Raw genomic sequence first — 288358 nt, 5'->3', positions numbered from 1 at the left:
AAAGTCCTTTTCCTTTGTCTTGTCACTTCCTTAGACATTTATTTTTCTTTCGTTAAGATGCCATACAAGCCCAAGTTCTGACCACCCCGTGAATCACTCATCTCTGAGTGCCGCCTTGTGCATGTGCGATGCACATGTTAATAAACTTGTTTGTTTTTCTCTTGTTAATCTGTCTTTTGTTAGTCTAATTCACAGGGCCCCAGCCAATGAACCTAGGAGGGGAGAGGGAAACAAAGTTAAGTTTTTCCTCTTCTATACACTTCTGGCCATTTTCTCCCCCTTCCATGCCCCACGTTTTGTTTTGTTTTGTTTTTTTCATTCCCCCTGCTCTGTTTCTCCTCCCCCTCACACACTTCATTTCTGTTCCTGTTTTTGCTCCGAATTCTTTTTTGTACTCACATGTGCTGCGTCCCCACATGTGTCCATTCCCCCAGGTGACTGGTGGAGGACACCCGGGTGCTGTGCCCTGCGGGGCAAACACTCTGCCGCGTCCCCTCCAGACGGAGGTCTGTGCTGACGACAGAACAACGAAAGAGGACCTTAGGACTGGTCTTGCCGTGTCCAGACAGTGACACGTCATTCATTGAGATGTTCTGTTTCAGCACCGGAGGACGGCTCATTGCCCGTAACCCTTCCAACAAGAGGGACACCTTTTGGGCAGTGAACTTGAGGGAGAGAAGTCAGGCTCTGTACACACTCTGAGGATTTGAGCCAAGGCACAGATACAAATCTATGATTTTTGCAGTGTCCTCGAAATTTGGGGGTGAGACATTTCTCCCCTTTAGAGAACCAACTCAGCCAGTGTGTCCTGGTTTGCCTGGGACTTTCCTGGTTTCAGCTCTGAAAGTCCCATGTCCTGGGAAGGCCCTGGCAAACTGGGACAGTTGGTCACCGGAGAGCCGATAGTGACCAACGCTCCACTGGACTATTTGTCCAAGATTAGGCACAGGTAGGCCTAAATCCAGAGAATGAAACCAATGAGAAGATATTAGAGGGGCAGCAGTCATTTAACCCAGAGAAGAGAAGGCTAGGGGCGGGGGTGGGCAGGGGCTGTTTTGGTGACGACCGTCACATGTGTGGCGGGCTGGACTGTGGGCACAGCTGCCGTCCATCTCCACCCGAGCTCGGAGCCGGAGGAAGTGGGTGTGAGCAGAGCCCAAACTTACTCACAACACCGAACTTCCTGACAGTACGTATTCTTAGACACTAGAATGAGTTTCGAAGACACATGAGGTATTGTCCTTGGAGGTCTTCAGCACAGTAAATTCCTAAGGGCTTTAAGAGTTTAGGTGCGGCCCCATATGGTCACCTTATCTTTGAAAAAGGAGGCAAGAATATACAGTGGAGAAAAGACAGTCTCTTCAATAAGTGGTGCTGGGAAAACTGGACAGATACATGTAAAAGAATGAAATTAGAACACTCCCTAACACCATACACAAAAATAAACTCAAAATGGATTAAAGACCTAAATATAAAGCCAGACACTATCAAACTCTTAGAGGAAAACATAGGCAGAACACTCTATGACCTAAATCACAGCAAGATCCTTTTTGACCCATCTCCTAGAGAAATGGAAATAAAAACAAAAATAAACAAATGGGACCTAACAAAACTTAAAAGCTTTTGCACAGCAAAGGAAACCATAAACGAGACGAAAAGATAACCCTCAGAATGGGAGAAAATATTTGCAAATGAAGCAACTGACAAAGGATTAATCTCCAAGATTTACAAGCAGCTCATGCAGCTCAATATCACAAAAACAAAAAACCCAATCCAAAAATGGACAGAAGACCTAAATAGACATTTCTCCAAAGAAGATAGACAAATTGCCAACAAACACGTGAAAGAATGCTCAACATCATTAATCATTAGAGAAATGCAAACCAAAACTACAATGAGATCATCTCACACCGGTCAGAATGGCCATCATCAAAAAATCTACAAACAGTAAATGCTGGAGAGGGTGTGGAGAAAAGGGAACCCTTTTGCACTGTTGGTGGGAATGTAAATTGATACAGCCACTATGGAGAACAGTATGGAGGTTTCTTAAAAAACTAAAAGTAGAACTACCATACGACCCAGCAATCCCACTACTGGGCATATATCCTGAGAAAACCATAATTCAAAAAGAGTCCTGTACCACAATGTTCATTGCAGCTCTATTTACAATAGCCAGGACATGGAAGCAACCTAAGTGTCCATCGACAGACGAATGGATAAAGAAGATGTGGCACATATATACAATGGAATATTACTCAGCCATAAAAAGAAACGGAATTGAGTTATTTGTAGTGAGGTGGATGGACCTAGAGTCTGTCCTACAGAGTGAAGTAAGTCAGAAAGAGAAAAACAAATACAGTATGCTAACACATATATACGGAATCTAAGGGAAAAAAAAAAGGGCCATGAAGAACCTAGTGGCAAGACGGGAATAAAGACACAGACCTACTAAAGAATGGGCTTGAGGATATGGGAAGGGGGAGGGGTGAGATGTGACAGGGTGAGAGAGTGGCATGGACATATATACACTACCAAATGTAAATAGATAGATAGTGGGAAGCAGCTGGCATAGCACAGGGAGATCAGCTTGGTGCTTTGTGACCAGCTAGAGGGGTGGGATAGGGAGAGTGGGAGGGAGGGAGACACAAGAGGGAAGAGATATGGGGATATATGTATATGTATAACGGATTCACTTTGTTATAAAGCAGAAACTAACACACCATTGTAAAGCAGGTATACTCCAATGAAGATGTTAAAAAAAAAAAAAAAGAGTTTAGGTGCAGCCCAAGAGCCGTGGGGATGGACCAAACACTTTTCCAAGTTTCCTTCTGACCCTAGGATTCTGTTTCCGTCCACACGTCTATTATGACTCTGATTAGTGTTCGTGTCCTCTTTTGCCTGTAGTTAAACCTAACGATGACCAGGAAAAAGTGATGTGATTGTGGTCTCGTGGGGAAGTCAGTTGAGCTTCTCCAAAGCATAATGGAGAGGAAAGTTTAGCATGTTAGTTTGTTTTTCCTAAGGAATGCTTAAATCTAGACAAGGTTATTTATTGGTCAAACAATTTCATGATGGCAATATTAGGAATTTACAACAGGGAAAAATTCCCTGTGATCCTCTTTCTCCAACAGGCTGAGTGACCCACCTTCCCTTTCCACTCACTGGCCTGACATTTCCCTCTGACTTCTTCATGTTTAACCTGGCATCCAACCTGACCCACATAGGACTCGTACATTATGGCAACTGGATCATATTGAGTGATGAGAGTAAAAAGCAAAACAAAACAAATGAAAAAAAAATCCTATGTTATTTCCAGTTTTTAAAATCAGCTCATTTTCCTTCATAGAATTGTTTCACATTCTGGGAAATCAAGCCGAGCCATCTGGTGAATTGTTGTGGTTAAAATGGATAGAGTTTTGGGGGTGGTGGTTGCCTGTTGTTTTAGGGATGTTTCCCCCTCTTATGTAAACAGTTCTGTTTGTTGGAAATTGAGCACTACCTACACAAAATCTGAGCATCTTTCCACTATGCTGTTCTGAAATTGTTCCTTATCACTGATCCCAAACCACCAATCCTGAGGTCAGAAGCTGACGGCATACACTCTTTGTCTTCTGATCAACTCCTTACAGGAGTTCCTTGGTATATTAGAGTTCTCCAGGGAAACAGAACCAATAGGATATGTACATATGGAGAGAGAGAGAGAGAGAGAGAGAGAGAGAAATTAAAGAATTGTCTGGCAAGTCCAAAATCTGTAGGATGAGCTGTCAGGCTCATATCCAAAGGCCATCAGACTGGAGAGAGGTCAGTCTCCATGTTCTTCAGGCCTTTGACTGATTGGATGAGACCCGCCCACAGTGTAGAGGGCAGTCCAATTAAAGGCCAACGATTTAAATGTTAATCTCCTCTAAAATCACTCACAAAACATCGAGAATAATGTTTTACCAAATATCTGGACACCATGGCCCAGCCACGTTGACACATAATATTAATTATGTGTCATTACATTGGATTTTGTCTGTTCCTCATGCTTAGCACTCTCCCCCATCCTAACCCCGACACTGCCCCCACCCAGCCCACTACACGGACACCTATGATCTCATCATGGGCTGCTCTCTGGGGAAGAAGGCAAAGGAGGGTCTATTTCACAAATTCAAATGGCTGTGAAAATCTCAACCAGATATAACCAAAGTAATAAGACCAGAGCCAGGACAAATTCTTAACTAACCCAAGAAACAACACCTTATTTTTTACATGAGTGGCTGTTCTCAGGTAAGAATATAAAATAATTTTGGTTTCACCTTTGGATGTAAATTCAATGAAATTATACTCAAGAGAGGTATAGCGTAGGAGGCCCTGCATAGATATTGAATTCATATTTAAAGAAATAGTTGTTACAAAGCACAGCCGTAGAACAGAGTGCACTGTGGAGGCCAGTCTGTGGTAAGAGGGAAGGGGACCACTAGCCCTTTAATATATGATCTCAGCAACAAGCCTGGGAGTTCCCTACACAGATTCTTCCTTTAACAAGAGGAAAGATGCCTTTTGTCCTGTTTCATTTTCCACTGGGCATCCATTTAGAGTTATAGGCTAACAGTGATGCTAGTGGTACCAGCAGAATGTTGCCAGAGTTGGGGAGATCACTGCATTTGTTTCTACTTACGTAAAAGAAGCTCTTTTTTGGTTTAGAAATATATTTTTACTTGGTCTTCCAAATCACAACTTTGTCAGTAAAGCTCATGTTGTCGTAAGCAGTAGGTACACGTATAAAACTAAATTTCTGATTTTATTTTATTATAGTCCCTTAATTGCTCATATTATTCTCCTCTTATAAACATCCATTCTGGGTTTTATCACGTGTTCTTCTAACTCACCTTCCATACCTTCATATATATAAAGTAGACTTTCATTCACATAACCAGTTTTGTGCTGTACGTCTCATTGTACTTATTTTTTCACTCGTCATGAGGTTTCTGAGATGTAACCATGTGGGTATAAGTCAAATTTATTTACTGCCTCTGACTGTTGTCTAGTTTTTCCGTCCTGTGCATGTACCACAGATAACACGTCCACTCTTTCACTGAAGGACAGTTAGACTGTTTACAGCCATTTACATTGACAATGCTAGTGCAGACACACCGACATGAGTCTCTTTCAGCACCTCTCAGTTCCTCTGGGCTGTCACCCAGGAACAGTATTTCTGGGTCACATGGAGAATATACATATACATGTTTTCACTAATATTGCCCAACTGACCTCCAAAAATGGCAGCAACAAGTGACTCCTGCCCATCTGTAGTGCAATAAGGACTTCCATTTCCCCACGTCCTTGTCAGCACTTGCTGTTACACAACATTATATTTTTTACCAGTCTAATGGTTATAAGGTAGTATCTCATTTTTTTATTGAAGTTTAGTTGATGTACAATATTATGTAAGTTACAAGTGTACGATATAATGATTCACAATTTTTAAAGGTTATACTCCATTTATGGTTATTATAAAATATTGGCTATTTTCCCTGTGTTGTATGTTATATCCTTGTAGCTTATTTTATACATAACAGTTTGTACTGCTTAATCCCTTACCCCTGTAATGACCCTCCCCTTTCCCTTTCCCCACTGGTAACCACTAGTTTGTTCTCTGTATCTGTGAGTCTGCTTCTTTTTTGTTATAATCACTAGTTTGTTGTATTTTTTAGATTCCACATACAAGTGATATCATACAGTATTTGTCTTTCTCTGTCTGACTTATTTCAGTTAGCATAATATCTTCCAAGTCCATCCATGTAGCTGCAAATGGCATTATTTCACTCTCTTTATGGTTGAGTAATATTCCATTTTATATATGTACCACATCTTCTTTATCCATTCATCTCTTGATGGACATTTAGGTGGTTTCCTTGTCTTGGCTGTTGTGAATAGTGCTGCTATGAACATTGGGGTGCATGTATCTTTTTGAATTAGCGTTTTTGTTTTTCTGGATAGATACCCAGGAGTGGAATTGTTGGATCATATGGTAGTTCCGTTTTTAGTTTTTTGAGACACCTCCATGTAGTATCTCATTTTTAACACAATCTGCATTTCTCTGATTACTAGTGAGTTTGAGAGTCTCCTCATCTATTTATTGGCCATTCTGCATTTACTTCTGTGAATTCCTTTTTCATATTTTTGCCCATTTTTCTGTTTTTTTCTTGCTAAATTGCAGGAGTTCCTTAGATGTTCTGGATTTTAATCCTTTGTCCTAGTTTTGCAAAATATCTTCTTCCAGCACATCTCCTCTCTGTTACCTTTGTCTAGGGTTGTCTTATTTTGAAGAAAGTTTTACTTTTGATGTCATTAAATTCATCCTTTTTTTTTTTTTTTCCTTTGCAGTTTCTACTTTTCGTGCCCCTGCTTGAATCAGCTACCTTTTGCTGTAATAACAGACCCAATCCAAAGCATAGTGGCTTAAGCCATCAGTGATGAATTGCGATGGGCTGGCAGGGTGGTCCTTCTGGACGGGGCCTGCTTCCTGGGGATGGATGGTCGAGGTGTGGTCTCACATCATGGGGACCTCAGCTGGGATGGGTGGACCTCTCATCCTCCAGGAGGCTAGCCCAGGCCTCTTCACGTGATGATCTTGGGGTCTCCAGCAGCTGGGGACAGGGCAAGCCCCCATGTACACATGCTTTTCAAGCCTCTGCTTCTTCAAATTGCTAGTACCCAGTGGGCCAAAGCAAGTCATATGACTAAGCCCAAATTCAAGAAGCGGTAAAAAAGACTCCACCTACCTCCTGATGGGAGGAGCTGTAGAATGTCTGTCTGTTTTAGTAAGCTTCATTTTTTAGAGCGGTAATCATTTCACAGTATATACATATGTGTATCAAGTCATCACATTGCACACCTTAAGCTTAAATACTATTATGTGTCAATTGTATCTCAGTAAAGCTGGAAAAAATCATCTTGAGATTTTGATTTAAATTGCATTAATTTAGAGATTAAGGAAAATTATCGTCTCTTCTGTGCTAAGTTGGCCCACTCATAAATATGGTACATATGTCAGCTTATTTAGGTGGTCTTTTATATCCTTCATTAGAGTTTTAAGTTTTTTCCATAACTTCATGTGATTTTGGGGGGTTAGGTTTATAGATATTTAACAGTTTTTGATACTTTTTCAACAATATCAAACAACGGGGTTTTTTGTTTTCTTGTATTTGACTAGATTTCAAATGTTATAGAAGGGGCTTTATGGAATTGTTGACATGTTATAAAAAAGCTCTGAATCAAGGAAAAAGCATGTTATCTAGGGTTATAACAATATTAATATTTGAAGTGGCATCATTCATCATGCCTTCTAAACTATAACAAATGATTAGTTTCAAAATGAAATCAGGCTGTTGAAGTATTCACCCAAGAGATTTTAATAGATTTTTCTCTCCCAGTAATGCAGGAAGTCAGTTTTCAGTACAGCTCACAAAGGCATAAGGTCATGAACTGCTCTCTCTGAAATCTTTATTTCAGCAGCTCCCAAGTGTTAGAGAGAATTAATTGCTCAACTGTAAAAACCGGGTCCCAGAGAAGTTTGCAAAACCAGCCAGACGGGAGAGAGTTTTATGGTGCACGTGGTCTTATACCCTAGCAACAAAAAAAACAGGAAAAAAAAAAAAAGAGATTACGTTTCCATTGTTAGTGCAATGCCTTATAATTTCCCTTTGTTCTGGGATAAAAACTGAGAGATGGAAAGTGAAACTTATCTACCTGAGTTTTCATGATGCTGGGTGCTAGGGATGGTCATCATTTGCTCAGAAAAAGATTATAACTGCTTGTCATTTTTGCAGAGAAAAAGGGGATATAATGTGCCTTTTGAGGTCTACATGTATAGATAGCTTGAGAGTGCTTTATCTTATGGATGCATAAGTGTGTTAAGCAGAATGATTACCTGGTCTGGGCAGCAAATGCCATATGCATTATTTTTTTTGTTTAAGACTTCCCCCCTTATGTTTGCGTTTTTTGTTTTGATCGCTTTTTATTATATTTCAATCATATTTTGCATTCATTTTTTAATATTTGGATCCACTGTATTTCTGTCAATGAGGAGTCATGCTATTTAGAACACGGGCAGCTCAGTTCCAAGTGCCAGCATTCCACTTAGTGGGACCTTAGGCAAGGATCATTCTCTGAGCCTCAGCTTACCCATCTGACACAGGAGGGGTTAGGTGACCTCACATGTCCTCTCAAACTCCAAGATTCTGCATGTCTTCTTGGACTCTTGGCCTTTGGAGATAATTCGTAAAGTTTCCATAAAGAAAGTGGAAACCAGCTACTTCTTTAAAACCAGTGAGAAGCTTAGGGAACACAGTAATCATGTTTCTGTAGTGCTCTTGGAACTGAATCAGAAACTGCCAGGACGATGGGGACTTCACATGACAGCAAGGAGCAAAGTGTATCTTTCCAAAGTCCACATTTATTCTTCTGGCAATTTCTTGGATTGCCATGAAAATTGGAATGGATGAGAATTGGAGTTTGTCAACAAGATAAAAGGCTCACGGATAAAGTGAGTTATCTGCCTTTTGTTCCCACCGAAAGGTGACTTTACTCGAAATTCTGCTGAACATCTAAGGAATTAATCTGGATGAGTGAGCTCAGCCTGACATTAAGATGCTCCGATGCCCTTCTTAGCAATGATGCTGAAATAGCAGCAGCTTCAGTTTGCTGAAGCAATAACAGCTGCCAGGGGAAAAAAAAGAGAGAAAGAGAGAAACTAGAAAAATCAAAGCCATTTCAAAAGTATAAAGTACCAATTAAGAGACTGTCCTCTTGAAAGTATTATTTAAGCAATTGATCAACCAATATCCATTGATTGCCTGCTGGTCAAGACCTCACCTCTGCACTCTGTGCCTTCCAGGAGCTTACAGTTTAGTTAACAGCGATCAACTCTTCTGCAGACCAGTGACCCCAGTGCCTGCTGAGCTTTCGCAGACGGCACCACACCCCTTAGAACCAGCAGCAGCCCATAGCGCATATGTCTTTGTATCACTAGATCTTTGATTTTTCAATCCCTTTCAATTCTCAGGTCCCTACTTTGGGAATCCACCCACTGTTGGCTTTTAGCTGCCATATTTCTGGCTAACCACTCTTCATTCTTGGAATCCACCTCAGTTGCTGTTGTGTTTGCCCTCCCATCTTCATCCTTTCTTTAGAGCCCGGTTCTACTGAATCCTGCAGCTGAAGGCCTTCTCTGCATCCTTCCAGGCTGATGTGGCAGGCTGAGGGTGCTTTCTTCTGCTTCCGCGTCCCAGCTGGCCCAGCAGAGCCTCCTCTGCTGCCTGGAGCCACCAGGCAGCCTGTCCTCTCCTGGAACTTGACTTCTCCTTGGACCCACAGACGTGCCTATTCACAGCTGATGTGCTTTAGGTCCCTTTATCACTCTCTCAGGTCATACACCCCTGGACGTGCCCGCGGTAGTGGCTTGCTAGACTCTGAGCAGAGCAGACCAGAGCAAGAGCAATACATCCCGTGTTCTAGGAACGCTGCTTCTTCAGGGCTCCCACTGAGGATGCAAATTGAGACTTTTCTTGAGTTTGAGCTACAGAGATGAATTCATTAGAGACGAAAGGTTCCAGATGGGAGAGGAATTGGCCTCCTCCAGAAGTAAACAGTTTTCTCTGGAAGGCGAACCATAGTGACGAGAGAAAACGTTCATTCTTTGCTGCCTGACCAGCTAGAGGACACAGTCCCCCGAAGTCAGCATCTATGTAGGCTTTGGGGTTACAAAGTTCAGGGAAGACACAGTAGTTCGAAATTAACTTCATCTTTCTTACCCCATCATCCTCTTCCTCCTCGTGCGGGTGACATCATCATACAGCCAGTCCCCTGATCCGAAAGCAGCCTCCTCATGCTAATAGAATACTTACGAGTGTATCGGTAAAAGTGTCACCTCTTTGATCCCTCCTTTCTGTCACCTAGTTCAGGCCCTCATTTTCTCTCACCCAAGCCAACGTAATAACCCCTTCACCCTGAAATTTCCAATCCACTCTTGCCATTGCCTTTCTCCGCTTGGACATAATGGTTTCCCTTTGCCTCAAGAAAGGAAGTTCACATTTCTTAGTATAGCAGTCGAAGTTCTTCACAAGTTGGCCATCTCCCATCATTCATCACCATGTACCCTATGAAATCAGGTGAAAAAAGGCAAGATGTTATCCCTGGTCTGGTCTGGTCTGGTGTAGTAACTCTCATATTAATTTCTGCCCTGGCACGACAAATGACTTATTGCTTAAACATGCCCTGTATTTCCACCTCTGGCCTGAGCTCCTGCTATGCCTTTGCCTGGAATGCCCTCAGGCACCTCCCGTCTCCTCTCAAGCTGATCTCAAATATCCCTGCCATCCTGCAGATCAGAACAACTCTCCTCTTCTTTGTGCTGCTACTGCATTTAGCATCTTTGATCTTGTGCTACGAATGGTTGCTTACGTATCTATCTTTCCTACCAGCTTATAAGCTTTTTGCCTCTAGAGAAATGTAATACTCCTCTTCACAGTTGCCATCATCATTGGTACTCAAGGAATGTTTGTTGAAATGAATCTGCCCAAATATGTACACCTGGCTCTAGTGCTCGATACAGGCATACATGTACATTCAGACACACATGTACACCTGTGCATGCACACATATGCACATGCACGCAGTGCACACCTACACCTGCTTACATATTCATTCATTTATTCACTATGTAACACCCGGGGCTGTCTCACCCTCTGCTCAGAGAAGATGGAGTGATTTGGCTGATAGGAAATTTAGAGAGAACAAACCAATGTGACTGGCTCAGCCCCTCTCTGTTTTCCTTTTTGGGAGCTACCCTGCCCTCAGGGAGACGTGAACTGAGCGGTGGGCTGGGGAGGGGCAGGGCCGGGTGGGAGGTTGCCATGGTCCAGGCTGCTGTGACTGCGGTTCAGTACTGGAAAGTTTATTTGCTCGCAGATACAAGCTATGTCCTCAGTATCAGCTTAATAAAGGTGTCATTGTAGCCTTCACCTGCCATCTTTCTTGATCTGTTTCTCAATTGGCTCATAAAGCAGGCAAGAAAGAAGAGTGTTATCTCTTGGGGCCCCTCAAAGACCCTAACAGAAGTAGAAAACCAAGGCAGAACTTGAATAATTCTCCATCTGTCTGCTCTGACTGCATGTCTTAAATTTTACATAAGGAAAGGGGGCTGAAGAAATTGCTTCTTGTCATCAATTGGTGCATTTACTTCCTGCTTGTGATGTATACGACAGCAGTGCAGGTATTTGTCGTCTGTGTCTTGATGTATGATACTTCTATGATATATGACACATATATGATGCTTCTCAGCTTTCCCAGGGTTTAGAATCTCATTGAACAAAAGGACTCATTCATATTTACCTTGACTTGTTTACAACTGGTTTTGCTGGCAAGGGCCCTCCTGCCCTGTTGGCTTCATCTCCCTGGGGAGTTATGCTCAAACCCTGGGACGTTTGTGTTCCTCCCCTGGGTATGGCATCATTGTGTTGGCTGCGCCTTGTCAGGCATCTCATCCAGCAGGAGCTGTGTTTTCTTCATTGTAATGATATCCTCTGAAGACACAATTGAGTAGCCCTGTTTTTCACAGCATGCATAATTCTGGGCTGAGACAGTCCCTGTCTTTGTCCCAGTGTCACACCCAGCGCTGGTTTCACTTCTGTCCTCTTTAGGGTGAGACAGATTCAGGGAAGATTCCAGGATGAGGGATGGTTTAGAGTTCAGTTTTCACACAGCACCAGCTAAGGAAAGGTTACGGAGAGGAGGATTATGGGAGGGACAGGGTTGAGGAGCAGGTTATAGCTGTGGTGGCCAAAGCCCTGGGGGTTATTTTACAGACTTAGTGACCAGCTAGTGTCCATTTCTGCTGAGAAAAGGAGAGGAAATAGCCCGAGGCTACAGCAGAGGGATTGAGTCTTGGCATGGGTGACACAGGGGCTCGGTGGGGGGGTCTTCTCTTGATGGGCTTGACAGTTCACATAGATTTTAGTCTGCCTGGGATGGTTGGCATTACTCTTCAAATAAGTCTCAAAGAAATAATAAACCTGTCACACTGCAAACATTTCACCACGTCCATTTTCACCAGAACAGGGTTTTTTAATTTGTTTGCTTGCTTTTTGATGTGGGGAATCCAGCAGTTACTGCAGACTGCCCTCTCCCCAGGATCCAATCAAATATGAGCAATCCTGTGGAACCCATTGGTATAAATGTTACAGTTATTTATGTCTCTAATTAAGAGTGTTACCCATCTTCGAGGGAGGCCTGTAATTTCTAGCTTCGGAGGAGGGCTGTAGAGCATATATTTAATTTTTGAGTTATACCTAAATGAAACAAATGTTTCCAGAATTGTATGCTAGTTTTTAGATTTTGAAACTGGAATGAGAATCTCAAAATGTAAAGGACTGTACAGGTCGTGTGGTGTAATGCTGTTAGACGCATAAGTCCTTTTGATAACATCCCAGACAGCTCACTGCAGATCCTCTGGCCTCCACAGTGAGGTGAAGCCCCTGCTTCTCAACCCAGCTCAGAGTTTCAAGAATGTGATGTGTACCACTGCTGGTGTTCAAGGCAATTTCAGTGACACAGAGATGACCCTCTTTTTTACTTTAATACTTATGTATCTATTTTCTTATACGTTACACAAAAAATAATCAAAGGGCGGACATTTCAAAGAAAAGTGAGGAGAGGCTGAGAATAACATAGCAAAGGAACACAATCCGGCATGCATTTGGTATTTGCAAACAAGAGGGAGAAGAGTATTGAAAAAGTATGATGGGAAGACCAAGTTAAGATATAGGGGAAATAAGATTAGATAGAAAATGTGGAGTCCATCAGAGAGAACCTTAAAATCAGTTAATAGGTGAAATAAATGGCATGTTAGAAATAGCAAGAACATGGGCTTTGGAGAAAATAGGATGCAGTTCTGAGATGGAGTTCGTTAACTCTCTGACCATGGCTGCAGTGATGACTTTTTTCCTTTTTTGCTGGGATGCTTGTTGATCTGTGGGTTGTGGTGGCGATAAAGTTAAGGATGTTGAGATGGGCGGATTATTCTGGATTATCCAGGTGAACCCAGCGTAATCACAGGGATCCTTATAAGGAGGACACAGGAGGGTCAAAGTCAGAGAGAAATGTATGGATGGAAGCAGAGGTCAGAGAGGAGAATAGATGCTATGTTACTGGCTTTGAAGTTGGAGAAAGGGACCATGAGCTAAAGATAAAGACTATATGTGGCCTCTAGATGCTGTAAAAGGCAAGAAAATGGCTTCTCCTCTAAAGGCTCCAAAAGTCATGCAACCCCGTGGACACACTTTAGACTTATGACCTCCAGAACTACAGGATAACAATTTTGTGTTATCTTAAGCCACTAAATTTGTGGTCATTTGTTACAGTAGCAATGGGAAACTAATACTTGCTCCAAATTGGAAACAGCCCAAAATGTCCATCATAGGCAAAACGGATAAATAAATGGTGGTATAGTCCTGTGATGGAATTAAATTTCTATGATGGGATTTCTATACAGAAATTAAAATGATAGATTACAGCTTCATACACCAACATAATGAATTCTCACAGGAGCTTAAGCAAACAGGAGCTTGAGCAAAGAAGCCAGACACAAAGCGTACACACTGAATGATTCCATTTGTATGATGTTTAAAGCTTGTGCCCCCATGGCCTTCTTGGGTGTCCTGCAGATAGATGTTCAGCTGTTAAAGTAGGTTAAATCATATGGAAGCCTCACTATGTCCTTCAGGAATTTGGCAGTGCTAGCCATGGGAATAAGATAATTTGAACAAGTATTACTAGGAAACTCTTGTTTACATTAGGTTCTTGGCTGCTTTGACAACATCTATATTCAGAGGCAGTCCTCCATAAAATTGAACAATGGGATAATAGGAGGAAAGGCATTCCCTTTGATTACCTTTCAGAGGTGAATAATGGACTAGGAAAGCTAACTGTTCTGCTTTCTTTCTAAATTGCCAAGCAGGAAGCAGGCTGGAGGGTGGGGCTGGCATGTCCCCACATAATAGGGGCCCTCTCAAGAAAGAATTTAAGGGAGTTTTGGCTGTTTTACAACACTTGAGTCCTAAGAATAATTCCTTAGGCTGCGGTAACAGAGGGCTTTGCAAATTAAGGGTCTTGAAGCAGATTGTCCCAGGAGGACAGCTGGGCACTGCTCTTGACTAGGGGTAGGCAGAAGCATGGCTTACCTGGCTGGGCACATTCCACCTGAGTCACCACATCTGAGGGGGACAAGGTGATTAAGGATCTGCATGTTCGGTCCCAAACTATTTTATAGAAAAGCAAGTTTGGAAAAAGAAAGTCACTGGGCAATCAGTCTCTACTTTCTTGTCTCTTTCGTGCACAAGACTCTAGTAAAACCCGCACACTCAAGCGATCCAGGGTTGGGTTCCCGCCAAAGTCTCACCCATTTAATACCACCTTCTGACAGCTGGGATGGCACTTACGTACTCATCCCAAGAGGGCCCTCTCTCCTGCTGCCCATCTCTCTCTCCCAGGCCTGACTTATTCTGGATGGTTAAAGCTTCATCTTATGAATGGATAAAGAAGATGTGGCACATATATACAATGGAATATTACTCAGCCATAAAAAGAAACGAAGTTGAGTTATTTGTAGTGAGGTGGATGGACCTAGAGACTGTCATACAGAGTGAAGTAAGTCAGAAAGAGAAAAACAAATACCATATGCTAACACATATATATGGAATCTTAAAAAAAAAAAAAAGGGTTCTGAAGAACCTAGGGGCAGGACAGGAATAAAGATGCAGATGTAGAGAATGGACTTGAGGACACAGGGAGGGGGATGGGTAAGCTGGGACGAAGTGAGAGAGTGGCATGGACATATATACACTACCAAACGTAAAATAGCTAGCTAGTGGGAAGAGGCCGCATAGAACAGGGATATCAGCTCGGTGCTTTGTGACCACCTAGAGGGGTGGGATAGGGAGGGTGGGAGGGAGATGCAAGAGGGAGGAGATATGGGGATATATGTATATGTATAGCTGATTCACTTTGTTATACAGCAGAAACTAACACACCATTGTAAAGCAATGATACTCCAATAAAGATGTTAAAAAAAAAAAACTTCATCTTAGTGCAGTGTTCTCTAAAGAAGAGTCCAGATGTTTTTCCTGGAGGTTCGTTCACTTTCTTCCCTATGTATGTAGTCATCTCGTAGAATGTCACGTTGTTCCACCTGGTTAGAGAAAGACTTCAGATTTACCTCTTTTTTAAGATTTGGTGGTGGTGGTTTCTACAATGCCGATCCTAGGCCAAACTGTGGTGTGATGTGAGCCACAGTTTTCTCTGGAGCTCCCCAGCCTGTCACTGGAGTCTCTCTCCCATATTTTGGGTCTTAAGCTCTTTCCCAAACAAAATCCCTCTCAAGACAAACCCTGAAACTGCATCATACCAAATGTAAATGCCTGTCAACAACCCGCAGCTCAACTAGTTACCTCTAACATTTTGAAAGAGGTCAGTTTCTGAAAGCAAAGGAATCATGTGCCTCAGTATTTTAGGGACTAGCAAACAAGTGAGAGTTTATTGCTCAAAGAAGCTCTTCTGGTGCACCAAAAATCACATTAAATAAGCAAATTACAGTTTGTAATGTTTCCTGCTTCCCTGTTTTAATATCTCAGAATAGGCAAATTGGGATTTAAAACAGTAACGACCACTGATTCATTCACTGCCTCAATTCCAGCTTCTAGGCGTGATGAGGCTGCCCTCAGCCCTCAGTATAGCAACAAGCAATTTATACACCACATCACCTAAACATCAGATCCTTCCTTATGAAGAAAAGTTATATTTATAGCTGGAAATGATAATTTTATTCTTATTTAGTCCTCCAAAGGGCTAACCACAGAAAACTGAGCATTGCAAGCATTCGAAGGCTGTTTATTGGATGAATATCAGAATATTACCCACTAGTGGGCTGTCAGTTATTGCCTTGATGTCTGTCTCAACACTGTGTTAACATACGTCAGCTGAAATTTCATACATATTTATCTGAAGGGAGAAAGGATTTTGGAGGGAAAAAGATATCCACTATTTTTTACTAAAATTTTGAATTTTCTGAGGAAGCCCAAAAAAGTCTATTTACTTGGACTGACCTAAATTGCAACACTTTTAATACCAACTTGATATATTTATGGCCAGGCTTCCAAAATCATGTTCAACTTTATTCTTAAATTGACCTCTACATCAGCAATTTTTTCCAAGTTCTTATTTTTAGCCATATTATCTTTCTTTTTCTTGCTGTTTTGGAAATGTTAATGATAATTAATACCAATCAATATCTATTCGTTAAGCCCTAGTGCTTTATTTCTAGTTTTTAAAAGTCTTCATGTATATTATTGATTTCACCTTCATACATATCTGTGAAGTAGCAAGAGGAATGAAGAGCTGAATGTTTATCACGAAGAGGATGGCATAGTTCATAAGCTGCTGCTCTTCCGAGAGACCTAGCTCGGAGGGCGGGTGGAAATGCGGTGAGAAACGTACAGATAGGGAGGAGTAATGTGGGGGAGAGAGCACGATGTTGTTCTTTTCTCCACTGGAGGCATTTTTAAAATTTGGGTTGTTCCTTGTCAGTTAAATACCCATATGCTTTTTGAGCCAAATCTGATTTTAAAGGAAAATATTTAAGATATGGAACCATTACAGCACAAGGATTAGTGCTTTCTTGCATACCAAGCCTCTCTGAATTCTTGCCAATCTTGGAAAATCTGGTGGCTCTGAGTTTCTGTGGACTCTCAACACCCCTCTCTGGTATTTTGGACCTGGGTGAGTTACAATGGAAATATATCCATACATATGCAGAAATGTCAATATTCAAGGAAAAAATAACTATACAGTATTTTGGAAGTTGCCTGGGAACAGATGCCATAGGTTTGCACAAATTGAGCCTGATTTGGGCAGATCATGAGCGGATATGAGGAGCGGGTACACCTCAGTTCATATGTGGAGTGTGGCGCTCAGAAAGTCCTATAAGAGAACACTGGCTTGATGGACCATTTCCTGTATTGTTATGGGGCGTCCTGACAATGTATTTTACACATTTACAGCTTAAACTGGTAACATCCCTGAGGACAGCAATTTAGCTGTGAAATCAAGAACCACAGAAATGTTCATTCCCTTTCACAGCATAGTCCCATTCACTCCTGAAAATTGATCTCAAGAAATATTTTGTTAATTTTGAAATATTTTTCCTTAAAGATTTTTTTTTTTGCAGTGGATCTATAAGGAAGGATGGGTGTGAAAATAAGGGACATATCATAAATTATTCAAAACTAGTTGAATAGCTTTATCAATTATAGCATATTATCCAGTAGAATTTTATGCTGCACAGTTGTAATTATGTAACACCATAGGAGAATGTTGATAATATAATATTCATTGGGAACAACAGAATACAAAATTGTCTGTACCCTAAGATTATGTGTGTATGTGTGTGTGTGTGTGTGTGTGTGTGTATATATATATATATATATATATATATATATATATATATATATATATATATATATATATAAATAAAACACCAGTATCTCAAGAACAGAGCCTGGAAGGGAATGTAGAAAATCAGAACAGATGTTAGAATTGAGGTGGGGGGCTTTTTTCTTTCAAAATCCCTTTTCATGTTTTTTTTTTTTTTTTTTTTTGGCTGCACCATGAGACTTGTGGGATCTTAGTTCCCCGACCAGGACTTGAACCTGGGGCCACGGCACTGAAAGCACTGAGTGCTAACCACTGGATTACCAGGGAACCCCCCCCCCTTTCGTGTTATTTTTTTTTTTTTTTTTTTTTATTAATTAATTTATTTTTGTCTGTATTGGGTCTTCGGTTCGTGCGAGGGCTTTCTCCAGTTGCGGCAAGCGGGGGCCACTCTTCATCGCGGTGCGGGGACCGCTCTTCATCGCGGTGCGCGGGCCTTTCTCCATCGCGGCCCCTCCCGTTGCGGGGCACAGGCTCCAGACGCGCAGGCTCAGCAATTGTGGCTCACGGGCCCAGCTGCTCCGTGGCATGTGGGATCTTCCCAGACCAGGGCTCGAACCCGTGTCCCCTGCATTAGCAGGCAGATTCTCAACCACTGCGCCACCAGGGAAGCCCTCGTGTTATTTTTAATAGAGGTTTTATAATAAGTAAAAATATAAAAAGATAAAATGCAACATTCGAACTACTATGAGGAGAGTCAAAATAAGAAGGCAACAGATTGTCAGGCTCAGAAGTTTTCGGCTCAAGTCACTTTTGTGACATGATTGACTATAATGCTGTTTAAGTGCCATTTGTCATACTGGGTTCTCCAAAGCAAGCGCGGAGAGGACGTGTTTAATTGTTTGGTGGATGTGCTGGAGGGGGAGGACTTAGCAGCGTCCCATGTGCTTTAATAAAGGTAATAAAGATGTGCCTGTCAGCCTTTTTCTCACCAGACACACCGCATGCTAGCGACCTTTCCCCCGCCTTGGAGTGCATCATAGTACCATTGTCCCCTTTGTAATCCTTTAGCTGTGAAGGAGTTCAGATCATGTCACCCCCAAAATACACCGTTTTGGCATGTTGCTTATTTTGAGTTAAAGGCATTTGAGAAACAGGTGGAAAGAAGAGCACTCTGACCCTTCTTTTCAGCCTGAAAGCAGGAGATAAAACTCCTGAGTGAAAGGTGCCCTCTCTGTACCAGAGGAAGACATTCTTCTCACCAGCGATGCGGAATTGGGGCTGAGAATCTGTACAAACACACCTCACTAAACGAACCCTCATCTTCCTAGTTACTGCTCCACAAGTCACTACCCCAGCTCAAGCTCCTTTGTCCTGTCATTTCTCCACAAATTGACTGTTCTTTGCTGAAGATGATATATATATATATAAGCTGGAATTCTAAGCTGCCGGTTTCTGTTTTGTTTTAATTTTATTTATTTGTATTTATTTATTTTTGGCTGCGTTGGTTCCTCGTTGCTGCGCGTGGGCTTTCTCTAGTGTGGCGAGCGGGGACTTCTCTTCGTTGCGGTGCACAGGCTTCTCATTGCGGTGGCTTCTCTTGCTGCAGAGCACGGGCTCTAGGTGTACGGGCTCAGTAGTTGTAGCTCGCGGACTCAGTAGTTGTGGTTCGCAGGCTCTAGAGTGCAGGCTCAGTACTTGCGGTGCACGGGCTTAGTTGCTCTGTGGCATGTGGGATCTTCCTGGACCAGGGCTCGAACCCATGTCCCCTGCGTTGGCAGGCGGATTCTCAACCACTGCGCCACCGGGGAAGTCCCTAAGTTGCTGTTTTGAGTTACCTTTCCTTTAGGTCTCTCCTGTGTGATGTGTGCTGCACGTGTTAGTAAATTGCTCCATCTCATGTTAATCTTTTTGTTAGAGTTCCAGCAGAAAATCTAAGGTGGGTGGAGGTAAAGTTTTGCCTCCCCTACAACTGCAAAAATGAATCCTAGAGGAAATATTTCTTGGGGAACTAGGGGATGATAAATACCACGGGGAGCCAGGAAGCAGGCCCAACACATGACACAACATCAGTGTGAATGGCTAGGCTGCACTTTAGGTTACAGGGGGCAACGCTGTGCTGTAGAGGAGAGGGAAAGAAGAGAGTACGAAGGAGGTGGTTTGGGGAACCTAAACCTTGAAGTAGGGACAGGACTTCAGCAAAGGGAGATGCAGAGAACTTCCCAGGAGGAGAGAGCTCAGGCAAGATCCAAACCCCAGTGGAGTTCCGGGCGCGTCCGAGTCATGATTGGTTCTTAGGGATGAGACAGCACATAACTGCTTTGGAAAGAAGGGAGGGGCATCATCTTGTTCCCCTGTTCATTGTGTTCAGCACAATCTGACATGAAGTGTGTACTCAATGACTGATATTGAGAGAACGAATGAATGAAAACATGGACGCAGGATGGATTGGAAAGAGTGGGAGCAGGGAACCCTGGGAAGAGGGGCAAAGACTTGAACCAGGGCAGGGTGGCCGTGAAAGAGACGAATGTCAAGGATGTGCAGTAGGAGAATTGATAGGAGAGTGGGAAAATAGCTTCAAGGTTGAAAACCTGGGAAACTGGGAAAGTAGAAGAGAAGGGACAGCTGGAGCTGTGGCTAAAATCACAGAAGCAGCCATGGTTATTTCCATTACAGAAACATAGGAATCCTCTCAATTCATAGCTCATAAAATAAAATTAAAGTGTGAGCACAAAAAAAATTATTACAAGGTACTATTTTTTTAACATCTTTATTGGAGTATAATTGCTTTACAATGGTGTGTTAGTTTCTGCTGTATAACAAAGTGAATCAGCTATACATATACATATATCCCCATATCTCCTCCCTCTTGCGTCTCCCTCCCACCCTCCCTGTCCCACCCCTCTAGGTGGTCACAAAGCACTGAGCTAATCTCCCTGTGCTATGCAGCTGCTTCCCACTAGCTATCTGTTTTACATTTGGTAGTGTATATATGTGCATGCCACTCTCTCACTTCGTCCCAGCTTACGCATCCACCACCATGTCCTCAAGTCCATTCTCTGCATCTGTGTCTTTATTCCTGTCCTGCCCCTAGATTCTTCAGAACTGTTTTTTTTTTTAGATTCCATATATATGTGTTAGCATATGGTATTTGTTTTTCTCTTTCTGACTGACTTCACTCTGTATGACAGACTCTAGGTCCATCCACCTCACTACAAATAACTCAATTTCGTTTCTTTTTATGGCTGAGTAATATTCTATTGTATATATGAGCCACATCTTCTTTATCCATTCATCTGTCGATGGACACTTAGGTTGCTTCCATGTCCTGGCTACTGTAAATAGAGCTGCAATGAACATTGTGGTACACGACTCTTTTTGAATTATGATTTTCTCAGGGTATATGCCCAGTAGTGGGATTGCTGGGTCGTATGGTAGTTCTATTTTTAGTTTTTTAAGGAACCTCCATACTGTTCTCCATAGGGGCTGTGTCAATTTACATTCCCACCAACAGTGCAAGAGGGTTCCCTTTTCTCCACACCCTCTCCAGCATTTATTGTTTGTAGATTTTTTGATGATGGCCATTCTGACTGGTGTGAGGTGATACCTCATTGTAGTTTACAAGGTACTATTATTGCCACGTGGGACCAAGAGAAAATGAGAAGATGGGGGGGAAAAAACCCTCCAAGGTAAATTGCTAAAGTTGCTTAGGAATAGGGGGGAGGAATCATTTTATGGAAGTGAAGGGGTCTCAGGAGTCCCTGCACATTCATAAGTTATATTGAGACACAATTCATGCTGCCACTTGGTAGAGCTGTGCCTTTGTCCTCTTTGTCTGTTGTCAGGGGCTACCAATCCTGGAGAGAAAACTAGCTCTGAAACAACTGATTAAATAAATTTAATTAACTTGGAAAACATAAATGGGGCCTCGTGGGACTTGTTTCTGTTGGGCCAGCCTGATACAGGCTGAAACTTGAGAACCACTGGGTTACAGTCTGGATAACTGTATTAGGGTTTTCCAGAGAAACAGAGCCAGTAGGCTAGATATATACATAAGAGGAGATGTATTACAGGAATTGGCTCAGCGGTTATGGAGGCTGCCGTCCCACGACCTGCCATCTGCAAGCAGGAGAACCATGAAAGTCGGCAGTGTAACTCAGTCAGAGTCCAAAGACCTGATAATCAGGGGCTGATGTGAAGTCCTGATCTGAGTCCAAAAGCCCTAGAATCAGGATCGCCGATGTCTGAGGGCAGGAGAGGATGGATGTCTCAGCTCAGGCAGAGAGAGAACAGATCTGCTCTTCCTCCACCTGTTTGTTCTCTTTGGGCCCTCAGTGGATTAAATGATGCCCATGCACACTGGGGAGGGCAATCCACTTCACTCAGTTCACCAATTCAAATGCTGATCTCTTCCAAAAAACACCCTAAACAGAAGCATCCAGAAATAATGTTTTATTAGCTCTCTGAGCATCCCTTAGCCCAGTCAAGCTGACACATAAAGTTAACTGTCACAATAACTAAAACTGGTTTTTAGATTTCCCTAAAAAATCCCTTCTTTTGTTCATTCAATCACTGTTTCATTTCATCAGTATTTTTGGGGGTACTTGCCAGATATCACTATATCCGCTGGGATGATAAAGTAGTCAGGGTTTCTGCTCTTGGACAGAGTTGCAGATAAAATACAGGATACCCAGTTAAATTTGAATCTCAACAATGCAAACAATTTTTTTTAGTATAATGTTGTTCCAAGTATTGCGTGAAACATCCTAAAAGTGATTCTTTGTTTTCTGAAATTTGAGTGTAACTGGGTACACCGTATTTTTATTTGCTAAACCTGGCACTGTTACTCCGTGGCACTTATATTCTTGTGGGGAATACAGACCAAAAAAAGTACACTTACTTAAAAAAGCAATGCTTTTCAGTGGTGATGTATGCAATTGAGAAATAAAAAGGTATAATACGGTGAAGAGTGGCATTGGATAGGCAGGTTAGAGCAACCCTCTCTGAGGACCTGGGAGCCAGTTATGTGTAGCTCTGAGGGGAGAAAATTCCAGACAAAGGGCACAATGTAGTGCAAAGTCCCTAAGGCGAGAAAGTTCTTAATATGTTCTAGGAATTGGCCAGAAGTCGGCATGGATGAGCATAGTGAGGAAGAGAGGCAGGAGGTGGGCACGAAGAGGCAAACAGGAGCCCAGGCACTTAGGCCTCAGCAGGCCAGAGCAGAGAGTGACATTTACTCTCTCCTTGGAGCATTTTTAGCATAGAGGAGCCGCAAGACTGGCTCTGTGATTTTAGACGCTCTCCTAGCTTCTGCAAGGAGAATGGTTTGTAGAAGGAGCAAGAGTGGGAAGCAGGAGGAAGGTCAGGAAGGGCTTGTTGAGGTCCAGGGAGGAGATGGTACCAGCTGGGACACAGGGTGGTAGTAATGAATATGGGAAGAAGTGGATAAATTCGGGTTAAGTTTTGGAGAGGAGTTGACAGGACTGGCTAATGGATGGCATGTGGTGGGTGGAGGGAAAGAGAAGCAACATGGGTGATGGTGCTTTTTACTGAGATGGAAAAAGACTGGGGTGGATAGGTTTTGGCCAGAGGAAATTGACTTTCTTTTTGGACAGGTTGCATTTAAGAAATCTATTAGATACTCAAGTTAGGAAATCAAGTACATGATTTCAGGGCTAGAGATATAAATCTGGGAACTATCAGCACACACATAGTTTGTAAACCATGGAATGAATTAATATTACCTAGGGGAGCATCTGTAGATAAACGTGAAGGACCAAACAGGGCACTCTGACACTTAGAGGTCAAACCAAGGAGAAGGAGCCATCAAAGGGGCTGAAATAGGGCAAAACCAGACAAGTAGGTACCTTAAAAGCCAAGGAGGAAAGTCCAAGAGCAGGTGGGAGTGGTCAGTTGTGCTAAAAAGTCAAATAGAATAAAGTCAGAAATGTGGTCATTGGATTTACAACATAGAGGTCATTGCAACATTTAGAAGAACAGTTTTGATGGAACAGTGAGGTCAGAATCCTGTTTGCAGTAGGTCACAGAAGTGAATGAAGGTGAGTAAGTAGAGGCACCCATTATGAAGAACTGTTTGGAGAAGTTTTACCGTGAAAGGGAGAGAAGTAGGAATGATAGTTGGAGAAGGATTGAGGATCAAAGGGGAAAGATTAGCGATAGAAAGTATTAAAACATATTTTATGTTGATGGGACTGATCTGATAGAGGGAGTGAAATTGATGCTACAAGAGAGAGAAGAGAAATTTGCAGGAGTGAAGTTCTTGAGGAAGAAGAGGGGATGAAATTAATAGCAGCAGGGAAGAAGATGCCCTTTGATGTGACCAGGGACAGTTTATCTATGTAGTAAGAGAGAAGGCACAGAGTATAGATACAGATGCAGGTAGATTTGGAGATTTGGTTAGGGGACAACGAGGAAGTCCCAGGAGGAAGTTTATTTTTAAAATTAATTTATTTAATTTATTTATTTTTGGCTGCGTTGGGTCTTTTTTGCTGCGAGCGGGCTTTCTCTAGTTGTGGCGAGTAGGGGCTACTCTTTGTTGCGGTGTGCGTGCTTCTCATTGCAGTGGCTTCTCTTGTTGCGGAGCACGGGCTCTAGGCGTGTGGGCTTAAGTAGTTGTGGCACGCGGGCTCAGTAGTTGTGGCTCACGGGCTCTAGAGCACAGGGTCAGTGGTTGTGGCGCACAAGCTTAGTTGCTTCACAGCATGTGGGATCTTCCCAGACCAGGGCTCAAACCCATGTCCCCTGCATTGGCAGGCAGATTCTTAACCACTGCGCCACCAAGGAAGTCCCAGGAGGAAGTATTTTTTATTTAACATCAGCTTCATCACAAAAATTGTGTGTGTGTATAATATTGTAGTTCTGTGTATATATATATTTGCAAATTATGTCAACTACCACTTCAGTTGAATCGAAGACTATCACAGCTTGGTTGGATGCAATTACAAATTATGTGTATGCCATGAATGATTTCAAATATATTTTTGCTCCATTCAGCTTCTTGTTTTAGAAACTGGGGTTTAAAAAAAAACATAACATGAAAACTGCCCTCTGAACAAAATTTTAAATGTACAGTATTAACTATGTGAACATTGTTGTAGAGCAACAGAACTTCATATTGGATGCCTGAAATTTTTTTTTTAAAGGAATTCCTTTATTTTTATTTTTATTTATTTATTTATTTATTTATGGCTGTGTTGGGTCTTCGTTTCTGTGCGAGGGCTTTCTCTAGTTGCAGCGAGCGGGGGCCACTCTTCATCGCGGTGCACGGGCCTCTCACTATCGCGGCCTCTCTTGTTGGTGGAGCACAGGCTCCAGACGCGCAGGCTCAGTAGTTGTGGCTCACGGGCCTAGTTGCTCCGCGGCATGTGGGATCTTCCCAGACCAGGGGTCGAACCCGTGTCCCCTGCATTGGCAGGCAGACTCCCAACCACTGCGCCACCAGGGAAGCCCTGGATGCCTGAAATTTTTTACCGGTTAAATAACAACTCATTTCCCCCACCCACAGTCCCTAGTAACCACTATTGTGTTCTCTGCTTCTATGAGTTTGACTACTTTAGACACCTCATATAAGTGGAATCACGCAGTATTTGTACTTCTGTGACTGGCTTATTTCACTTAGCATAATGTCTTCATGTTATACGTATTGCAGGATCTCCATCCTTTTTTAAGGCTGAATAATATTCCATTGTATGTATAGACCATATTTTGTTTATCCTTTCATCTGTCAATGGACATTTGAGTCGTTTCTACCTCTTAGCTATTGTGAATAATGCTGCAGTGAATATGGGAATGCAAATATCTCTTTGAGATCCTGTTTTCAATTCTTTTGGATAAATACTCAGAAGTGGGATTGCTGGATCATATAGTTGTTCTATTTTTAATCTTTTGAGGAACCTCCATACTGTTTCCACAGTGGCTGCACCAATTTGCATTTTCACCAACAGTGTACAAGTCTTCCAGTTTCTCCACATCCTTGTCAACACTGGTATTTTCTGTTTATTTTATAACGGCCATTCTAACAGGTATGAGTTGATATCTCATTGTGATTTTGATTGGCATTTTCCTAATGATTAGTGATGTTGAGCATCTTTTCATACACTTGTTGGCCATTTGCATGTTTTCTTTAGAGAAATGTCTATTCAGAGGCTTCGCCCATTTTTTAATCGTGTTGTTTGGTTTTTTTGCTGTTGAGTTGTAGGAGTTCCTTATATATTTTGGATACTAACATCTTATCAGATATATGATTCACAAATATTTTCTCCCGTTCTGTGGGTTGCCTTTTCATTCTGTGGATTGTTTCCTTTGCTGCACAGAAACTTTTTAGTTTACCATAGTCCCACTTGCCTATTTTTGCTTTGTTGCCTGTGCTTTCGGTGTCATACCAAGAAATCATTGCCCAGCCCATTTGGCTTCTTAACAGTATTAAGGGTGAGTGTATTATTTTGCCCATGGTGCAGTGCTCCTCCAAAAATTATATTCACATTTTCCTGCAAAAACAATTCATTTTATTTTTAATGGTGACCTCTGAAACTGAATTTGCAATAGAATTAGCAGTAACGTCAGACGTTTCATGTTTAATAGAATGAACTACAAAAACTTTACACTGATTCCATGAATTGTGTGAAACAACAACAGCAACAAAAAAAATCCATTATTGGTCTAAACTTTTCTTTTTGAGACATGTGATGCCATATCAAACCATTATCATTAACCATCTGCAAAGTTTTGTTGCTGCTAATAGAGCCAACGCTAACAGTGATTGCCTCATTTCTCATTTCTGCAAGAAAATTGAAATAAAAGGAAGCAAAATTAACTTAGGAGAATAGTTATTTGATATAAACAAAAAATCATGCTTCACAGAGTGATGTAGATGACAGCTACACATGTCACATTGTTATTTGGGGGAATAACTATTTAAAATCACTTCTTAAATACTACTTTGACAGAGATGCTGGTATTTCTTCAGCAGGTTTGTGTCTTCTGGTTTTTGTGTGGTCAGTGATAGGTCAGCAGCGCCCATGGTGGATGACAAATGTCAACAAACACTCTGACCAAGACATTTAAAGGGCTGACTCCCCAGGTTACTATTGAGACCAGTGTTTCTTATTCTGGTTCCTGCATGTTACCTGCTTGTTCTCTCTGAAAGCTTTTCAGATTTAAAAAAACTCTGGTGTCTTAAATTTTACAGTGTTATGGTTCACTGTAAGTTTTTTCCATTCTAGGTGCTCAGTGGAACCTTTAAATTTGGGAAGACATGTTTATTTCTGTAGTCGAGATTGCTAATTGCCTACCTAATAAGTCTTTCCTTCTTTCTTACTAACAGAATATCTATGCATAGGATGGCAACATGCCTAATTAGAGTTTCCCAGCCACCCTTGTTGGTAGATGCAGTCTTGTGACACAGTTCTGTCCAGTGAGATGTAGGTTGGAATCATAGTTGGCATGAATGATTTTGCCCCTCTTCTTCCTGATAGAAACACAGTTGCAAGGCCCGAGAAGGGAAGAGTATGGCAGAAGCTAACCAGCTTCTCCAGGGCCACCTCATTATACAGCTCCAGGGAGCACTGCTCACACTGTTATCTGTGGAATGATGGTTCCCTGGAGTCTGCAATGCAGTGACCCTGCAGGGAAGGCCGTGCACCAGTGTACTGTCTCAGGGGGTGGGGAGCACTGGCCTGTCTTACATGACTTCCAGGAGTCTTGCTCTTTTCAGTAAGGCTTTGTATTCTTCCCTCTACTAAGCTTCATGTCCCCCGGATCAGAATATCTCTGGTTCAGCCTCCTCAGAGAGCAAATCTGTCATCTGTTGGATGGCGGAGGAGCAATAGCCCTGGCTGTGGTGGCAAGGGGGAAGATCTGGGGGTCTAGCTCTTTCTTACGAGTGAACCCTCTTGTTTTCAGCCGTATCCCAAACCCTGGATTCAGAGATGTCTGATGCTTTCATATCCTCAGCCTTTTGAGGATTCATCCTGGATTCCATTTATAGTTGGTTGGCTTCTCCAGGCATAGACACTTAGCAGGATGGAGAAAGCTGAAGGCAAATTAGATGCCTTATTATCTTCCAAAATTTTGTTGACTTCTTTTTTTTTTTGCATTTCCTCTCCCATTCGCTTCCTCTTCTTTTATTCCTTCGTGGCTATCTTAGTGGGTTTGGAGAGGGAGTAGAGATAAAGGTGTGCAGGGTTAACCTGAGGTTGACAGCTGCAGGTGAGAAGGCAAGCCTAGGTGAGTTCTTATCAGCGCTTGTGCTGAGAAGCCTCAGGCTTTTAGTCCACACCCTAGCCATGTGGACTGAAAAAACGAATAGCAAGTTATAAAGAAAAACATTAATCTAATTCACAGTTTTATCTGGAGGTGCCCAAGCCTAAAGAAACAAAAATCTAAAATAGTTACCAAGTTTCCTCTTGAATGACCAATAAAGCAGCTGCATAAAGTTACAATAATAAGAACAATTCACTCTCCTCAGCGCTGTGGGACTCCCAGCCCGTGGTCTTTCCAGGTCATTGTCTTTCCATTAGGACCCAACTTGCCTCACACAGATGCTGCTGCTGGTGGTAAAGATGAAGCTGATGAGGATGAAAGCTGACACTTACACAGCGCCTAGTGTGTGCCCAGCGTGCTGAATATTTTAATCCTCACCACCATCCTCTCCTACAGTTACTATTATTATTCCCAACAGGGTAGGAAGGCACAGAGCAGTTAAGTAACTTGCACAAGTTCACGTAGCTAGAATAGTTCAAATAGAATAAAGGGTTAATATTTCAAATAGAATAGAATGATGCAAAGCCAGGATCTGAACTGAGGAGATCCTCCTCTAGAGGCTTTGCTTGTACAAATGCACTATAGATAAAAAAAATACTTGAATTTAAGTATCACTTGACAACTTCAAAAGCAATTTCATTTGATTTCATTCGATCCCCGCGGTCGCATTGTACAGTCGAGAAAAGTGAAGCCCATCTGACTCCAGATAGTACTAGTAAGGTAACTTAACTCTTTTACCTAGTGACACACTGATGTATGTTGTTTTTAAGATTTCCAGAGCACTGTAGCCCTAAGCTCAGCTCTTGCACTAGTTCATTTTGATGATCGTGAACATTCATTTACACAAAATTCCAAGAAGAGGCACTGTAAAGGCAGTATAACTACCCGAGTGCAAGTTATAGGTTGTTGGTTGAAGCCTCAGAAAGTATTTTCCCATAGAAATAACGTGAGTCACGGTAACTAGGTGCATAGGCTAACCCACAAAGGCCAGAATGTTACTTCTGTGACCACCGTTACCGCAGCTCTCTAGGGCCTGGGCGGGAGGAGGAGGGCCCTGGTGGTGGCGGCAGCGCCCCGCACGGGAGGGATGAGGCGGGGACGGGCCAGTTATAATCTGAGTGCAAAGTGGGGCCACTGGGCATACTTTACACCTAATGGCCTCAATCAAACCCATGCCACTGATGCACAAGGGAATAAAATTTGCTTTTTTGTGTGTAGCCAAAAAATTTTTTTTATTGACATATAGTTAATTTACAACATTGTGTTAGTTTCTGGTGTACAGTAAAGTGATTCAGTTATACATATATATGTATATATAGATTTTTTTTCATTATAATTTATTATAAGATATTGAATACGGCTCCCCGTGCTATGCAGTAGGACCTTATTGTCTATCTATTTTATATATATAAAATTTGCTATTTAATCAAAGAGATTTCCAGGAACAACCCACACTCCCCATCTAGGGATACGGGAATCTACATTTCTGTGCTGAAAGAACCAAGGGTGGAGAGAGGTCAAATGACAGGCCAGCTGAGAGCCATTTGTAGAAGGAACACTAGGTCCAAATAAGGCTGATTTCCCGAAAGCATTCTGCTTCTTTCCCTCTAGTTGTTGGGCCCCTAGTTTTACTATTAACCTACAGACCTCGTATAATTAGAGGCTCTGTTGTTCCAGGGTGACATTAGGAGAATCTTATATTCTGAGCTAATGTAATCAGTCATGTTAAAGGAAGACTTCTGTGTTTTACAGACTTTCAAATTAGGGGTCCTTGGGGGATAACGCACTTGCCATCTTGACCCAGGATGAGAGCTGGGCATGATCATGCTTTAATTGATTTTTTAAAATAAATTTATTTATTTATTTTTGCCTGCATTGGGTCTTTGTTGCTGCCCGTGGGCTTTCTCTAGTTGCGGTGAGCGGGGGCTACTCTTCATTGCGGTGCGTGGGCTTCTCATTGCAGTGGCTTCTCTTGTTGCGGAGCACGGGCTCTAGGCGCACAGACTCAGTAGTTGTGGCTCGTGGGCTCTAGAGGGCAGGCTCAGTAGTTGTGGCGCATGGGCTTTTTGCTCTGCGGCATGTGGGATCTTCCCGGACCAGGGCTCGAACCCATGTCCCCTGCATTGGCAGGCGGGTTCTTAACCACTGCGCCACCAGGGAAGCCCTGCTTTAATTGATTAATTCTAATATTTATAAAGATAATAGTCACTCATTCATTCAGTTATTCATCTCCTTCTCTCATTCTAAAAATTATGTGAGGTGAACAAACATTATGATGATGGTGATGATCTGAGTCCGTGGATTCCTTGAGTCTTCTGCAATTGTGGAAGAGTAAACATTTCTGTGCAGGGACCTGGTTTTTCCTATTGTCCGTGCTGGGAGATTGTTTTATTTTACTTTGTATTTTTTTCCTGAGAGAGATTAAATAGGTTTTACAACCCAAGCTAACTCCTGGCCACAGAGCATCCCCACTGTTTATTATCAGAGGGGATCTGATAAGAGATCAGCCATCTTAAATTCTAGAAGCTTTGTAATGACTAGCAGCAGCAGTCAACACAGCCTTCAGGGCCCTGCAGCTGTAACGTTGAGAGACTGTAGCACCTTCTAAAGTCTTAGAATAAGCAAAATCCACTTGAGAGATTTTTCTTATTTTGAGCTCAAGGAACACCACAGAAAAACAGATGCACTTTGAATCATCTGCTCCTTGCTCAGGAGTCAGACTGAGGGCTCCACGGCCCCTCCCTCCAAGATGAGGATGCTCGGTGATGAGTCACCGTTGTGGTCCAGGCCATCCATCCATCCTCACGACACCACCACTGGTGACAGCTGATTGGCAGCCCAAAGGGAGACAACTTCTCTTTTTATTTTCACCGAGAAAATTGAGGCCAAATTTTGCCACAAATTGTTTCTCTCTACTTCTTATCCTTCCAGAGTATATAATGTTTACATCTAAAATCTATCCTGTCTTCTTTTTTGGTTCAAGGACAACTTTTCCATCTATGTTCTGACACTCTTTTCTTTCCCTCGACTTCCATGACATTTCCTGGTTTATGATTCCTGACATTTATCATGCTTTTTTCTCTTTCCACTTTATAATCTTGAAGTCTTCCACTCCTTCCTTAAACTCCAGTGTCCTCCAAGGCTAAACCCTCCACCCTCAGCCCTTGTTACACTCTCTCTAGGTGACCTCATTGTTTCAACCTCTATGCACTGATAACTCCCAAATCTGTTTCTCTAGCATTTTTGTTTCCCCTCCCCAAGAAGAGGACTCAGATACCCTATTGCCTGTGAGATGGATAGATAGGTAAACATCTCACATGCGCCAAAAGAGAACCGAAACTATTCCTCCCACATTCTTGATCACAGATGGTATCGCACTTGTCACTAGGTTAGAAACCTGAGTGTCATTTTAAGTCTTTCCTGCATTTCATCACCAACACCCATATAATCATTCAGTTCTGCCCAGCCTCCTGGGTATTTGTCAGGTTTGCCCAGTTTCCTCCGCCCTCCTTGTCCCGATCCAGGCCTTCATCATTCTCTCTTGGACCACTGTGCCAGCATCCTCGCCAGTCTCTCTTGCTCAGTCTGTTATTACCTAATTCCTTCCCTCAGCTGCCAAAGAGGTAATCTTTAAATGCAAGTGTAATCACATCCTTCCTGCTTTCGGTTCTTCGGTGGCTGCCTGTCTCCTTCAGCTTCTGCATTGATCAGGTCCCTAAACACCTCATCTGTTGGCACCTCCTGCCTTTACGTTACAGCAACCCTAGACTGCAGCCATCCCACTGCCTTTGCCACGCCTTTCCTCGCCTCCGTGCCTTCCCTTCCTCTCCAACTCCATAGCTCCTACTTACATCATCCTTGATGCCTTTTTGGCCCCATCCTCAAGGTCCCTGCCCTAAGCTCCTGGAACCCCATGCTTGTGGTGACACCCTTGCCCTGTTCTGTACTGGTCTGTCTCCATGTCTTTCTCTTTGACTGGTTTGGAAGCTCCTTGTATACTCATCACTTGGCTCCATTCCTGCCATGTTGTTGATCCTCAAAGTTAATGGCATGAATGCATGAATAAATGACATACAGATTTCCCCCCCTTTCTGTGGGAAGGGATTGGGAAAAGAGAAATTAAAAGCGATAATTAGAAACAATTATGAGAAATGTCTCAAATAGAAAACATTACACTGCTAGTTAATCTGATGTTTTTTTTATCATGGTATTAAAAGTATTTTTAAGGGTAGCATTTGCCCTTTATGAAATTCTAAATTGGGAGGGATTATCAGAGGTCATCTGTCCCAACCTCCAGTTCTTAAAGTACAATAATTTCTTTAGATGGTCATTTTTTTAAATGCCTTTAAAAATAGTTTCATGTATGTTAAACCATCATTGGACAGTGAGCTTTCCAATATCTGGACCTGCTGAACTAAAACTGTTGAACTCCAGTACTAAAATAAGCTCAAAAGGAAGCACTGGACAAGGTTTGGCGTGGAGATGTGGTGTTGCCTAGTAATTTAGAGGCAGCATTTGCTGTAGGCTTGCCCCTGCTGCCTGACATTCTAGGAACCTTACTTTTAGAGGTACTGATATCTCTGTCACCAGGAGGGCATCAATTTTACTTGCCGTTCTCACTCCTGCTGTTTAATAGATCAGTTAATAATGATTTTAAAATGTTGAAGATTGGTAAATGTCTAACACGTTGGAAGGGCTTTTATTTCAATACATTATATGGAGATGCAGAGGGTAGAGAGGAATAGGGAGGTTAGAGACAGACAAACCAAATCATTTTACTCCCTAGTCTGGTGAAAGGAGAAGGAAGAGTGATGTCTAATCCTCCACGGATGGCTAAGAAAAAAGAGCAAGGAGACAGCAACAGGTAGAAAGACACATGACTTGATGCTGCTGGGAATGAAATACTAAGACATACAAATAGCATCACCTGTAAGTCACCAAACTTGAAACAAGAATCGGGCCACTGAACAGAGCAGCCATCATCATCATCATTAGCATCATCAGAATGAATTATACACCAAGTCTGCCACACTGGCCAGAAAGTCATCTCCACATCTAGGTAGAGTTAGCAGAGGAAAGGAAGCCGTCAGAGTTGGAATTGTGGGGATGGGACTAAAATAGTCCAAAGGATGGATGTAAATAAAAAATTGAAAAGGGTTGAAAGGTCAATATAAGGCAGTGATTCTTAACTGGGAGTGATTTTGCCACCAGAGGGACATTCGGCCATGTCTGGAGAGATTTTTGGTTGTCACAGCTGGGTGGGGACAGGGGTGCTACTGACATCTGGTAGGGAGAGGCCACGAATGCTGCTAAACATCATAGAACACACTGGGCAGAGAATCGTCCAGTCTGAAATGTCAGCTGTGCTAAGGTTGAGAAACCCTGAATTTTTCAACCTTATGAACAAACCCAGGGAGATTGACTGGATTTACCGGGGGCCACAGCACAAGGCCCCTTCTTACCTGACCAAGCAGTGAAGCCCACTTGTGCCAGCTTATAAGATCCCAATTCTGTGTCCTGCCACCTCACACTGGTAGCTTGAAATAGGTTAGTTCCACCATGGAAGTCGGCAAATGCCACAAAGCAGGGCTTTGTGCCTCCACGCTCCACACCCTGGAAGGCTGGTTTTAAACATTTACCAGCATATCACTGCTTCTCAGTTACTGGAGGAATGAGACTAATCCTCTGGTTCTTTCTATCCCTCCTCCTTCCTTTCTCCTCCCTCCCTCTTCCTCTCTCTGTTTTTAAAGAGCACTACCCTTGGGACTTCCTGGTGGCGCAGAGGTTAAGAATCCACCTGCCAGTGCAGGGGACACGGGTTCGAGCCCTGGTCCGGGAAGATCCCACATGCCACGGAGCAACTAAGCCCCGTGCGCCACAACCACTGAGCCTGCGCTCTAGAGCCCGTGAGCCACAACTACTGAGCCCGCGTGCCTAGAGCCTGTGCTCTGCAACAAGAGAAGCCACCGCAATGAGAAGCCCGCGCACCACAACGAAGAGTAGCCCCCGCTCGCCGCAACTAGAGAAAGCCCGTGAGCAGCAACGAAGACCCAACGCAGCCAAAAATAAATAAATAAATAAATAAATAAATAAATAAATAAAGGGTGCTACCCTTAAAGACACAAGTGCAAGTCCCTAAATCCTTAATCCTTGTGCTTCCAGCCTGAGGCTCTCAGAGGCCAGCACGTATCAGTATCACCTGGAGGGCTTCTTAGACCATAGATCGCTGGGTCCCACCTCCAGAGTTTCAGAGTCAGTGGGTCTCTGAGGCCCAGGACTTTGAGTTTCTCACAAGTGCCCCAGGTGAAGTTGGTGCTGCTGCTCTGGGGACCAACCACATTCCATGCCGTCTGAGAATGGCCTCACTGACTCACATCACTCTGCCCTTGGGAAGCAATTCAGTGGGATTTAAGGTGAAGTTTCCACGTCTCTCAAATACATAAATGTAGCATTGCAAGATGTGAACCATCACCTTGTTTGGGCTGCCTGTATTTTTCGTAGTTTTATTTTTCTGGCCTTGGATCCTTGAAGATGAATCTTGGGATTATCACGTGTGACAGTTAGTGAAATGATCTCAGATACGGAATGCTAGGTAATAGGGCAAGTTTGCAAGCTCCAGCCAGAGCCTCCCTACGCATTGTGACCTAGGAACATAGAAACATTTTGACAAGAAAATTTCCTTAAAAATATGAAAAAATGTTCAAAAGTGGAATAACTAAAAAATAAATAAATAAAAGTTAAAGAGAATTTTAAGAAAGAGAAGACCATAAAAAGATGAGTTTTCAAAGTGCTGATGGGAAGCAGCGAGGCTGCCGGTGTCACAGGCACTGAGGTGCCACACGCCCCAGGTGGGGCTGTCTTTATAGGCACCCTTGTTCCCGCCCCAAACCAGTTTCAAAGCAGGGCTCTGCTCTTCCCTCTGTTCCCCATGGAGAAGATGCCAGCCCGAGGCAGGAGTGAGCCATGTAAAGTGTGCAGACCGTGAGAAGGATCCATGTCACATACCACGCAGCATTTCACTCCCCACGCCCCCCTTATCGTATGTTTCCCAGTTTCTCTGCTTGCCTTCCAGCCTCAGAGCCTTCCTCTCTCTTCAGCCCCTCTCCCCACCTGCAGCTAAGTGCAAATCACGGCTGCCCGTTTCTTTGTGATGCTGAGCAGTTTAGCTGCTCTCAGCTCCCTCGAGCCCTGCCACCAGCTGGCCCAGGCCCGCAGAAGACTGGGGGGAGGGGGGGGACATCACCAGAGCAGTCCACTTACAGAGGGATTTTATCATAAGCAGGATTTTATCATAAGTCCTGGCAGGAACAGATGGACCACTCCACTGGCGTAATTTGAGGAGAATTTAATTGAGGGACCATTTACAAAAGCGTAGGCAGGGTTTCTGGTTAACAATTCCAAGGTAGGAAGACTGGGCTGGCTTTCTACCCTGTGGCAGGCAGAATTCTACGATGACCTCCAATGAGTCACAACCTGGTCGACTCTCCTGCCCTTGAATGTGGATGGACCCTGCGACTTGCTTCTAGCCAACAGAATACAGCGGAAGTGAAGAACGTCGCTCCTGTGGTTGAGTTACAGGGTGTGAGGCGCTGTCTGGCTGATGGAAGAAGAGGTTCTCCTGCTGGCCTGGAGGAAGTGGGCTTCCCTGTTGGGAAAGGGCCACGTAGCAGGGAAGTACCGGTGGCCTCTAAGTGCTGGGAGTGGCCCTTGGCTGGCAGGCAGCAAGAAAGCAGGGGCCTCCAGTCCCACAACTGCAAGAAACTAATTCTGCCAGTAACCACATGAACTTAGAAGTACCCCCCAAGCTCCAGAGGTTAACTGGCCCACGCCTAAGTTGTTGCCGTGGGAGGCCCCGAGCAGAGGAGCCAGCCGAGCCAGACTCCTGACTCATAGGAACTGTGGTAGAGACTGAATGTTTGTGCCCCCTCGTCCCCCAAATTCGTATGTTTAAGGCCTAACCCCCAACGTGATGGTATTAGAAGGTGGGGCCTTTTTGAGGTGAGTGGCTCATGAGGGTGGAGCTCTCATGAATGGATTAGTGCTCTTATAAAGGAGGCCCCACAGAGCTCCCTCACCCCTTCCACCCTGTGAGGACACCGTGAGAAGGTGGCCATCTGCAGCTGGAAGAGGGCCCTCGGCAGAACCCAACCACGCTGGCACCGTGACCTCAGACTTCTCAGCCTCCAGAACTGGGAGCAATAAATGTCTGTTGTTTGGACTTCCTTGGTGGTCCAGCGATTAAGACTCTGCGCTTTCAATGCAGGGAGCGAGGGTTCGATCCCTGGTCGGGGAACTAAGATCCCACATGCCCCGTGGTGCGGCCAAAAAAAACCCATTTCTGTTGTTTTTAAGCCACCCAGTCTGTGGTACTTTGTTATAGCAGCCCAAATGGACTAAGACAATGTGAACTAATAAATGCGTGTTGTTTTAAGCCACTACTTTTGTGGTAATTTGTTACGCAGCACTAGATCACTATTGCATACCCCTAAGGCCCCAGAGGCAAGGGGAAGGAGCAGTCACCCAAACCCAAAGAGAGGGCAGCCTGACCAGAGCTGTGGCCTTTGTAGGCACAGCCAACCAGAGGTGGCCTGAGAAGGAGGGAGCTGGGAGATAGGGCCCTAACCTCACATTTGCCCCCTGTGAGTGCTCCGATTAGCAAACCCAGCCAGAAGGCAGCAGGGTAGGGCCGACAATACAGTCTGATGGATCAGCTTCTTGGGACATAAAGCCCGGTGGAGAAGGGTGGACCAAAGAGTTAGAGGGGCAAATGGAATATATATCTAGCACCAGGGGATTCTCAGACCAGCTGTAAGAAAAGAGTTTTCCGTCATCTTGTTACTTATATAAATGGACAGCAAAAAGCAAAACAAAACAGAAACAGCAAAAAAGCAGTGAGAGTTAAGGTTTTTGGTTCCATGGTAGAATTAGTAAATAAAAGTGTGCTAAAAACTAAAATCACTTAAATCTTGATTTTAGGTGGGCTAATCAAAGCATTATCTTTACACAACTTGCTTACTATAATTACACTTTAGACCCTAGCATTGTTCAAGGTCTACAAAGAGACAATTCATGTAATAAGGCTAGTTATAAATCAGACAGCTCTGTAATTACTGGGTAAATGAGATGGTCTCTAGAGAACAGTTTCACTTATTTTTTTCCTAGTTATTCCTTAGAGGATACAATTTATTCACTGCTCTGATAAGAATGGATTTGTTTAAACACACTGTATCTTACTTTACAGCTGTAGAGTTGAGGACTTATATTAGTTTCCTAGGGCTGCCATGACAAAGTACCAACAACTGAATGTCTTAAACAACAAAAATGTATTGTCTCACACTTCTGGACACCACAAGTCCAAGATCAAGGCATCGGCAGGGTTGGTTCCTTTAGAGGGCTGTGATGGGGGTGTCTGTTCCGTGCCTCTCTCCTAGTTTCTGGGAGCCTCAGGCATCCCTTGGCTTGTAGGTGATGTTCTCTCTGTTTTCACATTGCTTTCTTCTATGTGTGTCTGTCTCTGTGTCTAAATTTCTGTTTTGTATAAGGACAGTTATATAGGATTAGTGCCCACTCTGATGACCTCATCTTAACCTAATCATCCACAAAGACCCTATTTCCAAATAAGATCACCTTCACAGGTACTGGAGATTAGGATTTGAGTATCTTTGGAGGGGGGGTACATAATTCAACCCAGAAGAGGATCTAATACCAACCTACAGCTTAAAGGTAAAGTCATGTTCAAGATCATAGATTGGTGTCTTTCTGGTCTGTCCTACTCACTTTATCTGGGGAAATTGGGAAATATCCTTTCATGCAAACTGTTCTGGGAAAAGCTACTACATAAATGTTAAATAAGATAGTAAATGTGATCGCAAGGTGGGTGAGGAGGCCCTATTTATATATTTGCATTCTTTTTTTTTTTAGTACTTGCGGGGCCATAGTTAAAAGGGGAAATAACATATGACACTGTGTGCTTTTCCTTTTAACAATGTTGGCTGCTGTGGAGGACACTTACGTTTCTATTCGTTGATCTCTGTTCCTTCTTTGTTGTTCTAACGATAAGAACAGGGTATATAGGTTTTTTTTCTAAGTGCAGTAAAATGGCACTTAGAAGAGATATCTATAATGAAGCAATTGGTTTAAAAAAAAGGGGGGGAGACTAAACTGACCATTCTTAGAATGCTTTGAAGACCCCAAACACATCAGTCATTAATCCTTTCCCATCCTTTCTATTAGGCTGTGTGGTCCTGGTTGCTATAGGCTCTGAACAGAATGAGTTCTTTTTAGTCAGGCTCCTCTGCTGAAATAATATTCTGTAATTGCTCAGTCCTCTGTGGCCTGAGAAGACTCACCAGCGTCACATTTGGGAAGCTGTCTCACCTCATCCAGATCTTCATCGTATCAGGCCAGTCAGCCGAGCAGGCAATCAATAGGCGTTCAGGTCTTTGCACGGAGCTGCTGTAGTGTGCTCATAGAGATTTTCCGGGGTGGCTTGGGAGTAGGGTAGGGGAAGGGGATTATTATTTTCTGAAAAATGTGTTTCTTTAGATCCAGTGCTTTTAAAAATGATATTTTTATTCAAATTAGCTGTAGCCAAAGGAAAGTACAGGGAAGCATTCATTAACGACAAGGCCTCCTGCTGGCCTCAAGCAAGTCTGTTTCTAAAGCAGGAGGCATAAAAATTGATCCAGCCTCGATGTGCCCAGTTACATTTACTAGGACATTATTAATTTGCTTAATGATGTACTGTCTACAATTCTTACACGCAGTCGCCAAAAAACGAAGATGCTGCAACTTGTAGTCTGCAACTGTGATTTCTGCTTCAGTTCAGGGAACATGGAAGAATAGCAGATCATAGGTGAGGACGTCTAATCAAGGTGCAGCCTCGCAATTCCTATTTAAGCAGCTTTCAACCTCTTTAAATTTATGCTACAATTAAATGTTCTCTAAATAAATTGATGTATCTGAATACATATATGTATGTGTGTGAACTTAGTCATCTACTTTTCTATAAAACAAAACATATTGGTAGCTCACATTACCTACTGAAATAGCCTGGTGACATCGGTTTCAAGTAAATTCCTCCCCAAGTTTTTTTCCTAATACTTTCTGCTCTAAGTATATTTGGTTACTGGTGTCTAGTCCTCATCCAACAACAGATAACTATTAGCAGCACCAACATAGAATGGGGGGAGGGGGTGCCAGCCCAGTCAGAGGTGTAATTAGATGCACATCTAGCCTTTCCTGCGCTGTTTCCAAACCCAAAGTCACGTGGTAAATAAACATGGGAGGTGAGATTCCAGCTGGCCGTCTTGCACTTGATCCATGCCCTTGACCCCTGCACTCTAGTGGTCGGCATGACTCCTTCTCGCCAGCCTTACTCACTCTGGATATTATTATTTTGCCCAATTTTTGCCAAGCTGTGGTGTGAGATGGCAAGAGAGTGGTGCAAAATGAGCTGTAAAAGCATTTTCTCTGTACCCTATCTCCAGGGGAAACACACTGCCTGGTAACTGATGACTAGGAAAGCTCCCAAATGTGACAGGGATGATAAGGGCTCGTGTCGCTTTCCACTGGAAATAGAGTTATAAGTAACCAACAAGCAAAATACTGAGGGATAGAAGTCCTCATCAGAAGGTGAAACTGGGAAGTAATTTCCCAGTTCCAATGCCCTCATGGGAAATGGATCACTTAAAAAAAATTTTTTTTTTGCTATATTTCGTGAACATATTTTGTGCTTTGTATATTCCAGATAAAACCTCAAGATCATTACACATTGCAGTTTGGAGAAAGTCAATTTATACTCTTATCTTTGAATTTAAGAAGACAAAGAGAAATACAATTATATGAATAATGTGTAGTAAAATACAAAATGAGTGTTTACTCAGGATTAATGGAGCTAATATTTATTCCACAGATCAGCTATACACAAATTAACAAAAGGTATTTAGGTGAAAGGACTTGTGAATTTGTATGGTTGATACAATGTTGTTGGTTGTGGAAAAGTTAATCTAATAAAAGAGTGCTTTCAGTGAGAGAGAGAGAGAGAGAGAGAGAGAGAGAGGCATGGCCACTATAATCAATATAAAAAGAACTGAGTTTGGTGTCTGCAAAGCTAGGCGATAATAACAAATTCCCAGAGAATAAACCTCCATACATATTCCAGTCATTTTCTGGAATACAGACTCTATTATACTTGAAAGGACAGCTATTGCAATATATTACCTCGTAGATTTTAAAAGAGAAAAGTTGGCAATGTAATGAGCATCAGCATGGTGTGGTGAAAAGGTGATGGTTTTTAGAGGCAGACAGCCTAAAATCCCAAATCTGCTACTACTTAGCTAGGTGAACTTGGACTCAGTGGAATCTTTCTGAGCCTCAGTTTCCTCTTCTGTAAAATGGGAACATTCATTCCTCACTCAGTCATTTAACCAACAGTTATTATGTGCCGCCAACATGCCAGCCGCTGTTCTCATCACAGCAATGAACAACAGAAGTCCAGTCTTAAGGACTATAGATCCCAGTGGGAGAAGAGAAAGACAACAAATCCACCAGTAAATATATAGTATGTCAGGTGGTGACATATTAGTTTCTTTGAGCTATCAAGTTTGGGTAACAAAGTATCACAAACTGAGCAGCTTAAAACAACAGAAACTTAATCTCTCACAGTTCTGGAAGCTGCAAGTCTGAAATCAATGTGTTGGCAGGACCAGGAGGTTCTAAGGAAGAATCCTTTCTTGCCTCTTCCCAGTTCTGGTGGTTGCCTGCAATCCTCGGTATTCCTTGATGCACAGCTACATCATTCCCGTTTCCCATCACTCACAGTCACATGGCCTTCCTGTGTGTATGTCTGTGTGTCCTCTTTTCTCATAAGGACCCCAGTCATACTGGATTCAGGGTTCCTTCTAATCCAGTATAACCTCATTTTAGCTATTGACATCTGCGAAGACCCTATTGCCAAATAAGGTCACGTTCTGGATGGCCATGAATCTGGGGGACACTCTTCAACTCAGTACAAATGCTATGAAGGGAAATAAAGCAGGGTGAGGGATCAAGCATGAGGGAGGTGCTATTTATTAGGGAGGGTCCTGCAGCAAGTGAGGGAGGGAACCTTGTCTCTCCTCTGGGGGAAGAGCACCCAGATTGGGGGGCGGGGTGGACAGCACAGCAGCGCAGAGTCCAGAGGCGGAGCCTGTTTGGTGGCTTCAGGCCACAGTCAAGTGTTGCGTGGCTGGGCAGAATGGGGCAGCAGGAGGTGAGAAAGTTAGAGGGAAGCCAGAGAGGCCACCAGAGCAGCGGCACGTGTAGCCTGGGAGACTGACAGGATTTTGGAGTGAGCCTTCCTCCCAGGAATTTTGCCAGGGTGAAGTGAGAAACTATTTGTTAAGCACTTAAGAGTACTCGGCTAAAAGCGGCTGGGGAAGTGTCACTTCTTTCCCACCCGGCTTTAAGAAATTTCTCTTTCTGGGTTTGGTTTGACTGACTCCTTCAACTGAGAAGTTCTTTCCTACTTATCTAGTCACCTGATAAGGTATCTGACATTTTTTCCATTGCTGAGGGGACTGCATTTCAGGGCTTGTATCAGTTAAACTCCATCAAGTAACCTTTCATAAGGAGAATACCTGCTAAACCCAGGATACCTGCAGAGCAAGTTTATACCTGCAAAACCTGCAGAGCAAGGATAGCTACTTGGGTTGGAAATAAACCTCTTGTCCTATGTTCTGTCCTAACCCCTAGTCATCTCTGAAGACTCTCTACACACACTGGAGAGGAGCATGGCTAGATTCTAGAAAACTTCCTTATGTCTTTTACTTCCAAAGTGGCCTTATGATTGATCTAAGTCAATGGACCTTGAATGTTTACATATCATTTAAAACTGATCTCATCATTGTACTTTTTGTTTGAAAAACATTTTAATGAGTGAAAGGAATGTACTATGATGTTAGGTATGAATATATTGCCCATAAATGAATCCTCATTCTATCCCTAGGATTGTTTATCAAGCATCATAAACATTTTCAAATTTCTAATTAATCTGTGTAAATTTCATCACTCCCTCATTTGTGTTCAAAGTATGTATTTTGGAGTGATGTTTTGCTGCTTTATGGGAGTTTCAATGATTTGTTTTGGAAAACAGGCATGTACCGTGGTATTAGGAGGCATTCTAATGCTCACTCCAGAAACTCTGACCCTGGGGACTCAGGAAGAACTGCTCTCCTCACCCCTACCCGCCAAGACTATTCATTTGGTTGACACCGCAGGGAGGAAACTGCTACATATACTGGCACAAAAACGTTTGCTAACCAGGCTGTTTGGGGTGTAGTTAATGGACTTGGGTAAGCTTTTTTGAGTTCTAAATTGAAACCATTCTCCTAACTATTTGTCCCTCTGATATGTCTGAGATGGAAATGTCTGGAAGGCAGCAATAACTGACACAAGCAGTTGGGAAAACTCAGCAGTAAAGTGTCATGGTAGGCTTCTGTGAAACACAGAACTAGACCTTCTGTTGTGTTGCATCTGTTCGGAGGGTGTGGAAGTGTGTACAGCAATCTCTACTAGAAAGAGGAAATCATCTGTGGAGCGATAGGGAACATTTGCTACCAGTTATGCTTTTCGCCCCCAAGCCAAGCCCTGACTTCGACTCAGCAAAATGAAATAGTGAACTCTTTCACCACGTTTGCTTTCGTCCTAAGATGAGATTTAACATAACATTTGGTTATTTTGAAGGTAGCCTTTGACGCACCAACAAGGAAAAGCACTTTCATTTGATTAGTTTTCTTGTGCTTCCATCTTGTTTGGGATGTCATAACACCATAGCCTAGGACAGGCAGCCGATCACCGGGGAAGTGCAGCCAGAAGGAAGAGCCCAGCCAAGCCATGAACTTCAGTTCAAATGCTCGTCTCTGACACAGACAATGCCATCCCTTGTGTGGGAAACAAAACAGGGACAGGGCTTTGTATGGGATTGCTAATGACAATATGCCCTAAGATTCACTTTCTTATTAATGCAGGGTTTATGTGACTGCCCCATGAAAGACAACTGTGTACTTACTGAAAACAGGGTCACAGTCATTGTTTGGTGTCCTGGAAAAACACAAGATCCTTCCAAAACCCAAAACCCTTTTTTAATTTAAGGCTCATTAAAGGGTGTGAACGTAATCCTTAGATTAGAGTACCCTCTTTAGAACTTTTTCATTGTTAATTCTAATGGTCTGGGCCTCTTTGACCCCCTGAGCACTTGACCTTGATTAAACTGCCCCCCCTTATTGAAACTCCTGTTTCCCTTGGTTTTCTTGGCTGCTCTTTCAATGGAGTCCCTTCCTCCACTGACACTCTAAATGGCATTTATAAAATGTTTGTTTTCAAGGCCTCTTCTCTTTTTTTCTCAGGACCTATTTCCTATAGAGCTAATTTTCTTCCAGTCTAAATAATTATAAAATCTCTGTTCCAAACCTTGTCTTGCCTCCTGAGCTCTGATTGCCTGAATATCTTGCTTCTCCTGCAACTGCAACTTGATTTTAAATCCAACTTATTTCCCCTCTTCCCTCCTTCCAGCAAAAAATATGGCCCTTCTGATTTTTAAAACTTAATTTTTGTTTTCATCAATGTTATACCTAATGAATCAAAGAGTTTTACCTTCATAACCTGGCAGTTCCCTGCTCCCCATTTCCTTCGCCCTAAAAGCAAATGCTTTCAATCCTTTTAGCTTTTTTTTTTCTTTTTTTGGCGGGAGGGTATTTCCTCCTTGTCACAAACAACCTGTCTGTGTTGCTCCTTCTTGCATTTTTCCGTTTTAGGCATCATCTATCTCACCATCACCACACACACTTGCACTCTCTGGCATGCGTCCTCCCCAAATACTTAAATCACAATTTTGGTTAGACCACCTTTCAACAGTTCTTTTGACTATGTACGTGCATACTGCTGAGTAAGGTAGTATTTTTAAGACTATTTTTCCTGTCTTGTAAAATGTCACTTTAATCCCACCTTCAACTGGGCTTAGTGTCCCCTGTCCCAGAACTCTCTATTTTACCTGCTTTTTCCAGAGAATAAACTCTGAAGTGCAATCAGTTTCACAGAGGGAAGGCGAGGGTTACAGGAGATCTACCGATATCACTGCTTCCTAAATGGATTGGCAACCTCCTCTTTTAAGGTCCCACCTCTACTCCCTTCAAGAAGAGCCTGGGATCATGTTCCTAGGTCTTCAGGAAGTTCTGCACTGCAAAGGAGGCTTCCTCTCAGCTTTCCCCTCTGCTGCCTCAGAATTCTGCTTCTTCGTTCTGCTAATCAGTTACCACTCATGCTTCAGGTCTTCAGCTTCCAAAATTTTATTGCCATGCTTCTTCATTCTTTCTGTCTATCTGTCTATCTCTCATTTTTTAAAGTCCGCTACCAGTTTTTGTGAGACTTCTTGAGAGATCAGAGTTAAATGAGTATTTCGGTCTGCTTTCTTTAGCCAGAATTTGGTCTCGTTATTAATAGAAGTTGTATAGAAGATGACTTTATGAATGCTTTTTCTCAAGAGTTTCTTCCTTATATTTGTCCTTTAACATATCTCTTTGGTGTTTTCCTGGTCTTTGCCCAGGTTCAGCACGGTGATAGCCAGTTTCTGCGGTGAAGGTACACATGGACAGTTGGACTGTTAGACAGTTGTCCTGCTAAATCGTGCCGCACACATTCAGTGTAAATGACATGTTTTTCTTGCACATCTGGACTACCTGGCCAGTTTACTGACTTTTGTGCTGTCCTTGAATGACTGGGACCTCATCATTCTTTGAGATGGGCCTTGAACAAACATTGCACTTCTATGTGTTAGCAAATTGGAAAGAGAAGACGTAAAGACATATCTTCCTAGTAATGGGTAAATGTGCATTGAAGTGCCTTTTATGGTTTTTACTGGATGAGAAGCCACAAGGGGACTGAACTTTATTGTTGGCCACAAGCAGGATGATTTCTGATTTTTTATTGGTGCACTGGGTCACCCAGCATGAAAAACTGAGCCAAGGGGACTTCTCTGGTAGTGCACTGGATAGGAATCCGCTTGCCAATGCAGGGGACATGGGTTCAATCCCTAGTCCAGGAAGATCTCACATGCTGCGGAGCAACTAAGCCCGTGCGCCACAACTACTGAAGCCCGCATGCCCTAGAGCCCGTGCTTCGCAACAAAGACTAGCCCCTGCTCGCCACAACTAGAGAAAGCCCGAGCGCAGCAACGAAGACCCAATGCAGCCAAAAAAAAAAAAAAAAAAAAAAACTGAGTCAAGGGATCATAGACTTTTCTAGATGAGAAAGTGAAATCCAGAGAAAGAAACCACACAGCAAGTTAGCCGTATGCTCTCCTGGGACCCCTTTCCCTTGACATGACTAATTTCCCTTGTCCCCAAGGACCCAGATCAGCATCACCTCTTCTAGGAAGCCTTCCTCCACTGCCAGCCCTCCCTTCTAGGTTGATGTAAGGATCTTTACCGATGCTCCCAGAACAACGTGTGCTTACCTCCATTGTTGAGGAGAACATCTTTTTCCTGGACAATATGGGTCAATTCTTATTCTTTGGCTCCCTTCAGATTATAACAGTCCTTTTCCTAAAACATCCGTCTTTCAGGCAGTTGTATTACTACACAGTTGGCAAGGTTGCAGTACACTGTAATCACTTTGATTGAACTTGGAGAGTTTTCAGGTCTCCGGAGCAATATATTTACATCTTAGTATGGGCTATTTCTACAAATGTCTACTTTCAATAATTCTTTCATTTCAGAGACTTTGTCCTCAAATTCTGTGAGTGGGAGCACCTAATCAGAACTGCCTGTATCCTGATGGTGTTTGTCATTTATCTACCTCCCAGACTTGCTGGGAGAATTGCGTGGTGATGTACATGAAAATGCTTTGTCAACAGGAATGTGCTATAAAGATACAAGGGATTGTTTTTGCGGCATATCTATTCTTTGTTTATAGTCCAACCTGAAAAAAAGTTTGGATTAGAAAATGACCTTTAATCTGGGAAAAAATAATTTAATAGACCTTTAGATATATATTTAATACAAGCTGTCTTATTATGTGTATAAAAATACAATGGTGGGACTTCCCTGGTGGTCCAGTGGTAAAGAATCCGCCTTCCAATGCAGGGGACGCGGGTTCGATCCCTGGTCAGGGAACTAAGATCCCTCACGCTTCAGGGCAACTGAGCCCGTGCGCCTCAACTACTAAGCTCCCGCGCCTCAACTAGAGAGCCTGTGTGCCGCAAACTACAGAGCCCACACGCCCTGGAGCCTGCACGCCACAACTAGAGAGAAAACCCGCACGCCACAACTAGAGAGAAGCCTGCACACTGCAATGAAAGATCCTGCATGCCTCAACGAAGATCCCACGTGCTGCAACTAAGACCCGAGGCAGCCAAAAATTAAAAAAAATAAAGTACAATGGCTAGAGTTTTATCAGTTTTTCTTTCCTTCCATTTGTGTGTGTGTGTGTGTGTGTGTGTGTGTGTGTGTGTGATGGGCTTGAGATTTTTTCATTTGAAAGTGCCTCTCCCACCCCCCCGCAATATTAACAAATAAATCAAGCTTGTTTGTGTTCAGTTCTATACAAAAATTATGATCATTTTGCAAGTGTAATTAATTTAAAATAGAACTGAAATAGACTGCAGACACCATAAAATACTATAAATTAATTTTTATTCTAGAAATTCTATGTAGTTTCCTGAGTCTTTCAGTCATGGATTATGAGTCTCCAACCTTAAAAAAAAATTTTAAATACATTAACCAAAGCTTGTTTTTTTTCCTCCCTGTTTTTTTTTTGGTATCACTAGTCATAAATCTTATCAATCAACTTTGGCTATAATAGTATTTATGTACTTATATTTGAGTAGGGAAAATACAGATATGAACTTTCCCACTCTATTATCCTTCAGCGCCCTTTGCCTGATTTAAATCAACATGCATCAATTTCACAGTTAGGTTTCTATATTGAATACTTTTAAGTGCCAGAAGCAAAGTAGGTGATAATTCTAGAAAACCTGTGTTAATATTAGTATCAACCTTCAGAATACAAAAAAGGTATGAGAAAATGTTCATTCTTCGAAATATTCTGGGGGCAAAAAAACCTCTATTGTCAGATTTTGTTTTTCCTATTTTTAATTGAAAAACTGTATATATTATTATACATTCCAGTTCAGTGGAATATTCTGCTCCTTTCTCCCTTCTTTCTTCCTTCCCTCCTGCCTTCGCTGCCTCCATCCTTCTTTGCATTTCCAGATTACGTGATTCTAAAGGAGAGAACAAATTCCAGTTTGAGAAGTTGATTCCTGATGAAGAGTTGAGTGCATCTACTTTTTTTTTTTTTAATAAATTTATTTATTTTATTTTATTATTTATTTTTGGCCTCATTGGGTCTTCGTTGCTGCGTGCAGGCTTTCTCTAGTTGTAGCGAGCAGGGGCCACTCTTCGTTGCGGTGCACAGGCTTCTCATTGCAGTGGCTTCTCTTGTTGCAGAGCACGGGCTCTAGGCACATGGGCTTCAGTAGCTGTGGCACATGGGCTCAGTAGTTGTGGCTCGCAGGCTCTAGAGCACAGGCTCAGTAGTTGTGGCACACGGGCTTAGTTGCTCCATGGTATGTGGGATCTTCCTGGACCAGGACTCGAACCCGTGTCCCCTGCATTGGCAGGCAGATTCCTAACCACTGCACCACCAGGGAAGCCCTGAGTGCATCTACTTTTTAAAAAATTTTTTTGGCTGTGCAGCATGTGGGATCTTAGCTCCCCCACCAGGGATCAAACCCTCACCCCCTGCACTGGAAGCACAGAATCTTACCCACTGGACCGCCAGGGATGTCCCGAGTGCATCTACTGTTATGGGAGCAATGCTGGTTGGCAGGTGGGCATTTCTTCTTCCAAAGCCATTAGGTCCAAGAGGGGAAGGTCTATGTATGATGTGGCCATCACTGTATTCCTCGTACTTAGCAAAGTGCCTGGCACATACTAGATGCTCAGTCAGACTTTCTTGAATGAGTTAATCTGCATAACTAGATCCATCACAGTTTGGATCATAATACTGTATTGCCCAGAGTTAATAAGTACAACTCAGATTAAGTCCAGATCTGTACATTCACATGGAGCTCAAATGAGGAGACACAGGTTCTGGTCCGTGTGCTTTTGCACAGAACATTTATCTTACAAGGAAAATGTAGAAATTAAGACTCGTGGGCAGAGTTCCAAGTAAATGCCATTCTGCTCCTCTTCCAGATTTTGCTGCCAGTTTTCACGTTGTCTCCATGTATTCACCCAGCTTTCTCCTTCCCGGGGCCCGCCTATCCTGCTAGCACTCCCTTGTCTCCTATCGTGCATGACCAGAGCCCAGAGTTTTATGTAATGAATATGTTAAATAAATCCAGTGTTCCTGTGTCTTAAACAAAGACAAAACCTTTTATTACAAGATTATGCATAAAGTACTATGAACTTAAACACCTTCAAGCCACAATCAAGACTGAGAAATAGAATATTTATCAGTAGCCCAGAAGTCCCCTCCAGTCAGTGTGCCAGGCCAAGGTGAACTTCTGTTGTGACTTGTCAGATTAGTTTTGTTTATTCTTTTCTAAAAAATTGTGTTAAAATGTACATAACATAGGGACTTCCCTGGTGGCACAGTGGTTAAGAATCCACCTGCCAATGCAGGGGACATGGGTTCCATCCCTGGTCAGGGAAGATCCCACATGCCATAGAGCAACTAAGCCCGTGCACCACAACTACTGAACCTGTGCTCTAGAGCCCGCGAGCCACAACTATGAGCCAGTGTGCTGCAACTACTGAAGCCTGCGTGCCTAGAGCCCGTGCACCACAACGAAGAGTAGCCGCCACTCGCCGCAACTAGAGAAAGCCCACGTGCAGCAACGAAGACCCAACGCAGCCAAAAAAAAGATAAATAAATAAAATTTTAAAAATTACATAACATAGAATTTACTATCTTACCATTTCTAAGTGTTAAGTACATTCACATTACCATGCAACCAATCTCTAAAACTCTCTTCATCTTGCAAAACTCAAAATTCTGTACCCATTAAATAACAACTCCCCATTCCCCCCTGCCTGCCCCCAGCACTTGGCAACCACCACTCTACTTTGTCTGTATACATTTGACTATTCCCGGTACCTCGTATGAGCAGATTCATACCGTTTCTGTCTTCTGTGACTGGCTTATTTCACACTTTTTGCCTATTCTTAAACTTGATTCGTATACAGGAGTCATATAATATGTGTTCTTTTGTGTCTTTTTCTGTTCAACGTAAAGTCTTTAAGGTTGATCCCTGTTGTTGCCTGTTTCAGTAATCTGCTCTTTGTTACTTCCATGGTATAGTCATATGCCACAATTTATTACCCATTCTCCTGTTGACGGACATTTGAGTTGTTTTTCAGTTTTTGGCTATTTATGAATGAAGATGCTATAAAAAAGATGCTATATTTTTGTACTTATCTTTTGGTGGACATATTTACTCATTTCTCTTGGGGATCATACCTGGGAGAGGAATTTGGCATATGTTTGGCCTTAATAGATACTGTCAAACAGTTTTCCAGAGTGGAATGTGGGAGAGTTCAAATTAATTTTGTGGTGTGGTACCTCATACCTCACCTGGTCCTGTCACAAGAGCAACCTCCATGGGGATCTCAGGGACACAGCGGAGGGCTGGGACTTGGTCATTTTCCCCTGTTTTGGCCCCACTCTGTCTCCTGTACCCACCTCCTCCAACACTGCCCCCACTGGCACGTCCTCATTATGGGCCTGGGGAGTTCCACCTCCTGTGCAAGAGAAGTGGTGTATCTGCGGGTTTCGCCAAATGGCTTGTCTGGAAAGAATCTGCGTGGGTCGGGAAGGGGAGCAGTAAGGCTAAAAGGGGTCAATGAGGAGAAGCAAGAGAAACAATTCTGGTTGTTCTGGGACCCTGGTTGGTACCCCGCTGCGGGGCTGGGGTTGGCCCTGGACGGGAGAGGATGAAGATAACTTACACTGTGGTCCTGTTTCCTCCCAGGCTCCAGAGGAACCAGTTCTGGAAGGTTTGCCCTTTGATTACAGTATTTATTTCATATTTAAACAAACATATGACAAAAAAGCCCATCAAGAAACAAATACGCAGGACCTCCCTGATGGTCCAGTGGTTAGGACTCCGCCCTTCCACTGCAGGGGGCACGGGTTTGATCCCTGATGGGCGAACTAAGATCCTGCATGCCACAAGGTGCGACCAAAAACAAAAACAAAAACAAAAAACACCCAAATACCCAACACTCCTGGGGTTTCTAAGAGCGACTGAAACGAAACAGTCTCACTTGGCTTATTTGTCCTCAGAAAGTACAATGCTGGGGAAGGGCTGGAGGAGGGGGTGTGTCAGTGGGAAGCCTCTTTTTCCTGGGCTGCGTTTTTGAATCATGTTCAGTAACTTGTCACTGTCACCTGGGTCCAGTTCTCATTTTTTAAAAAATTAGTACTCGTTTTTAACATAACAATACAAAGGAGTGATGAGCAATTTTAAAAAAGAAACAGTGGCAACAAATGAAAACCGAAAACACCCTCTCTCACCCATATTACCCTAGGTCTAGAGGATAGTCCACCAAATTTGTAACCCTAATCTTGGTGTCATAAAGCTGGGGTTTCTATCCTTACTTTGCCCCTTTCTAGCCCTGTGACCTTAGAAAAGATACTGAACCTTTTTGAGCGCTTCTTTACAATGAGAACCATATAGAACTCTAAAAGGGGTCGAAGAGATTAAATTAGAAAATATACATGCAAGGCCTGGCAGTGCCCTAACCTTAAACCTAAAAAAACAGAACACCAGGTTAAATTCAAATCTCAGATAAATAACTATTTTTTTCATAGAAGTATGTCCAAATATTGCAATTACTGGGTGTCCTGTATTTTATTTGCTAAATCTGGCCACCCCATCATGGCATGTTATAGGCACTTGGTAAATGTTTCCTCATTTCCACTTCCTCACAAGCTCATCTAAAAAGGACTTCAGACGCTGCCCGATTTAAGTGTTGCTAAACTGTGGTTGAAGGATGGGGAGATAAGGAAAGATGACTGTGGCAAAATCGGCTATAACCATATTTTTATTTCCACAAGTAGAATAGTACAAAAAGCATAAATACTGAGGGCCAGCATGGCGTCCTACCTGATCATTAATTCACTCTTTATAGAGGGCTTAAATAATGGTTCTCCAAAACGATGCATTTTTATCTAGATATTTAAATTATGTTTATGGCGATTTTTTTCATGTTTACAGCATAGTTTTGAGTGAGAAAAGCAGGATAGAAAATTGTAATGACATTGTGATCTCTACTTCATTAAAATACACAGAAAAAAGCTACGAGGAAATATGTGGAAATAACTCTGAGTCATTGGATTTTTTCGCTCATCCTTGCATCTTTATGGTTTTCAATATTGACCAAACTTTCTATAATGAACTCATTACTCTTAGAACAAGTAAAATTTAAAGTTCTCTCTTAAATTACATTAGATTTTTAATTTATTAGTTGTTTTAAATTATAAATAAAATTTTAATGAATTAAGTGGTGGGAAACTTAACATAACTTTAAACTTTTAATTATCGACAAAACGTAGAAATTCAGATTGTTAACAAAACCATACAGTTGATCTTAAAAAAACAAAACCAAAACTTTGTTCTGAAGTATAACAAAAACAGGAAAGTATATAAAACACAAATATAAGACAACCCATTTTTTAAAAACAGAGACCCAGGTACCCACCTAGGTCAATACACAGGACACTGTCAGCATCCCAGACGCCCCCTTCCCCTGCCATGTGCCCTATTCCTAGTCACAGCCCACTCGCTTCCACCTAGTTGGTTTGTGTTAGTTATTTACTTTTCCTTTCATTTCAATTTTACCACCTAAATTGTATCCCTAAAACGTGTAGATTAGTTTGGCTTGTTTTTGAACTTGATATGAGTGGGATCATATGGTTAGTATTTTGCTTGTCTGGCTTCTTTCACTCAACATGCTTTTACGATTCATTCAGATCAGGAAACTTGCACAAGTCTCTTAGATAGCCTCATCCACCAAAGGGCAGACAGCAGAAGCAAGAAGAACTACAATCCTGCAGCCTGTGGAACAAAAACCACATTCACAGAAAGATAGACAAGATGAAAAGGCAGAGTGCTATGTACCAGATAAAGTAACATGATAAAACCCCAGAAAAACAACTAAGTGAAGTGGAAATAGGCAACCTTCCAGAAAAAGAATTCAGAATAATGATAGTGAAGATGATCCAGGACCTCGGAAAAAGAATGGAGGCAAAGATTGAGAAGATGCAAGAAATGTTTAACGAAGACCTAGAAGAATTAAAGAACAAACAAACAGAGATGAACAATGCAATAACTGAAATGAAAAATACACTAGAAGGAATCAATAGCAGAATAACTGAGGCAGAAGAACGGATAAGTGACCTGGAAGACAGAATGGTGGAATTCACTGCTGCGGAACAGAATAAAGAAAAAAGAATGAAAAGAAATGAAGACAGCTTAAGAGACCTCTGGGACAAGATTAAACTCAACAACATTCGCATTATAAGGAGAAGAGAGAGAGAAAGGACCTGAGAAAATATTTGAAGAGATTATAGTCGAAAACTTCCCTAACATGGGAAAGAAAATAGCCACCCAAGTCCAAGAAGTGCAGAGAGTCCCATACAGGAGAAACCCAAGGAGAAACACGCCGAGACACATAATAATCAAATTGGCAAAAATTAAAGACAAAGAAAAATTATTGAAAGCAGCAGGGGAAAACGACAAATAACATACAAGGGAACTCCCATAAGGTTAACAGCTGATTTCTCAGCAGAAACTCTACAAGCCAGAAGGGAGTGGCATGATATACTTAAAGTGATGAAAGGGAAGAACCTACAACCAAGATTACTCTACCCGGCAAGGATCTCATTCAGATTCGATGGAGAAATCAAAAGCTTTACAGACAAGCAAAAGCTAAGAGAATTCAGCACCACCAAACCAGCTCTACAACAAATGCTAAAGGAACTTCTCTAAGTAGGAAACACAAGAGAAGAAAAGGACCTACAAAAACAAACCCAAAACAATTAAGAAAATGGTAATAGGAACATACATATCAATAATTACCTTAAATGTGAATGGATTAAATGCCCCAACCAAAAGACACAGGCTTGCTGAATGGATACAACAACAAGACCCATATATATGCTGTCTACAAGAGACCCACTTCAGACCTAGGGACACATACAGACTGAAAGTGAAGGGATGGAAAAAGATATTCCATGCAAATGGAAATCAAAAGAAAGCTGGAGGAGCAATACTCATATCAGATAAAATAGACTTTAAAATAAAGAATGTTACAAGAGACAAGGAAGGACACTACATAATGATCAAGGGATCAATCCAAGAAGAAGATACAACAATTATAAATATATATGCCTCCAACATAGGAGCACCTCAATACATAAGGCAAATGCTAACAGCTATAAAAGAGGAAATCGACAGTAACACAGTAATAGTGGGGGACTTTAACACCTCACTTACACCAATGGACAGATCATCCAAAATGAAAATAAATAAGGAAACAGAAGCTTTAAATGACATAATAGACCAGATAGATTTAATTGATATTTATAGGACATTCCATCCAAAAACAGCAGATTACACTTTCTTCTCAAGTGCGCACGAATCATTCTCCAGGATAGATCACATCTTGGGTCACAAATCAAACCTCAGTAAATTTAAGAAAATTGAAATCATATCAAGCATCTTTTCTGACCACAACGCTATGAGATTAGAAATTAATTACAGGGAAAAAAATGTAAAAAACACAAACACATGGAGGCTAAACAATACGTTACTAAATAACCAAGAGATCACTGAAGAAATCAAAGAGGAAATCAAAAAATACCTAGAGACAAGTGATAATGAAAACACGACGATCCAAAACCTATGGGTTGCAGCAAAAGCACTTCTAAGAGGGAAGTTTATAGCTATACAAGCCTACCTCAAGAAACAAGAAAAATCTCAAATAAACAATCTAACCTTACACCTAAAGGAACTAGAGAAAGAAGAACAAACAAAACCCGAAGTTAGCAGAAGGAAAGAAAGATCAGAGCAGAAATAAATGAAATAGAAACAAAGAAAACAATAGCAAAGATCAATAAAACTAAAAGCTGGTTCTTTGAGAAGATAAACAAAATTGATAAACCATTAGCCAGACTCATCAAGAAAAAGAGGGAGAGGACTCAAATCATTAAAAAAAATGAAAAAGGAGAAGTTACAACAGACACCACAGAAATACAAAGCATCCTAAGAGACTACTACAAGCAACTTTATGCCAATAAAATGGACAACCTGGAAGAAATGGACAAATTCTTAGAAAGGTATAACCTTCCAAGACTGAACCAGGAAGAAGTAGAAAATATGAACAGACCAATCACAGGTAATGAAATTGAAACTGTGATTAAAAATCTTCCAACAAACAAAAGTCCATGACCAGATGGCTTCACAGGTGAATTCTATCAAACATTTAGAGAAGAGCTAACACCCATCCTTCTCAAACTCTTCCAAAAAATTGAAGAGGAAGGAACACTCCCTAACTCATTCTCTGAGGCCACCATCACCCTGATACCAAAACCAGACAAAGATACTACAAAAAAAGAAAATTACAGACCAGTATCACTGATGAATATAGATGCAAAAATCCTCAACAAAATACTAGCAAACAATCCAACAACACATTAAAAGGATCATACACCATGATCAAGTGGGATTTATCCCAGGGATGCAAGGGTTCTTCAATATATGCAAATCAATCAATGTGATACACCATATTAACAAATTGAAGAAGAAAAACCATATGATCATCTCAATAGATGCAGAAAAAGCTTTTGGCAAAATTCAGCACCCATTTATGATAAAAAAAGGTCTCCAGAAAGTGGGCATAGAGGGAAACTACCTCAACATAATAAAGGACATGTACGACAGACCCACAGCAAACATCATTCTCAATGGTGAAAAACTGAAAGCGTTTCCTCTAAGATCAGGAACAAGACAAGGATGTCAACTCTCACCACTGTTACTCAACATAGTTTTGGAAGTCCTAGCCATGGCAATCAGAGAAGAAAAAGAAATGAATACAAATTGGAAAAGAAGAAGTAAAATTGTCACTGTTTGCAGATGACATGATACTATACATAGAGAATACTAAAGATGCCACCAGAAAACTACTAGAGCTAATCAATGAATATGGTAAAGTTGCAGGAGACAAAATTAATGCACAGAAATCTCTTGCATTCCTATATACTAATGATGAAAAATCTGAAAGAGAAATTAAGGAAACACTCCCATTTACCATTGCAACAAAAAGAATAAAATACCTAGGAATAAACTTACCTAGGGAGACAAAAGACCTGTATGCAGAAAACTATAAGACACTGATGAAAGAAATTAAAGATGATACCAACAGATGGAGAGATATACCATGTTCTTGGACTGGAAGAATCAATACTGTGAAAATGACTATACTGCCCAAAGCAATCTACAGATTCAGTGCAATCCCTATCAAATTACCAATGGCATTTTTTGCAGAACTAGAACAAAAAATCTTAAAATTTGTATGGAGACACAGAAGACCCCGAATAGCCAAGCAGTCTTGAGGGAAAAGAGCGGAGCTGGAGGAATCAGACTCCCTGACTTCAGACTATACTACAAAGCTACAGTAATCAAGACAATATGGTACTGGCACAAAAATAGAAATATAGATCAATGGAACAGGATAGAAAGCCCAGAGATAAACCCACACACATATGGTCACCTTAGCTTTGATAAAGGAGGCAAGGATATACAATGGAGAAATGACAGTCTCTTCAATAAGTGGTGCTGGGAAAACTGGACAGCTACATGTAAAAGAATGAAATTAGAACACTCCTTGACACCATACACAAAAATAAACTCAAAACGGATTAGAGACCTAAATGTAAGACTGGACACTATAAAACTCTTAGAGGAAAACATAGGAAGAACACTCTTTGACATAAATCACAGCAAGATCTTTTTTGATCCACCTCCTAGAGTAATGGAAATAAAAACAAAAATAAACAAATGGGACCTAATGAAACTTCAAAGCTTTTACGCAGCAAATGAAACCATAAACAAGATGAAAAGACAACCCTCAGAATGGGAGAAAATATTTGCAAATGAATCAACAGACAAAGGATTAATCTCCAAAATATATAAACAGCTCATGCAGCTCAATATTAAAAAAACAAACAACCTAATCCAAAAATGGGCAGAAGACCTAAATAGACATTTCTCCAAAGAAGGCATACAGATGGCCAAGAAGCACATGAAAAGCTGCTCAACATCACTAATCATTAGCGAAATGCAAGTCAAAACTACAATGAGGTATCACCTCACACCAGTTAGGATGGGCATCATCAGAAAATCTACAAACAACAAATGCTAGAGAGGGTGTGGAGAAAGGAGAACCCTCTTGCACTGTTGGTGGGAATGTAAATTGATTCAGCCACTGTGGAGAACAGTATGGAGGTTCCTTAAAAAACTAAAAATAGAATTACTATATGATCCAGCAATCCCACTACTGGGCATATACCCAGAGAAAACCATAATTCAAAAAGACACATGCAAAAAAAAAGAAAGAAAAAAGAAAAAAGACACGTGCACCCCAGTGTTCATTGCAGCACTATTTACAATAGCCAGGTCATGGAAGCAACCTAAATGCCCATTGACAGACGAATGGATAAAGAAGTTGTGGTGCATATATACAATGGAATATTACTCAGCCATAAAAAGGAACAAAATTGGGTCATTTGTTGAGACGTGGATGGATCTAGAGACTGTCATACAGAGTAAGTCAGAAAGAGAAAAACAAATATCGTATATTAATGCATATATGTGGAACCTGGAAAAATGGTACAGATGAACCGGTTTGCAGGGCAGAAATTGAGACACAGATGTAGAGAACAAACGTATGGACACCAAGGGGGGAAAGCCACGGTGGGGTGGGGGTGGGGGTGTGATGAATTGGGCGATTGGGATTGACATGTATACACTGATGTGTATAAAATTGATGACTAATAAGAACCTGCTGTATAAAAAAATAAAATAAAATTCAAAAATTCAAAAAAAAAAGATTCATTCATATCGCCTAGCATTGTAATAATTTTATTCATTGCTGTTGTAGTGTTGGTATTTCAATGTATGGCTGTGCTACCACTTATTTACCTGTTTTGCTGTTGATGGACATTAGGGCTGATCCCAGGCTTTGACACTGTGAACTGTCGCTGCTGTCAGCATCCTTGTCTGTGTCTCCTGGTGCACTGGGCAGTTGTTCTAGCTTCTGTGAGCTGAACTTACTTTGTGCTAATGAGATTTCTACCCACCTGTGACCATAAAAGGGAAAACTGATAAAGACCCTGGAGTTTGGAAATCTGAAGCTGTGGATCTCGTTGTCGTGGATTGACTCCTATTCATGACAAATTTATATTTCAAAGGACTGAAAACCCAGCAGTTTTCTTAAATGTCAGAATAACCCTGCTGTTATTTTAAATGCATTAAAAATTCCTTTAAATGGCAAGAATCAGCCTTAAGAGCCTTTTTATTTCAAATTAATATCATCTAAATGTGAAGGCCTCTGCTTTGTGACTAACAAAAACATTTGCCAATATTCCAATTTAGACAATTTTGCTTTCAGCCAAAAATCAGAAGTTTTTTGAGCTGGGAGAGATTTTTTAGAGACACTAGTTCAACTCCTTCATTTCATAAATCAGTAACTGAAGCCTCCTTGAAGGTCAAATGCCTTCCCAAGGTCATAGTTAACTAGTTAGTATAGCACCAGGACCATAATGAGGACTTTCTGACTTCCAACCTTATATATTATTAAATTCCCCCAAATATTACATGAAGCCACCTTTCAAACTATGGAATGTGTAGAAGACTGAGAATGTTATTCTGCCATTGTCACCATCATTATATTTGACTATTAATATACCTACCTAAGCATGATCCCCTCTGCCTGATTTTCCTGGCATCCCATTTTTACTAGAGGTATGGTAAGATTATACATATGCTATGGCACTGGTGCAGTGGTCATTTTTTTGGTAATATTTTGATCCATCTGGCAGCAGATGGTTGTAAATTATAAAATTCCTGAAAGTCACAGCTCTGTGTTTACCATAACCATCCATTACTGGATACAGAACAGAGGAGCACTAGAGATGGTACCTCTTTGCAAACTCTACCACTGTGATTCCCAAATGCCAAGTCTGAGATGAGGTACTGGCTTGAGATGGCATTTTTCTTGATCTGTGGTAAGGCGAGAAAAAAAAAAAAACAGTAAAAAGCTTTTCATAAAATTAACTTTGTTCAATTTAAAGGGAACCTTTTATGCTGAGATTTGTCTTTTTCCTACTTTTTCTGCATTAAATGTATTTTTATGGTATTATAGTTTAAAATGTTTTTGAGGGCAGTGCTTACAACTGTTTTATTCACTATCATACACTCAATTCCTAGCATAGTGCTTGACATAAAACAGAGACTCAAAAAATATTTAAATGAGTGAGTAAAAAGTAAATAACCCTAGTTTGGACATCAATTCTTTCGGGGAGGCAGGACCGGGGGGAGGATTTTACTAGTCCCTGAAATCTAGAAGTCTGATAAATTTCAGATTGTCACTCTTGAGTAGTGATACAAGACATCTAGTGTACTGGATGGAGTGTCCCCCCAAAATTGGCATCTACCTGGAACGTCAGATTATGACCTTATTTGGAAATAGGGTCTTTGCAGATGCAATCAAGTTAAGGTGAGATCATAATGGATTAGAGTGGGCCCTGACCTAAAGACTGGTATCCTTATAAGAAGAAGGATATTTGGACACAGGGACACAGGGAGAAGGCCTTGTGATCTCAGACACCAGAGGGAAGAGATTGCAGTAATGCAGCTCCAAGGTAAGGAATGCTGGCAACTACCAGAAACTGGACCAGGCAAGAGAGGATCTCTCCACCCAACCCTCAGCCTTCAGAGGGAGCATGGTCCTGCCAGCACCTTGATTTTGGACTTCAGCCTCCAGACTTTGAGAAAATAAATTTCTGTTGTTTGAGCCATCCAGTTTATGGTACTTTGTTATGGAAGCCCTAAGAAACATATATCTAGGAGTCCAGCCCAGTGGATTTGGTGGGAAATAGAGGGGAAAAGACCAGGATTTCTAGGCGTTAAGTGTGTCTCCTACAATCTATTTTGGGGCAAAAAAGAGAATTCCCACGCTGATTCTTCAGGGTATAATTAATGACTATAAGTATAGGGGAGTCATCTGGAGGATACTTTTCTATTTTTAGTCATGGAAGATTCAGGGGGAAATGCTTTGGGATGATGTAGGAAGGATATTTGTTAGACATGAATCTTGATGGAAAGAGGTATTAGGCACTTGTTAGAACCCAAAATGGATTTCTAAAAGCTGGGCATAAATCAGTTTTTACAATTAATATATTTTAAATGTATTAATATTATGGGAGCCCAGTATTTAAAACAATTTTATGATGAATTCATATAAGAGAAAGAATAAAGAAATATTTATAGCCTAATATATAATTTATATACCTAGATTTTGTTTTGTTTTAAAATTAATTAATTAATTTTTATTTTTGGCTGCGTTGGGTCTTCTTTGCTGAGTGCGGGCTTTCTCTAGTTGCGGAGAGCAGGGGCTACTCTTTGTTGCAGTGGTGGGCTTCTCATTGTGGTGGCTTCTCTTGTTGTGGAGCATGGGCTCTAGGTGCGCGGGCTTCAGTAGTTGTCGCTCGTGGGTTCTAGAGCACAGGCTCAGTAGTTGTGGCACACGGGCTTAGTTGCATGTGGGATCTTCCTGGACCAGGGATCGAACCTGTGTTCCCTGCATTGGCAGGTGGATTCTTAACCACTGCACCACCAGGGAAGTCCCTAGCTAGATTTTCATATATCCTGTTTGCCTGAAACAAGAACCATCTATACAAAAGAAGAAAGTAGGCCAATTTTAACTAAAGCTTAAAAAAAAAAAAGACAATGCCTATATGTAAGCTTTCTTAGGGCAAGTATTTTTGTCTATACTATTTACTGAGCGTAAATGGTGCCTGCATATAAAAGCTTAATAAATACTTGTTGAATGAATGTTCCAGGTAATTTATATTGTTACTGGAAGTGGTGGGATTACATGGCCTCTATTTTTTGGTCTAATACTTCATTGTTGTGATGACAAACACATCTCGTTTATTTCTGTGAGGCAGGATGTGAGGAATGAGAAAGAGACAAAGAATTACAGGATAAAAAAGTGTGCACTAAAATCTGAAAAGTTATTAAGCCATATCTATAAAATAGACTACCTAAAATGATAGTGGTAATCTAAGCTCTTGATAAGAGTTCAGATGATAAGTTTGTGAGGGAGGGGTGAAGCCTTAGAGAGCTGAGAAGGTCTCCTCCTGTCAGTGAGCAGGGAACATATGAATTCTATTTGGCCACCTGGGGCCCATTTAGTGCACTAGAGCACTAATTTGCTAAATGGGTCCCTCATAGTAAAAATTAATGAGTAAATAGTGAGCAATTTAGGGATGGTAAACCACTAGTAGCTCAAGGGATATAGAAATGTGAAACTATAATTATATTCCTTGTTCATAATGTACTAACTAAATGTATTACATTGTATATTGCATCTTTCTGAGTTTATTTCTGGACACAGCTGAGCCCTTAACAATTCAGACTGAAACCAATCCTGCTATCAATTCATGCCTCCATTAAAATTCCAACTGCTTATATTAGAAAAAAAATTCCAAAGATTGTTTCTTTTATCTTGGATCTGAGGATGCAAACAGGATTAACCTAGATGCAAAACACAGCAAGTCAGTTATAAATCACATGGCATAAAATAAACTGTGGCAGTAAATTGAAAATTATGTTCTCTTTTTCTATACTTAGCTGTGAAAATATTTTAACAAGTTGGCATCAGGGTTTGCAACTTTTACATCTGTTGTTTCTTTTCGGGATTATCTTTTAGCATTTGAAGATGTGGTTCTTTTAAAAGTGTGGCTAGTGAGAAATGTGGTATCAGATTGTACATTTGGAACATTTTAAAGGATGGGGGGCATTTGTGAATTATGTGGTTTCAAGATAGTGGCCTATTCCCCACTCTACTTTTAAGTAGGAGAAGCTGCGATTTCATGGGTGTCTAGAAAACATTTGTCCTTAACTGAAATCCTTTTCTTGTTCAGAGAAATTGTACTGCGTGGGTTGGCTGGGATGGTCTGGATGATGTTCCATGATACCAGCAAACTCCAAGTATAAGTTTCATTGCCCTTATTATTGTCTATTATTAAAACTCTGAGGTTCCAGTTGATCTGGTGTTCAGGGGACTATTTTTATGAACTCTCATTTCTTTCTCTCTCTCCTCTCACCCCCAAGTTTAGTAACTTTACTGAAGGTGTTTGGAGGTGGAACCAGGGGTGGATCACACTGTGGATCCTTGGTTTTCTGCTCTCCCCTAAACTCTGATTTCTATTATTTTGGATACAATGGAATATGATGTCTTTTAGATTATAGACACTATGCCTGAAATAGTTTCTCTGTGTAGAAATTATAATCTGCATTCTCCCCCCGCCCACAAAAGAAGGACCCACTGTTTTTTGAGGCTGGAATGTACTTCCTTTTTCTTCATGTTGAGATACTTGAACATAATTCATTATTCCCTTTCTCCTCCCAATTTAGTAATCCCTCATACCAAGTCTGGCAGGTGTGTATGAAGACTCTTCAACCCCTCCCCGCTCCAATACTTTGGATACTGATTTCTCTGACCAATGCTTTTTCTTTAATTTTTCCCCCTTGGAGGAGGTTTTTTGGTTACAAATAACTTCAAGGGGTAAATACAGTTCCTAGAGGATGAAAAGGCAAGAGTTGTGGTGATTGTGTAAAACTAAACAAGACTCAGAGCTTATTGAGAACAGTGCTATGATTTCTTAGAGAGGATGCAAATGGACATGGGGCCAATGGTGACAGAATTTCTGATTAGAACAAACTTCCCTTGAGTTTGTTACATTAGCTAAATAAAAATAACTCTAGAAAGCAGATATATGAGAATTAATTTATATTTCTTAATATAGAAAAAATTAAAGAGGTTTACAGGAAATCAGCTAAGGAACTAAAAAATATAAAGAAATGTAAATAGTCCGTGTTTTAGTGCTGAAATTTAACATAGTCTTTGTTTTTTAACCTTATTAAAGTAAGGCTAAATTAAAATACTGTTCTTTTCATTTCTAGAATAGTTTGTGTTAGGTGCTACTCAAGGTACATGAGGATTAGGCAGCTGAAATTCATCTTCAAGATCATTACCTCTTTCTCTGCCTCTTTACTTTCTTTCAGAGACTTATCCTTCAGCAAGTACTCAGCTTCATTTGTTCCAGAAAATTTCATCCAAAGTGAGGTCTCTATTGTTGGACTCTCTAGACTAGGTCAGTTCTCTTGTTTTATTTTTGTTTCTTCCCATGGCACCTAGTATTTTCCCCTCCTCCACATCCCTCTCACTTGTTGAACCTCTTTCTTGCTAATCTATAAGCTCTATGAAGGCAAGGACAGTGTCTGATTTATTCGATTGCTGTAACAGAGTACCTGGCATATAATATGTTTATAATTATTTGTTAAATTAATTGACTTGACTATCTTATGTCTCTTGGGAGAACTTGCATTCTTCCTAATTTTAAAAATGTAACTCTGTGCTGTTGATTGAATTGAAATGGAATAAACATTTGTTTCATGAGACCAAGAGGTAATACTTCAAAAGAAAAATATAAAAAATCGTTTTCAGGAATTTCAAGAATCAAGATAAATATATATTTTTTGGTCCTGTAACTTCCTCCATTCCTCTTCAATGAAACTGTGTAGATAACCCAAGTACAACTTTCCCTGCCCTTACTAGTTTCTGTTACATCAGCTACAAGTTCCAGTTTCTCTGTTTCTCTCTCCTTCCTCTTTCCTCAAACCCCCCACCCCCGATTCACCCCCAAGTTTAGTAACTTTATTGAAGTTAAGGCAGGCCCTGGATAGTATGAAGTTGAAAAAGTCTCAAATGTGAAAATCCAGATTTATAAAACAATGTGGGGGGAATAGTAATTCAATTAAAAATTTACTAAATTATTTTCAATAGTACGCTATTCTAATCTAGCCTACAGTATTGTTTCAACTGACAAGAAAGTGCAACTTTTCAGACCACGAATAACATTGTAGCCGTAGAATATAACTTTTTCTGAATGTTGAAAGAAAAAACAAGGGAAGGCGTTAAGAGAGAACATACAGGACCAGCCCATCTCATATCCCACTGTGTCTCCATTCCAGCGTTTCCTCTACTTTACATCGCTTTCTGTGTCATTAAGTTACTTCAAACCTTAAGATCAACAGGGAAAAATGAGATCTCAGCCCTTTGCCATTTTCTTTCTCAGATGTAGGAATTGGAGGATCGGGTCGGGGCTGCACGATTTCCACTAAGCTCGTTCAATGGGTGGTGGAGGTGAACACCAAAGGCTGGGGACCTTTGTGCCGTTTAGAGTCCCTCAAGGCCCTCTCTTTCAATTAGCCGGGAAAACGAAAGTCTTCTGGGGAGCGGGAGCGGGCGGGCTAAGTACAAGTTTATGAACAAGAACATTCCCGGGCACGGAGTTCAACAGCAGAGGGCAGAATACCCACTGTCCAGGGCACACGGCTGGCTGCAAGGAGGGGCATAGTTTAAGGATCTCTGGGGCTTGTAGTTCACCACGTTTCCTTCGGACATGCCCGTCCGCGCACTGGAACTACAACTCCCAAGGTGCACCGCGCGCATCTGTCGTCTCTGCCTTTCCATCTCTGAGGCTCGCGCCGGAACCTCCCGGGAAACTGCCCCCCCAGCCCGGCCCCCGTACGCCGTCCCATTTGTTTACCCTGAAGCCCCGCCTCACCGCCGTCCTCCTGCTCTCCCCTCTTCTGCCTGGAATGCCGTCATACAGGTGATGCATATTCATGAGGCTCGCCGAGGAGCTCCCGCCTTGCCCGCCTCCCGCCTTCCCGCTGCCGGCGCCTGATTAATATTCAATGAGCCCAGCTTCGCGGCGGGTTCGCCGGGGTGAGGCGGAGGAGTGGGCGGGGCCTGCGCTCGGCGCCCGCGACCCGGGTGGGGAGGGCGTGTGTGTGTGCGGGGGGGCGGTGGCGGCCAAGCGGGCGGGCGCGCGGGATGGAACACCGAGACACCGACGGAATGCTCCGAATTGCCACATAATCCCCTGGAACGGCCGTGCCGAACGCCATTGGCTTCTCCCTTCTCCCCGCGCCGCCGCCGTCTCCCACTTTCGCCTCCCCGCCTCTCTCTCTGCCCGCTGTCTCCGGAGCTGGGGGGGAAGCGCGAAGCCCCACTGCAATGGAGCCCGCCGCCGCGGCTACGGCGCAGCGACTCCCAGAGACCAGCAGGGAGGACCGAGCTCCGGCTCCGGCGGCAGCTGCAGCGGCGGCCGCGGCCGCGGCGGCTCTGGCGGCGGCAGTCGGGGGCGGCCGGAGCCCGGAGCCCGCGCTGACCCCGGCGGCCCCGAGCGGCGGGGCGCGGGAAGAGGCCCCCGGCGAGGCGCAGCTGGGGCCGCTGCCGGGCCGGCCGGGAGGCACGGGTCGCAGGAGGAGGCGCGGCGCCCCCCAGCCCACCGCTGGCGGGGCTGCCCCGGTGCCCGGGGCCGGCGGTGGCGCCAACTCCCTGCTGCTGAGGAGAGGGCGGCTGAAGAGGAATCTGTCCGCGGCCGCCGCCGCCGCCGCCTCGTCGTCCTCGTCCTCTTCGTCGTCCGCGGCTGCCGCCTCGCACTCCCTCGGCGCCACCGGCCTCTCCGCCTCCTGCTCGGCCTCGGCGTCGCTGTGCACCCGGAGCCTGGACAGGAAGACGCTGCTCCTGAAGCACCGGCAGATGCTGCAGCTGCAGCCGTCGGACCGGGACTGGGTGCGGCACCAGCTCGAGCGGGGCTGCGTGCACGTCTTCGACCGCCACATGGCCTCGACCTATCTGCGCCCGGTGCTCTGCACGCTGGACACCACGGCCGGCGAGGTGGCCGCCCGCCTGCTGCAGGTGGGCTACAAGGGCGGCGGCGTGGTAAAGGTGCTGGGCAAGGGGCACCCCGACGCCGGTCCCCGGCTCCCGCCCGCCGAGCCGCGGGACTCGGGGCCGCCACCCGGGAGGAGCGGACTGGCCGCCGTCGGAGGGCCGCAGCGCGCTCCTCCCGCCGACCTGCCGCTGCCCGGCGCTCCGGACGGGTGGGCGCTCTGCGCCTCCCGCGCCAGCCCCGCGCCCTCAGACTCCAGCCTGGGCGAGCCGGGCGCCCCGCGGCTCCTGGACGGCGCGGCCGCGGGCCCGGCCTCCGACACCGAGAGCTTCAGCCTGAGCCCCAGCGCCGAGAGCGTGTCGGACCGGCTGGACCCCTACAGCAGCGGCGGCGGCTGCTCGTCGTCGTCCGAGGAGCTGGAGGCTGACCCGGCCCCGGCCCGGACCCCGACGGGGGCTCCGGGACAGCCCCGCCTGTCCCGGCTTGGAGCGGGCGCCCGGCCGTCATCCCCGACGGCCTCCCCGCCTCCGCCGCAGCCGAAAGCCCAGAGGGGCGTCGAGGGCCCAGGCGGCGCCGCCCGCGATCGGTCTCGGGAGGAGAAGGCGGCGGCAGCAGCGGCCCTCTGCCGCCCCCCGTCGACCCAGGACGGGAACGGGGCGACCGCGGAGCAGGCGCCTCCACCGCCCACCCTGTACGTGCAGCTCCACGGAGAGACCACCCGGCGCCTGGAGGCGGACGAGAAGCCATTGCAGATCCAAAATGACTACCTCTTCCACCTGGGCTTTGGGGAGTTGTGGAGGGTGCAGGAGGAAGGCATGGACTCGGAGATCGGCTGCCTCATCCGCTTCTATGCAGGTAAGGAGATCATCTGCACTTTGACGCGTGGGGAAAAAGCACTTCCAGGTCCCGAGAAATGTTTGGCCACCTCGAGAGTCAGCGCGGGTCCTCGGGAGTCTCTGATACTTCTCAACAGCTTTCAAGTACGATCTGTGTGATACTAAATTGAGCAGTTTTAAAATCCGCGAGCTTTTGTCGTTCTTGGGGGCTCCGAGGTTGGGAAGCAAGCTGGGAGAGGTGGCAGGGCCACCAGGAAGCACAGGGAGCAGGCACTCCTGAAAGAAGCAGTGGTGTCTTTGACAGTGAAGGTGCTGCGTTCGGATGTCTGTTCACCGGTTTGTTGGGTTTGAGGCAGTTTGGGATTTCAGGTAAACATCACGTGCACGTGATACCTACAGAGGAAAATGACCTTGGGAAACACGCTGGAACACCCTCCCTCCGTCTGACTGTCCGCGGCTTGCCGTTCCAGCCCGGGAGCTCGCTCCGCATCAGCTGGTGCTGCTCGTTTGCCCACTTAGTCCTCGATGGAACCCAGCAGCTGCGGTCCTCTTTAGCGGTACTTTCCCTCAGCGCTTTTTGGCTTTATTTCAGTTTCCTCTGTAAGTTTGATTCCTGCGTCAAAAGTGGTTTTGCCTATTTCTTTCTCTCAGTTTCTTACTTCTAGCCTTTATAGCCAGAACTGACCATTGCGATGTGACTTGCAATAGGGATATATAGGAATCACAATACGACTTGAGGGTGATCTAAAATCTTCCTTTTTTTTTTTTTTTCATTTCTAGATTAAAGGTCTTAAAAGGAGAGTTAAATCTTCCCAAGATTTACTAAAGTACTAAATTATTTCCCCACCTAGGTTGTATGTGGTGGTGGAAAAATAATCACACTTGTAATTTCATTAATCTGTAGCCATTCTTTCTAACTTAATATGTTTTTGGTCCAACTTGTGTCCCAGTAGCAGTTTAGTCGGTTTGAATGAAGAAATTACACATTGAGATATGCAAGACTGGTAGCATTCCTGGTGAGATGTTCCTTTACGTTTAATTGAAGTTTTTCTGTAATTCAAAGTGGATCACATGTAATTCAAGTGGATTTCTGATGGATTTTTGCCTCGTAAAGAAAACCATATCATAATACAATAGCATTTGTAGTATCTGAAGATAATATCCCAACCGGATGACAAGCCTTTAAAAGCTTATGGCCTAGAAAATGGGTGATTTTTTTTTTTTCCATGTAGGAGCAACAACTATATCATTTTCTCCTGTGGCTCATGTAATTTGTAAAATACTGTTACTTTACAAAAGCAGTAAATGGTAATCACACTTGGAATGAGAATATTTTCTTAACAAGAGAATGATAAATGCCCTTATAACCAATCAATTACATTGAAGGAAATATATATAAAACAAGGGATATGTTAAATAAGCAGTATTGAACATATTTCGTATGGAAAGAGCTCTGCATCCCTTTTTTTCCTTATGACTGAATTGTTGATCATGATAAATGTCCATGGGAAGGGTTTTAGGTGTCCTATTCATGACATTTAAATCTTTGATTCCCCTTGATTGTCTCCTCAAGTGTGTCTAAAATGTTCTAAGTGGATGATATATAGGTTTTTTTAAAAAAACTTACCTCAGTATAAAGGTGACAAATTATCTTTCTGGTAAATCGCAAATTTCTGGTGTGCTCATTTTAATCTTTTTGTTTCGTTCTTTATGAAAAGCAGGAATTGTTGCTTCATTCTGAACTTATTTGCTTTATTTCTATATGCACAATATAAATACATATATACCTCTGTGAATATGCTTGTAAAAGTAACTAATTAAATGAGCAAGCCACACAGAGCATCCAACCTGTTCTTGAATGTGAAGCTGGTATGCAGGTGTCCTAGAAGGAAGATGCCTGATTGTTGTAAAGATATAACAGTCTTTATAAAGATGTTATAAAGATGTCTAACTGCTTATTTTATAGCAAGTTGAGCTTATTTTAAGCCTAAGAACATAGCAAACGTCTGTGTTGATATTCATTTGCCATAGAACAAAATTTACCATATAGTGAGTCCACTTGAACTTTTGCAAGGAAGTTTAGTTACTGATGAACAAAAGGGCCTTGGTATAAGGTGGTCTCACTCATCACGGGAACATTATCAGGACTTCACATGTAGCGCAGGTTTGCACCAAGCTGGAGGAGATTCCTAGAAGTTACCCCTGTGCTGAGGTGGAATGTAGGACACCCAACAGGAAAGTGGCATGTTTTGGTAGTAATTCTTTTCCATAAGAAGAAGAGAATTAACGTTTGTTTTATATGAGATCCTTTGAGGGGGTGTTTTCCACCACATTCGTTTTTATAGTGTTACATATAACTTACTCTTAAATTTATTGCTGCATATCTTTTTGTTTATCTGTGTATGTGGAGTTAAGGATAGACTAGGAAATTGCTTTTGAAAGCTTTTGAATATTTTCCTATATTTAAATTGAGCTCGTTATCTGTTGTTTATCTAGTTTATCTGTTTATCAGTTGCTTTTTTTTTGGAGAAGTTCTTGTCCAGTGGAGAACTTTCATTCTCTTGAGGTCACCTTTCAGTTAAATTTTAGTATGTATAACCTGGCCTAAGTTATTCTTAAAAGGCTTTGAAAGCCATTTGTGGTTGCTTTGAATATTTAAATATTTATTCAGGTAAAGTAAAATGGAAGTCTTTAATGAGCTAAAAGGCTTTGGACAAAAGGTACTATCTAATTACAGAGTTGTTGAGAAAAACTTAGTTTGAAAATTGTTGCTCCTCTGAAGCAACCATTCTCTTAGCTAACTTTAAATAAGAAAAAATTTAATTATGGCTCTATCTGAAGTAACTTGTGTGACGTATTAAGTATATTAGGTACATTAACATTTAATTTTCCTTTAAGATCAGCCATCTTAAATTTTACCTGAGAGTAATTTTAGGTGAAAAAATATTCAAGAATTTAGGTTACTCGACATAGGTTACGGACTTAAAAACGTTAATGAGATTATGTTTTGTACTCCCTGGGGGCGTCTGAGTCATTAATCAAGGGCAGTACTAAACTATATTTTTAATATTTTTGACTCTCTTCTACTGCCTTTTAGCTTTAGTCATCTGGCTGTTTCAGTTTAAATTGTAATAGTGGGAAATGATGTTGACAGAATGGAGAATACACCCACTGTGGCTCGTGAGTCTTGGACAAGATATTTTTATGTTTGACTTTTTGGGATTGCTCAGGAGCACGGACTCCTTACCCGCTCATATTTCTTCTCTTTTTCTCTTCTGGGATGATCAAACCTTACATGGTTTCCTACATGGAAACCAAGAAGGGGTGGTTCGGCATTAAGCTGTAATATTGACGAGAAGTCTCATTACTATAATTACAGCAGTATTGAGTAACGTGGTATGAACATGTGACACCAGTGTGTGCTTAAGCAGTCCTTTTAAGAACAAAGGGTTTAATTTTATTTTTGTTGCTTTTTGTATTTAAATTTTATACTTGTTTTTGATGTAAAATGAGTGCTGTCTTGTTCTTCATAACTGTGGTTTGATAACGTCTATTAATATGTTGGGTTTATTATCTTCAAAAATCTTAAAGAGCTTTCACATAAATTATCTCATTTGTCCTTTCGGAAACATTATTAGGGAGGAGTCGGTGTCAATCCTCTTTTCAGATAAACTGATGCATAGTTTTGATTCTTGCTTGTGGTTTTTCAGTTCTTGGCAGAGCTGAGAAGAGAGAGCATGCATATTCTGTTTTACAATTCATATTACTTTCCATGAATCTAAGTTGAATTTCATTTACACTTGAATTTTTCACTTGGTTAAAAGCATTCTGAAAATATGCTATTTTTGTTGGTAATGAGGTGATATTATCCTCTCGTCCAAAGTGGTATTCCTTGTGAAATGTGGTTGGTTCTATTTTTATCATGCTGCCTTTAACATAAAGAAGCAAGACTGGCAAATAAGTGGACAATACAGAAAGAGTACGAAAGTGTTCTAAATATTCTGGTTGCAAATAGTCGTACATGCATTTAAGTTGGCCTGAAATAAAGCTCACCTAATGATTCTTTATTCTCTTACGCACGCCTCATTTGTTAAACTGTAAATCTTCATTGGGTATAGAGCATTAACACTTTATTTGAAAAGTGGATAACTTTTGAGGGTAGCGGTGTGACATTTCAGTTCCTTTAAAACATAGCTTTACTTGTAAAGTATCGAAAATAGCTATCATGAAAGGTTTGCATAAACCTTTCATCTTAAAGTAAACTTATTTGTACTTTAGTGATCAGTAGTGCTCTATTGATGTCACCATGCTGTTCATTTTTTATAATTCATATGTTATATAGAGTTAGTAAGCTACTCTGACTGATTTTCATAGTTATTCCTTAAATGGTGTGTTTTTTTATGCTCATTGAAATAATTATAGGGAGAGGAGATGAGTGTAAATGAGTTTATGAAGTTTCTGGTTGAAAGTTTTATCTTTTTGTGGCTCTAAGATTGTTAAGACAGCCACCTTAAATGACTGGTTATCCCAAGATTCTTATTATTTTTTAAAGAGTAAGGTGTTTTTGTTGTTTTTGATTCTCTTTCTTTATAGAATGCTGGATTTGATTTCTTGGTAACATAACATTCATTGATGTTGTATATGATCCAAGTCTAGTATAATACTTGGCATTTTAGTTTAAACATTTGTTGAATTGAATTTGCGGAATTTTGTTAAGCAGCTGGTGGTGTGTGTCCTGAATCTTCAGCCTTCCTTCCTGTTAGGGTCCCCAGGGGTTGTGTTAAACACACATACACACAGAGGCATTTCTCCCATGGCAGGAGGTTTTACATGTGCCACACACTGTTAATATCTTCTATTTCACGTGAGTGGAGCTCTATGCGGATTTTGAGAGAGTTCTCTCTCAAAGGTTTCTTAGAGTTAACAGGTGTTTTTTTCCCCCCCTTTTCAAAGGCATCTCTTACCTAAACTTTAAGATGAATTTAATGAGACATCTGTCAAATGAGGCGTTTTAGATTTAATGATTTTGTTATGTGCCAGGGTTGAACACGGTTCAATCTATCTGGACAGGAGAAGGGTTTAATTGTGTACTGTGAAAGTCGAGAAAAGCCACTCAATAGAAAAGCTTTTCCTTTAAAGACGCCTGGCATTTTGAAAAAGAGAAAAAGATGTTATCAAAATGTCCAAAATAGTCTGGGAAAGTGAAGGCTTTTTTTAAAAGTCCCACTTTCTAAAACCCACTCCACCCCTTGATCGCAGGCATCTGGTACAACACTGGTAATGAGGGGTTTTGAATCTACCTTCATGTCCCTCTGCTTCTTGGGCAAACTCTTTAATACTTACCTTTGGTTTTCTAAAGATAGTATAATTAAAACAAAACAAAATCGACCATTTGGATTCTTTAGACATATTAGGTATTTATAACCTAAGTCTCTGTGATGGGTTGTGTTTGGATTTGTTATGAAACTTTAACTCTAGGCTTTGGAAAATTTTGATAAACTGAAACTCAAGGGTCTGGAAAAAATAGACTTTAATGGTACTTTGATTAAAGAACATTAGGATATTTGGTTAACTATGAAATAGCAGCTCTTTCAAGTTGTGTGATAATTGTACTTTAGAATCAAGAATAATAACAGTTACCGGGTTGCTGAAGTGTAATTACATGTTGATTTCGAGATGGAATGGTTTTGTTATATATATATATATATATAATATATATGCCCAGTATTCCTTTTAGTATGTTAAGTGAAACAAAGCATAACCATCGCATAATGCCACATTCATGCTGAAATAATTGTTTCCCTGTTTATTTTTACATTTGAGATTGCTTTAATAGGTTGTAAAATGTATTTAATGATACAGTGTCTTATTAAGGTACCAGTCCAATGACCTTTGAGTTTGGAACCTAGAAGTTCTCTTGGAAATGGAGTGAAATACTCTATTTGTAGGTTGTACATATTTTGTGAGTTTGTAAATGTCAATACTTTAGCAAAAAACAAAAAAAAATCCAGAATTTTTGACATGTATTTTCTCAAATGAAGCTTGCTAGAAGTAACTTAGTCTCATTTCCAGTTATGTGAAAGCATTCAGTTGAAGACTTGAATAAAATTTGAAATAATTTGGTTTTGGACCATTTCAATTAATGAACGAAAAAATCTAATTCGAAATTTGAGATACTTTGAATTGGTTGATTTTGTTTTAGTTTTTTCCCCTGCATTCTTTTCAGGCAGGAAGAGTTTTGAATTTGTGGCTGTCTAGTTCTACTGACTCGTACATCTGATGATGAAGAGCAGGTGGAGAGTGAATCTTTTCAGAAGTCTGCCTTCATTAATAATGTGTTAGAATGTTTGGCGCCTTTTCAAATACGAGGCGTGTTTTTAAATATAGCAAGAGAAAGTATGAACTGTATTTGTTTTCACTGTCTATTTAATAATTATCTGGATTTCACAATCAGTTCACTCCTGACACATGGTCCAAAGAGCAAAATTTTATGTATAGAACCAGTTTTTGACCTTTTCGTCATGTATGAGAAATATATTCCTAAGGAATTCTTTCTTTGTTCCTATCCATGTATTTTGAGAGGTTTTGGCTATACTTTAGCACTTGAAGGGGTGCTCCATCTTATGGTTTTTGAGTTTGGCTGATGTATCCTGGGGTTAGGTGAAAGTAACTTTGTTATGGTTTGTAATTTAAAGAAATGAGTCTGAGAGTTGGGGAAGTTGGTATGACTTTGGGCATTCATTTTAACTTATCCTGGGCTTTGATTTCCTCATCAGTAAAACGATGAGCTTGGAGTAGAGTAAGTCTAAAATCTCTTCCAACTCTTAACATTCTGGGGCTTCATTAGAGAGCCTGTTCTTCAAATTAGAAGGACTAAATGTTGTAGTTGTTTTAAGTTCTGTACAAACCTATCCATGGGTTTAAAAACAGCCAAATCCCCAGCTTTTTGTCATGGAGAAAGGAACAGGCTTGGACCTAATACACACAAGTCAGCCTAAGGTTGTCAGCCAAAGAAGAATACCTTTTTGGAGTAGATTAGGACTAATGATGGAATAGATAGTGTTTGATTACCCTCTCCCTGCCAGTTCTACTCTTCAAAGTAGAATTCAGCACACTAGAGATGAATTTAAAGAAATACATCCTTTTAAAAGCTGAGGTAAGATTCTGTTCTTAAGTTGACTTGTAAAGTAAGATACTTTTATAATCCAGTTTATAAACTTTACTGTAGTGATAACTCTGTATTTGAGGGATCCAAATATGGGAAAGTTAATGGTTCATTAACTTTAATTCATGGTGAGCTGTGTGTGCCTGTCTACTTGTGCCTAGAGTCAGTAGGAGAAAAAGCACATAAAAATTTTTTTTGTGTTATTTTTGATTAGATCATAGAGTTTAGGATTCTGTAGAGATCCTAATATCTGTATTTTTATAGATGAGGAAAGCAAGCCCTGTAGAAGCTGAGTGTCTGGTCCAAGATCGGTGGTAAACTCAGTCTCGGAATTAGGAATAGCACCCAGGATTTTGATTATCTGTCTAGTGTTCTTTTTTTCCCCACACTGAATTTATATACTTACTATCTTTGGATTCTCCTTTATTTAGTATTCAAAATGAAAGTTTAAAAAATTGAGCGTGCTTCACACATTTGGTGCTTTCTCAGTTACTTCAAGGTGTTTCTAGTTTCTTTTCATTCTAATCAGTGCTTATGAGAGGTTACATATCACTTTGACAGATTATGGGCGGGCTTCTAATGGAACAGTTGGATGTTTTAATTGCAGAGAGGGAAATTAGATTTCATCAGTGATGTTACCCTTTGGGGGTTTTATGATAGAACTTTAAAGTTGACAGATGGTTGACTGAAAAGAGTTACAGTGCTAGAAAATCAAAAAATCAATGGTTATTTGTCCAGTCCTTTAAAGTTGAAATTGTTAGAAGAATGGAAATGTGGCAAACCACTGAATTTTAAAAAAATATTTGGAAGAAAAATTTAAGAATAGATCTTGAAAAAAAAATCCCATTCAGACATGTGTTCATTAAAAAGATTCAGTATTCATAATATTTTTTATTTCATTTTTTTTCAAGAAAAACGTATCTTCTCACAATTAAATGCACTTAGCTTATTTAGGTACACATACACAGCCCTACTTTTATGTGATATAAATTGAAACAACTTAGTTCAGTAATCTTTGGGCTTTTGCTGTTTGCTGGTTTTGGAAGTCTTTTTTTTTTTTAATTTTATTTATTTTTGGCTGTGTTGGGTCTTCGTTGCTGCGCGTGGGCTTTTTCTAGTTGCAGTGAGCGGGGCTACTCTTCCTTGCGGTGCGTGGGCTTCTCATCGCAGTGGCTTCTCTTGTTGTGGAGCACAGGCTCTAGGCACGTGGGCTTCAGTAGTTGTGGCACACGGGCTCAGTAGTTGTGGCTCAAGGGCTCTAGAGCACAGCCTTAGTAGTTGTGGAGCACAGGCTTAGTTGCTCCACGGCATGTGGGATCTTCCCAGACCAGGGCTCGAACCCGTGTCCCCTGCTTTGGCAGGCAGATTCTTAACCACTGCGCCACCAGGGAAGTCCGGTTTTGGAAGTCTTAATCGTGAAATCTGGTACTGCTTTGGATATCTTTGAGAGAGGGAGAGAAATGTCCTGCTCCTGTTAGCAAAAAGACAGTTTGTGAATATTTGTAGGGGTGAGAGAGAGATTCCCTTTTATATTAGGTTCCATTTTAATTTAATCATTTACCTTAAGTAAAAGTTTTATATGGAAATTAATCTCTGGAGTCAATTAATTCCTCAAAGATGACTGTTCAGTTTTTACTATGAGGAAGGGAACTTGTAAAGTGCAGAAGTACAAATGGGTAAAAATACATTGCATCTGGCATATGGAATATGTACTCTAGCTGCTGAAGCAGAAAAGAAATTTCTCTTGATGGTCTCTGAGAGAGGTAGTATGGCTGGGGGTAGCTGATGTGCAGGTTTATGTAATAAATTGAATCTCTCCTTCTGGAAAGAAGTAAACATCACTGTAGTTGGAGGAGATACACTCTCTTCCTTACACACATCCCACACATGTGTACATGATACACTCACACATGCACGCACACATGTTCTCCACTGAGTGCTGAGGTAGGATGTAATGGGAGGTGGTAGCAGGTGGGTGGGGTAAGCAGTCTTGGGGGGGAAAGTCTCAATTTCAAAAAAATTATAGTTCTTAATTACGTAGATCATTTTTTTTCACATTTTAATCGGTAACTTATTTCTCCCATGAATGGCCTGTTCATATCCCTTGCCCATTTTTTTGTTTGATATTTGCCTTTTTCCTACTGGCTTATAGATTTGTTTTGGGCGGGTATATCTAGGGAAACTAGCTTTGTTTTGTAAGTCACTATTTTCTTCATCCATTTGCACTTTTATGTCAGTCTTTTCCTCTAGGTATTCAGGGTTCTGTGTCATGCTTAGGAAGGCCTCCCCCTCAAGATTTAAAAGAAATTTCCCGTATTTTCCTGTGGTATATTATAGTTTTATTTATATGTTAAAAAATTTAATCTATCTGTTGTTTAAGAAAGATAGGAACGGGGCTTCCCTGGTGGCGCAGTGGTTAAGAATCCGCCTGCCAATGCAGGGGACACGGGTTCCAGCCCTGGCCCAGGAAGATCCCACATGCCGCAGAGCAGCTAAGCCCTTGCCACAACTACTGAGCCTGAGCTCTAGAGTCCGTGAGCCACACTACTGAGCCTGAGCTCTAGAGCCCGCGAGCCACAACTACTGAGCCCACATGCCACAACTACTGAAGTCTGCGCGCCTAAAGCCCGTTCTCCACAACAAGAGAAGCCACCACAATGAGAAGCCCGAGCACCACAAGGAAGAGTAGACCCTGCTCACTGCAACTGGAGAAAGCCCGCGTGCAGCAACGAAGACCCAATGCAGAAATAAATAAATAAATAAATTTATTTATTTTAAAAAAAAGAAAGACAGGAAGTAGGAAAGAACAAATTGTCCCCACACTTTTTATTCGATAATTGAGTGTTTCTTTAGTGACTTAAACTGTCACTTTTCCTCAGTTTATGCCTTTTTAAAAAAACTGATAGGCATTTATATCATCCTTACTATGTGCGAGGCACTGTTTTAAGTGCTTTATAAATATTAACTCATTTAATCCTCATAACAACCCTATGAGGCAGGTAATGTTACCACCCCAGGGTTACAGATAGGGAAACTGAGTTACAGAGCAGTTTAGTACCTTGTGTGGATTTGTCAAGCGAGCAAGGCACAGGCAGAGTGCAAGCCCCAGCATTTGCTGTCAGAGTTAACTAGTGTGTAATAGCTTGCTTTGCCGAATGTGGAAGACTTGTCCTTGATAACCTTCTGGGGCCAGTTTGGGCAGATCAGCATTTGGGAAGCATGGACTTCGAAGTACTTGAGGCTGGGACTTGCATTCTGGCTGTGCCCCTGAGCCCAGAGCTCTACCTCCCTGTTTCCTTCTCTGTGGAAATAGGGAGTACCTGTGAGCCACACAGGGTTGTTGAGAAGATCAAATGAGACGAGGGAAAGTGCCTAGGACAGCAGGACTCGGTGTAAACCAGGCCCTGGTCTTAGGATGCAGAGAGCACTGATGGAGGAACTAGGACCTAGATTTGACTGTGGGCTTCTTCTTTACTTGATGGGAAACCTATAATGAACCCTGTAATCTCTTTAAGCCTCATTTATTAGAGAGATTTAAAAAAATCCATCTCAGAGAACTTTGTGAGGTTCAGATTTGATGATATATGTGGAAGTGCTTTGTAAACTGTGAGATATTATACAAATGTAGTGTGGTGGTGGTATCTTCAGCAATAGTAAATTGCCACAAATATGAATTAGAGGTAATTAGGGCTCATTAAGGAAGATGGGATATGCTGCTGCTCAGTGACACTGGCAAACTATACACTTTCACTCATTCATTCAATCCAGGAATTACTATGAGTACCTACTATGTCAAAAGTACTTTGGATTCAAAGATGACTAATTTTAATTTTCTAGGATCCCCTGAAATACTTACAGCTCTGAGGGCATGTTTGTGGAAACAAGCGAGCCAACATTTAGAATACAGAAGTGGAAAATTTTCTAATAGAGGCAGTGGGGTCCACAGATGACTGTAGTAGCAGCAAAGGAGTGGCTCCTGACTCCACTGTGTGAATCCCTGGAAGGCCCTCGAGCCATCTTGAAGGACCAGAGGGAGCAGACTCTTGCCATAATTCTGGAATACTGAATTGTTTGAGGAGCAACCATAAATTACCAGTAGTTCAAAGTCCAGTCGGACTGAGTTTAGGATTAGTAATTCCACCTTAATCCTTTAAGATTTACCAACCCTTTCTATCTAGGCCTTTTTATCCATTTGAATCATTGGGGCTTCATTTGGTATCGTACTTTGTGAGGATCTAAGTTCTGGGTTAAGCAACTATTAGTTTTGCTTTCTTGAAGAGAAAATGCAAATGTGCACATGCTCAAGGTTGCCCTGAAGCCTGGCAGGGGGGCTACAGTACACTTGAAAGACGTTCTCTTATTTCTTTTTGTGAAGCCTGTGAGGGTTTTGCTTTCCTCGGATTTATAAAGTTTATGGGAAATGCCGTGTTCATCTTCTGGAGGCAGATACTTTCTTTTAGTTTAATGTCGTGTAGACCAACCACATTAATGTAAAATTTGGAAGATGAGGAATTGGTCATAACCTGAGGGTATTCTTAATTTTTTAAAAATAAATTCCATTTTTTGGTATAAATTTATTTATTTTATTTATTTTTGGCTGCACTGGGTCTTCGTTGTTGCACGTGGGCTTTCTCTAGTTGCAAGGAGCAGGGGCTACTCTTCATTGCGGTGCGCGGGCTTCTCATTGTGGTGGCTTCTCTTGTTGCGGAGCACGGGCTCTAGGCTCGCGGGCTTCAGTGGTTGTGGCTTGCAGGCTCAGTGGTTGTGGCTCGCAGGCTCAGTAGTTGTGGCTCGTGGGCTCTAGAGCTCAGGCTCAGTAGTTGTGGTGCACGGGCTTAGTTGCTCCACGGCATGTGGGATCTTCCTGGACCAGGGCTCAAACACGTGTCCCCTGCATTGGCAGGCGAATTCTTAACCACTACGCCACCAGGGAAGCCCCGAGGGTATTCTTTTTAACTTTGCCCATCTACTGTCTGGATCTTCATTGGTGAAGGAATTTTTTTTAAAAACCTCTTGTGTGGACTAGGAGGAAACACAACTCTTAAGTGCTCATATAAGCAAAAATAACTATTTTATCCATGGCTGTAAAATCTGTACTACACTGCTATGGTAAGTTAAGTCTTTACTAATGGCCTGTTACAAATTTCTTTTGTTTTAAGTGGAAGGTAAATGTCTCTGTGAAATATTGTCTCATGTAGTAATGTGAATGACAACACTGGAAAAGATCTTTATTTTGCTTTTTATGTTAGTTTTAAAAGTGTGATAAACACCCTGTTTTTAAAAGAAGTTATGCAGATCCTGTCTGACTAAAATAAGTCATGCTTCTAATTCCAATGAAAATACTTCTAATTCAGACTAATCAACATTCAGGTTAATTACCCGCCATTGTGTATTTTCCACTGTCATTTGCACCTTTCTGCCCTCTGTGACAAATTTTTACAGAGACCTCAGTTAACTTATTAGAGCGCTGTCAACACCCGACAAGCTGATTTTCATGGGGGATATTAACAGAAATGTTAGCATCAATGTAACCATAAGGAGAATAGTTATTAGCCCTTGTGATTATGAAGTAGATGCTAAAAATCCCTTGTAACTAAGTCGTAATAGAGACTTGGTGTTTTTAACCAAAATCTGAGTAGTATTGTCTCATTGATAAATACACAATGACAAAAGTTCTATAAACAAGTATCTTGGAACTGCTAAAGATAATGTCATTGTGAAGATACCACACAGAAGTCCATTTCCGAGAATAGGGATCATCTTGTAGTCAGTACATTTGGAGTGCTTGTTTTATATCTTGAATTGGCTTGCAGCTGCTGATAGAGAATTGGGAGCCATCATTGCTTCCTGCTTCTATAGATGTTCATAAGATCTCCGACCCCACCCCCAGCCAAACAAAACGGTTGATAGCCTCTTGGTTCTAAGAAACTGATAGATTAACGCAAGTGGTATTAACCTCTAGATAATACTGATGGATAAAGGGAAGTGGTGGTGTTCACTTATCTTGAAGTTACTATCATAAGCACAACTATATATACCCCCTTGCCCGGTATCTTCTTTATCTTTTAGAAACATTTGTAATACTGGTATAGACTAAACCAGAGTTGTCGGTAGATAGTTACTACTTCAGCACCTGGTGAATGTGATAATTGAAGTATTACCTGCTAGGGAATAGCTTTGCCAAGCTTCACAGGTGAAAAATGGGTGACAATGTCATGGATATCTCAGGGAGAGCATAGAATCAAAGCACTGGAAAGGACCAGGGGCATCTAATCCAGTTTCTTACCTAGTGTAGAAATCTGTGCTTATCCAGTCCTGATTGATGGTCATCTGGCTTCTGCTTGTTGACTGCTTGCTAGATACATTATTCCAGGACAACACTGAGTGGAGATCTTGCTCCTTGAAATGTGATCTGTGGACCAGCATCGTCAGCGTCTCTTGGGAGTGTGTGAGAAATGCAGACTCTCAGGCCTCACTTCAGACTTACTGAATAATTGGCATTTTAACAAGATCCCTAGGTGATCGTTTGCACAGTACAGTTTAAGGAGTGCCAGTGTTGGATGAATCGGGAGTGGGAGAGATTAGGATTGGAGGAGGGGAAACATTAGGAGCTTGCCTGGTTCAGTGAGATACTGAGGGCTAGAACTAGAGGAGTGGAGAGAGAAAAGGAGACAGATGTAGATGTTATCCTGGGCCTCAGTAGCTAATATAGAAGCTCAAAGATGACAAGTTTGCACTTTGAGTGATGGGAGAATCGTGGGTCAGTTCATGAAAGTAGGAAGCAAGAGGTTGTGTGTGGGTATCGCTAATTAATTCAGTCAAGCTGGAGGACCAGGCACTCTAGTTAGGAGTTGGTGATGTGAGAATGAATGATGTGTCCCCTGCTCTTGATTTTTACAAATATTTTGCAGTTGAGCATGGATTTTGCTGAGGATGAGTTTGAAATGGTAATACACTTTAAGCTGACAGTAATCATTTGTTTAGCTGGTAAATGGACCTGACTCACCACCCAGCTTCCAGATCTCAGTGGACCCTTTTGCCTTCTACTGTTTATCAAATAAACAATTACAATAAAACTTGAAATGCCTTAGTGAAGGCATTTACAGAGTGCCAAGGGAACCCAGAAGTCTGACAAACCAGTTCTCCCTGGAATGCTCAGGAAAGGCTTCCTGAGAAGGACTCCCTGTGTGAATGGGGGACTAGCACTGCATGGAAAGGGCATGTCAGGAGCTAAAGCATGAATGAAAGGGCAGGATGTGCATAGGAAATGGGGAGGAACTGGAGTGGTGAGGTGTTAGGTGATGAGATTAAAAGTGGTAGGAGATGAGGCTAAAAAGGAGGTTGGGGCCAGATGATGAAAGGCCTCACATGCTAAGGACTTGATGTGATAAGCAGTGGGAGCTACTGAGCATTTGAAAGTGGGGAGTGACATGATTAGATTTGTATTATGGGGCATTCACTGGCAGCCAGCTGGAGGATGGACTGGAGAGAGACTAGAAACTTGGAGACCGCCTTAGTGGGGCATTTAGTAAACATTTAAAGCGCTCTGTTAGGAGCTGCAGATCCAAAGAAAGAATGGCCTTGCCTCAAGGAGTTCAGCCTAGTAGGAGAGAAAGAAATCATTGCAATATAGAGTCCCCTCCTTTGAGGTTTGTACAGTGTGGTTGTTTACCACGTAGGAGTTAATCAACTCTGCTGCAGGTGGGGTAGGTGGGAGATGGTTTAGAATATTAGAAAGAGCAGACCCAGCAGTAGGAGTGGATAGGATGGGCATTTCTGGCAGGGGGACCAAGGGGCTACCTGGGGGCTAGATGGGGGTGATCTAGACTAGGTCAGCACAGATGAAGAGCTGCAGATGTGGGAATTGTTCAGAATGTAGATTCTTGGATCTTATCGAATGATTACATGCTGGGGGAGAAAGAGTACTTCAGGATTTATTATTCATTCCTGAAGTAATCTGAGTATGTCTTCCACATCAGGAAGTGTGTCACTATAATCCTTGCCAGGGATATAGTGTGAACAAGAGCGACAGGGTTTTGTGTGTTAGGATGACTTGGAGGTTTCTAGTTTGGTTGACTCTAATCCCATCAACCAACATGCAGAATGTAGGAGCAGGAATTGGCTTTAGGGTGAGGGGGAGAGATGGTGAATTAGATTTTGGATGTGTTAAATTTAAGGTGCCTGAAGACATCCAGGTATGTCTGAAGAACTCAGAGATTATCTATGTTTAGATAGTTGTTAAAGTCTTCGGATCAAATGAAATTGCTAGATTAAATGGGTTGAGTGAGGAGAGGGCTGAGGAAGCAACTCTGAGGACTGCCTGTATTTAAAAAGTGGTGGTAGTAGATTATGTTGAGTGAAAGAATTCAAGTATAAAAGAGAGACACTATATGACATTTATATGAAGGTCAGTTAACAGGCAAAACTAATTTTTGGTGACAGATCATAATAGTTGTTACCTTTCAGGGGGGTTATCGATGGGAAAGGCTTGAGCCATCTGCTGTTGATAATGTTCTTTGCATTTTTCTGGGTTTTATTTTCCTGGGTATATGCATGCACAAAAATTTATTGACTGTACCCTTATGGTTTATGTGCTTTACTAGATGTAAATTATACCTCAGTAGAAAGAAGGGATGTGGTCCTGAAGGAAGAAACTTGAACATTGTTTTTTGTATCCTGAAGGGAATAGAGGGAGGGGAGAGGCTAAGGGTGATGGATGAATGGATGGGGGAATGTAAACAAGGGAAAGTCCTGGAAGAAATAAGATGGGAGGAATCAGGAACACCCAGTGGAGTTAACCGTGGGCAGGAAGAGGGCCACCTGTTTCTTTGAGACTGTTAGGAAGGACAAGTAAAGGTAAAGGTTCATTTAACCGACATTCAGGAAGTTGGGCCTCGGTTTTGTTAGTGAGAAGGTAAGGAGAAGCCAGGTCTCAATATTTACTGTAATATGCTTTTTCTTGAGTGAATCAATCAGCTAATCATAGTTTATACCCTCTTTGGGGAATTTATGGCTGTGATTTCAGTCTGCACTGAATTTTCTGTAGGGTGATCCTCTCTTAACTATGGTAACGCATCTGCATCTTACTGCATGGGAAGGGGAGGGGGGATAGTAAACACGAGCTGGAGGAAATGATTGCCAAACTCAGGTTTACAGGTTTGGCTGTGCTTGGCAATGGGCAGGTTTGTTTTGATGGCACAGTTTGGGTTCCCTCCTCCCAATCTCTAAGTGTGTCTTTGGGGCAGGGGTTGGGGAGTGGGGTTGGGATGTGTAGGTGTGGAGACATGATGGTCAAAAACCTTCAGAAAAGTTGCAACTTTGACAAAGCTGGGATCGTACTTTCTATTATGTCCTGTTTCCTTTCTGTTTAAAAATCACTTATGGAGTAATAAAACTCCTGAGATAGTTTTATTTTTTTTCTCATGGCCTACTACTGATATTTGCAGACATAAAACCTGGTTCTAAAGAACGTGCTTTCCATTCCTAGACTGTCAAATTGACTTGTGGCTTGAATCTGTTTATAAAGTGAGCATGAAGACATAAATTATAAGTTTAGGTAGATATAAATCAGATTGTGTAGGGGACAATTATTCTTAAATAAGAATTACTGTTAAGAAACCATGTTAAACCTATCATTTTTCCTCTTGTTAGTTGTAATAAGTGTTGAATTTCTGTTTTGTGCTCAGTACGGGGGGCTAGATGCTGAGATTTCAAATTGTGGTTATTGAAACAAATGAAAAACACAGGTTGTTCTGAAGAATATAATTGCCCCAATATTTACTGAAGTATCTAGATCATCTGGTTATGTTATATTCCAGTTGCAAAGTTGGTTTCTGTAAATTTTTTTTTTAATAATTTTTTTAAAAATTATTTATTTATTTATTTATGGCTGTGTTGGGTCTTCGTTTCCGTGCGAGGGCTTTCTCCAGTCGCGGCAAGCGGGGGCCACTCCTCATCGCGGTGCGCGGGCCTCTCACTATCGCGGCCTCTCTTGTTGCGGAGCACAGGCTCCAGACGCGCAGGCTCAGTAGTTGTGGCTCACGGGCCCAGTTGCTCCACGGCATGTGGGATCTTCCCAGACCAGGGCTCGAACCCGTGTCCCCTGCATTAGCAGGCAGACTCTCAACCACTGCGCCACCAGGGAAGCCCGGTTTCTGTAAATTTTTAATAAAGATGTTTTGGGGAATAAGATAGAAAGTCTTGAGAAAGAAACATAATTTTTAACTCTTCATGTCAAACATGGTGAATTGCCAAACATGGTGAATTGCCAAACAGCAAACTCCCTGAGGTAGGGAGCCCAGCATGTTTAAAGACCTAGAGGAGGGGCTCCTGGGAGTATAGTGTAGGGAGTGAGAGTATCACGAGGGAGGGCTGGAGAAATAGTCGGGGTCAGAGATCGTGGGTGTGTGTGCTCTGGAGCCATGTTCTGCCAACTTCAGAGTGCTTTGGTCATCATAGTTCCTCCCCAACCCCCCTCCCCCTTGAATACAAGACAGGTAGATATGCACTCTTGGTTGTGTCTGGCTGTAAGGGCCTTATAGGCTACAGTTAGTGTTTTGGAATGGATTTTAAGAATAATAGGAAACCATTCCATTGAGTTATCAAGCATCATTTAGATTTCTCTCTTTCAAGGACAGGTGCCATGACTATCATTTTATATCTTCCTTTCATCTCATCAGTAAGAAGGATAAAGGCAGGGTAAAAGTAACCCTGTCTTTTCTATATTTGCTAAGCCTTCTATTCTGGACACCTAAACAGCCACTTCTCTGTTCTTCCTGTGTACACTCCCCACATGTGCTTTCTTCATCTTTCTAACTTTCCCTGGCCACCCAGGGCCACACAGTCTCTGCACTGGGAACCCAAGATGCTCCCAAATTACATGGGGCCTACTGATAACGAAGGCATAGCCTTTTTTTTTTTTTAACTCGTCTCGCATTAATTTTTACAGAAAGCTTTATTTTACCCTCTTTTTGTTCCACCCGTCCCACTCGTTTTCCCTTTCTTAGAAAAGAAAAATTAGTATCTCTCAGTGAGTGAGTATATAAACATTCCCTGTTGTACACTCTAACTTCCCCCAACTCACCCCAGCAGTTAAGCTGTGCTAAACATCAGGCGTGTTTGATTGGGGAAATTAAAAAACACCAATTCAGTGTGTTCTCTTGGCACTTTAGCAACCGACTTTCATTTTAATGAAAATGGGATACAGTGTTACAATTTTTATATGCTGTTAGGGATACATTCGGTGAGATTATACCTGCTTAGGATTCCTTTTTCGTACACTTTTTATCCATAAACGAGAGAGGTCCCGGGGTCATTTGTGCACAAAGTCAATTATTTTTCAATTAAGGGCAGGTTAATTAGTTTCTCTATAGTTACTGAAGCTATTATTCTGTGTTCTCCCTTTTCCCTCTCTTGGTCATCATCTTTTGAATCATTTTCCTACTTTTTTATGAGATCAAATGATAGTACATACACAGGAAAGAGGTAAAAACAGTTCTTTATTTTAGGATTTTGTTGTCATTATAGAAAGTGTAAAAAAAATTTGAAAAGTAGGCAAAATAAGTGTCATGACCTCCTGCCTACTCATTGCTCAGCATCAACAATCAGTCACCTACTCATGGCCATTCTTGTTTTACCTCGAGCCCCTTCTTCTGCCTAGATTACTTTGAAGCAAATACTGGACATCATACCTTTTCATTTGTTCATTTCACTGAACTTAAGTATCTCTAAAACATAAGCACTCTTTAAAAACAACCATGATACCGTGATTTTGTTTAAAAAAAATTAACACTAATTCCCATTTTTCAACGGTGTTCAAATTTCCAGTTGTCTTAAATTTTTGTTTAAATTATGATCCAAATGTGGTCGATACCTTTGTGATTTTTTTTTTTTTTTTTGTCTTTTCAATGTCTTTTCATTTTAGGTTTCCCTTCTCTCCCACCCTCCTCACCCCCCTTTTCCTTGCAATTTACTTGTTGAAAAAACCAGGTTATTTGTTCTGTAGTGTTTCACGTTGTCTGGATTTTTGTGAGTACATTCCTGTGGTGTTAACAGGAGTATGTTGAGGATTTGGATATATACTTTTGGGGTTTTTTTTCCTTTTGAGTTTTGCTTAACATTTATGATCTTGATCAGGTGAGTTAAATTGGATCATCTTTTGGAGGACTTAGAACAGAGGTCCACAACTAATGCCATGTGTCACGTGTGGCTCACATGTGACCTGTTATGTTTGGTGACATGGTTTGAAATTTTTTCAAATTAATTGCCATCGGTTCAATATTTTAAAGTTTCCCATAAAAATCTAGATTTTTGTTTTTCTTCTTTTTTTAAATCAGAAGATCTAGATCTTTTAAATCAGAAGATACAGATCTTTTAAATCAGAAGTCCTGGGCTTCTGCAGCGATGCCCACAGGTGTAGTGATGAGTGGTGGCAGCTCCCTCCCCGTCCTCTCCAAGGTACCCTGAGCGCTTCACTCATGTAGGTTTCCTGAAAGGGCTGGTAGGGTTTGTGAACCCTGACTTAGAGCAGCAGGAATTACTTTTATCTGCATGGTCTCGCTTAAATTTTATTCATGATACTGATAGTTTACTTTTAATCTCTTGCTACATGTTTTACTCTAAGCTGGTGTTTGGGCTATTTTACTAACAATCCATGTTTATTCAGATGAAGGTCAGAGCACCAGCTGATGTTCCCATTGTACTTTGTATATCCATCAGAAGACTCGTTCAGTGCATTGTATTCTCATGCCCTGTGGAAATTGGTGTTTATAGTTTTAGAACCTAACAGAATGCTTGGCACATAGTAGGTACTCAATAAATTCTTGTCGAATGAGTGAAGGAAGAAAGAACCAGTAAACAAACTGCCAGATAAAACAGGAAAAAAAAAAAAAAAAGGAAATCATGTAATACATATCTGAATTTGAGTTTCAGTGGTATTTGTACCTCTTCTTCTTTCATTAGCATGTATTATCAGAAAGTGGCTGAAATTATGATGTGTTATACTATGTAATACAATTTAGAAATAACTTCTATATAGATAATAAGAGGTAAGTTGGGGATAGATTTCCTAACAAGAGATTTCAATTTATTTGTGCTTTGGAGAACAGACTAGCTGGGCTTTCCTATTTTGCCGAAAGAATTTGGAATTTAATTTCTCCTTCGGTTTGTATCCTGTGTTAACAAGGACTTGTAGCAAGTGTGCAAAAGGAAAGGAGTTCAGCATGGACAGCGCACACAGACTTGAGGATCCTTTAGGCGTGTATCTGGCATAATTTGGCAAAGTTTTTAAACCTGGCATTTGAATAATAATTTAAAAAATACTGTTGTGTTTTATGGTTTAATAATCTTATTTAAGTTATACATCCTTTAAAAATTATATTTGAGGTTTTTGTCTTTTTCTTGGTCTGTGGTAAGCCTGCCTGAACTTTTCCTTGCTTACTGACAGACACCTTTTATAAAAAGTGTGGGTGAGGTCAAGGTCTGTACACTTCGACTCCAGGAGGATACTTAATTTATCAAGAGTAAAAGAACAGGAAAAATTAATACATGTTACCCAGTAGCATGCTCTAGCACAGTCTAAATTCTTAGTACCTGGTGGTAATGTGTGAAAATGTAGTTTGGATGACCCCGAGCCATCAATAAACTGACCTTTCATTAAGAAATCTAGCTCATTTTGCTCATCTTTAATTGTGAACTGAAAGGAACAACTAACACCATTAAAAGTAAGGAGTTTCAGTTTTAAAGAGTCCTTCAGTGGTATTTGTGGGTGGTGAAAAGTGATAAACTCTTATTGAAAGTGTGTGGTATCTTCACATAGTGAGGTTGAGTATTACAGGGAAGTGCTGTAATACTGAAAGAAATTAGGTTTTTTCCTGTTAGATGATTTTAGTAAGAACAAACAACAACAATAATATCGCCATCCTGTACGTACAGAGGCTTTACGTTTTTCAAAACACTTTCAATATTGAAATGGTAATCACTGGATCAAATCTCTGAGACTTTCCTGATTAAAAGAAAAATTCTTAATGTTACTGTTGTCCCTTTAACTCCTGTTGTTTTTTTTTTTTTTAATTAGTTACCGTTAGTAAATGTTAACCAATGTTTCTTTTTTACATAAAGAAGAATCTTTACAATTTGGAGGAAAACTATGGTTGAAACTGAGGATTTGAAACTGAAATCATATACTAATTTCAAATGAATTGAGTCAGAGACAGACTGTGTCAGAGGTGTTAAATCTAGACAGCTGACCACCGGATTTATTCCAAGGCCCCAGGGGAGACTATGTGCATGCCTAATGGACTGCTTTATGTATCGATAATTGGAGGAACGTAGTTGGAAGAGAAACTAAATTTTTTGTAGTGAGGCCTCAGATGTTAGCACTTTCCTGCTGTTGTTAAATAGTTATTTTTTTTTTAAAATGCAACTTGATTTTCTTCTTCCTTTTCTACATACTGCCTATAACGGCCTTTGAAAATTGTAAGGTAAACATTATTTGAATGATGTGCTTAAATAACAATTTAGTTTAATTTTGCCCAAATAATTTTAGCTTTGCAGTACTTTTTCTTTAAAAAAAAAAATTTCTTGTAGCTACTTCAAGCCTGAAGTTGAGAGTAGTATAAAGAACACCTGTGTAACTGTCTCCAGCCTTGTTGAATCTGTTTTGCTTTATTTGCTTCACATGTGATGTTTTAAAGGTGTAAACCTGTGTACACCTCATGATGTCCGCAACCTGGCACATGCTTTGTGAGATTCATTCCTATATGTCGTACCTTTTAAAAAATTACTTATTATTTAAAAAATTGTTATTTATTATAAGTGGTGGGTTCAGATTTTAAAATATTGTTTGGTGGTACATAGCGATGCAGTTTATTTTTGCACTTTGATCTTAATCTAGCAACCTTGCTGAGATTTTGTTAGTTTTAGTATTTGTATGAATTATTTTGTGTAGTCACCCATATGTCTTGCAAATAGTGGTGGTATTATTTTGGGTCTTGTATGTGTAATTTCTTTTTCTTGTCACACTGGCTAGAACTTCTAATACAGTGCTGAAAGAAAGTGGTGATAGAAAACTTTGAATTTTATTCTTTAAAGGGAATATGTTTTGCCATTTAATTTGATTTGTTTCTAGTTGATAAACTTTATAAGGGTTAAGAATGGTATGAGAAGTTTGTTTTTAAAATCATGAAAGGAGTATTGATTTTACTGATTACTTTTCTGTAACCTAGGGATCTTATGGTGTTTTTTTTTCCCTCCCCTTTAATCTGTGGAATGTGATAAATTATATATTTAGATTTTTCTTATGTTAAGTGATCCATGCATTCTTGAGATTTAAAAAATTACCTTGCTGAATTCAATTAGCTAATATTTTATTTAGTAGTGTTTTATTTATGTTATACAAGTAGAACTGGCTTAAACTTTCTTTCTTGAACTGTTCTTCCCTGTTTTGGTTTTACTCAGAAGGTGAATGTTCCCACTTTTTATTTTTTTCTGGGACAGTTTGTATAAGACCCGAGTTATCTGCTAGTTCCTTGAAGGTTTGGTAGAATTTGCTCAAACTTTCTGGACCTGGTAGCTTTTATAGTGGTGTTTCACTTTATCTAATGGTTATAGCTATATTGAGGTTTTCTAATTCTTCTGAAGTCAGTTTTGGGAAGATGCATTTTTCTAAAAAAAATTTGACATCTGTTTTTCAACATTATTGAAATCTCTATCACATTTTGCAATGTGCCTTCTCTTTATTGTTGGTCTAACCATGGGTTTGTAAATACAATATTATTAGTGTTTTGAAAGAACCAGCACTTGGTTTTATTGAAACTTCTGTTGTTCCCCTCCCCCATACTTAATTAATGTATGCTCCTATTTTTAATTCCATTGATCACTTTTTTAGAAGTTCTCTTTCATTTTATTCCTAACTAAAGTCAGATGCTTATTAGCTTATTAATTTTCAGCCCTTCTTTTCTAAGACCATATTTTAGTCAGTTCGGGCTGCTATAACAAAGTACCATGTACTGTGTGGGTTACAAATAACAAAAATTTATTTCTCATGGTTCTGGAGACTAGAAGTCTCTGACCAGGGAGCCAGCATGGTGGGGTTCTGGTGAGAACCGTGTTCCAAGATATGGACTAGTGACTTCTTGTATCCTCGTACATCTGAAGGGGAGAGGGAACTGTCTGGGTCACTTTCTATAAGGGCTAATCCCATCCAGGAGAGCTCTACCCTCATGACCTAATCATCTCTCAAAGGCCCCACCTCCTAATACCATCACATTGGGGATTAGGTTTCAACATAGGAATTTTGGGAGGACCCATAACTGTCTATAGCAGATCATAAATATCTTTTAATACCGTTTCAGTGGCATCCCACAAATTTTGGTATGAAGTGCATTCGTTTTCATTTGATATGTAGTTAAGTTCTAAATATTTTGTAATTTTATTGTGCTTTTTTCTTTATTTTATGCATTATTTTGAAGGGCATTTCAGTGTTTTCAAATACATTAGAATTTTAAAAATCTAAATTGTATCATTTATTTCTAATTTTTTGGCATAATTGTCAGAGAAAGTGCCTGTATGATACTGATTCTTTGGTATGTGTTGAGGTTGAATTTGTGCCCTGGTATGTTTTTATAATTGTTCCATGTCTGCTTGAAAAGATATATTCTACTTGTTGGGTGTTGGGCTATAATATATGTTGTTAGATCACGCTTGTTAGTTATATCATTCAAATTTTCTGTAGCCTTACTAGTTTTTGACTGCTCAGTCTATCGAGAGTATGTAAAAATCTTTCTCAATGATTGTAAATTCATTAAATTCCCCCTTTAATTCTGTTGATATTTGCTTTATGTATTTTGAGGCAATGTTGATAAATTACGGGTAAATTCAGAATTTTAATCTCATTGACTGCATCTTTTTCTCATTGTTGTATAATGACTATTTTTGTTTCTGAAAGTGGCTTTTGTCCTAATGGATATTTTGTTTGATATTAATGTGATTATATTAGCTTTCTTTGGTTAATATTTACTTGGTAGTTTTTTCTCTTTCCTTTATGTTCCTTCTCTGTTGCTATTGTTGCCCTGCTAAACAGCATATAGCGGGCTTAAAATTTAATCTGAGAGTCTGAAAATTCAGTCTGTTTACATTTCGATCTATTTATTTAGTTTTAATTTTGTGCTCCCCCCATCTTTTTAGGTTTTGATTTTCTCTTGACAGGGTTTTCTTTAGTTCTCATTTTACTTTTTGTTCATCTGGAAGTTTTATAATTTGCTTTATTATTTTAGTGATTATCTTCAAATATTTAACTTGAATATGTGACCTAAAAAGTTTGTAGTCACCATTTCTTCAGCATCCTCTCCTTAAAAACAAACAACAACAACAAAAGGCTTTAGACTAACTTTTATAATTAACGCTTCTCCTGTCATAGGTGTTATTTTTCCTAGTGTTTTTGTTCTTTCTTAACTTTTTATCCCTGAAATTAGATGCCACTACTTCTATTTAGTCAGCACATGTTTAGATTTACCCATAGTCTTATTGGTATTCTAAATATATACATACATAAGGGGAATTTGTTTTAAGAATTCAAGTTTTACAGCCTCATATTATCAAACTCCAGACTTCTTGGGGTTACTTCTTATCAAAAAACATTGGTTACAATATGAAAAAGTGTATAGGAGAACGTATAAGTTCTGGAAACTTAGAGATAACATTTTGGTTAACTATTTAACTTCTTCCTTTCCACTTCTTTCTTCCCTTCCCAGTTTCTCTCTTCCCTTCCCAGTTTCTCTCTTCCCTTCCCAGTTTCTCTCTTTCCCATTGTATTAGTTTCCTAGTGCTGCCATAATGATACCACAGACTGGGTGGCTTAAACTACAAAATGTTTTTTCTCACAGTTGTACAGGTTAGAGGTCCAAGATCAAGCGCAAGTTTGTTTTCTTTTGAGGTCTCTCCTTGGCTTACAGATGGCTGTCTTCTCACTGTATCCTCACATAAGTCTTTCCTCTGTGCACTTGCAACCCTGGTATCCCTTTGTATATCCAAATTTCCTCTTATAAGGACACTAGTCAGATTGGATTAGGGCCCATCCTAATGGCCTCATTTTAGTTTAATCACCTCTCTAAAGGCCCTGTCTCCAAATAATAGTCACATTCAGAGGTACAGCAGTTAAGCCTTCAACATATGAATTATGGGGGAACACAGCTCATAATACCTGTAATACTCATCTTCCAACTTCTTTCTTTTGGCAATTGGTTTTTTGATTGCCTCTGTGTGCAGATGTGTGTTCATTGGGGATGTAGATGTGAATGAGGCAGAAGCAGTTCACATCCTCACAAGACTTCATCTTAGAGAAGTCTAGTGATAATTTTTCTCCTTCACTCCCTCTGCCCTCCCCCTCCCTACACACACACACACACACACACACACACACACACTATACTTGTTTTGTGTTCACTAATATAACCACTCTGTTTTATATACATTGAGGCATTGAGGAAAAATCCTTTGCAGTCTTGAAAACCTGGTCCTTAACATTTTTATAGCTTTTCTTAGAGCTCTGCTTAGATTCAACTTGTCTCTAGATTTCTGACTACTGAATTTTTGTCTTTTGAATTTATTGCTCTTTTCTTTTTCCCGTACTTTCAGCTACTTGTGTGACTTACTGCTGTCATGTAAAGAATATTCTACAGTTCTAATTGTAAGAGGGTGAATTTCATAGGGTTTTACAAACTACTGGGGTCTCTACTTTCTTCTGCAGTTCATTAATACATTTTTTTCTGCATCTCAAAAAAAGCTGTTTCTTCCTCCCTTTTTAAAGTTTTAGATCTCAAGTCACCCCATTTTGGTGGAGGGCCTTGGCAGAAGAATGAAAAGAAAGAGAAAATGAAAGGGTTCAAGAGTTTATTGTTCAGTTTAAATACTGTTTCTCAGGTATCCCTGGTTCCGCAGGTACCCAAAGTGAGCTCTACATTTTTTTGTTTTTGGGTTTTTTCGGTTTGTTTGTTTTGTTTTAATGCAGTGTTAACTTCCATTTGATTTTTGAGTACTGCAACTCAGGTGAAGGTGATCCAGAGTGAATCTTGGATTGATTCTTAGAACAACTGCACACCTGACTGAGGTGTGTGGTAAGTTTTCCCCACTCCTTATCATAAGTCTAATAGGCAGAGTTGGTATTATTATTATGGTTTTAGAAGTAAGTGTGAAGCATAAATGTGTTTGTGGGAGGAAGGAGGTAGTCTTTCTCTGTTTGAACACTGTCTCTAAAATAATTTATTTGTATAGGAATCTGTGAAGGAGTAAAGCTTGAAGGTACCTCAGAACTTGACCTCTTGGTAAGGGAGAATTTGTACTTCTTAAGAGTGGATTAAATTATTATATCTAGCCAACCTCCTCATGAAATGTTTGTCTAAGAGTAAGAACAACATCATCTCTAGGGACGAACTGGGGAGCATGTAAGGGAGAGTCAGCTAGCCTTGTTACTGCAGTCCTTGGGAAAGGCTTTCATTTGTATGCTGCCTAATTATACCGTAAAATAAAAGACTGAATCCATTAAATAGCCAGGCCCTTTGTGTAGCTCCTGAATCCCTTTAATTTAGTGGCTGCATAGAAGCTTTATTCAGCGTATTCATAGTCCTGTACTATCTTTCCTGTCTAGATGCCAGGTCCTATTCATGGTGTTCTCACTGCAGGAAGTTCTCACATTCATCTGGGGGTGGCTGAAGGGGGGGAGGGAAAAGATGGGGAGGAGGCAAAGGACTGTGGATCTTTTTCCCTCCATTTCCTGCTTTGCTCCTTAAAAGCAAAACAAAACAAAACCCCAAACAAAAAGCAAACTCAAGAAGATAACTATAAAGGAAATTCTCAAGTGACTCAATGGATTGATAACTCCTGGTATATCACAGAAAAGTTGTGTCTGCCTCTGGTATCTATTTACAAATAGTACCAGAACACCCAGAAAAAGCATTTCAGGTCAGATGAGGGTAGGAGGCATTGGAAGAATAGATGGCCGTGTGTTCCAAAGGATTTATTTCCTTCAACTGAATGTATTTTAAACGACTTTTTTTTTTTTTTTTTTTCCCGGTAAAGAATAGCTCTAAGGTTTGTATTAGCAGTCAAGTTGGACGCTGACACAGAGAAACAAGAGAGGAGTTCAAGTGAACGTCTGAAAATCTAAATGGGGGAATATAAAGAGGCCAAGGAATGCTTTTTATTTCCTCCTTCCACAGATTTTTTAAAAATAAGTATTATTTTAGATTTGGTTTTGAATATGTGACCTTTGATTAATAGATGCTGAATTGCTGCTTATGTTTCCAATTTTTAAAATAGGTATGTATTTAAGGAAGAGAACTGGACCGATCTGGATCTTGTTTTGTCTTGAGAGGCTGGTGGTGGTGGAAAATAAAGGAATAATGAGTGTAGATGGACTCTTGAGAGTAAATAAACAGTGCACCAGTTTTGAATTGCCGGGATGTTATCTTGGTTAATGGGTAGTTCTGTAAACCAAGGGAAGTTCGATTTTGTTGAGTTTTTTTGCCTAGAAATCTTGATAAACGGAGACGTTATCAGAGGGTGATCCGTGTTAGAGTCTATTCTTGTTACATGTTTACTGTCTTCTTCAGGACTTTTAGGTATGTGGTGTCATTTCCAGTTTCTGATCTCCTGTTGTCTCAGTAGATCCTTATTGTAACTGACTATGCAATTAAAAAACAAACCAAAATCAAACCACCGCTCATCTCTGTTAAACCTTCAGAGAAAAACAAGGGGTGAACAATTAGATGAAAACTAAAGGAAAGTGAAGAATGTAGTTGCACGTTGTGCCATGTTTTGTACTGTGTAATAAATTTCTAAAAATTATAAACACAGAAAAAATAACTATTTAAGGGGTATGGTAGGAAGAATTCCTGACAAATGGAGGCCTTGACTGGATGCATAGGAAACCGAGTAATAGAACCAAGACAAAGAATTGAATATTCAGTAGTTTTCATTGAGAGAAATAATGCAGAATTTTTGTTTTCGTTTTTTTGTGAGGTGGGAATGATAATGTGCTGCAACATTGTATTTCATTTAAGTATATAGTTAGATAATGTTGTCTTTTTTACTATGGGAAGCTGATAAAAATGTTTCTAGTTGAATTTGAAGTAAATGTTGCACCAGAGATTGTCTGCATATACTAATGAGTAGGTCTTAAAATAATTTACAAAAGAGAAACAGGTCATATTTTCATACGATATGCCCAAGCATTTTTATTTCCATGCCTCGGGAAAGTAATTTCTGAGATAAAACTGTAATGTTTAAATTAGTTTCTTTCTTTTTTTCATTTCCTTTTTCTTTATCATATTTGCTAACAAATGTTATAATTATTGAGAAACTAGATCTCAGCTAATGTGCATATCCTTTATAGCTATTCATGATGTAGTTTTTCTTTTAGGTTATGTGCTTGTATGAATGACGTGTTAAGTTTTAGTTGAGTAGAGGCCAGGAATGCTGCTAAACATCCTGTAAAGCACAGGACAGCCCCCTACAACAAAGAATTATCTGGCTCTAAATGTTAATAATGCTGACGTTCAAAAGCCTTGATCTAGAAAATGCCTAAGTAGAGAAAATAGAGATCTCTGATTTAATCCCATAGAATATACCTGCCTACCAAGAACTTTAAAGGAAGAGGCAGGCTTTTATGGGAAGAACACTGTGATTCCCAAGACTAAAAAACAAACAAACCAATAACTAGAAAAATAATGCCATGTGAGGCACTTAATTAAACTGAAACAACCTGCAGAGTTGGAGCCTGTTTTTATTTGTTTCTCATGCATGTATGTACCTTCTACTGTGTTTCAGGCATTGTTGGGCACTGGAGAGAGGGTGCAAACATGTGAAAGACTGGGCCCTTGCTGCACAAAAACCTTCATTGGCAATACCTCGTACAGGTGCTCTAATAGTGGTGTGTACCAGTTGCTGTGGCAGCACAGAGAAGGAAGGAGTCACTCAGCATGGGGAGACAGAGGGGCCGTCTTCCTAGAAGACGTGAAATTAAATAAGTGAAAGATGTGAAATTAAACTCATAGAGGATGTCTAGAAGATAGTAGGATTTTGCCAGGTGAAGAAAGATGAGATACCAGCATCATTTTAGGTGGAGGAGGAAACTTGTACATCATTTTAGGTAGAGGGGGAGACTTGTACATTTTAGGAGGAGGGGGAAACTTGGGGAAAGTGGTTAGTGTCGAGTGGCTGGAATGAAGGCTGCGTTGGAGGAGATGGAAGGAGATGGCGATGGAGTCAGCTTGGTAGAAGCACTATGTGAAGGACCCTGTCTGCCGTGTTATGTTGAGTGTGGACTTTATTTTGTAGGCGTGGGGAAACATAGGTGAGTGACAGAGGGTATTCATTTCAGAAAGATGACTTTAGGGCAGAATAAGAGGGACAAAAGCAAGGAGACCAATTTGAATGTTGGTTGTTTAAGTTAATTTGAGAGAGAATGAGGCAATGAGAATGGAAAAGGGGATAAAGTAGATCAAGTTCAGAGTTGCTTAGAAAAAGAACCTACAGGTTTTGGTGAAACTAGGATGAGAACTTAAGAGAAAAAAAAATGAGATTGAATTCTAGCTCCAGTGGAAACGAAGAAATAAAAGACGCAGTTTTGAGGGGGCAAGAGGGAAGTGACTGGTATTAGGGAACTCTGTTTTCACTTACTGCTGAGGCCAGAAAGGTCAAGGATCTTATTTAAGTTCATGCAGGTAGGTTTGTGGCAGTGTGGGAATGGTATTCTGGTCTTTTCCCAGAATATGCTGTTGAACGTGGCTTTGTGGGCTGTGCACCGCATGACCGCGGGGTCGCCGATCGCGTGGATGCGGATGTAAATCCTGGGGTTGGGCTGCCCCGCAGTACTTCCTCCTTATGCCTAAAACGGAAGAGGCGTGGGTGCTTTCAATAAAATTTCAATAAAATGCACTTCTATTTAATCCTCATAATAACATGTTTAGATGGGTATAATTATTTTGAAGAACCTGAGATGTTAGGAAGTCCATGCTTTCCATTTTGGGTATGTTGAGCTTGTTGACCACAGTAGTGTATTTGGAGTTGATCTTCTACTGAAGAGGAGAAAGTACATTATTAGGGACTAGACATATTTTATCATTTTAACTGGTCCAGATAGATATTGTTTGAGGATTAAAGAGGAACCATTTAGCAAATTTATCCTTAGATGAGGCAAGGTTTGTTTTATGTAGAAGCTCTCTTAGTTGACCTCTGTCCACGCTCTGTAACATTGTCTCAGCAAGGCTGGGAGGCTGGTTTCTAGTATGTTTGTATAGTTCTCTCCTGCCAGCTGAGTTGAATACTTTATTGGCTCCTTCTTCAAAATATATCCAGGATTTGACTTATCTCATCAGTTCAAGTTCCGTCGCCTCGATCCTGGATTTATTATAATAGCCTCTTAATGTCCTATCTCCCTGCTTCCCAACCAAATGAACCTGGTAGAATTAAAGTCAGATCATGACACTGTTCTCAAAACTCTAATGGTTTCTGTCTCAGAGCAAAGGCCAAAGTCCTAACCAATTCCTACAACAGTGCTTCACTTGAGTTGGGCAAATGTTGAGTTCAACATTTGAACAAATGAATGGCTCCCACTTTAAAGAAACAGAAACTGAATGTTTTAGATAACGCATTATGAGTTTATACTTGGCTCTGCATCAAAAGATTGATAAATGAATACACGTTTATGTTTTACGTTAAAATGTAGTTGTTGAAGGTATTTATGTTCACGTTATGCTAAATGTTTTATCGTTTTAAAACATTTTATCACTTAAAACAAAAGACTGATTGTTAACTGGGTCTGTATAATTCATATAAGAAGACTTATGATATATATGGAGAGTTTGATTACAGGAAAATAATTGAGGCCTTGTTTTAATAATAATTAGTATGATAACTCTCATGTATTGAGCCTATACAATGTCCCATAGGCTGTATAGACACTTTGCGAGTATTGTACATCTGCTTCTGTTCCCTGACAGAAGTCGGAATCCTCTATTCACTGCCACTAACAATTTGATCAGTTTCGTGTCAGGAAATGTGTGTAGATGCATTCAGGTGCCCAGCTAAGTAGCGGGATTTTCGAAGTTCATTAGTTACTGACTGCAGCATAAACATGGAAACGGGACACGTCATACCCATGTTACTGACTCTCTGGAAGAACTTCACCTTACTCAGGATATGACATGCATGGTGTGACTGTTGTTTACATACCTTTGAAACAGATTAATAAGAGTAGTTTCCTCAAGATAATGACTTTAAAAGTTTGGCATTTTTTTTCTCTGCAACTTTGCTTAGAGAAGTTGACTGTTCTATAAAATTTCTTATCATGGGCCAAAGAAAAAGATACCAGAATGATTTTTTGATGCTCTGGGATTGAGGCTTTTGCTTTTTCTCAAAGTCAGCTCTTTTGGAGTTGCGTTGATTTCCTTGAGCTGTCCCCTATTTCTATTTTTTTTTTTTTAATAAATTTATTTATTTATTTTTGGCTGTGTTTGGTCTTCGTTGCTGTGCGCAGGCTTTCTCTAGTTGTGGCGAGCAGGGGCTGCTCTTCGTTGGGGTGTGTGGGCTTTGCACTGCGGTGGCTTCTCTTGTTGCAGAGCACGGGCTGTAGGCGCGCGGCCTTCAGTAGTTGTGGCACACGGGCTTAGTTGCTCCACGGTGTGTGGGATCTTCCCAGACCAGGGCTGGAACCCGTGTCCCCTGCACTGGCAGGTGGATTCTTAACCACTGCACCACCTGGGAAGTCCCGTCCCCTATTGCTGATTCCCCATGAGGGCTGTGGTGAAAGCTTGTTACCGTCGTGTAACTAGCCCTTCAGCCCGCTGGTCCGGCCCCTCCTGTCCTCACCGCTGCAGTTGTTCTTCGGAACGGCTTTCCCATCTCACCTCCTGCAGGGAGAGCGTGCCCATTGTGCTCTGCCTCCCACAGGGCCTCTCCCTGTGCCTGAGCGGCTTGCTCAGCTGTTCCTCTTCTGCCGTGGAATTCCTCTCATCCTTGTGCAACAGGCGTTCCCTGTCACCTGTCTTGTCACTCTGGCACACTGTGCTTGGGCCAGGGCCAGGCGGTGGTTGTGTGTAAATGCTGGGGTAGCAATAGGGTGTGTCCGTGCGCACAGGAATGCGTGCGGGGTCCCGTCTGTGGGTTTGGCCTCTCCTAGAGGTGCAGAGGCTGCTGCCTCCATGCTTTTCTTCTCTGAACTGTTTTCCTACCAGGTATCTGTGTAATAAAATGTGTTTGGCTGTCAAAGGGATGGCCAGAGGGATGTGTTTTGCAGTTATGCTCAGAGAGGGGAGGGTGCTTTGGAGAGTGTGACGGAAGGGACTAAAAGGTATCTGAGAAACTTAGCCTACTTTGTGTTGACAGTATCAGAAGTAGGGCCCTCCTGACAGAAACGTCAGAAGGCAGGGCTGCTCAGCTGTTGCATCAAAGGGTGATGGATGTTGTCGTTTCTCCTCTAATATGCTGTGAGGGTAACTTAATGACACACTCAATGTACCAAATTCCATAGGTAAATTAAGAGAGGAAAAATGCAAGTAGAGGTTGTCGTTTTTGTATTGTGTGATAGAAAGCATCAAATTGCTATAGTCTTTCTAGGATCCCTAATGTGTGTCTCTAGGGCTAAAATAGACTTCTTGAAGTTAACAACTCACAGATTCTTGTGTTTGAGTTAGCCAGCTAGCATTTTGAAATAACTGATGTAGTCAAATGTGCTAATAATTATTTTTTTGTAGGCTATAAAGGCTTAGACATTTTATATTCCTTTCTTTGTTGTCCTTTGGATAACTGGTCATTATAATCCTTTCATTCTGTGTAGATATGGAAAAGTTGAAAAGCACTCTACTTTTGTAACTGGCCGGAATGTCCAAAATCTGATCCCGTCATGCTCTGTCAGCCCATTGGCCCATTCTTTTCTTTTCTTCAGGTTCTTAGCAATACCAGTCTTCTCCATAAATAACTCCTTTCCCTGGAATGAAGAGGGATACGTTTAGATAGAAGGTTGCTTTAATACTGTACTGGTAAGATAGTTTGTAACTATTTTTGTTTTATTGAACTGGGCGTTTGCTGCTAGGGGTTTCTTAGAAGGTATTATTCTCTCTTCAGGTGCAGTTCTCTCTTAGTTTCCCTTAGCCAACTCAACTCTTTTTGCCATTTCTTCACATCTGGGTAAACAGAAACATGATTTGTGAGATTATTTTATTTTTTCCTTTTTATTTGTGCTAACTGGGAACTCAGGTTAATGTTTCTTTCATTTGTTTTTATTCTTATTTTAAAATAAAATGTATTAGACCAGCTTCTGTTACACTACAAATTCCCAAATGATTTTAGTGGCTTAAAATAACAAAGGTTTAATTCCTGCTTATGTTATTCATTGTGGATTGCCAGTGGGTGGGGGTGAGAGGGCATCTGCGCTTTATTACTCAGGGATCCAGGCTGATGGAACAGACGCTGTCTGGAATGTTGCGAGTTGCCATGTAGAGGGAGAAGAGAGAGTTCCAGAGGACTTCAGCTCACATGGCTTAAGTGACACAGCCCCACCCAACCATACGGAGCCGAAAGAGCAGTCCTGCCAAGTGCCCCGAAGAGGAGACCCACACCATGGTGTGGGTCAGTTAGGGTGCCTCTGGCTGCAAGTGATGGGCAGCCTGAATCAAGCCACGCGTAAATCGTGAGGGAATTTAGTATTTCACGGCACTGAGAATCTAGAAGTTGGTGGGGTCCAGACAGCAGGTGGTGTGATCAGGAGCTCAATGACATCATCCAGGGCTTGAGTCCTTTCTGTCTCTCAGCTCCACTAGGTAGGCTTCCCTCTTGGTCAGAAGCTACTTCAGCAGTTCCAGTTAGCACTTCCAGAAATATTAATGTCTATAGAAGAAGAGAGTGCAGGAAGAAACATAATTTTTCTTAGGAGATCTTTCCCAGAAGCTCCCAGTTAGATTTCTCATGTTTCATTGGGAGTATTGTCACATGTCCATTCTAAAGCAGTTACCATGATTGGTTTAGAAATTCCAGTCTACTTGTTGGAGCTAAAACTAGAATGAACTTTCCCCTGAAGCACATGACTGTTGGCAGGAGAGGTGGGTACTTAAACAAAAGTGGGGTTCAGTCAAGAGGGGTGATGTGGAATGAGCCACCAACAGTGTCTGCTACACTCTGTGCAGCATGGGTACTTATGGTTGAGGCTTTCATTTCTAGAGGTGATGAGAGTCATTTTTTAATGGGTCTAAAATGGTACATAGAAGGGAGATTTGAGTGAACAAGGGGTAACCTTAACTTTAAAACCTCTTTTTCAAATAGTTCAGCAGACACAGAATAAGACTGTTTTTACAAAAGTCAACATTGTATGCATAGCACTGCAGTAGGTGCCAGGTAATGCATTATATTAGAAAGGACAAGGCTTCACCTGCATCATCAGTTTATATAATGTCATCAGTTTATAGAACTCCTACCTGATAGCCACCTACAGGAAACAAACCAGAAATGGGCCACTGCTTCTAGTAGCTCTGAAACAGTTCAGTTTTTGCTTAGATAAGATAAAACTCCAGTGTGAATTTAATTAGTTTTTATTTCATTTCTTGCTCTTTATAGAGTTACATCAGTAATGTTGTAGTGATTTTTCCTGCTGTGTTTCAAATAAGGCTTGATGTCTCTTTGAGGTTTTGAAAAAGGGTGTTCCAGTTTCTCCTTATCTCTCTAGTGCAGGCTAGACTGGCGATACTTTCCACCCATTTGTATGGGGCGGACACATTTGAACTTCTGAAACCCTTGTTTCTATTTTCTCATAGAGTTGAGCTTCACTCTCTATCTAGCCTCTGTGATACCCAGAAAGGGTGCTGATCCCTAAAACAGGCAATGTGCTGGTGGAGGTGTGCTTTATCTCTTTATAGCTTTATATTTGTTGTTTCTCTTTCTGATTCTTTAGCAGGACTCCAGGGGCCAGCCCAGCAGTTCCTCTGCTGGAAGAGGATACCTGATTGTCGTGGTGCTTGCTCTGGGCCACCCCATGCTTTTTTCCGTCTTTGCCTTTTAGCTTTCAGCCCTCCTCCCTGGCTTACTCTTTCACCTGCTTACAGACCTGTATGAACAGATCAACCTCTGAGTAGTACTTCCTGCAAATACCTTTTCATCTTGCCTGTTTGGCTCTAAACCCTTAAGGTATCTGTTTTTATGAGCGAGGCCTTTTTCATTCATGTGTTTAGGATTTGAAAGAAATATGTTCAATTAGTTTTCATCTGTGGAAAGTTCCAGATTATGGATACTTCTAAATAAATCCTCATAGATTATAGAATGGTGAAGACAGCTTGCAGTTTGACCCCCATGAACTGGTTTCCATGGGTGTAAAATGCCTTTCTTCTCCAAGTACTTGGAAAAGTATTCTGCGATTGTAAGGACCATTATTATCAGAAGGCTGTTTATCTTTTTCCCTATTCTAAGAAAATGTATTACTTGGATGGTAAAATTACTTGATTGTAGTGGTGAACTCTTCGTTTTTTTTTTTTTTTAACCTTTTAGGGTATGTTTACCAGAGTAAATCATACCCTTGTGATCCAGTAATTAATACATAGCTTTTTTTTTTTTTGAAAGACAAAATGGAACACCTCATTCAGAGCCAGTAAACTGACATTTCCAAGATGAGAAAACGGGTACCAGGAAGCTGAGTAACTTGATTAATACGCAGCTAGTAAAGGGGCACCTTTCTGTACTCAATCATGCTGTTACGCCGCTAGTCTCTCCTGCATCTTTTCCTTTAGCTTTTTTTCTTTTTCTTTTCTTTTCGTTTTTTTTTTTCTTTTGAAATAGTTCATATCTTGCTTAGAAAAAGTGAGAGGAAGGTCAGAACTATTCATTTCTTCCACATTTTTATTCTTTCAGGCTGATGACCATTAGCACTTATTTTTTTAAGAAAAAAAAAAAAACCAGATGAAACAAAAGCAAAACCTTTATTCTTCTGCATTTTTGGGTAGTTATAGAAACCCATAATTACCCAACAAAGAAAAAAATCTAATTTCTTTTTGCTGAAGTGAAGAGCCTCTGATATCTTAACTTTCTAAGTGTTGTTTAGTGAACTGGTCTGAGGCAGAGCTGAAACATTTTGTTAAGTCTATTACTTTCCTCAGTAAATCCATTGCAGAAAAGAAAATTTCAGTTAATGTCCATACTTGAATTTTGCATGTAGAAAACCTTTACCACTGGAATGAACTATTTCCTTAAGAGTTGAAAAAAAAAACAAAAAAACTAAGATCTCTTTTTTCCAACTCTGAAAATTCTTTCCTTCTAAGGATAATGAATGCAAATTAACTTCTTTTCATATGGTGACTTCCGTGATGGGAGGGTTGTAAGGTTCAATCTCTGTGCAGAATGGAGGCTCTTGTTGAATCCACTTCTTTATAAACCAAGAAAAAAGGAAAATTTTTTGTCAGATACCTATGCAATGTTTATTAGAACCGACTGTGATGTTTGTGAGTCAAAACAGGATTTATATGGAAATGTTTATTGGTTGAATTTTCGAATTACTCTGTGGGAAATAATGATGATGGGGAGAACAGTCCTTAAGGTAACTTATAGCTGCTTTTTAAACATCACCTAAATATAATAAGTGTTTTAGTTGATGTGGTGTAGGATCCAGTGCTTGTAGGTTTAAGTGCTTGTAATGATGTGGAGTATATCAAATGGCCATGCCATTTAGTGAGAACATTGCTGTAGAAGAAGCATAGGTAAAAAAATTGTCTTGAGGCCTCAAATAAAGCTTGGAAAAATGTGTTCTTTGCAAGCTTAAAAAATCGCCATTTACCTGCCAAATGAAAACACTTTTTAACTCTTAGGCCACTTTATACTTTCTGAGATTCTGTTGTGTTTGCAGCTAAAATGTTTTGAATTTATTCACAAACATGTTGCTTTGAAGATGCAACAGGTTAGGAATGCATTGAGAGATGGAAAGAATTAGCTATACTGGATATGTTCTCATTTGTATCTTTCGCTTAAATAATCCTTGTTAAAATCCTTTGAACATATGAAATATTTCTGTTTTAATTTCAAGATCTTGCTTGAAATGTAACACACTGATATGCTTACTTTTCCTTGGCTATGCTTTGTTGGCTAAGATCAAGAGCTGATAGAAAATGACTAATTGTATACTTGGTTGGTAAACCCACAATGTAGTATACTGGTTTTGGAGATCAGTTTCTTTCACCCTAATGTGTGGACCCCACTGATATTTGTTGGTTACTGGGTCTTTTATGTCTTACCCCATTTATTTGTTTTCTAAACCCCAGACTACTTTCCTTTTCAGGTCTATAGGAAGGATGAGTTGAACTAGTGATCTTCCCATTTTGGTTTTAAAAAATAAACCACTTCCAGTATGTGTGTTCACAGTGAACAGCCATCAAAATACTGAAATAATTGGGAAAAACATAAATTTAATCGTTCAAAATTTTCCCTTACATATCTGCCCTGCTTGGTAATTAGATTTTTAGGTTGTCAACACCCAAGCCTCCCCAGTATCTAAATGTAAATTACAAAATAAAATTATTTTTCACATATTGGAAATTTCAGCTTTATCTTCCTGTTTGTTTACATTTTTGATGTTACTTCAGAACTATTATGTATATACATATGTATCTTTTCAGGAACATCAGTGTATTTCTGAAACATGTTAGAAATTTATTGAGAAGGTGGTATGAGCCTGGGATTGCGCACCACTACCCAAATAAATATTAACTGGGTCAGAATTGGTGATATTACAGAGTTTCTGTAACTGGTGGCTTAACTGACTCACTTAAGAGTAGGTTGTGCCTGGCATTAAAATTGTTACTATAAAGTTGGTTTGTTCTCCCTCCCTCTCTCTGTGCTCTCTTTCTTTCTTTAACTTTGGGAGATTCAAAACCAAAAAAATTGAGAATGAAACATATTGCTAATAACTAATTTCATTTTAGATTAAATAGACACGTGATTCATCCCACTTCATAGACTCCAGCTGCTCTCAGACCTGTGCCTCACTGCCCTTTGGGTTCCCCACTTGTCTATTTCTAGTTCTGCCAGAAACAGATAGTAGTGCCTCCAGGTAGTAGTTCCAATCTACCAGTTTCAGGGGCTGGATGCTAGTGGTCCACGGATTTATATTGTTTGAGCAGGACATGTTTAATTTTTAAAAGTTGGTTGTCAATATTTTTAAAAAATGAGTTTCTTTCCAGTATCTCTTGAAAAGAAGCAGGAAGTCTGGCAACATCAGGCCCACGTTTCTATGTGAAGTGAAGCATAGCTGCCTTCTTAGGATGATACACACCGTCTCCTTTTACCCAGTTCCACTGAGTTCCCTTCATTTTCTGTTACTTGCCTGGCCCCCCATAGGCATTTGCAACTTGCAGTCCTGCTCTAGAAGAATTCTTGCTACAGGTACTTCCCCATCTTTATGGCATTAGATTTTCTGCCTTTACTGCTGCTGATTCTGTGCTTACTATGGCATGTGAACTGGTGGAAAAATGTATGATTGGGGAGGCAGGTATACTTGGTTTTGAAACCTAGCTTAACCTTTCTCTGAGCTGGGCATCTTTGGACAAGTCTTCTGTCACACACCAGCCTCCTCGTAGGTGCACGGCTGCAGTTATTGCCTCGTGGAGTGGCTGTGGCGCTGTGTGCCACTCCTCCTGTTGCCCTCCTCCGCTTTTCTTCCTCCACTTCCACTCTCCTGAAAGCTATGTTTTGTATTATTTTTGTTTGTTATTATTAGTGGCCTGCTTCACAAAACTTAGTGGAATTTGCACAGTGATACCCTTGAAATGGGTGTCCCTCTGGTGTTTTTAACGAGGACATATGTGCAGATTCTTTGGAGATGAATAAATCCTTTTTTTTTTTGGCCTTGCCGCATGGCTTGAGGGATCTTAGTTCCCTGACCAGGGTTGGAACCTGGGCCCTGGCGGTGAAAGCGCCGAGTCCTAACCCCTGGACCGCCAGGGAATTCCCAGAGATGAATAAATCTTAAGTTAAAATTTAAAAGCAGCACACCAGGGGCTTCCCTGGTGGCGCAGTGGTTGAGAATCTGCCTGCCAATGCAGGGGACACGGGTTCGAGCCCTGGTCTGGGAAGATCCCACATGCCACGGAGCAACTGGGCCCGTGAGCCACAATTACTGAGCCTGCGCGTCTGGAGCCTGTGCTCCGCACCAAGAGAGGCCGCAACGGTGAGAGGCCCGCGCACCGCGATGAAGAGTGGTCCCCACTTGCCACAACTAGAGAAAGCCCTCGCACAGAAACGAAGACTCAACACAGTCATAAATAAAAATACATAAATAAATAAATAAAAGAACGTGAATTTCAAAAAAAAAAAAAAAGCAGCACACCAGTGGAATTCCCTGGCAGTCCAGTGGTTAAAATTCCACGCTCCCACTGCAGGGGGCCCGGGTTTCATCCTTGGTCAGGGAACTAAGATCCCACAAGCTGCGTGGTGCGGCCCAAAAATAAATAAATAAATAAATAAATAAAATAAAAGCAATACACCATCTCTTTTAATATTCTGAGAAGTATGGTGATTATTAAATAGTACAATTTCCTAAGCAAGGTGCTAAAAGAATATGGTTTTTTGAAAATATGAGAGTATCAAAAATATAATGAAAAAAATACAGGCATTCTGCAAATCTAAAATAGAGATACTGAGTTTATGATTCTATAAGCATTTTTTAAAGATTTAGAAAATACTAGGTTCTATTTTCATTTATCATCAGATGATCTAAGACCTAATAAAGATCGAATAGCTTTTGCTTAGTATGCGATGACTTAAGTGATAGCATTTATTATCTTTAATAACAATTAATATTGCTTAATAAATTATAGGCGCTGTGAGAGTGTTCCTGACTGTCCAGCTAAATAGAAGCCTGTATTTGTTCTAGAAAATTAATTATCTGTGTTTGTAAAGCTGTGGTTCTGATGTACTTTGAATCTGGTCCAGCTTATTCATTGACAGTTGAAGAGATGGGAACATAAAAGAGAGGGGCTTGATTGTTTAGGGTACCGCAAGTACATAATGATCGGCTGAGCCTGACCTGTGACTCACGTCTTCTCCGTTCAGTTTATATTCTTCCTGTAACTCCTCCCTAACTGGAAAAAAACCAAGTGTTTTTCTAGAAATCATTTCCGTTCTCTTGATGTTACATGATTTTCATGTAGATTTATGCTTTGAAATTAAATTTTAGACATTAGGACAGCTCTTTAATTTTATGACTGGGTTTTATGAATGATCCAGGTAGGATGTAAGTTGTTCAAAGGAAATGTCTATATTGCATATCTGTAATTTCTTTTAAGATATTGACTCTTATTCTAACTTTGCCGTAATGGTTTTTGTAGAGGTGTCTGTGGGAAAGGGTTCTTAGTTTTTTTATTCTGGAAATATTAATTGTAAAATTAGGTAATCTAAAACACGGTTGTTACTTTTTAACGCCCTTTAGTACCACCTTGCAGCTAAATCCACAAAACTTACCCACCCAACTAGAATTTCCATCCAGATATTTTCCCTGTGTGACTAAGTTACCTCTTTTTTTTTTTTTAAGGATTTTCTTATTTATTTATTTATTTATTTATTTTTGGCTGTGTTGGGTCTTCGGTTCGTGCGAGGGCTTTCTCCAGTTGCGGCAAGCGGGGGCCACTCTTCATCGCGGTGCGGGGACCGCTCTTCATCGCGGTGCGCGGGCCTTTCTCTATCGCGGCCCCTCCCGTCGCGGGGCACAGGCTCCAGACGCGCAGGCTCAGCAGCTGTGGCTCACGGGCCCAGCTGCTCCGCGGCATGTGGGATCTTCCCAGACCAGGGCTCGAACCCGTGTCCCCTGCATTAGCAGGCAGATTCTCAACCACTGCGCCACCAGGGAAGCCCCTAAGTTACCTCTTTTTTGTTCTCTAACAATTGGTTCTGGCTTTGGAGTACGCATAAGCTCCCAGCTACTTAGGGACACGCTGGCCCCTGTAGCCAAACTGCTACACTGAAGGAGCTGAAGTAGCTTGTCTGCCACCCTCCTCCACTGCTCTTTGGGCATCTTTTCTCTCTGTGACTCTGACTGCTTCTGAAATAATTATAGTGTAATGGCCTGTAGCCATGTTATCTGACCTCTTTTGGAATTCAGGAGGAAGCAGGGTGCCAGCAAGGAGAGGAGGAAGATGATGAGTGATTTCCATGTAGGTTACAAGTGGGGCTCTGAACAGCTACCGTCCTCAGCTTCTGCCTCTGTTCTTTGGTTGGGTACACGCATCTCGCCTGCAGGAAACCATGGGCACGCCTCATTCAGCCTCATGCAGACTATACTGAACCAGTGCTACCCACCCCACCCAAGGGCTGGGGCAGAAGGAAGATGGAGACTGCTACACAACTGCCGCTTCTGTCCCATCCCCTCTCAGATCTTACTCTTTCTTAGTCCCTTCTCTTTGGTGTCTCTGTTTGCAGAGTCAGCCGTCCATGGCACTGTGACACTGTTTTTGGTAGCCCTGTACCTGTCTCTCTGAGTGTGTCCTTCCCTACCTGCTCCCTGGACTCTTGATAGCATGCTCCTGCCCTCTAAATGTGACTTTTCCCAGTGGCCTAGGATATTTTTCCTATTGGGCAGACCTAGATTCTGTCACTTCAGCCGATAAACACTTAAAGTTTCAAATAGCCTTCATCTTAAAACAAAACAAACAAAACCCAAAACAAAACCCCTTTCACCCCCAGCTACCATTCTATCTTCTCTCCCTCTGTTCTTTTAGTAGCAAACCTTTTTTAAACTCTTCTTTCTCAACTCTCATTTGTTCTCAACCCCATCCAATCTGGGCTCTGCCTTTACCTTATTATGGAAGTAATCTTCCCAATGGGGATGGTAATACTACTTACCTTATTGGGTTCTTAGGAGGATTAAATGAGTTAATACTTGTGAAACTCTTAGGACAATGTGGCTGGCATACACTCAGTAGATGCCAGCCTTCCTTATTATTAGTTATTTGCCACACCCACTGTGTCTGTCCCTTGTCTCCTTTAATTATTGACAGTATTTGACACAGAAGATCATCTCATCCTTTGAAAATGCTTTTCCCTTCCCTTGACTGCTAAAAGACACTTTACTGTCCTTGTTCTTTTCCAGTGTCATATTGACCATTTTCAGCTCCTTCATTAGTTTCTGTTCCATTTGTCCTTTTTTTTTTAATTTTTATTTTTTTTTGAGAGTTTTCATTTGGGAGTTTCTTTTAATAGTTCTTGTTTTCTGAAGAATAACCATTGTAAAATTTCCCCTTTTAAAGAATAGATCACAGTTCTAGAAAATGAATAAATGAATACCTACCTGATTTGGTTGCAATTCGAAACCAGTAATCATTTTAAGAATAATTTAAATGGTGACACGATTCACGTTAGAGCAGCATCTGGTCTGTAAAGGAAAGTACTCTTCTTTACTCATTCCCATGGCCATGGCATCCTCTCACTTCATTATTATTGGTCATTCTCCTCAACATCAGAAGTGAGGATATTTTCTTCTAAATGTACTGTACTAAAGTTGGTTGCAGGATAGTAAGGATTTCCAAACTGTGCGAGTCTCCTGAAGATACCACTGTTGTGCTTGTATATGCAGAAGGAAAGTGTGGAAATTGCTGGAATTACTATCAGTGTCACTGCTACTGCAAGAGGTATAATGCTGTGACTTGGTCCTTTTCCTGGATGCTCCTTCATTGTGTGAATATCTAAAATCAAATACAGAAAGTACTGCGATGAAATTTTCCTTTTAATCAGCAAAGGTATGTCATTACTTATAGCAGGGCTCAGCAAATAATGGCCCATGGATCAAATCTGGGCACCTGTTTTTACAAATAATGTTTTATTAGAACTCAGCCACACTAATATGTTTCTATTGTCTTTGGCTGCTTTTGTGCTACGATGGCAGTGTGACAGCAACCATATGGCTCCTACAAGCTGAAATATTTACTATTTGGTCTTTTAAAGAAAAGTTTGCTGACCCCTGATTTATAATAATCATTATTAGTGCTCATAAACACATACATTGCTTTTTTTTTTTTTAAGCTGAAGAATCCCCATCCAGTTTCAGCACTGTGCTGCAATAAAAATATGAGTAAAATATAGTCCCTGCCTGCAAGGAACTCAGTTTTGTTGGGATCTGATGTGGAGTTAGTCGAGCAATGATAACCTCCCTGGCTTTTTGCAAAGATTTAAAAAGTCAGCACCCTCTCACCTTTTAATTAATTAATTAATTAATTAATTAATTAAACAATATACATTTAAAAAATTTATTTATTTATTTTTGGCTGCATTGGGTCTTTGTTGCTGTGCATGGGCTTTCTCTAGTTGCGGAGAGCGGGGGCTTCTCTTCATTGCAGTGTGTGGGCTTCTCATTGTGATGGCTTCTCTTGTTGCAGAGCACGGGCTCTAGAGCACAGGCTCAGTAGTTGTGGCACATGGGCTCAGTAGTTGTGGCGCACGGGCTTAGTTGCTCCGTGGCATGTGGGATCTTCCCGGACCAGAGCTCGAACCCGTGTCCCCTGCATTGGCAGGCGGATTCTTAACCACTGCGCCACCAGGGAAGCCCCCCTCTCACCTTTTAGATCTCAAGAATCTTGGGAAATAAATAATAGCTTCTCCATTCAAAAAGTTAGAGGGTTCCTGTTTGAGGATTTTCTACTGTAAGAATGTGTCTTTTCCTAGTAGACTCTATATGAAAATTTGAACTCTGCTATTTTTGATTTAAACAGAGATCCAGAGAAATATGTAGGGAATGACCCAGCACTTGTCTTTTAAATATAAATATTTCTCAAGGATCTCTCCATCTAAGTGTCCTGTACTCAAATTGCTGTTTGTGCATTTTTCTTTTTGGTTAATGCTATTACATTCTCTGAGTCATTCAGGATTGTTACCTTGAAATCATCCAAAGTTTCGTCTTTTCCTTCACTTACTTTCTCCAGACCACCCCAAAATCTAACCTTTTTCCAAATCCTGTTGATTGCACCTCTGTCATTACATGTGTAACCTTGTCATGTTCATTGCCACCATCCTGTTTTGGGTCTCAGGTCTTTCAACTTTTCCCTCTCCACATTGCTACCAGAGTTATCTTTCTTAAAGCTCAGTTGTGATGTCACTCCCTATTGCTGGAAGTGGTGGTCTCTGAAGAGGGGTGCTTGCATTATAGGGAGAATGCAAATAGTTACATTTGGATATGGGAAGTAAATGTTAAAACTTGTGTTTATGCTTATATTAAGCTTTACTAATATTTGATGTGTGCCTTGACATTGGTACCGTCATTGGATCTATAAGTCATTGGGACATGTGTCTTGAAATATCCCAAGGGAAGAATGCAGGTGAGTTAACAGCCCTCCATTGTTTGCTGCTTTTCAGCATATTGCAATCTATTACAGATTATATGCCTGTGTAAGTGGATTTATAGAGTATATCACTTAGTTTTCAATAAGCAAATGCTCTCAAAATGGTTAAGTGACTTACAAAGATTTCTACAAAATAAGAGGATTGAAGATAGTATTAATAATGCACAACGAACAGGTTTTGGATGGGGGGGAGAGGAAAAGTGTTTCACTCAGAGAGAAGAGTGTGGAGGAACTTGGGAACATCATGCTGGATTTAAGGGCGTGGTCCCTTTGGTCCTGCTTGTTGTATTAGAACCTCTTTTCTTCTGTTTCTGTGATTGCTGGTGTGGGATGGGTGTTCATTAGGGTAATACTCCTGGCCTCGCTAGGAGCCTTCACTTACTCTTCCCTAAGGCAGGAGAAGTGACTTATCTTTCTGGTGTTTGGAAAAAGGAACGGGGCCTTTCTAGTTCAGCTTACTTCCTGCAGAGAAGCCTGCATTCTGCCCTGCCCAGTCATGCTCTCCGTTTTCCAGGGCAGGCCTCTGCAGGACGGCCTGTGGCTGTTGAGCTGTACTGTACTGTTTGCTGGAGGGGCGGTGTAGGACAGGAGTGGTAAGTACTGAATCTGTTTCACCTCAACACCAAAGCCTCTGTTCTAAGTCATCACTAATCGCTAACTCTGAAGGTTGTTTTATGAGGGTAAAAGACAGCTGTTTTTGAAAACTAAACTGTCTACAAATGTATAGATTTATGAATATTCTTGGGAGTGGAAAGTAGAAACAAGCTAGGACCTGTTACTTTCATAATTAACTGCCATCCGCAGACAAAATCCTAGCTCCTGCAGCCACCCCTGCCACATCCCTGGATTACTGGAAGTGATGGTGGTGGTGATGGCGGGGGAGGTGAGTGGAAATAGCAAATAAAAAAGATCTCACTTCGAGTATAACTTAGATATCAGGCTCTTAAATTGTAGTATTATGATATCACAGAATATTGAAATGAGGCAATATCAGAATAACTTTCAAACAGGGATGGAGAAAGTTAAAATTAAAATAAATAATTTCAAAGGGAGGCACTAAAGCAGAGTTTGCCTCAGCTTTTCAAAAGTACCACAGTGTTATTTGGCCCTCTGTCTCACAGGGGGGAATGTGCTTGCATTGGATTATGGGAGCAAAACCACACGGCTCCCACTTGAGAAAGTCCTAGAATTTGAGCGAATATGCCTGTTGCTATATAAGACTAGAAAGAAAATCATTTGCAGTTTTCTGTTGGATTTGATCCTTTCCTCTATACGTGAAAGAGACAGCCCATACATGGCAGAACCCAATGCAGTTTTTGAGAGTTTTAAATGAAGTGCTTTAATGGTTTGGAGCACGGCTCACCTGTGGCATGGGCATGACATCCTCAGTAATGACTCATGAGAGTTGCTGCTGCCGCGGAGTTTTAGAACATAGGGGTGACTGAGTTCTCTGAAAATATTTGTATTTAATTTCATTTCTGACTAGGGAAGTAGGTAACAGCTGTTTGAATCTGGTGGTAGCATGTGTTTGGTGGTAGCATGTGAGAAGGTAGAGTGTATGCTTTTATGTCAGAGAAATTATACCCCTCACCCCAAATCTGGTCTGATAGAGCACAATAGCAAGAAAACTAATCAGCTCAAGAAGTGGCCCTTTAAATCTGGCCCCTTTATCCAAGGAGTGGTTTGGAGTAAAAGATGCTGAGATGCAATATTTGTCTGTCACTAATTAACTGCATAGAATGTAGAAAAGAGGGTTGGATGTGAGTGGGGCTCCAGGTGTCTTAGGGCTCCTAGGAGAGGGATGAGCACCGCTAGTACTTCTGTAGCTGGGAAAAGGGGTGTTGCCAAGAAGCCCTGTTTTGTAAATTTATTTAATGTCTATTTTAGAAAGAAATTACCCAGAGAAGCCTAAGGTTAAAAGTTTGAGAAGCCACAGCTTATATGCAAAATGTCAGCTGCTATGATTAAAGAAAAACAAAAACGAAAAAATATTACAAAGACAATATTCTCTCCCGTTCCTCAAGCCCCAAGTCAGTGAGTAGGCGCCTTGAGAACCAGAGGTTGAATACAATGGAGAAGATCCAAAAACGGAACCAGACCTGACCTGTAAGGCAGGAAGTACAGCCTTTTTGAGCCTCTATTGAAAACAACTCAACAATGATATCATTGCTGGGGCCGGAGGGGGCTATATTTTATAACACTCTGGAATATGAGTTTAAAAATTATATTACTCTGGAAACAGGAAAAACAACAACAACAAAAGACTCTGTCACAACCTCACTCATGCAGCTGGAATATAGGCAAAAACAGGAAAATAGGCAGAAAAAATTCTTTGAATATCCCAAGTTAATGCCGGTAAGATTTCATTATCTTTAAATATAATTCTGCTAAGCTTGGTTACGTAGTTATACTAGAAATATGCAGTTGGGAAAGAGGCTGCTATAGGCATTGACAGTGCTAGTATCAAGCAAGTATGTGGGTGGGGATGAAAAGTTATATGATTACCTAATAATGAAAAAGGAGATAAAAAAATACTATAGAAGCAAATACAAGGTTTTAAAATCTCAGAAGCTGGTTCTATTATGATAAAACAAACAATTTATATCTTAGTAAGCCTTTAAGTACCAGAAGTACAGTTAAGTTACTTTATAGACATCAAGACAATGGTTTATATGCTGTATTCTCTAGGAGGGTGGTGTTCGTGGGGATGGCAGCCTATTAGTGATGTCTGCTACACTCATTGATCATCACTGCTGAATAGGAGATAAACTTTTGAAAGTTTAACTTATCAGGTATAAAATGATTGCCAATAATAATAACGATAAAGATTGAGGGAAAAAACTCTGTCTAGAAAATCATTAAGAATTGCACATTCAGCTCTATTTACAATAGCCAGGACGTGGAAGCAACCTAAGTGTCCATCGACAGATGAATGGATAAAGAAGATGTGACACATATATACAATGGAATATTACTCAGCCATAAAAAGAAACGAGATTGAGTTATTTGTAGTGAGGTGGATGGACCTAGAGACTGTTATACAGAGTGAAGTAAGTCAGAAAGAGAAAAACAAATACCATATGCTAACACATATATATGGAATCTAAAAAAAAAAAATGGTTCTGAAGAACCTAGGGGCAGGACAGGAATAAAGACGCAGACATAGAGAATGGTCTTGAGGACATGGGGTGGGGTAAGGGTAAGCTGAGACGAAGTGAGAGCGTGGCATGGACATATATACACTACCAAATGTAAAATAGATAGCTAGTGGGAAGCAGCCCCATAGCACAGGGAGATCAGCTTGGTGCTTTGTGACCACCTAGAGGGGTGGGATAGGGAGGATGGGAGGGAGACGCAAGAGGGAGGAGATATGGGGATATGTGTATATGTATAGCCAATTCACTTTGTTATACAGCAGAAACTAACACAACATTGTAAAGCAATTATACTCCGATAAGGATGTTAAAAAAATAAATAAAATTTTAAAAAAGAATTGCGCATTCACTTAGCATTCTATATACAGAGTTTCAGAGATGATTATTTAGTTTAAAGAAACAACATAGTCAGTGTGATTTGAAGTTGTAGATTAGAAATACATTTGAATTTTAATAGGCTGTTGGATGTAAATCTTGACTAAAATTTTCAGTATTGTGGAATCAGAAGTCTGGAGATAGGAAGGGTCTTGAAGATTTCATATAATCCCTGGTTTCCAGGCTGTTTTACAGAGTTTTGAAGCCTATCATAAAAATTATCGACCAGTTGATAAAAATGATTTCTGATTTTGAAATGAGTAATTAGTGTTGATTGCTATGGGGAGGGAAGATAAGCAACCATAATTTTCAACAAACTCTTGTTTATTGTTGCTAGGATTCAAAAGTATATATTCTGTCTTTCCAAAAGACATCTTTTAAACTTTCACAGAGCTGACTCAAAGCTGCTTTATCGTCTATACATCAGGAAAAATAATCCATTACCATTTACTGTCTGGGTTAAGTGGCTCCTTAAAAATTTGTCTTTTTAGGGCTTCCCTGGTGGCGCAGTGGTTGGGAATCTGCCTGCCAATGCAGGGGACACGGGTTCGAGCCCTGGTCTGGGAAGATCCCACATGCTGCGGAGCAACTGGGCCCGTGAGGCACAATTACTGAGCCTGCGCGTCTGGAGCCTGTGCTCCGCAACAAGAGAGGCCGCGATAGAGGCCCGCGCACCGCGATGAAGAGTGGCCCCCACTTGCCACAACTAGAGAAAGCCCTAGCACAGAAACGAAGACCCAACACAGCCATAAATCAATCAATCAATCAATCAATCAATCAATAAAAAATTTAAAAAAAATTTGTCTTTTTAAGCCATTTTACAAGTAATTTACAGAACAATAAAAGGATAGTGAAAAACAGCTGTATTAGGACTTTTAAATAAGAATTTAAGCATAGCAAACCCAAATTCTTATTCCATGTTTTCTAGGTTTTTAAGGTGTGTACATCCAAAGTGGGTAACATTCTCTGAATACAACTAACTGCTGGCCATCTGTTATGCATAAATCCAGAAATATTCATCTTGTAAATAGGGATTCCATATTTCAAATATATCTCTAATGGCTCATCATTACTTCTTGTTCTTCTTGCACTTGCATCATCAAAGGCCATGCTTGAGGAATTTTTTGAAATCGTGGACAACTCATAGTTCTGTTGAGAAAAAGTCGGCCATCATCTTTGCCCCATAATTGCAAAACATTTTTATTCCTAGGTTTGTAAATGCTAATTAGCATGGTCAATCTAATGAATATTTTCATTTCCAAATATGTATCACGTATTTCCTTTCAGTACTCTGTCTCTAACCTGTCAACTTGCAGTCTACTAACGAACCATATGAAGTAAATTTTGACATATAAGCATTGTAATAGATGAATAAATACAGTCACAGGCCCTTTTAGCAAAATGGTATGGTCCAAGTTCTTGTAAAATACTGCATGATGTAGTCCTTCCTGTTGAATGACTTACTGGATGAGAATACTATACTCTCCTGTTGTACTTAGAAATATATTGTTCATGCATCAGTTCTTGTATTTGAGAAAAATTCATCTATGCTATCTTCATTTGAAGACTCATAGTCTGAGAGTTTGCTTATGATTAATTTATCATCATCATTAGAATCTAGAGTGTTGTCGTCTGTCTCTTTGCATTATCTCCTGATTTGTCTAATTGTGACATGACCTCTTTTATCAGTTTTTTTCTCTTTGCCGTTATGGGCAAAAAATGAAAAATTCTGAGTTCTCAGTTGTGTTCAGTGAAAGCTAAAAGCAGATGACAAAGTTAGTGTCTTTAGTCTGAAACTTTCTTGAAAAATGATGCAATGCTTTGGACAATGCAGTAAGAAAACTGAAGGATGATACGGTAGTAATAATTTTCTTTCATTATTATATCATCCTTCTCTAGGTGATTCCACTATTCTTCTGTTTTCTTAGTTTTTTTTTTAAACACAGGAATAATTTTTCTTTAATAATCTTTTACTTTTTAAAAAAATTATTTATTTTATTTTTTGGCTGCATATCAGGTCTTCGTTGCTGCACACGGGCTTTCTCTAGTTGCGGCGAGTGGTGCGCGGGCTCCTCATTGCAGTGGCTTCTTGTGGAGCACGGGCTCTAGGCACGTGGGCTTCAGTAATTGTGGCACTCGGGCTCAGTAGTTGTGGCACACGGGCTTAGTTGCTCCGCGGCATGTGAGATCTTCCCAGACCAGGGCTCGAACCCGTGTCCCCTGCATTGGCAGGCACATTCTTAGCCACTGCGCCATCAGGGAAGTCCAAGTTGGGAATAACTGATTAGTAAAATATAGAATAATCTCAGGGTGATTTGTAAGCATGAAACACCTTGCAAATAGCAAAGTGTTTCAAGACACAGGAAAAATAAGTCACTAAGATTCCATAATGTATCTTAGATTTATAAGATAGTCTATTGGACCCATCTGGTAATTGCAAGATAGAATGAATTTTATTCTGTTTTTAAAAATAATCAGTTTTTCTGTTTGTTCTTTGGAAGACCCCTAAGAAAGAATAAGTCATGGAATACAAATAGAACTGCTTGAAAAAGAAACTCAGAAACTAAAATTGGGCACAGTGGACTCTGTTGGTATAATAAGGGCCAGTTGAGATGGTAAGCAGTATGTGATGTTTTAGAGATGGATGCCAGAAACAGCATGAGCAAGGAAGGTCTGGATGATTTGGTCACACCGGAAATCGTAGGCTGTTAGGGTTTAGAGAATATCCTTTCAGCATTAGCTTCTGTGGTACTGCTGAATTGGATCTACTCTAAGATGGCTCACCCCACCTTTTAATTAAGAAAAAATTCTTTTTTGATATTTCATAGGTCCTAGTTGCAAAACTTTAAGAAATACAATGGGACGTTTGTGTTAGCAATCCAATTATCTATCGGAGTTAGGTAGAAGGTGGGACATTGTCAAAGGCCTTCAAGACCTGCAATGTACTTTGGGGCTTTGTGCATCAGATTACTTTTTTGGCACTTCCTATCGACCTTGATTTAATTTGCCTTTTTTGCCTCTCTGTGGTAAAGTAGTAAATTTGAGACTGATGTTGGTAAGAACTTTGGGTACGTGTAATGTTTTCTTGTTGTTAGTTTATTTGTGTGTCCTCCTTATTTGTACTTCTTTGTCTCACCACAAGGTGCCAGATTTGGGGGAAGGACTATTAAATATTTTTCGGCAGGGTGGGGCGGGAGGAGGATATTCTGTTTGTTTGTTCTTAGTCGAAATTTAAAGTATTTTAACTCTGAGGAAGCTCAAAGAAACGAAAGGTTGTTCTCGATGCTGCTGTGAATTTGATAGAAAAATGAGACAAACTTCTTGTGACATAAGTGTTAATTCATTGGTTCATTCTGCCTATTGTACAAAATCTGATTAGCTGGGCTAGATTCAAGGCCATGTAAGTTGTGGTCCTAGGCAGTCTTTTTTCTCTTCCCACATATTACTCACTGCAGCTGAATGAAACTGGTCTTGCTGTCCTGGGATACTTCCACACTGTTGGGCATGTAGCATGGCATGGGGAGGCGCAAGGGGATTGGAGTCAGATCAATTTCATTTCGAACCTTACTCTGCTGCTGACTGGAGTTTCGACATGAGGAAAGTCTCTTGACTTCTCTGAGCCTCTCATTCTTCATCTACAAATGAATTGCAAAGTTGTGATGTTTCATGCGATGATAAATGTGAAAGTTTTTGATGTAAAGGTCGCTTAGTAAATTGTCTCTTCCCTTACCCTTGATTGAGCTAATATCATGAGGATCCCTACCTCTTCTTTTGAAAGACACAACACACACACACACACACACACACTTAAAATTGTAGTAAATTTGAAAGTTGTCTTAACTAGTTGAGATGATTATTTAAAGTAGCAATTCCACCTGTGTTCTTGGTCGCCCCGTTAGAAACCTTGCCTTTCTCTTTTGTATCACCAGTCTGCCTACATTGTGAGCTAATTCTCTCAGGCTACAGAAGCATTCATTTTTTTTTTCTATGTACAAGTCAAACAAAATAATATGTAAAATTAAATAAATAGCAAAAGCAAAATTCAAGCAAACAAAAATACCTCCTCAAAAAAAAAAGACCCAAAAATGTTCTTGGTTCTCATTCCTATTGACTAGCCTCTTTTTGTCTCCATTATAAATGGCTTCTTCAAAAAATAACCATAACACTATTGTCACTTTAAAACTTTTTCCTTTCCTTTGTAAAACTGACTTCAGCACGGCTTTCAGCCCTATTACTATATTGAAACTGCTCTCTCTAAGACTCAGTGGTATAATCCGTGGGACATCATGTTCCATTCTTTTCTTGCTATCTTGTTCTCATTCAGTGTATCTCTGGCTGTTTTTTTGTTTGTTTGTTTATTTGTTTTATTTTTGTGCATAAAACTCCCAAAGCTGCATTCAGCTCAGATTTATCTTTGGAAGCCTAGACTCATATTCATTGGCTTTCTTGGCATTACCATGCGACATCCCAAAAGAACCATAACTTAATGTGATTAAAGCTAAATCCACTTCAGCATGTACCTCTTCTTGTATTCTTGATCTCAGCTAATGGCACTATCATTCACTCAGTTGCCAAATTTAGGTATAATTTATTGAGGTATGACTTATGTATGGTAAACTATACCCATTAAAATATATAATTTGATCAACTGTGACATATATACACCTGTGAAACCACCAACATAGTCAAGATACAAAATATTTCCATCACCCTGAAAAGTTTTCTCATGCCACTTTGCAATCAATTCATCCTTCCTCTACCCTTGGCCCTAGGGAACCACCGATATTCTGTTAGTCACTATAGATTAGTTTCCATTTTCTATAATTTTGTGTAAATGGACTCATATGCTATATCAGTCAGGGTTCTCCAGAGAAAGAGAACTAAGAGGATAGAGATATAGATAAATAAAAAGATGTATTTTAAGGAACCGGCTCACGTGATTGTAGGGGCTGGCAGGTCCAAGATGTTCAGGGCAGACTGGCAGGCTGGGAACCCATGGGAGAGCTGATGTTGCAGGCTTGGGTTTGAAGTCTGCAGGGCAGCCTGTTGGCTGCAAACTCAGACAGGAGTTGATATCATAGTCTTGAGTCTAAAATCTGTAGGACCGACTGGAAATTCAGACAGGATTTCTATGTTGTCCTAAGGCAGAATTCCTTCTTCTCTGAGACACCCCAGTTTTTGTTCTTATGCTTTCGACTCCTTATAATTGGATATCATCATGTGTTGTAAATTTCTTCTTCAGAAAGGGCTTTTTTTTTTTTTTTTCCTTCTCCTGGCATTAAGGGCTCTTTCTGTTAAAACTCTTTTGTCTGTGTTCAAGCCTTCATTGTCTTTGACCTTCACATTAAAGTATTCTTCTCATTGACGTCCTGGGTATGATGTCTTCCTTCTTCAATCTGTTTCTATAATGCCATGGATTATTATTCTAAATCTCAGTCTGTTCATGTTATTCCCTGCTCAAGAATCCTCAGTAACTGTCCATTTCCCCCAAATTGCCTGAGTCTAGGTAGTGTCTCCTGATGAATTTCCATGTTATAGATTGGCGTGGAGAGAACAAATCAGCCAGTTTGCTATGTAAAGGGATAATCCCCAGTTTAGAGGACTCAAGTATGACTTCTGTTATTATATTTAACATATTCTGTTGTTATTATTTATTTTATTAGCCTGAACTCTTTTTAACATATTGCCTTTGATATTCTCCTTAGCTCCTAACAGACCATTGTGATATAGGAGGCTTTCATACCTCTTCTTTTGAGGGAATAATCAGAGAATGTTTGGGAATTAAAACACCAGTGGTGGAAATCATTGAACTGAAGACTAGGCAGCCAATAATTTTTGGATGCTATATATATATTTTTTTAATTTTGTAGCTTTATGTTTAGAGGCCCTAATTTAAAGAGAATAATCTGGAAGAGTAAATATAGTCTTCAGTTTAATTAGGAAGTAACTTTTGTTGAACTAGCAGTGAAAGATGTGTTGAACAGAATGATGAGAGTATCATTGGTTGATTATTCTGAATTTTTTTTGACATTGTATACTGTGACTATTCTATCAGGGCCTTGATGTTTTGGTTTGAGACATAGCTTTCTAAGCAGCAAGATTATATATTTTTAGAAATGTAGAAGCATGTGTTCAAATTGAGTTTGTTCTTTGGAGGATTTTTTTTTAGTGGAGGTAGCATTAGAGTTGTAACAGGAATCTCCTTAAACTGTTTTGTGACTGCTATTCTAGAAAGTACACAAGCTAAGTATCCAGGAGATAGAATAATTTAGCCTGTGGAGTAACTGTGTGTCAATGTATTGTTTTAATGTCTGTAGCTTGATGATCTGGTGTAGATTTCGAGTCATTTCTTAGCATGTCTGCTCACACTGTGCTATGGAAATATTTTAAATTAAGCCTTCTGACTCCTGTGGTCCCATGAGAGTTGCTGGGGGTGATAAACTCAAAGGTGTATTTAGAATTTGTAATGACTCTGTTGTATTCATAAGTAATCAGATCCTGTTGTGCTCCTATTAAAAACCTTCCAGAGGTTTCCCATTACACTTAGAATGAAATCCAAACACCCTACTATGCCTGCAAGCTCCTGCCTGCCTCTCAGCCTTACTCCTCTTCCTCTTCCCCTCATTAGCCTGGCCCCAGCTGCTCTGCCCTCAGAGTATCCCAGCTCATTCCCTCCCTCGGCCTTTGTACTTGGAATCACCTCTGCCTGTAATCTTCTTCCTCCAGACATTTCAGATGCCTTTTCAAGGTCTCAGATCAAATGTCACCTCCTCAGAGAGGTCTTTACCAGTGTCTCCTCCTCCCCCATCACCCTGCTCGATGACACGATTTTTATTGTCTCCACAGTCCTCGTCACTGTCCCTCTTGTTGGTCAGTAATCCGCAGGAGAGCCGGCACCTTGCTGTTTGATCACTTCCCTCACTGCTGTGTCCCTGTGTGTGGAGATACATAGTGGGTGCTTTGTAAGTGTTCAGAGAGATGATTGGAATCCTTGTAATTATCCTCACTGAATCAAAGTGATAAAAACAACGTGTGGCTAAACAGGTACTAATTCATACGATTGTCTGTTTAAATTACTCAATAATTGATTCATCGTTTCATTACATAGTACAGAATTCAATTATGTTAGAAACAGATACTGTCTCTTGGGGCTGGAGCTGGTATGCAGATACAAGAATCTATCTTTTGTTCAATTTATCAGGTCATGATTTCTGTCAGTTCTTTAAGAGAGATAGCTGAATAATATATACTTTTAAAGTTTTATGTTCTAGAGGCTTTTTGGAAATTGCTAAAATGTCATTAGATCTTTTTTTATGAAGTTAAATCATGGCTGAGGCAGGGTGGTAGATTGAGAGCATTCTGGACTGGAGGTCGGAAGGCCCAGACTCTCGTTTTAGTTCTGTCAGTAGCCAACTCTCCACATGAGTCTTTTGGCCCTCTTTTTCCTAATTTATAAAATAATAGGGTTGAATGAAATGATCTTAAATGTCTGTTCTCTTTTAACAGTGTATAATTATCTAATTTCAAGCATGAACCAGTCATTTTTTCACTTTTGGGAATTTTTATAGGTTGTATGTATATGAGATAGTTGTCCAGATATCATTAAGCTTTTGCAAGAAGGGAAAGTCAAATTTGTTCAGTTTACCAGAACAGTAAAACATCTGAAAGATTCAAAAGCGGTCTGGTTTGTTTCACTTGCATTTTTTTTTTTTTTTTTTGGTAGCACCTGCGGTAAGAAATACTAAATATGATTTACTGGAGGTATTGATTTTAAAATTAACCGTATTATTTAAGTGGATAATAAAGATTTGTCTGTAAGATGCTGATTTCAGCTTTATCACTGTTTCAAGGATTCCAATCTTTTTCTTCTTTGGAGATCATCTAAGAATTTTACAATTGACTTGGCCTAATGTGTCTACTTCAGCATGTCAGTTTTACTTAAAGTTCGTATAATTCTTCATTGACATTAGATACATGTCAGTTTTAAGAAATACTGTAGAATACTGTGTCCCATTCTGTATTCTGTAGTTCACTGGTCCTCAGACTTTAGCAGGGGAGTCAAAATTGCCTCTTGGATTGTTAAAACACAGATTACTGCCCCATCCTCAGTTTCTGATTTAGTAGGTCTGAGATGGGACCTGAGGACTTACATTTCTAAGTTCCCAGATGCTGCTAATGTGAGACCAACACTTTGAGAACTACTGCTGTAGTTTGTCAAGTTCTTTATTTGTACTTGCTGCCAACATCTTGATCCAGAGGAGTGTAGGTCCTTCCATACTGTATAGTGATGCATCTCAATAGTACTGGCCCCCTTTCCCTCTTTACCTTGTGGGCCCTGGTATTATAAGGTATCTTACATCCTTTCCAGTCTCCTGGAAAGCGTGATACGTAACAAATGGTTAAATGCAGCTGGAACCCTTAAGGCAACATACTGCTAGTAGCTTAACCTTTTGGATTCTGTGTTTAAATGGGGAAAATGTGCATTTAGAGGTGATAGGCAATTTATTCTTGTCAGTTTGACAACACTAGATTTAGAATCAGAAATACTTTGGCTCAGAGGTTAGCTCTGCCACTTATTGGCTATTTGAATTTGGGAAAATTATATAACTTTTCCGAATCTTAGTTTCCTTATTTCTAAAATGGGTTGATAATATCTGCCTTATAGGATTTTTGTGAGGACTTAATTAAATAAGGTACATAAAGTACTTTGTAGGTACTCAATAATTACAAGAATGGAAAGTCAAATTTGTTTAATTTACCAGAACAATAAAACATCTGAAAGATTCAAAAGTGGTCTGGTTTGTTTCACTTGCAAACCAAATGGTCATAACTTCTATTTTTTTTTAATAAATTTATTTATTTTATTTATTTATTATTTTTGTCTGCGTTGGGTCTTTGTTGCTGCGCGCGGGCTTTTCTCTAGTTGGGGTGAGCGGGGGCTGCTCTTCCTTGTGGTGCGCAGGTTTCTCATTGCGGTGGCTTCTCTTGTTGCGGAGCACAGGCTCTAGGCACGCGGGCTCAGTAGTTGCAGCACATGGGCTCAGTGGTTGTGGTGCATGGGCTTAGTTGCTCCGCGGCATGTGAGATGTTCCCGGACCAGGGCTCGAACCCATGTCCCCTGCATTGGCAGGCGGATTCCTAACCACTGCGCCACCAGGGAAGCCCTGGTCACAACTTCTGGGTAGTTTTCTATCAGAGCACTGTTCATGGCTGCTCTGATGTGGGTTGCTCCCCCAACCTGCTTGCAGGAGGCTGGCCATGGGCAGTAGATGAGTAGCTGTCTACTGTGTTTGCACAGATCCCACTTCTCTTACTTGTTTGGAAATGCTGTGTCTTGTTCCTGTGTAACCTGGCTCTGTATCCCTGGTTCCTTAGCTCTGGCTTCTGGTGCCTGAATCAGGCCCTTCTTGCTCTGAGCACCTGTTGCGGCCTGTTTCTCTGCCTCTGCTCCTCACTGTGTTCTGAGTGATCTTACGCTCCTCTTTCTGGCTCCACATGAAAACCAGTGTATTTGGAGGTATGTAACTCCACCCCTTCCTGGGATGGGATGACTTTTTTGATCACAAAAATAACTGTTCTCATATTTAAATATGTGTTTCAAAATGTGTATGATTTTAATTTTACTAGATTCAGAGAACACATTTTTCTTGTGCGTTTGAAACTCCAGTTTTCATACTGGATGTTCAGTAGACACATAGCCCAATGAAAAGAACTTTGATTTACTGTGTGTCCTCTTAAAAAGTACCTATATTCACTGGATTTTAGTTAGTTGGGGATACCTTGGGGAAATTTTCAACTATGATTTCTGTTGATTGGGATGGAAAAATCCCCTAAGAAACTGCTTTGGCCACTAACAGATGTTTGTGAGAAAGTGCCAGTTGCTCCCATCACAGATTATGCTTGGTGGCAGTGTTAGGGGTTCAATGGCTTTTCATTGTTCTACATTGTTTTTGGATATGACCGTGAATTCTCTTGTTGTCCTAAGGTCTATTGTGATGATGTATTTTCATCTGTATTTATGATTTCATGCTTTTCAGAAACAGAAGAGGTTTGTCTTCGTTGCATATTTACACAAACACTTTGCTTCCTATTTCCTTTTCAGGGTACCGATGCTCATCTAGTTCACTGGCAGCAGGAGGGCGTCTCAGCAAATATATATGTGTCTGACTAGGCAATTGTCTCCTAAGCATGATTTTTGCTTGCATTTGCAAGTATGTGTAGCGAGAACAGAAGCATCAGATAGACTACCATTTATTTATATTCACAATTACAAAAAAAATATGATGGATGTAAGGAACAAAATATAGCCGTTTTACGTGATTGAATTGGGATATTTAGGTATTGGTAGAATGATTCAGGATTGGGACACAATATTATTGCCTAAAAATATATCACTTTCTATAGTCATATCTATATGATACTAAAAGATATGACTATAGTATGAAGGATTGAATAATACATAATGGAGCTCTCCCTGCCATTTATGTATTCTTGCTTAAAACTTTTATTATAGTGTAGGCATATCATATACAAATTTAACTTACATGAATTCAGCCACATATGCACTCCATCTTTTGGATAAACTATACATTTGTGTATGTCAAAGAATTTACAAGTAAAGGAATTTACAAGGATAATTTCAGTAATATGTGATTTTTATACCATTCTTCTATCCCTAAGTAAGATGCAACCAAGAGTAGGAGAAGTAACAATGATAATTTTCAATGCTGAAGATTGTATAGCAGAGAGCAATGTAGTAGTAATTTTTGACAGATTAAGATAAGATGTTTTTGGAGCAAAGCGCTGTTTGTTTTTTGACTTCCAGTGTGCTTTTTTGACATCTATTTGTGTTGGAGTAAAATGAATTTATTTGCTTTTATAACGTTTTGAACACTTACCATGGTTTGGGTTGATTTCAGCTCTCATAAGTAAATAGCTTCAGTGAAAGTTTATGAGAGTCTCTTAAATAATTTAGGGGCCAATAAAACATCATTCTTGCCAGAAGATGGAAATGGTACCTGTAAATGGTACCTGTAAATGGTACCTATGCTAAATAAAACTTGATGAGTTAGAATATTTGTTTTTGGAGTTTAAAAAAATTAAAGGTAAGGTGAGTCACCTGTGTAGTTACTAGATTTTGATACTAGTCTTCACAGGCCTTTAGATAAATGCTGTATTGTAATGGTTATTGCAACAAGAAGCTATTGTGCTGCACTCATGAAATGAATATCTTTTCTGATCCATGAATACCACCATTATCAAGGGGATACTTGAAGCCTTGAAGAAAAGTTTTTCTTTTGCCCTTTCTTCTTCATGCACTTTTTTTTTTTCCCCTTTAGAGCAGCTACCAGTTTATATTTTTGAATACAGCCTAATAACTTGTATCTTAATCTAATTAAACTGTCTTTCATACAGGGTGAAATGAGTGACTGTAGGCATGACAGCCTCTGTAATGGGGGAAAAAAGGGAATATTTATACTTGTCTTTTAGGAAACTCATACTTCTCAAAATCTTAATCTGATTTCTCGAGAAGCAGGATGGCCACAGCGAGGAGGGGCCTCCTGTCTGCCAGCCAGCTAGTCAGAGCCTAAGCAGCTGGGTGCTCTAGTAACTCCAGACCCAGCCTCATGGTCTTCAAGGTTTTTAATCTTTAAAATTTGAGGCAATGGGAAGAATCTTGAAGGCATTCTCATTCTCTGATTACAGTGTCCTCATTCTAGACTTGTATAGAAGCAGACAGACAGTGGAATATCTCTAAAGCAGTTGTTCTTATTTGGGACAATTTTGCCTCCCAGGAGACTTTTTTGGTTTCATACTAGGGGGATTGTTCCTTGTCATTGGACAGCTAAATGCCCTATAATACACAGGGTAGCGCCTCAAGAAAGAATCATCTAGCCCCAAGTGTCAGTAGTTTCATGGTTGAAAAACCTACTGCTAAAGCATCATCTCAAAGAGAGAACAGAAATTTCTAGTATAATTAATATTCTCACCCTGAAGGGTAGTTTTAGGAAAGAAAACAAGAACAGGTTCTAATTTTAGTTCCTGCCTTAGAATGATGGAATAGAAATTGGCGAACTATGGTAAGTCATGACACAGGTTTTGTGGCCTCATCCACAAGTCCTCATCTTTAGAGGGAAGAAAAGTTTATGGTCTAAGTTCCAGTGCAGGCCATCTTGCATTTAAGTGAGTGGTGCAAATTCAGAGACTACTAAAGCCACAAATTGGTCTGAAGAAAAGAGGAAATCATCACCAAAAACCTCTCACTTGGCTTGCAAAATGGGATATAGCCTGCATCAGTATGTGTTACATTGTTGGATCTACAATTTCCTGTCATTTCACTCAGTCTTAATTTGACTTTTTCAGAGTGAATTGTAACAGAGCACAAGTCTACTTTCAGTGACACTTGAATCAACAGAAGATTATAGGTATCTTTTTTTTGAATTTAGTAATTGTGGCTTCTTTTTTGACGTAGTTGCCATAATCAAGAAATTGAAGCATGGTGTCCTCAGGGCAAAATGAGTCATGAAGTCAGAAAACATATAGATACTTGTGGAAAAAGATTAATATGATATAAGTAAGTGCTAGAGGAGGGGAGAATAATTTGAAAACTCATTATTTATAACGAAGCAAATAAATCATAGTTCCAAAATTATGTTGTTATAAAACATGGAAAACCAGATAATTGGAATGTTTTTCTGTTTGACTCTCAATTTTAAAGGACTCTAATTGATGTATTGTTTATATTGTTCACTAAATACAGTGTTTGGATGATAGGGAGGGAGTGGAGAATGCATGTGATAGCAGCTCCGAGATGTGCAGTGCTTCTCCCCAAAAACAATTATAGTGCAGCGGCTGCCAATGGTGATGTCACAGTCAGCAGATAAAGAGCCATTTAAGACTCTTTATAACCATCATTAGAAGGACAGAGAGAATTTGTGCAAAAGCTGAAGCAGTGTTAAGATTCCTACTGTGTTCCTCTGTTTTGTTGCCTTAAATGATAATGTTTTCAACATTTAATTACTTATATAATTTACCAATGATATTTAACATCATCCAGGGAAAGAGAGAGTACTGTTTATAGGGGGCAAAGCAGTTGCTCTCTTTGTTAGAGCAGAGCAGAAACTCAAAGCAGTACTTTGGGACTGAGATAGAGAAAATAATGCTGGTTTCTAACTTAGTAATGTGACTTTTAGAGGTGGTGAGCAAGACTGACCTACCTAGGTTGTAAAACTTAATCCAGTTTATAGTTATGTAACATCCCTTTTTGGAGAGGAAAATGACATTAACATAGACTTAAGTGGTCTAAGAGGTGTAAAAAAAGCTTCCTACGGGCAGGAAGCGCCTAACTTAAAACTAATTTTCCAAATGCCAAAAGGCCTTCACCATCAGCTGTATACTGTGCTTTTTTGTCAAGTTTTTGGCATGTCTTTTTCCTGGATTATTACCCTTCTTGCTGGAGCTTCCGTTAGAAAGGAGTATGCTGTCTAGCGTTTCTGTTTTAGAGATGAGGAAGCCGTGCCTTCATTTGGCATGGCAGGGGTGGGCACCTCAGGGGCAAGAGTGGTGAGTTTTGAGAACTAGGTAAGTTAGTCCTTGAATTGAATTTTATCTCAATATTTTCAGTCCATAGCTTAGTACCTGACCCGTAAGAAGTACATAATTAGTAACTATAATAATTTATAGGTAGCGACAGGTGAATACTTTATAGGGAGATTACTACCTCCTAAATGTATCTTTTATCACCCTCTTTTCTCTTTCCACCCCTGCCTTAGACCATCAATTTGAGAGAGAGACAGACAGACAAAGAGAAAGAAAATACCGATACAGAAGAAAGAAAACTAAAGCACATTGGACTAGGATTCATAAACTTTCTTACACTTAAAACAAAACAAAACAAAACAAAACAAACAAAAAAAAACTTTCTTACACTTAATCGTCATAACCACCTTCTGATTAAATAGTATTCACATTTTATGGATAAGATAACTGAGGTTTAGAGGTGTTACTCAATTTATAGTAAATAACAGAGCTGGGATTTGATTCCAAAGCAAGCCTCTCTTTTCTTTTGTGCAGTTTTCTGTATTTTGTGGTACTTTGGAATTCTACTAAGGACAGGGACTGGTGCTTATCTCTATATCTCCATAATTTAGCAGGTTTAGTGATAGAGAAATGCAAAAAAAGTGTTTGTTAAAGGTTCCGTTTCAATCTAGAAACTTGAATTTTCTTTGGAAGAATGGATGAAAAAGGGGAAGAGTTAGGGCCAGCCTTAGAGGTAAGACGGAGGCAAAGAGAAGTTAGCATTTGTGGTACACACAGTACATGCCTGGCAGTGGCGAGCCTCTGCTGAGGGAAACATAAATCAGAAACGTAGCCCCTGAGTTGTGAAAGCAGACCCACCGCTTATGGATGTGTCAGTTATAAGGGGTCAGCACTGTACCTCCCCTTGGGGTGCCACTCACAATGCAGTATGAGTTGTACAGGGTACGGCTGGGTGCAGTGGCTTGCATGGGAGCATCTAGGTGTGTGCCTTGAGGGGTATCTCTTTCTAGAAAAAAGAAGTAGAAGTACCTGGAAGTCTTAAAAGTCAGGGTTACTAAACAAAAACAAAACAAAAACAAAAAACCCCAACTCAATGAAAAATGAGCAAAGGACTTGAATTGACATTTCTCCAAAGGAGATGTGTAAATGGCCAATAAATATATGAAAAAATGCTCAACATCACTAATTAATTATTAGGGAGATGCAAATCAAAACAAATGAGATACCACCTCACACTCATTAGTATGGCTACTATTAAAAAACAGTGTTGACGAGGATGTGGAGAAATTGGAACCCATGTGCACCGTTGATGAGAATGTAAAATGGTGCAGTTGCTATGGAAAACAATATGACAGTTACTAAAAAAAATCAAAAACAAAATTACCATATGATACAGCAGTTCCACTTCTGGGCATATATATACCCAAAAGAACTGAAAGCAGAGTCTGGAAGAGGTATTTGTACCCCCATGTTCATAGCAGCATTATTCCCAATAGCCAAAAGGTGGAAGCAACCCAAGTGTCCATTGACAGATGAATGGGTAAACAAAATGTATTTCAGCCTTTAAAAGGAAGGAAATTCTGACATATGCTACAACATAGATGAACCTTGAGGACATTATGATTAGTGAAATGAGCCAGTTACAAAAGGACAAATACTGGATGATTCCATTTATATGAGGTCCCTAGAGTTGTCAAATTCATAGAGACAGAAAGTAGAATGGTGGTTCCCAGGGGCTGGGAGGAGGGGAGAATGGGGAGTTAGTGTTTAGCGGATACAGGGTTTCAGTTTGGGATGAGAAAGTTCTGTAGATGAATGGTGGTGATGGTCGCACAGCAGTGTGAATGCACTCAGTATCACAGAACTGTATACTTAGAAATGGTTAAGATGGTAAATTTTTTGCTGTGCATTTTACCACAATTTTTTTAAAAAGAATAACTACTCCCACAAGCTTTATTGTCATCTTCTCTTTTTGCCACAGACTTTTCATTTAAATATATAATTCTCTTGACCCATATTAAGGAGAAAACCGTCATCTATAATTTAAGAATGCAATTTACAAAGCAGAGGAATAAAATGTTGACTTTTCCCACATCCACACTTGACGAATGTCTGAAGCCATTGCCCTGAATAGCAGCTACATTTGGCGGAATTAATTTGGAATAATGCTGCTGATGGTCTGCTCTGACTTTTCCTACTAAACGGCCCCCTCTGAAAATTGCACAGCTGCCACTTGTGTCAAACAAGTGACGACGTTTTGTTTTTGTGCCTTTGGATAGTTTGTGTTAAGTTTATTTAATAAGATTGGAACTAGTATTTAGTCAGTTAATTGAAAAAGTTGGTCAAAGCAGAGTATGAAATGCTTTAAGGTATTTTTTTATACTTTCCTTATCCTAGACTTTGTGTGGAGGCATGGAGGTATGATTCCTCTAAAGCATTATATTGAAGAAAGGATCTGAGAGGAGCAAAGAATAACAGTTTCTAATGTAGTATGCCTAGACTGACAGGTAGTTCCAAGAACTAAATCGGGAACAGAACAGTTATTTTAGTTCTTGCCTCAGAACCAGGGGACTAGATTTTTATTACTGCCCCCCCATTTACAATTTTTCCACAAACCTGTTATTTTGTTAATTGATTCACTTTGAGTTTCTCCAAAGCATTCAGTTTAGTTTTTATAGAAATAAATTTTCCTTTTATATTCATATTTCTGTTTATATTAAAGTTAATATAATTACAAATACTATTGGTATTATAGGGTTGGTTTGAACCTACCACTCAGCAGGTACGGGTAGAAATGTGCCCTGATGCTGTGGGGACCTCAGAGTGCCATGGATTTCACTGGTGGATTTTACTGCAGGGATGGAGATGTGGTTAATCCGGTGGGTTGGTTGAAAGGACGTTGGTTAAGAGAGTGTTTTCTCTGTTCAGAGTCTTTATCAAGTCTCTTGCCTTTGGGAGAATGTTTCTAGCTTTATCAGACCTCAGTGGCACAGTATTCAGTCAGTACCCTCCTATCATAAACATTTCATGTCTATTTTATGTTATTTGGTATTTTCCAATAATTTGTCAATGAAGAAGTTATGCCAATAACATTTTCTGTCTGTTTAAGGCTATGCTCTCCTGAGCTCAGCCGGGAGACCCTTTTATGTTTATTTTCTTTAAATTCCTTTGAATCAGTTGTTACAGAGAACTCTGGGGGGTATCTCTGGGAGATGGATGTCTTTCACTGCCTGGGTTTTGTGTGGCTTGGCACACTTGTATGAGCTGGATACCGGGGGTGTAGGAAGCCAAGGTAGTAAAGTAGGAACTGGAGCAGTGGGAAGAGGGAGGGATGACCATTGTCAGAGATGGCCAAGACCAGGCAGGGCCTGCAGTGGGCGTGGGCTCCTACTGTAATCACCCGGGATGAGCCTAACATGAAGTCAGCCCCTTCCCTTCTCATTTTATATTGGAATCGTGCCTTCTGGCAAAGGGTAAAAGCTTTTTCCTTTTGTATGCTATTTATAACAGAGCATCATTTTATGTGGTTCAAGTGAGCCTTCAAAAATAGATGGATAAGTGAGAGGTTTTTTTTTTATTAAACCTAGGGGCTATTCTCTTTCAGTCTACTGTGGTGTGTCCCCATAAATTGGAGTTAAAACTTGTTACATCTTGTGTGTTTAAAAACACCAGTCTTGAGTTTAAAATAACCGTAGCTTCTGTTTTTAATACTGGATGGATAAACCTAAAACAGATTTATGTGAAAAGATATTCTGGATTTCAAAGAAAAGATGGTTTATTCAGGATGCCTGTTTCTCCTTTTTCTTTTTTTTTCCTTTTGCTTAGCAAATTGCTCTCAATTTTTGAAATACGGTTAACTCCAATGATCTTTATGTGGACTGTAGGCAAGTAGAAACTTCCAGAATATCTTGGCCATTCCCACCCATTCTTTCCTTACTGTCTTTTCTCTTACAGGCATTAGTTACTATTATATGTTCATGGAGTGCAAACTAATATTAATTTTGGCCCAAGCTTCAGAAAAATCACATTGAAGAATGATTTTTTGGGGAGTATCCGAAATTTTACATACCGTTCTTACATTCTGTTAGCACGCTTAATTGATTGTATGCAGAAACTTGTATCTTATATTCTTTTTTTTCTGTTTGTATTCTTATGTCTATTTCTGTGTTGTGCAAAGGGAACCAGTTCTCCCAGGCCTTCCATCTTGGTGTTAGCAAATATGGAGAGAGTAGAAAACCAGCTTTAACCTGCTGTTGAGGTGGCTAGCTTGATTTTCCGTCACTGGAGATGCTGACGTTGTGGCGGGGAAGCCCATAAAACTCAATTAGACGAAGCGACATCGAAGCTTGTGTCAAGGCAACAAGCCAGACAGGGAGGGCAGCTCTGACACGGTGTCAGATGAGCACACGTGGAGAAGTGGGAGACGAAGGTTGACTAAAGATACTTTAGGAGTCTGAACGACACTGTGTAATTTCTTTCCTCGAGCATTAGTGAATATATGTAAGACTTTTTGTCTGTTTTCACAGAAACAAACATTAGCAGTGAACATTTCGTGTTCACAGGAAGCACTGCTGCCCTGAGAGATTAATTGCTTAAAAAATCGGAGATGGTTTTTTGTGTGTATGTGTAGCTATATATCAATCAAATAATAAACTTAGTTATTTCTGAGTGAAAGCAAAACAGTGCCTTTATTTTTGAAGAAGTTAACATGCAGGTATATCTCAGATTTTGTAAAATCCTGAACTTTTACCAGAATTTTCTAGGCTGTTTTAGGAATGGTTTTGTGTAGAGGTGAGATACTGATCCTGCTCCCTGCCGTGAAGGTTGCACGTGCAGTAGGAAAGCCCAGTGGCCCCCAGTGGAGGCCCCCCCTCTCCACTCTTCATCAGCGTCTCCTCACTCAGTACCAGACCTTCTGCACCTCTGATGTCTAGTCTCCAGCTACCACGGTCCTGCTGTCTGGCTTCTGTTTCTTCATGCTGCAATTCCCTGATGCCCATGGAACGCAGCTTCTATCTGTGGCTGCAGAAATTCTCATTCACGGTGGTAAATAGTTCCAGGCTGCACTTGAGACCAATTATATTTGTGTGTAGTCCATATATATATATATATGTATATATACATAAATTATAAGGAAACTAAACATACAAACCTTTAGTGCTTTCATAGCAACAACTTAAGCTTTCATAGCAACAACTTAAATTCTCTGGCTTTTTCTCTAGCACACTCCATATGTCATTTATTGTGGTTGTAGTTCTATGTGTAAATACACTTACTTCCCAGCTGATTTTTAAGTAAAATCTGTGTGAGGCTAGTGATTTGATGATAAAACAGTAGATAGGAATAACAGGAAATGTAGATTGCATACAGAGTCACTGCCTTCACAGTTTTTCAAAGAATTTGGAAAAGCAACACTTTATAAACAAGTTTATAAATACAAGTACATCTCACCTTTTTGGTTATCAGGCAGTGTTACCAATTGCAAACATAGCCTTGAGCCAGGAGGCTAGTAAAAGGGCCTCTGAACAGCCCAGATAGACACTACAGAATTTAAGTGCAAGCACTTGGGGTATATCAGAAGTAGCAGTCATAAAGTGGGAGTCAGCCAGCTCCCTGAGGACATTTTTATGAATATCATTTATTATACTCTTACATATCCTTTAATAATGATGACTCAAGGCAATCAAGAAAAAGTATTCACCATTTATTTGATTTTTGACAAGGCAGGACAAGCTATGGTATATTCAAAAGTATTGGAATAAAACTTATTGCCAAAAGAGTAAATTCTTGAACGTCTGTAAAGCTTGGTAATCTAGAAAACACATGATCCCTAGATTTAGAAAGCTAAGATATTATCGTTATAACTACTACAAGGATTTAAAATGTTCCAGAGAAAATCACAAGCTTTAGGTGAGTCAGGAAGAGGGTCCCACAGTAACTCCTGGTAGTGGAGTGTATGCCGGAGTGTGCAGTTGGGAGGAACCAGGGGAAGGAAGGGTAATTAGGTGGCTGTTGCCATAGTTGAGAGGGAAGTGGGGAGTTAAGGTGAAGAATTTGAACCTGGGTGGTGACATGGGGAAGAGAGAGGAAGGACGGATGCAAGAGATACTCTGAAGGCCGCAGGGTGAATTGATTAAGTGGATATGGATGACAAGAGGGAGGGAGGTTTTAAAGGTGACCCAGGTTTTGCAGCTCTGGAGTCTGGGAGAGTGTTGTTTATTACTGCAGAAATGGGACAAGCAGCTGATTTTGCAGTGAGGGAGACTGCTTTGTTTTCAGGTGGTGAGTTAAGGAGCTGGCCAGAGACCTGGCAGGTTTGGACTTGAGGCCTTTGGACTTGGACTTGAGGTCTAAGAGGCTCTTTTCAGCCGTGCCCAAGACAAGCGAAGACAGGCATGCTTTCATTGTTGCCTTGGTAAGTGCTTAGTAATTATTGGTTGGTTTGTACTTCTTTTGAGTTTTGTGGGATGATTGGATTTGCTTGAAAATAAATTTTGTTCAGTTACATAGTTTTTCTTACAAGTAAAAAGTCAGTAATTAGGCCTGCTCACGCACTTGGAGAGTAGGAACAGAAGCTGAGGCAGACAAGCTAGCCTGACTTTGCTGTAAAGCCTCAAGTTTCCTCTTGAAATGTTACGTAAAATCTCCGTTCAACTCCATAATATTTATTTTATATAATGAAAAAATGAAAGTATTAATAATCACCATCAATACAAAATAAAGTTTCCTACCACGTTTCTCTGTGGTTTTGCTTGGTTCTTCTTGGTCCTGCATAGGTATGCTTTATTTGAGCTGCAAAGGGAAATGCAATTTCCTGTCAGCAATATGATGGCTCTTTGGTACATCATTGAATGTTCTTGCTGTATTATTTCCATGATCTTTGGACAAATGTTTTAAATTAGCGGAGCATTATGAAATTCTGCTAGGAAAGCAAGATAGTACAGCTTACATTATTGAAACTTTTTTGTGGCAGGATTTGTAAGAGGGTAATAGGGAACGACTATTAACTTAAGTGGCTAGTTAAGACTTTTGTCTTTATTGAAAATGGTGCTTTTTATTGAAATGGATAATTAGTAATTGCAGCTACTGTCATTAATGGTTAAGAATCCAAATAGATAAATAAGTGGATACGAGGGAAGTCAGGCCTTAGGTGACTTGGATTAATACCTTTTTAAAAAAAATCACTCGGGCTTCCCTGGTGGCGCAGTGGTTGAGAATCTGCCTGCTAATGCAGGGGACACGGGTTCGAGCCCTGGTCTGGGAAGATCCCACATGCCACGGAGCAGCTGGGCCCGTGAGCCACAATTGCTGAGCCTGCGCGTCTGGAGCCTGTGCCCCGTGACGGGAGGGGCCGCGATAGAGAAAGGCCCGCGCACCGCGATGAAGAGCGGTCCCCGCACCGCGATGAAGAGTGGCCCCCGCTTGCCGCAACTGGAGAAAGCCCTCGCACGAACCGAAGACCCAACACAGCCAAAAATAAATAAATAAATAAATAAATAAATAAGAAAATCCTTTAAAAAAAAAAAAAAAAAAAATCACTACCCTGCAAATTAATGAACACACTACTTTTTCCTGTTGTGAGACACTTTCTTTTTGAATAAAGAAATTATAAAAATCACATTATTTTTAAGTCTGAGTGTAATCAGCTTGGATTCCTATAGCCAAGGAGAAGATTCTTTTATTACAAACTTTAGCACACATCTTTCTATTCAGAGTGATTAAATCAAACTCGTCTTTCCATGCTACAACCTTATTTCAAATGAATGCTACAGAAATAGGAAACTAAACTCAATGGGAGTATGTAGTATTGGCTAAGCTTTACTTCTAGACTTGGAGAGTTTCCCATCTTTCAAAGTGCTGAAGCTTAAAGGCAGTTTAGAAAAGAAGTGTTTTCTCAGGCATGGCTTATTGAATCTCTAATGATTATTTTTCTGTGTTAGGGTAAAACTGTAATTTGCTATCACATTTGTGCTCCATGCACACCGATATGAAACAGTTGACTTTATTGCTGATGTCCTTTTAGTATAAATGATTTTTCATAATTGTTTCAAATGGCATCTTTTTTTTTTTCTTGGGAAAATAAATTCTGGTTTTCCTACCCCCTTCTGACTAAAAGACTGCTTTTGCTCTCTTCTCACTTTCTTCTAGCCTACCCCTTGACCTTTTTTTTTTTTTTTTTTTGTGGCCGCACCGTGCAGCATTTGGGACCTTAGTTCCCTAACCAGGGATTGAACCTAGGGCCACGGCAGTGAAAGCGCCAAGTCGTAACCACTGGACCATCTGGGAACTCCGCGCCCCCTCCTCGCCTTTTTTAATCAGTGTATTCTGATGATTTTTCTAAATATGGGCTTCCCCAGATCTAATGCAAAGGAACATTCGTTGATAAACAAGTTTAAAAACATGTCTTCTCTTTTATTATTAAGCTCTGAGTTTGAATTGGTTTTTATGATTCAACAATCCAGTAAGGGTTTTCTTTTTAAATTCCCCCTTTTTTCTTACCTTTCTTTTGAAAATCTGGGTTTTCCCCTAAATTTGATGCTTTATAAGTATCTCACAAAGAAATTCCCTTGCAATTAAGAATAAAATATACCCACTGAAATAGAGATGAGAGCATAATTTCATTAGAAAATCTGTGTAAGATTTATCCAGTGAAGGTAGATTACAAGGGGGTACTTGTCATGACCTGCAAGTCACCTAGATATTTGCAAAGAAAACTCAGTTCTGAAAAATGATTTAATAAATTAATTGGACGGGATTTTATGTGCTAAGAAACATGACTTTTGTACACTTTGAAGAGACTTTCTAACACTAATTGATACATATGAGGAACTAGATGCATTTAAAAATTTTTCCTCTTTAACACGGATTAGCATCTGCCTGCTGCTCGGCATTGACAGCAAATCACGTTCATTCATTAAGTACTGTGATGCAGAGATGAGTGATACAACCCCTGCCCTGGAGAGCATTCTTGAGCAGATGTCTCCACCAAGTTTTGTAAGATGAGAAGCGTAGCTAACCTGGTGAAGGAGGTACGGAGGGACATTCCAAACAGGGGGGCATCAGTGAGAAATGAAAGCATGTTGGGGTGTTTGGGGTGCTGCCAGTGGGTCTAGTGTGACTACAGGGATGGAAGGTTAAAATAGAACATGCGGAGAGATGAGCCTGCAAAGGTCAAAGAACTCCCTTTGTGTGCTAGGAGTTTAGGTGAGGCAGTATTGTCCAGTGGTTCAGAGCATGGCTCTGGGTTGGATCCTGGCTTTGCCAACTCCTAACCTACTTTGTGACCTGGGACAACTCCTTTGGTCTCTGTTGCCTCCTCAGTAAATTGGAGCTGAAAATTGTACCCACCTCATAGGAAAGTGATGAGAATAAGTGTTCAATAAGTGTTAGTTCCTATTATTGTTGTTGTTGATATAATTATTGTTACTGTCATCTCAAGGTTGTGGAGGAATCATTAAAGAATATTTCACAGGAGAGTAACTAATGACATTTTAGCATTTTAGAAAACCATTCCTGGCAAGCAGGGTGGAAGGATGAAGTATATTGACTTAAGATGGATAAGGCACATTATTGCAGTAGTCGTCTAGGTAAGACAAATGAGGGCCTGAACTAAATTGGTTGCAGGAGGAATGGAGGGAGGAAAGGATGGATTAGAGAGATTGAGGATGGAGATTTGGCTGGTGATAAATTTGATATGGAGGGGGAAAAAACAAAAAACAGTGTGTCCAGCATAACTAGGAGGTTTTAGATTTGAGTAACCAATGGGGAAGCCAGAGAGAAAATATATGAGGAGGAGAAGCTTTAGGAGGTGAGAAGATGGTGAGTTTAATTTGGATTTAGATTTCATATCTGTGGATCTTCCTAGAAGAGAGGTCCAACAGCCCGTTGGGTACCAGTATATAGTTCAGGAAAGAGATCTGAGCTGACCTTGAGATGTGGGAGTTAAGAGTGAAGTCACGGAAGTGAGTGGAGGTGAGGAGCCTGAGAAGCCAAAGCTGAAACCACACGCATGTATAGAAGCTGCCATATTTAAAGAACTTGTTGATGGGGGCTTCCATTAGAAGGGATCCCATTAAAAAAGATTAAAAAGAATCTGGAGAAGTAGAAGAAAACTGGAGAATAGGAATGTTAACAGAAGTCTGGATGGGATGGGCGTGGGGCTGGGGCTGGGGAGAGTGGTTCAAGAGTGAGCATGTTCATGGAATAGTGGCGACCAGGACACGGGAGGTAAAGGTTGGCGTTGGATACTTTTCAAAGAAGTGTGGCTCTGAGGGAAGGAGAGATTCCTACATATCCACAGAGTTCCCTGCCCCAGTACCCCGCTAATCTGTGGCTGAGGTTCTTACCATTCTCTCTCCTGTCAAAACCTCCCAGTAGTTTCAGCTCCACTTGGTATTTTGGGACCCAGCCTGACCAAGATCAAGGCAACATGGCTACTGGGTCCCAGCCATGTCCTTGTTACCTCTTTCTCGTGACTAAACTAAACTCTTGCCTTGCTTCCGGGGCCCTTTTTCTCCCCCTCAAACTCAACTAACTCCCTCCCTCCTTTCCTTCCTCCTTTCCTTCCTCCTTTCCTTTCTTCCCCTCCTCCGCCTCCCATATTGAACTCCCTTTCCTGGTTTCCAGCCCAGCACTTTAGTTGCTGGGAGACCGAGGTTCCACCTTTTCCTCTCAGTTCACTCTAACTCTTATGAATAAATCCTCAAAGCTGTTTTTTTTTCTTTGTTTGTTTGTTTTTACCACTTACTGCTGATTTACCCTCATGTCAGCTTGCCTGCCTGTTTGAACCATCTCATTCTAACTGCCAGATTCACCTGGTGATGGAGCTTGATCAATCAGTTGTTTTGCCTTGGCCATTCCTAATACTGACTGTTCCTTTGTCCAGTCTCCTATAGCCTGCTTCTCAGCTCTGCCCTAACAACAACCATAGCCAGTATCTGTTGAACGTGGAGCTTTATATACAAACATTATAACATTAGTTTAGTTAACAGTGATTGAATGCTTGCAGTGTTTCAGGCACTGTGCCAAACACTATAGGTATATGATTTAGATGGCAGTTTAATCTATTTTATAGACAAATAAGTTGAGGCTTGGTTTAGTAACTTGTCCAGGTTCACACAGGAAGAGGTGAGCCAGCACGCAAACATAGGCCCGTCTGACCCCTAAGCTTATACTCCTAACTATCATACCATGTTGACAGTTCCCTGCTCTATCTGCTGTGCTGTGGACTAGTTGAATGTTTCTCAGACTTGGGTCCATTGGCCTATTGTTTGGGTGTTGATTTCCATTGTGTCCAGTCATACTTCAGACCTAAGTTTTACAGGTTTGGTTTCCTGATAGAGATGGGTCTCTGTTGTTGCTGTCTACATGTACAGTGACTTTTGCCATAACTAACTAATTTGCTTTCCTGAAAGGTAAGTTTTATTTAAGAAGTTTAAAATCAACATTTTTATTCTCGGGGTAAGTGGCTCTCTGCAAGATTGTGATAAGCCTTCTTTAAAAACTTAAGTAGAAATGTCATAAGTAGACACATATACACATAATATATATTTCATATATATTTGAAGTGCTTGTTTTGTGTTTTGAGGTGAAGAGGAAGGTTGAAGTTCTTGCCTAGAACTTTTTATAAGTCAGTATACTAGTTTGATTTGGAGATGGGAAAAAATGACTTTTCATTCCACAAGCATATATTTTTGTGGATAGTTTGTTACTGTTTTAATCTACATTTCACAATTTCATGTATTAGGGTTTTTTTTAATACAAATCACTTGGATTTTATTTGTAGATTTATTGTTGATGATGAAGAAGGATGAAGGACTTTAAAGTGGTCCTTGTTGTTTAAATATTCAGAGTGGACTCTGTAGACCTGGGGTTTGCAATGCTGGGGAGGATGTTTTTAACGAGTATTACAGTTTTACTTTTATAATCATGTTAAGGATTATTAGGTAAATGGAGTAGAAAACAAAACTCTTCTCTTGAGGCAGCAGAGCAGAGATTAGAGAAAATGGAAATCATGGACCTTACACTGTGCAACCCCGAACCTCTTCATTATGCATCAGTTCCAGCTGATTTTGGAATCTGCCTTCATAGTGCTTTAGGGCAGGAGTTGGCAGACTTTTTCTGTAGAGAGCTGGATAGGAAGTATTTTAGGCCTTTCAGGTCACATAGGTCTCTGTTGCATATTCTTGTTTTTGTTTGTTTACAGCCCTTTAACATTTTACTTTAAAAATCTGAGTCATTCTTAGCTCTCAGCCATACAAAAACAAACCACGGGCTGGACTTGGCCCCTGGGCAGTAGTTTGCTGACCCTTGCTCTACAGGGACCTTTTCGATTGAGCCCCGTGATCACCTGAAATCAATGTAAGTTCATCTTCCATTCCATCCTCCAGAAAGTGTAAAATCCCTTTGCACTCCCAGTATCCTCTTGCTCCTCTGACTCTCAGACTTTTAGTATGGCCTCTCTCCCCCTTCCTTTCCAGGTTCACCATGTGATCTAAACCCCTATTGCCCTGTTGCCTGGATTGTTAAAGTAATCGCCTGCTCTGCAGGTGTCTCTGCTTCCAGTCTTCTACTGGTTTAAACTGTCCTGTACACAGCTCTTGAAGTAATGTTCTGGAAATACAGTGATATTGTGTCATTTATTTTACTCAAGGTACATTAATTTCTTGTTGTATGACATTGAAACTCTTCCTTCGTATCTTTCTTTGAAAGGTTACGGAGCTTTCCATACATAGAACATTTTTCTTATTCATTTCCTATGTGAGCCCACAGTTTATAAAGCAGGTTATATCCTGTGATTACTTTCTGGACACACCTAAAATTGTTAGTCATAATGGATTTTACTGAAGTAAATTGTTAAAAGTAAATCCCAAGTTTGTAAGACTTAAGGAGGCCAGTAACAATGGTAAATTCAAAGTGTCAGTCACTGTGCTTTACAGATACATTGGCCTCTTTAGCCTTCACAACAAACTAATGAGGAAGGTACTGTTTTACAAGCAGGGCACTAAGACGTAGAGGAAGTGAGGGGCAATGTTAGTTGAATCGATTCAAACCTAGGCCCTCTGGCGCCAGAATCCATGTTTTTGAACCACTGTGCTATATTGCTTCCACAATGAAGTAATAGTTAAAAGAAAGACTTTGAACCTAGTAGAGGAAAGGAAGGAATCGTTCAAACATAGCTTTAACCTTCATCCCTTTCCCTGCCAAGGCCCCAGCTCTCTTTGTATTTTGTTGTTTTGCCAGATAGTTTGTGAACTTGGCTGAACTTCATAGATGGAAGTATTTGAACGTTTGAAATAGGGAAGAGTTGAAGGTTATCAGAACAGAAAAAGTACAGCTCTTTTCCCAGAGCACAATCAGGTACATTTAGATAGAGTGTGCCAGAGACTCTATCCATAGGCAGAGAGAAGAGAAAGCATTTGAACATGATTATTCATTGTGAAAATTTGTTAAAAACATCAACAAAGCACTGTTTTGGTCAGCCATCTGCTGGAAGATAGAAATGAACTTGTTAAGAATTTGCAGTTATTTTTGAAAACTGTTGATTGCTTGTTTTGTTTGTGGATTGCATATTGTCATCTGGATTGTTAATTGCTTGGGAAGAGAAATTCTATTTTCTGTTTCTTTTGCAATCTAAGCCCAAATTGCCGTTTCTTAGAATTCTGTATATAAGCCGGTGTTCTGTGAATGTTGACCAAGTGAGATACAGATATCTGATCTTATTGGACAATAGTTAACTTTGATCTTCACCCATTTGTTTAAGTAAAATCCTCAGATACTTAAGATAAAAAAAGCTGATAAATAAAATTCTTCCTTTCCAACCTGTTTGGTTAAGAATAGATTGTTCCTTTGTAACTAAAACACTTTTATCATAATAAAACATATCTTAAATATTAGCCAGCCATTCTTTGTATGACTTTTTATGGAGGCCACAATGTGTCAGGCATTGAATGACTTCTCTACTGTAGGCACTGTTGTAGGTGCTCAGGATACAGCCAACAAGGATTGGTAGCTTATATTCTGGTGGAGGGAAGAGATCGCAAACATAATATAGAAGTAACTTATATAATATATTAAGTAACAGATGCTATGGAAAAGGGAAAAGTAGGGCAGCGTAAGGGGTGCCGGCACACTGGGAGGAGGCAGGCTGTGGTGCTATGAGCAGGGTGGTCAGCGTTACCTCGTTGGGGTTTGAGCAAATACTCGAAGGAAATGCAGGAATAGGCCAAGCGGCTAATTAACTGTAAGTCTTGTTACCTCCTCTTATTTTATTACCACTCTTCAGCTTGTTGTAGATTGCCCGTGATTAATTTGAGTCCCTGTTTTATTCCACCAGTATAATCTGTGAAGGCTTATTTAGCATACGTTGTGGAACCCTTTGCCACCATAATCAGAGCAAATGAATTAAGGCTTAGAGTTTGTGTTACGTAGATGTAATTTATTTGGGCTAACTATAGGTTTTGTGGTTTGATTATTTTTAGCAAGTGCAGTCTTCATCTTTTAGAACTTGCTCAATAGTTATTAATGTTAAGTAACGGTGTACAGTGGTGGTCTCAATTTTTTTTTTTTTTTTTTTTTGCCTCTAGATCGATCGCATGTCGTGCACGCAGACTCTCATCTTTAGCGTCTTTCATCATATGCAGCAGCTAAAGTTATTCTTGGGGGGGAGGGGACGTGAGGATGGCTGAAGAATGGGGCATTCCTGCGCGGGAGCATGTAAAAAGAAGGAAGGGTCCCTATTGTAAAAGACCCTTTCATTTTGATACTTGCCTTGGTTCCAATTATTTGTTTTATTGTTTAGAGTTTGTCTTATCTGCTTAGGATCATAATAATAACTTATTGGCCTTATTTTCTAGAGTGCCTAGAGGGTATTGGGTACTGAGCTGGCTTCCCTAGATACCCGCAGCCTATGCCTTAGTAGTGAGTCTTTGTAAACCCTGATAACATTAATCCTTAGAAGCAAGGATCTCTTGTCACTGCTGGTAGGAGATATGCCAACAGAGAGATATTCAGCTGAAGTTTATTTTATGGAGTCTTTTTATTGTCTGCTTTCACTTAACCAGAAATTTCCCTTCTTGATATTTGTGCACATTAAGTTGAGAATTGAATTAAAGCTAATTTCAAATGTCATTACTGAGAACAATTAGTTTTTAACTGTAGCTTTGCCCAGGTGACATATTTTACATGGCAGGTTTGGTTGACACTGAAGAGCTGCATCAAATAGAAACTGTCTTTATGTAATATACAACTTCACTACCAAAATTTTTCATTTGGACAAGTGAGACAAATGTGTCAAAAAGCAATTGTAAAGTACCCGGATAATTTAGTATTTGGGATGAGCTACTTGGGTAAGTGTGCCAACGTTTATCTTAAAAATGGGGTCTCTAGAGTCAGCTGACTTGTGTAGTCTGTTGGGAAACTGCTGAATGAGCCTAAGGATTGTGTTTTAGTTCTCATTTTCCTAAAACAATTAGTGAAATAAAGTACTACCGTTCGTATCAATGGTGATTTTATTTACTAAGCCTGTGAGCTTAGTAAATTTCAAAAGATTTATGTAAGTTTTTTTTTTAAGTTCTTAGGATTTTTTTAAAATTTAATTTTATTTATTTTTGGCTGCACGTGGGCTCTTCTCTAGTTGTGGCGAGCAGGGGCTCCTCTTCGTTGTGGTGCACGGGCTTCTCATTGCGGTGGCTTCTCTTGTTGCGGAGCACGGGCTCTAGGCGCTCGGGGTTCACTAGTTGTGGCACGTGGGCTCAGTAGTTGTGGCGCATGGGCTTAGTTGCTCCGCGGCATGTGGGATCTTCCCAGGCCAGGGCTCAAACCCGTGTCTCCTGCATTGGCAGGCGGATTCTTAACCACTGTGCCACCAGGGAAGCCCAAGATTTATGTAAGTTTTATACCCAGATTTTAAAAATTGTCGGCACTGTACCTTGTAAAATAAATTATTTTTTGATTATCTTACTGCTCATTTTGCTTATGATAGCCAACTGCTGGGAGGAGTACTTCTCTGTAGGTGTGCTCAGATTTTTTTAGTTATGTATACCTGCTGTCTAATAAAAAGCTCACTTTATTGAATGCTTTCTGTGATGCCTGACATTGTTCTGAATGCTTTACATGTGTCTTATTTCACCCTCATAACAGTCTGGTTTGATGTAATCTTCATTTTACAGCTCAGGAAATTGAATCCAGAGAGGTTAAGTGTTTTCATTTATTTATTCAGTCGTTTTCAGTTTATACTGTGTGCCAGCATTGTTCCAGGTGCTGTACTGACAAAAGTAATAAAACGAAGAAGAAGAAGAACAAAAAATTCTACCGTTAGGGAGTTGTTAAGGAACCTGCCCAAAGTCGCAGAGCTCTTAACGACAGAGCTGGGATTTGGACCGAGGCAGTCTCACCCCACAGCCCATGCTCTTCACCGAGCTGGGGGGACGTCCCACTCTTTTATGCCCATAGTTTCCCTTCTTTCTTACCAAGTCTTAGACATTTACCTCTGTCTCTTCAGCATCTTAACACATTTTCACACCTATTTCCTGCCTTTCCCATATTCCATCTTTTATATTCACCTCTTCTGTCATATTCACTCACATTCGAGCACCCTGAGGCAGTCATTCCTAGTCTCCAGTAACACTGTTATCTTTGTGCTGTTTTGCTTTATGCCTACACCATTTATATTTTTACTTCCTCTGTCTCCTTCCTCCCCTTCCTTTACCTCTTTTCCTTTCACCTTCTTTTTCCCTCATTCCCCTTACTGCTTTCCTTCCTTGCCAGAGTGTATGCTAACACTTAGAGGCAAAGGAGTTGCTGGGGAACCAGCAGATCTAGTCGTTGATGGAAAGAGAGGCTCAGAGAAAAGAAGAGCACACTCGCCAGTGGTCAGTGAGGGAGGGGACGGACAATGTGCCCCGGGAAAGAGGAGAACGCTGGGTCTGCTGGTCTGAGGAGCTGAATCTGAGCAGCAGGAGGGCAGTTGAGCCAACCTAGGAAGCAAGTGGGAGAGACCTAAGTCTCCTTGGAAGAGGGTACAGTGGGGAAGGGGGAAGATTAAATTCCATGGAAGGAAAGACCAGAGTGGAACCTGAGCAAGTGGGGATTAACTCCCTCCCAAATAGAATATGACTTTACTAATTTGATGATTGAAACTGTTCTAAGTGTTGCAGTTATAGTATAGAACATCATACAGCTAACTAAGCTAGGTAGGAAGAGGTAGCAAGACATGGACTACAAAATGCAGCTGAATTAAAGTAACTTCATTTCTAATCTCGTAGCGAGGGCTAAAAGCCATAGATAAAATAAGCACTCAAATACTGGTTGAACTGAAAGTAATTTGGTCTCATTCTATAGCTTTTTTTTTTTTTTAATGCATATGTGCATGTTTTCATCCATCTTTCTACTGTGTGCCAGGCACTGAGAATGTATAAATAAGTGAGACAGTGCCCTCTCTAGGCACTTGGAGCTCAGTTGGGCAAACAAAGGACAACTTTCAAAGTTGTGTGAAGCGCAGAAGTAGAAACTTACTAATTATGCCTTTTGGGTGGCGGTGTCCAGCGGCGTAGAATCCAAATGAAAAGTTAGATTGGGACAGGAGGTCAGGGAGGCCATTTCAGGCAGGCAGAATAGCAGAACTGAAGTCAGGGCAAGTGTGGAAGGGATTAAGTGTGGAGGAAGCCCAGTGAGGGCTGGATAGGAGGTGAGTGGCAGAAGACGAATTTGCAGAGTACACTGGAGAATGGGGAATGCCCATTGCCTATGCCTTCATCGCTTAGATTTTTGTTTTTTATTTCGTGCCTTAAAAGTCTCTCTTAAATGAAGTCAGATTTTAAAATAATCTCAAAATGTTTAGTTCTGGAAGAGTATGCTCTCTGGATATATATTAAGGGTTCATACTGGTGTTAAAACTTGGAATATTAGAAACTTTAATTTAAAAATTTGCTCATTGTTAGTTTTCTAAGTCAAATTGCTTTTAAAGAAAACAAGTCTTTTTAAAAAATATAACATACATTCAGAAAAATGCACAAGTCTCAATCACCAAGTGAGACCTCTGAGCTTGAGAAGTAGAATATTACCAGCATCCCAAATCCCCTTCTACCCTCCCTACTTACTAAATACGTCCACTCTCCTCCTCTAAAGTACCCACTATCCTGATTTCTCACCCTGTCAATTAGTTCTGCCTGTTTGAACTTTGTATAAATAGAGCTGATCATATGTACTTTTGTGTTTAGCTTCTCCTGCTTAAGGTTGTTTGTGAGGTTCGTCCATGCTTTTGCATGTAGTAGTAATTCATTCATTTTAGTTTCTGTTTGGTATTACATTGTGTAATTATACCACAGTTTATTCATTCTACTGTTTATGGACAGTTGTGTTGTTTCCGGTTTTTTTCTAATTACAGTTAATGCTGCTACAAACATTGTTGTGCATCTTTTAGAGAACTTACATATGTATTTTTGTTGCGTAAATCTCTGGGAATAGAATGGATGAGTCTTAGGTTATTCACATTTTAACTTTAGTAGATCCTGCCAGCAGTTCCAAAGAGGTTGCACCAGTTTATATTTCTACCAGAACAGTATAAGTGTTCATATTGCTCTACATCCTTGTCAACACATGGTATTATTAGTCTAAATTTGGCCATTCTGGTTGGTGTATAGTGATCTCATTGTGATTTTAATTTGCATTTCCGAATAACTGCGGTTGAGCACTTTTCATGTGTTTATTGGCTCTGTGGATACGTGTGTGTATGAGAGAGAAAGGTTGCCGGGGGAGGGGGAACCTTTTTTTAATTAATTAAAAAAATAATTTTTTTAATTAAAAAAATAATTTGTAGAGATTCTTTTTATATAGTTTTTTAATTAAAAAAATAATTTGTAGAGATTCTTTTTATATATTCCAAATATGAGTTTTTACGTAGTTATATATGTTGTATATATCTCTTTCCCATACTGTGACTTGCCTTTTTCACTCTCTTTTGTGTCTTTTGATGGCATTCCTAATATATCCTACTATGTCCACCTATTCCTTATGATGATTCTTTTTGTGTCCTATTTAAGAAATCTTTGCTTATGTTAAAGTCATATAAATATTTTCTTATAATGTCTACTTATGGTGTAAGGTAGAGGTCAAGATTCTTTTTTTTTTTCCTTCATCCATATGGATAGCCAGGATTGATTTTTTTTTTTTCTAAGTTTCAAATTATAGGGAATAAAATATTTCCAAATGTTTTATCTAATTCAGTCTACAAATAGTTTTAAATGACTTAAAATGCTCTCTTAATTGAAATAATGGTTGTTTTGTTTCTGGTGTGGTATCCGAAATTGCAAACAAACTGGTTTTTCTGCCTGTTCATCTACTTCTCTTCATCTGTCTATAGAGAACAAAACAAAAACTCCAGCTCAAGAGTTTCATATAGTGTCTTTCTGCTCAGAAGTCATATCTTTTGTTGGACACAAGAAATATCCTCTAACTTTGAGGTCATCATTGGGTGTGTGTGTGTATGCCTATATAGGCAAATGGAGAATTGGTAAATAAAATTTTAGGTAAGCCTGTCAGGAAAACCAGTGATTTCTATTACTTGATTCCTTTCTATTTCATTCTTCTAGGCTGATTTATAGTGATTCCAAAAAGAATTTATTGATAGATTCAGAAAGAAAGGAAACCTTCTATGTTATTCTTCCTAGTGTGTATTTTCTGTGCTTTTTCTTTTCTCTTGCTGTCCCCATTTCTAGGCATATGGCATAAAAATGATTATAACAGTGGGACTGGTGAGCAAGTATATTACACTTTCCTATTATTGGTTAGTTGAGTCTTTTTCTTGTTGTTGTTGTTGTTATTTGCATTAGTCCTAAGATTTTGAGAAAACCTTTTTCTTCCGAAAGGTAGATAATACTTCCAAGGCAAATATCTTGTAGGGAAATGAAAAGATGGTAAATAAGAATTTTGTAGTGCATTGTATATGTTGTGTGTACACAACTTTGGACTATCTAAATATTGTTTGCAATGTTGAAATGTTATCTTTGAGGATCAGTTTAACATCTGTCTTGAAATCCATAATTTCCTATTTATCTGAACAGAACTTTGCCCTCGGATCTAAGTATGAGATTATAATTCTTTAAGTCTAAAGCTCTTAAGTATTGTTTTATTTTCCTTATAAATTTGTTTGGCATTATATGAGCTGGAGTGTTGTCTGAAGGAGATAAGATAGAGTCAGAAGCTGTTTGAGGAAACTCCAAGAAATAAAAATCTTGAGGTGAATACTCAGTTCATCAGGAATTTGTTTAAATTAGTATGTTATTTACCCAAACGTTGTCAGCTTTTAGTTTAAAATCCTTTTTATGAATAAAGTTGCTTTTACTCCCTTTCATAATAAAATCTTCTGGTTTAGTGTAAGATGAATATATTATTTTTTTTTCAAGTTAATAATCATTAGGGATTATTGTAGCGTGCAGCTACCAAACTTTCATCTTTATCATATGAAAAGGAAACTCTCACATCTCTATAACATAGTTACTGGTAAAATGGAGGAGATAGTGGTGGTGAAGGAGAGTTCTTATAAAATCTATCTTAGTTTGTCTACGAAGTTCTGTTTTCCATTAATTGTATTTACTCTAAAGCTCAAGGACATAAAATTAAGGGACTAGGCTAAAATTTTAAGTAAATTTTAATTGTATATATTGAGCATTTATTCTAAGGCTTATGGTTTTGGGGGAGAAGCATAAACAAGAAGATATCAGTGTTGTACTCACACAGTTTATAAACTAAAATAGAACTAAGACGTTTGTGTATGTGGTTTATTCTGAGGTGAGCATTTGGAAATACTTGGTTCAGTGGTATATTCCAGAATTCTCCTTCTACTGTGTGAGAGGAAGGGAATGGGTGAGTCCAGTCTGGTGGAGAGAGAGTCCAGTGGTGTAGGATGACACGCGAGGACGCCTGCAGCACACACTCACTTCAGAAGTGAGCAACATTTAGTCCTCATGTCAGGACTGGAGAAGTGTCCTCTCCAGCTGAACCTGCAAGCTGAATGGCTCAAGTAAAACTGAAGATGCAGGTAAGCAGAGGCTGATAAACAAGGACTGAGTGAATGAAAAACATTCATTCTTCCAATCTTGGTGTAAAAAAGCCAAAGCTAGTCATATAACTAAAAAGTTAATAATGCTGCCATAAAGGAGTTTGTCACCGTTAACAACGATAAATACGGAAAATGAAAGATTCTTTTTATTTAGTATAAGAAATGGGTGGATTTTGTCATATTCATAGTCTCTTAGAAAGTTCTATGCTTGATTTTCTTTGATCCCAGTAGTATATAATTTTGTATCCATAACTAGTAATTAGTTTTTCTTTGCTCCTAAAAATGCAGAGGTTTTAAATTTAATATTTTATTTTTGTGTGAAGGACAAGTTTTGTAATAGACTTGATTGGTTGTAAATTTACACTTCTTTCTGAATAGTCTATTAGCTAAATTGTTCTTCTTCAGCTTATTTTACCTTTATATCTTAGGTAATTGAGGCAGTTTCTTTAATATCTTGTTTATTATTAGAAAATACCATATGTAAATTGAATTTTTCTCATCACTAGAAGTGGTTTCATATTTTCTTATCTCCAGTTAGTTCAGTTAATTTGTTTAGACTTTTATTGAATGCCTTCTGTGTGTTTGTCATTGGTCTAAGTCATCTGAGAATAGAAAGGTGAATGGCATGATTCTTGCTCCTGAACTAACAGAAGACAGAAAGGTTAATAATTTTAACGTTATATGAATCATTCCTTAAGTATGAAGTATATGTAAAGTGTTATGGGAAGACAGATGAGGGAGAAATTAATTCAATAGGCAAGAGAGGCACAGATATAGGGTATTTAAGCGGGGCCTTGAAAGATGGGTAAGAATTGGTTTTCTGATTTAAATACAGACTTTAAGAGAAAATGTGTTATATTAGAATTATATGGGGTGAATTCCATTACAACAAACATAACAAGTCTCAATAATTCCTCTCCTCTCAAATTTCCAAATTTCTGTCAGCTGTCTTCTTAGATTAAAAAATATTCTTTTAAACAAGAAAGTTCAAATAATTCTCAGTAAGGTTTCCATAAGAGATGTGAGCAGACTTGAGACAGTTCTAAAAATATGTAGTTATAGTAGTGATCCATACTTCTGGTGTAATTTTAAGAAATCTATGCTTTTTCTGAAAATAAGTTAATTCATTTTCAGAGTTTTGTGTGTGTGTATGTGTGTTCTCTTGCTATTCTATTGACTCAGGGCTTTTTTGTCCTAGCTGTCAGATTTTAGCTAAGCTGATGAAACATAATGTGTAGATTCATTCTACTACATGATATAATTTAAAATTTTTACTCATTGGTAATTAGTGAATTAATTGTGTTAGTGTTAAGTACCGATAGCCAAGAATAACTACCATTTAAAACTGCTTATAATTGTTAATATGGAAGGCTGCCAAGTCCAAATGTGAAACCCCAAAATTAATATAGAAGTTTTTAGGTGGTTAGCCTCAGAAGTTAGTGATTTAGAGTAGAGGGGTGAACAGAAATAACCAGCGATAACATTTTGGGGGTGAGAATGGGTACAACTAGTTCAGATGCCGGGGCGAGTATGGTAGGACAGTGAGTCAGAGAGTTGGTAAAGGGCCAGATCAGTAGAACCTGCTAGGCTATTACAGACTTTGGCTTTTACTCCAAGTTAGGAAGTCATTGAAGGCTTTTGAGCAGAACAGTGAACACAATCTGATCTGTCTTTAAAAGAATGATTCTGGGTGCTGTGTTGAGAACAGACTAGTGCTATGTTATGGGTTTGAAGGAAGGATGGAATTGCCTTTTCCAAAGATGGGTTAATCTTAGAGGAGTAGGAGGAGACATTCAAGTAGACAGTTGGACGAAGGAAACTGGAGTTCAAGGGAGGACTGGGCTGGAGATGCAAATATGAGAAGTTGAAAGTCTGATGTAATGAATCCATACTGTGGATTCCATTTATGCATGTAATCATGTAATTATCGCACTAATTATATGCAGATACTTGTTAATCGCTTACGCTAAGCATTATACTTGTCTAAAATAATTGTTTTCGTTTGGAATCAGTATCTAATGTGATTCCCTAGCACACTGTACTTTTTCTATCATGGTTTCTATCAATTTATACTGCAATTGCCTGGTTATCTGACTAGACTGTAAGGTTTTTAAGGATTGGAACCTGTCTTCTTGCCAGGTATAGAGGTGCTCATGTAGACCATATGGAACTCAATTTAATATGTGAGGACTGGAATACTGAGAGTTACTACATTTGAATTTTTTTCTTTTTTAAAAATTTTTATTTTATATTGGAGTGTAGTTGATTAAATTTGAATTTTTAAGGATATATATCTTATATGAAATCTAGAAACCACCATTTTTCCATTTACACAAAACTTTGTTGCTGCAAACTAAAAAACCTGGATTTTTTTTTTTTTTTCCTTTTCTTTTCTCTCTGAAGGGATTACCTTTGGGGAGACAAGGCCTGTGTGGTATCGCAATGAAAATTAAGTCATAACCATGTAACTTTTTAAAGGACTTCAAATCATTAATTTGAGAGAAGCTCAAAATGGCTGTACTGTGACTATCTTATTCCATCCAAAGTTGAGTATTTCTGAAGACATACATAGGGTAAGCATTGGAAAGAGTGTGAAAATGAAAGCATCATGTTTTCCCTTTTAGCATTAACTTTGACTCCTCACCATTATCCTTAATTATAATGCCACAGTTGGGTGAGTAGAAGGGAACATCCTTCTGATCTTTAAAAACTTGCTTGATTTTAGCAGACTTCACACAGGAGTGATTAATACATTACAAAGACATCTGACGTGGTTCCTCTGGCCTCTTGCAGAAGACAATAGTGCCGGTAAAAGGTATGACGCCACCGAAGGAACTATGGCCATTATTTACAAAAGTAAGGAAGACTAGGGAGCCATCCTAAACACAGATGATTAAAAGAATATCTGAGGAATGGTTAACATGTAAATCTTAGGAAGCTACAACTTTGTACCAAGAAGGACCCTTAATCATCTGTGTTTTCCCCTCAGAGCCCTTTCTTTAAAGGAAATATTATCTAGATGACTTCCTTTTAAATACAAAACTGCTTTATTAGGAGTTGGATTGAGAGAAAGATGGGACTTAAGACCACTGAGGACACAGTTTGGTAACCAGTGATCTAATCTCATTTTCCCATTTTCTATCCGCATTTGAGAGAATAAAGGCCTAGAGAAGTAAAGTGGCTTATCTAAAGACATAGAGCCAGTTAGTGGCAAAGCCAGCTCTAGAATTCAGGTTTCCTAACCTTCAATCCAATCTTAACCTTCTTAGTTCTCATTTTGACTTAAATATTTATATTTTATTTAAAGTAATAGTAATGTATTTATTATTAGCCTTTATTTAAAACTGTGAGAAATCTGTTCTATATATTAAGTTAATGACATTTTTTTTTCCTTTCTAAATCCATGAGAGAAACGAAAAATCAATACCCAAGGTATGAACAAAAACACACAATTTTGTTTTGGGTTTAATTTTACTTGTGTACTTGACTGTGGACTCAGAGGCTATATGTTGTTTGTAGGTGAAAGACTGTACAGAACCAGCACAGATGTAGTAGCAGTTGTTCAGTCAACAGCACAAAGCCCTGGGATGCGCTGGTGCGGTGGAGTGTCTAGGTTACCCAGCCTGTTCTCGTGCTAATGTGATTAAGCTAAGGATTTTGACATAGGATGATTATCCTGGATTGTCCAAGAGGACCCTGATTCTAATCCACAAGTGTCCTGATAAGGGAGAGTGAAGGGAGATTTGAGACACACAGAGAAGATGTGAAGACAGAGGTGGAGAGTGGAGTTATGTGACTACAAGCCAAGGAATACTGACAGCCTCCAGAACCTAGAAGCAAGGAACAAATTCTCCCCAAAACCTCTGGAGGGAGCGCAGCTCTGCCAACACCTGTTTCCTGGGGCTGTAGTAACAAACTACCACAAACTGGAGAAATTTGTTCTTTCATAGTTTTGGAGGCTCCCCCTCAAAGCTCTGAGGGAGGATTCATTTTTCCTAGCTTCTGGTGGTTTCTGGCAATCCTTGGTGTTCCTTGGCTTTGCAACTGCGTCACTCCAGTCTCTACCTCTGTTGTCACATGGCCATTTTCCTTCTATGTGACTGTGTCCAAATGTCCCTCTTCTTATAAGGACACTAGTCACTGGATTAGGGCCCACTCTAATCCAATACGACCTTATCTTAACTTGATTGCATCTGCAAAGACCCTATTTCCATATAAGGTTGCATTCACAGGTACCAGGGGTTAGGACTTGAACATATCTTTTTGGGGAATGCAGTTCAACTCACAGCAGAGGATGTGGATGGCTGCCACAGTGACTGAGAGAGTGGAAGCAAGAGAACTAATTGGGAGTCGGTTGTTCTGTCGGCAAAAGATGACAGCTGTTAGATTCAGCTATATTTAGGGGACAGAGGTGATAAGATTTGCTGAGGATAATGAGGGAGAGAGGGAAATTGAGGATGACTTTTCTACTTTTATGTGTATACAGTTGCTGATACAAGGTAGTGAGAATCTTAGATTTGTAGTGATGACCTTGAATACATTTAAGTGATTAAAAATTTTATTGGCATTTCTCAGCACATCGTACAACGAATTGAATCTTGGGTACCATTTTTTGGTGATTTTTTTTACCCTGGATGTTGGTTAAATGAGTGTGTATGCTAAATAAGTATCCTCTGTTTAGTGTTTTACAACTAATGTACACATCATTTGTACCTGTGTTGGCATTTTAGTTCACCCTCCAGTTGGTTTTTTTGATCGATGGATGCCAGCTTTATTTGGAGTTGTGAGTAGGCAGCAAAAATATATAAAATTGTTGAAAAAATATGTAAGATTGTGATAGTCTTCAAGGTTAATCTTCATGGGTTTTAAGTCCTCTTGTAGTGTCTTGAAGACAGTTAAATAAACAATGAGGTTTGTTTAACTCAGAGGGAAGTGAAGTGCTAACACTGTCAGTCTACTAATGTACTGATTGTTGGACTTTAGCCAAGCCCATTGCCCTACTACAGATAAAAGTCATGGAATGCTTCATGTCTCTTCAGTAGTTTGAATTTCCACATATAATGCTTAGAGACATGATACTTTTGTTTGCTGGGGTATTTTTACCTTTAAAATTTGAAAGTCGGAATGCTGTATTGTGCCTAGCATTCTTTTTGGAGCTCTGCTAACAAGAATTGCTTGATCTTAGGTGATACTTCATGATTAAATGAGTTTTATATGTAAACTGAATATATTGAAAATAACTCGGATAATACTGAAAAAGGTAGTACTATAAATTTAAAACACTATAAAATCAGAGAAAATTAGATTTGTTTAGATCAGATATCAAAAGTGTAGTAGGTGTCCTTCCAAAATTCATGTCCACCCAGAACCTCAGAACGTGACCTTAGGGTTGTTGCAGATTTAATTAGTTAAGATGAGGTCAAACTGGATTAAAGTGGGCCCTAAATCCAATGACTGGTTGTGCTTAAAAGAAGAGGCTACACAGAGAAGGTGATGTGAAGATGGGGGTTAAGATTGGAATTACGCTGCACAAGCCAGGGAATGGCAAGGATTGCCTACAACCACCAGAAGCGAGGAGAGAGGCATAGGGCCCCTGCTCCCTCAAAGCCTCCAGAAGGAACCAAGCCCACTAACACCTTGATTTCAGACTTTCAGACTCCAGAACTGTGAGAAAATAAATTTATGTTGTTTTAAGCCATCCAATTTGTGGTAGTTTGTTATGGTAGCCCTTGGCAACTAACAGTTTATGATTCTAAGACTAATTTTCATTGAAATGAAAGATGGATCATTAGCTGTTTTCAGAGCCACTCTCCCTGCTTTTTAAGCTGCCGCTCAGAGTCACTGTTCTTCATAATTGGCTGCCATTGTGGTGACTGTAAGAAGTGCGCTAGCATCACGTTCACATGCCCCTCCCTGTGATAGGCCGCATGACTGATCCCAGCTGTTTTCCCTTGTATCTCAGAAGAAGGATGGAAGCTTGGCCACCTGCTTGTGCATATTGGGGTACCCAGTTCTAGAGGTTTGCTCATGGGATATGACAGCAGTTTATTTCAGTTCCAGTTAGGGTGAAATTTTGATTTGAATATAACTGTGTTAGGGAAATTCTAGCTACTGCAAGAACCAACATACTGATCTTATGCTTTAACATAATACATGTTTCTTTTGTTCTCATGGTCAAGTCCATTGCTGATGTTTCTAGTCAAGCAGCTCCAAGCCAAGTGACTCAGAGACCTGGGCTCCTCCCATCTTGTGGTTCACCATCCCCTTGAGCCTCCTCAGAGAGTTCTTCTTGCACCATCTTCATCCAGCTGGTCAGTGGGTGGGGAGCCAGTGAAGGAGCACGGGCGGGGGGTATAGGCCACGTTTTGTTTTTGGCCAGAACCAGTTGCGTGACTCTACCTGAATTCCAAGAGAGGCTGAGAAATGTAGTTATCGTTGTGTCCAGGAAGATGAAATGGGATTGTTGAACATACAGCCAGTCTCTTCCAAAATAGCATATGTAATATATGCTAGTATATGCAAAATAGCATTTTGGTTCATTCATATTTTAAAAATTATCTTAATATATTTTGTAGCCATGAAGCTTTTCTTTTGTTTTATTATTTTGGATGTGCGATATAGGTTTTTCCAGCAAATGTTCTAAGTCTTTCCTCTCAAACTCCCCTGGGTGTTTTGAGTAATGATATTATATTATTTATTTATTTATTTATTTATTATTGGCTGCATCAGGTCTTAGTTGTGGTGCACAGGCTCTTCGTTGTGGCGCACAGGCTTCTCTCTAGTTGTGGCACATGGGCTCTGTAGTTGCGGCACGTGGGCTCTCTAGTTGTGGCGTGTGGGCTCAGTAGTTGTGACACATAGACTTAGTTGCCCTGTGGCATGTGGGATCGTAGTTCCCTGACTAAGGATCTAACCACGTCCCCTGCATTGGAAGGCAGATTTTTAACCGCTGGGCCACCAGGGAAGTCCCAGTAATGACATTTTATAATTTATTGCCCTACTAAAATTAAAACTTCTCTTTGATAATTTAGGATTGAAAAGTATGACCTGGAATTGCAATATAATTGTAAATAAATCCATTGCAATAATATATTGCTTCTATAAATCACAGTGAAAAGGAAAAGCTGACTTTAACATTTCTGGTATAAGGTTCCATAGTACCTGGAAATTCATGTTTCTCAAAAGTTTTTGTTTTTCTGGGCTTCCCTCGTGGTGCAGTGGTTAAAGATCCGCCTGCCAATGCAGGAGACACGGGTTCGAGCCTTGGTCCAGGAAGATCCCACAGGCCGCGGAGCAACGAAGCACGTGTGCCCCAACTACTGAGCCTGCACTCTAGAGCCGCGAGCCACAACTACTGAGCCTGCGTGCCACAACTACTGAAGCCCGTGAGCCTAGAGCCCGTGCTCCGCAACAAGAGAAGCCACCGCAATGAGGAGCCCGTGCACCACAACAAAGAGTAGCCCCCGCTTGCCGCAACTAGAGAAAGCCCGTGCACAGCAACAAAGACCCAACGCAGCCAAAAATAAATAAATAAAATAAATTTATTAAAAAAAAAAATGTTTTTGTTTTTCTGGCCACTTTATTTATAGTCTGGAGAATGAGTTAGCAAATACTTCTTTTCTATTGCCAGCAAGTTTTGGAGGCAGATTTTGCTCTCTAATTTCCAGGGATACTAAAAATGATAAATGGACATTATCCCTGTTGTAAACACAAACCTTCATTTATTCTCATTTCTGATTCTTCCTGGTGTGATCCCTGTTACTCATCCTTTTGTCAGACCTACTTTGTTTGAATGTTTATATGTGTATTGGTTTATTATCATACTCATAATATACTTTATGATGAAAATGACAGGCTATTTTTTTCAAAACTGCATGTATACTGTAACTAATTCAGCTGAATGGCTTTCGTTTGCCTATTGATAACACCCCCTTTCCTTAAAAAAAAAGAAAACTATGTTTCTAGAAAAGAAGCTTGAAATATTTGGCTGAGAATTCCAGGCAAATGTTTTCCTCTGTAATATAAACTAAAGATTCTTAGAGACTAGGAAGTTGGTTTTGAGCCACCTATTTTCTCTCCTGTCCTTTGTTTTTCCCAAACACATAGCTATTGATTGTATACTTTTTGTAATTTGCTGTGTATGTTGAGAACTGGCTGTTTTCTCTGGCCTAGACATAGGAGTGTTTTCGTCTATGCAGCAGGTGCTTGTAGAGCACTTAGGCTATTGCAGATATTGTGCTGGGCTTTGGACCTGCACTTTGGAAAGAGCTGCGCCTAGTAGTAGGCTGTGTGTTTGGCCTACTCTGGAATCTACAGGCCAAGGGAGAAGCCCAGGAAGACTGAAGTTCTGGGGTTCTTGATCCCTTTGAAAATCAAAAGACTTACTTGTGAATAAATTCTTTGGTTACCAAGGAATTAAATCCGTATCTTAGATCTGAAAGACTTAATAAATGGCTTTTAGGATAGCAAGGGCTGTAAAATTCATGCTAGTCAATTACAGCTATTTCCTTTTCATTGTAGTGTCTGGAAATGCTTTTTTTTCATTGCTAAGTGTTCTGCTGCTCTTGAGAGTCACCATCAGTTGATGACTTAAGGCAGAGTAACCTCTCCCTCTGACTTTTCCCAGCTAGTGAAAAGCTGTTCTTTTGCAGGGTTGGGAGTAGAGGGGAAAAACAGTATGGAGTCCTAGATGAAATTAGGGTGCTGTTTGTGTACAAATAGGAAAGTTTTCACCAGAAAATTATAGATTTTTTTTGTTTACTTTTTAGTCTGTTTTCTTTTAATCATTAATTGAGAAGTAGTGACTTCACATGTCTTATTCAAACACAACTACTGGTATCAACAATGTGAAACCTACTTTCATGGTGGGTGGTGGATATAGGTTCATTTTTATTAATTAAATGGCTTAGTGTGCTATTTTTTTCTTTCACGTGTTCTTAGGATGTCTGGAAAGCTTACTCATTTCTTTGGGAAAAGTATTCAGTAGTAGAAACATGCTTATTTTGATTTATAGCTGATTTATAGTCGCTGGCTGGGGAGAACTGGTAATATTGAAGAGGGATTAGGAGTTGTGAAAAGAAGTCATGCACTTTGATTTAGCAATTCGTAGAATGAAAATTCAGAAACAATTATCAATAATGAAGAAATGAGAAAACAAGGGATAGTTCTATGGAGTATCTTGCAAGTCTTAAATAGAAAGGCTGAGAACTTGGGAAAATGTATGATACAATAGGAGGCTAAATAAAGCAGGATATAAAATGCTGGGCATGTTATGATTTATATGTATGTAAATGATTTGCAAATTTTTTAAAAAATTCAGCAAAATGTTTATAATACTGTGAAGAAAGTAGGATTATGTTTATTTTCTTGTTTTTAACTCCCCTTTCTTTTAAACTTTTGATGATAGAGTTGTACTTAAAATAATAATTGAAAAAATTTAAATGGAAACATAGTGGATTTTGTGTGTGATTCTGGGAAAGTTTAGAATAAAGATCTTGAAGTTTCCTATAAGTAAATCATAGGAATGGGCTAAATGTGGGAGGTTTTATAACTTTTTTCTAGAGATTTCTAATAAGTTGAGGAATTGTCATCTATTTGAATGGGTGAGTTTTAGACATTTCTGAGGTTATGTTTGTACAAAATAGTTTAAGGGCAGTGTTAGAACTTCTGAATCTAGACTCAACATCTTTGGTGTAATCAACCTTGTAGGGGAAAGGGTAGGTAGTCAAATGAATGTTATCTAATGCAGTAGAGCGTAGTGGAAAATAAGGTTTTTAGGAAATTGTTTTGCTCTTAAAATCTTTGTTTTTGTTTTTAAAAGTCAAATTACATGTTATCAGTATGTATAATAAAGTGGAAAGTAATCTCTAACCCCATCTCTCAGAGAGAACCACTGTGGAAAAGAATTTTGAATCACATTGCATCTTACGTGATTGTGTAGATATTGTTCTTTGTTACCTTGTCAAGTCACCTTGGCTGAAGTCTTCTTCCTAGGCAAAGCAAACTGAAATAGTTTTGTTGTTTTGTTTTTTACTATGTCTTAGGAGAGAGGAATAGTGGTGTGGATTATCCAAAAATTATTCATGCTTGATTTTAGAATTTTTATTTTGGTGTTTGCATGTGTGTGTGTGTGCCTGGCTAGAACGTTCCAGCACTCCTAATGAAAGCATCTCACAGTGAAGACTTGATTCAGCTGGAGCTGTGGAGCTGTCTGGCTTCATCATCCTGATTTCCACACTCACAGCAGTGTGCATCACCTCTGACACAAGTCCCAGCTTGTATCTACAGGAGGTAGTGAGTGTGTTGTTTATTCTTTTGGGAGCAGTTAGAGTAAATAGGGGTATAATGACCCTTAGGCATTCTCAGATTTAAGATTTAGTCATTCCTGAGGCCTCTAAAACCTCATGATATATAATAATTTGCAGCTTTTCTGGGGCACAAATTTGAATCGAGCCTACCCTGAGGCCTGCTGCCCAGCCTCGTCATTTCAGTGAAGTTCAGCTGTTTCTCCTCACAAATGGTGTTTTATGCTTTAATGCTTGTGCCTTATGCCATTATTCTTTGTGGAGAACTACCACAGAAATAAAGGCAGCTGGGAAAGCAGGTGATGAAAATTCTGAAGTCTACCGAAGTGATGGTTTTTAGCCAGAAAATAGAAGGTGTAGGTAATTTAAGAATGTCTAATGTGGTAGAAGCTTAACAAACATATGGATCTGAACAAGTCTACCATTCATTATGATGGATATGACAACAAAAAGTTAGTGAAACTGTTTTGGTGATTGTTCTAGCCAAGGAAAAAAATGCTCATCAAATGAGAAAGAAAACTCAAGAGAATGTTGAAAAGGCTCTTAAGGTATGGTCTGGTCATGCACAGGAAAGATGAGACTGCCATTTCTGGGAAGTAACAGATGGTGAAGACATTGAACTGACAGGTGCAGGTTGATTTGATAAAGTTTTTCAAATGTGTATTTTTGCCAAATATGAAGTTAATGAGGGGAGGCCACACCAGCTAGGCATATAGTGCTCCTGGAACTGAGCTGAAGCAGCTCATAAAGCAGGGAAAGGTTGTAGTCTCTGTGAATGCAAAATTGTAATGAAACCCACATTTGAAGAAAATACCTTCTCTAAATACATGTCCCATGAAGAGACATGAGCATCAGATATTCAGATAACTAAGGGATAATTTTGATGATGGAGTGGAGGGAACTTTAAAGATGCCCAGGCAAAGAATCTAGTTCCCTGCGAGGACAGGAGGTGCGGGAAGGAAGGAGGGAGGCGGGGAGTGTAAAAGGCAGCACCGGCTCTCTAGTTCATTCCCAGCTGCCTCTCTCGTCTTCTCCCCAAATTGATTCACCTGCTTCTTTGGTCAGTGTTAACCAAAGGCTGATGATCCACCAGGTCAAAAAGGCATTGTTAACCTGATACTGTAACTCAGTGGGTCTCAAATTGTGGTCTTCAGACCTGCAACATCAGCGAAATCTCGGGCCTCCGCCCAGAATTACTGAGTCAGAAACTCTGGGTGGTGGAGCCTTGCAGTCTGTTTATAGCAAGGCCTTTCTGGTGGTTTTGGTGCATGCTACAGTCTGAGGCCCTCCGTTGTAACTTGTCTTCATGCAGCATTTCCTTTCAGCATTTTAATTTAATTTAATGTCGTTTAAGTTATTGTTTAATTTAATATTGTTACACACAATGTATAGTCATAGTAATTATCTTTATTTGGTTTTTCAGATTTTTAAAATTTATGGATAATTTTACTGTAGCTTGTATTAGAGTTTGCTTTGGTGGATTTTTTAAAAGTTACTTTGGCCCTCTGTTTACATAATCTGTAAGAGTGTGAAGGGGTAGCGCACGTTTTCCAGGCACTGTTTTCATGAATATTATAGGGGGAATTATAAGCTCTGGTGGTATTCAAGAACTTAGAGATTAGAGAAAGGTTCAGGGCATAACATTTCTCAGGGATAAGGGTCTACACTAATTTGGGAGATATAAATAAACCTAATCAGATTGAGTGTCAATAAGAAGCAAGATTTACTGGGCAGTTGACTTTGTATATTTTGATCTGATGCATAAATTAACTGTCTCCAAATATATTTAGCAGATGGTTGTCATTTCCATCAGCTAAAAGCAACTAGTCTTAAATCTGTTTCAGAGCTCCTGCCAGCACACCTTGCTGAGCTTGCTTCGACTTTCAGCTCTGAGACAAAATTCCCAGCTGCCAGTTCATGCTCAGGTCTCTGGACCTTGTTATGGAGTCGTCTAAATCCTTCTGCCAGCTCTTGAAATGAGCCTGAGCAAGTAATTTAATTCAGTCTTTCTGACACTTCAGGTAGTCAAGAAGGATTTAAGGATTTATATGCAGTAAGAAACATGCTTTGTAGTTTTATCAGTCTAAGCTCTAAAGGTAGAGAAGGTGAGGTGAGAGTTAAGTGTTCTCACTTATTCCTGACCATTTTCAGCTCCAGGGACCTGGTAAATTCTTCTACTATCTCCTATGTACTGATCAAACTTTCTTACTTTTTGGTGCCGTATTATCATGAATACTTTCATTCTTTAAAGTTTTTAAAATTGTGATTGCTTAATGTGCTGTTCTTATTATTGTTTTTGACTATTTTGGATTACACTAGGCCCTCACTAGGTTATACAAAGTCCTGTAAATATTTTTGTAGATTATTTTAGGGAAATGTAGGTTATTAATGTTTCACTATGTTCAGGTAAATAGAACTAAGTGAAACCAACACAGTAAAGTTGTATTAGTTATTGCCTCAAAACTCAGTGGCTTAAAACAGCACACATTTATTGTCTCATAATTTCTCTGAGTCAGGAATTCTGGAGTGACTTAGCTGGGTAGTTCTGGCTAGAGATTATCATGAAGTTTGCAGCCAAGATGTCCTAGGGGCACAGTTCTCTTGACAGGGACCGGAGGATCTTTCCAGTATGGCTTGCTCACCTGGCTTCTGAAGAGGCCTCAGTTCCCTTTTGGCTGTTGGCAGGAAGTTTCAGTTCCTCACCTGTTGGCCTTTTCATAGGGTCCCTAGGGTGTCCTCATGGCAGCTGGCTTCCTCAGAGGGAGTGATCCTAGAGGGGGTAAGGTGGAAGCTATTTGCCTTTTATGACCTGGTTTCAGAAGTTACAGCAGCCATTGAGTCTGCTACATTCTATTTGTTAGAAGCTAGTCACTAAGTACAGTCCACAAGCAAAGGGAATGGGATTGGGCTCTACCTTTGAAGGGAAGAATTTAAAAAAATTTGTGGACATATTTTCAAACTACCACAAATAGACACTAGGATATATTTGGCAAAGACATGTAATTGGCAGCAACCAAATTTGTACTTATTTCTGTGTTGTTCAGTGGTCTTCTAGTTAAAGCAGGTGTTTCTGCTACTATATATGTTCCCGAAACTTCTCATGTTCTCCAAAGTTGAAAATTAAAAATAAAAGTGTTTATGGGAAAATAGAGTTGGAGAGCGGCAGGACTCTAAGTCCAAGCATCTTTATAACCAAAATACTAACAAAAATAATGGATACCTCAGGAGATAACCTGGACAGCCTAGGCAGGTAACTTATTGTGTCTGGAAGTTACAGACACAATATTAGGGAATATTAAAAATGCACAATAACATAAGAGTAGAAATGTTGGCTTGTGGGCATTGAGAATGCATTTACCATGGGCTTTTTCCTTTGTTTTTGAAAGTTATAATTCCACTCCCAATATTCTGGCTCCCCTTGCCTAGAGTGAATCCTTATGGACCAATACTGTGCATATTATACTGACTTCATTCCCCTATTTATGATTATAAATGAATTAATTAGTATTAATGAAACATATTGTAGCAGAATGGACTGTAGTTAGTTTTCTTTAAATAAATACTTCTCTTCTAATCATGCTTATTCATTTATTTAATAAAATTCCCTTATGATAGATAAAACATGAGTAGACTTAATTTCAAAAGCTCCTGGTCAAAATTCTAAGTTAGTAAGATCCAAAGAAGTGATGTTTTATTATATTCTTCATTCCCCCTCAAAGCTGAAATTCTCTCATCTTGAGGAATAACATTTAAGTTCAGGCTTTTTTTTTTTTTTAAACATCTTTATTGGAGTATAATTGCTTTACAATATTGTGTTCGTTTCTGCTGTATAACAAAGTGAATCAGCTATATGTATACATATATCCCCATATCCCCTCCCTCTCGCGTCTCCCTCCCACCAAGTTTAGGCTTTAAACTACAAAAGAGAAGAGAAGGTGAAGAGAGAAGAAAAAGAAAAGAAACGAGCAAAAACCCAAACTCTTATTTTTAAAAATGGAGGGGTTTGTCTGCTCATCACAACGATCTCTGTTCTTTGATCCAGACTGCTGATTATATATAGGGCTTGTTAAAATACAGATTACTGGGCTTCATCCTCAGAGATGCCAATTCTGTACTTCTAGGGTGGGGCCTGAGAATTTGCATCTCTAATAAGTTTCCAGGTGATTCTGGTACTACTGGTCTTGGGACCATACTTTTAGAACCACTCTGTCTGAAGCAACTGTTACAACAATCTATCCTACTCCCACTTGAGTCAACAAAGGAGGTTATTTTAGAATTCTCAGGATTTTTCTATCAGAGTAGCTCTATCCAGTTATCTTAGTTATATCCATTAAGGTTGAAGTTCTAATATTTGTGACAGTGTAGAGAGATTAATGAACTATGCATTATTCTTTTTACATTTGTTTTTGAAAGGTAGTATAGTGACACCCAGTTTAACTAGAAGTGAATCATTTAGAAGACTGAACTATTTAGATTAATACTTATAAATATTGCAAGTCAAGAAGGACCTCTGAGTGGAGGAAAAGACTTACCACAAAGTTTAGTCCTTTACTTTGAAAGAGGGTAGAGAGCTAACTTTAGGCCTATTGTTTTAGGATTGAATGTAAAGTAAGGTAGTAAATTAGAAGTTGCTTATACACTCATTACTGTCAATAATTGGAAAAGAAGAGCCAAAGAACTATGATAATACTGAAGTTTGGAGCTATTTTTGGACAAGAGCAGATAGCTCTCCTAGTCCACTGGTCCCACAGGGTTTCTCTGAATTTCTGAATATAGTAATATATTGAGAACCCACACGTTAAAGAAAATCTTTAATTATGTTAAACATACTTCTATAATCTATAAAAGTGAACGGTATGTATGAGAAAGAATTAAATTTAAATATTTGGCACTTGGTTCCAGCCAAGATGGAGTAACAGAGACTGCATTTACTCTTTAACCTAAAAGTAGCAACAACTAAAAATCAGATGAAATATATGAAACAGCTTTCAGACATTGGGCATCAGGCAGCACAAGACACAAAACCCCACAACAGATGTGCTCCTTGAGAGAAAGGAAACAGATTAAAACAACCCTACAAATGTACCATCTTACTGATGGTGGGAAAGAGTTCCAGGATTAAGTTGTAGGGAGGAGGAACCCAGGCAGAGCCTGGTATTCACAGTGAGTTCAGGAGACAGAGCTGGGAGTCCATTGAAGCTAAGCAGTTTGAGTGTACAGAGTAGAGTGCTGGAGAGAAAAGAGCTGCTCAGAGAGTCCTGGAGATGTGCAAGGAGTCATCACTGAGCCTTCAGCTGAGTGCTGATCAGTCATTTATGTGAAGAAGAAACTATGTGAGGCTGGGGTTTAAAAACACTGAAAAGGAGCAGAGGGAATAAACCTTGAAGCTCACACAGGGCCAGGCAAAGTTCATGCTCCTGCCAGCCAGACTGGAGAATCTTATAATTTAGAGGATGTCAGTTACAGTATTGCTTGATAATATTGCTATTATAAATCTAGACTTAAGGCTGCTCTGGTCTTATATGACAAATCCCAGAAAGCAAGCCTGGTAAGAACCAAACTGTTTTCAACTAACTTAATTGTGTCCCAGAACAAAACTCCATAATATTCATATAAATACAAAAATATCCAGCACTCAACAAGATAAAACTCCTAATGACTAGCATCCAAACAAAAATTACCAGGTGTGCAAAGAAGCAGAAAAATAAGACCCATAAGAGAAAATGATAAAATAAAACTGACACAGAAGTGATACAGATGATAGAATTAGGTGACAGGGACACTTAAGCAGCTATTATAATTGTTTCATATATTCATGAAGGTAAAAAAAGGCATATTAAGGAGTGACATGGAAGATATATACATATGTGTGTATATGTATGTGTATATAAGTATGTACCCACATATAGCCAAATTGAACTTCTAGAGATGAAAAGTACACTGGATGGAATTAACAGTAGATTAAACACTGGAGAGAAACGATTAGTGAACCTGAAACTACAACATACCAGAATTTGTGGAATGCAGCTAAAGCAGTACTTAGAAGGAAGTTTATAGCACTTAAATGCCTATATTAAGAAAAAAGAAAAGCCTCAAGTCAGTGACCTCAGTTTCCACATTAAGAAAATTAATCCTAAAATTAGTAAGAGAAACAATGGTAAGAACAGAAATAAATGAAACCATAAACAGAAAAACAGTAGAGAATGAAACTGAAACCTGGTTCTTTGAGTTGTTTAATAAAATTGGAGGGAGGGGGAGGGGTAAGCTGGGACGAAGTGAGAGAGTGGCATGGACATATATACACTACCAAATGTAAAATAGATAGCTAGTGGGAAGCAGCCGCATAGCACAGGGAGATCAGCTCGGTGCTTTGTTACCACCTAGAGGGGTGGGATAGGGAGGGTGGGAGGGAAACGCAAGAGGGAGGAGATATGGGGATATATGTATATGTATAGCTGATTCACTTTGTTATAAAGCAGAAACTAACACACCATTGTGAAGCAGTTATACTCTAATAAAGGTGTTAAAAAAAAGATGAATGACTCGTAAAAATCAAATCTTGTACTCTTTGCTAACTATTGTTGGGAGGAAATATGGGGCAGTAAAAAGACAATGAATAATCTGATCCTCTAGTTTTGTATATTGGTCCTGTATAAACCAACTTGTGACATAGGACAAAATAATTTAAACACTTTCTTTAATATTCTTATCTTTAAAATAAAAACAAAAACTCCTCCCTCCATTTTTTATGAGAAAAACATATAATAAATCCAAAGAAAGTTATAAAATGTAAAATGTTATTATAATAAACATTTTTATGTGAAAAAAAAATAAAGTTGGTAATCTTCTAATCAGACTGATCAAGAAAAGATAGAAGTTTGTCTCCTAGAGTAATGGAAGTGAAAGCAAAAATAAACAAATGGGACCTAATTAATCATAAAAGCTTTTGCACAGTGAAGGAAACCATAAACAAAACCAAAAGGCAACCTACAGAATGGGAGAAAATATTTGCAAATGATACGGACTGAAAGGGATTAATTTCCAAAATATACACACAGCTCATAGAACTCAATATCAAAAAAACCAAACAACCTAATTAAAAAATGGCCAGAAAATCTAAATAGACATTTCTCCAAAGAAGGCATGCAGATGGCCAACAGGCATATGAAAAAATGCTCAACACTGATAATTGTTAGAGAAATGCAAATCAAGAGTACAATGAGGTATCACCTCACTCTGGTCAAAAAATCTACAAATAAATTCTGGAGAGAGTGTGGAGAAAAAGGAACCCTCCTACACTATTGGTGGGAATGTAAATTGGTAGAACCACTATGGAGAATAGTATGGAGGTTCTTTAAAAAACTAAAAATAGAGTTAACCATATGATCCTGCAATCCCACTCCTGGGCATATATCCAGAGAAAACCATAATTCGAAAGATATATGCACCCCAGTGTTCATTGCGGCACTGTTTACAGTAGCCGAGACATGGAAGCAACCTAAATGTCCATCAACAGACGAATAGCTGAAGAAGATGTGGTATATCTATACAATGGAATATTACTCAGCCATAAAAAAGAATGAAATAATGCCATTTGCAGCAACATGAATGGACCTAGAGATTATCATACTAAGTGAAGTAAGCCAAAGACAAATATCATATGATATCGCTTATATGTGGAATTAAAAAAAAAAGATACAAATGAACTCATTTACAAAACAGAAGAAAAAAAAAAAGAAAAGGTATGTTACCAATATCAGGAATGAAAGAGGTGACATCACTACAGTTTTTTACTGATATTAAAAGGATAAGAAGGAAATATTGTGAACAACTGTATGTCAACTATATGAAAACTTAAATGAAATGGACAAACTTTTAAAAAGTCAAACCACGAAGGCTTACTCAAGAATAACTAGATAATGGAATAGCATAGCCCTAACTCTAGTAAAGAAATTGAAATTATAGTTAAACACTCTCCCCCCCTGCCACACACAAAACAAGACAAAAAATAAACAAACAAAAACCAGAAAAAGCAAGACTCCAGATCCAGAAGTCTTCACTGGGGAATTCGACCAGATGTTTAAGGATGAAATGATACCAAGTTCATCCAAATTATTGCAGAAAAGTAGAGGAAAGAATTCTTCAGCATTCAGAAGCCAGCATTACCCTCACCCCTGACACCAAATCCAGAATGTTTTTAACCATTTTAAAAATTTTATTTATTTTTGGCTGTGTTGGCTGTGTTTGTTGCTGCACGTGAGCTTTCTCTGGTTGTGGTGAGCGGGGGCTACTCTTTGTTGTGGTGTGCGGGCTTCTCATTGTGGTGGCTTCTCTTGTTGCAGAGCACAGGCTCTAGTTGCATGGGCTTCAGTAGTTGCAGCACGCAGGCTCAGCAGTTGTGGCTCACGGGCTCTAGAGTGCTGGCTCAGTAGTTGTGGTGCACAGGCTTAGTTGCTCCGCGGCATGTGGGATCTTCCAGGACCAGGGATTGAACCCATGTTTCCTGCATTGGCAGGCAGATTCTTAACCACTGCACCACCAGGGAAGTCCCCCAGAATGTTTATATACATATATATAAATATATGTTCTTTTTCAGATTCTTTTCCATTATTGGTTGGAACTATTGAATATAGTTCCCTGTGCCAATTTGTTGTTCTTACTGGTGAAAAACTGAATGCTACTCCCCTAAGATTAGGAAAACGGAAAGGATGTCTGCTTTCACTAGTTCTGTTTCTTATTGTATGGAAGGTTCTAGCTTGTGCAGCAAGGCAAGAAAAAGAAATAAAAGACACCCTGATTGCAGTGGAAGAAGTAAAGCTGTCACTCTTCACAGGAGAGGACTCATTTTACCTGATTTCAAGACTAATTATAAAGATTCAGTAATCAGGATACTGTGATATTGGTTGAAGACAGACAAATAGATGAGTGCAATGGGAAGAACCAAGAAATTGACCCACCCAACTGTGGTCAATAGAATTTTGATACAGGTGCCAAAGCACTTCAGCGGGAATGGATAATCTTTTTTTTTTAAATTAATTAATTAATTTATTTATTTATATTTTTTATTTTTGGGTGTTTTGGATCTTCGTTGCTGCCCACGGGCTTTCTCTAGTTGCGACGAGTGGGGGCTGCTCTTCATTGGGGTGTGCGGGCTACTCAGTGCAGTGGCTTCTCTTGTTGCAGAGCGCAGGCTCTAGGCCACGTGGGCTTCAGTAGTTGCAGTACATAGGCTCCGTAGTTGTGGCTCATGGGCTCCAGAATGCAGGCTCAGTAGTTGTGGCTTACGGGCTTAGTTGCTCTGCAGCATGTGGGATCTTCCCGGACCAGGACTCGAACCCATGTCCCGTGCACTGGCAGGTAGATTCTTCACAACTGCGCCACCAGGGAAGTCCCAATGGATAATCTTTTTAACAAAAAGTGCTGGAATAACTAAGATAGCCACTTGTCAAAAAACAAAAACAAAAACCTCCTGAACCTCTACTTATTTCTTGCTGTGTACAAAAATTAACTTGAAATTAATCATAGGCCTGAATGTAAGAATTAAACCTATGGGGCTTCCCTGGTGGCGCAGTGGTTGAGAGTCTGCCTGCCGATGCAGGGGACATGGGTTCGAGCCCTGGTCCGGGAAGATCTCACATGCTGCGGAGCAACTGGGCCCGTGAGCCACAACTGCTGAGCCTGCGCGTCTGGAGCCTGTGCTCCGCAACGAGAGGCCGCGACAGTGAGAGGCCCACGCACCACGATGAAGAGTGGCCCCCGCTTGCCGCAACTGGAGAGAGCCCTCGCACAGAGACGAAGACCCAACACAATCAAAAATAAATAAATAAATAAATAAATTTGGGGGAAAAAAAAGAATTAAACCTATGAAACTTACAGCAGAAAACATAGGAGAAAATTATAGTGACCTTGAGTTTGTCAGAGACTTCTTAAATACAACACAAAAAACACTAATTGTAAAAGATAAATCAAATATTTGGACTTCATTAAAATCGAAACTTTTGCTTTCCCAAAGTTCTGTCAAGAAAATGAAAAAGCAAGCCAGACTGGGAGAAAATATTTGCAAGTTACACATTTGACAACGGACTTGTGTTCAGAATATGTGAGGAACTCAATTCAATTAAAATTGGATACAAGATTTGAATTAGTCATCTCAGCAAAGAAGGTATGTGAATTGCAGATAAGCTCTTGAGAAGATGATCAGCATCATTAGGAGGATGCAAATTTAATCTATCATGAGGTACCATTACATGTGTACTAGAACAGCTAAAAGTGTTGACAAGGAGGTAGAGCAACCGGAACTCTCCTGCCTTAGAGATGAACATGTAAAATAGTACAGCCCAGCCATAACAGTCCCACGTGTTTACCCAAGATAAATAAAAGGATATATCCACACAAGAATGTTTATCCCAATGTTTTCAGTCAAGATAAGCAAAAAACGTGGAAACAGTCCAATTGTCTATCAGCAGATGAATGGTTAAACAAAATGTGATATATTCATGCAGTGGAATACTACTCAGCAATAAAAAGGAATGAACTCTTGGCACACTCAACAACACGGACAAAAAGTGACAAAAAAGCAGATGAGCAGTCGCCTGAGCATGGGAGGCCCTAGGTGGGGGAGGGGTGGGAGGGAGAGGGAGGGATCTCAGTGGGCACGAAGAACTGTTAGCGATGATCAGTGTGCTCATTTTCCTGCTCATTTATAGGTGCATATATGTCAAGTCTTATCAAATTGCCATGTGCCAAGTGAGTAAGAGAGGGAAAGCACGTTTTAAATCATCCTCTGTTGTGTTCAGGTTTCTCTCTCAGCTTGAAATACTTGCTTTTGCTGTCCATCTTTCATCCCAGGTCGTATAAGAAATGCCTTAAACCTGTAGGATATTTCTAAAGGAAAAGTTACAACAGTGGATCCAACTTTAATTTGGTGGGCATTGGTTCCTTGTGTGATGTCAGTATTTCTTCGAGCATAGACAATTTGAATTCCTCTGAAATGAGAAGTTTCGAAATTGGCAGCGAGAGCTAAAATAATTCCTTACGTCACAGAATAAGGAGGTCTGACACAAAGGGGTGTGCACGGGGGTGACTGCCCAGCTGTATGTTACTTATTCATCTCCATATTCCCCAGAGCCCAGCGGGTACACAGCCTGGTCCTGAGGGTGTGCCTGAGCTGGGAACACCTAGGGAGGGAGCTGACAACAAGGATATTTAAATTCACCCAGAGCAAGATAAGAGGGATTTGATTCAGACTGGGATGTTTAGGGCAGGGACAGACTAATCTTACCATTAGGTTCCAGGACTGCTCAGGGCCCTTGGGAATTTTTCTAAAGAGGGAATAAAAAGCCAGTATCTGTTGATGTCTCCATACTTTTCTCGTATGTATCCCTTCTAGCCTTAGTCCTCCATCTGGCAATTTGCTCTGGGGCTTTCTCTAGGATTTTTGTGGAGTTGGAGAATTGAAGGACTGTTCCTTATATACCTCTGTTGTCTTTTTCTTCAGTCTCTAATTAAATCACAGATCTCTATAAATGTGACAGGTTAACAAGTGTCCTTGAAGCCACTCTCTGATGTGGCTGAATAAAATGCCTGCTTCTTTGCATTCATTAGTGTGTGTGTGTGTATGTAAGTATTTAGATCAGATGCCTTGTTAGAGAATGTTAGTGTATTACAGTCATGGAAATTGGATTTTGTAAATCGTGTTGTCCATTATTTTTAGCCTTGCACATACCTTTCAGTTTTCTGAATCTCCTGTCCCACTTCTTCTCTACAGGAAGAGAGACTATAATGTAGAGAGGAGCTCTTAGACTGGGAGCCTGGGCATTTCTCTCTGTGGGTGTAAATGAACTTGTGCAGAATGGGACAAGTGAATGACTGTGGTCCGATCCATCACTGGCAGCCTTTGGCAAGCCATATCTATTTTAAAGTCTCCTGGGCTTCCTATGCCTTTGTGGGAGTGTTAGCGTTTGGTAGACAAACAACTCAGTGGAGCTCTCCACTGAGGATGCCAGCTGTGTAGTTGTTTGCTGGGCCCAGGTTCAAAAAGGTGGACCACTTTTAGACTTCATTCTAGCCTAGCCCCAGCAAACTTATGCAGTGTACAGTATTTATTTCATAAAACATTTTGATATACTGGGAGAAAGAGGAAGTGAAATTCAAACCTGCTGGTTTTGTTATTTGCAAACATCTCTGCCCAAAGGTGTGTATTGGGAGGGTTCAAACAGTTTTTGGATCTTCTTGAGATCTATTTTTGGTGCTGCTGTTCTTCCTGTTTCCTTCTCCAGTAGCTATTAGACGTCTACCAAAACTACTTGGCATTTATCTTAGTTTTTAACATTCATAAGAATATAATTTTTCTTGAATCTGTTTCTTCTGCTAGGCACTAGGCAAACTTTCAAATAAATATAATACTTCTGACTTGGGAACTATTCGGGGACATGTGCCCCTCATTAATTTATTTGTGAGCATGGGCTTCAGTACTCTTTGATAAATATTCAGTGTCTAGAACTGGGAAATATTTTTCTTCTTGTTTATACAACTCCATCACTTATTAGTCACAGTAGTTCTCCCATTCAATTGATGGGGCTTGTCTGAATGTCATTCTTCCAAATTCACTTCCATCTGGGAAATGAAGACTCTTCAGAGCTTTCTCAGCTCTCTCTTTGTCTCTGAGTCTTAGTGCATCTTTCTCTGTCTCTTTGTTCCCTCCGTGACTCACAAGCACTACAGCACACAATCCTTCCTGGATTGGCATTAAGTTTATCTTTGAGGACTTAGCTTATGTTTATAGAGGAGTATTTTCTTACTAGAGAAGTCATTTTTTTTAAAATAAATTTATTTATTTTATTTATTTATTTTTGGCTGTGTTGGGTCTTCGTTGCTGTGCACGGGCTTTCTCTAGTTGTGATGAGCGGGGGCTACTCTTCATTGCGGTGCGTGGGCTTCTCATTGGGGTGACTTCTGTTGTTGAGGAGCACGGGCTCTAGGCGTGTGGGCTTCAGTACTTGTGGCTCGCGGGCTCTAGAGTGCAGGCTCAGTAGTTGTGGCACATGGGCTTAGTTGCCCGTGGCATGTGGGAATCTTCCGGGACCAGGGCTCGAACCTGTGTCCCCTGTATTGGCAGGCGGATTCTTAACCACTGTGCCACCAGGGGAGCCCAAGTCATTCATTTTTAATTGTCTCCTTAATAGTAAATGTACATTAAATATCTGTAGGAGGAAGAATATGAGTGGCTAATTCCATTAAAACTGATTAGTTTCATTAAATGCTAGATCTTGAATGTTATCTTTCTATATCAGTCTATAATATTTTCTTCTTAGTGTACTTAAATTAACTCGTATTCATGAAAATCTTGAAGCCATTTCTGTTTTAAATGTAAAATTAAGTTGTGAAGGATATAGGAGAAAAAACTTAGGCTATAACAGAGGAGTTAAAATAGCTTTTTTCCTAGGGTTTTAAGGAAAAAACTCTTCTTCATCTATATTAAAAGGTACATGTGGAGCAGATGTGGTAATTCTTATCATGATTGCATTACTGCAGGTTTCAGATTCTCTCAATTATAAATTAGATTGTTTCCCTATAATTATTCTCTGTTGTCCAAGTAACTTATCTGGTAAATTTATCTGATGAGTAGCAAAAAAGCCCATTTCTTTAAGACTAAAATGTTTGCTTGTGTTTGTTGCAGGAAAACCTCACAGCACTGGTAGCTCGGAACGGATTCAGCTCTCAGGAATGTATAATGTCCGTAAAGGCAAAATGCAGTTGCCAGTGAACCGATGGACCAGACGCCAAGTTATCCTGTGTGGGACCTGCCTAATAGTATCATCTGTGAAAGACAGCTTGACCGGAAAGATGCATGTTCTGCCACTAATTGGTGGGAAAGTAAGTTTAAAACAAACCAAATACTAACAGATTTCCCAGTGTCATTAAGAAGCTTACTTTGAGTCATTTCTGTAATAAGGGGTAGATGGGGTTTTTTTTTTTAAAGAATTTCAAGTAAAAAAAAAATCTATTTATGTATTTATTTATTTTGGCTGTGCTGGGTCTTAATTGTAGCACGCAGGATCTTCATTGCGGCACGTGGGATCTTTTAGTTGCGGCATGGGGGCTGTTAGTTGTGGCATGCATGCTGTATCTAATTCCCTGACCAGGGATCGAACCCAGGCCCCCTGCATTGGGAGTGTGGAGTCTTACCCACTGGACCACCAGGGAAGTCCCAGGGGTAGATGGTTTTTGACTCATCATTCCTGTTGTGCCTCCACCAGTGGACATTTTTGGTTGGTGGAGTTTTGGAAAATAGCAGTGCCATTGGCTCATGTGAAGTCCTGGTTATGTTCACTTCTTAGTACATGCACCTTAACTATGTGACTGAAAATAGAGCAACTAGAATTTCACTGTTATGTTTCAGACTGTAGGTGATAAATTATTATTTATGAGAAGATGTCTTTTGATATTGTGAGCATGTATTTTATAGTATAGTACAGTGATCCCCAAGTCCATGACCTTAGGATCATTCAGGCGTGCTTATCAAAGGTTAGACTCTCTAGCAGGAATCTGTGATCCCGCTTTGCCTTACCTCTCTTTTTATTTGTGTTTAGTGACCAGTGGGGTTAGTACTTTTAGTTTATCAATATAGCTAGTCATGATTTTTGAACCTGAAATGCTACTCATTTCAGAGAAAACCTGTGATACAGCTGATAGATATTTCCAACATACTGGCTGCTTTTCTTTGGGCATGTTAACTATTTTATTCCTATAATTTATAAAATATCAACAGAAAGAACAGGATTGCTTAGGAAGATATTACATTCTTTTCTTTGCCAGATTTATTTATAAACTCCAAGCACTGGTAGGGGTATCATTACCATAATTATATGTCAGTATTTCCTGATTTTTAAATGATATGATAATCTGTTAATAAAGGGAAAGGTAAATTTGGATGAAGAAATGGGTTTTTGGAAATCGGGGGCATATTAAAAATTTTTTTCTTGATCGTTACTTGATCGTTTTAAAAAAATAGATTTGGCTAGTCTGTGAGGTGTGTTTAGGTCTATTTCATTCGCCCATTTTGAAACCATGGCTTCTTAACTTCTGTCTGAGCATTGAAGAATTAGTGATAGTTTATTACTGAAGATCTTGTCCTTTGGATGGATCTGAAAAATTATTCATCATTATTACTTCCATAACTCATCATTAAAAATGCATATTTAATGTTTGATGCCCCAATAGGTCAACAATCTGTTTCTTTCTTTATGGTGTTAGTCATTTGCATGGGCAAATTTAATATAACTATTTATTAAATATCCTCTGTGGGGAAGCAGCTTTGCTTGGCGTCCCAGAAATACCAAGATGGGTAAGTCACCATCTCTGCCTTTGAATAGCTTATAATTACTATCTGGAAATGAAGGATGGACACAACAATATCTGCTCTACGAGAGGTGCAAAAAATTAGTGTGGAAGATAAGTGGAAGAGATTACATTTTGTGGGGGGAATCAGGGGATTTTGTGATGAAGGAGGTAGCAATTATGATAGAACTTGAAGGGTGAAAAATCTCTTGACATATAAAGGAGATGGTCAGAAAGATTATTGTGCTCAGAGAAGCAGAGGCAGGGAAGCAGTGGAATGTTCAGGTAAGGTGAGAGAAGATCCAGTTATAATTAGCATTTTTATTCAGAGCTAGAGACTTGTTCTGTTTCCCAGGCCTATTACTGGATGTACTTCTACCATTGAGTGAATAGAAAGTTAACAGCTTCTTTTTCTCACAGACAAAGCTTGTAAAACCTGTTTTGTGCTACACCTTTAAAAATAATTGAGTATGTTGAAAAATTATATTAACCAAGTTAGGAAAAAATAATTCACTCTTTGCAATATAAGTTTTCATTAATGTTTGTCTTTCCTTTTCTCATTCTGGTCTGTTGTTAAAGGAAAATCTGAGCGTAAATGGAAGGGGTTTTTTGTTTTTGTTTTCTAATTTATATAGAAGAGCTGGAAATGAGGTGTGATAATCAATTTTGCTATAATTGCTGTGATAATCAGTTTTGACACACTACTTGAGCATGATCATTAGTTTACGTTTTCAAATGTAGAATTCAAATATGAAGTTAAATAAAGCTCTTCAAGTTTAATTGTTGAAAAACATTTGTTTAATACATTTTTATTCATGTACAATTATTATATTTAATTTCTTCTTTAAAACTGAACATAAATTTTTAGATAACTTATTTACATTAATACTTTATGGAGTATTTGTTAAGCTATGAGGCATAATAAGCTGAGTAACTGTTAACTTACTACTCAGTTTAGGAAGTACAGCAGCATCAATACCAGTGTCTCTACCTGAGTTCTCTTTGCATCTGTCCCATTGCCTCCTCCTACCCCAGAGGAATCCACTGTCCTAGAATATGTATTCATCGTTTGCTTACTTTTTTGAAATAAATTTTATCATATAACTGTTTTGCTTGTTTTGATCTTAATAAAAAATGGTATCATCCTGTTTGTAGTTTTCTGTGATTGAATTTTTTCACTCAATGTTATGTTTCATAATAAGATTCCATATTACTTGCTATATATGGTTTTCATTTCTGTATAATGTTCCACTCTGTAAATGTTCCAAATTTCTGAAATTTCTTAAGTAATTTTCTCATTGATGGACATTTGGGTTGCTTCTAGCTTTCTGTTATAAATAGTGCTCTTGAGATAGTCTTTTGATATGCCTCCTGGTTTACAAGTAGTTTTTCTAGAGCAGCAGTTCTCAACTCTTGTCGCTGTGCCTGAAGGGGACATTTGGTAATATGTGCAAGTGTTTTGATTGTCAAATGATTGGGTAGTCAGTTGATGTAAGCTAAGTTATGCTGTGGTAACAAAACTCCCAGATCTCAGTGACTTATCATAACAGTTATTTCTCACTCACACTATTTGTCCAGTGTGGGTGGGTGGAGATTTCTTTTTTCAAGTAATTACGTATGAACCCAGCCTGTTGGGGGTTCTTCTCTCTTATAATATTTGTAACACGTGGCTTCCTTTGCTGCTTAGGCAGGAGAAGAGGTAACTGGAGGGTCATTAGCTGGCTCTTGTATATCTGGTTGTAGAAGTGACACATGCCACTTCTGCTCATGGCTCATTGGCCAGAACTAGTCACATGACTCCATCTTAATTACAAAGGTTCTGGGAAAAGTAGATAGTGTGTTTGGTTAATACTAGTATCTTTTGCTGCAAGGGGACACTATTGGCATCTACAGGACAGGGGTTCAGAGAGTAAAATGTCATGCAAACATATTAGACAGTCCTGCATAATGTACACAAGGAACTATTCAATCCAAAATTCCTATAATGACCTCCTTGAGAAATAGTGCTCTTAAGAGTACAGTCACTGGGCTATAGGACATATATGCACATTTACTTTTACAAGATGATAGCCAGTTGTTTTCCAAGGTTGTTGCACCATATCATGCTCATATCAGTGTACATTTCTCTACATCTTTGCCAAACTTTATTGAGGTATAATTGATATACAACATACTGCACATTTTGATAACAATTTGATAACTGTATTATACTTCCATGAGCACAATTTGACAGATAGTCCCCTTGTGCTCCTTTGTACCCTTCTGTCCCTACTTTTATGCTCACTCCTACCCATTCCCAAAAAACACTGCCTGATTTCTGTCGATATGGATTAGTTTAAATAGCATTTTTATAAAATTATATTTTCTCTTTGGTGTATAGAAATGTGGTTGATTTTTTTAGTGTTAATCTTATATCCAGCCACCTTGCTAAATTTTCTTATTTATTCTAATGTCTCTAGATTCTTTGGAGTTTGCTATGTAGCTAATCATCTCATATTCAAATAATGGCAATTTTCTTTCTTCCTGAATACATTTCTTTGTCTTATTGCAATGGCCAGGACTCTAGTACAGTATTGAACAGAAAAAGTAAGGTAAGAGAGTGATATCTCATCATTAACATTGAAGTTTGCCTTACATAAATGTCCTTTGTTGGCTTAAGTGAGTTCTTTGTGTTCTTAGTTTGCTTACAGTTTTTATCATGAATGATGAATGGGTGGAGAACGTCATCAAATGCTTTTTCTGCAACTGTGGTGGTGATCATACGGTTTTCTTCTTTAATCTGTTAATGTGATTAATGACTTTATAGTTCCAATAACATTAAACCATCTTTCCTTTCCTGAGGTAAATCCAACTTTTGTTCTTGATATATTTTTTTCTGTATTGCTGGATTCTGATGCAACATTTTTTTCAAGATAAGTGTTCATGACTAAGGTTGGCCTGTAATTTTCCTTTCTCTTACTGTTCTGATCTGTTTTTGGTTATACTGGCCTCATAGAATAGGCTGGGATCTTTTTCTTCTTTTCTCGTTTGGTGGATGAGTTTGCACAAGTTTGCAATGATCTATTTCTTGGAACTTTGATAAAACTCACCTCTGAAACCATGTGAGCCTGATATTTTCTTGGTAATTAAAAAAATATTCATTTTCTTAAATGGTAATAAGACTATTTAGGTCTGTTTTTTTTTCCCTTGATTTAGTGTTGGTAAAATAAATTTTTCTAAATATTTGCCACAAAATTATTTATAATAATCTGTTTTTAATCCTTGCTTAATCTGTTGTGTCTCCCTTTTCATTATTAATATTTATGTCTTCAGTTGATATCATTGATCAATATCAATTGATATTCAATTTTGTTAGCCTTTTCAAAGAATTGCTGTTTTGCTTTGTTAATGTTCTCTATTGTATATTTGGTTTTCATTTCTTTCTTTTTTTTTAATTTCTTTTTTCTTTTTTAATTTTTTGGCTGCGTTGGGTCTTCGTTGCTGCGCATGGGCTTTCTCTAGTTGTGGCAAGTGGGGGTTACTCTTCGTTGTGGTGCGTGGGCTTCTCATTGCGGTGGCTTCTCTTGTTGCGGAGCACGGGCTCTAGGGTGCGTGGGCTCAGTAGTTGTGGCTAGCCGGCTCTAGAGTGCAGGCTCAGTAGTCGTGGTGCACGGGCTTAATTGCTCCGTGCCATGTGGGATCTTCCCAGACCAGGGCTCGAACCCGTGTCCCCTGCATTGGCAGGCAGATTCTTAACCACTGCGCCACCAGGGAAGTCCCGGTTTTCATTTCGTTAACTTCTGCTTTTTATTATCACCTTCATTCTGCTTTGAGTTCACTTCATTTTTGTTTTTGCTATTTTTTCCCTAGGTTCTTGAGATACATGCCAATTAAATTAATTTTCTGCCTTCTTTTCTAATATGAGTATTTAAAATTATAAATTTCCCTCTGTGTACCTGCTTTTGTTACATTCCATAAATTTCAGTACATAGTATTTTTAATGGTTTAGTGCTAAGAATTTCTATGTTTTGATTACAAATTCTTTTTTTTAACCTGTGAGTTGTTTAGAAGTGTATTAACTTTCTAAATGTAGATTTTTAATTGATTTATTATTGATTTTTAACTTGATTTTATTTTGGTCCCAGAATGTAGTCTGTGTGATCTTTCTGAAGTTTTTTACACTTTCACTGTGACTTGGTTTGTGGTCAGTTTTGTAAATGAAATATAGGAAACATTCATTCTGTAAGTAAAACGTAAGAGTTTGTGTAATATCATGTTACTTTATCGTTTGGACTTTTTCTCCTTATGAAGAATTTACTGGGAGTGGAAATTTGATTTGACAATATCGCTGCATTATTGGGACTTGAAATTTCTTATGGTAGGGTTTTATTTCAGGTTAATCTCAATTTCACAATAAGCTAAAAGAAAAAAACTTATTTAACATGCTTGAAGACCTCTTTTAATAAAAGGTTGTAATTCAGAGTAATACAAAAGTCCCCTAAGTAAAAATTCACCTGCAGTAAAAATTCTTAAGTAAAATCTTCAGTAAAAGTCCTCTTTAAGAGGAAGTAAGAACCTCAGCACCCTATTGTGAGGGTATAGAAGGATAAAAAAGGGAGTCTGTTACAATTTTAAACAGGAAGAAGAGAATTTCACTATTGTGGGGAAATCTCTTGAAGGTAATAGTCCTCTTTTTGGTTTCCTTGTAATTCAGATTGGTTGGTCAGACTTAGGAGCTTACATGCTTTAAGTAGTAAGAGGCACACATAAAGAGATAGATGCAAAGCTGTGCAGGCTCACTGGTCTAAGGGACAGTTAATGAGCTCGGTAAATATCCTGCTTTCTGACATGTTTTTGTCACTCTTTGTTTTTTATAGGTAGAAGAAGTGAAAAAACACCAGCACTGTTTAGCGTTTAGCTCCTCGGGACCCCAAAGCCAGACTTACTACATTTGTTTTGATACGTTCACAGAGTATTTAAGGTGGCTTCGACAAGTCTCCAAGGTAAGCATTTAACCAAGAATTTTGTTCAGCTTCTGGCTGGCTAAAGAGTTGCTTCTGCTTTACAAAATATAGTTATACGCTCTTTTTTTTTTTTTTTTCAGATATTGCCAGTAGTTAGCAATTTTCAGTCTTTTTAAAAGCTCATTTTGGTGAAAAGTAGCTTTTTAAAAATTGTGTTTTATTTGCCCATTTTGTTTATACTTAAAAAAGAATTCAGTGGGTAGACTGTCATTATTATCTTAATGTTGTAGTGAAGGAACATGAGGTTGAGAATATTTAAGGGACTGGCCCAGGGTAGGACAACTACAAAACCACAAAATACCCAGAGAATTGTTACAAATTTCCCCTTTTCCTCTGACCATTTTTTCTTATAAGCAGTCTAATCTTGTACCATCTCCCTTTCACCTTTTCAATTTCTGCCTTTTGAATGGTTTGATTTCTTTTTTCGTCTTAATTATTTTTACCATTTTATAGTCCTCTGTTTAAATAAGATTTCCATGACCCATGAAACAAAATAGCTCTGTGTGTGTGTATGTGTGTGTGTGTGTGTGTGTGTACTGGAACCCACAATAAACTGATAAATAAGATAAAGAAATGCTGGTATTTCAGGTGCTGTGTGTGAGAACGTTTTTATATCACATTTGTAGAATTATGTACAGTGGGTTAGATGGCAGTACTTTGTGCCTTGGTTTTGGGTGTGTTTATGAAATGATGAAACCTCCCTAGGGTGCAGAAACATTACAGTGGAATTTGCTTTCACATTTTTGAATTTATAATCCAATTTGTTATTCAAGTTCAGTGTGATTCAGACTGCTTCATGATGTAATTATTTGTCAAGTGAATGAATAAGGAATAACTTTGTAGAGCAGTTAAGAGAAAATTAGAGAATAATGTCTAGAAAGTCTTTTTGACATACTGGGCTCATTTGAATTATCAGGGGGAGAAAACTGTGTTCTCTGATGATACAATATACTTAGGAACATTAGTTTCTCCTTTTAGGAAGAAGCAATGGACAGAGTTTAGGTTGATAGGACTTTGAATATTCTCCCAACCTAGTAGGCAAATGGAGGTTCTAAACGTACAGGACAGCACCCCTACTAGAGAAAAAGGGAAAGATGACACTTCTCCTTCAGACTTGCATGTAGAATTAATGTGATATTAGAGGCAACTAGTATATCTGTCTAGTTGTTTTAAAATTACTCTTGTTGTTGCAAATGTGAGGAGACAAATATTATATAATATCGTGCTTTTAACATTAAGTGGTTGTATGGGTTCAAAGCAATAAGTCAATGGCCTATACTCTATTCAGAATAAAATGCCAAACTATGGTCAAACTGCAGTTTAAATTTCTGTCTATATGGAGATGTTGATTTTTTAAGTAAACTTTTTTTTTAGGAGTAATCTTCTATTTACAGAAAAGTTGCAAGGACAGTATAGAGAGTTTCTGTATACTCCTCACTTGGTTTCCCAGACATCTAATATTACCATGATACATTTGTCAAAACTAAGAAACCAACATTAGTACGTTACTCTGAAATTATTTGGATTTCACTAGTTTTTCCATTAATGTTATTTTTCTGTTCCAAGATCTAATCCAGGGCACCACAGTGCACTTGGTTGTCATTTCTCCTTTGTCTCCCCTGATCTCTGACAGTTTTTCAGTCTTTCTTTGTTTTTCATGACCTTGACAGTTTTGGGGACATAGTGGTCAGGTGTTTTGTAGAATGTCCTATATGGAGATGTTTTGACCTTTTATACCAAATGCAGTGTAATAGCTGCTTTACATTCTTTTTCGAACAAGTCAGAGGTATAAATTCTTAAATAGACATGGATAAGGATGTAAATAAAAGTTTATGTAAATTATCAAGCTTACCAATGACAGATTGCTTTGACTGAAACAATAATAACAAAGATTAATAGGTATTGAATTTAATCGTCTTGTATATTAAACATCCACACAATTGATAAATCACTGTTCTAAAGCCCGCAAGAATTTATTAAACACCTTCTGTATGTCAGGTATGTATTTTATGCACTAGGATACAGCAAAGAACAAGTCCAGTTTCCCTCTCTGGGTAGGGCTTATATTGGAGAGACAAATGATAAATAAGTGAACAGAGAAGAAAGAAAATATCAGTTAATCATCATGCTATAATACAAAGTGATATGACAGAGAATGATGGGAGAGGAATAACTCTGAGGAGGGGACATTTAAACTGATACTTCAATGAACGAAATATCTGATTATTTAAAGATCTGGTGGGGGTAGCTTTGCAGGTAGTGGGAGAAGGGAGTGAGAGAGCCCTAAGACTGGAAGGAGGGATGGTGAAGGTCAGAGAAGACAAGGGTCTTCTGTTATAGAAGAGGATGAAAAGTCTGGATTTTGTCATTGGCATAATGGCAAGCCATTAAAGAGTTTTCTTCCAGAAGATTCCATGATCTCACATCACATTGGCTGTTGTGTAGAGAATGGATTGTGGAGGGCAAGAATAGAAGCAGGGGGGCCTGACCATCAAGAGGCTCTTGTGGTGTATTCTAGGCAACAGGTGATGGTGGAAATGGAGAGAAGTGAACAAATGTGTTTTGGGGATCAAGTGACAGGTTTACTGATAAATTACATAAAGAGCATGAGGAAAAGGGAAACATAAAGAATGGCTTCTAGGTTCTTTGAATTGCTGTGTAGATTGTAGTCTCAGTCAGAAACCATAGCACGAATTAGACTCCATATTTGCCCCTTTAAAACTCTAGCAAAATACAGTTCTTCACTTCAAAGAGCTTCTGTTCCTAGGGAGACAGCAGAGAGGTGGAGTGCAAGAGGAAGATTATTAAATATCTCTTAAATAAGGTGTGAAAAATGTTGATTTCTAACTTGTGGCAGGTGATCTTAAGTGTCAAGTGTTAGCTTGGTTAGTACTCTTCCCTGTTGCTGGTTGGTTAATATGCCATTTCTGTGGTCTAATAGGGTGGTGTCTCTGTAATGAGGCTCTCACTCCGATTATCCAAACCTTGAACTGGTTCAGACATCAGACCTCTCAGTAGGAGGGGGTGGGGGGGAGAATTGTGACACAGGAGCACATGATGGTGGCAGGATGAGGAACAGGAATGTTGGTGTGAGTTTCCCTTTTCCCTCATTATTGTATGGCTGTTAGGAACCATCTGATAGGTACGTGCTGAAATGTAATGTAGCTACACACATGTACATACACAAGACTGCAGCTTACATTTCACACTTCCAGGAGGGAGGGGGGACTTTGAGTTAATTACCTTAGATTACTAGTATTAACAAGTACTCAACTGGTAGTTAACTGATATTAACTAGGACGAACTTGAATCAGAACCTTAACCTCCCCTCCCTTTAGAACTGCTCTGAATGTCTGGGGAGGACAAATGGTGTAGGAGTAAAGAGTTTGAGTCTCAGCTAAGGAGACCCGGGTTCTAACATTTACTGGCCGTGTGACTGTATCTAAGTTTCTAAATATTAAGCCTTTTCATTTGATAAAGGAAATAATAATAGCACTTACCTCTTAGTGCTTATATGAAATATGCATGTCATGGGCTTACACTGGCACATAGGAAGTGTGTGTGTGTATGTATGACTGACTAAATAAATACATAAATAATTTTATGACCGTCATTCCTGCCATCATCACTGACTGGCTGAACAATATATTTTTTTAAAAATATTACCTGTTTTTATGTTTATTTTAAGCATAAGACACACATATGCTTAGTTTATCTGAACAAGGAACCTTCTGCTGCTCTTAACCAGGACAGCAGCCTTTTGGGGTAAAGTAATTAAGCATGGCAGACATTGGGGAGAAAGAAGATTTCTTCCTGAAAAGTCAGGGGTAGGGGATAGAGGGCAAATATTTTAATAAATGCAGATTTTAGATACAGTGTCTTCCTTTTCTTATTTTTTTTTTTATATATAAGCAATCAAATTCCCTGTCTTTTTTTTTTTTTTTTTAAGTTTAATTTTATTTATTTATTTATTTATTTATGGCTGTGTTGGGTCTTCGTTTCTGTGCGAGGGCTTTCTCCAGTTGTGGCAAGTGGGGGCCACTCTTAATCGCGGTGCGCGGGCCTCTCACTATCGCGGCCTCTCTCGTTGCGGAGCACAGGCTCCAGACGCGCAGGCTCAGTAGTTGTGGCTCACGGGCCTAGTTGCTCCGCGGCATGTGGGATCCTCCCAGACCAGGGCTCGAACCCGCGTCCCCTGCATTGGCAGGCGGATTCTCAACCACTGCGCCACCAGGGAAGCCCTGTCTTCCTTTTCTTCAACCCTTAAAACCAGATACACATTTCAAAAATTTTTAGAAGTTGTTATACTTAGTGAATTAAAGGGGAAATGAGTTATAAGGGTCTGATTAAAGAGGTTAGGTATTATAGGAGGAATAAGTGCGAGAACTCCCTATTTGGGTATGAAACCCATATAAAATAGGGCCACACTCTTTAAACTTTGTATGTTGAGGAAAATCCTATGACAGTGTCTTTTCCTTTAACCCCACATCCTGGGAGGGTAGGTTGGGGCTGCTGGAAAGAGGATTAGAACTCGGTCCCTTTGGGGTGATGTGCGTATGGGAAGCGTGGAGTGGCACCGGCTGACGGACAAGCCACTTCCGCTTCTAGCTTCCCCTTTCCATTGTCTGTTCCTCCTTATATGTAGGTCTTAGGAAGGTATACAGTTTAGTCACACTCAGGGTTACTATGGAAACAGTTTCTTTTGCTTTTCTTCTTCTTGAGGAACAAAACATTGACAGAATGGATTGTCCATATCCTGATGTTTAAATGAGGATTCATTTTAATAATTGTCTGAAAGAAAGACAAACCAACAACAGAGAGAAATACCTGAGTTTCTGATTTTTAATGACCATCCTCACCCCAGGGTGGGAAGACAAAAAGAAGCAAATTCCAGTGATTTTTGAATTAAAATGAATTAGATAATTAATTTAAAATAAAAATTCTTTATTTTCAGTTTATGCTTCTGGATCTTAGCTACAAGAAAAATGTTATTCTTTGTTCTAATTTTTTTAGTTGACTTTGTGAACATATATAAAAGGTTATTAATTAGCCATGTTCTACCAAGACAGGCTCTTATATACTTATTATTTTTTAAACTTAATCTTAGCCCTTAGTTTTTGCTTGCCAAAATAACATCCGAGGCTGTCCCTTTAGAGTTTTTAATTTGGGGCGGGTGTTAGTGGTAGTTACTGTGGAAGAAATGTCTCCTTTGGGAGGATTACAATGTTGATTTTAAAGTCATCCCTGAAATATTAATGCACGGCACGCTTTAAAAATTCAGCAAACATCCTGTTGTATGCTGTGTAGAACGAACTCTGCTAGCTCAACATGGGTACCTGTCCAGCGTGTCTTCAAAGTGGTTGGTGGGACAGTGATGCAAGGGCGAGGGTAGTAGTTGAGGGAAGAACAGGAATTGCAGAAGTGCTCCAGTCAGGTGTACGAGTGACTTTACAGAAATGCTGCCCCGGCTGTCCCTCTTTGTGGCCCACTTTTTGGAGTACATTGGTTTTAGGCATGTTGATTGATCCTGTGGATTCTCTTCAAAGTTAGTCTTCATGTGAATCTATAGCCTAAGTCGTACTTATTTTTAATTTAAAGTCTTAGTCACTTCTGGGACACTGTATTGTCCCACATTAAAGTCTGTTTCTTGATTTCAAGGAAGCTTAAAAGGGGATTTAGATCACTGATTTGGTGTTGTGCATGAATGTGGGGTTATTTGTTTGTTTTTGTTGTTTTTTTTCCAAGTGAAAAAACATTTATTTATTATTAGTTAATTAAAGTATGCATGAATGTGTTTTTAAATTTTCATTATGGAAAATGTCAAATATTTAGAAGTAGAGATAATACGCTCATACCTATTACTCAGCTTCCCCAATTCTTAGCTTGTGGCCAGTTGTGTTATATGTATATGTTGTATGGCCCAGTGGTATAAGTTGACGCCTCATAAGGCCACTTAGTTTGTCCACATATCTCTTTCCTTGTTGATCAGTGGTTAACAGGCTGGCAGTTGCCAGCGACGGTGGCTTTCACAGTGCTTATCTCTCTGGCTATCTTTCTTTTAGTATTAATCATAGTATTTTAATTCTAGGCCATCTTTTTTTTTTTTTTAAATGAAAAAAAGTCACCACGTTAAAGTTTTGGTTGCCGTGATATTTTGGTTCACCCTTAATACGCATAGTGTAGGCAAGTCAGGGCAACATCTCATGCTGAATTAACGATCACGTGAAATGATGAGTAAATATCACCCTTTAAATAAGCATAAGATATATTGGTGAATCACAGTTGAACTTTTGCTTTCGTGTGCTTAAAAAGTGTTTTATTGTCCAGATTTTACTCAAAGAATACTTCACTAATCACAGAGTCAAATCAATCTGGTGGAATAGGATTGTTTCCAGCATATAAATTTGTGTCATTTGATGTAGTTGCAAGGAACCCTTTAAGATCACTTAGTCATCTTTTGCACATATTTACACATATTTTGTCTCTTAATTTGAAGTGTAATTTAGGGAGTATTCTGCTTTTTGTCAGCATGGTTAGTCACTTGTCTTTTAGGGATTTTGCTGTTGCTGGTTACCTTGGGGTTATAAAGGTAAGAAGCTGTACTCTCAATCCTGTTCTGCTAAGGAGTCCAGGGCTTAAAGGGGCTTTTTTGGGAAACCCTCCCTTCACATTTTATACCCATTCTTTAGATAAAGAATCAAGGGCCGTTTGACCATGACAATCTAGCAAGTCTATGGCAGAATCTGAAGTAGAATTGAGGGTCTGAGTGACATGGATTTTAGTTTATAAAATGTCACCCCAATCCCTAGAAAATTGCTCTTGTACCAATTCTGTAGTGAAGATATGAGAAAAGTTTGGAAATTCAGTGTATGAAATATTTAGGTACAGGAAGCTTCAAGGAGGTAATGAGCAAGCTGAGTTTGAAGGATGAATAGGAGTTCACAACAAAGACAAGGGGAAAGAGCATTTCAAGGAGAGATAAAATATCTACAAAAGTACAACTGTGTAAAATGTAAATGTATAGTCATATCACAGATGTCTGAGCAACGTGAAAAAGGAAAAAATGGAAGCTAAAGTTAGAAAGTACTGCCCAGGACTTCCCTGGTGGCGCAGTGGTTAAGAATCCGCCTGCCAGTGCAGGGGACACGGGTTCGAGCCCTGGTCCGGGAAGACCCCACATGCCACGGAGCAACTAAGCCCATGCACCATAACTACTGAGCCTGTGCTCTAGAGCTTGTGAGCCACAACTACTGAGCTCATGCGCCGCAACTACTGAAGCCTGTGTGCCTAGAGCCCATGCTCCACAACAAGAGAAGCCACCACAATGAGAAGCCTGTGCACTGCAACGAAGAGTAGGTCCCACTCGCTGTAACTAGAGAAAGCCCGCGCACAGCAATGAAGACCCAACACAGCCATTAAAAAAAAAAAATCTTAAAAAAGAAAAAAGGACTGCCCATCTGGATAGTATCCTGCTCATTCCATTTTATTTTCTTGGGAAAATTTGACTATTTCACCAAACATCATAATTAACTTTCCAGTATAGTTACACAAAAATTCATATTGTGGAATCTTTCCTTATTATAGATATAAATAGTTTATGAAATTAGGGAATTTAGAAATTCTACTTTGAATTTAAACTAAAGATAAAGTATTTTGGATTACATTAAATTTTGTTTTTCTAATACATAATACTGTGATTTAGTGAAAATATTAAAATGGTCTCTTTGCAATTATAATTATGCTTCATCTTATTTCCACATTGCTAATCCCTTCTTTTTTTTTCTATAGTAACTATTGGTTCTGAAATCCTAGTGAATATATTCCTAAAGAAGGGGTTTCTCCTTCATTCTAAGTCATTTCCATTTAAAATTATTTAAATTTATTTTCTTCAGAGCTTTTCAATCCACTTTTATACAAATGAAAAAGATACCTAGTTTGCTTACTGTATCCTGACAGAAGCAGCATGCTTTGTGAAACGGTGCTGACTTGTGTACTTTACATGTTAAACTCATCCCATGTGTCTCCATCTTCCCTTCTTCTGTCTTCCCACCCTCCCTCCCCTGTTCTGTCAACAGCTCTGTTGTTGGGGGGGACAGAAAGTAGTGAAGGGGGAATGAGAGAATATTTATTCCACCGTTTCTCTGTGCTAGGCATTCTTCTAGGCTCCACTTCTAGCGTCAGGACTTCAGCAAATGGAAGAAATGTGTTCCTCACGTGTATTTTATCTGTATGTTGTTATCTTTAGTAAAATACATTTTAGGTTTTAAGGGAGGAACATACAGCTGTGTTTTTTTGTTTGTTTTTTGTTTTGTTTTAATAAACTTATTTATTTATTGACTTTTGGGTGCACTGGGTCTTCGTTGCTATGCACGGGCTATCTTTAGTTGTGGCGATCCGGGACTACTGTTCATTGTGGTGTGCGGGTTTCTCATTGCAGTGGCTTCTCTTGTTGCGGAGCACGGGCTCTAGGCACGTGGGCCTCAGTAGTTGTGGCGCATGGGCTCAGAAGTTGTGGCTCAGGGGCTGTAGAGTGCAGGCTCAGTAGTTGTGGCACACGGGCTCAGCTGCTCCACGGCATATGGGATCCTCCCGGACCAGAGCTCGAACCCATGTTCCCTGCATTGGCGGGTGGACTCCTAACCACTGTGCCACCAGGGAAGTCCCTACAGCTGTTTTTTAAAGTTACAGCATGTTATTTTAAGATTGGGAAGGGCCCTTGTAAAGTAGTCGCCAAAAAGGTAATATTACTTGTAGTTTTCTGGAACAGTTGCCTTAACAATTACTTGGCATTTTCTTTAAAAGTGTTCGTTAACCTTAAAGTCTAGTCATCATCAAGTGGCTCTTAGTTGAGAGAATTAGAATTTAAGATTTGAGAAGGACCTTGTGGACTCCCAGACTTAACCTCCCTCCTGGAAAAGGTCTACAGCCTTTCAGATACCTATAGTGTCTGACAAGACAGCTCTTCCTTCGAAGTGAGCTGAAGTCTTTATCCCTATACCTTTGACTCACTGACCCTAGTTTTGCCCTCTGGTTTAACAAATGGTAATCGTACTCACTCTCCTATTTGATAACCTCTAACTATTGAAGTTTCTATGATTTCTGTGCCCTCCCCCACCTCTTAGCAATCTACTTTTAGGAGAAACATCTCTGGTAATTCCAACAATTTCGTCATCACTTGGTTTCCAGATCCCTTCTCTAGCTTTTTCCTTTGGGTGCTCTGCAGTTTCTTGATATACCTGCAGGTACTATCTGATGAGCACAGAGTATGTGACTATTGTTTTCCTTGCTTTAGACATTATGTCCAAAGGGAGTTAGTTATTCATTCATGAGATCAACACAAAAATAAAAAGACTCTTTGTTTTTCCCCCCAAATTGTTAATAGATATATTTTGTTAACAATAAAATCATTTAGCCGACTGAATTGATGCAGTAGTGACAACAAATAGTGATAACTAACATTTTGGTAACTTTTTTCTGTGTGCCAAGCGCTATTCTAGATGCTTTATAGTATCCCTGTGAGGTCGGTGCCCATAACATTGTGTGAGGTCGGGCTTTACCACAAAAGGAAATAACCTTTGAGGAAATATTATCATCTCCATTTTGCAGATGAGGGAACTGAGATGTAAAGTATCCAGCACTGCTTTATGCAGGGAGTTCCTCTTCCTTGCTTTTTCTTTAATTGTACTTCCAATGTTTTACAGTGGCCTGAAGGGGCAAAACAAACCAAGATTCAAATAATAACTGAGATTTACTGAAAATGTCAAAGAGAATTACTTCAGATACACAGTTGTCAGTAGAATCCAGGCAGCTCAGTATTAGAATAAAAGGTGATTTACCAGGCAGTCTATTGACTGGGGTGTGCTGCTAAGGACACTTGAGCATGGCCACGGATCACTGATCTTCTTAAATAATGACCAAGACGTATTTAGGAAATCTGAGATGCCTTCTGAGTCACCCAAAGCAAGTTAAATTGGTTTCAGTGTTGAGGGGACTAGTGTTGTCTAACTTCAAAAACCGGTCAAGTATTGCTGTATCAGGAACTTAGCATATATGATTAACCAGATCTCTACATCTCGTCGTCTTATATTTTGAAGTTAAATCATTTTAATCTGATGAGTGTTTAGACCAATGTAAAAATACATAGTATCTTAAGAGTTTAGTTTCTGTGATATATTTACTTACCTTGGAAGACCCCAATATTTGTAACCCAGAGTATTGGATTATCTACAACTGCTCTGAGCAGTTAAATTCTTCTACTCACTGGTCTGATTTATTTTATAAAGTAAGGAATACTGGAATAATTGAAAAAATATCAGCGAACTCTCTATGTTAAACATACCAGACCTTGTATGTTAGACTGGTAGTTAACCAATGAGGTGTATGTGTCATTTGTATTTTAAATGGAAAACAAGTAGCCTGTTTCTAAGAGAGAATCATTTAAGTGTGCATTTATGTTACTTATTTTAATAGAAAGTTAGAATGTAAGTTTTTTGTGGTTAGCAATCTTTTCCCTTCTCCTTTGTCGAGGAGATGCTCGCTTTGGGGGAATGCTGCCGTGATGGAGCTCAGAGATACTCTCAGGTGGTCATATTCTAAAGAGCTTGTTTACACATATTTTGCCAATAAGGAAATGAGGAAGGAACTCTGAGTTCAGATTTGGTCTCCACCCAAGCCAAGCTCTATTTTTCTTTTCTTACTGAGAAACACAGTGGGCTTTGTGTGTGTGGAAGGAAGATGACTGTTAGAGGGACACGGTTAGTGATTCTGGAGGCTGCGGGTACCATCTTCTCCGAGCCTCTCACACTCAGAGAGGGTGAGGTGCCAGGTGTGCGTTTCTAGTTTAGGCTGTACCACGAGCTCGTGGGACACATCCTGGAGCTCTGCCTGCTCCTGATGGTGCAGTGCCAGTCTCAGTGCCAGTGCCTGGGAATACCTGCCCATCTTGGCGCGTATACCTGCCCATCTTGGCGCGTGAGGGGACCCTCAGTGCCGGAACGGCCTGGGGAGCTCTGGGGTTTGTGTCCTGTGCTCTGTGTGTTCCTACCGCAACATTGCATGTGCATTTTGGAATTATACTTGTTAGATGTCTGTGCCTTCAAGGGACCCATTTTTTGAAGATGAAATGTGCATGTCTCCAATATCAAGTCCAGTGTCTGTTTCATAAAGACAAATGGTAGATACATGTTGAAAGGTGCACTCATCCCCTCTACTCACCTGCAAAGAGAAGTCGGGACACCTAGGAGGAACTCCTCTCAGTCTAAATTTCTCAATATTGTTTTTCTTTATTGTTATAGCCTGGTGCTTTTACAGTGAGCCATGTGTTTTATTTATTTGTTTGCTTATCTGTCAGTCAGTCATCTATCTAACGCTTCTCTTTTCTTTCTCTCTCTCTCTTTTTGTCTCTCTTCCCCCCCTCCCTTCCTTCCTTCTTTCCTTTTCCAGCCTGCAGCTCTCTCCATGCTCTATTATTCTTTGGTCCCTTAACGATGTTTTAAGTGGTACCTTATAGTTTTAGTAAGCCTAATGTTAAAATCATAGACCCCTCCCTTCCCTGAATAATTTGCCCTCAGAGAGTTCCATCTCTCATTTTTGTCTGTCAATGATAGCCTCTCCACATCTTCTTGTTTGTCTTCATTGATTTGATTACGTCTGGTGGTTTGGAATGGTGTGTAAATTTGTGTATTTTATTTCTTGGGTTTAAAAATTTTTCATATCATTTACTCATTTAAGGCAAAGAAACGATAAAATACCAGAATTCCAGGTAGAATTTACTAAGTCCCAAATTGGCAGTTTGATATGCCCCTATTAGGACATTATTAATGTATATATTGTAATTAATTTTATAGGAAGGTTTTCTGCATCTGCTGTTAAACAGATTTTATAAAATGATAATTAGTACAGGATCAAGAAATGAGATGTCATTGTGAAAATGTCTGGAGTCAAGTTAAGGCATTTCCTATATTTGTAGAATTTTTTTAAAGAAATGATTGCATGTTTTGGAGCAGTGACAGCTTAAAGTTTATTAAAATTGGAAATTTTTTGTTTGATATTATTATAAAATTTTATTGATGAGGATGAAATTGAAAATAAGTCATTAGAGTGCTTAGCTAAGAAAGATGAATAAACTCTATTCTAAATTTATATTCTCCTACTTCATGTCTTCCCAAAGCATCTTTGGGGGGTGAGAATTAAAACTAAGTCAGTTGAGGTTAAGAATTTTTTACAGAAGTTTGGTAAACTCCCCAGAGACTATCCCTGTAACCAGGGCATAGTTTCCCAAACCACTAAAGGCTAGGCCAGAGCAATTAATGACTCATAATGCCAGTTTACAGCAGTATTTTACTTTGCACAAGCGGAATTATTTGTGCTATTTCAGCTGCTTTGACCAAGCCTTTCAGAATCATTTTGTTCAATTTTGAGCATGCTTTGCACATAATAAGGATAAATACCACTTCACTAAAATATAGTGGGGACAAAAAAATCACGTGAATGTTATTCTGAACTTTCCGTTGCTTATAAAAGAAGATTGTCCACTAAGTGAACATCAGGAATAATGTGAGTAATGCAGAGTGCAGTCCTGTTGCAAGGGAAGATGATAATTTTGAAAGCACGGAGGGGTAGGTTAGGACTAGGGTAGATATATTGGTTTAGAAATGCAACCCAGCTAGACTCAGAGCGGAGATACTTGATACAAGTGTGCTAACGGTTGGTAAAGAAACGACTCAGGAAAGTGTCAAGCTGAGTAGGATGTTAGAACTGTGTAGAAGCCCAGTAGGTAATCTGGAAAGTTTGTTGTTCACATTATCATTTTTATGGTTAATCTGCAATGGTCTTTGGGGGAAATATTTTGAGGGCCCAATGAGCTTTTGGTTCATATGTGTTCACAAGTCATTTGGAAAAGAAGACAATGTGAGCCAGTGGTTGGGATTCATGTTCATTTTAATGTATCTCCGAAAGTACAGAGGTTTATGGAGGAAAAAATCCCATTTGATTTACTAACTCTAAATTATTAGCCTTAAATTTTTTTGTTGTTAATATAAACTAGCACTGATTTCCCAAGCCATGGTTACTTGAACTGATCTTCTAAAACTTGAATCCATTCATGTGCAGTTGGTTCATTGATGGTCTGTGAGGGATGACATCAAATCGTCTTTGCTCTGGGCTGAGGGTTATGTTAGGATTTGATCGTGGCAATTAGAGGAGCCTCCCTTTGGGTAGGACTTGAACTGTGTTGGGGCCCTGACTCCATGGCATATGCTGTCATTCAAACTCTGCTGCTGCTTTCACTGTGTGACCTTGGGCACACCCTTTAACATTCATCTTTGAAATGGAGATAAGTCCTTAACTATGCTGAGTTATTGTGAAGATTAAACTTAACATTACATCTAAAGAAGAGTGCCCCCTAAATGTTAGCTGCTATTTTGTATTACTATTAGGAAAAAAAAAAAAAAGCTAGAATAATAAAAGGCTACTTGCTCTGAGGTGTATACAGGTGGCTTTCTCTTTTTTTAAATTTCTTATCTTGAGGAGGATCTTAGTTTTAACAGGTGCTATCTAGGTGGGTCACAGCCTCTTTGGGTAGTAGCCCTTTTGGTAGTTTTTTCATTTGGGAGTGCAGCAAAACCTCTTTGTGGTGGTGTCCTTAGGTGCCCAGGCTGATCTGGGGGAAAGCGTTTAAATCTCCCCTTTGTTGCAGGGCGTGGGACTGGGCAGAGGTGCAGCTAGCGGTAGTAGCTCTTGCGGTCGCCTTGGCCGCTCACTGCCCCACTGCCATCACGGCATGTCTAACTTCTGTTCCCGCTGTCCCTGTTCCCCGCTCTGCTACGACTCCCACAGACCACGTCTGCTTGCTGTAGCTTTGTTACTGTGCTTTCCTCCCCCTTGTTTCCAGCGGGAACAGCTTGCGGTCCAGAATGAGGAAAGAAATCAAATACCACTTGACATTTAATCATTATCTTGTAGCTGTCCAAAGAGAGTATTCAGTATGATGCTTCAGCTGAAACGGAATGTGTCCTCTACAGAGTAGTCCCCACATGGAGGAATACACCAGATGGGTCGGATGCAAACTGGTGAGAAAGGAAGGGTTGTAAAGTAGTCCCCTGTCATTCTTCCAGCAAATACTTCCTGAGGGTCGTACTAAGTGCTGAGCACAGGGCACATTGTGAACAAAATAGGCCCAAATCCCTTCTTTATGAGCTTACAGTCAGAGACAGAGACTCTTCTGGAACCTTTCCACGACGGCCCATTTTGCTCACATGAAAAACCAGAATCTTTTTTTTTTTTTTAATTTATTTTATTTATTTTTGGCTGCGTTGGGTCTTTGTTGCTGAGCGCGAGCTTTCTCTAGTTGCGGCGAGCAGGGGCTGCTCTGTGTTGCAGTGTGTGGGCTTCTCATTGCAGTGGCTTCTCTTGTTGTGGAGTGCGGGCTCTAGGCACACAGGCTTCAGTAGTTGTGGCACACGGGCTCAGTAGTTGTGGCTCACGGGCTCTAGAGCGCAGGCTCAGTAGTTGTGGCGTATGGGCTTATTAGTTGCTCTGCGGCATGTGGGATCTTCCCGGGCCAGGGCTGGAACCCATGTCCCCTGCATTGGCAGGCGGATTCTTAACCACTGCACCACCAGGGAAGCCCAAAAAGCCAGAGTCTTTACAATAACCTAAGAGGCGGTACAAGATCTGCTCCCCGCCCGCAACCCCCTTACCTTTCTGACCTCATCACAGGTCACTCTCCCCTGTCTTAACTGGTCTTCATGTTGTTCTTAGAACAGACCAGACACACTCCTTTTTTTTTTTTTTTTTTATTTATTTATTTATTTTTGACTGTGTTGGGTGTTCGTTTCTGTGCGAGGGCTTTCTCTAGTTGCGGCAAGTGGGGGCCACTCCTCATCGCGGTGCGCGGGCCTCTCACCATCACGGCCTCTCTTGTTGCGGAGCACAGGCTCCAGACGCGCAGGCTCAGTAGTTGTGGCTCACGGGCTTAGTTGCTCCGCGGCATGTGGGATCTTCCCAGACCAGGGCTCGAACCTGTGTCCCCTGCATTGGCAGGCAGATTCTCAACCACTGCGCCACCAGGGAAGCCCCACACTCCTTTTTTAGGGCCTTTACACTAGCTACTTCCTCTGCCTGGAGTGTTCTTCTAGATAAATCCTTTCAGCTAACTTCCTCATGTCCTTCAGGTCTAAATGCCACCTTTTAGGTGAGGCCTGTCCTGACCAACCTATATAAATTACAACCTACAACCTTCCCAACAATCCTGACCCCTTTTTCCTTGCTCTATTTTTTCCATAGTAGTTACCAATTTTTAACATATAATATACTTATTTGTGAGATAAGTTTAATGAGGGCAGGGATCTTCTTATTGTTTACTGAAGCATACTAAGTGCTTACCTAGATCAGTAATAGGCATATAGTTGGTATTCAATAAACATGTTGAATGAAAGAAAATGAAAAGTACTATGGAAAAGAATTAAGAAGGGTGTACTAGTTTCCTATGGCTGTTGTTAAAAATTACCAAAACCTTGATGACTTAAGACAACAGAAATTTATTCTCTCACAGTTCTGGAGGCCAGAAGTTCAAAATCAAGGTGTCGGCAGGACTGTGCTCCTTTTGAAGGCTCTAGGGAAGAATCTATTCCTTGCCTCTTCCAACTTCTGGTGGCTCTAAGCATTTTTTAGCTTGTGGCCCACATCAGTCTCTTCCTCTGTGGTCACATTGCCTTTTCTTCTCTCTCAAAATTCCCTCTGCCTGTCTTATGAAGATGCATGTAATTATATTTAGAGCCCTTCCAGATAATCCAGGATAAGTACCTCCTCTCAAGATCCTTAATCACATCTTTCGTCATGTAAGATAATATTCACTCTTTTGCCATGTAAACTAATATTCACAGATTCTGGGGATTAGTATGTGAACATACCTTTTGGGGGGCCGCCATTCAGCCCACTACAAAGGGTTAGGGGGATCCTTGAGTTACAGGGGGAAGAATCGTCTCTGATGCACCACGTAGTAGAACACTAGGATGCGAGGAAAGCCAGGAGACTGCTGTCATCCATTTCCCCCCTTTTTACTGAAATTTTCATTGAGATTACATTATTTTTTTCCAATTAAACACACACACACAGAAGAGCACAAAGGATAATATTACAATTTCCACGTACCGGTCTTGGCCTCCCCAGTTGTTAACATAGTGACATAGTTCCTCCATATCTTCCATTCTTTTCTTTTTCTTCCATTCTTATTATAAGTAAATCGCATCACAGCTAAATTCCAAATCCCCTACACTCCCATTCCTGTTTCCATTTCCCTCCCTGCTCATCTAGAGGCCGTCACTGTCATTGATTTGGCATATGCCCAATGCATAGTGTGTAGCTTTACTGCACATATAACTATTCATACATAATATATGGAGTTGTTGTGTGTGTTTATCTTAAAAATGTTTTTCATACATGGCATTATAGTGTATGTAACATTCTGCAGCTTGCTTTTTTTTTTTAATCAATCCAGGTTGATACATACAAATCTAGTTCAGTCATTTTTTTTTTTTTAATACATTTTAAATTTATTTATTTATTTATTGGCTGTGTTAGGTCTTCGTTTCTGTGTGAGGGCTTTCTCTAGTTGCAGCAAGCAGGGGCCACTCTTCATCGCGGTGCGCGGGCCTCTCACTATCGCGGCCTCTCTTGTTGCGGAGCACAGGGTCCAGACGCGCAGGCTCAGTAGTTGTGGCGCATGGGCCCAGTTGCCCCGTGGCATGTGGGATCCTCTCAGACCAGGGCTCGAACCCGTGTCCCCTGCATTGGCAGGCAGACTCTCAACCACTGAGCCACCAGGGAAGCCCTAGTTCAGTCATTTTAACTGCAGCTCGAAGTGGCAGCTTCTCTCTCTCTCCTGGCTTTAGAATATATATCCCAGAGCAGGCCTTTGATTAGCCTAGCCTGGGTCACATGCCAGTACCCGTTGGGTCAGTCTGTGGGTTCTGCACTGGGGGGCTCTGATCGCTCGAGCTGGGAACACATGCCTGCTGCTGTAGCCGTAGGGTCAGCCTACGCCGCCGCCCTCGTCAGAATCACATGCATTTGAAGGATTGTTACAGAAAGGAGTGGGAAAGGATTTGGGGCTGACAGAAACACAGATTGCCACTTGAGTTTCAGCCTTGAGCTTGGACATCAGGTCCTCTGGGAAGCCTTCCCTGACTCCTTAGACTGTGCTCTGTGCCCTTGCACTTAACGATTATTGAAACCATTGCCAAGTAGTATATTAATTCACCTCTCCTTGAGGTGCACTCCTTTAGGGCAGACTGTGTCTGTCTTGTTTTACTCCTGTACCTCAGGAAATGGAAGGTCTGACACACCATTCCCTCCTCACCACATATTTTTGCCTGAATGATTCCACCGAGTATAACTTTCAACCTCACTTCCCGTGAATGGGTTCCTGCCAGGGAATCTTGTGTGGCTGTGACATGTTTGCACCTACCTTTCTGCCCATTAAGTTCTGGCTTTTTTTCACATCATTTGGTTTTTGTGGGTGACTTGGCCTGTTTTGGATTTTCCTTTTCTTATTTAATAGTGAGAATTCCAGGAAAGATGAAATTGCTAAAATGCAAACTCAGACTTCCTTTGTAAAATCTTTTGAGTTGAGCCCTGCCAGGCCTTCTTTCATCCCACTGTCCCCTCAGCTTTCATGTGTGCACAGCAATTTCTTTCTAACCTCAGACATGCCATCAGCAGAATGTCTTTTATGCAAAGTTACTTCTGAATACCTTTTTTAGCATCAGGAGAATGTGGGTTCCAATGGGTATAAGATGTATTTGGAAGTAGTTGTAGCAATCATAAATGGTCATAGCAGTCACCAATTACTGAGTGCTTTTTCTGACCAGGCATGTAGATGGAGATGTCATCTTTATGCCTGTTATACAGGTGAGAAAATGGGAGCTTGGAGAGCTCAGTGATGCACTCAAGTTCTCTCAGCTCCTGAGTGGTAGAGCCGGGATGCGAATCCACCCACTGACACCAGAGCCACACTCCTAAGGACCATGTTCTGCTGCCTTTTATAATCATGAAAGAGTAAAGCTAGGGTTTGAAATGTAAAATAGATAGGTAGTGGGAAGCAGCCTGGCACAGGGAGATGAGCTCGGTGCTTTGTGACCACCTAGAGGGGTGGGATAGGGAGGGTGGGAGGGAGGGAGACGCAAGAGGGAGGAGATATGGGGATATGGGGATATGTATAGCTGATTCACTTTGTTATACAGCAGAAACTAACACACCATTGTAAAGCAATTATACTCCAAAAAAGATGTTTAAAAAAAAAAAAAAGCTGGTCAGCTGGGGTTTGGAAATGGAAAAGGACATCGAACAGATCACAAATAAGGAACGGAGTTTTTGCCATAAAGCTTTGGTAAAGATAAAGAGCACCAGGAGGAATCAACCCAGATCTTAGAACAATAACCCCACAGCCTCTGTGAGGGAAGAAGAAGCCAAGGTGTGTGTACGTGGGCCCGAAGCCACGTGCCATGGCATAAACAGGCACCACAGTCCCTGGAATGTGGGAGAGAGAATACACGCTGCCCAACGCTTTTTCCGCTTCCAGCATGCCCTGTAGCCCTGGGGCTCTGGCTATCATAGGAGCCATTTAACCGGGAAAACTTTGAATATGTGGATAAACATTTAGACATAAAACAAATTTCACTTAGAATACCTATGTGAAGCAAAATGGAAACTGTGGGAGAGGCAATGCGAGAAGTTCAGAGCAGGCAAGCAGTGGAATCTGATTATGTGCTACCACTATTATTAAAGATATGTACAAGGCCACTGATCCTGCGTTTCTTTGTGCTGTTTTAAATCAGTATATACAAGGGCTTTCGTAGGTTCTGTGTAGATCTTAGTGTCTATCTCCCAACCCTGTATTTACTCTAAAGTCTTGTATTATTTAGCTCTGAATTCTCTTACCATGAATGTTTTCAGGAACATAAGCCCTACAGTTGGAGGAGATTACTGATATCACTAAACTTGATAGGATAATCTGTGCTCTTTGTAACCTGTCTCCTATACTAGGTTACTGTAAGTACCTTCCACGGAGGGACACTGTTTCCTGCCTTTGTAATACTTTGCTCAGTTCTATCTAAGTAAATACTCTTGGTTTATATTTGAATAATGGTGCTAATTGCATAGCGGGTCTGTGTTCCCAAATGGGGTTATCTTGTTTCTGTCCGTGGAAAACAGTTATAGGATAAAGGATGGTATGAAAATTGAGTTGTGTTTTTATCCCTTTCTAGGTTGCATCACAGCGTATTAGCTCAGTGGACCTCTCATGTTGTAGCCTGGAGCATCTGCCTGCCAACCTCTTCTACAGCCAAGACCTCACTCATCTCAATTTAAAACAAAACTTCCTAAGGCAGAGTCCCAGTCTACCAACTGCAAGGGGGCTCAATGAACTGCAAAGGTGAGCATGCGGAAATGGGTGGATAATTAGGAAGGGGAGGGGGTGTCAGCTTCTGGTTGTTTCTTGAATATTCTGACTAAAAAGCTACAGTTAGTAACCTTTCTCTTTCAGAGGGCAGGGTAATAGGACTTTAGTAGTGAAGACATTTTCAGTTCTCATTCTGAAATTTTTTTCAAGGTCTCTGCCTTTGAAATGAATGATTTATGATAGTCATTAACTGGATAGATTTGTATAAGAAGAACACTTCTCTTTAAATCACTTGTATTTCTTAACCTGTCTGCAGATAGGTCTGTGAAAAGTTGATATTTGCTGTGTTACTTCTGAGCTACGGGGGTTTGGTCAGATTAATTACTTCTTTCAAAATTTACAAAAGGTCAGTTTTTTCCATGAAAAGATATTTCCTTAGAAATTTAAGAACGAAAGTTTAAATCCATTAATACCACATCATCTGGGTGACTCCTGTATAGGTTTCAAGAGTCACATGTTAAATGAAAAGGGTCTGCTCCTCTAGTTAGAGGGAAGGGACTTTATTCGCATTTATCTGAAACAGATTTAAGAATTTACCATGTTCATTTCATTTTCTTTTTTGGAGCAATGATCAGTCTTGATTCTGTGGTAAATGAAACCTCTGATATATATTTGTTGCAAATATGTGAGACTATAACTACAGAATGATACAACTTTTAAATAAATAATGGATAGTTCATTTGTTCTTAAATGATTGATAATGATCAGAGATTAAACTATGGAAATTAACCATTATAATTATGTGTTTATGGTTTTTTAACATCCAGAAAGAATAATACAATAAGTATTTATATAAAGTTTGTGCAGACATGTAGAATAAAGGAAGAGTATTTTAATTTTCTTTTCAGATGATTGTGAATATTCTTCTTTGATACTATACCAAAACTTGACAAGTGGTAATTTCTTAAATGTTGGTTTCAGTGTGGAATGTAAAATCCTATCAGTAGACTTTTAAAATTCTTTTACATTAGGACCCATTGATCTTTCTCGTACTTTGAATGGATCTTTGCCCATACATCCTTTTGTTGCATTAAGTATTGGTCATTTGGAAAATACTGGTTTGTTGGATAATAATGAGATTCCAGATGTTAATGTATTTCATTATGCAGTTTCAAAAAATGACAGTTGTTAATATCACCACTGATCCCAGCAGAAAAATCTTTAAGTATTGGGAAGTTGTCAGGCTCAGTGTGGAAACAAGTTTTCCAAAATTTTAAATTTCAGTTGAAAGCTTGAAGGCTACCCTTGGCAACAAATACTGTCAGTTGTTTTTCCTGAAGTGACCTTCTAACTTCATTGTAGAGAAAACGCCTGCCAAATACCCAAGTCTGAATACTGACTTTGTCAGTTGTTCTTTCAAGTAAAAGTGGTATTCCATGAACATTGTGACTAGTTTGGCTCACAACTCAAATAATCGTACAAGGGTTTTCCTTGGGATAACCATCATACTTTATATACAGCAGAAGTGCTTTATGTGTACTTCCCATTTTATCACCCAGAAAATAAAAAAGATATGTATTCAGCGGTTGAGATGTAATACAGATAACTTTTTTGCATCATCAAGGACATTTTTAAGTAAAATTGGCATTATGCAATTTTTTTTGAATTTTTGAATTTTATTTTATTTATTTTTTTATACAGCAGGTTCTTATTAGTCATCCATTTTGTACGCATCAGTGTATACATGTCAATCCCAATCTCCCAATTCATCACACCACCCCCCCACCCCCCCGCAGCTTTCCCCCCTTGGTGTCCATATGTTTGTTCTCTACATCTGTGTCTCTATTTCTGCCCTGCAGACCAATTCATCTGTACCATTTTTCTAGGTTCCACATATATGCGTTAATATACGGTACTTGTTTTTCTCTTTCTGACTTACTTCACTCTTTAGGACAGTCTCTAGATCCATCCACATCTCTACAAATGACCCAGTTTTGTTCCTTTTCATGGCTGAGTAATACTCCATTGTATATATGTGCCACATCATCCATTCGTCTGTTGATGGGCATTTAGGTTGCTTCCATGACCTGGCTATTGTAAATAGTGCTGCAATGAACATTGGGGTGCATGTGTCTTTTTGAATTATGGTTTTCTCTGGGTATATGCCCAGTAGTGGGATTGCTGGGTTGTATGGTAGTTCTATGTTTAGTTTTTTAAGGAACCTCCATACTGTTCTCCATAGTGGCTGTATCAATTTACATTCCCACCAACAGTGCAAGAGGGTTCCCCTTTTCTCCACACCCTCTCCAGCATTTTTTGTTTGTAGGTTTTCTGATGATGCCCATTCTAACTGGTGTGAGGTGATACCTCACTGTACTTTTTATTTGCATTTCTCCAGTAATTGGTGATGTTGAGCAGCTTTTCATGTGCTTCTTGGCCATCTGTATGTCTTCTTTGGAGAAATGTCTATTTAGATCTTCTGCCCATTTTTGGATTGGGTTGTTTGTTTTTGTGATATTGAGCTGCATGAGCTGTTTATATATTTTGGAGATTAATCCTTTGTCCATTGATTCGTTTGCATATATTTTCTCCATTTCTGAGGGTTGTCTTTTCATCTTGCTTGTAGTTTCCTTTGCTTTGCAAAAGCTTTTAGGTTTCATTAGGTCCCATTTGTTTATTTTGTTTTTATTTCCATTACTCTAGGAGGTGGATCAAAAAAGATCTTGCTGTGATTTATGTCAAAGAGTGTTCTTCCTATGTTTTCCTCTAAGAGTTTTATAGTGTCCAGTCTTACATTTAGGTCTCTAATCCATTTTGAGTTTATTTTTGTGCATGGTGTTAGGGAGTGTTCTAATTTCATTCTTTTACATGTAGCTGTCCAGTTTTCCCAGCACCACTTATTGAAGAGACTGTCTTTTCTCCATTGTATATCCTTGCCTCCTTTGTCATAGATTAGTTGACCATAGGTGCGTGGGTTTATCTCTGGGCTTTCTATCCTGTTCCATTGATCTATGTTTCTGTTTTTGTGCCAGTACCATATTGTCTTGATTACTGTAGCTTTGTAGTATAGTCTGAAGTCAGGGAGTCTGATCCCTCCAGCTCCGTTTTTTTCCCTCAAGACTGCTTTAGCTATTCGGGGTCTTTTGTGTCCCCATACAAATTTTAAGATTTTTTTGTTCTAGTTCTGTGGAAAATGCCATTGGTAATTTGATAGAGATTGCATGGAATCTGTAGATTGCTTTGGGCAGTATAGTCATTTTCACAATATTGATTCTTCCAGTCCAAGAACATGGTATATCTCTCCATCTGTTGGTATCATCTTTAATTTCTTTCATCAGTGTCTTATAGTTTTCTGCATACAGGTCTTTTGTCTCCCTAGGTAGGTTTATTCCTAGGTATTTTATTCTTTTTGTTGCAGCAGTAAATGGGAGTGTTTCCTTAATTTCTCTTTCAGATTTTTCATCATTAGTGTATAGGAATACAAGAGATTTCTGTGCATTAATTTTGTATCCTGCAACTTTACCAAATTCATTGATGAGCTGTAGTAGTTTTCTAGTAGCATCTTTAGGATTCTCTATGTATAGTATCATGTCATCTGCAAACAGTGACAGTTTTACTTCTTCTCTCCAATTTGTATTCCTTTTATTTCTTTTTCTTCTCTGATTGCCATGGCTAGGACTTCCAAAACTATGTTGAATAACAGTGGCGAGAGTGGACATCCTTGTCTTGTTTGGCATTATGCATTTTTAAAAAGAATATTTTTGCCATGATTGCCTGGCAGAGAAGAATACTGTGACAATGGGGACAGTTTGATGCTGCACTGAATTAGCTCCATAGGCAGTAAGAACTCCAGAAGGATATTGTGCTCGAGCACTTCCTTATTGTTCCCTGGAGCTGATGGTTACAGTGAAAGAGAACCACAGGAACTTCTTGAACTTAGGTTTTTATATGCCCTATGCACTCATAATACTATTTTTGCTGACACTACTGTAATAAAGTTACAATGATTTTTTGCTAAAGGGTTATATCATGATTTAATCTGTTTTTGAGGCTTGAAATTATTTTGAAGTATTCTTGTGTATTTCACAGCATTGTAGGCTTCTGCACTTCATTACAGAGCATCAAGAACTTTATATCATGCTATTAAATCCTGCTGTCTTAGAACAGAAAGGGGCATTAGAATTTATCCAAACCAGCGCTCTCATTTTCGAGATGAGGTAGAGGGAGATGTTAAATGCCAAAATCAGGTTAACGGTTACCTTCTGGGAGGCATTTGGGGATGAGATTAGGGAATGGTTTGAAGAGGATTTCAACTATATCCAAAATGTTTATTTCTTTACAAAAAATTAGAGACAGACAAAATGTTAATATTTGAAAAAGCTGAATAGTGGATACTTGGATGATCATTATTATTTTCTGTGTTTTTCTATTTGTGTATTTCATAATAATCCAAAAATTAAAGCCTAAACAAAAAGGAAATCAAAATGCTTCTCATAACACAGGGGAATATGATAGTCCCAAAGGGTCAGCATATATGGACTAAATAAATAAATACCCAGATGGAGGGATATTTGGGGCATTGCCTTGCCTGTTGGTGCTTTCAGAATCTCCTGATTGGTCCCTCATATCTGTTGATTCTAAATCTGTAAATAGCTTTTCAACACGTCCACCTTTCTCATCTGCTTCCTCTGCTGCTTCTCCTCTGTCTCTTAGCACATACCCTCTCCACCCAGCTGTGAGGGGAAGCACTTCTCAGCTCTCACAGGGGCTATTGCAGGAGCTTTGGAGAAATGGTTGTCTTACTGTCATTTTCCCACTGCAATTCATCCTCTTTAGTTTTCTTGCCTACTATTTTGTGCATTTTTTGGTTTTGTTTTGTTTTGTATTTTTAAAAATTTAAACTTTGGTCCCATCAAAGTAATATCCTATATAGAGTTTTTAAAAATCTTAATAGGCAATAAGACATAAGAAATAGGAACTCCAGCCCATCCTTATACCCAAGTCCTGTTCCCTAGGCAACTACTTTTGATTTTCAGGACTCTTTTTGCTGTCTTCTTCCATCTTCTGAAATAGTATGTATGTACTGCTATTTTTGAATTTTTTGTTATTGGACATTATGAGTTGGCATATTACAATGGAAGATGAGGATTTAACTCTTAGATTGTCTCACAGCCCCTCAGCCCCATGCCACATGCCCAGACCGCTGCTTCCCCCATCCTCTCAATGTACAGATATCCGTTTCTGGTTAAGTAGATGTTGAGCGCTCACATTATTTTGAGCATGAAATTGTGATTCTCCTAAGCCACTTAAATGCAACGATTACATTTCCTTTCCTGTGCTGGCTGGATAGTAGTCTCTCTTTTTCACTGGTGTACTTTTCTTTTTCTCTGGTGTTGTTTAGGTGGCAGAACTCTAACCCTCTTCTCAACACCTTTGTCTTGGAGACTTCTTCCCTCCTGGAGCCAGCGTAGGTACCTGCTCCATAGGCCTGCTACCGAGCTGTTGTCCCGGGGTTACCTTTTGTCATTTTCCTGGTAATTCCCTTTTCGTCTCTCCTGTGTTTTCTATATGTCTTCCTGTGTCTAGCGATTTTCTTGGTTTACTCCCTCTTTTTCATGGAATATCTTCTAGGATCTTCCTGAGAAAGGGGACATGGGAGACAAATTTACTAGGCACTTTGTATGTCTAAAAATATATTTCTCACACACTTGATTGATAATTTGGCTGGTCTCTGGATAGGAAAACATGTTTCCTCAGAATTTTGAAGCCAGTGCACTATTGTTTTCTAGCTTCTACAGTTGCTATTAAAAAGTGTTATACTCTTGGTTCCTGTCTTTGTAGACCTTCTTTCTTCTTCTTCTTCTTCTTCTGTTTTTTTTTAATAACCCCCAAAGAGGTTTTAGGATTTTCTTTTTTAGCAGTCTTTATTCATTTCAGCAGCTATGATGAACACTCAATCTGAAAAAAATTACGTCCTTCAGTTCTGGAAAACTTTCTCACTGTGTTTTTTTGATAAACTCTTCCCCCCCTTGGTTTTCTCTTTTCTTCCTCTGAATTCCTATTAGTTAGGCAGGACCTCCTCACTTGTCCTCTAATGCTGTAATTTTCCTCTTTGTCTTAACGCCCTACTTCTTGACAGGTTTTCTCTACTTTATCTTAACCTTCTGAATTTCTGCTGTCTGATATTTTTTAAGAGCTCTTTCTTGTTCGTTGGTTTAATTTGTGTGCATTTTAACAGCATTCTGTTCCCCACCCCCGCCATGGGTGCATGCCTTCTCTTTCTGAGGACATTAAATTAATTAATTAATTAATTTCCTTCTTGCACTGTCTTGATTTCTTTTTTTTCCTGTTTGTGTGGGTGTCTGACTTTTATGTTAGGAACTTGACCTCACTGTTTGGAGATCCTTTGCTCTCTGTTCCTATTTCATGGTGAGCCACTGATAAGCGAGTTGGGTGCTGTGGTCTGTGGACAGCGCTTCTCCTCCGTACAGCTTCATTGCAGGGCTGTCGGGGGTGAGCCTTGTGGTTTCCTTGGGGGAACTTCCAAAGGCAGTATCTGTGGATCTTCTCCCTAGGACGTGTCAGTTTTACTTGAGAGGAATCCTTTGGTCTTCTGCCTGGGCAGCACATGCCAAGATTCAGGGAGTGGAGTAGGGAAGAGAACTGCAATCTCAGGGTTTAGTGTGTGGATTTTTATTTGATCCCCTGTTTTCAGAACAATGTTTTCTACTATTCCTGATGTCTTTGAGCCAGGACTCTGGGATTCAGTTTCTTCCAGGGAATAAACTGTCTCCTGCTGGAATTGGGAAGAGGATCTGGGGTCTCATGTAATTCCTTATATTCCTTATATAATCTTTTGGAAATCTTTTTGTAGAAGTATAATGAGTGTACAGTTCGATGGGTTTCCACAAAATGAACACATGTGACCAGTGCTCATACTGAGAAATAGAAAATTACTAGCACCCAGAAGCCCTCCCTGTGCCCCTCCTCTTAGTACCCTAAAGATAATCACTGTGCGCACTTCTAACAACATAAAGAGTTTTGCCGGGTTTTGTTCATAATATAAAAGTCATATAGTATATAGTTGTGTCCCGCATCTTTCATTTACATTTTTTTTTACAAAACAAAACAAAGCATATCAAGGTACGTATTATCAGCTTGCACTGTATAGTGTGTAGTATAAAGCCATGACTTTGATTTGTTTAAGGTGGGGGACTTTTCAGTTTTGCACTGCCACGAAGGTTTGTTAGGTTTCTGTTGCTTTTTTTTTTTAACCTCTTAATTGGAGTATAATTGCTTTACCATGTTGTGTGAGTTTCTGCTGTATAACAAAGTGAATCAGCTATAGGCATACACATATCCCCATGTCCCCTCCCTCTTGGGTCTCCCTCCCGCCCTCCCTGTCCCACCCCTCTAGGCGGTCACAAAGCACTGAGCTGATGTCCTGAGCTGTGCATGGGGGAGGTAGGTTGAGGGGACTTGGATGCGGAGGCTGAGCAGCTGGTGAAGGTGATGTTGTGTTTGCCCTTCGGGAAAAACTAGGCTTTAAACCAATTTCTTTTTCTCCACATACTAATGTGAGATTTTTGTCTCCCGTCCCCATTATTCATGAAAGATTTTATTGCCAATTTTTCAAAGTAGTAAGTTTGTAAGTATATGTGTACACACACGGATGTTCGATGCTAGGAATTGAAATTATATATATTTAAAACTCAATTATACTTCAAAAAGCACTAATGTAGCTTATTTAGGGTCATACAGTTTAGTATGGTATTTTTGAGATATGCCATTTATTTAATTTATTATTTTTAGTTGTATGTTTAAGGAATTTGTGTTGATCTCTAGTGTATGTTTCACAGGGAGTATGTTAGAGAGGTACCAAAGGGTAATTTATTTTTATGTTTTTACCAAAGTCTCAAGGGATGAATTTTTAGGTCACAGTGTCAGGGCGAATATCCAGAGAGAAACTTTACATACAGAGCATTTATAACGCATAGGAGTTCTAAGACTTTTTCTCTTAACCACATATCCTCCTAATATTTTTCTTTCTATTGCAATTCTCACCTTAAACAAATGAGAAATTTCCATAGAACATTTAAAATGGTATTTGCAGCAGCATTCTAATTCTGGAAAGATGGCATGCTGATGTACACACACAGGCCAGCAGTTTCAGAGGGAAAACATTGTTCTTGGAACTACCAGTGTTTGTTTTTCCTTTATTGGCATTGGAACTCTTCAGTTAGTTTTCAAAAATAGAGGCAAGGCAAAATCAGAGTAATTTTTGGTAGTTTTAGTGGTTTCTTTCCGGATTTTGTATGTTACTAATAATTACGATGCATTATTTACCTCTATTTTATTAATACGTAGTATTTCACTTATATTAACTGTATTCCATTTAGATGACCCAGATGGTATTAGTACTAAATTGTTATTATTTGCAATGGAGAATTGTTTTAATAAAATATAGTAAGTTTCTTTGTAAAGTCAATGAAGAGGACAACCTTTTGCTGGCTTAAATTCAAGGAATATAATTTTCCTTCCCATGTCTTAATTTTATTGTTTTTAATATGGTATCAAAGCAGTGTGAACTTATTTGTACTAAATTATATTGGTGTTCAAACATTTCAAATGTACTTTTACATTTAAAAGAGCTAAATCTATCATTTATTAAAATTTCATGTGTCGTAATATCGTATTGACAGATTTAAAGTTTGTAAGGGATGATCGCTCACAGAGGTCTTGTATGGAGATATCCAGTGCAATGTTTACAAAGAACAATGTCAAGAGCAAACTCAGAAGCCAAGTTTGATAGTAATAATTTGTATGTGTATGTTTCTGGTAGCTTTGTCCACCCACGGTACTTGGAAGGTTATCTGATTAGATGTGAAATTTCTTTCAGCTGAAAAAACTAAGAGAGATGGGAGGGATGAGAATTTTTCAAATGGGAGTGAAGGAATGAAGTTGAGTTGGGTGTGCAAGTATGTGGGTGTAAAAGAATGAAAGTTATTGAAGAAATGAGCATTGAGAAACTCGTAATTATGCCTGGCATTTATCAAGTACCTTTCTTCTTAGAAAGCTCAATTTTCTACATTTTTAGTCTCCGTGAAATGGAAAACAAATGACCTTATTTCCTACTCTGTTCTTTTGGGGATCTTGGCATTCCAGAGCTACAGAGTTATTCGTTTTAATTACTTATCCTTACCAAAAGTTCGCATTTCCAGGTTTTTATAAAAAGAGAGATTTTAATTTTTGTTTTTATCAGTGATTTTATCAGTGACTCACTTTTAATGGAAACAGTGATGATTCATTAACATAGTGGGATCAGGAGTGGCATGCTAAAGTATTTTTTCAGCTTATTTGCCAGGCATAGACTGCAGTACTTAGAACAGTTTCAGCTTCTTTAAAGATGCTCTGTCATATAAAAAATATTACAAGCAAATAAGAGCTACTCACTGCTGAAGGAAGGGCCTAGCCGATGCATTAAAGACAAAACACTTAGCACAGTCGCTGCTCAGGGCTTGGGAAGGAATTTTCACTACTGGGTTTGGTGAGGCTTGCCAAATGTCTAAGGAATTTCAGAGACTGTATGGAATGCCCTTCTTCCAGTTAACTTTTCCCAACACTGAAGTTCCTTTCTTATACAGCTTTGCTTTTCAGATGGAGTTTTGATCCTCTTGGGAAGCTTTCCATCTCACACAATTCCCATTTTCTTTCCCTGAGCATTTGATCAAAGGAAAGCGTTCGCTTGGTGCTTGGGATACTGAGATTGTATAGCCTTTGGTGCTCTCCTTGGCGACGGCTCTCTCGGCCTCATTTCTGGCAATAATAGCCTATTTTCTTCTGCCCTCATACAGCGCATTTAGAAGAGAGAGCTCAGAAGAAACAAAAGATTTATTTATCAACCAGACTGTATTAAATTCAGTTTGCCCTGTTGCCTTCTTGGGATCCTTTAAGATGTTCTTTAACTTTTTTTTCCCCACTTAAATAAAAAGTGGGGAGAGATCTTCAGAAGCCTTGGCTTGAATCCAGTGAGGCTATTGTATTCTGGCCAATTCTGTTCTTCTGTTTGTTTTAGTTGAGCTCCTGGCTGTACTCTTTAAGTTTTAACTGTAAGAGTTTAATGTTAAACATAGAATTTGCAGAAATTTGCTATTCTGAGTGGTAACCAACTTTTCACTTTGCCTAGCTCTTAGGGGAAAAGGATAAGCATGCAGTGAGCGGGCCAACAGATGATTATTTTGTGGTTGTTGATGGTTAAATAGCATAGTAACTTGGGACTTGGGAACATGATTAACATCATTACTGATAACTTCTGAAATAATGTTTTGGTTGCTAGTGTGAGAATGCTGATGGAAACCAGTAATGTTCCTCTTTCTCCCTCTCTCCTCTGCCTCATGTCAGACAGACACAGCTAACAGTACAGCTAACACTGGAGCTCCTTCTCACAACACACACGTGTAACTTTTGAAAATTAAAGACCCATGAGGGTTTCTGTTTGTCCTAAGAGTGCCTGTAATTTTGATGTCACTCACCATGCGCTCTGTAGTAATAGAGCTTTGGATGGAAGAGTCAGATTCCTGTTGTCATTTCCCATGGCTGGGTTAGGATGGTGATGCTAGAGCTGGCAAGGTATTTGACAGAGGCCTCTCGAAAGTAGGGCACACCCATCCCTCCCCGGTGGTGTCTTTGGGACTCATAATTAACAAGAAACCTTAGGGAAAGTCTGACTTTCCAAATAGTTGTACTTTCCTCCAATTTAAAGATTTCTGTCAGAAGGCTCACTTTCACCCCACATAGAGAGATCGTGTGTGTGTGTGTGTGTGTGTGTGTGTAGGGGAAGCACAAGAAGGGAAAGGGAGCTGTTACTTGCTTTATGTAATACACAAATCCATGTGTTCTAGACTCCCCTGTTCAAAAATTTCCATAGGTAAATAGCAGTGTCTTCATCTGGAATTCGAGGTGCTCTGTGAATACTCTAAGCATCCTTTACGACCACAGGAGTTCTTTCTGCTTAACAATATAGTTTGCTTAACGTTTTCCAAGAACACCGTGGAGTTGTTGCCCCCCAAATTAGTGTTTCTCAAAACGTGATTTATGAAATGCCTACATCTGAATCACCTGGGGTATTTACTAGAAACAGAGATACCTGGTGTTCATCCCAGACCTGCTGAATCAGAACCTCTGGTGATGGGGCCCAGGAATCTGCATTCTAACAATGCTTACTGAAGTTTGAGAAACAGTCACACCAGCCTATTCTTTTTGAATGCTGTCTTTTCAGTTCCCCATCTGCCTGTTGAACTCTTGTTCATGTCCCTTAGGTAAAAGTGAGTTTTCTCTTCTGCAAGTATTTATGGTATTTTTTTTCCAGTATGTTTCATCTTCTGCTTTTTATTATAGCAGCTTTGCTCCCAAACTGTTTCAAGTTCCTGGAGGGTGAAAACCATGCCTGATTCACATGTGTATGCCTCACACCCTTTATGCCTAATAAGAACTCAGAAAATGTTTAGTGAATGAATGGTTCAGTCCTAGGATCGGACTTTTATTATACCTAGTAAACTTTGGGTATTGGATTTTTGATTTTTTCTATTTAACTATCAGATATGCCTGGTCTGTTTGTGATGTGAGCTTAAGCTTTCCATGTCTGAGCATGTTTTCGTGACGTGATTATTCTTTCCGGCTTTAGCTTATGTTCACCTTCTCCTTTGGTAATCTAATATCCTTGATAGAGACATTACCTGGTTTTCATTTTTACATATCCTTGTATGACTCAACTGGGATTTTATCTAAGTATACTGTGTGGGTCTTATCTGCTTTGAGAAGTGGAAATAGCGATCGTTTTCTGCCTGTTACAGAAATGTTCTTTTTATATTTTGTTATTTGTCCTACTAGTGTGGAGGTTAATATTAAGCATCTCTTGAATAGTATCTCAATTAAATTGGCTGACTATGGGCAGATCCGTTGGTGAGAAAATGAAAAAATGTAGTCATGGATAAAGTGAGAAACTATTTCATAAGAGATGTTTAACTGTAACATAACATATTTCTTCTTTGTTTTTTTGATTGTTATGTTGCCGATTTATGGAAGAATCAGAAAATGACAGATTTATGCCACTGAGGACTTACTGTTTTCATGAATTTAGTTAGTGCACAGTTCCTGTAGATCTAGTGACTCCTCTTTCTGCATGGTTACCGTCTTGTGATTTGGAGTGGTTTTCTGTATAATGGAATTACTTGATTCATGGGAGCCTGCCCCTGCATGTCCCCCCCACCCCTCCCTCGCTGTGGGCAGGAGCTCTGTCTTGTTGGCTGTTGTATCCATAGGGTTAACTGTGTCTAGGATCTGGCACAAAGTAAGTAACCCATAAGTGCCTCTTGTTGGAACTATTTTAAAAGGGAGGATTAAAGTAAACATTTCTCTCTTTAGGGCATGCTTTAATTTGCCCTTCCAGCAACATGTCCATTGTAATTATTGCCAGCACTGAGTGTTCTCTATTTCCCTGATTATTATTTAGGAAAAATTATGTTTAGGAATTGTAGCTTTGGTATACTTTTTCTGCTTTTTCACATTTGCCGCAGTTCTTAGGAAAATGCTGCTCAAATTCTTTTGTGGCTGTAAATTTTTAATTTTATCCAAGTAAAATATGCATGTGTTTATTTTTGTTTTCTAGTCCTGTGAGAAGGTGATATGCTTGTTTTGGTTATACTGACAGTCATTAGTGGTGCTTAGGACGAAGATGGGTGGTTTCTGTTTATTTTGCTCAAGTACTGAGAAGCTGGCTGTGTGCTTCATTAGCATTTGGGTGCGCTGAACCTCCCAGAAGACCCTGGAAGGTGCTAGCTGGGAACAAGGCCAGTGGGCTACTTGAGCCTTGGAACAGAATGGCATACGTAAGTTCACGTGGATTCATTTCAGGAGTGGTAAAGGGACAACAGGAAAAAAGTGCCGCACCAAGAAATGGAGAAGCCACCGATGAGAGTTCAATTTCAGCGCAGTACAGTTTGGGGAGAGCAGTGTGAGAGCTAAAAGGAGATGAGTCATGCTTTCTGAAGGGTAGATGTTCGCAGCAATTCTGAAGCAGGCCCAAAGATTCAGATGTGTCTCATGCCACCACAGCTGCAGACAAGTCCAAGGAGAACATGGGGTAAAAGGTATCCTTTCTTTTCTCCTGCATCCAGGAGAGAGAGCCTCTTAACTGTTTTTTTTTAGATTATTTGGCTTTCTTACATAACAGTTAGAGCATGTTCAGGTTGCCCTATATCATTCCTGGAGTGGGGCAAAAATATTAAAACATGGTGTAGGACTAAGTTCTTAAGCCAGTAAAGTTCCATACTAAAGGAATTGGAATTTGAGGAGTGCATGGAAGATGAATCAGGAAGTTGCTGACTGATGTCTTTCATTCAATGACTTAACTAATGTTTCTTGAGAGAAAGTGCATTCAGTACACATTTTTAAAATGTACTTTAATACCCTTCGCAAGATTTGTCCTTCTAAAGATAAAAGAGAAAAGCTACTCTATCAAACTAATAATTTTATTAAAGCATTTTGCTGACTCAAAACCACAAAGTGGGCTCTTAGGAAGGACAAAAATACAGGCACTTGATTTTATAAATTCTCTTGGAAGAAAAGAAAAGAGAAAGAAAAAGTAAATGCAGCTTGTTTTTACCCAAGCCTTTTTCTTTGTCTGTTTTACTGGAATCGCACTAAGCTTCTCTTTTTGTTCTCTCTTCCCCTATTCTATGAAATTTATTTAAATTGAATGGAAATTGAAATGGATGGTTTATTTAATAAATGATATTGGCATAATTAGCTACCAGAAAAAAAATTGTTAGACCTCCACCTAACATAAAATAAATGTCAGGTGAAGTAAAGGTCTAAATGTGCAAAATAAAATATATAAATATTAGAAGGAAATATAGGAGAACATTTGTGCCACTTTGGGTTAGGGTAAGAGGACCTTCTCAAGCAAGGTGAAAAACATAGACTCCATACAGGAAAAAGTGGCCACATTTGAGCAAATAAAAATTAAAATTAGTGTGTGGCTAAAGTCAGCATTAGCAAAGCGGGAAAAATGAAACCATAGGCTGGGGTGTCCTGTGACACACATGCATCATACGACACCAAGAGGCACATAGTTTTCAGGGAGCTCCTACAAATTGATAAGTAGAAGGTGAACAACCCAGGAGAAAAATGGGCAAAAAACATGACTGTGTATTTCAAAGAAGATGAACTTCACAACAAGATAAACTTCATTGAGAAATAGCAATTGAAATGACCTGATACAACTTTTTACCCATCAGATTAGCAATAATGCAAAGGATGCTAACATTAAATGGTAGTAAAGGTAGCGTGGAAAGAAACCCTCTCCTGCGTGGCCGATTGGGAGTATGAATTTCTACAACTTTTTGGTAATTTTGCCATATGGATTAAAAAATATATATGGGGGTGGGAACTATACAAACTATTGGGTGTAAGATAGGGTCAAGGATGTATTGTACAACACAGGGAATATAGCCAATCTTCTGTAATAACTGTAAATGGAAAGTAACCTTTAAACGTTGTATAAAATGTAAGAAAGGTTAAAAAAATTTTTAATTGTACAAACTCTTAGACCCACAGTTATACTTTTAGAAATACAGGTTCACAATCCCTCATCCAAAACTCTTGAGGCCATTTGTGTTTCAGATTTCAGAGATTTTCAGGTTATTAAAGATAATACGATGGCTATACTGTATATTGTATAACACCTCCCTCAAGGTTTGGGACAGCACTCCATAAGCAAACACGTTTATATTTCTAAAGGGAACAGATGAATATTCACATCAGTTTAGATCATTTTTGGCACCACATGAATCAAAGAAAAATTTCTGAATTTTTAGAGCTTGTTGGGTTTCAAAAATGTGGATGGCATTGGGCACCCATAAATACTGCAAAATAAAATCATTGATGCACAAACAAATAGGCTGAATTATTTCTATCAGCAAAAGACTGGAAGCACTCCGTGTCGATCAGCAGAGGGGTGGAATAAATGGTGGTGCATTTGTACTCTGTGTATTATGCAGCTGTCAAAAGAGTGAGTTAGATTTTAACGTACTGACGCAGAAAGATGATTTGTTTGTATTAGATGAGAAAACAAGTTGTAGAAGAGAAGCGTGTGGTACAATCCCACTCAAAAAAGAGGGAGGGAGGTTATCACCCACTTACGCATGTATGTGTTTTACAAGGAAGAAAAGCTTTAGGAGGATATATACCAGACTCTAGACACTGGTTATCTCAGGAGGATGAGATTTGGAAGGAAGTAGGAGACTGTTAACATTTTGTTTACATGCTTCTAGAGTTTGACTTGTTAAAAAGAGCATGTATTAATTTGGTCACCAAATAAAAACAATTTTTCTCTTAGAAACAAATACAGTTTGTATTACAGAGCACTGAGAGTTGGCACCTCTCCACTAAGGTGCAGCTCTCCAGACCATGAGGGAACCTGCTTTTCATAATTAATAATTAATGGAAGGCAGAGGGCTAAGCCTGGAGCTAGGCTTACAGCTCCAGTCCTCAAGCAGGGCCTTCATTACTTAGTACCGAAGCCTAATAATCTCCAACGTGTATTAGCCTGTCCCCCCGCGGGAAAAAAACAAGTTAAACTTGGACTGTTACTATGATACGTAAATCCGGTCACCCAGGGAGTCTTTTTTTAATTGACCCACTTGTGGGGAATAATAACTCCAGAAAGTAATATTGATTTTTCTTTGACTCGTTGAGTAAGACAAATGTGGTTTCCGCTTCATGAGTGTAGTGTATGACACTCATTTTAAACACATTTAGAGTATGTTTAAAAATAGAACTACTTCTACCATACTGTCATTTTATTTTACAGTCAAGTTTTCCTAGTACTGTACCCTTAGTTCCTGGAAGGAAAATTACTAAAGATTTAGATGGATCTAAAGCTAATTAGTATTATGTCTCCAAATAGTTATCATGCTATTTACTTGGTTTTATTTCCTAAATATATACAGGCTATGTAGCCCTTACCTTTAACTCAGATGCAGAAAGAAACTTGTACATAAATTTTTGAGTGCGGATAGATTGAATGGATAAATGCTGAGAAAGGAGAAAAGATTAAGCACATCAGTGATCATAATAAAACAAGCCCAGGACAGTGCGGTATATGCAAATTGACAGCATTTGTGTGTTTGTTTTTCTCAACTGTGATATCTTATGTGGATGGCATTGGGCATCCATAAATACTGCAAAATAAAATCATTGGGAGCAGGTGCTCCTTAGAAAATAAAGAGAAGCCATTTGCTAAATGTGATACTGTGCCTTGTAACTTCATTTTGAGAACTAAGATTACTCTGTTCGACTGGATGAATGTTAACTTGATTTCTTTTCCCTACTCCGAGCTCTATATAAAACAAATGAACATGAGTTAATATCTCTTTCCTTAAAGCATTTTGCTTGCTCTGGAAAGTGAAGTCAGTCTTTTCAGGTTGTTGGGTAGTTTGGGAGCATGGGCTGTGCCTGAATTTGTTTGAAGGTAAATGTACATAGTGTTCAAAATATTCATTATCCTCCAGGGCCGATAATGCCACCCTCTATAGAGGGAAATGAGGGTGAAAAAGGAGTGCTTTCCACACACTACTCTGAGGCCGTTCTTTGACCTGTGACTTAGAATTGTTAGTAAGTGATATCTATTTACATTTAACTCTTTAATAAGATGTAATAAAAGAAGGGCGGGAGAGATGAGAAGTAGTACTGATGTTGAAAGGCAGTAGATTCAAGTTGTATGTGATAGTCACACTATTTCTCTGAGCCTAGTTTCTTTGTCTATGAGCTTGGGAAATGAAAGGCCCCGTCTGTTCTCACTTTTGATAGCCCTGAGAAATAAGGAAGGTATATCTACTTTAAGTAGCTTTCTTTAGCCTTGGCACTGTGTGTGTGTGTGTGTGTGTGTGTACGTATAACAGATGTTTTTAAAAAACAAACCACACAGTTTCTTGTCCTTTTAGTTTCTACAGATCAAAAAGAATCCTTTCGTGTTATTGATAAACTCATAACTGTAATTATTACAATCGTCATTAAAATAATTTTTATTAGTCTTAAATTTTATGATGCTCTGATCATCCTCTACTTCCTATATTGAATAGCTATGAGGGGATATCTGCAGCCTGAGTGAATATAATGTAACTTCATTTCAAGGATTTAATTTTAAGGTTTAAGAACTGTAATATTAGTTTCAAAAATAAAATTATTTAAAATATTTCACCAAATATGCAATTTTTCCAAAGCCAGCCAAGTTTTATTTTAGAATCTGGGCCTGTGCACATTTGATAACTTATCTGTCTCACCTGTAAGAATGACAGAGCTAAAAGTCTTTAATTTTGTAGGAGACATAGAGATTTCTGGTCTTTTCTTCCGTAACAGTGTGCTGTCACCTTGCTCTCTCCTCTGCATTCTTTTAAAATGAAGGTAAAGGGAGGAAAGGTCACCCACTCCCCACTTTGATCTCTTATCTCTCTCTTAACTTAAACATTGCCTTCAGGTATCTGTTTCACCCATTTGAAGACCAGAGGGAAGTGGATTCTCGTGGACTTTTATTTTTCTAAGAAGGGGTTTTTGAATTGGCAGATGCCTATGATCTGACTGCTTTCTACATAAATAAAGAAAAAGTGGACCTCTAAGAAGGGTAAGGGTTAGAGTTTCCAAAACAGATGAGTTTTACTGTGTTCTGATCAAGAACTTGAGTTCTCAGAAACAATCCGTGCTTTGTTTGCTAAACAAGTCTGCTGAACATCGTGTTCTTTTCTGGGAAGAATTTGGGGGATGGGCTGTGCAGGGCAGGCTACGAGGGAGGTGGAGAGGGAGCGAGAGAAACTTAGAACACTTATAAATCATAATCAGCCCTTAAAATGTATAGGTCTAGGGCAAGAGTATAAATGGAGGCCCCAGCCCACATATCTAAATATTTAATTTATAATTAAGCTAACAAACTGTTAAATAAAACACATTCTCGCCTCCTACCTTCACAAATATACTTTTATGATGACCTCTAGATTCAAATTTATTGAATTCTATCTATATAATCCTCAGACCCCTTGGGATTCTGCACTGGATATGGCTGCATGGGGGGAACTGGCTCAGTGGCCCGAATCTCATCTTTTCCCGTCTCCGACTCTATCCCTCATCCTGCAGGACACACAGCCCATGTGTCCAAGCTCTGTCCACTCCTAGGGCCTATGGGTTCACATACTCATGGGCGGATGGGCCCAGGGAAGAGGCCCACACAAGCACTGAAAACAGATAAGGTGTCATTTGGGTAAGGAATTCCAGGATCCTGCTTATTGTTAGTATGGAGAGAATGCTTCTCTAATGGAAATATAATGCGAGCCACATAAGTAATCTTAAATTTTCTGGTAGCCACATTGAGGAAGAGGAAGAAGAAACAGGTGAAATTAATGTTAATAATATAGCTTATTTAATTCAATGTATCAAAAGTATCAGTTATAAAGAATTATTAATAGAGTTTACATTCTTTTTTGTACTAAGTCTTTGAAATCCAGTATGTATTTTATAATTAGAGAACATGTCAGTTTTGACTGGCCCCATTTCACAAACAGTACAGCTCTAGGCCAAGGGAGCCCAAACTCCTTGTTCTATAGGGGCACTTGGCCTGTACTTAACTATTTTTTTCCTCTTCCATTCAAGTTTGTCACCTGCCTTTTACTCATTCAACTCACTGCTGCTTGCCTTTCTTCTCAGGAATGGTATGGTCCTAAAAAATTTGTTTGCATAGATGAATATACCTTTTATCCCCCTGTTATTGACAAATACTTTTCCAAAAGCCAATGCTTCCACTTTCCATCTTGAGTAATTACTGGAATTGTAATCCTTCTGTTCCCCACTTTCTGAAGTCTTTGTGCTATATTGTTTTGGATAATGTCTAGGGTCTTTTTCCTTCCTAGAGGAACTTTTTTAAAAAAAAAGTTCAGTTTAATTGCATGCATATTTTAAAACTGTGGCCAGTTCTACCAAATGAGGATACAAATCTAGAAGGTAGGGTACTGTTTTTGTTTGGACTAGAACAGCAGTTTTATCTATTTCAGGATAGAGTTTCCAGAATTAGAAAAAGAAAAAGCATCTAGTTAAATTTGAATTTCAGGAAAAAAAAGAATATATGTTTTTTAGCATAAGTATGTCTCATGCAACATTTGAGACATACTTATACTAAAAAATTATTTGTTGTTTATCTGAAATACAAATTTAACTGGATGTCCTGTATTTTATCTGGCAACCCTATTTCAAGACTGTTTTACTGTCTCAAAAACGGGGGACCCTAAGCAGCTTTTATTTCTGTGGATTAAACTATTGATATTTACTGTGTTAGAAATTTAAACTGAGAAATATTTTCATATATAGTAATTCATTTAGAAAAATAATAAACCCCATTCTTGTTAACATATGTATTTTTTATGAAAAATAACTACCTTCTATAACAAGAAAAAATAGGGAGAAGAATGTTCTTATTTTATATTGTTGCAACTCTTAACGCCTGGCTTAAGTAGAAGATAGTTGGATTCTCAAGTCTCTTTCTGTTTCTAATCAGGTGTGCTATCACAAAGACATGTACCATCTGGAACTCTCCACTGGACACTTGGGAGAAAATGAGAGTGGCAAAAGTCAAATGACATCTTAGTATTGTTATGAAAATAGTTTTGACCTTGAGAATCTCCTGAAAGGATCTAAAGGACCTCTTGCACGGTCCCCCAACCATGCTTTGAGAACCCCTGGGCTAGGAATAATAGACCCTCTAATTCTAGCTTGTGTGTTGGATAGATCATAGATAATCAGAACAGAGGATAAACATTCTTTGTTTTAAGTAGGACTAATGAATCAAATCATAAAATACAAAACAAATTTTAAAATGATTATTCACGTTTAGCAGTAATTCTTAAGTTTTGTTTTGTTTTTTACTTTAAAATTACTCTGTTGGCCGCTCTCACCTTCTGAGATGGCCCACACTCTGTCTGTGGAGTGTGCTTCTGTCTAAATAAACCCACTTCTTACCCATCACTTTGTCTCTCACTGAATTCTTTCTGCGATGAGACGTCAAGAACCTGGGCTTCATTAGGTCCTGAAACCAGATACTGAAACCCCCGCCAGGTGGGAGAGGTTAACTGTATGCTGCCACAACAGGCAGACCACGGACTGGCTGGAACCAGAAGGTTGATGATGCTGACTCCCGCTTACCTCACCACCAACCAATCAGAAGAAGGTCCATGAGCTGATCACACCCTCCTCTTTGAACCATTACTATAAAACTCCTCACTACCCCCTGCAGGTCAGGACACTCAGTTTTGAAAGCATTAGCCCTCTGTGGCCCCCTTTGCCTGGCAAAGCAATAAAACTATTCTTTTCAATTTCACCCCCACCAAAAATAAGTAAATAAAACAAAATTACTCTGTCAAGAAATTAGCTATCAGTCTGTCAAATAGGTACATTGTCAGCTTTCTATTTAGAATAAAATTTATATAGCCATTTAGAACAAAGCTTTACATTTTTTATTATAAAATTCAATAAAGATGTCACATGACAGTTTCTTTAAAATGCTGATTGGATTGAACTGGGTTTATTTTTAAGATGTGTCTGTTCTAGGCATAGTACACATTGCCTAGTATTTAGGCTTGGCCAGTTTATAAAATAATTAGCATAATGCAATACCTCATCTGATTCTCATCTCAAAATAGAAAACGTGTAGAGGTTGGCAATGGGCCAAAATGCGAGAGTACACAGAGAAGTGCCCTCAAACTTAGAGGTGACTTCTTGAATTGCTTTAATTGCTTGGACAACAGAAAATGAAAGCGCCATTAACAAAAATAGAGCAGGAGGAAGTGCAGGTCTGGGATAAAGATGGTATGTTCAGTTTTGGACTGGAAATGTTGTAGGGTGGGTCAACAGAGAGGAGATGGTGTGTGATAGGGTTAGAGAGAGTTGTCCACAGAGTAGTAAAACGATTTCCAAGGAAGACAGTGTAAAGAGAGAAGAAACAAAGAGCACATCTGTGAGGAGTACCTAACTGTGGGGTAGGAAAGAGGAGATGGGGAAGAAAAAAGAAGAAAAGGAGGAAAGGTTGGAGAGAGCTAGGAAGACGCTAGGTGAGGAAAGTGTCCTTAGAGTGAGATGAGAAGAGCTCTTCGTGGAAGGGTGTGTGGTTAGCAGGAGCAAGTATAGGATCGAGATTGAGGAATGGTCATTGGTTCTTCAATTTGGAACTGCAAAACTGGTACCCTTAGAGACAGTGTAGTTTTGATTAATTGTGAAGTTTTTATTTCAGGTTTGGATTGGAGAGAAGGGAAGCAGAAAGGTTTTTGACTTGTCTGGGGTAACAGAAATCCTAAAGAGCTACATCGGTGTTCTTTTCCTTCCTCTCTGTTGTCATTCACACGGGTGTTAATTAAGCTAGCCAAGGTGAAGCTAAAAAACTCACTCCAGCAAACTCACCGCCTCAAATATTCAACCTTATTTTAGAGTGACGTTTGTTCTTAAATATCATCTTTATATTTTAGGTAAAACGCTGGCCTTAGAGTCTGAAGATGTGCACTCCAGCTCTGCTTCTCGCTTACCCTCTGAGGGCTCCTTTTTCTGCTCAGCTGAATTAGAGTTGGACTAGATTATCTCTAAGGCTATGCCAAAATCATGTGATGTTATGCATCTATGACATCTGTCTTTTCTTTCCTTTTATTATAATAGGTTCAGCAAGTTGAAGAGTCTTAACCTTTCCAATAATCATTTAGGGGACTTCCCATTAGCAGTCTGCAATATTCCAACCCTGGCCGAGCTGAATGTGTCCTGCAATGCCCTCCGAGCAGTCCCAGCAGCCGTCGGAGTTATGCACAAGTATGTACTTCAAACCCTGCTGCAAAGTATCTCTCAGAAACCCCCAGAAAGCTGCATCAGGGTTGCAGCACATGAGATTAGTTAACTTGTTATGTTGGTCATATGTTGGTCTCTTGGTCCCAAATCAAGAGATCATGCTCTTGTGTAGAGTTCATTTGTTAGCTTCTTTCAGAATCTTGTAAAAAATTAAAATATCCTTGTTTAGAACGAAGACCCCTACAGGTGAGTGTGTCTAAATATGGGAGGAGGGGTTACTTTCTCATTTCCTGAGTTACGTTGAATTCTAAGACCTAGAAGTTAATTTTTTAGAATAACAATGAAAGATGGGTATTTGGGCTGATTCACACTGCAGTCAGCTCGTGTTGTTCTCATTTATGCCTATCCATGTTGGGAAAATTGGTCATAATTTTCGTTTTCAGTAAAAGATTAAGATGTTTATCTCTGATCATTTCTCTCTGGTGTACTATTGCCTCAGGCCCTGTCCTTAGCATTTTGCAAAGGATAGTATATTTTCTTTTTCTGGTATTATGATCTATACTTATGGAACTCGTATGTTAATAATAAAGATGTAAAATTTATACATTCTCTTTCTAATTCTTATGTTTTCTTTAATAGCTTACAGACATTTTTGTTGGATGGAAACTTTCTCCAGACCCTTCCTGCTGAGTTGGAGAACATGCATCAGCTTAGTTATCTTGGTCTTTCTTTCAATGAATTCACTGACATTCCGGAGGTATTGGAGAAATTGACTGCTGTGGATAAGCTTTGTATGTCTGGAAACTGTATGGAGACTCTTAGGCTACAGGCTTTAAGAAAAATGCCTCACATTAAACATGTGGATCTAAGGTAACCATTTTAAAGATATATATCCCATTTGAGTGGTTGGCTTATATTTGGGGGGTAGGTTATAGCCCTTTTGGTGGCATTCTTCTGTCGAGGCAAGCAGGCTGGTTAGTTGCAATAAGGGCCCGCTTTGCTATTTTTGCCCAGAGGGAAGTATAATGATTAGTAGTAGGGTCTGCTCATGCCTGAAACTTGTTAAAAAATTTTTTTCTCACTGATGAGTGACCACATATCTTGAAGGTCTTAGTTGGTTTTGCAAGTTTGAGCCCAGTTTTAATTAGCGTGAATCAGTAGGCCCATCGAGTCAGAGAGAGCTATTTATGGTGAATGAAAAAGAGCCAAGTGGATATTTTTCTCTCTTATTCCTACTTTTCTGTGGCTTGAGGCAGTTGACACAATTGAGCATCTCTCCTTAATTTTTTTTCCCTTCCTTGGCTTCCTTAATATAATATATTCATTAAATTAAATTTATTACTTATTTAATTTACTTATTTTAATTTCCTCTCTCTCTCTATCCAGATGGGTCTGCCCGTAGTTTACAGTTCTTTACAAAAATGTAAAACTCATAATCTCTTGGTAGGCCCAAGTTTGGCCAGAACCTCCACTCTCAGCCCTTGCAAGAACAAGGGAACCTGCATTTTGAATCCTGATTGCACTAAACTCCAGCTGAAAACACTAACACAAGCCTTGCTACATCACAGATGCCCAGTAATCATCCCTTTGTATGTAAACTTCAGTTTTACTTTCTAATGCACAAAGAACCAATACACAAGGAGGAAGCCATTCTAAATTTCTCTTTTTTTAAGGAAAAACAAGAGCCTGTCATTGGGCTTGAGTTCCTGCAAAGCAACCTATTAGGTTTAGGCCTTAATATTGACTTGCCCAATTTGATACTTTTTCAACCAAACTAACTTTCCCATTAGCCAGGGAGTGATGACCACATTAAATCTTGGGTGAAATATTTAATGTCTCTGTGCAGCTGTGTTCTCATCTCTAGATTACAGTTAATAACAGAATCTAATTCATAGAGTTTTGGAAGGAATGGAGTAAATGCCTCACTCTCCCAGCAAATGTTACATATTGTTATTATTACCTGCTGAGATCTCGTACTCATGAACATGCTCAGCTGTCCGTCTTGGCATCTTTTCACCTCTTTGATGGTTCTTTCCTTGTTTTACTACCCACTTTCCTCTCTGGTGATAACCCCAGACCCTCACTCAGGCCTGTTCATCAGTATAAAGTAGCATCACCTTTTGCTCCTCTCTCATCTCCATTCTTACCCGTTTGGCCCTGGGGAACCCATTCATTCCAGTCCCACAAAGAGTTGATTTGCTTTACCTTTCCTCAGACTAAAGGAATCAAGCCTGTCGCACCTGGGGAAGTGTTAGCAATTTGCAGACCTAGAATTCTTAGTTCAGGGAGTTCAAATGGTAATAATTTATCTGACTTTGAGAACTTTTTGGAGTGTGACAGGATAGGGAACTGAACACTTTGTCTTGTTAACTTTCTTTCTAAATTGTTAACGTTATTTGCCTCTGAGTCACTTGGGTTTAGAAAACCTTCATATTCAAGAATTTGAGCCCTTTTTAAATTCAGCCACCCAGAGGTATAACGATGGTCGTTTTGACCTCAGGTAGCAAGCACGAGGGGATTTATAAGTTACCTGGTATGGATAAGAAAGCATCATTTTTCTTGATCTGAATTAGCTTACAAACGAGATCAATCTAATATGTTTGGAAGTAACTTCTTATTAAGAGCTTTGTAAACTCTTCAGATTTCTAGTTCTAATTGGGTCTTTTTTAGATGAGATTAGTTACAGGATATTTAAATACCAGAATAGACTTTTGTACATGTAAATGTGGAATGATCATGAGTAGGTAACTGCTTCCCTTCAGACCACTGAGCTGAGGGGGCAGAAATCTGGTCAGATTTGCTTATAATTCTGCCTTAATATTTTAAACTGAAGCTAGTGGAATGATTTAAGGGGAGTTTCACTTAGTTTCTGTAAGCAGAGGGCTGATTTTATTGATTGAATTTTTATTCCTTCAGATGGAAATATTACATCAGATTAAAAGTAGTCATTTTTCTTTTAATCTTATTCTTTTTCTCATATTCACATTTTTGAGTCTGATACTATTCTATGGCATCATTAATAATTTCTCCTCCTCTAATCTGTCCAAAATGTGGATATTACGTCTTTCTCCTCGATCACCTCTCTTTCTGTTTTGTGCCTTGGTGGTTGGTTGCCTGTACTCACAGGACTTCATCATTTACCTTTCGTCTCCATGGTAAATATTCCTCAATTTTTCTCTAACTCTTATTTCTCTTCTTGGGATTAATTCCACTTCAGCTGCCAGCAGGATAATTTCACCTTGCTTTCTCCTGTTGACACACTCACCCAAATTACACGTGAAACAGAGTTTAATTTCTTTCTGTTCAACCAGTTCTTTCCCCTGGATTCCTAATTTTGCTGATAGCAACACTGCTTTATTGGTTATCCAGACACAAAATTTTTGACTCTATTTTCTGGTCTGCCACCAGATCCCATCAGTTCTCACACACTAGTTTGACTCCTTGTCCCTTCCTTTGCCTTCTCACTGCTGCTTTGTCTCCTAGCTGAGCTGTCTGCTGCCATTGTACAGCCTCTCAAGCAAGCACAGCCTTGCTCAGAGCCTTCAGTTCTCTAGTTCAAGATATTCAAGCTCTCGCATCTGGTTTCAACCCACTAGCCTGTGAATCCCTTGAGGATGAGGCTCTAGCTCAGAGCTGCTCAAAGTGTGGTCCTCCAGCCTGTGCTAGCAAACCTACTATTTGCTACTTTTCTGCAATGAGATATGTATAGAAATTGAGACTTAATATCTTAGAAACGCACAGTGACCTGACATTGCCACAATAACCAGTGGTCCTGGTATGTGCATATGACTACACATCAGTCTGTGATGGATTAGAAATTCAGAAAATAGGTCCTTCATCCGAGATAACTTGAGAAGCACTGCTCTTATTTATGTATCCTTGAGTTCCCAGTGTTAGCGCTTAGTAGGCACAGTACTTGATAAAGATTAATCGACTAACTCACCTTTGTAGCCATATTCTCACTCCTGTCACATAGCCTGCTTTCCTGAGGGACCCCCTACACCCATGCATGAAACTCACCTTGTGCTCTTCTCTTCAGTCCAAAGGCCGTTCAGCAACTCCTCGTGGACTCCTTTCTTCTCCCATTTACATCTGTTGAATTCTGCCTGCCCTTGGGATTCAGATGAGACGGCTCCTCTTGCACAGCATCTTTTTTGACCATTCTGTGTATTTTACGCCATTTATGACATTTATCACATACTTGTATCTTTAGACTTCGTATTTTAAAGCGTATCTGGTTTTCCTCACTAAATGACTAAATCTGTTGACAAGCACCTTACTTTATTCATCTCGTATTGATTCAAAGCCATAGGTTACTGTCATCATCACCATGGCTTTGCCTTGTTCTCAAAGCACCAGCACATGCATTCATTTGATTTTCTCAACTGCCTTGTAGGACAAGGAAGGTGTCATCCCCATTTTACAGGTTAGAATTAGACTTAACCGAGACTTTGGTGACTTGCTCAAGGCCACATATGCAAGTGTTGAGCAGCAAACTGGAACTAGAACATTTTCATACTGCCGATCAACACATAGTAAATGCTCAGTGAGTACTGATGAAATAAATAAAATGCCTGTGTTAGCTGAGGAGATTATTGGAAGAAAATTTTTACCACATTTTGCCTCTTTAAAAGGTCACCCTAAGTAGTTGTATTATTGTGTGAGCCTGAAAACTTTTGATATTTGCATCCTGATAAGACTTGGCAATTTAAAGTGAATAGTGGGACTAACCTCCCTGTCGTTATAGATTTTCTTTTGTCTCCTCATTAAACCAGCCCTTTAATTACGTTAGTGTTAATACAGTGGAGGGGGGGTGGCGAGGAGATGATAGTGCCACGTGAAGATAATTTAAAGTGTAGATTAGGGATATCATGGGACATTTTTTCAATTCCTGCAATCTCTTATATCCAAAATTAGATTTGGGGTTTTTTTTCTTTTTATTCTGTGTACATATTCTAGTAATCTAGTGAGCATTTGGAGATAGGCAAATTGCTGGGTTGAGGCCAGTTTTTTAATCTTACAACCTGGAATAGAAAAGAAAAGGAGCAAAAAAAAAAAAAAATCATCTTGGGGACATTTGAAGAGGCAATATGCTCTTCTTGCAGGTTGACAAGTCCTAGCTCTTTGCTGTCTTGTCACTCTTCCTTGTGTTTCAGTGGCTTTATGATATTGCTATTAAAATTTTAGTTATCCTCATTTTATTTTATTTTCTCAAAGGGCAGAAAATCACTGCAGAGAAGACTTGGCTTTTTTCTAAGCTCCTGCCTTTGTATTAATGCTCTTCTAACCAAGTGCATGATCTCAGCACTCTGTTGGCTTTGTAATGAGAAGCAGGAGGTTCTGTTGTTTGTTTGTTTGTTTGTTTGTAAAGGAGTTGGGCGTAGCCTAGCAAACTAGGAATTGAGATTTTCATCTGTTTTTCTCCACTTTGAAGCCAGATGTGTTTTTGTTACATTGATTCCTAGTCCCCATTACTACTTACATATCTTCTTGGCAGCTCATTCATGGCAACTTTAGTCTATTAGCTAACTAGTTCTTATGCCTGAGGCTCTGCCAGTTTTTCCCTGTTCCCTGAACTTGTTGATCCCCATTATTGTCCTTTGTTTTATGATTTCTCAGTGAATCCTACGTGTCAAATTTCAGTATTTTCTGCACTTTGCTCTTTCAAGTAGTATTTTAAAATTGGAGATAGTTTTGGTAATTAATCTTTGATCCAGAACCAACTGAAAATTCAGATATATTTGCACACCTGTCTCTGGTGTATATTTGGCTCCCATTCATTATTTTTTTTCCAAGTTCACCGATTAATTCTGTCCTTTTTGGCTGCTCATCTGCCTGCTCACTCATCCTCTCTCTTTCCTTAAATATCCATGTAGTTGTAATGTGCTTAATGGGTTATTCTGGGTTTTGCTTCTCGTGTTCTTTCAACCAGATTCTTTGGAAATAAACATTCAAATGATTTTTTTCTCCGTTGAAATGAACTAAGGTAAAATCAATATGCATATTTCTCTTCCAGCCTTAATGATCTAAATTGTGTTTCAGATTATATTGTCAAGGTTAAGACCTCATGGAATTGTAGCTAGAAATAGCCAGAGAATCTGGCTAGTTAAGGAAAGCCAGATACTGAGATTAAAGAAATCATGGAGGACCGTGACAGAGTGAGACTTGAGTCCTTCTTGTTAGTCACCATATGAGGGTGTGACTGTTTATTTATAACATTGCAGTTAATTATAGTCTCTATTTATGTCCTTTTCCTCTCAAGACTGAACCTAATTAGGAAGCTAATAGCAGATGAAGTGGACTTTCTCCCTCACATCACTCATCTTGATCTGCGCGACAATAAGCTTGGTGATCTAGATGCTATGGTTTTCAACAACATTGAAGTTTTACACTGTGAAAGGAATCAACTGGTGACACTAAACATCTGTGGCTATTTCCTAAAAGCACTGTATACCTCTTCTAATGGTATGTAACAAAGACCACATCAGATTTTCTCTTTTGTTTTTTTTTAAAATTTATTTATTTAATTTATTTATTTTTGGCTGCGTTGGGTCTTCATTGCCGCATGCAGGCTTTCTCTAGTTGCGGCGTGCGGGCTTTTCATTGCAGTGGCTTCTCTTGTTGCACAGCACAGGCTCTAGGCACGCGGGCTCAGTAGTTGTGGCGCATGGGCTTAGTTGCTACACGGCATGTGGGATCTTCCCGGACCAGGGCTTGAACCCGTGTCCCCTGCATTGGCAGGCGGATTCGTAACCACTGCGCCACCAGGGAAGTCCCCAGAGTTTCTCTTTTGGTTCTAAGAATTTACTCAGTGCCATCTTCTCTGCCTCACTTTGATTTTTCTTTCCTCATTTAGGAAAATAAGTTTTTCCAATTTTGCTAAGATAAAAATCATAAAAGAAGAATCCTGGTTTGGTATTTAAAGGAATCAAAAAGGAAGATTTTATAGTTCCTAATTTGTTTTTCTCATACCGTGATATTTAGATAGGTTACTCCCACTTGTGATTTGGCTCTTCTCCTTGAAGGGCAGACAGGGGGGAAGGTGGGGGGTGAACTGTTGATTGGGCTACCTTGTTAAGATAGTAAATCTGGGGGGCTTCCCTGGTGGCACAGTGGTTGAGAATCTGCCTGCCAATGCAGGGGACACGGGTTCGAGCCCTGGTCTGGGAAGATCCCACATACCGCAGAGCAACTAAGCCCGTGAGCCACAACTACTGAGCCTGTATGTCTGGAGCCTGTGCCCCGCAACAAGAGAGGCCGCGACAGTGAAAGGCCAGCGCACCTCATTGAAGAGTGGCCCCCGCTTGCCGCAACTAGAGAAAGCCCTCGCACAGAAATGAAGACCCAACACAGCCAAAAATAAATAAATTAATTAATTAATTAAAAAGAAAAAAAGATAGTAAATCTGGAGAATGAAAGTGAAAGGGAGGTCTGTTACGGACTCCATTCAGGGTCGCAGATTTCCCGCTCCACCAACAAAGGAGCTCACCTTAAGAGAAACCCAAATTATATACCCACAGGGACACCACAGAGCAAGAGTCTTACTCATTTGATAAGGTCTCCTCCTTAGAATTTGGAAATCATGGCAGTTCTAAAACAGATAAGGTCGTATGGGCATATGTTTGCTGAAGTGAAGATTTCCATTCCCTCCCATCAGACAACTGAATGGAAACAAGTACTTACTACTACGTGCTGAACAAATATTTATCAAGCACTTGTTTTACGCATAGTGTAGTGCAAGAGTGCTAAAGGATAGGGATTTTTCTTTTTCTCTTTTCTTTTTTTTAATGAGATTACTGTCTTCTCACTGGAGAAACAAACCAAACCTCAGATCATCAAACAGGTCACCAAAGGGTTATAGGATATGGGTAGCCAGGAGGTACGAAGTGGGTGTTGAAAAGGAAAGAATCTGAATGTGGTTTGTTCGGCAGATGGAAGAACCCAGGGAATTCTAAACTCATAGGTACCTGCTGGAAAGTGGTGAGAAGTACTTATGGGATGCATGGCTTGGAGTGAAGCTTGGTGAAGCTTTGAAGCTAGTACAGTAAGCTGTAGAGAACCAGTGGAGATTCTTAGTGGAGGAGGCATGTGATGGAAATGATGCTATAAGACTGTTAACATGAAAGCAGTGTGCAGAGCGCACTTATGGGAGAAGAGTGGAATGATGCACTCTTCCACTAATCCAGGTTATTGCAGTGGTTTTTGTGTGAGCTAGTAGTAATCTGCAGTCAGGACTACAGATGCTGATTTAAGACATCTGCTCATAGGTGGTACCTGAAACCATGGAAGTAAGGTAACTAGAAAAGAGAAGAGACCCAGTACCAAAAGTAGACCGCCAAAACCCTCACAGTTAGCTGGGGCCAGAGTAGGAAACCAGAGAGAAGCTGAACCTCTGAAATACTTACTTGGTAAGGGTTTAGAGAAGCAGAAGGACATCTTGAAACTACTCTATCTGAGAAACAAAACCCTAGGTGTCATTTCATACAGTTTTGAGGAAGGGCTTCCAGATTTGAGTAGAGGACGTCATTTGTGACCCTCAGGAGTGCTGTTCCAGTAGAGTGAAAAAGGCACAAGCCAGGGTGCATTTGATTTTATGGAAGGAACCCTGAATGTTTAAAACAAAAAATGGTATTCATACAGTTAATCTTCCAGATAAAATTTAGCATGCATAACAAGAGGAGTGCCACAGTAAGTGGATAAGAAAGAGGTGGGAAAGTAGAATGAGTGATTTATTTTAGTCTCTGAATAAGATCTTGTGATTAAATTAGAAGTTCTTTGTACTTTCCTATAGTTTCAAAGTTAAACAAATGGATGTATTTCCTAACCTAAACAAACCATGGAGAATAAAGCACAGGAATGATATTCTACATATAAAAAGAGTCTCTGTGTCACTTGAATGGTAATGTTTTTGTCTTCTGCTTCCTAGAACTTGTCCAACTTGACGTTTACCCAGTTCCGAATTATCTGTCCTACATGGATGTTTCAAGGTAAGAAGGCAAGTCCTAGAGCACTCTGGGGTCTGCTTGAAAATTATTTAGATGATTCTGTCTCAACTTTGGCATAAGAACTTTTTATGTATCTTGAAGGTATTCACTAGTGTTGAATACTTATCCTCTGAAAAATGCATGCAACTATCTGTCAGTTAAAACATGTACTTCATTTGTATACTATAGTTTACACCGGAAGAATCAAGATGTTGATGTGGACACCGGTTTGAATGCCAGGTTTATGCTTGAAAGATTAGTCAGTTGAGGGTTGTATGGCTGGAAGGTCCAGTACTTCTTTAATTATATTAACCATATCTTCATGTCTTTCCCTGAAATGTTGTTAATTTCATTAAAAATATATGTTGTGCTGTATAGCTCTCTGATTTTTTGCCTCCGTTTTGTACATACATCTCCTTACTAAGAACTCTTAAAAAGTGGTGGCTGAGACGACCAAAGTAAGGTTTCCATACAGCCTGCTCACTTTTCTCAGCTCACTTGTGAACAACTTTTACACAAATTCACTACTACAGTGTGTCATGTGTACTCTGGTTCCCACAAGTATTGTAGTAGACTTTTTCCTGAAGGCCCAAAGCATGTATTTGCACAAATTAGACTTTCATAATCTCAACACACTAAATTGAAACTCACTTTCAACTTAATTCCAAAGGTAATAGCCAAGACTTTTCTGAATGACCACAGTACATGGGAGCATGTGGCCCTGTCAACGTGACAACTGTTAACTCATTTCAGTGTGTAAAATCTGATACAACTGATATGTGATTTGCCAGGTGCAGAATATGCCTTTAGTCATGAAAGTACACAAACCTAGATATTTTAATAATATTCTCAATCATAATTATGTCAGAATGTGTCAGAGTTTAGCTGATGTGAGAATGATTACAGTTAGTTTTATTAGAAATTTATAATTATAAAATCCTTTATGAGTAGTGCTTCATACATTTCCTACTAAATTCATGTCAGACAGTTCTGTTTAATGAATTTTAAGTCAGACACTACCTAAGTTCTTTTTTTTTTCTGTCAGCCTTGAATATTACTATCTTCAGCATTTAAATAAGAGTACAGGAGTGGGGTTTGCATACATGGGTGCATATAAATATCTTGAACAGATTTATTCCAGAGAATTGGCCATAGAGTGAATCTATTTTTCTTTTATTTATAGTATATAATTGGCAAATGGTTCCCATTGAAACCCCTAAGTGAGACTGAATTGGAAACTCTTATGTCATGCTAGTCCCTGAATTCTGCACTTAAATGCTATTCATCTTTTTTTTAACTCGCATGTCCAGAATCTTTACTGTAACATGCTCTGCCTAATCCACCTCCCAAACCGTAGGACATTCTCTTAGAAAAACCTCTGCTTCCCCTCACATAGCTCTGGGTATTTCACCCTTTCTTGTGTACTTATGTTCTCTAAAGAAACTGAGCTGTTACTCATTATAGTGTTTACTAGGTTCTTAGAGCTCCTCAAGTAAAAAGTTCTAGGTTATTTTATCACTTAAGAGGAATTTTATTGCTATATGGTGAGGTTGCTTATACTGAAGGGTACTTTCACTCACCTATCGTATTGAGATGTTTTAGGGATTAACTGCTGTACAATAAAGTAATTAAGTGTGTCAATCTGTAGAGCTTCAAAGCCAGAACCGTGTGTACCTATATAAACACTAAACGGAAAATAATGCCTTCTTTTCTATATTTTAATTGAAAAGTTGATATAATAGCAAAAACTTTTACTCTAATATAATCCTTGTTCCAAGCATCATACTTTTCACAGACTTGTTCATCTGTTTTTAAAGAATTGTAGTCATAACATACATACCATGTTAGATTTTTTGTGCCTAGTCATTTCACATATTTTAAAAAGAAGGTAAAAAGCTAACCATCTGTGACTAAGGAGACATTAAAATATAGTAGGTTTATCTAAGACGTGGTCAATTCATTTAACAATTTAAGTTACCATTGGTTTAGTTTACTTGTTTCAGGTAATTATAATTACTATCTAATGCCTGAGTAAATGTTTTCAAGTAATTAATTCTGAACTTAAGGCTCAGTGTATCTTTTCATTGCTGCCATTTCTTTCCATTTGTCTATGGCACTGCTCTCATGGTACCTTCTGGAGTTAGGAAAATTTTTCATGTTCAGGGTAAAAATGCAAATTGGAAAATAAAACTATTTTATACCATTTGACTATTTACCTTAACTGGAAGTGTGTGTATATGTGTTTGTTTGTTTGTTTTCCAATATAAGACATCTTCTCCCTAAGCTTACATGGGTTTATAGACATTTTGGGATAGTAATTCTGGGAACCAGACTTTTTTTTAGACTTTAGAGATGATGCAGATGATGTGACTGTGTTCTTTGCTACTCTTTCTTTATTTCTTATTCCTTCCTTATCACAGTTCATCTTGCTTCAGATTAAAGTGAATACACATGTCCTTTTGATTGATACTCACTGTAATTGGGTATTTCACTTGAAGTTTTATTTGTGCTGTATAATTATTTTGACTTTTGAACCATATTTTAAGCCAAATTCCAATCAAAAAGAATTGTATATTCTTATATTTAGGAACCGTTTAGAAAACGTGCCTGAGTGGGTATGTGAAAGCCGAAAACTAGAAGTTTTGGATATTGGCCATAATCAAATATGTGAACTTCCTGCACGGTGAGTATTACAGATTAAGTTAGAGAATCTCAAATTAGATGAGCAATGGAAAAAATTGCTGATTCAGTGTTTAATTTGTTATTATGAACCCCTGAAAGAGTTTGTTCTAAAACCTTATTTAGGGACTTCCCTGGCGGTCCAGTGGTTAAGAGTCTGCACTCCCAATGCAGGGGGCACGAGTTCAATCCTGGTTGGGGAACTAAGATCCCACATGCCACACCGCGCGGCCAGAAAAATAATAATAAAACCTTATTTAGTATCTTTTACCTCTCATGGTATCTTCGAGGCACAATCTTCCATCATGCAGTGATGGGTAGACCAAGGCTTTGACTCCGAGCCAGACTTCGCAAAGCCACGTGGCGGTTGATGCTTGGTGGAAATTTTCAAATAAGCCAAAAGAAATGTTCAGAGACTCAGCAAACAGTATGATTTGTTCACCTCTGAGATCTTAATTCTTTCAGAATCGTTGCCTTCTGTCCATTGTATTACATGTCTGCCTTACCTACAAATAATTTTTGGTTTTATTTGAACGTAACCCTGAAAAAAAAAAAAGATTATTAGATCATTAAACCAGAAAAAGCAAACTAGATTCTGTTTTTCTTGTGTGAAATTTGGAGTAGAAGGTCGAAGAACTTCTCTTTCCTTCTCTTCTCTCTCTTAACGTGTTATTATTTTTATTTCATAATATTCACTTTAATGGCAAGATTGTAAAGCAGCCACATGATGATATCTGGTATCCATAGATCTAGACAAATATCTTCAAGTTGGCTAATTGTGGCATAAAATATTATTGGACTGTTAGTGACCAGCCATGCAATTAATAACCGGAAGAGTAGTCTATCCCACTGCTGTCCTGAAGAACTTTCTGTGGTGACTGAAATGGTCTGTATCTGTGCTCTTCACTACAGCGTCCACTAGCCACATGTGACTGTTGAGCACTTGAAATGTGGACAGTGTGACCGAGGAACTGAATTTTAAATTTTATTTAGGGGGCTTCCCTGGTGGCGCAGTGGTTGAGAATCTGCCTACTAATGCAGGGGACACGGGTTTGAGCCCTGGTCTGGGAAGATCCCACATGCCACGGAGCAACTAGGCCCGTGAGCCACAACTACTGAGCCTGCGCGTCTGGAGCCTGTGCTCCGCAACAAGAGAGGCCGCGATAGTGAGAGGCCCGCGCATCGCGATGAAGAGTGGCCCCCGCTTGCCACAACTGGAGAAAGCCCTCGCACAGAAACGAAGACCCAACACAACCAAAAATAAATAATAAAAAAATAAATAATTTAAATTTTATTTAATTTTAATTAATTTAAATTTAAATAGCCACTTGTGCCTAGTGGCTGCCACAACTCAGCTCTAGGTATTTCCACTATTCTCAGCCAGTCACTGAACAGAGTAAGTCATTTATTTTTAACCATATATAGTAAAAAATATCAATGAAAAATTGTAGAAATATATCACTATTTTGGAGTAAACTTAGATACACGATCTTTAAAGGTTTATGATCGTATTCCTCTGTTCTCTTGTAAAGGACAAGGATCATGAAATACACCTGCTTAGTAAGCCCAGTAAATGTGTCAGAGTTCAGCTGTCCACTATGACAGCCAGTAGCCATTAGCTGAGGGGCTATTGAGCACTTAAAACGTGACTAGTCCTAACTGAGAAGTGCTGAAGTATAAAATATACACTGGATGCAAAATATCTCAATAATATTGTATATTAATTACATGCTAAAATAGTATTTTGGATATATTGGGTCAAATAAAAAGTGTACTGTAAAAACTAATTTACTTGTTTCTTTTCACTTTTTTTAAATGTGACTACTAAAAAGTTTTAAATTACGTATGTGGCTTGCATGGTATTTCTGTTGGATAACATTGTGTTAGAGTCTAGCTCTTGTGGAAGAAGTCCGAGTTACATTTTCAATCCCTGGAAAGCTCAGTTGATTTTTCTTTGTTTCTCAGCCATATGTGATACCTGTAAATTCAATCCATTTGAAGATGCTTTTTGCTTTAGAGTTTTATGTTGAGTGAGCATTTAGGTGACCCAGTATAGCCCGTCACCATTATCAAAAGGACTTTGGTGATGTGCTCCGTGGACAGATGTGTGTGTGTGTGTGTGTGTGTGTGTGTGTGTGTGTGTGTGTGTGTGAAGGAGGGGGAGAGAGAGAGAGAGAGACCCTTTTAGAAGACAAGCAGCAAAAATGAAAACAGGCTACTACTAATGAGGAAAAATAATTTGTTAAAAAAAAATCTTGTACTGTTATCTTTCTGTCTGTTTTTCTCTTCCCTACTTTGACCTCCCCAGTTTAACACATATAGCATGTTGGAGTCTAAGGCCTCTGTGTCACTGTATGCTACAACAAAGATATTATATAAATAAACCAACAATTAAATAAATACAAGATAACTGATATCTTACCCAGTTTTCCCCAGAGTTAATTAATCTTTGATTTGCTCTGCATTAGTACAGGCTTTTTTGGGATCTAAACAAATGCTTATTCAAAGCAAATCCAAATGCTGTCTTGTCAAAAAATTTAAACAGTGTTTGTTTTTGTGTATGTCTGTGTTTTTAACACATGGGACAAAAACAATACATGATTTCTCATTTATGGTGTTGTTTAGTTGCAAACTTTGTATCGGCCCTATCTTTGATCTAATATCCAGGCCAAGACAGTGATTGGTTAGAAGTTGGTTTAACATTCAAGCTTTGTTTGTCTAGGTGATGTGTGTGAAGGGTTTGAGAAAACAGAAATTCATGTTTAGCAGTGGAGCTGTACTGAAAGGAAAAGAAGCTATTTGAATTATTTTAATCCAAAAGAAATCCAAAAGAATTGAACAAATCCAGTTACTCGCATTTATACTCATCCTATAGTTATCAAATCTCCTTTCTTATCTGGAAAAATGAAGACAAAGATTTTGTAACCTGTCTTTCAGTTGTCTATCTATGTAAGGGTGAAGTGTGTGTGTGTGTGTGTGAGAGAGAGAGAGAGAGAGAGAGAGAGAGAGAAATAATCCCATTCTACTCTCTAAGAATTCTAAATTGTACACCAGGCCCAGCAAGACAGTAAAATTGGTGGACCAAATCCCGAATTATTAGGTTGAAGTGAGCGTTACAGAGACTGGCCCCTGTGATAGCTGTGACTGAATGACAGTCCTGGACAGATTGTCTTGTCACATTAATATCTAAACCTGCAAAGTCAGGTATATCTTTAAGGGGGGCCCACGGTGTCACCGTGTTGAGACAGGTTGCTAGCATCTTTGTGAGCAAACAATCTAGTTTTGATACTTAAAGTGAATAAAGTTACAGCTGTAATATAGAGTGATTTAAGAACTTTGGATGTCAGAGAGGTCAGAATGGTGGGAAACAGGAGGTGGGTGAGGAAACCTCATTCTTTGACAGCAGTGTAAATGAGTTCTCATTCCAATGTGATCCGGATGCAAATTATAACATTTTCCCATAGTCCCCAGATTTCTATGTTTAACCCAGGACCTGCTTTATTCTCTACGACTGTTGAGGTCTTAAATGATCATAAAGCAGATTTACATAAGATTAACGCATATTCATCATTTGTTGCAGTTTTGATAACCCGTAAAAGAAAAACACAGTCAAGCTTCCCAATAGCTTGTTTGATGCTCAAAAGAAAATACTGCATTGAGTGAGTTATATTCTCTTTAGGAGGGAATCTCTACTTTGGTCTAGGATTAAACCAAAGAGAAAATAGAAAGATACAGATTTAGGGAAGTGAGGAAAGGGAGAAATAATTATTGTGAAATGCAACTGAGGAAAATGTAGCATTTTTTCAGTTGTCATTGGTAAAAGTTTAACTGGCCAAAAGAATCCTTACTGAAGGTTGACCTTGTAAGTAAAAATTGCTCAACTGTATTTATTCAGATTCTATTGTGGGTAAAACCCCCAGCGTTCCAGGGCGATACCAGATGTAATCCCTGCCTGGGGAAGCCTACAGCCTTTCACGGTTTGCCTTGTGAGTGTAACAAGACTAGGCTACTGCCTTTGGTGTCTTCTATGAAACTCGTTTTCTTTTTCACTAAGTAGAGCTGCTTTGTTAAATATTCCTTTTCATAGATTTTCCCACCCTCTTTTTTTTTTAAGTATGGAAAGTATCGAAATATGAACAGCTCCAACTTTGAGCTTATGTTAAAATGAATTTGCACTTGCTCTGAATGAATTTAGGTTTCTTAGAGAGATAATTTTAAGTCTTTTCCTACTCCTATTCATTTTGAAATCTTCATCCCAAATGAGCTCTCAGTAAGTTTCCTTCTGTCTTTGTCCCTGTTTGCACAGCTTATTTTGTAATAGTAGTCTCCGGAAACTACTGGCGGGACACAACCAGCTGACAAGGCTTCCCGAAAGGCTAGAAAGAACCTCAGTGGAGGTCTTGGATGTACAGCACAACCAGCTCCTGGAGCTGCCACCCAACCTTCTGATGAAGGCCGACAGGTAAAGCTGCTTGTTTGTTTTGGTTGTTCATCGACTTGTAAGATGCCCCCTAATTAGCATTCTTATCTTAGGTGATCTCAGACCATTTAAAGTGGACTTTGTGACTATCTATCTGTCCTAGATTGATGAAGAAAATGGTATTGCCAGCCACTTCTGTCACCATTTTGTAGGAAATAGAGGCAGGAATATCCTAGAGAGTCTTTCTTAATTTCTCTGCTTCTTTAATTTTGATTCCTTAAGTGGGTTGAGTTGTGCATAAGCGTGAGCTGTGGAGGTGTCGGTATAAAACAAGGGTGGGAAGTTTGCTGCCTGGTCAAAACTTGTGCAGCCCTCTCTAGGCTTAGTGTAATTACCTTCGGATTCTCTGTTCTTGCTTTCACATATTTATGACTTTGGGTGACAGAGATAGATTTTCCTAGAGTTTTACTTTTTTTTTTTTTTTACCAATTGTCTTATCTTTACCACAGGTTTACCCTTGCATTTAAACTATTTTCTTTTTGAACAAAGAGAATTTTTCTAAATAACTTGTTCACTAAGTATTTAAAGAAATTGTTCCCATCAGCAGTGTAGGAGGGTTCCTTTCTAAGATGTTCCATAAATATTTGTTTAATGAAAGGTAAAAAATTTAAGGAATTTTAAATACTACCCTTGATCTTGGATTTGCATTTTTTTCTTTCTCTCCTTTTCCTTTTTCAAAAAAATCTTTTTATCAAGATGTAACTTACAGTCAAAAAGTGTACAACTCTTGAGCGTACCGCTCAGTGAACTTCTACATACATATGTACCCCATAACCATCACCCAGATGAAGAGAGAGAACATGTCCAGCATTCCTTTCCTTTTCCTTTTCTTCTGTTTCCCTCATTTAAAAAAAATTTATTCTCTGTACTTAATGTAAGTTACAATGAATTCCTACTGGTATAATTATTGAGAAATAATGGAATTGTGGGGAAATGGGATTGTTACATTGTAATTGACTGGTGCTATGTCATTCCCCTGACAAAAAGAACAATATTTCAAGATAAGTTAAAGAATTGTTCTCGCTTTTGCATTCATATCAAAGGACAATGCACAGCCTATGGGTAGCTCTAGACGTGTTTCTTTTATTTATTTATTTATTTATTTATTTATTTATTGCTGTGTTGGGTCTTCGTTTCTGTGCGAGGGCTTTCTCTAGTTGCGGCAAGTGGGGGCCACTCTTAATCGCGGTGCGCGGGCCTCTTACTATCGCGGCCTCTCTTGTTGCGGAGCACAGGCTCCAGACGCGCAGGCTCAGCAATTGTGGCTCACGGGCCCAGTTGGTCCGCGGCACGTGGGATCTTCCCAGACCAGGGCTCGAACCCGTGTCCCCTGCATTGGCAGGCAGATTCTCAACCACTGCGCCACCAGGGAAGCCCCACGTGTTTCTTATTGTTATGAGTACTATAGGATTTGGTTTCTTCCCCTGCGGAGAATTCTATGTCGTGTTGTAGCCTTGTGTTTTCTTTCATAAGGCTAACTAGGGAAAATTTGGGTGCAGTTTTATAATGAGAATCCACTTGTTCTCCTGGGGGATCTACATTGAATCGGTAGAAACCAAAAGGTAGATGGATTCGGGTTTTAGGAGTCTTTGAATGAGATAAAGCCATTTCTGAATCTGAGTCTTATAAGATCATGGCTAGTGGAGTAGGTAAATAGTGCTGGCATTCTCCAATAGATAATAATCATTCTTTATTCATTTCTGGGAATTTTATTTTAAAGGGGCACTTGAATATGTTTTTCATTCTCTAGAGGTGTCCCTAAGCAGTCATTGAGTCTCCCTGGTACCAGCCAGATCTGACAATGTGTGCCTGAGGTCGCTCACAGTGTGGTCCAGGAGACTGGGTGTTCATGTTCAGATGAGCAGTAGCGAGGGGCAACTTTAACTTAGATTGTTCCACAGGCAATTCCGCTGACTCCCAGGGTCGAGAACCGCTGCGCGGACTGTTGACTTTGTGGCCCTGCACAGGTTTTCCCATGTTGTCTATTCTGTACAGTCCCAGATGGAATCTGTATGTTGGAAAAGGGGTGACTGTATGAACTAGAATATTTCTAGTCATGCAGTATGGAAAATTTAGGACCTGAATTGAGCCACTGAAAGGGAACATTGCTATCAAGGAGAGCAGAATAAGCTGAGCCTACAGTGTAAGCTAAAGGCATTTAGGCAGAAATACCCTAGTCTGAATAAATGGGCCTATCCAGAGCCAGCTGCATTTTGGAAAATAGGGGCTGGTGCGGGGGAAGTAGGCAGCCTCTGTAGGTCTTGGGAGGAGGGCAGGCCGTGCCAGATGCCCTTCCAGCACAGGGAAGTGCTGGAGTAAGGGGCTGAGTGAATTAGAAAGAGCAGGCATCCTGCTTTTATTTTATGAGAGAAAAGCAAATGACCAAAAGAGGCAGAAGTAAGAAACTTTTCCAAGAAGGCATATTCCAGTGCCTTTGTTTTCCAAGCAATGCAATAGCCCCATCTCCAGCCTTGTATAGCAACTGACCTTGTTGTCATGACTCTAAGTCAGAAAGGTTAAGAGGTTTGGTTCTCTTGGGCAGATAGGGTTATAAAGAGGGTGGGGTAAAGTCGATGAGATCTTTTTTGAACAACATTCTTGTATTATTTCACTCGTTGGAAGACAAAAATAGAACTTTTTAAAATTGAAATGTAGTTGACTTTTACAATATTATATTAATTTAAGGTACACAACATAGTGATCTGATATTTTTATAGATTACACATCATACAAAGTTATGATAAAAATATTGACTATATTCGCTATGCTTTACCAAACTATTTACTGCTTCTTAAAGGGATAATACTTTTTCTATTTATCCCCTTTCCAAAACCTAAATAACTGAGGTTTTCTCTATCTAATTAAAAAAAATTTTTTTAATTGAGGCATAATTTACATTCAGGAAAATGTAGAGCTACTGTATATTTGGTTTGATTAGTTTGAGGGGAAGGAATAAACTACTACTGACTATTGTGGGAGCAGGTCAACCTAGAAAACATGAAGCTTAAAATATTAAAAGAGGGTTTTTTAGGAAAGAATCTTCACAAGCTCTTAGCAGGTGGTTTCAGTTGTGATTTGTTTTCATTTACATGGTTCAGGATGGCCAATGTCTTACTGACCTTGTAAGTTTAAGTCACTGTGCTGGGTACTGCAGGGGATTGAAAAATGACTAACATCAGTATTACCCTCAAGGAGCTTACAACCTAATGCTGAGCTTAAAATAACTGCATGATAAACTGTAATAAAAGGTGGGGTTGAGAAGGTAAAGGAGAAGGAAAATGATAGGATTGGTTTTAAATTAGGCTCCTGGTATGAAGAACAGCACTTTGTTGTATAATACAGAGCTTTGTGTTTGGCAGATAGCTCCAGGCAGTAATGAAACTGCTTCAATTCTCCTTCCATTCAGTTTGCTCCATAATACAAATCTTAAAAAATATATAGATGCTCACTTTTTCTTTTTTCTTTTTTTTTTTTTTTTGTGGTAGTAAATTATTGTTACCAGTTCTGTGTTTGGTTATATAACTGAGGAAAAGGCCTGAATACAAGTCTTCGTAAGTTAAAAATGGTTTCGTTTGTTCTCTAAGTAGAACTTGTGCTTGGAAGCTTCATGAGAACTGTCAGAAAAACATGTGTTATTGGACACAACAAAAGGCTGAACTTAAACTCTCTTTCTAAGGAGATTTCTTTAGCTCTGAATCTTTCTGCTAAAACACAGTGTCATGGTTTTGATTACATAATATTGTCTCTGAGATATTACAGCTTTAGAATGGTGTATTTTAATCTGCTTTACCTGGTAGCAGGTAACCAGATAAGAGAGGGGAATCTACTTTAAATTAGATGACTTTTAGTGATATTTTTATCTTCCTCTGAAAACTTCAGACTGATTTTATTAAAATTCTTATGACCTGAATCAACAATTTAAGTTTATGAGTTTACCCTCCATATTCTTCTTTGAGTTTTGTTTCTTTTGACTGGCAGCTCAAAAACTATAGACAGATGTAAAATATGTTAGACCGTATTTGCTGAGAAGTTGACTGTGATTTTGTACCTTGTGGTCAGGGCAGGATTTGGTTCTGTGAGGGGAACTGGGAAGTATTCTAAACTGGATCCTACCGGCCTAGATCTCTCATCTTATCCCTTTTTGCTTAGAGTTGAGAATTTTCTTGATGGAAACCCCCAAAAGAGTTTCAGATAATCAGTTTTTATCAACAGATGGGCAAGAGTGGGAGTAGATATTCCCCATGGGTCACCAAGTTGGATGGATGAGGTACTGCCATCCTTCTGTCCTTTCTGAAATCTCGGCAATGGCTGGTTCCCTGTCCATTTCACATATGCACTCTCATGTCGTGGCCAGAGAGCTGCTCCTGATGAGGTCAGTCACAATGGGCCCTTTAAAGGAGAGTTATAGATTCCTGTTGTGGGTGGGGATTAGAGTCTGTTTTTATCCCTGGTTGGAACAGAACAAGGTATTTTCAGGGGATAGGAATGGGGAGAGTGTACGTACAAATGAAGTACATGGTAATTATTAAAATATCCCCAGAGTATTAGTCACATTACAGACCATAAGTTTTAGTGACTCAGACAGAATATGTGTAAATATCAAGGGGACTAAAAGGGAATAGAAAATTTGGGAGAGCGTGATCGATTAACCATGACAACTGGTGCCTTTTGGCAAAGATAGATATTTCTGGCATTTTGAAGAGCTAAGTTGCCTACACTATTTTTCCTAAGGGAAGAGAGCTATCTTGGGAAGTTCTGATGTTTTGAGAGCCGTAGTGAAATAAAATAGTGTTTCTCAGAGTGTTCAGAATCCCCTAGATTACTTACTAATCATGCAGATTTCTGGCCCTTATCTCAGTTCTACTGACTCAACTTGGCCAATCATCAGAATTCTTAATTCTATAGATTTTTGAAGACTTACGCTGACCTACTTAATAAGAATATCTGGGAGTTGAAGTTGAGAATCACATACCTTCTGGAACAAAGGCACAACATCACTTCTGTGTGTTTTTGCCAGAAATGCATCACGTTATTCTAAATTCTAATGATGATAAAACATCAAACAAATCTAAATTAAGACTGATTAGAGGAGACAAATGAGGCATGATAAGGAAATGGAATGTGCGATCCTAAATTGGATTCTGGACCAGATAGAGAACATCAGTGATATAATTGATGAAATTAGGATATCTCTAGATTAATTTATAGTGTTACATCAATCAATGTTAACTGATTCTTAATTAATTATACTTAATTTTTTAAATTAATTCTTTTCGAGTTCTTGTTCAGTAGTTCATACATCTGTATAACTTTTGTTCCTTTGCTCTGTAGGCTTATGATCTTTACTGCCCAAGCCAGGCAGATTTTCAGATCTTTCAAAATAATAATGTGTGAGTTCTGTTAGGCTATACGTACGTGCTTTCTCTTCACATGCAATCCTCACTATTAGGTGATGTTGCTAGACAGTGAATAATAGGCGTCCTTTTTTCAAACTGGTAAGTGAGGTGTAGTAATTTAGTGGGTTTCTACCAGCACTTTAAAAAATGGCATAGAAAATATCAGTGTAAGACAGAGTAAGGTTAAGTACTGTTTCAAGAAACTTTTGTTTCATTTACACATGTATATGTCGCATCTGTACTGGGTGGTCATGTAAAGTGTATTTTGTACTCTTGGTTGCCATTAATGAAACGTTTGAAAGCCCCTGCTTTAAGAGCTATGAGTCTTCTGAAGATATCAATAGATGAAATTGTCAAAAGCGTTGTGTTGTATGGACAAATGATAAGGGATTTAGAGCATTTTGTTTGGCACCTCTGGAAGATTTTGGGGGCCAGAAATCAGGGAGTTATATAAAAGTCAAAGAATTTTGCTGCGCTTAGGGTCTCAACCTTTTGCGTTTTCAATAGACTTACAAGTCCCAGTACTGATCTGCAGAAAAATCATTTGAATGCAGAATGCCTGGTATGCCTGCAAATAGGTAGACCTGTTGTGGTACCAAATCCTGTGCTTTGTTTCAGGACAGAATTTGGCTGTAAAATTTAAGGGTGTGCTGGGAATTAACTGAAAAACAAAAATAAAACAAAAAAACCTAGATGAGCTAGAACAGACGAAGAGAACGTGCCAGGGAAGAAGAGAGTAATTGCTCAAGAAGCAAGAAGTGGATTTGTCTCACTGCTGTCATGGGCAACTTTCCAGATGCTTCAGGGCAGGAGTCGTATGTGAGTCTTTTCTCTACAACTTCTGCACTTTCTGCTAAGAAAAGTTTTTGAGTACTGTGCTATTTATTAAGTTATTTTAGGAATGGAGTTTGAAGCGCTGTGCACATGTGGTCTTCACACTACCCAGCAGGTGCCCTGCTTGACCTCCAGCTTTTTTGGAGAAGGCCTTTGAAAATGTCCTCAGGAAAGTTTTATTATTACTGTTTTTATCAGTTGAATTGTGTTAGGAAATAGTGGACTCTTTAAGATTGGTGAGATCTGGGTTTATTTCTGGCTCTGACACTAATTACTGTTTAACAACAGCCAGGTAATTTGACTTTTCTCAGCTTCAGTTTGTCTTCTGTGAAATATAAGGGGGGCATCTCTGGGATGTTGGGAGAATCAAGTGAAACAGGAAATAGGAAAGAGCTGTGGTCTCTAGAGAGCACTTTACAAATGAGAAAAAGTGATATGTTACTGCATTTCTCTAATGATTATAAGAGGGTTGCATAGTGAAGAGGGTTCTATGGATGAAACTCTCATGGCACATTAAACAAGTCTTTTATAGAGTTATTACAAAAATCTATAAGGGAGAAGCTTGAGGAAGTTCTCTCATATCGTATTGAGTTGAGACCAAACTCAGTGCTTTAGGAATTTAGTTTTGGGGAGGCTTTGAAAGCAGGGGGTGGGGTTATACACCATATTTATTGAGTAAAACCATTACCCATACTGGAGAAATTTTACAAAATTAAAGTAGTTGCTCATTCTGATGGAAATACAACACCCAGATTAAACCAACTTAATTTGCCTCCTGCTGAAACGTGCGATTGTGGGACAGGTATTTTATTTTTAAAAGGATGGGTATTGAATTTAATTTCTCAGAGACTATTATAATCAAAAATGTTTTTGGCCCAGTTGTTTGCTCTTTGACTGTTAACTAACACGATGATTCAATCAGGCTTTATTCAGTTCAAACTAAATCCTTTGGAACCAGCCCGTGTAGTTTCAACTTAGTTTCATGTCCTGGAGGGGAGGGTGTGGGATTCCCCCCCTCCCCCCAGTTTCCCATAAAGAGTATAAACTTCAATACTGGCAAATTTCAACAAGATGAGAGGACAAGTCTTTTTGGAAATCCCTCTCTTCCCTTCATCAGATGTTGTAAGGAGTTTTTAAAGTCCCTTTTGCAGTTTTCTAGATGAGCATTCACTAGTCAGTCTTTTTTCCTTTCAAAACAACTTTCCCTCTTTTTCTGGCCTAAAAATACGCAAATATTCATGAGTTAATTTCTTTCTTTTCTTTTCATGTATCTATAACTACATATTTCCTAGAGAATTGTATTTTAATGAGATTGTCAGAGTTTCCCAGCCAACCCCATTCCAAGATGTTTTAGGGCAATACATTTTAATTTTTTCTAATTCTACACTGAAGAAATCTTAACAGGGTATTTAAGTCAGGTGATACAAATGGGACTCTTAAAAGTACTTTAAAGAACTATGGTGCTGGAAGGGGTTTCCTTCCTATGTCAAAACCATTTCAGAAACTGCATGAATGACCTTTATTTTCTTCTCTGTAGCACACACGACTATAATTTCCCATGACTATTTATGGTCTGTGCAGCCTTTTTCTTTTCTTTTTTTTTTTTGTACAGCCTTTTTCTAACTCCCCCCCCCCTTTTTTTTTTTTTTTAATGTCAACGGAATACGTGTTTCTTTAATGGAAAATGTTCTATTTTGGGGAAGCTGCTTTTCCTTAGATAAGTAGTGGAGTTGGACTGTGTGTGTGTAAGTGTGTGGAGGTCGCAAGATTGGAGAGTATTAGCTTAGTGGACTGAGGGCTTGGGATGACCGTTTTAGTGATGACTCCGGAATACAAAGCTTTCTTTTTATCCAAGATTAAAAATAACTGTACCTGGTATTCCAGAGTCTTCCTATTTAAGGAAGATTTTATTCTTTTTTTACTAACATATGGTAAAATAGTCCTGAATTGAATGCTGAACATTTCAAACCTGGGTGGTTTTGAAACGAGAAACACAGTTCATTAACAGGGTAGTTCTAGGTAAGGGGTGGGGGACAAGTCAGCTTTGACCTTGGTTACTGTGGCAGGTGAGTCCTGTGGGCTGGACGCTCTCCATGCTCGGGTCCCTGCAGCTTCACTGTGGAGCACACGTGGTGGAGACCCACCGTGAAGCAGCAGGGTTGTCTGCTCATGAGCCATGCACAGTTATTGCTCTGTCCTTCTCTTCCCTTTCCAGGGATTTGGAACTGATCACAGCAAGGATTCTGTTTCAGTTCTCCAGCTTTGCATTTTGCATTTGTCTGTGTTTCACAGTAACTATGGAAGGAATTACAGTTTTTGACAGTTTTAGTTATCTCAGGTGTAAAAACATTCTTCATAGTTTAGCTATTGTTCACGCTATCATTTGGATAACTGGTAGCATATACACCTTGTTTTAATGTAAGTTTTATTGAAGTATAATATAGATACAGAAAAGGGACCATATCGTAAGTGTGGCACTTGATAAATTTTCTCAAAGTGAACACACTCATGTGACCAGCACTCAGATCAAGAACCAGAATGTTATCATATTGGAAAAATTAGAAGCTGTCTCCTACACACTGCTTCCCTTCCCTGACTTCTAATACCATAGATAAGTTTTGCCTGATTTTGAACTCGATAATTATGGAATCATGCAGTGTATCCTCTGGTATCTGGCTTCTTTTACTCAATATTATATTTGTGAGATTCATCCTATTGATACATGTACTTGTTCTTCATTTTCACTTCTACATAGTATTACATTATTTTACTACAGAGTAAATTATCCCTTGCAGTTGTGAATATATGCCAGTAAAATATGGTTTGGGCATCATACTGAAAAGGGCTTAGTCACTATGTGATTTAGTTGTATTATGATCTAATGTCTAATTATTTTATTACTATAAGAGCTCTTTTATTTTAAAATAGGCAATTGTTTTTCCCTTTCTTAAGACAGAATATTAATTTTATCTTATCACTATCTCTTTGACTCCCCACCAGCTATAAAATTAATCACTTTCTCTCACCTTTGTGCTTCCATAAAAATTGATTTCTCTTTGTAGTTAACACAGATAGCTACTGTGTTCATTATAGACAGTGGAGTCACATATCTATATGCCTGCCAAAGCCAAGACCTATCTTTTTTTTTTTTAACTTTTTATTTTATATTGGAGTATAGCCAATTAACAATGTTGTGATAGTTTCAGGTGCACAGCAAAGCGACTCAGCCATACATGTAGATGTATCTGTTCTCCCCCAGACTCCCCTCCCATCCAGGCTGCCACATAACACTGAGCAGAGTTCCCTGTGCTATACAGTAGGTCCTTGTTGGTTATCCTTTTTAAATATAGTAGTGTGTACATTGTCAATCCCAAACTCCCTAGCTATCCCTTCCCTTCACCCTTCCTCCCGGTAACCATAAGTTCATTCTCTAAGTCTGTGAGTCCGTTTCTATTTTGTAAATACGTTCATTTGTATCATTTCTCTTTAGATTCCGCATATAAGTGATATCATACGATATTTCTCTTTCTCTGTCTGACTTACTTCACTCAGTATGACAATCTCTAGGTCCATCCATGTTCCTGGAAATGGCATTATTTCATTCTTTTTTATGGCTGGGTAATATTCCATTGTATATATATGTACCACATCTTCTTTATCCATTCCTCTGTCGATGGACATTTAGGTTGCTTCCATGCCAAGACCTATCTTTAAATTCATGTTTCTAAACCCAGTTTCTAATATGCCAGGTATCAATCAGAAAACTTCTAGGTTTGTTGAGGATTCTGGACTAGACCTGTGGCTTATCAGTGGGATTCTGTTGCATTTTTGTCATTGTAGCCTGAGATTCCTGAATGCATCTGCAAACAAACTGGAAACCCTTCCTCCAGCCACACTTTCTGAAGAGACAAACAGCGTCTTACAAGAGTTGTATTTGACGAATAACAACCTCACAGATAAATGTGTGCCCTTGTTAACAGGACACCCCCATCTGAAGATTCTTCACATGGCCTATAACCGACTTCAAAGTTTTCCAGCAAGGTAAAAGAAGATCACAGAGTGACATCCTTCATTGCATTTCTGAAAATGGATTCATAGATGGAAAGGCAAAAACTAACATGTTTATTTCCCAGATAATGTAAAGCTTGTTCCTACCGATTCTTATTCACAGTGTCTTTTATATAAGCCATTGTCAACATTCCCCTAAAGAGAAATGTGTTCATTCTTCTAATATGAATGTATCCAAGGACCCAAGTGCTAGAATGTTCTTATGATTTTGAAATAAGGCATGTCATCTAGCAGGTATATTTTTTCTTTTGCTTCCTTTTAACCAGTCAAATTAAAAAAAAAAAAAATTTAACCTAGTATGGTGTGTGAGAATTAGAACGTAAACTAGGAACCTGAAGGTTCTCAATTAGCTAATAGCTTTTGTGTTTATGCTTATGGTATAAAAAGCAGTGGTGGCCTGTGCATTCATAGAAACTGACATTACAAATAATTTATGGCTCTTAGAAAATTCTACTTTTAAGTCTATTTTAATTTTAATTTCTAATTTTGGGGAGCAGTGGCATTGTATCTTGCTTTGAGTGAAGCTTTAACAAGTTAGGTCTTAGAACTCACGCCCACACATCAAAGAAGCAAACACTAACCCCTCTGTTATTCTGCTGCTAACTGCGACTTAGCACTGGGCCAAAGCAAAATATGGGGACTGCCTTCCTCTGCTAGCATCAAGGATACCAGTCTGTTGAAACCCTTATTACTAAAGGAGGGAGGCCCAAATATGCATTGACTTCAAGTGTTACTCTATTTTTGTAGTATACATTTATTTCTTTACTTTTTCCCCTCATTTGATGTTACTGATTAAGCTTTTCTTTCTTTCTTTCTTTTCTTTTAATGTACTTTTCTTTTACTATGGAATGAGATGATATTTTTGGAAGAAAACATAGTAGTCACATAACAATAATATCTCTGAAAGGGCTCATGGCCCTCATTTGATGGTGAATGACTAAGCCCAGCAGGAGAAATGATCATCAGCTCAAATTCTGAGGGTATCCCCCAGAGACCCATGCCAGTAGTAATCACCCTCACTACAGAGAATTTTTTTTGACCACCTTCTATCTATGTCGAGGGATAGAAACTTCTTTAACATATTTTCTTTGTTGGACCTGATGTCTATACTTTCAATCTTTTTTCGTGCCTGTTACTCATTGATTTCTCCACATTTCTTTTCACAATATGATGACAACATATTCAAATAATAATCTTACAAATTCAGGCTATCATAGATGGATTACTTCACAGTCTGTGCATACACTGTTGTTTGTAGCATATCCTAATACTGTGTTGAATGTTAATATATTAAAAGATCTGATTTCATAAGATAAAAACTTAGTTCTTGTATCTTCGGCGTATATTTATTTTCAAGTAAGCAAATAAGGTAACCTTTATTTTTGAGAGAAAACAGAAAAGCAATAAAGTGTTTCTTGCTAAATTTTTTAAAAGGTTTATTGTGACAAATGAAACCACAGCAAGGAGAGGAGATACCAGTAACTCTAAAATAAATGATTCAGATTGTAAGTTTGAGTTGCACTCACTGGGAATTCTGTACTTGTTAGATTCCACCTTCACAAGTGGTGGAAAAAGGGCCAGGGGAGTGATAGATGCATTATAGGTTTGTAGAGGCAGAGGGTTTTTTCCCTCCAGATTTACAGAAAATATAAGAAACCCTAATTCTGGAGTTTTTCTTTATTTGGTTACTGTAATTATTGATTAATGTAATTAAATAGTAATTCTACATTATAGGTTAAGATTGAACAATAAAAGACATTCTTAAACAAAAGTGTTAAATTATATTAGGACTTGTTAGTAAGGTAAGATCAGAAAGATTCTTTCTTTGTTTAGCAGGAGTTGAGAGAAATTTCTTTTGGGTACAGATTGAATTTGGGCATTGCCAGGAGGTCGAGAGATGATCCAGATGACCTTTCAGCATCCTACTCCTCATGACCATCTTGTTATCACAAGTGATGTCCAAGGAATTTGGGGAGTGGGGTTTCAGGAGAAAGCATATCTTCATATAAACCATACCCTTTTCTACTCTATATATTCCCTTGAGGTTTCAGTGCCAATACAAAGAAATCATACTCTCACACTAAGCTCTTTTAAAGCACATAGATTCGATTAATGCTAACTTTTGACCCATTTGAGTAGGATTTTCACTGGAGTTCAGACTAAGCTACATAGTAAAGTGATTGTTGTCAGGATAACGTAATTCACACACAGAGTTTTCATAGGAAAAGGACGTCCATTTTTCTTCTTGTTGCCAATTCAGAGAGCTGAAGTTAAGAGTTTCTGTTTTGTAGTAAGAGAGGAGGTATCAAAATACTTTGATACTCAAAAACAGTAGTGAAAAACTTGTCTGTTAAAATGACTAGTGCAAGTGAATCTTTAAAGAATCTTCAGAGTCATAGTAAATTACCTTTTGGTTCTCATTATCTATTATTTTCTTTCTAAATTTCCTTATAATTATTTTGTGACCTGCCCACCCTTGGATTTCCTCTTTTTTAGTAAAATGGCAAAGCTGGAGGAACTTGAAGAAATTGACATCAGTGGGAATAAACTGAAGGCCGTCCCGACAACTATCATGAATTGCAGGCGCATGCACACAGCGATTGCTCACTCCAACTGCATCGAAGTCTTTCCTGAAGTTATGCAGCTCCCAGAAATCAAGGTACGTGGGTCGATTCCATAAACTCCAAGCTTCAGGTCCACAAAGAGACTTGTTTTCTCTAATTCATCAGTTCAGGATGTTCGCACCCTTGTTGGATTTCCTCAGAATGAAGACTTCTCTGTTGTCCTTGCTCCATCCTTCCTCACCACTGGGCTACACCTCTGAGTCGGCAGAGGGAAAAAAAAAACAGTAATCAAAAAACACTGGACTGGGAGTAGGGAAAATTGTATTCTGGGCTCTGTCCCTAACTAGCCACATAGCCACCTAACTCTTTCCCATCTGTCTAACAATGCTTGTCCTGCTTATTTCCAGGGTGGTTATGAGACTCAGAGACTGCATCAGGTTTGATAGCAGTTTGAAATAGTTAACCGTACCTCTGCACACCCCTCCCCCCAACTCCCCTAATTAAATAGCATCCACCACCCCAGCACCTAATTAGTAATAATTCCCTATATAGATGTAGTCTCATTACTGTTACCATTACCAAACATTCACTTCAATTTAATGAAACCTGACAGAGCAGATAGTATTCCCATTTGGTAGGTGAGGAAACTGAGGTGCTGAAAAGGAAGTGGTTTCTATAAACTGAAGACGGCAAATTGGTGGCAGAGACATTCTGCAGTTCCTGGCTCCTGACTCAGGGCAGTTTCATTGGGCGAAACCAGTTCGCTAGAATGAAAGCCATCTAACAACTTTTTATTCTTTTTTTTTTTTTTTTGGAGCAAAGAGTAAGAAGTTCTTTCATTTTGCATTTTAGCATTTCTGATTATTAGTTTTGTGCTTAATAAAAAATAATTCTGGTTATAGACTAGGAGCATATTCTAATCTCCTAAAAAGGAACAAAAGTCATCCTGTTTGAAGACACTTTGAATAGCATGAATAAGTTTTCACCACAGGAGTTTTTGTACATTTACATGGTTGAGGTGTGTACAAGCCATTTGATAAGTGTGTGCATGTGTGTGTGTGTGCTTAAGCCATGAGATATTTTACTGTGAGCGCACTGTCACCTCATACCTGACCGTGGCGTTTTAGAACACTTACTGTTAACTCGCAGAAATATTTCATTTTTACTTTATATACCTTTTACAGTAGGTAAGAGGTGGGCCTCTGAGGGAAGACAGATCTAGAGGTGGATCCCAACTAAGAGCTGCTTAATCGCTCCGTTTCCTCATATGTAAAATGAGGGAAAGAACAGTGCTTCCTTTACAGTATTGCTGTGAGGACGAAATGAAATAATACATGTAAAGCATTTGAAATAGAAGTGGCACCTGGTAAGAACTCTGTAAATGTTAACTGTAATTAGTTACAAGGCCTCGATAGGGTTCAACTCTGATGTCGATTATATGGAGCAACTGTTTTGGCTGATGATCAACAAAATCCAGGAAATCTGTCACTTAAGCAAATGCTTCTTTGCTTCCATCCCAGGAACAATGTTGACAGCTAAGCTTTCCAGGGGCTGCTCCACTGCCCATTACTCGCTGGGGGTTGTGGTGTCTGTCACGGGGCCTCATCAAACAGGTCTCTGTGCACCGAGGTCTCGAGATTAACCTCCTGTTTGCTGGTCTGACTTTCTGCACCTGTCTTTTAACGTTATATAACTCTGAATTGTAGATTCTTTTTTTTTTTTTTTTTTAAGTATCTGGTTTAAAATACAGATACAGATAGACGTTTAAACTTTTCAAGTTTTGACTAAATTTTGCAAAATACGAATGTTACTCTATGAAAGCAGATCTTCTCTTAGACCCTTGCTTGGATTCCTGGATTCTAAAATTGGTGCCCTCGTGTTTCCATTTAATTCCTTCCCCTGTTGTCTTCTCCTGTACCCTGCTTTACAGCTCCTTTTAAAATTTTACTTTTGGTATTACTTTTTTTTTTTTCTACAGTTTTTCTTCTTTTGTTCTTTGATTTTTAACCCCAGATATTGTATCTTAGCATTTTCCTTATGTTAAAAATGTCCAGTGTTTCTGACCCAGCTCTTCCATTACCAAGAGATATTTTGTTGCTGGGGTTTTATTTGGCGGGGGGTGGTGGTGAGCAGTATCAAGTCTCCTTTATGTACAAAATACAAACTTTGCAGCCCTGGACAGATAGTGTTATTGAAAAAGTAGTAGTTAATATTGTTTGAGAACTCTGAACTGATATTTTAGTGTTATTTCATATGAGAATATTTTCAGTTGCTATATAAGTATGTATGCAGATTTAAACCATCCAAGGACTTCCCTGGCGGTCCAGTGGTTGAGACTTCGTGCTTGCAATGCGGGGGGCGCGGGTTCGATCCCTGGTTGGGGAACTAAGATTCCACATGTCGTGCAGTGTGGCCAAAAATAAATAAATAAATAAACCATCCAAAAGAAAATTCCTGGTAAAAATATTTGCTGTAAACAGATGATAAAATACCTATGAGAGTCTTCACTGCAAACTGAGCCCTAAAGCATGTTTCTAATGGAAAAGAAATCATTTTTTTCCTAAGTTGAAATACTCCAGCTGCTATTAAAATATTATCATTGAGTTAATAATCCTAGATTGTATTCTTATTGCTTCTTGAAAATAAAGTACAATAATTATAAAGTATTTCATAGAAGGTATGAAGATCATTGCAATTATAAACATTAACAGATAATTTAAAGAGGGATAATATCCTGGTATATTTAGCAAGTTCTCTGTGAGCCGTCTCATCTTTTAAGACATTAAAGAAAAGTGCTTGTTCACTGCTTTGTTACCAAAGCTTTAAAACCAATTATCATTTAAAGGGTAAACAAGTTTTCTTACTAAAATATATATGCTAAAATGTAGTTTTTTATTTTACTTTTTTTTTTTTAATGTAGTTTTTTAAACTTGTAAAATCAGGCCATTATTCATGTACCCCTAAATCAGAGACTATATGCATCCCCTATTCTTGGATAAAATTTAGGTCTGGCCTTTTCTCATTTTGGTGCATTTGGTGAGATCTGTTAAAGTGATCATCAGGCATCAAATTCTGTACTTGGGCAGGAAGGTCATATAAATTCGTAGGAAAAAAAGTATATTTTTTAGAGCTTTTCGATGAGCTTAAGTGCACCCAAAGTCCTAGTAGTTTGGTTCCTTAGTATTGATATTATTGTCTTCACCTTTGTTTAGCACCTTCAAATTAGTCTTCCAAACCCCGCCACCAGTGCTGTGTTCCTGGAGCAGGTCATGTTCTGTTCTGATTCTAAAATAGACAGACCTCCCTCTGGGTATGGATCAGCTCTCAGTCAGCTAGAGAGGAAAACTTAATCCTAGAGTCACCACATAAGCCAGACTTGGCTTGGCTGGTCCCAGGCCGAGGTCCTTACGTAGGCTGCTAGAGCTGATGAACCTAAAAAGCAGGGTGGCCGCGGGTGTGGCGCTCGGTTTCTCTTCCTCAGGGGCCCTTTGCCAAACCACATGGCAGTCACATTGATAATACAGGAGTTTTGCAACAACACCAAAGCTTGTAGTTGAGTTACTTCCAATTAGGGACATAGTCCTACCTTTTTTGAAGTGTAGTTTAAGCAGATGAAATAAATGTGTGACACATACAATGAATGAAATTTGAAATTTAAACACCATATATCAGCAACTTTTGTCAAATTTTCCATTTCCCTGTGGTGTCCTGATTCTGATTACTGGGTGAACAGCATCTTTTAAAATGTTTTAAATTCTCTTCAGAAGGTTATTTTCATGTTTGTGCTATGCAGTAATAAACCACTTGGATAATTTGAGTGACTTCATCTTTAGGACTATTATTTCACTTCATGGAGTATGAAGTATTTTTAATATGCCACACTCTTGAGAACAATGGCTACAGGAAGTTGAATTTCCCTTGGAATCAAGCCATGTTGTTGTTTCTAAAGTGAGACGAGAGCGAGAGAACCAGCTCAGTCATAGAACACAAAGAACATGGGGAAACGGCTAGGTCAGCATGGATGAAAGAAAAGGCATTAATTCTTTGGAAAGTAGGATAATGGAAATAAAGACAGATCAGGGACCAGTTAGATGTCAGTTTGGTAGAGTAGTTGACCTACTAGACTTAAAAGGTCATCTAGGAACTGCAGTATCCAAAAACCAGGAAGCAGGAGCAATTGTCATTATGGTCCTGGAATCTGGGTAATGGTTATTTAGGAATTCTTCTAACATTTGGGGAATCTGGCATCCATTCCTGTTTGGGACAAGAGCTAAGGAAAAAGGAATGAAGCAGTGTCTACCAGGACATGGCCATTTAAGCCACTTTTCTCCCTGCCTCACTAGCAACTCACCAGCAGGAAGCTAGGACTGCATAGTGTCTGTCTTTCAAAGTTGGGATAATTTATTAACTCAGACTAATTTGTTTTTTTAACTCTAGTTTTAAAAATTATTTCAGCAGCCCTTTTAAACACAGAACCATGCCTTTTACAATGAAATACTGCATGCATCTTATGAAGTGGGTTATGTGTACATACAGATAAACAACTGGTCCTCTGTGAGCTTGTGCATTTTGAAAGTATCCCTTTAGAGATGCTCCTGGAAAAAGGAGCACTTGTGACCATGAGTCCTCAAAGCAGTTGGCTGTGAAGTGGTCACTATCCTGCTCTTCAGAGTCTTCTGTCGGTAAGGAAAAAGAGAAGTGAGCTCATATGCCCCCAAATCTGGGAAGCATCTATAAATTTCTTTGAAGTCTCCTTTTTGATCTAAACTTACATGCTAATTTTGTGTTCTACTTTTTACCATTTCTTTTAGTTTTAATGTCAAAGTAAAGGCTCTTCCTCTCCATAATCTTTGAGTAACACTGAAGCCCCCAGAAGCATGGGCCAGGTGTCCTGTAACTTTGTGATACACCACTGAGTCTCCCCAAGGGCACACATAACCAATTTTATGAGGTAATGATGTAAAGGAATTGCTTAGTTTTTAAAGGATGCATTTTCTTAAAGTCAGATTTTATAAATAATTTATTTTGGTGTTTAAGGGAATTCGCTGTTTGGAGGAATGGAATACTATTTGATGGATCGAGGATTTTTTTAAAACAAAGTTTTACCCTGATTGTCATTTTTGTCAAGTAGTTGCCAATAAGGTTTCCTAAATCTAAAATCCAGTTGAGAAAAATCACAGATACTGTATATAAGTTTAAAAGGAAGAGTCTGTACAAATTAAAGTTCTTCTTTTGCAGCTTCCTGAAAGGTGGGGAGGTTTAAACAATATACATTCCTGAATAATTATAGACAAATACACTATGACATAGAAAAACCGAACTTCAACCTTGGCTTTAGGGTCTGTGTTTAAAGTAAAAGGTTCAGACTGGCTCTCTTAGTTAATAGGTTTACTTAGATGTGTGAACATCCTACAGTGATGATGACTTAGCCTTTTGCAACATCAAGAATATGTAGTAGTTTAAGTGTTAAAAGAGAATTTGACTTAAAGTTATATAATGAGAAATACTACACATGTGTGTACATGTATTTTACTCTAAAGCTAAAAGTTCGGGTTCCTATAGAACTCTGAGAGAGGGAGGTGGTATAGACGACTTCAGCGTGAGACACAATCTGTAGTTCACCGTTTGGCCCCTACCTGCCTCTCCAGCCTCATCTCCTGCTCTCGGGCCCGACCACCTCCAACCACACCAGCCACTCTTGCTTCGTGTCCTGGTATACCGTGCGTCACTGTCTCCTGCCTGGTGCACGTGCTGTCAGCGCTTGCTAGATGCCCTCCTGTTCCCATCTGCCTCTTTATCTTTAATTTGGATTCTTCACAAAAATCCTCCCCTGGAAAGCCCTCTCTGTGGTCTCAGTAGCTGCCCCTTCACTGTCACAGCCACGCACACTTGTACACATTGTTGATCATAGCAGCTGGAGGTAGGTAGTGGTGTTTATTTCCCCCTTTAGCCTGGGAGTTCCTCAGGGTGGGGACTGTGTCTGCCATCTCTCGAGGTCCCTGATGTCTGGCCTAGTGTCTGCCATTTAGTAGATGCTAAATAAATGTTATTTTGACTGAATACTTGGATGTATTTTCTTCTTTTGACTTCAAAATGGAAATTAGTGAACCTGTTCGGAGAGGGAACATGTTATACATCAGCGGCTTTCACCTTGTGAGGACTAGGGAGTGCAGAAGGTGAGTGGGAGCCCCGCCATTTGGAACTGTCAGAGCTGTTGAGCAGCACGGGTGAGGTGGGGGACTAGCTGTGGTCTGAAGAAGGAAGAAGCAAGGGGGTTGCAGAACCTCAGAGCTCACTAGCTCTGTTAAGTTGCTGATTCAGGGCAGCACAGGCAATTATTTGGCAGATAATGAATAATACACTGCTGTGAAAATTGATATGTTTATTTCTTTAGTAATGTTTTGTGAGGAATCATCATAATTAAGATATTGCAACTTTTGTGATAATTACACTTGAACTATACATCACATTGTATTCTCTTTTCTTTAAGATACACTGATTATTTTCCTATACTCATATCTAATTGTATTAGCAGTCATTTCCTCTAAATCATGAGTTCCTTCTCAACTATGAGTTATCTCACTTTTTCTGAGGGTTGGATAATTCTGTTTTGAGTATTCTTACCAGAGTTTTGTATTATAGCAGAGTGATTTTTGTTACCTATGTCCTAGAATGGGCCTGAAAGAGGGGATGATAATGTTTTAGATTCAATATTCTATTTCACAATGTATTTCTAAGAAAATTTTAGTGCACTAAATATAAATACATACATTAAACAACATAGAATATGTGGGTACTATTTTTTTCCTCAGGTCTCACTTCCAAATTTTCTATTTTCTTGGTGGTCGCTGTTAAAATTATTCAGTCAACAAGTGTTTGTTGAGGACTATTAAAAGAATAGGAAATAGTACTTGTAAGTAAAGCACTCACTATCTGCGTTAACACCAGTAGATTGGCACCAAGTACCAGTGTCCTGTAATTTTTAGGAATAAACCTCCTTCAGTGTGCAGAACTGAATAAAGGTGTTACTTTGCTTATCTGCCCTTAAAGAAAAGAGATTCCTTCTCATGCAGAAACAATAGCATTTAAAAACGTATCAATTGCTTTGCAGTGCTACTTATTCTAGACTGAATTTAACCTAAACATGTGTATCTCAGTTCCCATCCTAAGAAATTTAATTACTGAAGAACCTTCTTATAAGATCTATTCATTTATTCATTCAACAAATAATTGTTTACCAAGTGCCAGGCAATCGATTGTTTATTTGTTCCTCCTTTCGGTGAAGGCATCTATCGAGCCTCTGTTCTTTGCAGTGCACTGCACTTCCGATATAGGAGGAGAAGAAGCAGTCCCTTCTCTCTAGGAGCTCATGGTCTAGTGAAAGAAATAAATAAGCAGATACTTATAACAGGGGACATCTAATTGAAACGGGCGCTGTAGTGGAATTGAGTGACATTGTAGTGGCATTGAGTCTTAAAAGAATAAGGCAGATTACCAGGTAGAAGGCAAGGATAGCTTGAAGAGTTCCATTCACAGAGAATAGCATGTGCAAAGGCACAGACAAATGAGAACATGACACATGCAAGAGTTAACTTTGACACAGCTGAATATAGAGTGTGAGGAAGCAGGTGGTGAAAGGTGGGGTGAAGGCCTTAGTTGACATGCTGAGCACTTTGGTGGCAGATTGAAGGGTAGTAGGGAGCAACAGAAAGACTGAAGCTGGAGTGTGATGTGATAGAACAAACCACATCAGAGAATCACCCTGACAGCATTGTGGGGAATGCATCAGAGGGAAGTGAGACTGAAAGCAAAGTTCGGACGCCATCGTAATCCTCCAGGGGAAACGTGATGTGGGTCAGAACAGGACTGCGGGAACTGACTGCCATGAATTAAAGACTTGGTGATGAAATGGGCCTGGGCGGGGGTAGTGCGTAAGCACCATCTCTTAAGATCTGCATTACCATCACCAACATTATCTTTATAAATGAATACCCTATTGAACTCATAATTTGATAATTTAAAGAATGAGCAATTTTACGTCTACAGAACTGTGAAAGTTTAAATCTTTAAAGGTAACATTAGAAAACATTGCTCACCAATTTCAAAAAATTCAGTAATGTTCTAAAATGTCTTTACTCTTTCCCCGTAATGCATGCTCTGACCTCTGAATTCGTTTGTGTCAACTACTTTCGTTCTGTGTTGCCCACACCTGTCAGTCCTTAAGCTCATGTTTCATCACCACCAGGAGACTGTATTGACACCATGTGTTGTTTTATCTGTACTGATGTATACTGACCATACTGCCAGAATAGCCCATACTACCAGTATTATCAGTGTTTCATTAAAGTCCAGTTGGCTATTCATGCAACCATTATTTATATTTGGAAAAACAAAAAAAGGAGATGACCATGTCCCTGTTGTTAACGTTTAGGTTAAGTGAATTCTTGTACTTCTGTTGAAAGTATTAAGACTATAAAAGCTGTTGGGGGTGAAGGTATAGAATAAGTGAAATGTAATGGAATTGTACCTACATTTATGGGTTTTAAAAGTTTTTTTATATTAATAATAGGGCTAAAAGAAACAAAAATAGAATTCTAACACTGGTTGTGTTCAGGTGTTAAATTTAACGGTAAGTTTTCTAATCTCTGTCCAACTTTTTATAATGTGGTTATAATGCTCTCATAATAAAAAAAAAATTACAGTATATCATTGCTACTGTTTCAGAGCAAGGGTATGAAACAATTTGTGTGGAAACATTGTATTGTTTGAATTCAACTGAGGATATATTTCTCCAAAAATAGAGGTTTTCATTTTACCCAGTCTCTACCCCTCCCCAATCCATAACAGATTTAAGTTCTTTAAAAAATTTTCCAGATAAAGATGAATTTGTCCACTTTAAGACTGAAATTCTTGGATACAATTTGCCTTTCAGTCCACCTTAAGATTTTTAATATGCTCTTTAGGCATTTAAAAAAATTATAATAAGGTACCAGCTCAAGCCAGATAATTGAATGCTTTCTCCCCATTCTGCCAAATTGTTGGTTATACATTCTCTTATCAGAAAAATTGCCAACTGTTCTCTCTCGTGCATGTGATCCTTCTTCTACCCTGGTCCCCGCTCCCATAACAGAAATGCAGCACCTCCTTTTGGGACTTAGCTCATTTAAGCCTTACATTTTGCAAGAAAGGTGGTGTTATTCCCATTCACAGATAACACATAAGTTTTGTTCTAATCGGTATGCTGAACTTTTTATGGCAGTTTTCCAAGTGAGATTAGGCAGGGCTGTTGGAGAGTCCAGGTATTGGATGCCTGGAGTGCAGGATCTGTATTTGACTCCTGCCTTTTTCCCGTGCATATAGTAGGCAGGCCCACCTGCTAGTCTTTTGCCACTTCCTTATTTAGCTTCTTTTGAATTATCTTCTCATTTTGGATATTCGTTCTCTGCCTTCTCCTCATTTTGCGTGCTTTTTGGTTTGTTTTAAAAACCAAAGACAAGCCCTTTAATGTTCCATCTTGATGTTGTAACTGTAACCCTCATGGCCACAGCAAGTGCGGAGATATTGTGAACAATGTGAGTGAGACACTATCTTTAGGCTTTTTCAGTTAATGCTTAATTTTTAAATGTAGAGATGATGTAAAAGGATGAAGCTGGGGAGTATGAAGAACGTGGAATTTGTGTTATTCAAAGAAAGTAAAATTTTAATTACATTTAGCAAAGTCTGTTTTAAATGTTTATGGCAGAATAGCAGACCAACGTAGTTTCTGCATTTGTCCATCATAGTACAATGAACGGTCACATTGCTATTCCTGCAATGAGTAGGGGCATAGAACTACCTGAACAACTTCTCCAGGCCATCTCCTCGTGTTTCCACTTGTTCCTTCAGTGCGTGGACCTGAGCTGTAATGAGCTAAGCGAAGTCACTTTACCAGAAAACCTGCCTCCAAAACTGCAAGAACTAGACCTGACTGGAAACCCCCGACTTGCCCTCGATCACAAAACCCTGGAGCTGCTGAAGTAAGTATTTTGTGAAGTGCTACAGCCCCATCGCTATTCACTGAAAATGACATTTATCACTTAGTCAGAACATTAAATGGAATATGAAGCATCTGTTGACTTATTAGGTCTATCTACACACATTTGAAGTGAAGTGATTTGTGAGTCTGTAGTTCACCAAAATGGACGAATGGCCAAAAAAATTTTCAAATAATTGGTTACTCGTGTCCTTTCAGAAAGTTTTTGAGAAAGTGTCCAGACAAAAAGAGATGAGAATAATGAAACCAAAGAGGAAAAGGGGGATTTAAAGACACAGGAGAGAGCAGTGAACAACCAAGAAGTAAATGTACATCTCGGTTACGAATAATATGGTGTGATGCTTAATGCAAATGTTACAAAGGGATTTTGCAAGAGATTCATAATGTGGAGTAAATGAACAATTTGGAACTAAAATTCAGGTTATTTAAACAAAACTGAGAGAGTGGGGTAGTTAGATCCTGCTAAGTTGTCTTCCTGTTTTGGGAAGAGAGTTCATTGGTACTGTCTCATGTTTTCTGTTGATGGAGAATAACAGGTTGGAGTTCACTATGTAAAACATTAAAGTTAACCTTGTTAGAAAAGGTCTCTTTATAACAGTGTTCATCACAGAACTCTAAATATCAACAGTGAAACTAGAAAGATATTCATCTTGGTAGTTAAGATATTAAAATCATGTGTAACTGTAAAAAAAAATTAAATTATGCTTCACATAATAAATATTATACAGCTACTAAAAACAATGATGTGGAGTTATATTATTAACTTGAAAGATCTCTGCATATGACGTTAGGTGAAAAGAAAGTTTACAAAGAAATTTGTATAGTGTAATCCTGCTTTTTGTAACATAAATTTGTGTGCATTTGGGTATGTGTGCGTGTGTGTGCACATGCACAACTAGAAAATTCCTAAAAGGATATAAAACAAAATGTTAAAATGATGCTGTTCTCTGGATAATATAATTATGGATGGTCTTTACTTGCTTCTTTAAATTTTTCTGAATTTTCAGAAGTTTTTGCAATGTATCTTAAAGTAACAGTCCTAGACATCGACACACATTAGACATTGTGTATGCCATCTGTGCTTAAACCCTGTTGTAATATCTGTTGCTGAAAGTCATCTTCCAATATCTTAGAAAAAACTGAAAAGGGTGAAGAATTTTGGAAAGAAGAGTAACTGGTGGTCCATTATTATTATCCTAGGCTTTAGTACATATCAAAATTTGAAAATCACCTAAGGTGATTCCTGGTTGGAATTGGCTTAATTAGTGCCTGTTTGTTGATATTTTAAGTACTTAATGAGAAAATTGATTTAGTTGAAGAATATTGCCTAAGTACAGTGTCCTCGGGAAGCCACGGGGACCCAGGCTCTCTCCGCTGTGTATCAGTATGTAAAGCCTTGGCCCAAATTCCTCAGTGTGTCCAGACCTTAGTTTTCTCATCTCTTAGGGAGGATGGCCTACACACTCTCTAAGGGACTTCCAGAACTAAGAATACATGGATTAGCAAAACATATTTCATCTTTATAACGGGTAACTTTTTGAGTTTTTACAAATATGACATAATTTTATGATAAAAATAATTATATAAAAATCTGTTAATAAATGGAAGTAGCTGTTTGGAGAAAAATAAAAGTTGAATTTTTATTGCACACCAACATAAATTCCAGCTAAATTAAAGAGTTAAATACATAAAATGAAATAATTTTTAAAAGTAAGAAGAAATCATATGGATATATTTACAAACCAGAAAAGGACTTTTTAGGCCAGAAAAGGGGGTGGGGGAAATCACAAAAGAAGTCAATATGTATAGAGTGGTTTTGATATTTATGTTATGTATATTTTTATGTAAAAATACTTTTTTTACATAAAAGTTTTAGATATCTATTCCAAAAGCTATCAAAGGTAAATCTAAAAGGCAAATGATAAACTGAGAAGAAACGTTGGCAAAAAATAAGAAAAATAAAGCATTAATATTCTTAATAGAAAATGTTCTTATGAGTCAGTAGTGATAAGTACTCACTCAAGCAGAAAATAAGTGAAGGATATTAACATTTAATAAAGTATGGATAGTTACATGAAAAGATCATATTCAGCCTTATTAGTGTATCAAGGAAATATTAAATAAAATATTTAAATGATAACATTTTTCTCCCTCAAATTGGTGTTGATGGAGGGTTGTAAATCGATATAACTTTTTAAAAAAGCTTTTGGCCCTGTGTATCAAGCTTTTAAAAGTATTCATATACTTAGACCAAGGTTTTCTGTGGTAAAAATTTATTCTAAAAATTAATCAGAGATATGGTATTTATTTTAGGTACAGAGATAGTCATCAAGATATTTCTAATTAAATTTAGGATGAATATAAAATGACATGGAGAAATGTTCATGATGTAATTAGAAAAAAGATGCAAAACCATATATATAATAGAATGACCCCATTATTATATAGGCATAAGACAGTATCTGTTAAAATTCTCTACCAAAGGACATATGTTACTGGAGTGGCCAGAGCTACTACAGTGAAGCACATGTGTGCTCTCAGATTAAAAAAAAAATTAGTAACGGACAGTGAAATCATAACACTCTTAGGTAAAAACGTTACCCTCTGTTTAATATCTAGAAGGTTGTGGCTTCTTAATAACTTGGGAGAGTTTCCACATCTAATGTATTACTTGCTCTTTTAGAGGCTTGGCCTATTTGTGCTACATGAGGCAGGGTTAGGCCATATGGCAACTGTTCCGTGTGACTGAGCTCCGGCTCCCAGATTCCCTCAGACTAATTTCAAGATGTACGAGAGTCAACATCCAGGTCACTTCAGACAGCTGCTCGGTCACACTGTGTTCAGCTTGGCGGAAATGAGAGATTGCTGCTTCACTAGAAAGGATTATGGGGGAGTTTAAGGATTATTTTTTTCTTTAATAATCAGGCTAGGAAATGGAATTATTTCTTTGAAGGCTCCCTGTTCTGTAAAGAGTATAAATGTCTTTAGAAAGGAGTCTTCCGTTTTTCTCCAGAACTCAGAAAGGTAGGAAAAATGTAGGGAGAACCTTAAGGTATGCCTTAAGAAACCCATTGTGTTGCTTACCATTGTACGTGGATCAAATTTGGTACCAGGTCATATGGAAAGCAAACAACAGCAGACTATCTTTTTAAATACACCTTTTATTGATGGGTTTGAAAGGAGGATATATCGCCCTGCTGTAAAATGAGGTATTTGATTTTGAGGTTTTCTGTTGACACTACCTATGATTTTTATGTTTTTCAGCTTTTTTAGGATAAAGGAAAAGGTGAATGTTTTCTGGTAATTAAGAGTAGAAATTTTTCTTTAATGAAATATTTTTAAATTAAAAAGAAATTGCCACCAAATATGTCTAGAATCAAAGTGAATATTATTAGACATTGATTTACTTCTGAGTTGAATGGTTCTTAGGAAAGGTATTCAGTATTTATTATATTTTGGAGTTAATGAATGCCAACAGATAATTTAAATTCTTGGGCTCAGGACAAAATTGTTTAGGTGTTAAGAGATATACATAATTCTGTTTCTCTTGTTTAAGTAAGGGGGGAAAAAACTAGTGGCAATTTACAAATAGGGATTTATCTCACCATGTGGTAGGCGGCCTTTTAAAAACCTGCTTCACATCTGTATGACTTCCTGTTTGTGAGCACTGAACGCTTTCTAGTAGGCTGGTTTTTAATGAACTGCATTTGAAGGTTTACTCTTTTAATATTTCTGTTTTGGGTCCTTTTGGACCAGTTATAGCATATGAGAGCTGAGGTGAGATAAGAATTTGTCTCCCAGTTTATTTATATGTAGTTAATGTGTAATTTATTGAATACCCCTCATTTACTTCATAATTTTATGATATTGGTCTCAGCATGGTTGTGCAGGTGAGGAAAGAATTGGAAGCTTCAGGGGATAGCAAGTCCCCAGTAATATCTGTGACATATTTGAAGGGGTGATGTGGGCAGATACTGGATTTGAGGATGAGTGTTGCAGAATTCTCTCATATGATCCAAACACAGTACAGTCGTGGCTTGGGTTTCATTCTTTTCAAATCTGGGCTTCATGTTGTGAGAATACACCTAACTTAATAGTTAAAGTTTCTTTTCTCATGCCAAGGTTGAGAGCTGTCCCTTTCATCCCCAGGAGAGAGTAGCCATCTAGGGGTGGTGTGTGTGTGTGTGAAAGTGCCTAATAACTGACATTTGATGCTGATAAAACTAATTTTCATGCTCTGTATATATGCCCCTTTGTTTTCATTATGATGAGTAGCTAGTTCTTGTTGCTGATAAATATTTCAGACACATTAAACACAAATGGTAAGTACAGAGTGCTTAGGTGTTTTTCATTTCTCAGGTAAAGGTAGCAATTTGCACATGTTCTGTTTTAATGATTCCTGGCCCCTCCGTTTCTCTGGTTAGTAATATCCGCTGTTTCAAGATTGATCAGCCTTCGGGAGGCGATGCATCTGGAGCCCCAGCTGTCTGGAGCCATGGCTACACCGAAGCTTCAGGGGTGAAAAACAAGTAAGTGGGGTGAAACTTTGGAGTGAGAACCGCCGCCCGCCCGCCCGCCCGCCCGCCTCCCTGCTTTAGTGGGGTAGAAGCCCAGTGCTAGCACACACTTTCCCCGTGTCACATTTATTTCAGCATGTTTCCCCAGAGTGAGGCCACCTCATGACTTAGGCTGGAACATTAGGCTAAGCCCTGCTTGGCATCACATACTCTCTCTTTGTGAGGATGTTGCTAGGATACGGTGTAACGGACACATTATATCTATGTGAGACTCCAGTGTTTGGAGAAGGCAGAAGTATTGAAATGCATCCCTGCTCCTTTGAAAAGCCCCTTTATCTTTCTCTGAAGCCTGTTTACCAAGCAAAACAGGGATAGTATTAAAGGAGTAGAAGTAGCCTTGATTGTCCATATTCGAGATCCCTTATGTTATTGACAGTCACTGTTTCTGTGGAGCTGTTTTTTACAGTCTAAATTACCTTGTCAGGAGTTTGATGTCCATTCCCTGTAATGTCAGCTGCTTGTCTTGCCATCAGGTCTTGTCCATCTTAATTTCTTTTTCTTCCCTATTTTCACCAACCTTCCCTGTCTCAGATGCAGATGTTGATTTCTTGAGAATTGTAATCCAGCTCTTCAGGCTTGGTTGCTTTTTATGAAGGGGTGCTGATAATCAGTACTAGAAAAGCAAAGGATCCTATAAATTAGAATAGTCATAATTTAATTAGCTAAGGTAGAAGAACATAAAATATTGAGAGCAGGGGAAGAACAGGAAGCGGAGGATGATCCCATAATAGCTAACAGCATTCAACCCTGGGTGCACATTAGAATCAGTCAGGTGAGGAACTTTAAAGACCATTTTCCAGCCTAGGCCCGTTAAATCAGAATGCTTTAAAATCTCCCCCAGGTGATTCTTTTTTTTTTTAATTAATTAATTAATTTATTTATTTATTTATTTTTGGCTGTGTTGGGTCTTCGTTTCTGTGCGAGGGCTTTCTCCAGTTGCGGCAAGCGGGGGCCACTCTTCATCGCGGTGCGCGGGCCTCTCACTGCCGCGGCCTCTCCCGTTGCGGAGCACAGGCTCCAGACGCGCAGGCTCAGTAGTTGTGGCTCACGGGCCTAGCCGCTCCGCGGCATGTGGGATCTTCCCGGACCGGGGCACGAACCCGTGTCCCCTGCATTGGCAGGCGGATTCCTAACCACTGCGCCACCAGGGAAGCCCCCCCAGGTGATTCTAATGTGCATCCAGGATTGAGAACCACTGACTAGCTTGAATACCCTTCATGGAAAATAAAAGGTGGAATTGTGGTTGCCATGCTGACTGCTTTTCCTTGGGTCAGAAAACAGAATGAACTCACATTGTGCGTCTGACGCATTGATCCTGTCTTCTTTCCCTGAGAGTGTGCTTTGGCATATTAGAGAAGACGTAGCCCCCATTTCAACATCTCTGTTCCATTTGCCCCCCCCAAAACAGGCAGAATAACCAGTTGTGTCTGGGCTCTGACTGCTTATTTCTATGTACTTTGTACTGTATATCATTATATTTGGGGGAGAGAGGAAGAAACTATACGTTCTTTGGAACACTCAAAGTTCCTTTCTAGAGATCTTTCTTTTTTTAGATTAAAAGATCTTCTGTCTTACTTATAAACACCAGTATGTGAAACTGCTCTCTAATTCCAGAACACTGATGTGAAATCCAAGATTGGTTTTTAAACCTCTCTGGATATTAAAATGTATTATCTACTCATGTATATTAATGAAGCAGTGACCAGTTAGGTATTTTTTCCTACATAATTCCCCCTTCCACAATTTCTTTTTAAAAAATTTTTTGCTATATTGAAGTGTAAGATAAACGGTAAGCATACAACTCTATGAATCGTCCTTAAGTGAACCAGCACCTAGATTGAAAAATAGAACATTACCAGCACCTCAGAAATCCCATGCCATCCCTGGCCCTCACTTAATTTTCCTTTGCTTTTTTACCCTTTGGTTTTGCCAGCAGAAGTTTCTCAAGAGTTTTCTTTTTGAATTGTGGATAAAGTAGATATATAAGCAAGAAGCTTGCTGCTTTGAAGGAAGGAGAGATCTGCAGTTGTCCCTGCCCCCAAATCTCAATAGACATCTATTCTCTTCTCTCCCTCCCACTTTCCCCTATGGGTACTGGTGCTGTGTTGCCTCCCTATCAGGTCATTTCAGATCCTTTGGGAAAATCCAAGCAGGGAGCTGCAATCCTATAATTTAGGTTCTTCCTCAGACTAAAAAACAAACAGGAAGCTTCAGCGGAAAAAAAAAATCACCTGTACTTTTAAAACACGTTATTTTTTTCATACCCCCTGCCCGATTCTTTCTAGCAAGGGAAGCCTACAGAGGAAGACAGAATTATAAGATGATTTAATATTATATAATTAAATTTTACTTTGCCACTAATTGTCATATAACTAGGGATGACTTTTTTTTTCTTTAATAAATGGAGGCAAGAATTTCAAAGTACTGAGGTAAGAGCCAGATTTCCTGGCTTTGAATCTGGGCTCTATACTTTTTTGCTATGTGACCTTGAGCAGTTACTCAGTCTCTCTTTAGCTTACTTTCCTCGTCAAAAATACTATTTGTCCTTATAGGGTTATTGTAAGGATCCACTGATGACACGCGTGAAGAACTTAGAATAACGTGTGCTATATAGTAAACTCTATTTAAATGTTAGTTATTATTATCATTAATGATAATGATTATTACTATTGTTATTTATCCCCAAACTCCTTAAGATCAGGAATTATATTTTTAGGTTCATACCGCTGTTACCTAGCCATGATACATATTAGGTGCTTAATAACTTTTTTCTTTTCATTAATTTATACACAGTAAGAAGGTATAATTTATATTCAACAAAATTCACCCTGTTTAGTGTACAGCTCTGCAAGTTTTGATGAAAGAGTATCATTGTGTAATCACCATTATAATCAGATTATAGAACAGTTCCTCAAAATGCCTCCATGCCCCTCTGTTGCAAATTCTTCTCCCCACTCCCAGCCCCTGGCAACTCCTGATCTGTTTTTTGTTCCATTAGTTTTGCCTTTTCTAGAATGTCATATAAATGGAATTACACAGTATATAGCCTTCTCAGTCTAGCTTCTTTCACTTAGCATCATGCATTTTAGATTCATTTGTGATGTTGCATGTGTTAGCAATTTGTTCCTTGTTACTGCAGAGTATTATTCCATTGCGTGAATATGTTACGGTTTGTTTATCCATACACAACTTGAAGGATAAATTATTTAGATTGTTTCTATTTTTTAGCAAATACAAATACAAATCCCATAAACATATAAACCTGCATACAGGTTTTTGGGTGAACAAATGTTGTCATTTCTCTTGGGTGAATACCTATGAGAAGGATTGCTGAGTCGTTATGGTAAGTATATATTTAATTTTATAATAAACTGCCAAACTGTTTCCCAAAGTGGCTGTACCATTTTGCATTCCCAGCAGCAATGAACGAGAGTTCTCGTTGCTCCACATTCTCACCAGTACTTGTAAGATCAGGTGGTGGCAGTGGTAGTAGTGGTTTTGATCATTCTAATAGTGATATTTCATTGTGGTTTTAATGTTTATTTCCCTAGTGACTAATGATTGTTGATCATCTTTTCACATGCTTATCATCCATACCTATATCTTCTTTGGTGAGAGTGTAATCTTTCACAATTAAATATGGTGTTAAAAGTGTTTTTGTAGACTTCCTTTATCAAGTTAAGACAATTCCCTTCTATTCCTAGTTTGCTAAGAGTTTTTATAATGTGTATCAGATTTTGTCATAGGCTTTTTCTGCATCGAGATGATCATATTTTTTCTTTCTTAGTCTGTTGATGTAGTGAATTACATTGATTTTAAAACGTCGAATCAGCCTTGCATTTTCAGGAAAAAATTCCCCATGGTCATGATGTATTACCCTTTTTTATATGCTGCTGGATTCAGTTTTCTGGTAATTTGTTGAGCATGTCTGTATTCACAGATTAGCCTGTAGTTTTCCTTTCTTGTGGTGTCTATGTCTGGTTTTGGTATCAGCGTGATGCTGGCCTCATAGAATGAGTTGAGGAGTATTTCCTCTTCTTCAGTTTTCTGGAAGAGTTTGGAATTTATATTATTTCTTCCTTAAATGTTTGGTAGCATTTACTAATAAATCCCATCTGGGCCTGGAATTTTCTTTGGTTTATAACTAAACATACAATTTCTTTAACATAGGATTATCTCTTTCTTCTTGAATGAACTTTGGTAATTTATGTCTTTCAGAGAATTTATGCATTTTCATCTAGTTTTCAAATTTATTGGCGTAAACTTGATCATAATATTCCATTATTCTCCTTTTAATGTGTATAGGATCTGTAGTGATGATGTCTCTCCCCTCTCTCATTCCTGATATATTTGTCATTTGTCTGTTTATCCTGATCAAATTGGTTTGAGTTTTATCAGTTTTATTAATATTCTCAAAGAACCAGCTTTTGGTTTTATTGATTTTTCTGTTGTTTTCTGTTTTCTATTTCATTGACTTCTGCTTTTATTTTTATTATTTCCTTTCTGCTCGCTTTGGGTTTGTTTTGCTCTTAATTTTCTAGCTTCTTAAGGTAGAAGTTTAGGTCATTGATTTGGGCTTAAGATATTAATATTCTAGCATTTAGAGCTATAAATTTCCTTCTAAGCAATTTTTCCAATATGGTTAGAGGTCATACTCTGAATCAGTTGAATCCTTTAAACTTACTGAGACATTTTCTGGACCAGAATATAGTTTATCTTGGTAAATACTCTGTGTGCATTTGGAAAAAATCTTGGGTAGGGTATCACTTAGATCAAGTTGGTTGATAATGTTGTTCAAGTCTTAAATATCCTTACTGAGTTTCTGTCTACTTTTCCATCAGTGACTGAGAGACTATAACTATAGTTTTATCTGTTTCTCCTTGTAGTTCTCTCAGTTTTTGCTTCATGTATTTCCAAGCTCTGTTATTAGGTTCATAAACATTTAGAATGTTATAGCATTGTGATGAACTGACCCCTTTAACATTATGAAATGACTCTTTGTTTCTGTAATATTCTTTGTGCTGAAATATATTTTGTCTGATATTAATGTAGCTATTCCAGCTTTCTTTTGATTAGTGTTTAGCATAGTTGACCCTTGAACAACACGGGGGTCAAAAAACACAGTCAAAAATCCACACGTAACTTTACATTCAGCCCTTTGTATCCGAGGTTCCACATCCGCAGATTTAACCAACCACAGATTGTGTAGTACTGTAGTAGTATTTAGAGGAAAAAAATCAGCATATAAGTCGACCTGCACAGCTTAAACCCATATTGTTCAAGGGTCCACTGTATATCATTTTTTATCCTTTTGCTTTTAAGCTATTTGTCTCTTTATTTATTTTATTTATTTTTTTAATAAATCTAGATTTTTTTGTAGTAAGTGTATTTCATTTATTTATTTGTTTGTTTATTTATTTAGGCTGTGTTGTGTCTTCGTTGCTGCATGGGCTTTCTCTAGTTGCAGCGAGCGGGGGCTACTCTTTGTTGCGGTACGTGGGTTTCTCATTGCGGTGGCTTCTCTTGTTGCAGAGCTCGGGCTCTAGAGCGCAGGCTCAGTAGTTGTGGCGCACGGGCTTAGTTGCTCCATGGCATGTGGGATCTTCCCAGACCAGGGATCGAACCCATGTCCCCTGCATTGGCAGGCAGATTCTTAACCACTGTGCCACCAGGGAAGCCCCTGTCTCTTTATATTTAAAGTGTATTTCTTACAGGCAGTATTTAGTTAAATCTTGCTTTTTTATATAATCTGACTTTCTGTCTTTTTGGGTGGTGTTTAGACCATTTTTATATTTAATGAAGTTATTGATATGGTTAGGTTTAAATCTGCCAATTTACTAGTATTTGTTTTCTGCTTGTCTCATCTGTTCTTTATTCTCTCTCTTTTTCTTCATTCTTTCGGATTGAATATTTCTTATTCCATTTTATCTCCTTTATTCTTATTAGTTCTACTTGTGTGTGTGTGGTTTGTTTAGGGTTTATAGCGTAACCTTTACCTTATTAATTAATAAGGTTTACCTTCAAGTAATATATCATTTCACGTGTATTATAAGAACCTTACATTGTGTACTTCCATTTCCCCTCTCCTAGTCTTTGTGCTCTTGTTGTCATGTGTTTTACTTCTACTTTTGTTGTAAACCCCAGGATACATTGTTAAAATTTTTACTTTAAACAGTTATTCTAAAGTAGTGTTTCTCCACTTCAGTATTATTGACATTTTGAGCCAGATAATTCTTTGTTGTTGTGGGGCAGGGGAAGGAGGGGGTGCCCTGTGTATTGTAGGATATTTAGCAGCACCCCTGGCCTCTACCCACTAAATGCCAATATTACCACCACTCCCAATCGTTACAAGCCAAAATGTCTCCTGGGGGCAAAATGTCCCCCGTTGAGAACCACTGTTCTAAAGTGATTTTTAAAATAAGAAAAAGAAAATGTTTATATTTACTCACCTATTTGTCATTTCCAATACACTTCATTCTTTTATGTAGATCCAGATTTCCATCTGGTAGTATCATTTTCTTCTGTTTCACGTAGTTCCTTTTACATTTCTTGTAGTGGTTGTCTTTTATTTGTGCGTCTGAAAATGTCTTTTTTGCACCTTTACTTTTGAAAGCTATTTTCACTGGTTTAGAAATCCAGGTTGACAGTTTCTTCCCATCAGTAGTTTAAAGATGTTGCTCCGCTGTCTCCTGCACTGCTTCTGATGAGAACTCTGCTGTCATCCGTCCTTTGTTCCTCTGTAGGATATGTTGTTCTCTACTCCCCAAACCCCGCCTTTATCCCTGGTTTTCAGCAATTTGATTTTGATGTGCCTCAGTTAAGTTTTTTTACTTGCTTTTACTTACTGTTTGTCGAGCTTCTTGTATCTGGAGGTTATAGTTTTCATCAGATTTGAAATATTTCCATCCATTGATTCTTCAAAACTTTTTTCTGTCTGTCTCTCTTCTGTTTTGAAGACTCCAGTCCCCTGTGTGATGGGCTGCTTGAAGTCATCTCACCAGTTACTGATGCCCTGGCTTTCAATTTTTCTCCTAGTCTTTTATTCATTTTGGACAATTTATGGGACACAGTTAAATTACTTGGAAACAGTCTGATTAAGTGGAGAGACTGTGCAGGCCTCTAGAGCGCCCTGTGCGGCTCTCCTCCCACCAGTATATACTTTTCCTGTACTTTTCCTAGTGTTTTAGTTGTTACTCCATTTTTGCTCCATGTGGAAGTTCTCCTTGATAAATGTTTTGTGAATGAATGTGAACATATGCATTCATAATCTGGTGTTATTTCCCATGCCTCCTACTGTCTTTCTTTCACTACCATTTAAAAATAAAATCATCAGAAGAGAAGAGTGGGGGAAAGCCATGAAGCATAAATATGTGCTTATCATTTTTCTTCACTCACAGAAATTAGTTGATATAAATTAGCTGGGGTTAGTTTACCTATTCTTAATCTATGTGGAGTCAAGAAGAAAGAGACAAGACTGGATTAAGCAAATCTGAAAAAAACTCAGTTGGTTTGGGCATGGAGAAGGAATGATGAGTCAACTTAGCACAAAGCATTCTTGCTTTGCAGGTTGTGTGTTGCAGCCCTGTCAGTGAATAACTTCCGTGACAACCGGGAGGCCCTGTATGGTGTATTTGATGGAGACCGGAACGTGGAGGTGCCCTACCTTCTCCAGTGTACCATGAGTGACATTTTGGCGGAAGAGCTGCAGAAAACAAAAAACGAAGAAGAATACATGGTCAATACGTTCATTGTTATGCAAAGGTAAAACTTAGAGCACCTGCCCTGTGTTTTCTTGCTCTTCTTTGAGTGTTTGCCATCTGGTTAGAAAAACAGGTGTCCAGTAATCTCAAAGCCTGTTGTTGAATATGCGTGATTCAAGATGCATTCAGGCGATTTGGTTTTGCCCAAGTATCCGGGCTGGACTGTGTTCCGTTTGAGACACACTGATGTTCAGACAACTTTGTTGGAGGCTGAGTCAGTGACAGGAATTCAGTTTCTCCCAGAACCGGTCTCATAGGCCTGTCGTGATTCCAGATTTTCACCAGATCGTTTACGACACACTCCCCTCACCCCAAATCATGTGAGCGCCAGACACTCTTTAGACCTTCTGGCGTGTGGACTGCTCTTTGAAATGGACTGTTTCCATCTCGGTTTGTTCCCCCTTATGAAACACTGTCACTGATTCAAGAAGTGCCAACCTTCGAGAACTTGAGATGGTCAAATTTTAGGCCAGGAGTTAAATCATTCTTCATATATTGTTTTTCCCCCTTTATTAAATGTTCAGTGTTACTAGTAGAATCCTAGGCCATTCCCTAGAGCTTTTGGTCACCATGGAAGTTGTGGAATGTTGTTTCTAACTATGAGGGCTGCATGTTATGAGCATTCCCACATTCGAAGAATTGCTCGCTCTTTTGTCACTTTAAAGGCTTTGTAGGTTGTAAAGGAACTGCGTATTAATATTGTACTGCAAACACTTGCTCTTGTGGGACCAGGAAGTGGAGAGTGCTCTAAAGGTCATGGGAACAATGACTATCTTTTCTCTTTCTCTCCCTTTTCCCTGCCTTGATAATCTGCCAGAGGAAGTATCTTTGCAACAGGAGTAGAAAAAGTGTCTGCTAAGGAATGCTGGCCCAGAGAAGCCTTGAAAGTTCCCCTAAGTCATGAATACTCTTGAAGAGCTCATTAGAGGCAAGCCCAGTGGGGTTCTTTGCTACCCGACTCACCTGTCTTTCAGATTCTCTAGTGGGCATGTGCAGTTAATAATTGATGCTGGTAACAGTTAATATTTAGTGAGCCCTTAATATATACCAGTCATTGTTATAAATACCTTAATGCCATAAGGTATAAGACAGGGACATCTATCTACTTTGCTGTTTTGACCACCATCTTGTTTTAGGAAAAAAGCCAACACATTTCATATATACAGACACACGTAACACACACACACACACCCTTCACACACTCCTAAGCGGTCTACTTTTTATAGACTCTCAAACACTGGATGAGAATTAAGAACTTAAGAGCCTCAGACTCTGATTACTAGCTGTACTTCTCACAAATACCATCCTAATTCTGGCTTTGCTGGGAGGAATCATTGTGCCTTTGACAGGAAGAAAGCAGTGCTGCCTTGGCAGGGCCTAAAGTCCAGTCTGGTCGTAGATGTGCAGAAATTGGAGTTTAGAGACCCAGATTGTCAGCCCATCTCTAGGTCATTTGCTTGCCTCTTACTTTCCCTGTTGGTTAACAGGATGTGGGGTGTGTGGCGATCTTTTCAGTCCTCAGGAGAACTCTGTGTTCTCTGTGCCTGACATCCTAATTTATGTGAACAGGCAGCCCCGGTTTCCATCGCTAGTGGTGCCCCTTGCCTAACCTAGACAGGGTCTGCCCTTGTAAACGGGGGCGTCTGTCCATCTTAACCTTCTGTACCACCCAGGATCCGTCTGGGAGGCACTGCCATCTGTGGGGCTTCTGAGAAGAGTTCTTACCTCCTTTTGATTGTTAGAACTTGCAGGTGTCTTGTGTATTCAATATGTGTATGGACTGATGGTGAATAAAAGCACTTTGGAGCTTCATTACTAGAATGTCCTTTCTGTGAATATTCTAGAATAGACATCACTCATCTAGAAAGTCTGCACTGTATAGGACAAGAATATGAATGGTGCAGTACTTGAAAGCATGTCCCAGCAAACATCCTAATAGAGAGGGTGGTCAGGTAATTCTGAAGTGTCAGTGGGTGTAGTGTGTTTACACCTGCTCCTGTTAAGTGGTCACTCCGGCTGTCCTCTCTCGGGAGCAGAGGGGATTTAGAGAGGGGGATGAAGAGAGAAGCGGTCATTCCCGCTGTCTTTGGGGCACGCCGATACGGGAGTGGCAGGCTGGATGCAGCAGGATAAGGGCTCCTTTATTCCACAGCAGCTCCTTGGGTCTTTCGTGGTGAAGTGACACCTGCCCCAGTTGTGAGCAGACACCTCTCCGTGTGTGTGTGTGTGTGTCTGTGTGTGTCAGATTCCACAGGCTCTTTTCCTGAGTTGAGCAGTGCCTGCGTTGGTGAAAGAGGCCTGGTGGAGCCCCAAGTTCTGTTTTTCCTCCTAGCCCCGTCCAGTGGTACAGTCTGGCAAAACTACATGTGACGGGTGTGTGTGGGTTTTTACCCCGTCTCTTCGTTTTCCAGGAAGCTTGGAACTGCTGGACAGAAACTTGGAGGTGCTGCTGTCCTTTGTCATATCAAGCATGACCCTGTGGACCCAGGAGGACCCTTCACCTTGACCTCTGCTAACGTGGGCAAGTGCCAAACGGTTCTCTGTCGGAATGGGAAGCCGCTGCCTCTGTCCAGATCATATGTTATGAGCTGTGAGGAAGAACTGAAGAGAATCAAACAGCACAAGGCCATTATCACGGAGGTGAGGAAGAGGGATTTTCCTCAGGTTGGGGGAGGACAGGGCCAGGGTCGTGGCAAAATCAGCCAGGGAGCATTTCCCGCCAAAGAACATTCTTTAAACATTGACGTTAAAATTCCAAATCCGTAGTATCGCAGAGCAAACGCTGTGTGTGATATGTCTGAAGACATTATAATATACAGAGTAATAAAATAGTTACCGACGGGCTCTCCGCACCGAGGGCTGTGCCGTGATACCACCTCATCCTCACAGCCGCTCTTCGGAGGCACTTCGGCGGGGGCTGAAGCCCCCAGCCCTGAAGTCACGCCGCTGGTCCTCCTGTCCTAGATCTGCTGCTTGCGGGCTACGACCTTTAAACCTGAAGCCTCAGACTCCTCCTCCATAAAGTGGGCATGGCAGCGTATCTGTCCTGTCTTACGAGGCTCGTGTGCGTATCAGTGTAGATGTAACTAGTAGTGACTTTGGCTCATGCCTCCTGCTCCACTTGAGTAAGGCAGTGAGTGGTTCTCCGCCAGGGGCCGTTTCCCCCCGACAGGACACTTGCTAACGTCAGAGGACACTGTTGTTGTCACAACAGAAATGCTTGGGGCATGCAGCAGGGAGAAGCTAGGGATGCCGCTAGGCATGCTACAGTGCGCAGGACAGCCCCACAGCAAAGAATGATTCGGCCCAAAATGTCAGGAGCGCCGCTGTTGAGAAACACTGGTGTCAGTCTTCGTTACAGAAGATTCCCTGTAGCGCAGCTTCCAGAATGCGCTGGAGGAACTGTGCCCCACTCACTAGCTCATCCTACAGTGTGGGTCACCTGCTGCGCGCCGGAAACGCGATGTGGGCTACAGGCGGGATCCCCGGAGACACACGTCTGCCCCCAGGAGGCGTCCAGTCGTGTGGATGAAAGCCCCGGAAGCATGTGCGGCTCGGGTAGACGGTGGTGAGCGTTTGCAGTCCGGTAGAGAAAGACTGTGACTCCCGGCAGGCTGTGACAAGGGCCGTGGGAAAGATGCAGACGGGATCCACCACGCGGGGCTGGCAGGGGAGGCCGCGCACAGAATGTAGTTCCCTGCTTGTTCTGAGAGCAGAGAGGATTCAAATGGACGCTAGACAGTCTCAGATGGGATTGAATGAAACTATTAAACGTATTGAATTAAATGTTCAGCATTACACGATGCAAAGACTAACCATTTCTGCTACATAAATGCGTCACAGTTGGTGCTTCAGAGGTTTCTCCTGCTTTCTCTGCCTCCCTCTTCCTCGCTTTGTCTGTATCGCTGTGTTGGTTTTTTTAATTTCCCTGCCTTGAGGTATGCCCCCCCCCCCACACACAGACAAAATCATTGATTCTGATGTGGTGAGATCTTAAAGGGTTGGGCAGAACAGCGAGGGTAATTTTTGACAAATTCCACATTTTGGGGAAGAACAAATATATTAGGAGAATTAAGAGCTGGAAATTGTGCTTGAAGCCCCGCTTTAGTAATTTTACTTCGAATTGTGCTGCCTGCTTGTATGCGTGGCGGGATTGTCTGCCGAGCTGGGGGGCGCACTTCCCAAATGAAGGAACGTGGTAGGGTTGGGAAGGGAGCGGGTATTCTCCGGAAGAAACACTTGCTTCGAGGGAGATGGTTAGACCATCACCATTCCCTCATCCCAGACACACATAAAAGTTGTCCTAATGGAGCCTCCTCTGGAAAAGGTGTTAAAAATAGGGGCATGTAGAGGCACGTCCTAGACCCGAGAACCTCAAACTTTAAGAATAAGGAATAGAGCAGGTACACCCTGGGGTTATCTCCCCTCCTCTCCTCCAGCTTCAGAGTAAAGGCTTTTTATTGGCAAGTGGTCTGAAACTTTGGTTTGTGGTTTAAGTGGCGTGAACTCGGCTGGACTGAGGCAGGAGACTTTGTCGTCTCCATTTGCTGCCAGGAAAGCGAGTTCAGGCAAGCGGTAGGAGCTGGCACTTCTCCTTAAGCATCTACCTCTCCAAACGCGATCAGTCATACCCAGCTAGTCACCCCAAGATTTCCCCACCAATTGTTTTTAACCTTCTTACGTTTAAAACAGTGCCTCTCCCCTCACTTCTGGACCTTCAGACATTCCCGCCCCCGGTTGGTTGATGTGCTTTGGGGAGTGACCTAAGATTCCGGGCGTTATCTGGAACGAACCTGCCTCGGGGGCTGCTCTGCACTGGCTCATTCAGCAAGGCTCTTCCTCTCGGGACCCCCGTGGGTTCCAGGAGGCGCTAATCAGCCATGTTGCTGTGTCAGATGATGGTCTGCTTTGGAGATAGACGGGTCCCAATAAAGGGAGTAACTGAGATACTTTCCATTTGTCCCTCCTGCTTCTTACCTGCCCCGGGCTTCTGCCCCAGGGTTCTGATGACAGGTGGGCATGAACCACTCCCAGGAGGGTGGGCAGCCCCTTCCCCTGTGGACCGCGTGTCACACTCCGGTGGTCCCCCAGGCAGGAGGCCCCAGGGAAGCCACACGTCGCCCCGCGTGCTCCGTGGTAACGTCTGTTTGGAAACCCCTCTTCTTCCAGGATGGCAAAGTGAACGGAGTGACCGAGTCCACGCGCATCCTGGGCTACACGTTCCTGCACCCCAGCGTGGTGCCCCGCCCCCACGTGCAGTCGGTGGCCCTGACTCCGCAGGACGAGTTCTTCATCCTGGGCAGCAAGGGCCTGTGGGACAGCCTGTCCGTCGAGGAGGCCGTGGGGGCCGTGCGCAACGTCCCCGACGCCCTGGCCGCCGCCAAGAAGCTGTGCACGCTGGCGCAGAGCTACGGCTGCCGCGAGAGCGTCAGCGCCGTGGTGGTGCAGCTCAGCGTCCCCGAGGACAGCTTCTGCTGCTGCGAGCTCGGCGCCGGCGGGCCCGTGCCGCCGCCCAGCCCCGGCACCTTCCCGCCCTCCGTCAGCATGGTCATCAAGGAGCGGCCCGCCGACGGGCTGGGCGTGCCGTCATCCAGCAGCGGCCTGGCCTCGGAGATGAGCAGCGAGCTCTCCACGTCCGAGATGAGCAGCGAGGTGGGGTCCACGGCCTCGGACGAGCCCCCGCCGGGCGCCCTGAGCGAGAGCAGCCCCGCCTGCCCCAGCGAGCCGCGCTGCTCGCTGCACCCCGCCTGCCCGTCCAGCTCCTTCCAGCGCCAGCTGTCCAGCGCCACCTTCTCCAGCGCCTTCTCCGACAACGGCCTCGACAGCGATGACGAAGAGCCCATCGAGGGCGTCTTCACCAACGGCAGCCGGGTGGAGGTGGAGGTGGACATCCACTGCGGCCGCGCCAAGGAGAAGGAGAGGCAGCAGCTCCTGCTGCAGCTGCCGGCCGAGGCCAGCGACGAGGGCATCGTCATCAGCGCCAACGAGGACGAGCCGGCCCTGCCCCGGAGGGCGGACTGTGCCGCCGTGGGGACCGTGGGGCGCCGGCGGGCTAACGGCTCCGTGGCGCCCCAGGAACAGAGCCACAACGCGATAGAGGTGGCCACGGACGCGCCTCTCCGCAAGCCGGGGGGCTATTTTGCAGCGCCGGCTCAGCCGGATCCTGATGATCAGTTCATCATTCCCCCGGAGCTGGAGGAGGAGGTCAAAGAGATAATGAAACACCAGCAGCCGCCGCCGCCGCCCTCACAGCTCCACGTGCAGCTGCCGCCGCCGCCGCGGCAATGCCCGGTGGACCAGCTGCCAGACTCCTGTGACACACCGCTATGACCCACCGCGCGCTGCTTCCAAATAAACTAACCAACAAAGGCTGAGTTGCCAGAGCCTCCCGGGCTCCCATTAAACCAGGGGTTTACTCCACACCCTTCTCCCAGACGCTTTCCCAGCCTGTCTTTGCAGCCAGTCTGTAGGGTCCCCTTCTGTTGGTCATTTTTTAAAATAATTACCACTTTTCTTCTCGTGATGCTGTACCAATATGATTTAAATTTGTTAACTTCTTCCCCTAACATATCAGATGTGTAAAGACAAAGAACAAAAGGTTTAATATATTACAGAGAAACAGTTAATGTAATACTTTTTAAAGTGGCTTTGTGTTGTTTTGTTTGTCTGGAAGGCAGGGCAGGTTGCCAGTGCTAAATGATTTAATAATACTGTAATTCTGTATTTCTTTGCGGGAGGCAGGGGGAAGCCTTTTTTTTTTGTCTTGAAAATGATAGACATTTGTAGAATATGGAGACTAACTCCTAGGAGTTGCTTTACTCTGTCAGGTGACCTAAGTCACTGGGATTCACTAATTTTCTCTGAGAGAACAGTTGATTGAAAAATTTCTATTGTAAATAGCTCAGTGTTGTATAGTGATGCTTCACATGTTTTGTAGTTTTGGCATAAGGGACTAAACAACTGACTTCCCTCCCCTCCCCCTCTGACACACCTTCCCACCCACACCCCCTCATCCCCCCACCTTTTTAATTCACTGAATGATGAGCCTGAGCGTTCCTAAGAGCATTGCTGTTCAAATAAGGTGGACCTTAGGCCACTGGAAACGAACCTGCACCTGAGGGGCCTCGGACCCTTTTTCTTCCTCTCCTGTTCCCACCCAGCCTCTTTTGCAGACACTTTTTAATTGTGTTCCTTAATGCTGCCACAATCAGCATGATTGTATAGAATTCAGTTAGATCATTTACATACCAAGAGTTATATTAAAGCAGAATGCACAAATGAACATGTCATTTTTGTTATAATAAATATAAAATTTACAAGTATTGGACCCATCTGCTTTTGTCTCAAGAGCCAGATGTGTCTTGCAGATGATCACACCCAGCTTGGGTTTGGAATGAATGCATGTAACTTTGGGGTCATCAGATATTTCCGACTTTGATTTTTTTTGAAGGGAAAATACCCAACAGGTTAACCTACATTGAACGAACGTAGTGAAATCAACCCTGTGGTTAACAATACGCGTAGCTGGTCTTACAGCCTTTCTGTTTCTTCTTGTTATTGTGTAGGGTAGATGGTAAAAGGGGAATAGATGAGGTTGCATAGAGGAGATCCCTGGAAAACTCCCAGAAAGCCAAATTGGTTTCCAGTTCTCTCAAGGCCCCCTCGGTCACCTGAACATGTTAATAGATCTTTTTATAAAAATTGGAGTATAGTTGATTAACAATGTACACCGGAGCTGCTTGCCTCGCTCTCTACTCCTAGCAGAAATAATGTCAGTGCAGTGGGGTCCACTAGGAAATCCGGTATTCCTAGCTGACTTGCTAGCCCCATTTACAGACTCTAGTGCCCCACCCCTCCCCGCCGACCCTGCATCTTGTGAACCATGTTTTTGAGATGCTGCAGGTCTTCTCTCTTGTCTCATGTGGACCAGCTTCCCAGGTAGAATGGTTTTCCTTCTTCAGATCTGCCCTGCAGTGGTACCTGGATGGTTCAGTGACAGGACATGGCAACTAGTCTTTCTTGTAGACTCGGTAATGGGCTGTCTGTCCCCTTGCTGGGTGGCCAGATCAGAGGACCCCCCCCCTTGTCTTGGTGACGTCCGTTCTTCATTCCGTGTCAGGCTACTTGTACACTGTGTACTTTGAAAACCACTAAGGCTGTGGAAGAAGATTGAGTTCCTCTCAGCCTCATAAGGGACCCAGTGACCAAGGGACGAGACTGCCCAAGCCCGGGCAGAGCTCTCTGCTCTAGAGCCAGAGCAAAACCATCTCAGGATCCCTGCGCCCAGCCCCACCCCCCAGCACCTTGCCGCCCAGTCGCCCCTCTGCTCCAGGCGGATCGGAGCAGACTTGAGAGGCTCTGGGTTTTCACCCCGGAAGCCTTAGTCACTACAGAAGATCTGGGCTGGCTCTCTGACCTCCTCGGTGCCTAAATCCCCTGAGAACAGGGCTCACCGGTTGCCTTGCGCGGGGCCTGCCCAGACGGTCAGCGTGGCTCCGATTCCACGGCAGCTCCCTTCCAGAGGAGCCAACACTTCCGCCCTGAGCATGGCCAGCAGAGGCAGCAATAATTTGAGGAGTTCACGATGGGTCCCACAGCAACTGCTTGTGCCAGGGGCAGCCGCTGGGACCAGCAAGTCCCAGGTGGGGACTCACCTCACGTCCTAACATGTGTGGCTGACTGGGAGAAGGGGCACAGGCCTGGCGCTGCTGTTCTCCTAAGGCCGCCAGTTCAGTGAGTGCTTGCTTCTCAGTTTCTTAGACCATTCAGTCACATTGAGCACGTGCCGCATATAAGGTACTATGGAGATAAAGGACAAACCTTTGCCCTTTGGGAGCTTGGGGTAAATAGGCATGTGGGTGAAAAGTAAGAGATGAGCACATATGAAGCGGCTAAAGACGCGGAGACCTACTACTGGGCCTCCTTGCTCTTGCCTAGGGGCCTCCCAGTTATTGCCTGAGGAGGAGTTTCTTTTCACTTCTGCTCAGCAAGGTAGCATCTAATAATGTACGCAGAACTGCTTATAAAACTGGGAAGTGCTTAATTGAAGATTCCTCAAAGCCACGGGATCTCCAGGGTGAGTATGAGGGGGAAGGGCATCCCCCAGCCCCACCCCACACTCTGTCCTTCCTGCTGGGAAGGCCAGCGAATTGGGAAAGGGTTGGCGGGTGGGTGGGTAAGAGGTTGGAAGCTCTGACGGGGCTCGCAGCCTTGCTAATAGACTCAGAGCTCCCTACCGAGGACCCTGGAAGTTGCTTGGTGTTGGATCAGCCACAGGCTGCCACGTGTGTGCCCACGGAATAGTGGCTTTCCAGAGGGCACCAGGGCCAGGCTCCGGAGCCCCGACTCCCAATCTGACCTGGTTTCTCTAGATTGCTTTTGTCACAGTACCACCTGCTGGTGAGATTAGATTTTGGGTGGAAATGGGCATGACTCTTGGTCTTTCTCCTGCCCCTCTTCCAAAAGAAAGTTTCAGTTATTTTCATTCCTAGACACCTGACAGAAAGCAATCTCCAGCACTGTTAAGTAGTCAGAGAAATGTTAGGGACACTGACGTGCAGACATATCAAGATGTGTAGCCGGAATCATAGCATCGACCTGGGAGAGAGGAAGTCAGTCTCCAACATCCATCTAATTCTCCATTCCCCACAGGGAAAAATAAATAAAACCCCCTAACATGCCTTGGATCTGATAGGGCAACACCAGCTCATTGCTGGCACTGCCCAACGGGGAGAAAGAACCATTCCCACGCGAACACTCATCAGAAGGCACTTTGAATTGACTCTGACACGTCAGGAAATAGAATTTTTGTACAGTGTGGGGTTGTGGTATCTGCCCTCCCTTCCTCCCAACCACGTAATTTGTAGATAGTAAAGCCTTATGTAAGTGGAAGTATTGTCATTGTTGTAAGTAAAGAACTAAGGGTGGTCAGATAGAAAATAATTGGGAACACAGCAAAAGTAGTTTTTTACATTAAAAACTCCCAGAGAGGGAAAAAAACAAAAACTCCTAGGAAACATCTGTTGGAACTGTTACAGGAGGGAGGGATGATGTCATGGTAGAAAAAAATAGGCTTTCCTCATTTCTTGCCATTGAATTTCATTTTCTTTCAGTTCATCCCCCCAAAATGCATTTTGTGCAAATGGATCTGTGCAAACTTTATTTCCCTATTGTTGTTCACCTGTTGTGAACTGATTCCTGTTGCTGCGTCTTTGAAAGATGGCTCTCAAGGTTGTCCCCTCACCCCACCCTTAGCAAAATCGCAACCAAGTTCAGACTTAGCTTGGCAGATCCACTGCCCTGATCGGTAACAAAGCAGGAACTACATCTAGCAGACGAAGCTTTGGGCGAGTGAGAGGAAGCAAGCTTCACAGCCACCTCACACCCACCCGATTCACCATGTCCGTTCGCGCCATGCGTTTAGGAAGCACCAGCCAGAGCCGCCACTGTGCTCAGCTCTGGGCCCCTGCCCAGGACCACAAATGCAGCGGGGCTTGGGTGCCACAGTGGCTGTGCTGACCTCCTGAGGTCTTGGTCTCAGCCAGGTGAGGGCAGACTACAGGCCCTACATGTTGCCCCCTGCCTTCTAGAAGACTAAGGTTGAACCTTGACAGGAGGAAAGGGGCCAAGGGGTCCCCGAGGCCGCCTTCCACTTTTCAGGCTGTGTGGTAAAGTAGAAAGCCACGCTGTCCCCTGCCCTGAATTTAAGGACCCATAAACAAGTGCTGCTTTTGTTGGGCTCCAGTTCATTAGTCCTTTCATTTTCTTCTAAATCAGAAACACAATGTTCTATCCTGTTCAAAGGGGGAAGGGCAGAACACGTGGAGAATTTTCTCCCGTCTGCTTATGACTAGAACTTCTCCCATTGTCATTCCTCTCTTTTTCTAAAGCTGTGGAAGTAAAACTGGCTTCAGACTGAAATTTCAAGTACTTTTCTAGTCATTACTATTTCTTAGGTCTTATTCCAATAAACTGAACTTCCCCCTAATTCCTAATCTTATCTATTGGAAGAAAGTTGAAATGGCAACTAAGATCATTTTCCTAAATGGTGCAACTCCAGCTGTTGCCTTTTCCTGAACTCATTTACAGGTCATTTGCCTTTCTGAGTCTTTAAGAAAACTGTTTTGCAGTTAACGTTTGGAGGCTCTTTTTTTTTTTTTTTTTTTAATGTGGACCATTTTTAAAGTCTTTATTGAATTTGTTACAATATTGCTTCTGTTTTATGGTTTGGTTTTTTGGCCCCGAGGCGTGTGGGATCTTAGCTTCCCAACCAGGGATCGAACCCACACCCCCTGCATTGGAAGGCAAAGTCTTAACCACTGGACCGCCAGGGAAGTCCCATTTGGAGGTTCTTAAGTCAGTTTTCCACTTAACAGAAATTGCCCTGTAAGCCAGAAATAAATCATGCACGCAAAATAAAGTCTTTTGTTTGTTTGATGGTCTACAATGCATTTTAAGAACTACTCAAATACTCCTTTTCCTAGAGCGTTTCAGTAGGTTAAAGATAGTTCATTGAAATGTGGCCCACCCCTGCTTATCCTAAGCACAATCACCCCCACTGTTTCCTCAGGAGCTGAAACCACCATCTCTCACAGGTAAACCCACAGGACTTTTTTCCTGGAAACTTCATTAGGCATGTATTTCAATGCTGTCTGCAAATAATTTGCATATACCCTTCATGTAAACATTTTTGAGTCCTCCAGCTTTCAAATTTAAAATCTCATCATGATATTCCTTAGATTACAACATGTTGGGTTTTGTCTTCACTCCTTTTCTGTTACCAACACATGTTCTAAGGGATGAGACGCTGCATGTTGGGGAAAGAAAGGGCCACGGGAAGGAAAGCCCGAGCCCACCTGTGTGACCACAGTGGCGCCTCTCCTATCCATTTCCATCCATTCTGAGCATCATGGGGCAGGAATGATCTCGAGAGTTCACCCAGTGCCCACTTCTAGGCAGAATCCAAACTGTTGCTCTGCTGAGTGGAATTTTGTTTTTTCCAAAGATAGAGGCTCTCTGACCTTCATAAACTGTTGACCACCTACAGGCAGAAGTTGAGTCCCCCCACTCTGTGCAGAAGTGCCAGGGTGGGCGGAGCACAGTGAGAGGCCCACAAGGAGGAAAAATAAAGCACATTTTAAAAGATGACGCTACTGGACTTCCCTGGTGGTGCAGTGGTTAAGAATCTGCCTCCCAATGCGGGGGACACGGGTTCGAGCCCTGGTCCGGGAAGATCCCACATGCCATGGAGCAACTAAGCCCGTGCGCCACAACTACTGAGCCTGCACTCTAGAGCCCACGAGCCACAACTACTGAAGCCCGCGTGCCTAGAGCCCGTGCTCCGCAACAAGAGAAGCCACTGCAATGAGAAGCCCACGCACCGCAACGAAGAGTAGCCCCTGCTCGCCGCAACTAGAGAAAGCCCGTGCGCAGCAACGAAGACCCAACGCAGCCAAAAATAAATAAATAAATTTTAAAAAAAGATGACGCTACTACTGCAGAGACCCACATAACCAAGAATGCAGGGAGATGGGGTGGGTCTCCAGGTCTGAGATCGCAAAGGGCCAACCCCAAGCTCGGAATTGTCTGTAAATCCCAGCCCCGCAGGGTGGTCACTGAGATCCAGCACTGTGAGGAATCCTTCCCGTCCACCAGCGGCCTTCAAACGTTCCTGCCGTGACTTCCTGAGGGATGATACTGACTTCCCACCTCCAGTGAACAAAGAAGGGGGAAGGGCCCACCTACCACCAGCTGCTCCTCATTAACGCCCAGCTCGGATTCCTTCCTGCAATGGAGAGCCAGTAATAACCTTGACCGCTTCCACCCTAGGAGCCTTGCCACAGAGCCTCTTCCAAGTGTGCTGAGCGCAGAGCGTGCAAGGATAGAGCAGATGGACGCTGGGCCTGCTTTTACGGAGCTCTGAAGACTCAAACTCTTGGGACGGAAAAGAACAGAAAGACCAATGCTCCTTTGCTCTGCCCATCAAACACCATCACAACCATTTCCTAGCTGTTTTTCTCCAATAGGCAGGGTTTTATTTTGAGCAACTTTGAATTCTACACACCTGTGGAAGATAGACACAGCAGCTGTCTCTAGCACGCTGACCTCAGAGCTCCCTCTGCTTCACATTTAATTCCTTTTCTGCAACCCATTCCTTGGTACCATACCTGAGATACACACGCCCATTTGTTTAAAAAAAAAAAAAAATGTTTGCAGCCTTTTCCCCTCCACTCCAGCACACTGAGGATGGGCCTCACTCACTTGTGGAGGCACAAGGCTCTCCACATCCAGGGTTGAAGATGGGTCCCTTGGCCTCCACTGGAAATCGCTGACTTGTTACTTTAGCGGGGCTTCTGCTACAAGCCGCCTCAAGATGTCCAAGCGCCTGTCCTAGAGATGAGTCCAGCCCTCCCCCTTTTCGCTTCCAGCTGGGCCAGAAATAAAACCACTGGTTCATGCAGATGGCGCCCTGCCTACTGTTTGCAACTTCCAGCCGCCTCCATCCCTTCGGTCCTGGCCTCCGCCCCTCGCCTCTCCTCCCCATTCACGCCCTCCCTCCCAGCCGTTCAGCTGCCCTGGTCTGGCTGCTGCTCACCGCGGTCACCGTGGCGGGAGGGAGGATGGGGCTGGACGTTGCAGCGGCTGCTACAGCCGATCACTGCCTTGTTCAACCTCTCCGCTTTGGCCCCCATCCCTCTTGCTTGGCCTCTGAGCCGGCTATAACTGCTGCTTCTCCGCCACAGTTTTCAGGCTCTTCTGCCAGATCCTAAGAGATGGGTTCCGTGCTGCTCCCTTCACCTCTCACTCTCACTCAAGGCTCGTCCCGGGGGCGCTCATCGTCTCCCCCCTCCCCGCCCATGTCCACACCACCTCCTGGACACCTCCCTCTTAGGACTCAGGCGCCACAAACCCAACGTACCTCAAACCTGCACCTCCTGCAAGCCCGACGCTGGCAGAACCTGTCATCGGTCACCAAGTCCTGTCAGTTCTACTTCCTAAACCCTCCTGGTGGAGGAGATGGACAGTGAATAAGCACATCTTTAAAAATGAACATGATTATTTCAGATGTAAAAAAAAAAAAGTGAAGAAAACAGAAGAGGAAAATGGAATCAAGAATGATATTTGACCTAAAACCTGATGAAAGGAAGACAATTAGGATCTGGAGGCAGAAAATTTCAAGCAGAGGAAACTGCAAGGTCAAAGCCCCGGGGTGGGGACCGCGAGTGTTGGGATATTAGGGGAGGGGCCCTTATCAGCTTCCCTCCTCCTTGCCCCGGCTCTGAACCAAAGGCGAAATAAGACAGCAATAAGCAGAAGGGGCAGAAAGGTCACCTTTACTGCTTAACGCTGACAATAGAGAATGCGGGCTGTGTCACCGGGTGAGGGGGCTTCCGACTACGGAGCCCCCTCAGCAGGCAGCCGCTAGGCAGAGGCGGAAGCCCTCAGGGCTCTGGGGCAGAGAGCGCCCCCTGGGGGCGGGGAGGAAGCTGAGAACGCAGCTCCCGAGGGGGCGGGGCGTGGGCTGCGCATGCTCAGTGTGTCCTCGCAGACTCCCGCGAGGGAACGCTGGCGCCGCCCTGCAAGACGCGTCCCGGGGCTGCAAGCCTGGCGTCCTCAGGCTGGCGGCGTGGTTAGAGCTCGGGAACCCAGGGCCGGAGGGTGTGAGATGAGGCCGCAGACCTCGGCCAAGGCCAGGGGGCTGAGAGAGAAGATCTCGTCTTCCAGGAGGTTGGCGCAAAGCAGGTGCTTACTAAACAGTTTCTCAAGGGTCCTCACGCTCAGGCGCCGTCCGCTCGGCCTGAACCCTCCGGCCCCCGACGCGCAGCTGTGCGCCTCGCGCCGCGGCCTGTGGGCCCCATCACTGCATTTCCCGTGCGATGCAATCACCGTAAATGTCCACCCAGTAATGGACGAAAATCCCAATTCGCCTGATTTCAAACATTTGGAAACTGCCTCCTGTAAGTCCTCTCACACTGGTCACGCTTGGGGTCCGGGTTTTTGACTGGGAATTTGTGGCCCCAGCGCTGTGTCCCTGAGTCGGGACTGGCCTGGGTGGCTTTTGAGCAGCACAGGGACTCAGCCTTTACTGGGCAGGTAGTCACTCTTCCCCAGGTCCCCGAGGCTGAGGTGTGTGGGCGGCGGCGGAAGGAGGAGAATCACCGGAAGTTCAGGATTATCACCCGCTCTCCCCAGGAGACTCCCAGGAGGTCCGCTCAGCCTCCGCCAACTCCTACCTGGCCCCGGGGACCTGAGAGCAGGAGGGAAGAGCTTTTTAAGCCAGGGCCGAAATCCGGCCTTCCTCTGGGTGGCTTTGGACGTGTGGATTCATTTATTTTCTCCTCTGCTTCTATTTTGCAGCGCTTTTACCCAGGGTTGTGAGAAAGAAATTCAGGGGTGCCCGCCGTGGTGACCTCTCTGACGGAGTGAGAACCAGAACTAACTACGAGTTTCTGATACTCAGCAAAATGTTACTTTCCTCCCTGGATTGATGAACGTGACTCGTGTTAATTCAGCTATTGGCAGGAGCTGCAAGGTCACGCGGGGCACTACGGTTTCGCTGGTCTGCAGACAGTCCCTTCCCTTCGGTGCGGAGAGACCCTTCCCCTGTTTGAGTCCTGCTGTTGGTCCTTCAAGCGGCAGCGCGTTGGCACAGGTATGAGATGGAACCCTTTTCAGCTGTTTGGGCGGACTAGACATCGGCCGCATCCCCACATTTCCTCTGGTTGAACTTAATAGAGTTCTTGGCGCTGTGAGAGATGCCTGGTGAGCTGCTCCCACCCACCCACTCCAGGGTCACCTGCCCAGGGTGTGTCTGTGAATTTCCTGGGGACGGATGACTTTGGCCGTGGTTAGGCATTCCCCTGTATCTCCCTATTTTAAATTGCTGATTTGACCCAGGACAGGCCATTTCACATCCTCCGTGATCAATAAATATTAAGTAAATTATCCAAAACCAAGTGGAAACCGCAGTCTGGACAATGAGCTGATTTATGCCTTTGATGAATCTCAGCCATTGTCACCGCGGTGAGCAGCCTTGGGCGCTCGCTGCGCTCGTGTCGTTCTTCACATGACATGAGCCGAACAGGCACCGTTCGGGGGTTTTCTCAGGGAGCAGGGCTCTTCCCAGCAGATGAAATGCTTGTGGCCTGGTTGCATAAGATTGCCCTAGGACCGCTGCTGGGCCCCGGGGGAAGGTGTGTGGACAGAGCTGGCGCCAGAGGGACACCAGCGCCATCGGCGCAAAGCCTTGTGAGGAGGTGGGTTTCTTCTGGCCAGTGCCAGCCGGGGAGGGAGCACGGAGGACAGTGTGGTCTCCCCAGGGGCGTGTGTTCAGCCCTGGGACGCGCCAGAGGAACCACTGGGTGTGGGAAGAAAATACCAGAACTTCCCTTTTTTGTTTGTTTGCACTTCTGAAAGTCGTGAGAGTTAAATTCATACGCGCGGGGTCGGACACTTGCTTTCCTTTAGTGGTCGGCTTAATCTTGACAGTAGCCCTGGGAGGTGGAGACTATTATAATCCTCATTTACACAGGAAGCTGAGGCTCAGAGGGTTCCAAGGATCAGCCCCGGGTCAGGTCACCGCCAGGAGGTGTCAGAGCAGCCTGGCTGGCTCCCCACTGTCTCTTTTTTTTTTTTTTTAATTTATTTATTTATTTATTTAGTTATGGCTGTGTTGGATTTTCGTTTCTGTGCGAGGGCTTTCTCTAGTTGCGGCAAGCGGGGGCCACTCTTCATCGCGGTGCGCGGGCCTCTCACTGCCGCGGCCTCTCTTGT

General features: G+C 40.1%; 1 protein-coding gene across 1 annotated transcript; it reads left to right on the top strand.

The window, feature by feature from the left end:
- Positions 1-64025: 64025 nt before the first annotated feature.
- On the top strand, positions 64026-278206 carry PHLPP1 (PH domain and leucine rich repeat protein phosphatase 1). Its single transcript, XM_057526990.1, has 17 exons — positions 64026-65679; positions 172284-172480; positions 178801-178926; positions 198213-198379; positions 220088-220234; positions 220850-221080; positions 226473-226675; positions 229137-229197; positions 231782-231877; positions 236180-236335; positions 246424-246624; positions 249148-249310; positions 259101-259231; positions 263673-263777; positions 271392-271586; positions 273997-274225; positions 276755-278206. The coding sequence occupies exons 1-17, from the start codon at positions 64164-64166 to the stop codon at positions 277913-277915; spliced, it is 5085 nt and encodes a 1694-aa protein (XP_057382973.1). The 5' UTR covers positions 64026-64163; the 3' UTR covers positions 277916-278206.
- Positions 278207-288358: the final 10152 nt, after the last annotated feature.

This window comes from Balaenoptera acutorostrata, chromosome 13, assembly GCF_949987535.1.
Source record: "Balaenoptera acutorostrata chromosome 13, mBalAcu1.1, whole genome shotgun sequence".
NCBI classification, from domain to species: Eukaryota; Metazoa; Chordata; class Mammalia; order Artiodactyla; family Balaenopteridae; genus Balaenoptera; species Balaenoptera acutorostrata.
The sequence above is the reverse complement of the archived record's forward strand: the minus strand, read 5'-3'. Positions and strand labels throughout refer to the sequence as shown.

Coding starts and splice junctions, on each gene's coding strand:
- PHLPP1 (XM_057526990.1), top strand. CDS start 64,164: ATGGAGCCCGCCGCCGCGGCTACGGCGCAGCGACTCCCAGAGACCAGC. Junction 271,587..273,996: donor ACGTTCATTGTTATGCAAAG/GTAAAACTTAGA, acceptor TTCGTTTTCCAG/GAAGCTTGGAACTGCTGGAC. Junction 274,226..276,754: donor ACAAGGCCATTATCACGGAG/GTGAGGAAGAGG, acceptor CTCTTCTTCCAG/GATGGCAAAGTGAACGGAGT.